Below are 221,067 nucleotides of genomic sequence, written 5' to 3'. Positions count from 1 at the left end.
CCAGCAGCCAGTACTCGGCTGGTCCTTGGCGAGGTCTGTGTGCTCAGGCTCAGGAGGCAGCCCATGTCACCCTCACCTTTCAAACAGCCCTTGTCCAAGTGCCATTATGTACACAATGGGTTTTGAAGCCCATGGACCTGGCACTCCATGCCTACACTGTTTTTTGTTGTGGCCTGGCCAAATTCCAGGCTGGCCAGTGCCATGCACTGTCTGCTCTGACCATTATCTCCCCCTATTTCCATGGGGTTTCATGAAGAAGAATAACATTGTGGATGAAATAACCCTCCTGCCCCTTTTAGCTAATACCTTCAGTGCCCATCCCCAGTGCCACCCCCACAGTGCCTTTCAGAGCAAACCCCTACTCTGCCTCTCACCCGCGTTGCTGTGGCTCTGAGCTGGGCCCTGGAGCTGAGGGAGGCTGCTTTGCCCTTCACCAAGCACAGGACCTTCGTCTCTTCCACCTCAGAGTCCTCCACCCCATCCTAAAGCTCTTCTGTGAGTCAGCCCTGCCCTTCTCAGCCCACGGTGCTCACCTTCCTGCGCTGCTTGCTGCATCGCCCTTGATGAGCTTGCACTTTCTTCCCCTGCCGGTGATGCAGCCCTCTCTGGCTCCATCTGAGCTCAGTTTGAGGCCTTCACTTTGCAGAAAGTTCAGGTGCCACGGCCCCAAAGCAGAGCCAGGGCTGTTTGCAGCTCGTTCTCACCCCATGGGAGCAGGTGGCAGCATCACGAGAGGATGGGGCACACTCCTCGTGCTCCTTGAAAATAAAGGCTGGGTTTGTATTTCACTCCCTACCAGGCAGACCCTGAGCAGTGTCTTCTCACACTGGCTCCTTCAGAAAGCCGGTCAGGTGGAGCTATTTGTTCAGCAGCAGGACAATTGCCCTAACGAAATAAACCTGCCAGTGATTCCTGCAAGGGCTGGGCCCAAACTGCACCACAGGCAGTGGTGAGGTGGTGAGCAGCAGCGGGGCGTCAAGGCCCAGCTGCCTGTTGTAGGGATTGTTGTTGTGGGGTTTGTTATTGTAGGGTTCACTGCCATCTGCTTCTGCTGCATGTACGGGCCCGTCAACGGTGTTGCTCTGTGGAAATCTGGAGCTTCCCCTTGCTCCTGCTGTATCCTGATGAGTTCTGCTCAAAGAAGAGGCAGGAGGAAAAAATAAGGTGGTTTTGTTTGTTGTTTTTTTTGTTTTTTTTTCCCTATTGTTTTGGGAAGCATGCCCGCCTCTGCTCTGTGACACCCCACTGCTGTGCTGGAGAGAAGGAGGACCTTTGGTACAACTTCCATTTGCACACAGCAGCAGATTCTGGAGCTGCTCTGAGTCATCTCATAAGACGATTTACAAGCTATTAGTGCAACGAAGCAGGGAGAGCTTGGAAGGTAAATGCAGTTTCCCCTACTTCAGTTCCAAAACCTGAAATGCAACATGGAAACTGTGGAAGCAAACTTGCTATTTTCAGTGTACTGCTTACAATGAATGGGAAACAACGAGGTCTAAACCTTTCCCTTCGCACCTGTGTGCTCTCTTGCAGCGTGGCCATGTGCTCTCAGGTGTGGATTTACTGTGCCCATCGTGCTACTGGCAGGTTTGTTCTGTGCTGCGTGAGGTTCATCTGGGGCAGCGCCCTGCTCACCACAGCCTCGCGGGCACTGGGACATGGCGCATCCCACCACAAAAACCCAGCCTGTGCAGTTGCTTCCAACTACCAAGCAAGAGGACAAGGGATATCCAGCTTTTCCAAGTGATGGATTGTCTTATACGGCTCTGGCTTCCAGCAGAAACCTCCCCCTGGTTCGGGATGCTGATACGGCCCTAAACATGACTGCAAGCTTACAGCCTCTTCGTTGCTGTCCACTCGCCCGTGTTCCTGGCTGTGGTGCTCACCTGCCCACCTGAGCCCCTCTGTTAGAGCCTGGTGCTGCTGCGGTGCTCAGCTGGCAGCCTCCCCGCCTCCCTCAGCACTCGGCCACGTCCCACCGGGTCTCAGGGAGCACAGTCTGTGCCTACCACCTTGCTCCATACACAGAGATTTTTGCAACCCTTGTCTCCTACCCGAACTTGTCCCTCAAGACAGCTTGAAGAGGCTTTGCCTTTCCTATCCCCAGTAACCACGCACAGTACCCAAGTGCACCCACGTACACCACAGCAGCAGGAGTGCTCTGCGAGGCAGGGAGTCGCATTCTCCCCGTGCCCGGTACCGAGCGCTGCTGGCAAGGCAAGATGAACCACGCTGCGACAGAACAGGCTGGGTACGTTTTATTGGCAACACTCGTGTCACACCCGGGAACCACAACCCTTTGTCAGACTGTTAGTGTTAACTTGCATGACAAGTATCAGTGACCGACTGCATCTGAAATATTGTTAAAGTGCCTAGAAATAATAGGCATCTTGAGGAAAAAAAAAAAAAAAGAAGAAGAAAAGGAAAAGAAACTCATTCCATCCACTCAAGCCAACCTTTATAGATCTTACATCTTAAGCACGACCGATGTACCGTAGTTGTTATGTGGACGTTAACGCAACCTCTACAGCAGCACACAGACAATGCAGTTCTCTCATTATGCACATGCTTTAGGATCGTTTATTTTAATGCTTTCAAATAAATATGTTCCATGCAGCACACCGCAATAAATAAGGAGCAGCAACTTTCATATAGTACATCCATTCATAATGTAAGTCACCATGTGAAACACCACATCTAAAGTCTTTGGCCCAGTCCCATACAGTGAAGCACACCACATCTGCACATAATCATATCTGGCTTCATATGGATTTAATAGGACTATGCCAGAAGGGCAATGTGAGCACAAGTTTAACCAGGGGTTCCTAGCTATTAAATACAGCTACTAAGTAGTTAAAAGGCAACAACTAAACCCATAAAGGGTTGATTTGTCTTTTCTTCCTTACTTTTCAGACAGAAATATAAAGTATGAAAATGCTCTGGATATTTTCAGCCTTGTGCAAAGCCGTGTGATTAATACGGAATGCTCTGAGCGATGCTGGCACGGACACTGGCAGCGACAGCCACAGCAAGACCGACTCGGACACTGAACACCAGACACTCGGCGGGGGAAGGCTGCTCTGGCGGGCGCTGCTCGTCCTCCTCCTCCTCTAGGCCGACAGCTCCACGGCCCCCTCCTCCTCGCTGTCCGCTCGGTTGGCGCGGATCTCCACCAGGGTCCGGGCGAAACGGGTCCACTCGTCGTTGTGCGGCACAGCCAGCTGGGGGAGGAACGCAACATGGTGTTAACACGATGTGAACCTGAGGAAAAGCTTTCTGCTGAAGCGTTTGCTGCGAAGCCTAGCCCCTTTGTTAACGTGTCAGGCTTCCCAGATGATGAGAGGCTGGGCCCGTACAAGCGCACACACGCGCGTGTCACCGCAGACTCGCGCGCTGCCCACAAGTCATTGCAGGACCAAGGTCAACATGAGCAAGGTAACAACGTACTGAGACCACTTTCCTGAAGTTCATTAAAGCTCTTAACAGTAAAATACATACATTGTGTTATTTGGGTTGCCTTCCTCTACGTTAAATAATTTACAATTACAAAAAACGCATCATAGCGGGAACGTGACAGCAACGGGGGCTGCGGGGACAGTCTGCTTTTCGAGATCATCACGCAAGATCCATTTCTATTTAATAGCACCGATGTTTCTGATGAAGAGCTCTTGAAGATCAGGCTTCAAGAGGAACGTGTAATCCAAACAGCTAAACTTCCTGTCAAAACGCTTCAGTGATACGGCAAAACAACACTGCAGTCGGTTCTAGCTACACCCAAACTCCAGTTTCTGGAAGATAATGCAAAGTAGGAGTGAGCTAATTACGGAAAACAAAACAAAACAAGCAGCTTTCTCAAACTTCATTTTCATTAACTCCAATTTCAGAAAATGGCAACAAACACCCACATTAACCATGAACTCTTTTACTGCCATCCTCAAGCCCTCAGATCGTGTCCTGAACATAGCATGAGCAAAGAGCTGTTTCGAGATCCTGTGCAGTGCTTGGTACTGAAGAAGGCAACTGTTTGGAACCAAGAAGCAACGTGACATACTACAGGGCATAAAGTAAACTGTAGGACACCTTAGCAAAAGCATATCTTTAGACTAAAGGAAAAGACCTTAGCTAATCCAGCCTGTGGTACTCAGCATTGTCTGCACTGGCTTACTTCTTCCCAAACACCCCCAAAACATCAGGCAGCTGAGACTGAGAAAAGGAGGCAGTGCATGAACTAGCACACCCAACTCGAGCAAGAACATGCAAATCAGCTTGATGTTACCCCTGTGCGAAAGAGGTCCACATGAACTGCTCCAAGTTAAACCTTAATCAGATGGATGGGTATTTGCAGTGCTGGATCTAAACACCTCCTCCAGATCTCAACGAAGCCAATGAGCTTTTCAACTATTTTTTATCTAGCTTTGCCTCTACAGCCAGTATTTTGGGGAAAAATCCAGTGTGCGTTTTAAAGCTTCCTATATACATTGCATATTCACAATTCTATTGTGAAGGGCTGGTGCCGGGTAACTTTGTTTTTGCCTACTAAAATACTGGATATAACACAGTTCAGTTACTGACGTTACAGACCAAGAAATGCCATCAGTGTGAAGCGATGAGCCCCGAGCGTGTTGCTGGGTTGGTTTCCCTCTCTCCACTTTCCACTCATTGCACTTTTCTCCAAGCCTTTTCTAGGAAACGGCGATGGGAGTTACAGGAGCAAACCCTCTGAGACAGTTGTCTCACACACACAGATGCGGGTCTGCTGTGGTCTTGAGGTGAAAGCAAGCTCCGTGCTTCGAAGAATGTTAAGCAGAAGGAAATGCAACACCAAAGCGAAGGTCAGTTTGCAACACAGGAGGAAGTACCTGCAGCACAGGTTTGGTCACAGCCACGCTCCTATGCAAGCTACTACACAGTCAGCTAAGGGACGAGGCAAAGATCCTTCTGTTACAGATGCATTCAACATATTTGTGTAGCAAATTCGCTGTTACCTATTGCTGGTGCCCTAAAAGATGTTATTTCTCATGATGACACTGTCATTTATTAAACTGCTGAATGAAAACATTAATGATTTTACTACTAGGAATTAGTGAGACTTATATAAAGTGGAGCAATATCCTAGTCAAAGGACTCTCTGAATTTAATAAAGCCTCATTTCTTCTTGTCTTTTTAAATCCCAAATGGCATTACATTGTATTAAATGGCTCAAGAAGGCAATATGTTGAAAGAAAAAAAAATGCAATGTATTTATTACATCGAGATCATTTAATTCCCTCTACTCCACAGCACGGCCACAGACAAATAAAATCAAAGTCCTGGCTATTACAGCTTGAAAACTCTCAAACTTGAAAAATCTCCCTGCCAATGTAGGTCGGCAACACGGTTGGCTGACAGATGGAGGACGGACTGGGCCTTTTTTAATGTCCCGATTGACAAAACAGTTATGATTGTAGTGAAATAATGAATAATCATTGAAGTGAAGGCCATCAGCACACAGATGAGAACGCTCAGTGTCCACATGCAATCTAATTACTTAGATCTTTGTTTTATTTTACCTTATTAAATCCTACGTACTGCGTCATGCTTTCAAAGGGGCCAGCCCTGCTAGCAGACTGTTAGTAGAACAAACCCCTCTAATAGAAATTCCTCAGGGATGGAGAGGGAAACCTTGGCAATACTGAAGTCAAGGGAAAAATTGACTTTGATTCCCCTACTTCTTTCTGTGAAGTCCCTACAGCTGAACCACAAAAGTTATAAGGCAAAAGACCACAAATAAAAACAAAAGCATCCACAAACTCCAATTCAAATTCTTGTATGAATTCGCTCCCCTTCCAGTCATTTTCCATAAAAGTTCTTTCAACTGTGTGTACTTACACCAACAAATGTTGAAGGCCTGTGTCCGACTGTGGACTCTCTTCTTCGGCCTTCCTGCTGAAGTAGTTACACGGCAAACACCAGCACGGGGGTGGAAGAAACGAGGAGACACTTTGTAGAGGAAGGGCAGGGGTTTAGAGCTATTTAGGGGCTCTTCACCTGTTTGGCATTTTTGCCATTTTTCTGTCCACTTCCACTTACTACAAAGCAGCCCGTGTTGAGTTCCAGCAGTCAGACTCTACACGGAGTAGAAACATTCACCAAAGCATAACAAGGTAATATAATAACTTACACTAACATTTGGGTCATAAGGTTATTTGAATGAACTGACACTAAGGTATGGAGCAGAACAAGAAAATAAACATTATTAAGTGCTTTCCTTTGATCCCTTCAAAGGGAAGGTAAGCGCTACCTGCTGTTAATTAATTGACTAAATTACCCACACTGCTTTAGCCTAAATACTACGATATATTTAGGCTGCATCAGATGTTACTTTTAACGAGGAAAGCCAGAATTATCAAAGCAATGGGATGACTTTAGCCAGCCTTTGTCTGTTCAGCTGTTGGAAGAGGGGTAGTTTTGTCCTCTGTCTGGCTTTTGAAATATCAAAAGAGTTCAGGCTGCAAGCCTGCGGACCTCCAAGTGTAACCACGAGTTTATGCACCCAGATAAACCTGCTTCTGCTTGTGAAGTTACATGTGCTCATCTGGTTACATGAGAGAGAACTTAGTACCAGAAAACATCAAGATGCTGAAACATCGATTCCATTTTTTATTGGGTGAAGCTATTTAACTCAGTACAACTGGGGTCCTGTCATTTCTCAAAAATCAAATCTTTTTTTTTATATCACTCTAACCATTTTAGATCCCCCCTCTGATCCACGTCCATAAAATACTCCTCCAAAAGTATTCAGGATCTATAAAATCAGTATCTATAACTGTTTATATATGATCAATAACATGTAACACACTAAACACTACACACATTTAAGGTTTTATTTCAGCTAGTCCGCAAATTGCTTCTTGATGGCACTCAAAACCTGATTTACGTGATGCAAACTCTCAGAGTTAGTTTTTCCACCAACTCCATCACTCTGATTTCGGACACGCAGACTTCAGGTGAGAAGAGGTAACCACCAGGAACGCTCCTCCTGAGCGAACGGTGCGGCACAGACACTGCTGGTAAAGGAAACCCGCCCTGGGCAGCGCCTCCCAACCAGCAGCCCTAGACCCCCATGCAAAGTGAGCTCAGCTGAACCCCAAAAAATGAGACTGGCTGTGTGCTGAACAGGATTGTAATTTAGGAGTTGAGATCTCTCTCTCCTCTTATTCATCTCCTTTCCCACAGCGAGCGATAGCTGGACCCTGCCTGCTAGTTGTGGTCAACCAGAAGCCCCTTGCCTCCAGTATCACTCCCAACCCCTTCTGTTTTGGTGGTAGTGCATCGAGCTGAGCTTTCAAGTCTGGAGATGGTCTCAACGTCGTCTAATTTTGGAAAGACAGGATTTGTCTAGTTGGGTCACACAGATCAACTACAGAGGGGTGTTTGTTTTCTCTCTTATCTTTTTCAGAGTCATGAAACTACAGTAGACTTAGAAACGTTACAGCTTACAGGCAACTGCATACAGTTGTGGGTATTACAATATGAGAGGGACAAAACTATTAGAGTGTCCAAAGGAGGGCTACAAAGATGCTGAAGGGTCTGGAGGGGAAGATATAAGAAGAACAGCTGAGGTCCCTTGTTCAGCCCCGAGCAGAGCAGGCTGAGGAGAGGCCTCATGGCGGCCTGCAGCTCCCTCACGAGGGGAGCGGAGGGGCAGGCGCTGAGCTCTGCTCTCTGGGGACAGCGACAGGACCTGAGGGAACGGCATGGAGCTGGGACAGGGGAGGGTCAGGCTGGGGGTTAGGGAAAGGGTCTGCACCCAGAGGGTGCTCAGGCACTGGGAAAGGCTGCCCAGGGCAGTGGTCACGGCACTGAGCTGCTGGAGTTCAGGAAGTGTTTGGACACCGCTCTCCGACACATGGTTTGGTTTTTGGGTGGTCCTGTGTGGAGCAAGGAGTCGGCCCCTTGTGGGTTCTTTCTGACTTGGGATATTCTATGACTCTGTGAAAGCTTGTAAAGCTTAAAGGCAAGATCGTTCCAATGTGTGCCTATTCTGCACTTGTAGATAAAGGGTAAAATAACCAGACTCAAGGGTAGCAACAGCCAGGATCTTCACCTGGCTTTGCCTGGCCCACGGATCAAAATTCCATACAATGTACCCTGGGCGTGACAAAACCCTGATCTCAAAGTGCCACCACAAAACCTTTGGATATCCAAAACTCCTGAGGCCTCGGTGTTAGCTGGGTGATCGCCCTAGCCGAGGACATCACTTACCTGCTAGTCTTCCAGCCCTGAACCACAAACACACTCCTCTTGATCCTAACACTGACCAAGGAGATGGCTTATACGCATTCTGGTAAGAGAATAAGGGAGTTCCCTCCCTCCCTGAGTCTCACCAAGTAAGCCAGTCACACGTGGCAGCGTGAATGGGGGTTTCACTGGGAACAGCCTCCTCCATCTTCTTATCGAGGCAGGGACTTCCTCAGTGTGCACAGCTTCCAACCCACACACCAGACATAGTGCAAACACAAACTGTATTTCCTATGTTTTTACAGAAACTGTGCTCTTGGGAACTCCACCGAACATTAATGGTCAGAAAATCTTCATGCAGGACTCAGGAGTAGGAGATGCCCAACACCAGACACCTGTCAACACCGCCAGTTGTGCCGGCTAGTGCTGGGCTGCCCAAGCAAGCAGAAAAACAACAGAAAAACAGTGCCTGAAGACACAAATCAGCATAAATTTAACTTCATTTTCAGGCTCAACACCTGGTAACACTTGTTCTTTTAATTTAGGTGTATTAAAAAAAGAAAAAAAAAGGTTTTGAGCCTGAACAATACCACCACAAAACAAAACAAAAATCCAACCTCTGAATATGGCTTTTAGAGGAATCTATCCAGGAGGTTGAAATTAGATATTATAACATATTTTAAGTTTTTCAGTATATTCCCCTCCTATCCATCTTTTTTATTGCTGAAAGTGTTTAAGCTCAATTTATCCAAATCTCTGTATAGCTTCAGCTTCCTTGAAAAAACACTTTCCAGCAAATGAATTATTCAATGAGGATATTTCACTTGATTCCTGGCTCACTGCCTTTCCTGGAGCCTTTAAGTTTTTGAGATGAGGGTGGACAACTCTTTCTACCTCCATCCCTCCGTGCTCTTGTCCAGCACCGTTCTCCTGTGAGGCCTGCGGACTCTCCTAAGAGGGAGGAAAAACACAATAGCAATTTCAAGAGCAGCACTTTGGAGTAGATGGCTTCCCAAATTCTCAGAAGGAGCACAGTAGACTGTATTCAACCTATTTTATTTCTTTTTAATGACTGTACCTCCTGGGTCAATTTACCTGTCACTGTGGTACCGGTACACAAACTGCAGCACCGATTACCGGGGAAAGTACCGTGCAATCCGAATCACCAGGTTAATAATCCTATTTTTTTCACCTTCACCTGGAGTTTGGATACCTCAAAGGAAAAACAGGCGCAGGAAAGCCTTTCTCAACATCGTCTCCGACTCCTGGGTTAATCTGGAGGACTGCATTTTTCCAACCCAAACCATCTATAATCGCCTCTAACACACACGTTCCCTAACACAGGTGTAAAAGGAGAATCTGAAAATGAAGCGTTACACCACGGCTTGGAGCAATCTGCCAAACGTCTGTGGTCTGCAGACGGCCTGCCGAACCGTACTGCCACACACTGTTTTCAATTAGACATTTGCAGACGAGCCTGCATGGTGGTCCAAGATACACTTTAAGGGTGATAGAGGTTCCCGAGTCCAAAATAGGTGACCCATTCAAACCGTTTATGTAAGTACAATGCTTTATTTTTTATTTCCTTATTTTTTCATGTAGGAAACCTTATTCTGACCTAAATTACGCGATGGGTTTCTCTAGCTAGTCAGTGTACTCCAAGAGATCAGGAACTTTCTGACCAACGTGCATCCTTTATTAGCTGCAATTGGGTTTTCTGCTGTTTGGAGGTAAAAGTTGGTCTTATTTTAGACAATCCTATTGACTTCTCTCCACTTTGACAGAGCTGTATGTGCAAAAAAAAATATCTCACATTCAACAGGGAAAATCAAAACGACATGAAAATTTATGCTCCTCATATCTAAAATGCTCTGTTGCTATTATAATTTTTGACAAAGGCAGGTTAATCACTCTTTGAAGAGCTAGCTAATTAAAGCATGAGAAAACATTCAGATTAATTTGAGTTTGTGAAAAACAGCAAGTACGGCAAACCAAGTTTAATGACTGAAATCTCAGAATTCACACTAAGTTATCTCTGTGTGTGGTTTATCACCATCTTTATATTCTTTCAGTTTAATAACATCACCAAATAAATGCAGCTTTGGAAGAATATCATTTTAGCTCTTTTTCCCTAGGTAGAATTTTTGTCAACCTATATTGTCCTTATCACCTTCTAAAATTACGTGCTGCATTGAAAAGAAATCTGCTGCAAATACTTTGTGCAACGGATTAACATCTGAATGCATTTATGACACTGTAGGTAAAAATATTTTATGATGATAAAATATAACTATTTCAGCTTGATCTTTTTCTACGAAGTAGAACAGACAAATCGGTCTAATTCTCTGGGTAAAAGGGAGTACTTGTGGGATGACGATCATAATGCTTACAAATCAGAAACAAGAGCGATAGTTCTCCTTTAAACAACTGATCTTAATCTTCCAGAGTTCAACAGATGTTATTATCACTGACAGGGAGGTAAAAACAGATACACAGATGTAAATATTAAATGGCTTGATACACACACGCACAGAGTCAGCAGGCATGCACCTATTCTGGCCCTGGTCTTGCCCCACAGAACCCATTACAGAATGCCTTTGACATTTTTCTCAACCTATACGGATTTCTTTTTTCCTGAAAAAGCCTATATTTTTCCAGGCAACACCCTATGCCACACACATGGATGGAAACAAAGTGGGAGGTAATATGCGAGGGAATGGCCACCAAAGTAACCAAGAGCACCCTTTTCACATAACTGCAGTACCACTGTATTTAACTCTTGGGAGAGCCGAGCATCACTGCTAACAATGGATGAAACCACTGGCAGGAACTCAAACCCCACATACTGCATGCAGATGATTTTAATAAGATACAGTGTTTAGACCACAAAGGATACACTCCAGAGTAGCTCTATATATATTTGTTTACTTAATTGAAGGGGTGGAATACTATAGGCAGCCTAAATACTGCATTTATTCTATGCACAGCAGTCAGTCTAGTGTCACAGACACAGTATACACCACCCTTCCATGAAGTTAATTACTTAGCCCTCATCTAGATTAATGTCTGTTGTGATTTATTTCTCTGCAGTTCACCAGCAGGCTCTGATTTAACTAGTGCTGCCATAGTAAAAAGAAGACAAAATATTAGTTTATATGACAAAAAAAAGCTTAATCCCAAACAGAAACAGAACATAATTTCAGCAAAATTCCAGTTTTTCTCCTAAGGAGAACAGTAGCTGCTAAATTGTTACATATTTGATGGCAAATTGTGTTTTGAATACAAACCAAACAATGGTGTTATTTTAATAATTTACATGTAAAGAGCAAAGATGCCCTGGGTTAAGCTCCTACATAGGAATCCAAGCTCTGAAAGCCTACTAATTCTTTTCTAAACTTGATCATCGTTGTCTCTAGCAGTCATCTTGATGCCAGGCTAACAGGAGAACAGACTAAAACGCAGTCTGTAAATTATACATACAAGACACACAAATGCACGTTAACAGAACAGAAAGACTGCAGGCTCTTAACACTTCAAAGATAGGAAATGTCAAAGTTAGGGCTAACTCCCCTAAATGTTACTCATTTTGCAGTATGATACCGTCTTTAATCTTTATCAAAAAATAAAAAATAAAAACAACACAACACGAAACCTGTGCTGGAAGCAAACACCAATTACAGAAAATTTCAGCCTGGAGGATTAGAACTTGATTGGGCGTATGAAAAAGAAAATAAGGAAGTGGAAAGTATCTTTAATTGTAGACAACACTACAGTTCCACCTATAATATCAGAGTTGGCTCAGACACTCCTGAAATAATTAGAAAGAACGATGTCCAAGCTACCGAACTGATTTTTCTTCCCTCAATTACTGTATAAAAATGCTGCACTTGATATCAACTACAGAAGATAAAATATAGAGTAACTCCAAGATTCTTGAAAGAGAGGATCAAGCTGAAATTTTGATTACTATTGTTTCCTTACAGCACCTCCTACTTGTAAAATACAAACTTAAAACTATAAACTTAGGGACTATTCTTAAACTACAAGATTTCCACAGAACACCCAAGTGCTTTTGCCAGGCACATTGTGGTAGCCCTCACCTACGGATCTTCTCAGGTCCTTGGAGACAAAAGAGATTTAATATAATTCAGCAGCTACAAAAACAGAAAGAGCATCTGCCACGCTTCAAAAAAACTAGTAATTTTGCTACAGAAGAGGTGTCCTAAGCAGCAAAGACGTTACAGTTCCTACCTTTCCACCACTTCTGCAGTGCCACCAATTTACAGGTTAAGAAAAAAAGTCAGGTAGATCGGTTTCCTATGAGGATCCTAGTCCTGAGAGTGGAATTTATGGACATAAATTTAATATAGAAATTAAAGCCATTGATTTTTTTTTCCTTAGTTTCAGGACATTTAATGCTCTGAATTAAGTGATCACATAAGAACTCCACCTCTACCCAATTATATTATCAATTATCATTGCACTAGGAAATGTAGAAATACCAAATGGATCCAAACGAGATGGTAAGGAGCCTTCAATCTGTTGTTCTTTCCAATACGTGGCAACTACATTGACTTGGAAGAACTAACCCATCATTTTTATCATTTTCACTTTAAATACGAGAACTTCAGCCTCTGGAGCACCTGCACTGGCCAAGGTGTCTCCTTGGAAGTCCAGCTGAATGAAGGGCCACTGCCTCAGGGAGGAAACAAATCGTGGTGCCTTCAGCTTAGTTTGCTTCCTTTTTTATTTTTAAACCAAGCCAGCCAAGTCCACTCTGTGGTTCACTCCACAACAGGAACTGTAAAGGGTTTTTGCCACTGCCTTCTGGCTCCCAGATGGCCGACGGATTCCCACCAAAGCTAGCCTATGAACTGCTCTTCCTTTTTTTTTGGAAAAGTTTTTTTTTCCTTGAGGATTTCTTCCCTTCCATTTTGCATCTATTACCTACAAAAGCTCATCCACGAAATAACATTTTTTCCCTTCGTTTCAGACACAGGCAAAAATACATTTCATATTTAAATTAAACACTGCATGTGGAGTTTTGGCTGCTGAATACGATGCATTAGGGCTCAGCTTTCCTCAATTGATATTTTAATGTAACCGTTACCTTCCAAGCCATGAGTTAGTTTTTCATGTTCAAAATACCATTTTGCTAAACATTAAAGAAAAAAAACAAAACAAAACAAAACAATTAGAAACATAATTAAGGATTCCCAAAATGAAAACTGGTATCGGATGTAACAGGTTGAAACCACAGATGCATCATGAAGAAAATTAATTATACAAAGCAGCTCTTGTTTCAGAAGTGTTTAACACCACAATGATAGCATACGGATTTCAATTAGATTTGCAAATTGCTGCATACAAACTGAGTTTAAACTAAATTTGGCATTTGGTACTTTTTCCCTTCCGTACTCCGCGTTACTTAAAGCTATGAAAATTTTCCTCACATGCATCAGAAAGGGGATAAAAGCTTTCAGAGAAAACACTACCCATTGGCCTAACCAGGTATTTAAAATACATACCTTGCTAAACTATTAGTGTGCGTTTACTTGAGCTCTGTTTCCCACCAGTTTTACATGATGCAGGTCCAGAACACAGCGGGTTAGCTGCAGCATTTACTCTGCCTCCACTGCCTCACGTACATCTACCATGAAAAGCCTGGACCCAGATCGTGTTTTCCTCTGAGCCTCTTCAGGAGCTACTAGTGAAGCCACCACTGCTGCAGATACAATAAACACACAGTGGATGGACCCGTGCACCAGATCCAGCGCGTGCCTTTTCTTCTTTCTCTTGTTCTCTGCATTGTTTTAGAGCAGGAAAATACCTACACAAAGACTGGCACACACTGCCCTCCCTTCCACCCGTCCTGCAGGCTTTCCTGTGCAGAGAGGGAACGATCTCTTACAGTTTCTCTTCTGCCACTCTCGGCGCTTCGTTATCTGAGTGCCTTCTAATAGTGCATTAAGCTACATGATTAACTCCTGTTACATGTGGCTTGTTCCCTCTGATCCTCTCTGCAGGGGGAGAATCTGGGCCTTTGCAAGGGAAAAGGAAACATACGTCGGCTTTAAAAGTAGTGTGCAAATGAACAGAAAGGACTGGAGCCAGATTTCTGCTGGTTGGTTGTTTTTTTTTTTTTTTTTTTTTAAGCTTTTTATTTCATCTGATGAGGGCTTGAGGAATTCTTACAAAAGGTATCTGTATCACACTGGAAATTCGTGTCTTTTCACCCTGTGAAATTCTCTGGGGAGCTGGTAAGACATTACCTTAAGATAAGGATTAAGAATTAATTTAAGTTTTAGGATGACTACATAATCCTCCTTTTCTAGCTGTTTTTGCTGATGCCTGCTTACCTCTATTGTCTAATCAACAAATGAGATACAGGATACCTTTGTTAACAATCTGGTACTTTCTCCTTTAGCTTTAATAAATAAACTTCCAGTTCTAAAAGGAAGGTGGAACTTCATTTACACGTATAGTAAAACAGAAGGAACACCATCTTTACCATGAAGAAGTGTACATGATGGCATCGGGCAGGAAGGTGACCCTGTGTGACCAGTATGATCTACTGCAAGATCACAATCAAACACATCACAAGCTCCACGTTAAGAGGATGTTTTTTCCCCACCCTCCCTACTTGCTCGAAACTTCAGTCTTCTGATAGTCTGAAATATTAGCTGAAGTTAAGCTAACACACGGTCAGAGAAGCTGTGGATGCCCCATCCCTGGGGGTGTTCAAGACCAGGTTGGACAAGGCCTTGGCCAACCTGATCTTGGCATCCCTGCCCATGGCAGGGGCGTTGGGACTGGGTGATCTTTGGGGTCCCTCCCAGCCGTTCTGTGATTCTGTGATCCTCTGGTCAGCTTGCAGCCACATGCTCTGGTGACAGCCATGTCCTCAGCTCCAGAAGTTCGCCCTCTCTGGGACTAAGCACTCCTAATATGTGTGGTTCATGTGGGAATATGTATCTTCCCACCAGGCTCAGACCTCCTCAGCTAGTCACACCAAGTTCTTCAGTCTCCTTCCGCAGGCCAGTCCCATTTCCTCATAGTGCAGACCCACATCTCTCCCTGACGAGCATATTTCAAATGGCCTTTTAAAATACATGCATTTTTAAATATGAAGGGAAACAATGCTCAAATCATCTTTTAAATAACATTCGTTTTGTGAAGCTGCTTTGTGAGTCAGGAGGCCACAGTGATGGCAATTTAGAGGGGCAGCATAGCAGCAAGGCACCACAACCTGCAAAAGGTGGCAGAGAAAGGAAACCTCATGGCCCTAGGCTGACACTGGAGATAAACAGCTTCAGCCCCCAGGTGCAGATCTTGGGTAAGTCTGTTGAGTTACTCCATGGCTCAGTTTCCCTCTAGAAAAATACGTCCCTAATAAGAGGTTACTAGAAACGCAAGACCCTATTCCAGTCTGCTGTGACAAAGCCTACTGAAGTACCAAAACAGACTGAAAAACTAAAGATAACTCATTTCTGTCTCCATTTCTCATCAGACTAGAACTAGACTGCAGTGACAAGCCCACAGTCACCAATATGAGTGTATACGGGTACTCGCAGGCATAGATGTGTGCATTTAGATCTCGGGATATAGCCAGGTCTTGTTTTGAACTGCAGAAGTACTTCAATGTTTGGTTTGAACTGATCAACACAATGTTGTTTTTCTACAGGAGAATAAACCAGTGCTTACATAAAGACCTCAAAGCATTCACAGTAACCTAAAGTAATGAATATTGTAATGAGAAACACAAGTATTTAGGGTGATAATGACTGGACTTTGCTCTACTTAGATCGGCTCACCCCCTATGGAGGCTACCAAAGCTTAAAGATTTTATCACCCTAGTAATCAGCAATGGGTAATGGCCTTCATAAAACACAGTAATTAAATTGACTGATTTCAAACTAGTGCATTTTTTTCATTAGGGAGTTCTTATTTAACCTACTTCAAAAAAATCCCTTTGTGAATACTGCCTGTATCAGTCTAAATTCAAATGACGAGGGACAAAGAGCTTGTTCTGTTCAATATTTCAGTTACTATTTTAACTATAAAGCTAGAGTTCCCAATATGCTGTCGTTGCCTTTTTTTTGGTCATCTCTAAGAGCTTCCAGTTTTAAAAGTCTCTCAAGACTGAACACTGTAAAACTGGGGGCAGAGGGGAAGCAAATCAAAACCCTAGTTCTTTACATTTTCCAACAACTCTTAAAAGATTCTGCTTTGTTAATACATGCTTTTAAAATCCTCTGAGGCCAATGTTGCAGCCTTCACAGCAAAAATATCAATGGTGAAATTGAGGCTCTGCCTCACAATCCATTTAATCGTCCTTTATGCCTGGATTGTGTTGGTTGTTGTAACTATTGTGTCTGGCTTGATCTTTGTATGCTTTTGAAAAGAACTTGGTTGTAAGCACAACCTCTTATTATTGCTCAAATTTGCCTTCATGATATGTATGTGAGCCATTTATCTGTGTTCCAAGAATACTTGTAATTCAACACAGATTTGAAAATAAAATATTTTATAGCAAGTCTCAGCTTTGCTTTTGTGGCAAAAACATTTCCTCACTCAATATCTGCTCTACAAGAGCTTTACAATGGCAAAAGTAAACCTACTGGAAAATCTACCTGGATAAGTTAATGACATAAAACCTAGTTTCATATTTCTCTCTGCACAACAGAAATTCAGCTGCACGAAAGAAGCTGGCTATGTTTTCTGTATGAAATCCATAGTGAAATTCGGGGATCTCAAGACAGGATTACAAAGTACCAGTCCTTCTCCACTCACTCTAGCCATGTGACTAAAAAGCCATGCTGAAACGTGAGAGTTGCTCATGAATATGCATGTCTCCCTGTCTGGAACCCCAAGAATCCCAGAACAGCTGCTACAGGCTGCTGAAATCAAAGCGATTTATTTTACAGGAACCAATGGGATATTCCTCATGGCACCAACACATCCACGTATTTCAGGCAGTTGCCAGCTCCTCCTTCACTGCTCATGCTCTTGAAAATGAGATAGAGAGCAAACATCCATCATGGAGCAAATGGGGAAGTACACACACTGCTTGATGCAGCAGCCGCAAAGCAGCTTACAGAGACGTCACCTCTGAAACCTGACGGAGTCGTGTAAATGTCAACACGATGCTGATTTCACTGCAAGAATAAAGGACAGAGGTAATAAATGTTTAAAGAATCCCATGTAATTGCTTTCTTTGGCAGAGCCAGCTTTCCTGGATGGTCTAGGGAAAGTCCAGTTTCACCTGTCATACCAGTCATCCTCGAAAAGCACGCCTGGAATCAGCTGTCTGAAAGACCACCAAACAGATGCAGTGGTTTGCCCTGTAACTGGTTTAACAAAATCAGTAATAAGCTCCTGGTGATTAGTTTCAAACCCTCCAATACTGCACTGAACTTACTTTATATTCTGTTACAATCAAATAATACATCATTGATTTCCAGTTTCAATCTATTCATTCCCAACGCAAACAAAATATGACCAGGAAGAGATTAATGGAAAAAAAAAGAAAGAATGGAAGGTGGAAGAGAAGCTGCTTCTTTCACAACCAGAGGTGCAAACGGCATTCTCAATAAGCCAGGTAAGCAACAGACGTGGTTGTTAGAGAATATTTATGACAGCGGCAACTGTGTAACATCACTGAAGCATGCACAATGGGAGCAAGCTTTCTAGAAAATACATGTACAGAAGAGACATGCAGTTAGGTCTAACTATCAATCATCTGGACGTGTGAATAAATCTATAGTCAGTGGTCCATGTTCTGCTAAAATCAACTTTACCATATAGAAAACTTGCTGCCCTGTAAATAATCCAGAAGACTAAATAAGATAAAACACATTTTACATACTATCACCACAGTAATATCTCAGCTACCAGACCAGCAAAGGTTCGTGTCTTTTTACCTGTCATAAAGAGTATTTACAGTGACTGGTTATATCCTCTTCTCAAGTTATTTAGGTTTACGATCACATCACACTGAAACAATCTTGTTTTTTTTTGTTGTTTGTTTAGGTTTTTATTTTGTAATTCACAGTCTTTAAATCAGTGGTTACTGATCCACAAGAGCACATCTATATGGACTATTTAAGTCTCTTCTCCCTTGGAAGTGTGTGTATAACTCCCATTAATGCTAATGGGCATAAAGCACATGCATTGAGGAGAAAATAGACCCCTCACTGTGAAAATAAATGTGTTCAGTTATTTTCAGACACGATGCTGAAATCAAACAACTAAGAGTACACACTATAAGCAGATAACATCATATAGCCTAACTGAAAATGTCACCAGTATTTTTAACTCCCTGATCATGGACTCTGCCACATTCTTCATGTTTCTGCCATATCTTGTGTCATAATGACTGTGACTGCGTAACATCTCAAGAAGGGCCAAACCCTAAGCAATCCAAGCAAAACAGCCCCTTCCTCCAGTTCCTTGCCCTCAAGAACGATGCAAGGTTACATTTTCACTTAGGCCACACAATGGTTTTGCTTTACCCCATATAGGTTACCAGCAGCAATCAGTGTTCTCCAGGCCTTTAAAACTGTGATGAATCTACCAAAGTAAAAATCCATGTCACATTTGCTCCTTAATGATATGATAGTGCCATGTTTTCTGCTCTGATCAAAATTCATCGGATCAAATCTGTATGTTCAAGCAGGTAAGAAAATTTGCTTATATAGTAATGTGAAATTCAAAGATGTTGTGGTATGATTCTATGATAATAAAGCACGGTAACATATATATCCAGATCTTTTTGACTGAGCCAATGTTTTATGAACTGACAGCTAATCTAACATGATAATTTGGATCACCCACGAGAAAAGAAAGGTTTTCAAAGGGTGCAGTAAAAGTGGAGCATTGATGTCTTTGGTGAAGATATTTAGGGTCTTTGTAAAGTGGCCTGCTGACTTTCTAATGCAAGTAATCACGCTCGCCGTCCTAAATCAGAGAGATGCACCTTCAAATAAATGGATGCTACTGAGTTATCAGTCAGGCAGGGCTGAGTTCTTTCAGTGATGAGGCCTTTTCAGAAGTCAGTGCCGGAGGAGATGGGTGGGGTGCAGCAGCTGAAAGGTCATCTGCCGTGGCTGTGTGTCAGGCTTTGCAACACAGCTGAGACAAAGAGGAGATCTGGGCACTGCCAGGAGCCGTGTGGGCCAGCTCACAGCCACACACCCACATCATGTCCCTTCTGCTGTCACTTATGCTTGTCTGCCCTCATACTGAGTCAGTTCATGGCGAAAAATACCCCAACAAAACAAAAGAAAAATCAGTATTTCTCTGCTGATTTAGCTCCTTCACCATAATGTGGGGTCTGCTGTGTGCTACTGGTACCAGCACAAAAACTGGACAGCAAAGGATATGGCTCGGGACAGCTGTTGACAGGGGGAGAAGGACTGCCCATAAAATAACTCATCAGAGGGCTCTTTATGAACCAGCACAGAGGGTTAACGAGTGAAGAAGCTATTCCTCACTGCCCGAGCCCTCAGTTTTAGGCTGTCAAACTGCAAGGCATTTCTGCAGCTCACTTCAGGCTTTATAGTGACAAGAGCTGTGCCGGAGAACAGCTGAGCATCCTTCTCTTTTAAACCAGAAAAAGCCACCCTAACAGCACAGCAGCCCTGGCAGCATCTGAAGCTGGAATTACTGCAGAGACTGATGCTGTCAGAAGGAACCAGGCAACAAATTAAAGAGTTCCTTCATTACAGAAGAGGAGGAGGCGTGGCAACGGCCCGTGACCTGTCAGCTGCTATGTGGATGGACATCTATCCAATTGTGCAAGGAGGGATGAAGCTGAGCTGGAGAGCCTGGGGCTCTGCACAGACAGAACACAGAACGGCCACGAAGCAGAGCACGTTACTCTGAAACCGATCAGGGCTCATGCAAATAAATACCGTTGAATGGCTCTTTTCTTTTTCCTTCTCAAGTAATAGAAAACTGTCTTTTTGATCTGAGTGTGACTCATCTTGCAAGTTGCATTCTGATTATAGAGAGGAAAAGGCCAAAAACTTAAGTATTACTTCTCCTGCACAGTAACAGTAAATCTATTTTCTCCTGGGTGAGCTTGCAGGGATAAACAATCCTATGAATGGCCTGGTGTATGATATGCAAAAAAACACATTTCTGGAGCCTGTCTAGACTCCCAGACAAGATCAGATCGTGCTGTCATCACAGACATTTCCATAGCCTGTCACATCACTTTGAAGATAGAAAAAACACCTTTTCAGAACAGTCATGCAAAACGAAAAATAAACAAAAACAGCCTGACCTGCAGTGTTGTAGTGGAAGTCTGAATGCAGTAACCTCAGCCAATTTAGAGATTATGCTAACAATACGGCACAAAGTTTCAGCAAACATTTGTGAGGAAAGGCAACTCCTGCACAAGCAAATGCAATCCAAAAATATGAGTCATGCACAAGCAATTTTGCTATGGGCCATAAAATCACTTTATGAGAGTTACAGATAATTCTGTATGTATTCCATAATGTTTCCCTACTGTGTAGAGATGGATATCTCAGTATCCTATCACAGATAATGACAGAAAACAAATTCTCTACATAAAAGCTGATTGCTCAGAGATTCACCCTTAGCTGTTCCAAGGAATTGTAATGCCGACAGAACATTTTATACCTTATTCATCAACACAGAAGTAGATTCTATCAGTGCCAAACATACTGCAGTTTAGATGGCTTTTACAATATGTAGTAGGGTGAATTGAGAGCAGCCTCAGACACAGAATATACATCCTGCTATTTCTCAGCACCCACATACCCTTCATCACGCATGCAGCTCCCATCCTCCACAATGACACCTTTCATTTCCTCCTTTTAGTACCTTTGCACATATTCAAACATATTTACCATTATTCAGCACTAAAACAACAGCCTCTTACTCTGTACATGTCATGCTGAGAGAAGCCTACAACATTATGCCAGTCATGAAATAAGAGATGCTGGAATATAAAAGGTGAACCCTACAGGACCAACTTCAGAACAAAAGAGATTCTCTTTGTACCTATATTTTCCTCTTTGTGTTCCTTTATAAACATTTTCCAACTGTACATAAAAAATAAGTAAATAAATAAATAATGCTGGATATTTTCAAAAAAGACTTTCCTCCTGACACTTTCACTATTTACTCTTTCGCATGGTAGCTTTACAACTAACACGCTGTTGGCAACCCAAACCAACAGGGACTCTGCTGAAAGCCAGACCGTATATTCTTTGGAGGTGTCCTACTGACTAAAAAGGTAAGATCTTCTCTCAAACTTGGATGTGGTGACTTGCAGGACCTGAGCTTTGAACACAGTAAAAATAATACCTCTCCAACATCATAGATCCATATGCGGCCTTCTGAATCACCGACTGCCACCTCCTTCCCAGCCTGGGCCCAGCGGACACGGTTGAGGGCAGAAGCTCCTTCTATTGTCACGCTAGCTGTGGGAACCTGTTGAAACAATAGGAACAGACAGGACAATAAAATCACGCTGCCTGCAGACCCAGGGGTCAGTTTTGAACGTCCTATTTTGCTGGGTGAGTCACAAGCCTCTCGTCAGGGGGGAGGAGAAGAAGAGGGTTCATTGTTTCTTCAATCACGTGCTAAAAAAAGAAAGAGTAAGAGATTGCTTAGAACGAGTAGGGAAGACTTTTCTACTGTAAAAGGCAGTAAACGAAACAATTTTACCCCTTAACTTAGAGACACATGAAACTGCGTCTGCTTCTTTCTCAAAATTCACTGATTTATGACCAAGAATCAACTGAGGGTAGGACTTGGCGTCGGTCCTACCCCGACTTCTGAGCAGGGCCCAAATAACCTGCCTGCTGTAGACAAATCCCTGATGCACCTTGGATTTCATACTCACCTCTGCAGCTAGATGCAGAGGTCAAAGCTCAGGTGCTAATTAAGAAGAGTCCTGAGCTAATCACTTCAGTGAGGACACAGCAGAAGGCGAGAACAGCTGAGCTGACATTTAGGAACTCCTACAGCACATTCCCACAATTCTCTTGCACATCCCCGTATTCCCAGGAGCCTTCTTCTTGTTGAACTACACCTGGATGCTGCTTAATTTCCAAACTCCCTCCCTGCCCCAAGCCGACCGGCAAACTTAACAGGTGACCCGCAAGAATACATCAAGGCGCTGGTTAACATGTGGGATGAATAAAGAACACGATCTTAGGAGAAGTATTTGTAATCTACGCTGGAATGAGGGCATCAAAAGGAGCTGCAGGAGGAAGGAACCGTGTGGGTGTCTGTCCCAGATAGGGAGATCACTCGCTTGATTTAGGTCACCTCATAAGACAAATGACGGTGGCCTGTGAGCCTGCTGATGCTCCACCCAGCTCCTTTAACAGGAGAACCTGCCTGAGCAAGGAGCCTGCAGCTTGGCACAGCAGCCTCCTGAACGAGGCTTTTTAGCTTTTATTTTTCAGATCAGGGCAAAAGGGGAAGGATGGGAGCTCCAATAGCGGCTCCCCCACCAGACCGCCTCACGGGAACAAGCCTTAGGCACACGCTGGGATGGGGACAAGGGGATGCTGTGGGATCTACAAATGGAGGTGGAGCTGGAGAACAGTCCTGGCGAGAAGAGGCAGCTGGACAGGAGCCAGAGCCTGGGACACCTCTGCAGGAGCGACGGGAATCCTCTGGTCCCCACTGTGGGCAGGCTGCTGCATGAGGGGAGTGAGCAGCTTGGAGGCGGTATAAAATCCAGGTCAAAAATTCGAGAATTTTTCCTGACTTCACCTCAGTTCCCAGGCTATAGTGTTATACGGTAGTTGCCAGACAGCTCTACAGATCCACAAGAAAAATGATTTTAAAGGAAACACTGAGCAGCTTCCCTGCTGTCAGCTCTACGGCCTTCGGCAAGTCAGCGGGGTGCGTGGCGGCGGGGAGCCCAACCCCTGCGGCTGCCTGAGGCTCTGGGCACTGCTAGCCCTACACCTCCCCACCTGGATGTTCCCTGTCACAGACCCTGCCCAAACCGAGCAGGTACCTGCCAGCCCACCGGGCCTGGCAAACTGAGGTGTCTTCTCCATAAATGACTCAGGAAATTCCCCTTTAGGCAGCCCCGCAAGTGGAATGAAAAAGGATTTTGTCTGTAGGCGATGTAGAAATAAGGCTGGATGACAATCAGAAAGCAGATCCTGTCCTCCCCCTTTAGGAAGTCATTCAGATGCAAATAAGCTGCTGGCCTGGTCCCTGGGTTGTGCAAGGCCGAGGTCCATCCAAGGCAGCCTCACTGATGAGCGCTGGCACGCTCCTGCTCCCCGTCCCAAGTATGTTACTCGTTAGCGTGCTACAGCCGAGGGCTCCAATCTGCCGTGGGGTCACTGAGCCACGATCCCATCGCATTAAAAAATGAGCAAGTTTTACCCTTCTGATCACTGATTTCTAAAAAAAATAAAAGCTATTTTAATTCCAGCCAAAATTAATTTCATAACATTTGGAAATGGGTTTCTTCAAACAACGACTAAATGCCACATTTTTCGAGCACTAATCCACTACCCAGCTACGTTTCTCAGAAAACTGCAGATCAAAGATATTTGTTTCAAATGAGCTACACAGCTTAGATTTAAGGCACTGAATTTTTAACGAAATCTTTCAGAAGGCTGAAATCTGTAACTCCAGAACTGTTTTTTGTTGTTAACACAGCATTCTTGCAGTGTTCCACATAAAAACAAGCAGCATGCATGCTGCAGACACAAGACACAACCCATGTTTTTTTTTTTTTTTTTTCAAACCCAATGGTTTTGTAAAATCCTATTACTATTCCACAAAACTATCTAGCAAAATAAAAAGCAACCATGCAATAGTGTTTAAAAATCTAAATAGAAAACCTTTTCTCCAGTGATACAGAATAAAATATATTCAAACCATAGTATCTTAAAATAGATTTGTCTACCTGGAGAAGTGATAGGTTAAATTACACATGCCTATTTTAGATTTTAAAGATACAAGGTTATTTTATAATGGTAGCATTATGTTGCTAAAATTACATTTAAAATACTTTATAAATTCTCTGAAGTTGCTTGTCAGATTTTTAACAGTTTTGAAATAAGATTTTACAAGGTAACAGATTAAGATGCAGTCAGAAAAACCTGCATGGTAGGAATATATATATATATACACACATATATATATATATTTACACTTTTATTACTTATGTAACATCTAAACCTGCTTGCAAATAGATCTTCTACCTGTTTTTAGAAACAGACACCATCTTCATATTTTCAAAGCTAAGGTAGGGCACACAATACGTTTGAAATGTGTGCCCTATGTTTGAAATGTTTGAAAGCAATATAACAGAGCAAGAATAAGCAATTTTATCTATAAGCTGCTTTTAACCTCACCTATAACCAAGATTCAGTAATAACCTAGAGACTTTATCCAAGCTCGATCAAAACAAGAAATGTAATGAACACATACATAAGAAATCAGCATTTGCTAACCTGAAGCTATCCTGATTCCTATAATAATATTCAGTATTCAGTTTGCAAAAGAATAAAGGTGGGAAGTTGTTTTTTTTTCTTTTTAATGTTTTTTATATTGATTTATTAAATATAAATCAACCATGATGATTTACATTACTACTACAAAAATCACTTCTGGTATCCATAGATCAAAATGCAGCATACAAATACCCCTGGCTATTTTACACGGAGATTTTAAGAACAATTAGATTGATTAAATCTATGGTATGGGCAAATTATTTTAGTTATTTTGATTAGAAAGCACCTAGTATGCGGGAGAACAGTTTTTAATAAATATGGGGAGTAACGCTAGCATAAACCGTTTTACAGTTCAAAAATTTGAAGGTAGCATATCAGAACTAAAACCAGCTATTTTCTTAATTGGTTTATAAAAATAGTACCTAAATAATAACATGGCTTATTTCTTCAATTAAACAAAACTATTAATAACAATCACATCTGGTTCTCACGCAGAGGTTTTTATCAATAGCTAGCAGTTAAACCTATTGATATACCTGTTATTTTCTACCGTTTTTATAAATACTTAGACATCACCGATCTGACGTCTTAAAGTCAAAAATAATAGGTGTTACAAGATTTCTTAATGCACAGGCAAAAGTGCTGGCAGGCTTCTTCTTAGCAAACAGCAAAGCAGAATTAAACTGCTTAATCGAATGCAGAAATCTTGAAAATTATGAACTAAGTATGACCTACCAGATAGAGGGTAACAGCAAACAACAATCACTTTCAGTTACGATTTAAAACAACTGCTTACAGTTCTTTCAGCGGTATTTGTATGTCTGGTACTGCTTCTCTCACATAACAAAACCCTACATCTATTCAAATTCTGCCAGTTTAGCGTTTTGAGAGATTTTTAAATTTACTTTATCAGCGCTTAGTAAGGAGACCAAATGGTATTTCTTCCTCCAGACACAAATTCAATTCTCATAAAAATACAAAGCTCTGGTACCACACAAATAATTTCATTCTGCTCCCATCACGAGAGCAGATTTCAACCTCTCAGTGGAGATCATTTGTGAAATCAGGGTGGCCTCACATGCAGAAGAAAAGCAGGATTGAGCTTGAAGTTAATTTTTATTTTTCTGCTGATGTTCCTATGTATTTATATGTAAACACACTGAAAACACAGCAGCAGTTTTCTACGTACAGCCTTATTATTGATGGGAATGGGATCAAGCAGTCCACATTATTATTATTTTTTAAAGAAATTATGGTCTCATTGAATTAAATGGCAAAACATCAGTTGATTTTAAGCAAAGCAGGACTTCAGCCCTGGTATTTGGGGGGAAAGGGTTATTTTTTTTTTCTTTTTAAAACACTGGGTTTTATGCTCTGTGTTTAAGCCTGCATTAATGAGAACACCTGAAGGATATGTCCCTCCCTTCCCAAAATAAATTCTGAAGAGACTCCTCCTGTATATCCTCCAGCTGTATGTGCTCTAATTAAAAAGGCTGTGCTGCTTCCTGCTCAGAGCACTTCAAAAGGCCTTGCTGCTCCCCTTGACAATGCAGTTCGCAGTGCTGGTTCCTCTTACCTGTCCGTGCTTATTTATGGCAAGCACCATTCACTGGGAGCCATAAACCCTGCCTGTATTTTACTTGGGTTGAAATGTATATTGTGTTTATGGGAAAGATGAATTAATGAACAACTAATCTTAAAAAAAAAACAACAACAAAACAATATTGTAGAAAACAGGGTGTGTGAGGAAAATACTGCTGGTTGTTCTTCAGTCTTCCTTTCTTTTTTTTTTTTTTGGAAATGAAGAAACCATCAGTTAATACGCATTACTTTTACGTTCCCTCGTTCTTAGCTTTACATGGTATTAAATAAAAATCCGTGAGACTTCAGTTCTGGAAAAATATTTCAGTTCTTATTCTGACAACTGATTGCTGGCCATCTAAGAGTTCAGGTGATGCTTTTTTCTTATTGAAAAACATTTCCAGAGGAAAACGAAATCCAGAAAACACACTGTCAATATACACCTGCAGCAATTTTTTTTTTTGAGGGGGGTGAGGAGAAGTAACAGGAGGGAAGGGAAAAGGGGTACTCGGCGTGTTTAGAACATGATTTTATTGAAATTAGGGGCTTTGCCCTGCCTCTGATTAACCCTTCCCCATCAGTGAGGTGTAGAGCTGTGACTTTCTGCCGCCGTATAGAAACCCCTGGCTTCCTTCGCTTAAGTTTCGCCGCAATTTGGGCAAACTTTAAGAAAGGGGGAAAAAGGGAGGTGAGGCCGGAAAATCGCAGGCGGCTCCCTCCGCTGAAGGCGGAACGCGGGCGGGGCAGGGGGGTGCGGGAAGGGGCCGGGGGCGCCCCAAAACGGGAGCCCAGGGCGCTCCCCCCCCCAAACCGGGAGGAGGGAGGGGAGGGGAGGGGAGGGGAGGGCGCAGCCTCCCCCGGCCCCCGCAGGTAGCGGGGCGGAGGCGGGGAGGGCGGAGGGGGCGGCCCGGCTCCCCCCGGCAGCGGGACGGGACCTGCCCTGCCCGGCCCGGCCCGGCCCGGCCCTGCCGTGCCCTGCCCGCCCCCTGCGGGCTCCCTGCGGGCTCCGTGCGGGCTCGGGGCTCGCCCTGCCCTCACCCACCTCGGTGTCGTTGTTGAGGTTCCAGAGGTCCAGGCGCCCCATCCCGTCCACGCAGGCGAAGAGCGCGGGGTGCACGGGCGACCACATGACATCGTAGACATAGTCGGCGTTGTCTTCAAAGGAGTAGAGCGGCTTGTTGTGCTGTGGGAGCGGAGAGAGCAGCCGTGAAGACTTCGTGGCGCTAGTGCCGCCTCGGGCTGTCTGGCGAGGCTAATTAAAAACTTTGCACATTTCACCGCGCGCCATAAAACTGCCCCGAGATGAAAGCTCCGCGCGGAGGGCGGGGACCGCGCCTTAATGGGGGCAGCGACTGTCCGCTGGGATGAAGGAGATGCCCGGCGTGAGGGGCGGCGGGGCGGGGGGCGCCCCCTTCCAGCCCCAGCCCGGAGCCCCGGGGGTGGGCAGGCAGCGGGCAGGCACCCGCCCGGCCCGGCCCGGCCCGACCCCACCGCCCCCGCGGTCGGATGGAGCCGCTGAGGGCGGCCGGCAGCCGGGCTCCGCGGCCCCCCGCGCACCGCAGGCGGCGGCTGCCACCTAGCGGCGGGCGGCCCGGCCCGGCCCGGCCATGTCACGTCATGTCATGTCGCCTCAGGGGGCGGCTGTCGCGACAGGGCGCAGAGGGCAGGCGGGTGGCCCCGGCAGGCAGCGGCGGGGTGTGTGGGGAGGCGAGGCAGCGAGTACAGCGGGAAGCGGCTGTAATTGTCCCTGATGAATTATTCATCGCGCCCGGCTTGTCTAATTCTGGCGTAATGGCTTCGCTAATCCCTGATCAATTAATGGGAAATGAAATTTAAATGATAATGAAAGCTCAGGAGATAAAGGGAATTAAGTGTTCTCGCGGCTTGTGACAGAAATCTAAACAATGGGACTTTTTTTTTTGTTAACTGTCTCCCTCAGCCCGTCAGCTGCCTGCAGCAGCTCCTCGGCGGGGACCCGCAGAAACGGGACCTGCGCCTGGTGAAAACTCGGGCCAGAAACCAGGAGTGGCACGGGGTGACTCCGAAAACCCCCAAATGGGATTGACAGGGCACCCCCAACCTCAGCACGCTCCTTGCAGAGCACGCCTCTGTTCGTTTCACGGGAGAAACGGCGCTGCAGGTGCTGGCACCGCGCTGCGTGGCCGTGACACACTTTTTCCTGGACGTGAAGCAGCTGATTGTAATCATTACATCGCTTTCCTTTCGTATATTGTTAATTTTGCACAATAAAATAGCTTAATCTCTGCCTGCTGCCGGGTCCTTGCCAGTTTTGAGTTCGGTCCTCCAGCCCTGCATAGGGCTTCCCTCGATGTCTGGGCAGCAGCACATGGCAGAGCGCGGGTACGCACGCCTACCGGCCCTCATCGCTGCTTGGGAGGATTCACACCAAGTGGCTTTGTTGCCATACCATATTGTAAATAATTTAAAAATATTTTCATTCACCGCAGGTGTAACAAAACTATAATAAAGTGCTCAGAGATTTAATTACAAGATGTTGTCATTTGAAAAACAACACTAAAAATGCGAAGGGATTGGCTTCCATAGGCCAGTTTTCCCTATACCTGGATTAACGAAAGACACTTTGAATGATTACACGACCAGGTCCCAAATGTTCATAACTGGCCTAATAGCTTTTATGCATTTCCTAAGAGTATCAAGCATTTTGTTTTATGTGACAATAAAATTAAATTAGAGCTTGAGGTTATTACCTCAAATTTATATAACATCTTTATTTTTTTTTTTCCAAAGCTGGAGTTTTGCAAAAGAGTAGGAAAAAAATTACAAGAATAGTTTCTTACTTAAACAAACCCCAACTCTCCAAACATATGTATCTGCTTAGTACATTATCAGTGCCAGTGGAGGGAGTTACATGTGTTAATGGAATTACTTGCATGCCCATGCTAAAGCATATGCAGGGTCGAGGGCCAAATGAAGACTCAGCTTTTGAAGAGGCAGAGGTATTTCATAGGAAATTTCAGAGTGAATCTCTTCAGCTGTGAACCAGGGAACAGAATTTAGAGTGGTCAATACAGGGCCACAATACCTATCTGCAGCATTGTATGTTTTCACTGAAAATTAGGTTCAAATACATCAGCCATCTAAACGCTGGAAAAATGGGCATGGAGCACAATACTATACTGAAGGGAAAGGAAATCTGGCCAGCTGTTAGGTGGCCAATATTTTTCTTAGACATGGGAAATGTGCAGCACATACAGCACTTTAACATTAAGTGTCATGGGAGAAGTACCAAAATTCCATAGAAGTAAAGGGACTATTAAGATATCAATCAATCCAGAGCAGATTTCAATCAATGTTTCCTTTTTGTCCACATATCAAAGCTTGTTTTGATCTTATTTTGAGTGTGACACTTTTAATGCTCTTTTAGTTCTGCCAGTTTCTTTTCTAATTCATGACCAAAGAATAAAGCATTAGAAGGAAAGGTCAGGAGATGTTGCTCTACTGTGAGTCTTCCTGTACAATTTCTAGGAAATGGCTTTAGCTAGTGTGCCTCAGTTTCCCTGTTAGAAAAAGAAAAACACTTTCTGAGTAATGGTATTTGAGGTGAAAAGCACAGCAGATACGCAGTGTGCATTGCATTTAACTTAACAGTGGAAATATTCAGTCAGATATGAAAGCAGAGCGAAAACCTGGACAAAAATTATTTATCTTTTTAGAGTGATCTCAGACATACAAAGAGCGAGACACAAATAAACGGAGATGAATAGGCAGTGGAGCAAGATAGGGAAAAAACAAATAAAAAATAATAATCGTCATCATCATCATCAGCAGCAGCCATGTAAGTAGCCCAAGCAAAAGGCAAGATCAACTGCAGCATGGTTGAGAAAAAAGGGAGAGAGACCCATCATACAGCAGCACCAGGCAGTGGTAGTGCAGCTGGGCTACAGCCTTCATAGTTCCTGCAGTGTATCTGCTCTCCCAGCTTGTCTAGTGTTCAATGGGGAAAAAAAATGCATTTCCCATACTATGTCTTTCTGTATTGCACCCTTTAACTAAAGAACAACTGCATTGGATCAGGCTGAATGTCCCTCTTGCTTAGCATCCTGTCTTCAATGATTAAAAAGAGAGTGACCTTTCTTAAAACCTAACATTTCATCCTGTCTGATTTCACCCACTGAGAATAGTTATATTGATTTCAATGTGAAGACTCGATTTGTAAGATTAAGTGTGTATATAAATGTTTGCAGGACTTCCGTACTATAAGCCTCTTAACTAAGGGCCCAGGCCCTGCAGATTCTTTTAATGTAAGGATTTATGAGTAAGGACCGATACCAACCACTTCTAGAAAATGTTGAAATGTGGAACCATGTAAAGGTCACTTTAAAGCAGTTTTAAATTACCAAAACTTCAGACTTACACAATCTATAACTAACATATGGCTATTATTATAAAACAACTGAAATTTAAACTTGATGAGCTTTCATTCTTAAATATCAACCCGCTCTGTTACTCAATAGAACAGAAGAAATAGTTTAAAACAGTATCTTCAGACAGACTTGCACCAAATCTACTTATTCCAAAAAAAAAAAAAAAAAAAAAAAGACTGGGGTGAAAACTTGGCCTTGCTGAATCAATGGAGTTTTGCCATTGATTTCAGCAGGACAGAAATTGAGCATTTAGCGGAAAAAGTGAAAAAGCCATTTCTAAGACGTGTTTTTGTCTCATTTATTTAAGCAGATAGTCAAAATCTATTGTTCCTCCTCAGTGTTTGTATACAGTCAGTCATTGTTTAAAAGAACAATGCAGAGTGAACATTTTAAATACGTGGGAGCTGTCTAGGAATTAGCACTTGTCTATGAAATAAGAAACTCACCTTAAAAAAAATAGTAGATATTTATATAAAAGAAGCATTTTTTTTCCACGTATAAAGTTGACCAGTCTATTCCGCTTATTTGCATAGAATTTGCTTTAATCCAGGAGGCGCCACACATAAAGCAGCTAATTAGCCATATAAAGGAATGTATACATATTCACAGGTTTTAACTAGCATTTGACTTCTTAAAAGCCATGGAAAAAGCAATTGGCCTTGCCTGTTTCATGAAAGGAGTGTTTTACACACTGGCACAATTTCTGTGGGTGTCAGCTCCACCTAAAGGTACTTCTCTAGACTGTACCTTCAATGCTGCAGATGGATGGTGACACCATACTCTCCACTTACTGAGCATCCTATCTCCTTTTTCTTTTCACTCCACTTTCTCCTCTTGTAAAGACAATAGACAAAATCCTTGGTTCTGGCTGACGCTGATTAACTACAGCCATGAATGTGGTGCAGTATTGTAAGTTGATTTAAGCAAATTTAGTTTTTCTGTGTGTGCAGCAAATATGACAGATTCATTAATCCTTGGCACAGAAACTTTCCAAACTAGGTGGCGTGTTTTTTTAGGCTCAAACTCTGGCTCTTGGGCACTTGGACAGAGCAGTCCCAGAGTGTTCCCGAGCAGAGTGGCTGTTGTGTCTGGCCCTTGAACAAGGGAAGAGGGAAATTTGGCCCCTATGGCAGGCAACTTGTATAATTAGCCTTTATTCACTAAATATATATATATATATATAAAATTAAAATTGCATAGTGGTGTCAAAAGATAACATCTCTTCCAGCATAGGTAACACGTTAGATTCACAGAGTGGTTTGGGTTGGAAGGGACCTTAAAGATCACCCAATTCCAACCCCCTGCCATGGGCAGGGACACCTCCCAGCAGACCAGGTCGCCCAAGGCCCCATCCAGGCTGGCCTTGAGCACCTCCAGGGATGGGGCATCCACAGCTTCTCTGGGCAGCCTGTGCCAGGGCCTCACCACCCTCTGAGTGAAGAATTTCTTCCTTATATCTAATCTCAATCTCCTATCTTTTAGTTTAAAAACATTATCCCTTGTCCTATCACTACAAGCCCTTGTGAAAAGTCCCCCTCCATCTTTCCTATAAGCTCTCCTGAAGTACTGGAAGGCGGCAGTAGCATTTCATTGAAGTCTTCACATTGGGAAGTAAAACTCCACTGTCTTTAAGGCAAGTGTTAAGGAGCCAAACTGACCAGATGCAAAAGATACCAATATAGGGCATAGCTTGTGGTCTTCCACTTGGGTTAGGAACTGAGTACTTTCACTCTTTTCATAGACCTAAGTGCTAGGCCCAGCCTTCTCTGTATTGAGAGGGACACCTTAGCTAGGCCAACCCAAAAGATGCAGACAGAGTAAGTGAAACCTAAAAGCTGCTGGGAATTTTGAGGTGAATACTCCTTGGATCAGCTGCATCCCAGTCTTGACCTTTCCTCCTTCGGTGGTCTCCTTTCTGGGCCACCAGGTGTTAGGTGCTTGGGGTTACTTGTGCAGACGTCTTGTGATGGGGGGGGTAAGTCCTCTGCTGTGTGTAAGGGTCTGCTACTCTTGTAAGCCCTTACGTTCTCCATTTGACTCAGTATGGAGTCAACGATGCCTTGTTTTTTATTCTGACTGATTGATCTCAATGGGAATTTTGCCAGTTCTGGACTGCCATGTTTTCCCCAAATCTGTTTTCCAATAGTTATGATAATTTTGGATAATCCAACATCTTCTGCTTTTGCTGTATGTTTATGGGACTTGGTTTAGCTCAGATTACGTTAACTTTTAGAAGACACAGTACTCTCAGGAGCTGTTAAATTGCCTTACAAGAGCTAGCACTAGAAGCTATAAATCAGAGGTGCTAGTTACAGGTACATCCCTGATGGCTCAACAAAGCCTGTCTGCATTCTCCCCACAGGCTATCATTATCCCCCAGACCCCGATACTGTACAACTCAGAACTTGCAGTCTTGCCCCACCTTCTCCAAGCAGAGCCAGACCTTCATGGATGACAGTGGGAAGGCAAAAGGGGGACGTTTATGTTCTTCAACTTCAGCCCCCCCCAGTTTCACTGTCTGACTGAGGGGCACTAAATTGAGCTATATGAGTAGTAACTCCCTTAGCTTTTGTTAAATTCCTGTTGGCAGTCGGATTCAGTCCTGAACTACAGTTGAGCCTCTGGGGCTCACGGGACATTTCACTGGGCTGTGACCTGTGAATATGTTCTAAGTACTGCAAGGTGTGATCCGTAGCCTAACATATCTTCCAGTATGTATGGACAATTATTGGTGTATTGGGCTAGAGATACTACCACTAAGTATTTTTAAATATTATGATTCAGTACCTTTAAGGCAAGCTGTTGAACAGTAAAGCCCCCTCTGCTTTGATTAATGATGCTGAATGCAAAGTCAGTGGTTAGTAAAATAATTACTCTCCAAGATGGGATTGGTTTCCTGGCCCTGTTGAACTAAATGGAAACACAGCCATTTATTGTGCTGTTACTCCTCAGGTCTGCAGCGTTGCTGTTAGAAGCACCGCACTTCTTTTGTTTAAAATGTAAGGAAGAAAATTCTCCAAAATCCTGACCTCCTAATGACAGCAGTGGGAATGAGAGCTCAGTGCCTCACACGACTGTCTCCCCATATACGCTGCTTTTCTGTCATTTCGGAGATGATGGCACCTGCATCCAGTTACACAGTTTCACACAGTGTCACCTCACTGTCAGAGGACTAGGTCACTAATTCAAGTGTAAAACTGCATCCGTGAACCAAGGAACAGGCTTCTTTTTTAGATTCAACAGTGATAGAGGGGAGGAAGAAGTGAGAGTGGAAATGATCCCTATGCTCTTAGGAGCCCTGTTTTATTTAAGTACTGTAGTGTTACTACACTGATTGTTTTGTGGCATCCTAAACGTTGTAGACACCAAGGCAGAAAACTTTTCACATTTAGAAATCATTGTTCTTGCAGAGATGCTAAAACTGTTGCCTCTCTTAATTGACAACAATAAAAAACTGCAGTATTTTTGCATAAACATGTGGGAATTATTATAGACGGAGGAGGGGACAAGGGTGAGACTGAAAGGGAAGGGGGTATGGGAGCAGACCAGTCTGGAGATAACATGATGATTACATTTTTGTGGTTTCCTTCAAAGTCAAAGCGTCACGGGTGAACATATAAGAAGGAAGCAAAGGAAAAAAAGGTTTGATGATTGGCACAGGCGGTTTTAATGAGAACCAATCTTAAGGCCTAATACTCTAGCATGAAGAAAAAGCATAAAAGAGCTCGGAAAGTCAGACATCACCTGACTTTTAGGAGCGTCAGAGAGCCAGACAGCAGAGCTTTCAGGGTCTGCGGAGATAGCCTGGAAGTTACACTGACAGGTAAACTGCTGATTTGGTTAATCCTCATGATCTGTTTTGAGTCCTCCACAGAGATGCAACACGTTCAGGCTGTGCTGCCAGATGACAGCTCTCTTTCGTCTTCTAGCTGTCTTCTACCCTGCCTTTCCACTTACTCAGTGGAAAAAGACCTTCCTATTTTCTCAGGAAAAAGAGCATGAGGTACGGCATTCCTCTTTACCACTGTACATTAGCTGGGGAACTATTTTCAGTGAGTTAGATATAAATGTGTATTACTTGATGACTGATGTAAAATAAAATTGATTGAGATCTGCTTGCCACAGATTAACTGTACAATGCATCAGGAGGTATGTAAGGCCTCAAAACTCTACAATACATGCTGAGGAAAGATTGTACAAAGAGGCTAACATGCAGACTGGGTTACAGTGAGGCACCATGGAGAACAGTGTTCCCCAGCCCACTTTTCTCACCAGTTCCCACTGGTGTATGCTTGTTTTTACATTTTAGATCATCCAGTTTTATTCCCAGTCTGGAGTCCCTCTTACTCCACACTCGCAAAAATTGTGCCTACAGGTTTCCACTGCTTGAGGTTAATACCTTCTGCTCCACTTGCCCACATCAAGCTGGGTGCTGTGTGGATCAAAACAGCGGAGAAGCCTGTACAGGTATTTGCCATTTGTTCTGTATTTCCTCAGACTGCTGACTTCATTGCTAAATGTTAATCAAGTTTTCCACCTTTTATTTAAAGCATGATTTAAGCAAGCCAGCACTTCATCTTATGCTACTAACTGTGCACTTCCATCACCAGATTACTTGAAAAATGTCATTTTCTTTTGGAATTTATAACTACTTCTAAAGACAGCTCAGTTTCTTCTTTAAGAAGCTCAAAACTATAAAAGGTCTTATTGTCCCTGCCTAGCAAACTGATTCACAGTTTCTGTCGCTCCTACTCCTGCCTCTATATTACTGTTTTCCGGGATTTTTTTTCTCAGAGGAGCACTTGGGGGACTTGCTGAGGAATATGAGTCAGGTACGGTTTTGCTAGACTGACAGAAGGAAGAATCACCAAACCCTACTCAGAGCGTACATGAAACACTGAAGAAGGGCGGATGTGGTATTTTACCTGCAGTCGTCACCCGCTGTTTGTATCCCACACAGGTGGGATCAGGAAGCAGCGCTGGAGATGAGTGGGATGCTTCGGGGGAAGCCAAATTGCTGTGACAGGGCTCCCCTGCCAGGCAGGAGAGGCAGCAGCACTCACTTAGAGGCCACCTCCTGCTTGAGTCAGTGGGACTGTCTCCCTGCCTCAGGCCTCAGGCTGCTAAAGAGAGGTAGTTCAGCTCCAATTGCCTACCAACTTTTCTGTTCATACCAAATGCTAAGGCACGTGTGTTCCTGACTCCTGGAAAAAGCTCTAGAAACAAAAAAAATCTTGCAGTAATATTTTATTACTGCTGTTCAACTCGGTAGCTCACTCACCCAGCATTCAGAAACACAGACAGCTTGAGCTCCTTCTCTTTCCTCTCCACCTTTTTCTCTCCTTCCACTGTCCTTCCTGGTTAAACTACAGGGCCAGGTATGCTCTTCTGCAGCCGTGCTTCTGTGCTGGGATCACTGCCTGCCCTGTTTTGCAGCCCCCACTCCTCCAGCTCGCTCACAGCCCTGCCTGCAGGCGTGCCACTGCCGCTCCAGCTGGGTACAGGAAAATTACTTTGTGCGACAGGCAAGGAGGGGAGTGGGATAATGGAGCTGCGGTTTCAGGGGATCGTTACTGCTGTGATCCCACCCCCGTCACTCTGACTGAAACCTTCAGTATGAGGCCCTGGAAAATTCAGGTTTTCTTTCTAATGGAAAATACTGCTTCATCATAGGGTACCTGGCCCAGCATTGCGTGCGGACTTGGAGAATTATTAGGCTTTCAAGCAACTCTGTTGTTTCAGTTTCAGTGTTCCAAGTGCCAGCAAGAGCAGGCAGGAGCATGGGGAATACTGCAGAACAGCCTGATGTGACAGCACTGTCTGCTAACAGTCCCGATTAGTATTTGTAGCTGCTACCACCAGGATGCCTGCAGAGCTTTCATGGGTCAGCAAGCAATGATTTTGAGGCTAATTATTATTGAAGAGAACTCCATCTTGTAGGATTTTGAATACGGTTCCTTTTTTCCTGATAACAAAAGTCTCTCGCATAGCAGAGAAAGGACTGCTGCATGAAGCAGGTGGGAGAAAATTTCCATTAGTGAAGAAATCCTGGCTTTTATATATTGATAATTCTCCCGAAATGGCTCACTGCTACATGCGAGCCTGATCCTTCAGCATAATTCTGCAACAGAACAGTCAGTGGGAGGTTTGCATTTTGATTTCAGGGAAAAAGGAATCAAGACTCTGTTTTGTATGGATTATATGAACTCCTGAAATCAAATTCCACTTTCCATTTGCAAATAAAGCTTTCACTGGCTATGGCTGGATTTCTCTTAGGATTTTCTGAAGTAAAGGTTAGCCCAGTGAATTCTTTGGAACAGCCTCAGCATTTTAGATGACTTTTACTTTTCTCTGCGTATGCCATTCTTCACAAAATGATTCACAAAGGAGCAGCATGGTTGGCATGAGTAAATGAAATATGTCGGCCAGCTGAGGAATATTTTCCTATCGCTTTTCAAATATGGCTACACTGAAAACCAAAATCATGAGAAAAATTTCATGTGAAGAACTTGGGGTTGATTTCAAGCCACCTGACTTCACTTTGGTTTTGCTCCTTAAAATTACCTAGAAAATACCATAATCTTCTTTTTTGTACAGCTGGATGAGAGCCAGACCTCTGGCTCCAGAGGTAAAGGGCAAAAACTAAAAAAATCCTGTCTGAACAGGCAACTCCACCCTCTTCCCCAAGTCAGCTTGGCCTTTTGACAGAAAGTGAGCTCTGAAGCAAATTCATTCATTGCCTTGTTTTTGGACAAAACTCAAAATTCTGAACTCACACCACAGGGAGACCATTTCCATGAAATTCAGCATACTATTTTATCATCCTTTGTCTTCCCCTATAATCAGGTAAAATTAGCATTTGGACAGTGATTAATCAGATTAGTCATTTTAATGGCTTTTATCAAAAAGAAAAAGCTTGTGCTGGAAAAGTAAGTGTTGTCAAAGGAAAGTGATAGCCTTATGAGCAGATTCACAAACAAGCTCCATGTTGTAATCCAGCCAGGGGGGGTGTTCCAGCCAGGTATCCGAAATAAGAAGGGTTAAGTAGTCCATTGAGCTGGACATTTGATCCCCACCAAAACAAATGGGAGAGAGGGAGAGAAGAAAATAGGGAGGGCAGTCCATATTCAGTCTATGTGCTCCGACAATGGACTAAATAAAGTTTTGGTCTCCCTCACCGTCTATTTTTTCTTTTCATCATTTTCCTCTTGATGTTATTTCTTATGCCGCCCTAAACTCTTTGAGCCCTTGTAAGATGACCAACCCACCATGGTACCAGAGACAGATTGAGATTGCATTCGGATTCAGCTGTGTAAGAAACCAAAGGACAGATGTCCAAAATATTAAAGGATCCAAGAGGATCCAACTTCCAATATGCAGTAAGACAGATCTAAAGTCCATTAGTCATTGACCTGTAGTCGTTTGTAACCAAGAGAACAATTCACTCACAAATAGGCAATTTTTAAAGTTTACAGGGTCAGGTTGTCACTTTTTGAAGATTAATAAGTTACTATTTTGTGCTAATATAAGAAGACTGAATGTGGCCCAACAAATTTAGGAAAGCTTAGAAAATAATGTCAAGAATGAACAGGTTCAAGACTGTTTTTTACTCAATCCAGATCAAAACTACTTAAGAGTATACAAGATAAGGTACGTGAATAATGCCTGAAATAATGCCCCAAAATATTTTTGTGTTGGATCAAGCAAAAATTACGAATTGAGGATCTCATCACATACGAGTGCTATTCAACCACACACTTCCACCCTCCCCCAACTCCCCTGTGCAGTTCCACCTAGCAGCACCCACTTCAAGGCCTCAGACAGATCCTTTATGAAACCTCTGCATTTCACCACTCCAGAGACCAGTCTGATCCTGTCACAAACTGGAGAAGCAGGGCTGGCCCCAAGTGGACAAAACTGGTTTTCATCAGGAAGTGTCAGCACATTAAAATCAAAGCTCTACTCCAAGAAGATCCTGCTTTCATCAAATCCATAGTTGTTCATAGACCCGAGATGCAGCTCTGAGCAAAATGGCAAGATCATCACAGCATTTCCTCCCCTTAGGGAAGACACATGTTCAAGTCTTACTCAGGCAGTCCTTTGCAGCATGGCTCAGTGCCCAAACCACGGGCTTACAGGATGCTCTTGTTGTGGAGCTCTTCATAAATAATTGCACATTCACTGGAAGAGGAACGTCTTCTGTAAGACAGGGGAAAACTCTGTCCTATTAACCACTAATGGTAGTTTCTCTAATCAATGATCAACTCTAATTAGCCGCCATGGCCTTCACTACATTAAGTCATTAATCCCATCACTTCCAATAAGAGGTAAGAACAATTTTCACGAGGAAGAATTCACCAAACGGTTGCAATAGTTCACTAAGTCTACTGTCCTTTTATTGTGAATAGTATTTGAGTATATCTCTACATGGATCTTTAACTGCAGGCAATGCTATCTGTAACACAAGAGGCTCTCACTCACCCACTTAACGTGATTGAAATTATACAAGAAAACATCTGAGCCAGTAACCAGGTATTTTGATACATGGCATTTGTACTGTAAAAAATAGTAACTTATTAATCTTCAAAAAGTGACAACCTGACCCTGTAAACTTTAAAAATTGCCTATTTGTGAGTGAATTGTTCTCTTGGTGACTAATCCACACAATCACGTAATGCTCTGATTCATTTTGCGATACCATTTTTCATCACAGTAAGTCCTATCAAGTTGTTCCTATCAGTTTCTATCAGCCAGGCTTTTTGGGGAAGGGTTTGGGGAACATAGCTAAAGTTCCTACTAGTCTTTGACAACAGCACCACATTTGCTTCTTTTTGTTCTAGCGAAAGGCTTGACCTCCAAGGAGATCGTGTTTAACCTCTAGACTCAAATGGAGTTTGAAATCTTATGCTGGTAGGAAGGTATGAAAGTTCAAGGCAAAATCCTTTACTTCAAGAATTGGCATGACTGATTCATACCAAGATAACGAGTGAACAGATAAGATATTGAAGGTACAGAAATGTACATAAGGCACATAGACTGGAAAGGCGAATTTTTCTCTTTAAAATGTGGTTTCTCAAATATTACAATGGACTGCAGACACCAAAAGAAAACAGCACAAGAAAGAGAAGGAGAAAAGAAAAGGAGGGGGACCAGGAAGAAGGAGCTACCACTGATGCATATGCTAGTAAGGCAAAGCTGAGCATGGACACAAAATAGTCTATTGCTGAAGGCACACGTCCTCTGGCTTACTTAGTCCTTGCTGATGGTTTTGCAGTGGTCCTACTACCAGTCTGCTCATCCCCATCCCTCCCTCTGAGTATGACACTCACCACCATTCCTTAACATTGGGCAGGAGGGAGATAAGCATGGAGGGGGAGACAGCAATGCTGCTACTGTTACTCCATTCTCTCTTCTAGGCAGCTGCCCACCTGAGTATGACTTAGATATTAGGGGAAACACTCAGTCATTAGCACCTATCCTCAACAGAAGGATAAGAGATAAACGAGATATGTGAAGGATGAAAAAAAATAACAAAATCCACCTCTTTACCCAGACCTTTATTAACTCCCTCAGCAGCAAACAAGCCATTTTCTAGGCATTAGCTGAAACTAGCTTGTTTTGCTATGCTTTAACAATTCCAAGCTAGCTTCTGTCCCTTGACACAATATCTAAAAATCCCCACTCCACATAGCAATTGCTGCAATAATAACAATACTTACATTTCATTATTTAACCTCATGCTATTCGTTCATGAGGATTAGTGCTTAATTAATTAGCAACACTTAGCATTTCCACTTAGCACTTTACCTCTTCAAAGCGTCGTACAAACGATACCTAATTAGGGGCAGAGCTCCACAGACACTTCACATCAGGACTTCCCTTTGCCAGCTCTGCATCCCAGACTCACTGACGTACTACAGCACGATTTCAAGCTGAAAGCCCTATTGACTTCAGCAGGAACCAGGTAATGCCCTGGCTATCAAGTGACTGTCTTTGCAAATTACTTTTCTTTTCCTACTGCTTCTGGTTGCTTACTGTTTACCCAAGGATCTAATTATTGGCTAATATGACGGGTGATAAGAGGAACCTTTTATTAGTGTTATCTGCAAAACCTTCATTCTTCCGTTAGGGAAAACCTTATTCGCAGTCAGCTCGTTGAACTGCAGTTGGGATGGAAAATGTGTTAACTGCAAAAACAGATTATAAAATGTCAATCCAGAGTTTTTAAGGGAGACAGGGCTTTCAATCCATCAGTCAAATGCCTGCTATGAAAGTGCCTTTCTTGTAAGCACCCCAGGGTGCTACACCACATCAATAGACAATATAAACACAGAGCTTTTATGGTTCACTTTACAATTGGACATTGACTCTGAACCTGTGAAACAGAAAGGAATTGAATTTCATGACCAAAGAGGATAATGTGCACAGGATTAAGTAGACAACACCGGTAGAAGCCGGAAAGCAGCATGGCTTTGGATGTTGATAGAGAGATTAAGTTTACAAATAAGAAACCAAAGGAATAAAACAATTTGAGTAAGGTCTTATAAACCAGGAGTAATACTCAAAAGCTTCATAGTAATCCACTATTTTTTTCATAATCAAATGTGCCAATGGATTTATTCAAAGTCCACTGATCAACTGGCCCCTGACTGTGGAAATGGAATGGAGAGAGCCCTAACTCACTCCAGCCAAGAGATAGTATGGAAAGAAATTTCTGCAGGAGTCAGATTGGAAGAAGAAGAAAACATTCATCACATTGCAAGAACTTGCCTAGGGCCTCAGAGTACATCTTCAAAGGGCAGTGGCTAGCAGTGCTGCAGCCTGGAGCTGCTGCTGCTCAAACCTGATCCAGAAGCGAGCAGCAGATCCACTACAGCAATAACACTGCTTCCAGCTCAGTGGTGCTGTGGTGTGTCACATGCCCGTTCCTGCTCACATCAGCAAGGTCAAGCAGCTTTCTCAGGAAGTCCCTCTTGCCAGATGAGCCACAGCCTGATAGGCATTAGAAATTTAAATGGTTTGGTTCTTTGAAAACTGACTGTATTGAACAGCATCTGACCCAGCCATTTTGGCACTGCACTCTTCCACAAGGATAACTCTGTACTGCTAACTGCAGCGTCTTTGTGTCCAAAATATGCTGTGTTAGTGTTACCACTAACTTCTGACATCCCAGGAGTTCAGAATAATAAAAAAAAAACAACAACATGCCTTCTTACTCCTTAATATAATTTCATTTAAGCAACAGATGGATGAGATCCTTATTGACATATTCAGCCTCAAGCTATGGCTTTGATATTCATCATAGACTTTTCTGGGCATGTACATTTGGAGTACAGGTATTTCAGTACCAGCCTCTCATCTTCCACAAAGTCTTCCCAGATTTTTTTTTCACCTTACTTAGCTTCAGCTTCAGCTATCTGATGTTCCCTTGCCCCCAATTACCCCTGCCCAGCACTCCCTTGTCTCAGACACCAAAGAGCCTCATCAGCCCCAGCCAGCTCTCTATCACTGGGTTATCCTGCAGCCCTTTCCAATATTTACCACCCATGACCATCCCCCAGGACCACTTCTGCATTGGTTGAGGCTGGGTCCACTGATGTATATAGTACAAATTAGGTAAATCATGCACCTTCCTCCTTACAAACTTACTAAAATGTAACACTCAAAGGAAACTGTCAGCTATGGTCATTGCTCATCAGGCAAAGATACCTGTTAATTAGCATGTGCATTGGATCAGACCATTAACAAATGCATTATGAACCTACTACAGAGGCTAATTCAAGTTATTATCTAGATAACAGTGCTTCTGCTTTCAGCACAAGGCTGTCACATGGCCCTCTCTGATCACTTCTGTATTTACATTTGCTGAGCATCTGTCCCAGCATCTCCAGGCCCTGATGTCTTTGGGGAACACACGCTGAGATATTTCCTGGCTGGGGTCAACTTCCAAAGCTGGAAATCTGTTGGGTGCAGCTCAAGATGTGAACCAAACACAGACATGAAAACATGATGAAGACAAAAGCCTGGCATTTTAAATGCAATTCTCTACTCTGGCGTACGACAAAAATAACTATTAAAAATGGAAAAAATACAGCAAACACCGCTGAGAAACTAATAGCATGTACTCAGGAAAGAAAAAATATGAATAAATATGATGACTTAGATATTTAGAATTTTACTTCTTGTGTTTCACCTAGCACAATGAAAGAGGTTGGCCTGTTTAATCTGTCCTGCAGTTTTTAGTCCCTCTGCCATTAGTCTATATTCATACAGTTCTGTGGGGTGTGGGTATTCAAAGCTTCATTTCCATTGTTCGCAGTGCTCTCCCTGTAAGAGGTTGTGTGGCCGCATCCACAGAGCAGTCAGTAACAGACTGATGGAGGTCATGAATGTAACTTCCAGTGTGTATTTCCTCCCGGCTTCCAGCCATCAGTGTCTAATGTCATTGGGACGATTTATACTTTCTGGCTATGAAAACCTCCCATGGCAATGAATGTCATGATGGATATTGATTGCATTAAGCCGTACGTGTGCCTCCCCTGTTGCTTCATCAGAAGAAAATGCTCCTGCTGCTGCACTGTCACGGTGCACAGTATTAGTCTGGCAATTTAGCCTGCACAAGGTGTGCTGGATGGATTGTTTGATGACTGCCACTACAAGGCATCCTAATCTCCTTCCCTAGTGAAATTGCTCAGTACTAGGGTTAATACTGAAGTGCAAGCCAGCTGAAACTACCTTTATAGGGTAGGCTCCAGGCAAACATGGTTGACATAGTTACACTGGGTATGCATTTCACTTACAGTCATATCACTACGCCTTTCCTAAGCACACTTTCAGTGAATGAATTTCAGTTGGAACATTTCTGACAACGGCATTTGCACAAGTACTATTACCCCTCACATCCCGGTTTTATTTTCTTACCTTTGTGGTCCACAACTTCACCGTCCAGTCAAATGAAGATGTGACAAAGAGATGGGAGAAGTCAATTGGGCCCACTGCCATGTGACAATTGATTCCCGTGACAGGTCCTTGGTGGCCTTCAAAAATTTCACCAATGCCAGCTTTACTGCAGGAGGAAGAGACATTTTCATTCAAAGTGAGTTAACATCTGTTTTTTTTTTTTTTTTTTTTTTTTAAGATCATTTTGTTTTGTTCCTTTTAAAGCTCCATTTAATATATAGAGCTCTCTCCTTTCGCTAAGGCCTTTGCCTGCAGAGGCTTACTGCTGTGGGCACAATAAATACTCAGGATCCAGCCCAGGGAGATATTTTCCCTTCACTTCTCAAGACTTGCATTACTGACTTTTACGTACACTGCCTACTACTATAGCATGAAATATCATTTATGTATAATTATAAAATAATTAGAAATTATAATTAAACTACAGCTTATACATCTAAGTATACCATTATTACAAGGAATAACCATTAAAATAAAAATGCAAATATGTTAATGACTTATAATTTGCAGTTCTTTTTCTCTTAAATATCTAAAATAACTTTGCACAGCAGTCAGTCAAGTCACTAGGAAGCAAATCCCTTTTCACAAAATATGAAGGAACTATTTGCATGATAAGGGATCACAGTCATTAACTTGAACATGGGAAGATGTGCATTGCACCAGCATGAGGCTAGAATAGTCCTTAGGAAGAAAAAGTACAACTCTATGTACACGTGCAATTTTGTCATTCCTGTAAGCAAATGATGCCAAATCGGTTGTCACTTCCGTCTCACACTGTACACAGAGAGGGAAGTGATGAAACTACCTATTTAATTACATGATTATACAAAAATTGCCAAGGGAAGAAAAGGCTTTAAAAATAGCCACAGCTCTTACAAGGCTGCCAGCCTGAATACAGAGGCCCCAGAGCTGAAGAGCTGCCCTGAGGGAGGCCAGTCCCTCGCCCCATCATCAGCACCACCAGCGTGGTGTCCCCAGACTCTCCTGTTGACCATGGGCGTGTGGCCTCCCTTGGTCCCCCTGGAGCCCCTGCAGTAAGTATATGCTGCTAGCGTGTGTGCCTGAGGTGCTCGGTACAAAACTTGTCTTGTTTCATCCCCGTCAGCCTGCCATGCACTTGGTGAGATGAGAACTTCTCAAGCACCAGGCGCACCGCACGTATCTGCGAGGCGTTGACACCCCTTTTTCCAGAATACCACGGCTCTCTGCTGTGCTGTGCTGAGGAACACACGGGCCTCTGGAAACAAAACGGGGATGACAGCAAAAAGCTTTAGGGAAGACAGGCGGGGACAGACTAAGAGCGTGTTCTTTGATGGTCAGCAGAAGGTTTGCTAAAAAGGTGGAATAACAAGAGGATCTGACACCTTCCTCCTCTTGTGAGGAACAAACCAGGCACCTTTGAAAGATCAGAAGTGAGAAATGCCCTTGGGCATGCTTCATTTATCCCAGCAGCCCAAGACTAATTCAAACCATCAGCCACCACACAGCCTACCAGTGTAATGCCTAAATAGACATGATATTGCAATACTGTCAGTAGACTAAAGAAAAAAAAAACACACGTTAATATAAAAAATATTTTGAAGAACACATGTAAAACTGTGATTGTACAACTTTAGGAACTTGTAATAGAAGCCTTACAATCTTAAACCACTGTTTAAACCACTGTCAATGCCTATTTGGTCAACCAAAATGGGGACTATGATAAAACAGGAATTCAAAAAATATTGCAAACTACAGAAGTGAGGGGTCAGCTTTAAATCTATCAGTGAAAAAGTCTGTTCTTTACAGAAGCCACTCAAGTGTCCCAGAGGATGAAACTGCTACCAGAAGCTACGAGAGCACACAAGCATCCTGCAGATCGTTGCAGTGAACAGAAGGAATTGATCTCTGCAGCGGCCTGTGGTGAGAGTCTCTTGCTCTTAACTGCAGCCTTAAAAAGTTTACAGGGTGCAAAATAAGGAACTTGTTTAAATTATGAACGTGGATTTGCACCTTAGAAGCAGAGAGAAGATCAGTGCTGAACAGCAAAGCACTCAGATCCTTGTCATTAGGAGATGTATCTATACTTTGAAAAACAGTATTTCAGCTATCGTTCCAAATGTTATTAGAAAATCTTTGAGAGACTAAGATTTTCCCAGGTCATTGTTTCAAGTCTTGTATTAATGGCCTGCCTGGGCAAGTCAGACATGTTATCTTCAGAAATTTAGGGCAGAGGAACAAAAATACTGTAAGGCTGAACCCTCCTGAACAACACTGAGGTAAAATTTGTGTCTGAGTTAAAAGGATGCCCTGGGAAACAACGATCCTAACAGCCTCCTCCTTGGTGTAGTCAGACAAGAAAAAAAAACAACAAACATCATGCATACAAATTCAAGGGCCTGAGAAAGAGCAGTTCAGTCATTCAGGGTTGTAGTTAGACCCCCAGGACAGGTTACAGTCAACCACACACCCGAAGAGTGAGGCATGCCCAGGAAAATTGGAGCAGCACTGCTTGCTCCATATTCACTGCTGGCCTCAGTGCTGGCCTGGGCAGGCAGACTAGCTCTGTCCTGGTGTGTTTTTCTCTGGCTTGCCTCCATTGGGGAGGATTTTCAGGGACAAGTGCAGACTTTTGACTCTAACTGTAGCATGAAACAACTATGCTGTGTGAGGGAGCACAGCATATCAGTCCTGGGAGAGGGTCTGCCCAAGCTCATGCGTCTGCATGGCAGGCTGAGACTACATCTGACAAATAAAACAGCTCTGACTGCAGCCAGATGATGGGATACTGCTCTTGTCTTGCCCTCCAGGAGAGGGTGGGCATTGGGCATCTCCAAACTGTCCGCCGAGAGCTCGGTCTCTGGTCCGGCTCCACAGGTGGCCATGTATTAGGCCCCAAGTGCCGTGCTCTGCTTCTCACACACAGACATACATGCCCATGGTGGCTTTTCTCTGCTGTCTGCCTGTGGAGACCAAAGATGAAGCCGAGGACGGTAAAAAATAAAGCGGATTACCATCTCTCACAAGTGGTTTAGGCCTGATTACCCCGCAACAAAACTGTCTCTTAGGGCCTGATTCAACTTGCCCAGACTGAGACAGCTACACCTGAGCCAGCTGTCTAGACTTCCGTTATAATCGCGGCTGAGAAGGAGGCATTTCGGAGGTGCCAGTCATCTCTGCTTCAAGTGGATGTCTGAAAAAGGTGAGAGAAATCAGACCTTCCCAGCAGTTATTGCTCCCCACTGACTACAAAGGGAGCCTGGGGCAAGCACCCCGTGTAAACAGCCGTGACACCAACGCGTGAAGTTGGGCAGCTCCCATCCCTCTGCTGCAGAGCAGAGCAGCACAGATCCTGTTGATCCAAGAGAAAAAACATCTAAACGCTCTCCACACACACTTGGCTACCTCACACCAGCACAGACAGACAGTATCACAGAAGGAGAAAATGCTGAACGTCACCTTCCATGCCGGCAGGCCGTGTAGACTGTTCCCTCTTCACTGCCAACAACAAAGTTATTGACATCTCCGGTTGGGAAGGCCATTCCTGTAACCGCCACCGGTTTGGACTTGTTGTACACCAGCTCCATGCTCTCCTATCAAAACAAGGCATTATTCCATTATTCATTATTATTCCACAGCTCTCACTTTCTTTGGCTGTTTTTTTCCCTTATTTATTTATTTATTTATTTTTCTAATTCAGTTCTAAATGTTATGCAGAGCAGCAGGAAGGGAAGAAGGAATTGTCTAACCCAGTCACACGATTTTGGTTTCTGCACAGGACGTGGCAAGAAAATGCAATGTCTCAAACGAGGATGCAGTGCTCCTGCCATCCCTGCCGCTGTCTGTCATGTGTTTCAGAGCAGCTGCAATGCACTGGTCTTTGCTACATCATCGTAAATCAGGCAGAGATGACAGGTGAGAATTTACAATGTAATGGTGCAGAAACTAAAGATAATACCTTAATGGTTATACTTGCCAGCCCCAGGCTCTAATAAAAAAATACAATACCCTTCTATTTACAAACATTTCTGAAATCAGTTGTTTTTCAGGAAACACATGTAATGTCATGTGCACCTGAAGCGTTTATCAGTGACATCTGTCACTTTGCAGAACAGCATTAAAAAGCTGGGGTCATGTCACTCCTGCCACTCTAAGCATTGTTTTTCAGAGATTTTCTGAGGTAACCACAAACATTCTCTAGAACCCAGCATCAAGCTACAAACCAGAAAGCATATCTTTTTTTTTTTTTTTTTCTAGTTATATTTCAAAGTAAATCAGTATGCCCGTTTTGCTATTGCAAGTACAACCAGCGTGAGCAGTTTGCGGCTGTTGCAAGATGTGTCTGTCTGCTTTGAGCAGATTTTTGCACAACCCTAAGCTTTTTGGTTGTGCAGCCTAAATGGTGTAACCCAAGAATCCACAAAGGGGCTGGATGATTTACCAATTTTCATTTGCAGCTATTTAAGTGCGTATGTTTTCTATGTTTAAAATGCCTAGCCTGCTACTCTTCTCGCAGTAAAGACTGCAGCATTTTTATCAGAAGGGATTTTTGCTGTAGCTAAAGAAAGTGGGTGTCCCTGTGGGAGGGGAGGGCTGCAAATCCATAGAGAAACTCTTGCTTGATTTATATTTTTCTTTCAAATATACTTGCTTCTATTAAAAAGGCAAAATAAGATGTGGAAAATGCATTCGCAGAGCACCTGCGGGCCGTATATCTCTGCAAAAATCTTCTGGGGTGAGGTCATCATTTAGTGTCTCTTTAGATACGTCCAGATATTGTGGTGGACTCTCTCCTCCCAGTGCCTACATGGTGGCTGTACATGAGTTCTCTGGATCTGTGTCTTTGGAAAGTTTCATACTGACACAAATCAGCAACACTCTACTCCTCCCAGTTTAAAGCTATGGCACATAGCTTGACGTCAAGTCCCAGGCCTTGCTTTTCAAGATCACCATGAGCCATGCGCCAGATTTCAGCGTAATGCGGGGTGTGTTCCCAGCCTTGCTGAAAGCCAGTTTTGGATCTGGGAAATTCCATCTGAGTGATGAAGCTCTGGAACTGAGATGTTCACAAATCGCTCACTCGAAATCTAGTGCTCCAGGAAGTGAACACATACGGGTGGGATTTAGCTTTGCCATGTTTAAGTGAGAAATGGGGCAAGGGATTCAGGTGCCTAAACACAGATGTCTGGACCATTTTAGATGCCTCCACTTTTATTCCAGAATTGCAGTGGTTTCTCATGGTTTCAGGGCACAAATACCAGACCCATAATGTTGTCTCAGAGGAGCGTGAGCAACAAGATCTAACTTTGAAGTTGGCCTCTGAGTAGTTGATTAGATGGGATGACTTCCAGAACCAACTTACAGTCTCAAATATGACAGTTCTGTAACCCAGAATATCTAAAATGGTATTTCACACTGGGATGGGAGGAACTGTCCTCTGTAAGTGCCTAGTCTCTCTTTGCGTTAACTGTAAAAGGAACTCGAATGACTAGCTTGGACCTGACATGGACCTTGAAACAGATGAGGGTAGGAGAGAGGAGTCCCACATTCTGTGTCAACACTGAAAAGCAAATAACGCAAGAGTAATTGCACATTAATGCATGATTAATGGAATCATTAAAAGGAGTTTCTACTCAGCATTTTGAAACAAGATCAGATCCTACGATGTTTAATAAAAACAGCAATAAAATATTTTTTTTTCTAAGAAAAAGGAAGTAAAAAATGAATGATGGGTTGGAACAGAAAATGTACTACTCCAAAAGATAACACTTTAAAGATGATTTCCATAGAGCATTTTCAGCATCAGATTCTTTGTTTAGTTTCCATTATTATAATCACCAGTGGTTTGGACAATTTTCTTGGATTTCCTTTCATTTCTGATACAAAGGGGAGGGGGGAGGGGAGGTAGACAATAGCAATAAACATTCCAGAGGGGGGAGTTAGCTCTGAAACTTTTGATTTGCATTGTTTTTTCCTTTGGCTACTGAAAGCAGGCAACAAACTAAGCTTTCTGACTTTTGTGCCTTGGAAATGAATGCCTAGGGTATGTTCAGCAGCAGTGCAATCTAGTCCATATTTGTTAAACAATGCTGTAGAGTAAGTACAATTTATACCACAGGCGACTTCTGTAATTACCGTGCTTTAAAACGGATTATTTCATTTTCACTTGAAACTGACCTATGTATTAACGTATTACAATAATTACATGATTTGTGGTAAAGGAAATGGGTTTTGGCTCTTAGCAGAGACTGCTGGAAGCAAGCTGTACTCTTTCAAGTGCATCCATTGGTTTTAGTTTGTATAGGATGTGAGGTTTGGCTTTTAGGAGCTATGTTCCATTAAGCAGGTATCCTGCTCTACCGAAGCTGCTTTTTTTCCTGTATAGGTGAAAACAAACCCACCTGTGGAGTTGAGAGCATGTCCAGGCTCCAGGAGCACATTTTGCCATCCGTGGAGACGGTAATGAGATTGTGTGCGTTCTGTGTTCCGACTACATTGACACAATACACAGGGTGCTGGAAACACATTAACACTGGAAATCAGAGAGACATTCTCACATCTTCAACAACACATTTTTACTATTTCTTATGTCATTGTAAAGAATGATTAAGTAGTCACATAATGCCTAGAAAACATAGGACTCAGCTTTCATGAGATACAAATTTAACTTTTTTTTTTTTAATTTAATTTTTAGGCATGTTATGGAGGTGGAAACGTTTTCAAAGTTTCATTTTCTTCACCATAAAACAACTCAGCTGAGTAATGCTGTGAAAATACTGAATTATGTGGATGAGATTTCACCCACAGGGACGTGTATTATTCTGCTGATGGCTTCTGACATTGAAAATAACTGGCAGAAAAAGGCAAATTGTCCAAATGGAATCAAAATGAAAACTTTATTGTAGAAAGCAGCTGTGTAAAACTTGAACTTTTCCAGAATTTGGCTTGCGTGCTAAATATTTGCAAATGTACTTCCACAGAAAAATGTGAACTAGTCCATTAGCATTCTCCAGTATTGGCCAATATAACTTGTTTTTAGACCTGTCATTACAAATGTAGAGTGGCTAAATTTGGGGTATTACACCTGGTTCGTCACATTGTTGGTCCACAGAGGCTGAATTCCGCTTAGCATGCAATAATGAAACTTGGTCTGTTCATTTTCCAAGAAACCTGGTAACGTTTTGAGCCTAAAGTGTCATCTGATATCTGATGGTGACATATGAGGGATGGTCCAAGTTCAGCCATCTCCACAGTGAATAATCAATCAGACTGAACAATGAAATTTAATTTCCTTTGACCAGAACAAGTGATAGTGATGAATTAAGGTTAAGACATATACACCAAAGAAAAACTGTGATGCTCTGCCTCTTGTGCAGGTCAATAGAAGATTTCTGTCTCCAAGAAAAAAAAAAAAAAAAAAAAAAAAAAAAAAAAAAAAAAGCTTTTCATTAATATTTTCCTTATTTAAAGCAAATTGGGACCAAACTTACAATAGATCCCTACATAGCTTCTAAGGGAACCCCACGTAGGGTTGAAACCTAGCGTTTGGTCCTACAGAAATGAATGACAGAACTAGCACTTGTTTAAAATTCCTTGATGCTGGTCACCTCCGCAGCTAGTAATGAAAGGCAGAAATCTTCAGAGCACTGTCCAGCTGCCAGGTTCGATGTCAGAGCGGGCCCAGTAAATGTCCCTTCCTCTAAGTGCAGAAAGGGCACATCTGAATGCACAGTGAGTGTGTGCGTGTGCTGAAGATGGACTCGTTGGCCACTGCTCCTGAAATGGTGCCTTTGCTTGGACATCACCTGTACACACCAGAGAGTGCTAAATCATCACAAGCTCCACTCTAAATACTGTTTTTTCTCTATCTCAATATTGTTATGGAGCTGGTTTCCCCCAGACCATCAAATGGACATCAGATCATCCACGGGACCCCAAATTGTTCCTCTCATGCATCTCATGTTATTCCACTCCTACAACGGACTAGCGGTGAGCTAATTACCACGGTGCTTAATATGATTAGTGCATACTGATGTGTGAAATTAGCACAGTCCTGTTTCTTAATGGATGTTTGACCTCCAGAAGGCCAGTGGGGACAGAAGGGGTGGGAGGGAGCTAATGCAACCAGTGTTGCAGCTCGAATATTTAGGGGAAAGGCAGAAAGCGAGCCATGTCATTCCAGCAGCACCTCTGTGTGCCAGGTCTGGCTTTAATCAAGGTTGCCAACCATCAATTTCATGCACAATAAAGCTCACGGCAGAAATGAAAAGACCTAAGGAGAATGGATGAAAAAGACAACCAACTGTATGTAACAGAAAGTCTAAACAGGCTCCTTCCTTTCAAAGGGTCGCTGCCAGCTTGCTTTTATTTATTTTGGAAATGAAATCATCATGCAACAGGGTTTTGTCCTAATTAAAATTTCCTGTTGTCCCAAGTGCAGATGTGTGGTGGGTGTGAAAGGAAATTAGTGAGTAAGCTGCGGGTAGAATTCTCTTTCCTGGTGAATCGAAGCAGCAGTCAGTGAGACTAAACTGGAGAAAGGTTTAAGTCAGAGATAGCACCGTACCTATCTGTTTCAAATGAACGAAGTGAGAGAAAGAAAAGAGAAAAATCAAAATTTTCACATCTGGCATAAGTACAAATCAAAACCTGACTATTCAACTCATTTAACTAGCAGTGCACAAAGTAACATTGCCACAGCAGAGTTGTCTTAATTTAATCCTTTTACTTGGTAGCTAGGATTCAAGCCAGCCTTTTGCAACCAAGACTTCATTTGCAGTCTATGTAAGTGATTTCTATATATGAACATAAAGTAAGCACTCTTTTCTTGTAAAATCTGATCACTCCTTACAAACATCATGCTTCCTCATGTTATACTGTATAAACACTTATTTATACTAATCCACGACTGCACATAAAGTGTGCATCCACAACAGAAAGTAATTTATTTTTATTTGTCAAAAACAAAACATCACATATTGTCCTATTGCAATAATAAACCCATTTTAATACATAATTCCAGGAGGTACAATTTTGTCTTAGACATTTTTGAGTGTAAACAAATTACTTCCCATTAATCTTTTCTTTTCCACTAGATTTTGAGTCCCAGTTGTTCAATTTTCAGTGATAGTCAGTTTCTTGCCATTAGTTTTCTGGTCTACTACATCTCTAAATTGCACTTTCAGGAGAGACTATTTCCTTTCATGGAGATTGAACACCATTACTGGTGATAAAATGAGCAAAAACATTAGGGAAATGAAAAGCAATGTTGAAGTTGCAACCCATGGCACAGATCATTAGCTTATTACATCAACATTCATGATAGTGGAAATTTAGGGAAAAATATTTGTATCGCCTGGCCCACTAAGCATGTCTGTGCACACCTGTCATTTTTTAATATGAGAGGCATGCCATCATAATACACATCAAATCTTTTGCTTTAATTCATATGACATGGCCTTTAGACATTGTCTTTTAACTCCAGGGATTATGTTGTCACAGTCAAGTAAAAGCTGAACCTTGATCTGCAAATTCCAAAGATAAGAATCACACAACTGTAGAAGCTGGAGGTGCAAAAGATCTATCACTTTGTCTGATCCTCCTTTCTGCTAGAACAAGATTATTATCTTTCGGACTGCTTTGTGTAGTTCAGTTTCTTATGTTTCAGGAAATCTTGCACATTTTACCATATTCTTATATAATTATATTTTTTTCCTCTTTTCAGCTTATGTTTTCTTTTCCACTTCCCACTCAGGTATGGTCCCAAGCCTGATTCCAAGATGAGATACGTTTACCATCCACAGAGTAAACCTTCCAGCTCATACAAATTGTCGGAGTCCAAACTCTCAAAGAAGAGAGCTCGAGGATGCTCAGCACCTCAGGGCAGGATGGACTGGAGCTCAGCAGTACAGTAGGTTGAGGACACTTTAGTAGGCCATCTAGACTTTTCTCTTTCTCCAGCACAATATGGGTATTTTGCAGTGTAAGAGCATTTTCTACTACAGATACAATCTTTTTTTTTTTTTTAAACTCTTCCTTCTCAAGCATTTTGTACTCTCTGCCTGTTTACCTCCCAAACATCACCAGAGTCTTGCCTGTGCCATCATCACTCTATCTGCAGATATGTTTGTGTGTTGGCAAAATGCACTTCCATGTCACTCTGTTGAAACAAACTTCTCCTCGCTGTGCAAGCTCTGCCCTATGGTCCTGTCTGGAATAGGAGATTTATGTATTTCTCTACTGGAAAACAGAAGCAAACTGCCTCACAATCTTCAAAGGCACAACTTGCCAGACTCAGTTAGATCACTGTGGGTGCCTAACCTGTTTCAAGAGACAAACTCTTGTACAAATAGAGAATAATAAATGATTCAAATTGTCTGTCGTGCTGGACTGACAAACACACAGTTCCTGTAGTAACCTGGCTCTCTTGCACAGGCAATGGAGAGCAATACTCACAGTGCCACTGTGGTGGCACACAGGGGCCTCACTCAAGTGTTGTAACTGCTCCTGCCCTCTTCCTTGGAAAGGAGGATAATCTCCTGACCTGACCATGTGAAGTGTGATGGCTTAACTCAGTAGGTGATTGTACATCTCCTAATTTATTTTTTTCCCTTCAAGGGCCAAAATTCTGTTTGTATCTGTGTGGCTACCAGCATTATAGACACAAGTAGATATCCCCCCCCTTCCCTGCTGACTAATTCCTCTAAGGAAAGGATGAGGTGATTTTTAGCCTTACCGTGTGAGCAGCAGCAGATAAAGGAGTTCTCTGAACTGGAGTCCGCCTGTGACTGCGATTATCCCACAACACGATTTGGCCAGAGTATGTTCCACCAACAACCAGGTTTGGGTGAAAGCGGGCAAAACAGACAGACATCACAGATGACTGGTGTAAAACAGGTAGAAAAGAAGAGAGGGGTTAGATGGCCAGTCATATTCAGTAATCCTTAAGGAAGCACGTTGTACTTAGCTTTTTGTACTTTAGAAATTAGCGCATGACTCCTATTTGCATTCCTTGCACACCAATAATTCTGCTAAAGCTAATAGGACACATGCAGGGAACTAATTTTGAGCCTCCGATGTGTAGTTCCATCAGTCCTAGGAAAAATAGGAACCATAGGATAAGTTTTAGCGTGATTATAAATACCTGAGATATTCTCTCCTTAACAGTGATAGGAAAGTGCTTCATTTCCTTTCCAAAAGTGAGAACTTCAAGCGACCAGATGTCAAACCAACAGAGGCTCCTGGCCCACAGTTTCTCAGCAGGGAGACTGCTTTCTCTATTGCTCTTCCAACTTTTAACTCTCAAACAATTTGAGGTGAGTCTGTGAGAGGCCCTCCAAAGTGCACCTCGAGGTGTGCTGCCTTGAGAGCACTGGCTGACAAGCAGAGTCTCATTGTTGGATCAATGTCTGATTTCTCTGCTACAGAAAAGCCCTTCTCTAAGGGACTCACACTTTCCTTTACACTGGTTGAGCAGAAGTGAATTCTTCATCATTTTAATGACAGCTGGGTTGCCTTTGCACATTTTCTTTAACTGGGGATGCTGAGGAGCCAGACTGGTATAACAGTTGCCATCTGGTAGGGTGCTCCACAAGCCAGTATGGAGATTGGTATCTGTCCCAATTACCTCCTTCAAGTCTCTTTAAAATAACATACAAATTCTGAAGACCTTTAGGGAACAGTCCCCAGAACCTTCATGTGCCAACACGCTACAGCCAACAGCAACAATCAGTAACTCCTTCAGTCTTCCCTTCTCTTTTTAAGGAATTATTTTCCATTTTTATATAATTGGTCCTGGTTTTGTCTCTGTTTTATGTAAATTGGAAAGCAAAAGTTACAGTATTCATATAATTTCCAGAGAATTCACATACTAATAAGGACAGTTTGCAAACAGAAGCAAATGTCATTTTTCCATGGGAAGTTTCAGTGATGCTTACAAGCCACAAAGCAAGACTTTAACTTCTGTGGCAATTGCAGTCAGAAAGTTAAATTCACTGTTAGTGGTCACATTCTTAAAATTTCATTTTCTGACTGTTTCCAACCAGTGTTGGTAACAAATCTTTGTTATAGCTCAATGACTGGATATTCTGAAGTGGTGATATTCCTATTCCATTTAATTCAGTGACAAAGGGTTAACTGTATTACTGCATTTCAGTTGCATGAAAAGCATTGCAGACATTTAAGTAAACTTTGTTGAACTGAGAACACAGGAGCTGCCAGACTGAACTAGACCCAGTGTCTACCTAGCTGAAGATCCTGTCTCTGGCAAGAGTAGACGGAGTTATAAAACTTTGACGTGGGCAGATGTGTGGTCATCTTGCTTTCCTATGCCTCATCATGATTTCTAGCACCTAGAGACTGGTTTCAGCTCTTACACCAGAGATTTAATAGCCTTTCCAATAGGGTTGGAATTAATTATGCTAACTCTTGATGTTTATAACTAGGTTAATAAGAATAAAACAAAATGTGCTGTTTAAATAGCTTTTACTGAATTCATGTGGCTGGCTGATATCCACTGTTTAAAGCCAGATCTTTTGCTAAAATAACCTAGCAGAAATGCTTACATCATACAGCAATATATTCAACCTGTATTTTTGACCCAGTAAAGTCAAGAATAATAAAATCACCAAGATGATGACATAAGTTGCCACTACCTTTTTCTTTCCCATTTTCTCTGAATTTTCAAGGGTGTTAATTTGACATCTTTGATCCCTTCTCTTGTCTACTAAAGCTTTTCATACATTTCTCTGATGTTATATAGTCTAGTATCTAGTGACTAGATGATTCATATATATAATTGTCTGTTTCAGTTCATATCTAAGCACTTAAATGCAATAATATACTACGGTCAGCTGCAGCAACAAATGGTAGGTCCCAACCACCACTTCCAAAAGACCTATTAGCTTTACAGATAAGAAAAAGAAAACAACACACCTTTGATTAACAGTACTTGGGTACTGCTAAGAGGGACTTAAAACTCAGCTACAATGCAGCTGCCATCCGGTTTCCACAGAACCCCCATACATTATAATTAAAACGACCCTACAGCACATGTTCTACATTTTATCTCTTTGTTTAATGGCTTCATGAGTTGTTTTAATCAACCCCGCTCATTCCTTATAACTAAGCTGACAGATATTCTTACATGAAGTGAAATAGCCAGATGATTCTAAAATAGTACAGCTACACCGCTGTGTACACCCCACAGCAGCTACAAGGCTCCACATATATTTTAAGAAACCCCAATTCAAACAGTCATTCCACAACAAAGTTCTCAGTTTGTCCGAAACAAACTTTTGGGAGACTCTGAAGCCTGGCAAAGTAGCCAAGTGGACAGTGTATTTTTAAATGCTGTGTTTTCATGGTTAGAATGTTTTTGAATTCAGAATCCCAGAATACAGTCGAATGGTCAGGATATAAACTGCTAGAGTGTGTTTTTCATAAAGTTCAAAAATAACCTACAGACATGACACGGACCTAAGCCCTCTGTACTGCTTCTAGTTTTACTTGTTCCAAAGTTACTTGCATTCTTCAGCTGATGAAATGTGCACATCCTTTTAATTATGGCAATATTATTTTTCTACCGAGGAAAAACTTCTGTCAGATATTAGAATTTAACAATTTAAGGACTCCACTCCATAGCACTTAATAAAGTGATTATTTTCTTAAAGTTAATGGCAGTACTCAGATGAGTAAGGGCTGTAAGATCCAGCCCATTCATTTAAGAACTTTAAAAGCATTAATTTCTTAGCTTTAATGGGAGAGAGCAGCAGACAGGTCTCCAGTCTGTCTGAGCAGCTCTGTGCTCAGGGAGAGCAGCAGAAACCATTCCCTGTAAGCCTCTTCTGCCTCCAGGCTGCGTCTTGATGCAGATTCAGGCAGTCTTGTTCCCCTAAAACAGAGTTTTGCCATTGACTTCAAAGGGGGAAGAACCAACACATGGTAGGGTTATAAAATAACAGCGTATCCTTCTTTGCAGTTCTTCCACACCTTTCTAGGGAAATCTCACAGCACTTTCCAGTAACAGTAAAGCTTCCCAGGTTTTCAACGGGCTATATTTTACCTGCTGTATATGTGTAGGTAACATATTGCAAAGGACAGAAGCAGCTGGTTTCATAGTATATGGCCACAATGCATAAAGGCATTTAAGAAGGGCCATGTCAGAAGGGAATTCCTCTGAGAGTTTTGTGTCCACAGTATAAAAGCAGCACGTAGAACAGGGGGTAAACAGCATGGTCTTTTGGTGGGTACCACAGAATATCCATCTGCAAGTTGTCATCAGCACCCTCCAGAGCCCAGAAACCCCCAGTACTTGGTCACCTTCATTTTTCTGAACTGCTTTGTGCAGTGAATCATGTCATTATTCCCTTTAGCTTAACACTCTGGTGTTTTCTCCCTCTGTGCAAATGTAGTCTACTGGGTTTAGCTTTCTCTGCCTCTCCTTAGCCTTCCCAACATCCCTGCCAGAGTTCTTCTGGCACTTCTGGCTTTGTGATTTTCCACCCAGCTTTTCTACTCCTTTATCTAGCGATGGCTTCCCGGTGGGTGCCACCATGCTTGTGCTGCTGCCTGTCTGCAGGGGTGAGCCGCTCTCACACAACCCAACAAGCAGGTCTGAGTTAGCTCCAGGTCAGAGTAATGTTTGGGCAGAAGGAAAACCAGGCCCTGCTGATACACCTGAGATTGTTGCTGGGCAAAGAGGTGATCCCACCTCCCAAGTGCTAAAGCTTCTGCTCCCAGCTGTGACACTGAGCTTTGAAAACGTAGCTTAGGAAATGGATCATGGCATGGCCCTGCTCTTTCTCTCAGCAGAGAGAAAGCTGTTCTCAGAAAAATAAATGTTGTCCATCCTTTCCAGAGGCTTGCAGCTGGCGGGAACAAAGCAGTGTGTCCCAGTGGCCTTCGTGGGCAGTTGTCTCACCCTGTATGGGGAGAAGTGGTGGTGTGGTGGCTTTGTTCAGCCACCTTCGCCTCCTCCCACCATGCCGATGCACTCGATTGAAACAGGCCCCAAGCCCTCTTCAAGTGGCTGGCAGAGCTGTTTTTTATTTTCGAAGCTTAATCCAGCCCAGATTTGGATTAATGATGGCACATCCCTTCAACCACAGATACACATGCTCAGGACAGACAGTCATTTAGATTTTCCTTACTGAGAAGCCTGACCTCAGTACCCACATCTGATGTGTGCAAGGCCCCAGAGATTCAGCTGTCTGTGCTCGTGTCCATAGATTCGGATGGCACTCTGCCCAGCCACCAGTTGAACAAGTTCACAAGGACCTGGGTGCTAAACAATGACTTTAAATAGCCAACAACTACTGCATTCAGCGAGACCTCTTCTGCAGGAAACCACCCCCGTAGGCAGCGCTGCCATACTGGTGCCATATGACTACACTTGACACCAGATGGATCTCCAGACAATACTTTGTCAGTGGGAAGAAGAGACCGGAGGAGTTCACAGGCATTTCTAGGCTCCAAAACATCAGGTTACATTGCAGCAGGCACTCAGGAAACTCCTGGGTAGATTTTCTAGCTGAGCAAACACATGTGAAAGAGCGCTGCAGTCTGTGGCACGCTACTACAGGTCAGTCTAACACAGACAACAGTAGGCAATAAAATTAACTGCAGCCGAGCGCTGCAAAGCCTGTGATGAAGAAGCAGATCAAGCTTCAGGGAATTAGCTTTGAGGGACAGAGAGTACAGGGACAAAGCTGTGGTACTGTTGTTAGCAAGAACCATGCAAAAGTGCCAAACCCATAGTACTTTATATAAAGGAACTGAAGAATAGGGACTGAAGCTCTGACCACCTATGCCTCCTCTCCTGAGAAATAAATAAAGACAATAATTTACAATATTTACATATTTTACTCCCAATCCTTTGCTCCCACAACTGCTCATCAACAAGAGCATTTGAAGAGTCCAAGCAGAGTCCCTCCAAGAGTTGCCACATCTTCTGACCAGGCAATCAGGAGACTGTCTTCTCATGCCTACATGAGGAGACACTACACACACTTATATATGACCCTAGGACAGATATAGATGATACACCTCAACTTCACAGGTGGATTAAAATCATCATCTAGAAACAAGGCAGGAACTGAGATACTAAATAAAGTCATTTTTTCTTGTCATACCAAGGACTGAGAATCAGAGTGGAAAAGCAGCGGTATCAGATCAGAACACGGGTTCCTCTTTTTAGCATCCTATTACCATGAAAGAAGGTGTGAGATACCTTGAAAGAGACAATTCTCAGTTGGCTTTGCCCTCTCTACTGAGATACATGGATTTGTACACTGACATGACGACTACCTTCCCTCCAGGAGTCTTACATATTTTTAGTGTCAGCTATTATAATTCTGGATATTTTGGTTTCACATAAATGTCCAAGTATAATTATGAGATAATAAGCAAACAGTGGAGAGGATAATAACGCAAATAAAATTGTGTTTCCCAGTTAAGTTTGAAAAGTTACCTAAGACATGATTTCTGTGTATAGAAACCTTTAACAAAGAGATTAATTCTAAATTCCAAGGGCCTTCAATTCCAAGATATTCTGTATTACTTCCCCTGACTCTCTTCCTATTGAACTACGAAATAGCATCCGAAAGATCTTGTGCTAGATATTATCTGTGGTACCACATAAAATTTGGCTTCTAATAAAAATAAAATAAAAGCAGTTGACATCCTTCACATATTTAAAAAAAATAAATAAAACCAAAGAAACACTTCTTCAAACCAAATGTCAAAATCCTGTTTAATTAAAAAAAGGAAGTTTATACTTGGTTATGGTGTGTGTTGACATCTATCCCTTTGATTTACAAGAGTATGGACTGGAAAGAACAGATTGCTTTATTCAAGGGAAAGAAAAGAGGGAGGGGGGCCCAGTGTGACAGGAAAGAGTGTAGGCTGTATTAACTTCAGTGCTTGTTAAAACATGAAGGATTAATGGTAGAAAGGGAGGGAAGAATTGTGAATGTCTCCAGTTTAGGATCTTCAAAAATGTTTGGGGATTCTAAGAATGTCTCACCCGACCACATGAAAGCTGCACAGAGAGACGCAGCCACACGACTGCTCTAAATCCAAAGCTGGTATTGCTCCACTTATACCATCAAACCGATAGAGCTGAAATGTAGCCACAAATTAAATTTATTTTTATTGAAAAAGTACTAAGTCCTTAAAAAAGAAGGGAAAGAGTAGGTCAGGAAACACAGCTCCTTCTTAGCTGAGTTTACAGGGTAGGTAAGTCTGACATCTAACCTCAGTGCTGACATCTGAGCATTGCAGCAGAATAAGAGCACTCTGCCTGAGTCTGCAGAAAGGCAACATCAAGCCTCTTGCCTGCCTTTTTCAGCAGGGCAGAAAGCTGAACCTTTTACTTTCATCTCTGTAACTGCAGGTTCAGCCTGTGTAACTACAAGAATAAAATAATCAGAACAAAGTCCTCAAGCTGCCTTGCCAAAAGGAAATCTGCACTTCAGCTCTTTTGGAAAGTGTATTTGCTAATACTGTTCATTCAGTGGTGTTGCGATGACTCAGAAAAGTAGGGAGACTTTTTGCTGTATTGAAAAAGCAAATAAACATGCTACTATTCAAATGTGATATGGGGGGATTCTGCCTGTGTTTATCCATGACTGCAACAACAAATCAGTTTGATAATCCTCAATTACTACATATACATGCAAGCCTAAGAATAGAGCCTTTACTGAATATCATACTTTATTAGAGCAAGGATGAAAGAATTAAAGCATGGAGAAATAAGAAGCACATGAAATTTTTGTTGTTGTTGTTTTTCCCAAAATTGCAGGGTCAAATCCTTAATGTCTGTATGCATGTGCATTAAATGGAGAGGAAAGCACTTCCTTGGCTCGCCTGTTTATTTAGGCAACGATACTCTGACAGTTATACATCTGCACTCTTAATTATTTTGATGAAATTATCCACAAGTCTTTAGTGAAGGGTCTGAGATTGCTTTGTTACAATGGGTTTGTAACAAATGTCTTTCAAAGGTATCTCAATCTGGTTAAGGCCTCTAGGATCTAACACATAATAGCATTACATGAACATTTTTCTTGGCACACAGGTCTGAAATGCCACTTGGTAAGAAGCAGTTCTTACTCTGAAGAATGTTTGGTTGCCTTCTGAAAATACGTGTCTGGTGGCAGAATTTTCCTATCACCTAAAAGAAATCCTTTAGAAATAAGTCATCATGTACCTGAGACAAACAACGGAAGTTGTCTGGTGTGTTTGAATTTCTACTGACACTTTTGATTGTAGTGATTGCTGTTTCCATACAGTGGGAAATTCCAAGAGATTTTAAATATTAAAATCTTTGGTGAATTGCAGCTTGTGTAATTTTCTAGTGATGAAACCTCCTTAACATTGTGCTCACACTTACTGTTACTCGCTTTGGCTTCTGTTTGAAAAAACATCTCAAACACAAAAGGTGTCCATCCACTGGTTGGTGACACAAGATATTTATTTAGGTTCTGCAAGCGCTCTGGCAAATCCCATTGCCTGCCTTTCTCCTTGTCTTTAGGCACCTAACCACATTTGCAAATCTGGATCATAATCATTGGAATATAAATCAATGTCTTAACAGTTTCTGCCTGTCAGTGGCCAAAATTCAGATTCACCAACAATCAATCCCCAACTATATTCCATTGTTAATTCAGGGCAAGATGCGAGTCTTTTATTTTCTACTTGTACACTCTGCTATGGAGAAAGTACACAGTTTTCCTTTCAACAGTAAGTAATGTCAGGTTATAATTGTCAGCCATTTTTTTTTTTTTTTTTTTTTTTTTTTAATCAGTAAAGGACTTATTGGACTCAACATTGAATATGAAAGGACTGTTTATAACACAGATAGCTACCCCAAGGAAAAAATCTCAACCAAACCATGAACTCTTGTCTTTCTCTAATAATGACCACCCTCCCAGGGAAGTGGCTGCATATTAGCTCAGTTGGGTTTGGATTTCATCTGGTTCAGAAGAAATCCGTAAAATAAGTTACAATGAACTGTCTGCAGTAATTCATAAGGGGACAATAACTGAAGTCAAACAAAACATTTTACATTTGACTTTTCAACTCCATTGAAATGCTTAATTCTCCATTCCCCTCAGACTCTAAAGAAGTATGCTTAAGGACATGGTTTTTGCACAATTTTATGGATGGTTCAACTAAGACTCCAGCAACAACTGTGGCAAATATCCCTAATGCTATACACTGTCTTGAAAACTATACCCTATGTACAGGCTGCTGTGTATATATTAAATCTATTGTAAGTACATGCTGATAATATAATAAAGAATGAAAACTGATGCTTTCCAGATTCCTTTTCATTCTCTTTAGCACTCCTATTGGCAAGCAGGGCAGAGAGATTGCAGTGTTCAGTGCCAGATGGTTCTGAAAAAGGCAGTGTGTTAAGTATAGGACAAGTTTTCAAAAGCCATCTCCATCTGTGTAGCCTTAAAGCACAGTTTGCATTTCCACGCATTATTATTCATGTGTGTGGATGGCAGAATAGAGAAAGATAAGATAAAGAAAAGAGTCCATGGTGGAATAAATAAATAAATAAATAAAATAAAAGGAAGAGTTTAGTTTAGCCTATTTTGGTTGATACTCATTATCTTATCCTAGTGGTTTTGGAGTGGAACAGTATTTTAAGCACTGCAAAATGAATGAGAGGGCTTGAAAAACACATACACAAAATAGCACACAAACCAAAACCTCCAAAGTGCTGCAGCTAGACAACTCCAGGCAAAAGTATCTGCCAAGCTGAAGTGACTTATATCTTGCAAACGCCTGGAGAACTTGGCTGGGAAGGACAAGTTCAGGAGTTCTGGTCACTTTTTCTGAATTACTTCTGAATACTCTCTACTATAAAACACAGATATACCCTTGGCAGCTCAGCCCCCTGCTCACAAGGTGTCCCAGCTGCCAGGCTAAAGACTCCAGCTTCTTGCTGCTCCATGCTTCCTTTCCCCAGAGGCTGGTTTCTGCTGGGGCCACAGCCTGGCTGCAGCAGCAAGCTCGAGGATCCCAGTCCAGGGTACTCCCCATCTTGCACTATTCAAAAGCAGAACCCCCAGAGAGTGAGGTATGGGCTAGGTTTGCCAGGCATCCTGTTGCCCTAAAAGGGCAGACTGTACCAGGATGTCCATTTCCAGAAATTTCTGGCCCAAAAAAAAAAAAAAGGTGCCACCGGATAAATATCAGTTATTCCTATGCTTTCCTATTAGCATCATCTCAGCAATACGGATGGCCTAAGTAGGTTAGGTTCAGCCCTGTCCCAGCAATGTTTTGCCTAAGCAACAGTTTATTTGCTCATACAGCTTGTTCAAGTCCGCCCCTGTGCCTAACTCTCAGGATGGATAAAGAGACTTTAAGCATCTTTCAATGTTATTTTTTATTAAAATTAATAAAAACTGATACAAAACACTTTGGAGGCAATGGAAGGGTTCCTCCCCTCTAGTCTTCATGTGGACCAGATTGCATTCTAAGCCACTGACCTCTTGTACAACTGTAGCAAATAAAACTGCTCTTGATGTCTGCCAGCTCATCCTTTAATGTATTCTGGATTCTCCTCCTCACAGAGAAAGCAAAACAAATGATCACTTGATGGCAAGTTCTGGAAATGCCAGATTTGGGCTTCGCAGAGCACACAGAGGTAGCAAACTCCAGACATGGAGAACAGGAATAGAAATGAGTTGTTCTTGAGCTGTGGTGGCAACTTGGTGGTTTCTGTGTCAGCAGTTCCCCAAACCACACACGCGATCAAACTACACAAAGCCAGAGATGGCTTAGAAGCCACTACAAATGCTGCAAGAACAGTTCCCTACAACTCATCCTGCGAAGCTGAGCATCACAGTCACAGCTCCTTACAAGAGAGCTGCAAGTTAATCTCAAATTGCAAATTAATCTCAAGTGCAGCACTCTGCCTGCTCTCTCCACCCCACCAAATGCACAGGTCACGAATACACAAACACAGCCAGAAGGCTGAACGCACCACACCAAGAGAACTTGAGGGCCCCAGCTGAGGGAGGAACTTCTCTATATACTTAAGTCCATCTTAGCTCGTAAGGATGTTTATCCATGAACTTCACTGTAGATAATTCTTCTAAGTCCCTTGTGACTTCAGTGACTCTAAAGCCCACTCAGAGACAAGCACATTGGTAAGTGCTTTCCTAAACAGCTTTTCTTCATTAGGGACTTCAGAGAGCCAGTGACATCCTTTCAGGAGGAAGAAAAGAGGCTCTCACATTCATCTGATCCCTGTACGATTCTCTAAAATTAGAGACAGTCGAGGCCCAGCTGACTTCTGCACAACGTCAGATCTACAGAGAGGGGAAAGGGAGCATGAAACATCAGAGACAGAATCATTCAGTTGTCAAGGGTGGAAGGCACCTCTGGAAGTTGTCTGGTCCAAGCCCTTGTCCAGAACAGGGTCACCTAGAGCAGGCTGCCCAGGACTGCATCCACTCCGGCTTTAATTTCTGCCATGGATGGAGACCCAATGACCTCTGTAGGCAACCTGTGCCAGTGCTCAGTCACTCTCACAGTGAAGGATTTTTTTCTTATGTTTAAAAACAATTTCCTGCATTTTGAATTGTACCTGCTGCCTCTTGTCCTATCACTGGCACTGGCTCCATCTCTTTAAAGCCCCACTGGACACACTGATAAGATACACGCAAGCCTTCTTTTCTCCATGCCAACAGCCCCAGCTCTCTCAGCCTCTCCTCATATAAGAGATGCTCCAGTCCCTTTATCATTTTTGTGGTCCTTTGCTGGATTTGCTCCAGTATGTCCACGTCCCTGTTGCACTGGGGAGCCCAGAACCAAACAAATCTGGACCCCTCTCACTTCTCAAAGATACTACAAGTCTTTGCCTGAGTGGAGCCTTGCCCAACCCTGGAGATAAGTCACTTATTTTTCCAGCTTAAGGCTATCAGGTAACTTCAGCAGGAAGTCCTAAGGGAGCAAAGGGACAACAGTAAGTCTTATTTTACTTGTTCTTAAGCAATTGGCATTTTGTACTCTGCAGTCTATGTCACTTGGGCAAACTTCTATCAGTTCATTGTCAAAATAATTACAGTAATCTTTTCTTATCTTTTTGATTTAATTGTAGCTTCTACTGAAGACTGACAGGCTATTATATTTGCCCAAATCCATCACTTTCACTGATGTATCATTTATACGTAGTGTCACTGCATAATTGGAAATAATTGAAAATTAATTAAACATTGCACATAGATATGAGGATTGAGACTGAGAGGCACAGATAAACAGCTATCTAGGGGAAATGCAGAAGACACCATAGGCAAGTCTATGTTTAAGAACGAGGGTGAGAGCAGTTGCTTCTGCACTGCTCCTGTCTCTTACAGGAAACTCCTGTACCAATTCTGATTTTAAGTAGCTCGGCTCTGCACCAAGCAGAGCATTAGGGAGCAGCTAAGGCCGTGTAGACTACACAACAAGACTACATCCCATTATACACCCTATTTGTAATCCCCCCTTTGCCAAACACACCTTAGTTTCAGGAAATTTCATGCCCCACTTTCCTCCCCTGCAAGGTCCCGCTGTTTGGTTGACCCATACAACGAATCACGAAATTTCCACAAAACACTTCACACTGGCACTTGTTTCTAAGAAGGGCTCATTTCTTACAGTTACCATTATAGTGACAGCAAATACAGCATCATTATGCAGAGCAGTGCTCATACAGTAAGAATTACCAAGTGGGCTGACGGAGACTCCCCTTTTTGCTGGCTTCCAGAAGACTCTGCCCCATGTGAAAAGTCTTTCAAGGATAATATCGGTATCACAGCCAGCCAGCACGTGCTTCTACTTTCCCTTTGTGGGAAGCATGGAGCGTTAATCATCATTAAATCGATGTTGCCTGTATACAAAAGTTCTTTTCAGGGAACTACTTGTCAGTAACCCAGCCATGGGGGCAGAGGGCAGAAAACTGTTGATTTTAGACCTAAGGCAGAGGACAGTTGCATCCCAGGCTGTAATGACAGATTCCTTGGTTTGTGGAGCCTTTCACAGCACTTTAAAAGAGTAGCTGTTTTATATTTTGTGCCAGGTAACACAGAAAGAGGCTTCACTCCTCACATAGAGCTCCCACAGAGACAAAAATCATGAGGTGAAATAATTTTCTTGAATTTGGACCAAATGTACTCTTCGTTGCAAGTAGCCTGCACTGAGAACAGTTAGAGAACCCAAACAGAAAAGTCATGCCTATGGCTGTTTATCTATCATTTGCAGTGCAGCTAGGGAATTGCATGGTATTTTATATCCTTTATGGAAAAAATTCTGTGGAAGGATCCCTGTTACTTAGTGATTTCACATCTGATCCCGCATTTCTTGTGCACCCCAAACTCATTCAGCACTGGGAGTTTCAGATATACATAAAATGTAATGTTTGCATCAACAAAGGAAAGTTATGTTCTTTTTTCTCTTCCTTTCTCAAAATATTTTACACCAGATCATGTTAAAATGTAACCATATCAACAACTACTAAACTATAAAACACCCTCAGGAACAATTGCAGGATTAGGTGATTTTTTTTTCCCCCAGGATTTTGGGATAGTATGACAAATTTGCATTTTTTATCAACAGACTTTTCCAAAATTTTCAGTTGAACGAATAATGTCATGTGTTTGTGAGTATCAATAATCTAAGCCATCTGCAAAGGAATGGTTTTGCAAAGGCATCTCTTTCAGGACACTGTGGATTTTGTCACTGCTTGAGGTTTTGGCAAACCATCAATATCACTATAATTTTCTCTTATGAAATATAGTTTTTGACTGAGATCTTTTTTTTTTTTTTTTTCCCTTAGCTAGCTAAAGTTTAAAAATACTGCATGTCTAACTCTGTAAATTCAAAGGTTAGGTTTTCTGCAAGTTGCATTATATTTAAATATTGTGTATTAGATGCCAGTAATTCAGAAAGGTACAATGAAAGTTATCAGTGAAATAGAGAGACTTTAAAAAAACAAACAAACAAAAAAAAAAACAGACAGAATGCCTGCTGTATCAAGAGTACCCAACACTTGATATTTGTGTTTTGCATTTGCCTCTTGTATTTGGTCTGAAAGGAAGAATGTGTGAAATTGAAGAAGAGAAATAGCATATTTAAGGACAGATACATTACAAATCACTACTTTAAAATATACATAAAGCCTAACACTATAGCTAGTAGTGACAGCATATCATTTAAATGTACGACACTCTACCCCCTCCAAAAAAGGCTTAGAAGCAGGATCCGCCTAAAATTTTCTATCCAAAAAAAAATCTCACAAATTTGTCACTTCCTGATTATTTGATTCATAATTGAAATCTTAGTTTCAAACGAGGATGATCTATGATAAGCACTGCTCTAAGCGAAGGAGCATTCTGTTGCTAACAGACTTTGTATGTGTAAATACAGTCCTCGAGTAATTCAGAATGTTAATTACTAATAGGGAAACTGCACCCACCTTTTGTATGAGCAGTCATTTCACAGACTGATGGGATATGGCATACAATTATGTTGTTAAAATGCACACACTGGCTTTGATGGGAGTGTTGCTTTTCTGCACAAGATAACAATAGATCTAAGTCATCATGGAAAAAACAGCTTTGCTAAGGGTTAGGAAAGATAAAGGTGAATCCAAGGGAAGGCATACAACTCTGTGGACCCAATTCACATCCCTTCTATCTAAATACTGATGCTTAGCTTCTCTCCAAAAAAGGTTTCCTTCTCCCACTCCTGCTATGAAAAATAGTAAGATTTGGTTTTGTGTGGAAACAAAGTCAGTTTTAAGAGAGATTAGTATTAAAAGGCTACGTGGAAAACATGGCATGCTTTTTTTTGAGCTGCACATGCCAGCAGATACCCCATTAACAGCTGTAGCATTTCAGCAATAAAGCAGGACTCGGGGCTCACCTGGGGCATTTCGTGCTGGCGATCTCAGGACTGGATAAGACTGTGGCACCCAGGACAGAACATACACTTCCAGCTTCTTTTCTGTCCTCCCCCAGTGATGTCTCTGAGTGCAGTAGCATCTGGGAGACAGGAGACTGTCTCTTGTATGTTTAGTCCTGTTTGACTCCTCTACATACTGGCTGAAGGCAACTCTCTTCTCTCACCTGAGAGCATGAGAAGCTTTTTCCAAAGACTACATTCATCCTTTGGTTGTGTGGGTGTAACTTCTACTGACTCACACACAATCTCTCTACAAGTACTGGAACAGCAATCTCAGGCCAAACAATAGTTATTTTTAATCACCAAAGGCTAGAAGTGGTGTAAACTCCAATGAGCTGAAAACAGGAGGAAGAACCTAAAACAAAAGCCTAAGAGGACAAACATGGGCTCTTGTTTACTGAAATCCTCACAGCACAAACTCTGCTCTGCACTCCTGTGTTCCAGTCTGGACAAACACAACAGGACAGAGAAAACAAAACAAAACAGAACAAAACAAAAAATATTTATTGTTTTTATTTTTATTCTTTAAAGTAAGAATAAATATATCCTTCTATCACTAGCTGTAGTTGAAACCGTTCTTCCCAACAGGACACTTAGAAATTTCCCCAAATTTAAATGCAAAATGGTGCACCTATTCATCTGCGTGATTTATTACAGTGTGCTGATGACTGTGGACACGAGTGTAACAGCAACGATGTGTTTTGCAGAACAGGCAGATAAGAGCTCTACAAAAGTCATCCTACCAACAGTGCACAGCAGGAAATGAAATGGAAAACAAAAACAAAACAAAACAAAACAAAACAACCCTTCTGTATCTATGAAGAAGCTTGATTCCATTTTCAACTCTTTTTGGTATGTATTACAGAAATTCTCCACCAAATTTGGATCCCTGGGCCCTGGAGCACTACCAGTATGAGAGGTGTCCCAGCATCTTCACAGGCAGACATTCAGAGGTCCACTTACCAGAGAACTGCTACAAAACCAGGCAGATTGCACTTCACATTTAGGATCATAGGCTCACAGGATAATTCGGCTTAAAAAAATCTCAGGAGATCTCTAGTCCAACATCCTGCACAAAGCAGGGTCAGCTGTGAGATCAGACCAAGTTGCTCTGGGCTTCATCCAGCCTTGAAGAGACAACAGTGGAGGCTGCACAACCTCTGGACTACCTGCTTCAGTGCTTGACTGTCCTCATGGGGAAAGAGTTTTAGCTTACACACAATCTGAACCTCTTTTCTTCCATTGATTCTTGTTCTCCTACTGTGTACCAAGTTTCAGTGATAATTCATCAAACCCACTCTGTAAACGTTTGTTGATGAAAAAGCCTTTTCCAAAGTAGCATCTTTCCAAAGGCATCTAAATCCCACATGAAATGTAGGTAGCAGGAACAAACTGAGTAAATCTTTGTGGAAAAACACCAATATAATTATCACCAAAAATCCTTAGGTTTTAAATATTCCAAGCATACCCCCTTAACAATTATATTTGTTGTAATACTTTCATAATTTTAGAGTTGCGGAGGGACTGACCTCTGGCTTGGCCTCCACAGAGAAGGAAACTCAAGGGCTGGAGGAAAAGGAGGATATTAGTCATACATGCTGTTACCTCAGCCTGCTCCACACACGAGCCTCGTGGATTTGGGCACTCAGCACCTTTAGGAGGCAGGCTGCTGGAGCAAAAAGCACATCTGAAGGAATTTATGTTGATTTTGAAAGAGCAGACAACAACAAAGGAACCAAATCAGGAAAAAAAAAGGCAACTCTGGCCAATATCAGCCACTAAATACAGCCCTTCACTTACCTCAGTGCATCTAATTCTAAGATACACATTTCTGACTCCATCCATTCAGTTGAAAAGGGAAAGACCACACCAGCATAAGCAATGAAGAGTGGTCAAACACATAACTTAATGACAGTGTATAGAAGCCACTACAAAAAAGCCAGGGGAGAATGAAACATTTTGTGGTGCGGTTGAGCGGCTGATTTCTGTACCCAATCCACCAATATTTTCCAAGCATGGACAGCTTTTCTTGAAATTAAAATAGAAAACACAAGTCCCATATACCACAAAAAAAAAAAAAAAAAAAAAAAAAAAAGCCCTGACAGTTTAGTAATGAGATGGAACCAACCAAGTAAATCTGACTGCATGGCGTTTTAGGAAAAGGACAGAAATAGCTGCAGCTATTAAAAGTGATATACTGCTGAAATCTTTTTGTGATTATGCTAAAAGTCGATCTGACTCCTTGAGAGAGCTCTTAAATGGTTACTGCTTCCTTAAATGAAAGCTACTTCACATATGCTCTCCTTCCTCAAAAATACGCTGAATGGAGTTACTTCTAAGTGTCAGCTTTGTACTTCTCACTGCACTTTAGAGACATTTGCAAAAGACATAGCTGAGAAGGAGGAAATTAATATATCAGGAAATAATATAAAATAAATCAAAATGATGTAGTCTTTTATTCTTTTTCTTGTCGCTTCCAGCATCACAGTGGTTGTAAGAAAGCAGGGCTCATTAACCTTTCCAAACAGAATGCAGAGTCCTCCACATGAAAAAGTAAGATTCAAATTGGTTTATTTGCATGACACAAATGTCTTCAGCTGCATTGCTCTACCCCTCCTTCTACGAAGTGATGGATGTTTGAAGCTGAGGTCCAGATACCTCAGCCAACTTTAATAACCCCTCTTCAGCTCCAGAAGAAAGGAAATGGTTTGTAATACCTTACAGTCCCCTAGAACCACTGATTATTTCTTTCTCTTTTGTCTTCCATCCCTGCAGACCAGCTCTAACCCAAAAGCTAGCAAATCTGGTATAACAGCAGCACTGTACCCACGCTTATAGGCCCTGCCAAGAGGGAGAGTATAATAGCTCAAACTTCAGCTAGCTTTTTAGGGCAAAGACAGCTGGAGTTCTCATTTGCCTCACTCCACCAGAGATGTTGATGCAAACTTTTAGATATTTTAGGATAGTTTGGCTTAGAAAGTTTGGCTTAGATCAGCCTCCCAGGAAATTGGAGCAACATCATGTGAGGAGATGACCGGTAGTACATAAACAAGGAGCACTGTACTACAAATAATGCCCATAATCAATGGGTAACGTAAATTTTTATTTTATTTTATTTCTAGGGAAAAAACACAAAAGGGACATGTAAGCACTTACTAAGAGAGTAAGTTCTTCTATCAACCAGTAGTACAGGAACAATCACACCCCAGGCCAGCCTCGTGCATTGCATAAATCGATATAGGATTGAGCACATGTTGAGTCATATCATCAATAACCTTGCCATACTATTTTCGTCACCCTCATCTAAACACAGACCAACAGTAGCTGAGAGAAGCAGTGTGAACTACTGCTTAAAATTCCCCCACCAAATGGAGGGAGAGTCAATGTGATTTCCATGTCTTTGCTGGAATTCATTGCCTCTCTGGATACTGCCAAACCAACCCAACCAGGCATGACTCATCCACAGGGTTTCATAAAGTGCTTCTGAAAGGGTTGGTTTTTGCTTTTGGAATGCACTGCATTACACCAAGAGGTTGTGATGCTCCAGCGTGCGGGAAGAGGACATCCCTGACTTTTCCCTACAAGGAAATTCCCAATCTGCACTCTGCAGCATTAATGACATGCTCAATTTATTCCTTGCTACCTAGGGAAAGCATCGAGCATCCATTCCTTTGGCAAATGATATCACCCTTCTACTTTGATTATGCTTCCGAGACAACATTTTTTTGCTTGCATAGGAAAACAAATGAACAAATTGCCCAATCCCGCACTCTTCCTTGCTTTCCCATTTCTAACCCTGTGGTAAAGAGATGTATGATGAGCTATAGAGGAAAAAATCTGTGGGACTCCCAGCTAAAATACTGGCAGCACATCACTGGGTAAAGTAGAAATATAAAAAGCTGAAGAAGGGCAAAAATAAAATGAGTAGAAGTAGAAGAAGAAAGGAAATATTCCACAAGATGAAAGAGTAGAAACCAATAGGACTGTTTTGTTTAGAAAGGATTTGATAGATCATATGACAATTCACATGAATTAATGAGTAAGATAAACAAGTCCAGTTGGCTGATAGTAATTTTTTCCCTTAATACATACTAACTAGAATTAAAGCCAGTATTTGTGGCACAGCATATTGTAGCACTACGAAATTTACTACCACCTACGCAGCATTAATGAGCCCGATATGACTTCAAATTGGGCAAGAATTTTGTAACAGTAACATCATTATTGACAACAGCTAAGATAAACATTTAGAGAATGCATCATCCCTCACATTTAAGGACTGAAATCAATCATTTTGCTGACTAGAGTTAGGAAAAAAACTATCATAGTCAATAGATTTTTGTATCATTGCCTGCCATGGCTGATAGATAGCTTCAGTAGAAGCCTGTAGGTTCTAGCATCTTTCAGTGAAGGCACTAGAAAAACCTGTCTGTTGGTCTGATTATGACATTTTCAATAATCCTATGTAACACTACAGTAAGTCAGGAAGAGTTAAAGAAAATTAAGACACTCCTTGGTAATCAACTTGTTTAAATCTTTGTAATATCCCAGGAAACAGAAAGAACATTATGGTTCCTAGATTCAAGAATTTACTAAATGTGCACAAGGAAGTAATATTACCTAAATTTCTATCTCCTGAAGTTCATTCAACTCTTTAACTGTCCAGAGGTGTTTCACATATCTTTTCCTATTGATGTTACCAGAACTCGTGTGGTAGAATTTCTTAGACCTTTTTGAGAAATGGCTTCATAAACCTTTTTATTGATTTTGCTTCACAGAAGGGGTGAAGTTCCTCAACATGTCACATCTGAAATGACTTTCTACTTGTTTGTATCTCACTCTGAGCCCAAGAACTGAAGGGCAAAGATTAGTCACATTCACATAGTGTTTATTCAGACCACATTTTTATGGAAACTCTTTGGAAAAGAAACCAGAGATCTATTGTGAAAATGTGCTAAATGTAATGTGTGTTTGTCATACCTGTGCAACCTAGCTGTAACAATAAAGTGCATGTTCATCACAGCTGCTGGGCTGCACTGTTAAAAAGTCATGTATTGCTAAAGAAAAATCGGGCATGTCTCACAGAAGACCTAGAGAAATGACTGAATCGATGGAATGTTTCTCTTGCAAAATAGTAATATAAATGACATGGGGCTAACTAATGATACAGTTGGTTTCCACTAACTAACAGAATAACTGAATAACTTTGGGCTAAGATATTTTTTTCTCATTTTCCATCTGAGTCAGTTAGCACAAAGCCTTTGTTCAAGAGACCAACACTCAATGCATTTTGCTTCCCCATTTAATCTCATGCAGGTAATCCCATCCATACGGAGATGCAGAAGATATTCCATGTCAGAAGCCTGAAAATGGTAATTCAAACATGGTTCCAGCTCCTAATGAACTCATAAAGCAAATTAGCTAAGGAGAGTTTGACCAAGAAAAGAAATATTTCCCATGAACACAAGAACTGATTTCATTACACTGAAATATGATTAGTCCAGGATGCATGGTGCCATGTGTGCCACATGTGTAGAAAGCACAGTGCCACATGTGTCTCAAAATTCACATGCTTTATGGTTCTCATGCTAAAATTCAGGACATGCAACTTAATAGAGGAATTACACAGAAGCCCGACAAATGCAAACCTCTACCCATCACTTTGCCCTACGTGTGCTTTTCTAATAGAGAGTACGGCTTGTCTCAGTATCTCAGTTCAATTTAGTGAGCCATACCTTCCCTTGTTTAAGTGCACCAGCTTTTAAAACTAGATAGAATTTTTAATTAACAGAACACATTGTTATGTTTGTAGTCAATCTCCCCTTTGTGTAGGCAGTAGGGCTACCCTGAATCTGGTTATTAACTTGCAAAATCAATCTAGTTCAAGGATTATTCTTCCAAAACAGCAATGGGCGATCTCTTCGCCTAAATATTTTGTTTAAAACAGTAAGCTGCATGTACATCCTAGAAGAATTTCTAGGATGGGATCTGAGCTAAGATCTTAAGCAGTCTGAAAGAACACATCAGTCTGTTGAATATGATATCCAGAAAAATGCAAGTTCTCATTTCAAAGGTATTACACACACACACAAACACACACACACACACACACACATATATGTATATAAATCTGTATGGCATATTTGCTATGCAGGCCTAGACTCCTTGTGAAGTTGTTTTTCAGTATAGCAAATTAGAAAAACATGCCCAGAATTAAAGGTTACTTAATCGGGTTGAAGCAGTAACTTCAATTCCAGCAACTCCCTCCCACTATGTTACATCTGATAATGTACCCAAGTCCAAACATAAACTTAGTTCAAAAAGATGTTTGGTCCTTGAATGTAAAATGACACTTAGCTTACACAATTAGCCAGGTAATACATATCCTTCCAAGAGAAGCAATTTTTACCGCAGTATAATCTGCATTTTACTAATCTCTGATTGTTAAGTTTTACTTGCTGAAACTTTTCCATATGGTGTTTTGAATGCCACTGTCCTGTATTTAATTACCACAGAAGGATATTAATAAAGAGGCTGGAAATTTGGCCCAAGCCCTGCTCCACCATTTGGATAGCTTGATGGAGATAGAGCCAATGAGCAGAACATTTCTGTCAATATCAGGTTGTGCCACTTCACACAGAAAAGCAGTGGCAAAAGAGAATTAAAAAGACCTAAGAAAATAAAACATCCAACTATTTTTCAATTGTTTACAGACTTTCAAAACAGCATGGTCATAAAGTACCATTGAGTGAAGGGAAATACTGGTTTGCTAACCTACAGGACAGTCAAACAGGAATTGGTGGAGTAATCCTTGTAATTGAGACAGTTTCCATCAAGCTGTAAGACGCATGCCCAGAAATGCACATTGTGCTTAGGAATTTTACAGGCAAAACATGATATTGAGCAGAGCCAAGGCAACAGTAGGCAGCTTGGAGTACAGAGGATGCGAGGAAGCTAACGTGGGTGGGAAAGCATATGTTGCTGCCTGGATGAGGAAGTGGTACACCACAGTTACTTCATAAGTGCAAGGGTTTTATAAACTAAATCTCTTAGGGACTGTTTTAAATAGACAAAGAATGACACGCAGTCCCTGACAGGCTTGCAGCATTGTTAAAGAGGGCTGGATGCCTTCTAAAAACACTGGACTGCCACTTGTACTTTTTCCAAAAATGCTTATTTTTAACTTCAACCTCTTCGTATAAACAGTGGGCAGATGCGCCATGTAGTAAACTCTGTTTTGTCTAGCATGAAATTAATGGCTTCCTCCAGCTTACCTGACAATGGAAAACATATTCTGGTGTGGTTTTCTTGAACTTCATGTTCCATACCAAGGCTACCCCATCAGGCTCATGTGGAGCATCTTCATTATTGTTATAAGATGCAACCATCAACTCAGGGTACTAGAAAAAAAAAAAAAAGGAAAAGAGAATGAAATAAGATGGATGATGAAGCTGTGCAAAATCAGATGAGAAAGAAATAATCTCACACTACATATGGAATATCTGGTTTTAATTATAATACGTACGATTTAGCTACATTTTGTTTTTCTATTTTGCTGGTCCCTGATGTCCTTAAAGCCCCTGTTCCTTGCAGTTATTCTCACATACCACAAAGGCAACATTATTTTCTGTAGATAATTCTCAGAAAAGACAACTAAAAGGATATTCATAAAGGGAAAGTAAAGCAAGGAATTTGGTTAAGAGGAAAAAATTTGAAGGTTTGAGCAATTTGCTTAAGCATTTCTTCAGGGACAAACCATTGTCTTAATTGATTTTGGTAACAAAACCAGTATGAGTACAGCACTGGCTTGCTCTTATTCTGAAATTCACAATTCTTCAGCATCCCTGAGAACTATTCGTTCTTATTTCACTATGCACTCCTCCAATTCACTTATACATAAAGACTTAAAAGCTCTTCTTGAGCAAAATAAAACATTTTCCTCACAGAAGCTCAATTTTGCAAGATGCTGAGGACATCTGATAAAGCACAGGGTGACCTCAAATTCCACTGACTTAGTAAGACTGTTGCAAAATCAGATCCGTATTTTCTTGTACAGCCATTATCTACTGATGTATATAAGCAGATATGCACCACACATATGTATTTGCTGTTTATATATACATATATATATACACATGATATCATATATGAAACATCAGTATTTCATGCTCTGTTGATGACCTTGTGCTGTTTTGAAAGACCACAAACAAAACTAGTAAAAGAACAGCAAGTCTGAAGTATCACTCATAGAATACCATTGACTTGATGATAGTTACACTGGGATTCTGTCCCACACAGCCTAACCTAATCCTGCTGAAACATTTGCTAAGACAAAATCATGTTTAAACTTGGCAGAAAGGGCTTACATTATGCACGCTTCACAGCCTTCTGCACAACGGGCACTTCTGCAGTATATTCTGGGCTCTTTTCATATACTTCAAGTCCCCTTTTCAGCTCCCAGCAGCAAGGACATAACACTTTGCCCCCCAAAACAAAACAGTTACTTTCTGCTGGTACAACAGCACCCAGTTTCCTGTATTTTTGATACTCTGCACCTCTGGTAACCTCTGTCCTTCCCTCTAAATAATCCACACATAGCAGTGGACCTTATGGCACATTTGGAGCAGAGCATGTGGATCTGGCAGGCCAATAAGCCAGCAGCCCATGCTCACAGGACCCACACTCTCCTCTTGTAAACTAGGAATGCTTTCCCTCAAAATTTCACAATGATGCCTGCAAATCATTTTCTCTGTCTTTCCCAGGTAAATTCCTGCCAAACCATTCCCCACTTCACAGGGGAACCACGCAGCTGGTAGATGTAGAGGAAGCGGGACAAAGGAATTGCCAGTGGTGCTACCGGGAGCTATGAATTTGGTCCACACCAGGCATCTTAGATATTACAAAAGCCCCTTTATATCATTATCAGTGGGATTGGACACCCTCTGATCTCAAAATCCATTTGGATGAAATAATGTGCGCAGCTGTAATTTTTGCCATCAGCAGCTCTTCCTTCCCACTTTGGGTACACTTCCATGGATAATACATCACGGAGCCGATGATTTTTCTATTCAAAGTCATCGTTCCCTGTAAGACCTGAGCCAGGTTCCAGACCTGTGGGTGGGAGAACCAGTGACAGCATGTGGCCACCAAAGCTGCCTCTTCCCCTTTTTAGAAAAAGGGGGCTCTGACTGAGAGGTACTTAGATCCCACCAGACCCTGTCTGGTGGCACAGCTCATAAGGGCACCCAAACAACTTGTATGGGATTTGGAGCATATGCCAGACCAACTACCTCTTCGCCCTCCTCCAGAACTGAGGGAGACCTGAGAGTGGTTCAGTCCCACACCTGCTGGTAAACCTCTCCAGACACCTCCCTGCCAGCCTGCCCCCCACTGCTCTCACCCCATCTGGGCACCCTCTTCTCTCCCACGACGGGGATTGCAACCACTTCAGAACAGTCAGCTTAGCTCCTTCTTTGAACTTTCTCATCCCAGCCTGGCCCTGGTCCAAGTAAACAGCGTGTGCAGAAGGCTTGTGCCAGTGCATCTCATTTTTACCAAGCAGGTCAGCTACCATCGGAGCCAGCAGCTGAGCCCACGGTTTCGAAGGAGCAGTGACCTTGGCAGGCAGAAGCGACGAGCCCTGCCACCGGCAGCCAGCCAGGCTGTGTGACCAGGTCTGAAGCACCACTTTCCAGGCACTCTGGGGCTTGTTCATGCCTCTAGAGAGTTTACCGAGCACGTTCAGGTGCTCACTGACTCAAATCTTGCCGGTAGGTTTCGCAATCACAGTTTATGCATCGGACTGGAAATGCAGTTTCAACTCCACGCAGACGGTGGGGTCATACCTAGCTGGGCAGCAGCACTAAGAAGCTTTCTGCTTTACAGTAACAGAGCCAAGTGCAGCACCACAAATCCATGCTGGCAACGCAACCTCGATGCTTTTCTCAATCAGCTTGCACTTAGAGCTTTCTGCTCCTCGCTGGGTGCCTGTCTGTCCTGCCGCTGAGAGCTGAGAGCGGCGTGGGAATGCTGCTGTGTGAAAAAGCAGTCAAGGCTGCTGCCTGCGAGTCGAGAGGGACACGGCAATAACCCCGCGGCTGCGGCTTTCCTGACTTTAGGCAAGCTAAGTTACCTCCTCGCAGACAAAGCAAGGTGTTCCCACGCTCTGTTTACACTCGCTCTGCTGGGCCTTTCCCTTAGATCCTTGATGAAGGATTTCACCCATTTTCCCTTTGCTCTGCAAACGAATCAAGGGGCTGGTGGGTCAGCTTTAATGGTATGAATGATCCCACATGTTCGGGGCCGTATTTTACATGTGACTCGGAACAGAAAAACTTGTTTAATCAATGCATCAAGCTCCTTTGTTTGATTAAGTTTCTATTCGCCTCCGGGGTGTTTTGCAGCAGCAGTTGTATCGCAGAAAATTGAGCAATGTGCTCGGCCGTTCCCATGGTTATTCAAGCTGTCCTTTGGCAAACTGGACACGGCCGCGGCCTGCAGCGTGTGCGAGAAGAGGAGCTGGTGGTTAGGTGAAATACCACTGCACACCTCGAAGCAGGCAGGAGAAGTCGTGGTGCCTCCTCCCAGGCCGGCATGGGGTGGTGCGGAGGAGCCCCCGGCGTGCGGGAGCCCCCATGGTGGAGAAGCCCCCATAGGGTGCTGGGGAGCTGAGTGTGAGGAGTTAACGGAGGGGAAGGCAGGAGGGGCCACCCGGGAACAAAGAGGTGGGAAGCAGAACATGCCTGTGTGCCCCAGGGGCTGAGCAATTACATTTGGCAGTGCTCTTCTGAGGCGGCTTTTTTTCTTGCTGCCCTGGGAATACAGTACGAGCTGCCTGTTAGGAAAATATCAGATAAGAATTCCATGTAATTTCCAGCCCCTGAACAAGTGAACAACCTAAGATAAGTGTTTCCTCAGGCTTAGATTTGATTTCTGTGGAAATCCATATGTGCTTAAAGGCCACCCACATCACACCAGCGCATACCTGTTGTTAAGCTGATATTTTGTATGAAAGCAAAGGGGTAAATCGTTCATTTCGCACACAGGGCGTGAGCTGGATGTCACAAGCAGACTCTAAACTCTGAAGAGTCTGCAGCTGGCTGTTGTGCACACAACCACAGTCAGACCGCGAGGCCTGCTCAGCACACCAGCAATGCTTACGCTCCTGTCCTGCCACCTCCTTCAGACGGTCCACTGCCACCAACCCTGAGAAGCTCCCGGGATGATGGAAGGAGCCCAGCTGCCATTTTACAGGGAAGGAGAGAGTGACAGATGAAGAATCACTGTGCTACTCAGCTCATATGTGGCCTTAAACACCCTCCTTGTCCCCAGGCATATCTAACAGGGTGCAGAAAGAGCAACTTCTTCCACAATTAGGCTAAGCAAAGCTTGCCCTTAGCTCTATGCTAAGGACCCTGGAGCTCCCTGGGTTCCTTCCCAAGGAAACTATCTGCTATGCTCCAGGCTGGCACCTAGGAACAGGCCGACAGGGATGATGCAGAGAGGATGACAGCAGCTGGAGAGAAACTGCGACCAAATGAATTTGACATTCGGTCAAACTATGACCTGTGGTGATGTGTGTGTACTAACACCAGCTCTCCAGTGGAGTAACTAATTAACCTGATCTCTGTGCCCTGCTGATGTGGCTGTGCTGGCATTGGGAAGCTTAAGCAGCTCTCTAGTCCTAGTTTGCAGTATGACAGTGCTTTGCACTGCACAGAAGCTGGAAACCTTCCAGGCACGTTACTGTAGCGTGCTGCCTGGGCAGCTGCAGTCTTGTCTCCCACAGCTTGGAGAGAGGACCCAACATTTTTAGAAAGATGGTTTTTCAGCCTTTTCAAGTTGGTCATGGACTGAACAACTGTCAAAGTTGTTCAGTTGTTCACATTTTGGGTTTTAGTATATTAAAATATATATTTAATATATATATTTAAAATATATATATTTTTATAATATACTAAATATTTAAAATATATATTTAGTATATTAAAATATATTTAGTATATTAACATATATTCCTCCTTATTTTTATTTTTATATATTATTATGTATATTATTATTACTTACCTAATTATTTTAATTGGTTTAATTTTAAAACTTTTGCCCTAAAAGGAATTCCATGTGCTGAAGGAGTGGAGGGAGGAAGAAAAAAGGAGAGTTCCTTAGTCTTGTTAGGTTTGTTAGCCTTTAAAGTCCTGATTTTGAAGACCAAGTAGCATATACAAAAATGACAACTTCATTACTGCCCCCTACTCTTTGTTATGGAGAAACATGCATTTGCTCACTCAGCGCCCTGCTGTTAGCTAACAAATAACATTATACTCTGCAGAACGAGTGGCAAAATTATCCTGGCCGTATTTTTTTAGGGAGAAGTTGGAAGCTATATAGAAACATATCTCCCAGCTTCACATCTTACCTGAAGAGACCAATCCATACAGGTGACGACACGATGCTTCGACCAATGCTCATCATAGAACTGACGATTAAAGGAAAGGTTGGCTCCTGCTTGAACATCTCTGTGAATCCAAACAAAGTGACACTTTTTTGAGGAAGCAGGGTTCAAATGCTGTGAAAATCAATGCAAAAGTTTCTGACTAACTTCTGGAGAAGTCTGCCACCTTCATTTAATTGCTTTCACTGACAGCCTTGCAGGGAGTAGCAACATTACACTATGGAACAGATTTACAAGTATTTCACAAAAACAGATTTCTTAATTTCTGCTGCTTTTCTGCCTCTTTTTTTGGCTGGCTCTTCTGGGCCACCCTGGGCCACCCCTGCCGCCTTTGTCTCTCAGGACCTGGCATTCAGCACCCCCTTTTCTGAATCTTCACATCTAAGCTATAACCAAAATTCTCTTATTTTTGACTGCTGAAATCATGAAGTTAGAGCATCTCCTCCTGGCCATGGAGATGGCAAATGCTTTCTGGCACCACTAGAACCTGCTGAAGCTCAGTGCTGGTGCAATGCTGCTGCAGGGATGCGTTTAGCTGGTCACAGGGTTAACATGCAGTAACTTAAACACACAACACAGCTCCTGATTTGCCACGAGGCTTCAGTGGATACAAAGCTGTTGAAACCTAAATACTTCCTCTTGTGCTAACAAGGTTTGCTTCTTGTACCCCCTATAAACTGCACAATCTGCAACCTGTCACCTCCAGTCTTATGTGTTTGGATTGCAGACACTTTGGGACATCATCGTTTCCATCCACACAGTGCATCCCATAGCAGGATCCATTACAGACCTGGTGCAGCAGTATGATATAAACAACAGTAATTTGCTTTTGTAAAAATGCCATAATCTAAGTACACAGATGTATACTGCTGGAATGTACACGTGCACATATACATATCCATGTGTACACACATATTTCTGTGTTTCAATTATTCATATTTTTCTTCAGAATTTGAAGTTTCATCCAAAAAAAAAAAAAAGAAACAAAAAGTTAAACCATCTGAGTAACATTTTAAAGAAAAAAAAAAAAAGCACCACAACACAGTGATAAAGCACAAAGCTATTTTACAAAATAATTTAGGCTGACAAAGTGACCCAGGACTTCAAGGAGAGGTTTTACCCTTTTCTTAGCTATTAAAATGTTTAGTTTAGTTTCAAAAGTAAGGTTTCTTGGCATTGGATTTTTTTTTTTTTTTTAATAAGCTTATTTTACAAAAGCAAACAAAACCCCAAACTGACCCATCTTTCTCTTCTACATCTCTGCCACTGTAGTCAAAGAATATGTCTGAATCTTCAGCCAAAGCTCGCTCAATTACACGTATTGTCCGGTCAAAAAATATCAGGAATTCTTCTGAATGGAGAACTTGCTGTTTTTCTTCTTCTGTCAGTTCTCTGGGAGGAGCTTTGAAAACAAAAAGATGTAGTTAAAGAGTATGACATTTTACTCCTTTCCAAGTGAATCAACATCTTCAGGGAGTTTCTTTAGACAGGAAAGCTTGCTGTAGTACTGTCAAGACAAAAATTAAGGCTTTACTCTTAAAATCATGACTAAGATTTTTTTTCAGTATGTTTGAACATACTCCTGTATGTTCCCAGAATGTAGACTTTACGCAGAAGAGATCCTATATCTCACATATTTATTATTCTGAAATGGAAAATACTTAAATCCCCAGATTAAATAAACGCAGCGTTCCTATTTCAGGAAATCTCTGCCTGACGTTTAGGCAATACCTAACTTGAAAAAGCAGAACACTTATGTAACGGGGGACCTGTCAGAGGAGCCAAAGATAAAATAATCTTCTCAATTTATACTGCACTTCTTTGTATTAAAAGGGCTCTCATAATCTCTCCCTTCACTTCTTCCTATTTCTTCTTGGTGTCACTGATAAATTTTCTCCTCGCTTTAGAGCTTTTGTAAGGCACTGAAGTAAATAACTGAAGATATTCTCCGAGGCAGCAAAATCTAAAGCGAGTGACCAAACCCCATTTTATTTCAGGCGGATTTATTCCTTGCAAAGCAATCTTAAGAGTGAGAGCTTGGGCAGAGCTGCCCTGGAGGGGTGGGAGCTGCCTCAGGCTGCGGGCTGGGGAAGCTCATGTCCCTGTGCAGCCAGCAGGATGAAGTTGCTCTTTTCCACATACATGGAGATGTAGGTGTGAAATTCCAAAGGGGTATTGCCAGTAAAACCCTTTGTCTGAAAAAAATCAGGATGCACCAGTTTCACCTCTCCATCAGTTTTATGACTTGGTGGTAAATTACAATTAAAATGTGAGCAACTGTGGGAAGGTAAGTTGGGATGCTGCTCTACACTGTAAAACTGCTCTCAATTACACTAGCAGGGTCATACCAATAAGGTGGCAAATCTGTGTATCAATTATGCCTTTGCCTACCTGTGATTTTAAGCAATCATTTTAGCTGTATTTCAGAAGCATGTGTATTTCAAAAAATGCCATGAGTATCTCTGCAGTTACACCAAACCAGCCTTACAGCTGTGTCACATTTCCAGCCCGAAGAGCTCTGCTGGCATCATAGGAATTATGCTAACAGGGAACACTGTTCCAAATTCATAATTAGGTACACAAACATCACTCAATAAACAGACAGATTTATTGCAAAATTACAGAGGCTTGTACTTAGAGTTTAACTGGTGACCAAAGGTCTCCCGCATTTGGCCTCGCACTACAGATTTGAGGTGTTTGCTTTTGCAAGTGACCTTGCAGTCTCCCTAGGCCATACTGGGTTAAAATACCAGCAGCTAAAAAAGATAATTCAGCACTGTGCCTCAGAGAACACCAAGCATAAATTAAAGTTTAACTCCAAGCCCTGCTGTATCTTAACGTTTAATTAAATGCGGAGTGACACAGCTCAGAGCTGCACTTCAAAATTATTTCCCAGTTGCTGTGCTGCACAGCTACCTTCAGGTGTTGGAGAGATGTAGCCCTTGCTTGCCATCCCATTTCCCTGTGGCTCATGCTAGGTTTTCGTGCTGACAGCTGCCTGAAGAGGCAGGAACTGGCTATGACTCCCCTGCCAGCTCCAGGGGTAGGGAGAAATTCAAAGGAGCAACTACAGGCAGGAGCACTGGCACGGTAAAGCAGTTCTGCAGTACTCAGCTCCCCCAGTTTTCAGGGTATTTGCTTTTAGAGCACTCCCTGTGGTCGGGAGAGGCTGTTATCACCACGTTTAGGTTTGCCTAACCTGGTCAAAGCTTTTGCTCTAATAGACAAAATCTCTGCACTTCATCCAGTCTAAATAAAGAGGGCAGGAAAAATGCAAAAGGTGGAGGAGCAATTTGGCCCTCGGGAGACAAAGCAGCTTGGAAGTTAGAAACTTTAGCCTCTGACGATCTCCTGTGGCTGTGGCCCTCTGCCTCCTGCCACCAGGTTAGGGGGCCCCGTGGAGCTCCACGTATCCAGAGAAAATCTCTGTCCCCCTGCGTGGTCCCCCTGAGTAGCAGAGCAACCATTACCAAGGTGGGAGCACAATTTGCCTCTAAGTGCTTTAGACTTAAGCAATGCATGTTAAAAAAAATAAATAAAAGAAAAAAAAAAAAAGAATGACTAGCAAAAAAGTACAGGTTGACCTATTGCAGCATCCCCTACTGAATAGGAATTGGCACAGAGGGAACTCATCTGGCAAGGAAGGCTGTAATGAGGCAATATCCCACTGTCACCACTAAAGCATCACTTTCCGAGAATCAAAGACAACAAGCATGACAATGCAGCAAAATGGCATAAAAGGGGAGCAAATAACTGCAACTGGAAAACTCACTTTAAACTGCTCCAAATGCTAAAAAGTGTTCGCTAAATCAAATCCTCTCTACAGCCTGGAAATATAAATTTATTACTCAGTCATTTGCCCACTTGGATTGGCAAAGAAAGTACAACCAAAAATCAATAGAAAGGGGAAAGGCAAAAAATAAACAGCTTGGGAGCTGTGGAGTGTTCACAAGCAATGGAGACACAAATGATTGCAGTTCTACCTCAGCAAAATCTCCCTAGCAGTTAGCAGTGATCTGTGGGAGGCCAGCAGCCTATTAAACCCTCTTCGGCATCAGAAACACCTTGGCTAAAGTTTGTAGGGCATAAATCAGCTTACCTCATTCATCTGACTGACACACCAGATGCCCCCTGGCGATATTAAGCTTCATATTTTAACCTTATTTTCTTCTTTCATTCGTCTGCCTCTGAAGTTTTATTTGAGGCAATCTCTTACAAGAATGTTAACATCATTACTTTTTCCAGTGTAAAACATTTCTGTAACTACTGCAAATACATGGAGTATAAGCAAAAAAAAAAAAAAAAAGAAAGAAAAAAAAAAAAGACAAGCTTGTTCTTTCAAATATGAAGATTTTGTAACCATTTATCTTGCAGAGCCACTTCCATTTTCCCCTTGTTCCTTTTTCCTGACTGTCCATTACCTTGAATAAAATAAAAGAATCCATGTAATTTTCTGCAATTTCTCTTCCTATCTAGAGGCTTACAGTTACTTTGATCTCAGCTTTCAGGAGACATAGACTCTCTTCAAGGAAAGCTATGAGAAATATAAGTGGCTGATCAAAGTATTTTTTTGTTTTGTTTTGTCACAGAGACCTATGTGATGTGACAATATCTCCAGAAATTCTAGGTAGGAATACAGCAATTGCCTTCAAATATCTGCTCTACCTAAAGTAAAAACCAAACAAACTACATCTAACCCTCCACGTCTAGCAGAGCCCGGTGTGATGCTTAGCTTACCAGTGCTGTAAGTTACGTGCTTATTGCCTGAAGTGCAATGAGAGTTCCCAAAAAGGAAGCCCCATACTTTGCTCTCGTTTATGTTCAGCAGCTTCGTAATAAAGCTACTGTGCCCGTGCTCTGCTTCCCGGCTGGAGGAGCTGGACTGAGCCCATGGCCTTGCACAGCTCACTGCAAGAGGTCCTGTGCTGCAGCCCACATGGGACCTCCGAGCTCTGCCTGACCCCAAGAGTGCCACCAAGCATCCCGTCTGGTCACAGAGCCACTAGAGCTTAGCCATGAGCAGGGTGCTGCCCCGCTGCCTCCGGAGCTCCCAGGTCACTCACATGTATTGAAGGAGCCCTGTACTCATTTTAATGTATAATATTGTACAAAATAAGATGGAATTTACATTTAAAATACAAATGCTGTAAAGTTATACATGTACAAGCACAGAGGATGCTGCTGGATAGGAGATATTGCATACTTGTGCATGAACAAAAAGGCCTAGAATATGTAACAAAGATCAAACATGACATGAAAACAGCAGATTTATTCAACACTTGAGGGAAAAGAGAAAAGAAGAAAAAAGGATATAAAAGCATTTCCTTGGATCGCTAGAAGCTAGGCTAAAAAAAAAGCTCCAGTCTTGTTCTTATCTGACAGAAGCAGGACTGTAGTAAATACAACATAAATAGTTGTGATAGCAGTGCTGGATCAAATTCACAAATATTTAAAAAAACAGGATTCAAGTCTTCTCCCTAGGGAACCAAAAGGATATTTAAAAAACAGAGAAAGACCCTCATTTAGGTAAGTACAATAGAATAGAAAAATATTCTCTTGCAGCCTAAGCAATTGTAAAAACCTGACAAAATATGTGAAGTGCATTAAAGACAAAAAAGGAAAAAAAAAAGGAAAAAAAAAAAAAAAAAGAACAGAAAGAGTAAGTGAATGAAAGAAAGGGTGAACTAATAAAAACAGTAAAGCAGGAAGCAGCCTTGTTATGAGCACAGAGATATAATGAGAGACAGAAGGAGATTAGTAAAAACCCTTTTAAGAGCTGCATTATTTCTTTTAGTGTGTATTTAAATCCACGTAAACTTCAGATGTGCTGACTACTGAGTACGGCAGAAATGCACAGCGTGAGAACCGCAAGGTGCTAATCGGCTCTCAGCAGCTTTTAGTCCCTGTCTCCCTGTGATCCTCCTGTTTTTCTTGTGCTTCTTGCTTTCATGTCAGGCTTGATATACACCATGTCCTAGTTTGATACGTGCCATGTCCTGGTTGTGTTAGGTTTACAACACAAGTCCCTGCATGGCACAATTTCTGAACGTATAAAGGGAGATTTCAAGGCACATTTAGGAATTTTCCAATGCTGGAAAAGCAGAGTCTGGAGCCTTGAATTCAGAGCTTTGCCAGACAGGGCTCCTACCACTGAACGAGCTTCTCTAGGGTCCGTGTGTGCTGAAAACCATCCCCTGAGCACGTCTGAGCTGAGCTACTAGGACGGACGGGCCCTCCTGACCTAGCTGTGGCACTGACAGCAGCGAAACTGTGGCGTTGCAGTCTCTTAACAAACCCCAGCAAGATTTCAGGGGCAAAACCAGCCACCTGCCTTGTTTCTCCCTTACTGATGCTTGCAAGATCGCAGCCATCTCCCCCACCTGCAGCATGGCCACACAAAGCCCATGCACACGTCCAGGGAGGGCATGGCGGGCCTTTGAAGCGGCGGATCCCAGCCTCCCCCATCACACACAAGTTTCTGTGGATATATCTACGGCTGCAGATAACTGCAGGCTGAGGCCCACTTTCAAGACTCAGCCCGTCCCGCTGTTCATGTGGTTTCTACTGACACAAAGAGGCGCCTAAGGTGGAGCTCCGGAGCTCTCTGGCGGTGGAAAGCCCCATCCCACCCGATGCCACGATTCGGGACCAGTCTCTTGTTTATGTGGTCAGGAGCTGCTGGGAACGGGCGGAACCAGGCCCGGTTCACCAGCAGTTATCTCACACTTGGCTCTTCCCAGCAGATTGGGAAGACCATGAGCCTGAGACATGGGTGACAACAAGCAGCCACATGGAAGAAACACGGCGGGGGCCCAAGTTTTCAGCAGCTGGCCTGCCAGGCCTTCACCTCCTGCTCCAAAAACACTGTGGGGCTTGCTGCTCTGCCCCCTGTGCCTGCAGGGTGGGGAAATGCTGCCCCATGGGGTTGTGCCAGGTGGGCTGCCCCATTGCAGGTGCCTCATGGTGACACTGGGACAAGGCCATGCCCTGCCAGCAGCCATGCGATCCCTTCCAGCCCAGCAGAGTAGCGCCAGGGCACACAGGGGAAAGACGAGGAAATTAAGCGTGCAATAAACGTCTGTAGAATTAAATGGGACTACCTATAAACCACAGAGAGAGAAGGAAAAAAATCACATTTCCTCTTAAAATATCATTATAAAAATAGAGCACTCCTGTCCCGTTGGCTTGGGGAGAGGGAGAAGGAACGATCTTTGTTTTTCATCCTGACCTATTTCTGAGTTATTTTCATGAAAGAATTGTCTGCCTCTCTCTCCCATGTTTTTCTTTTTTTTTTCTTTTTACACTCCTATAACTCAAAAAAGGCCATGCTGATTTTTTTTAATCTGTTAAAAATGTGCTCCCTGAGCTGAAACCAAATTTCAGCCCAGAGCAAATTTTTACGGCTGGGTTATAAATCCCTGAAAAACAGGATTCATAATGGAAGTGCTGACACAGCCTTAACTACTATATAGCAGTGTGAATGGCGCCACTATAATATCTATTAGAGATTCTTTAAAAAGTTTGCAAAATATTGTCTTGCCTTGCAGAGAAAAAGAAGCCAGAGTACTTAATGCCAACATAAACATGCTTTTAACCCATTATGTGCTAATTTGCAGAAAAGCTATTAATTCTGAGTAGGCGCACAGAGTGCAGGACCGACAGGAAATGTTCTTCTAAACTCCTGTTTGACTTGTAACATGGTTTTAATCACTTCCATGAAACACAAACGATGGCTTCAAACTCTGAATGTTGCTCAGAACATGAGAAGGGTGATTACAACAGAGAGGAAAACAGGATTTTATTGGTGAAAAGGCTGAAGCCAACAGGGAGAGAGCTACACTAAATGCTAAAAATGGGACTCCGATCGCTGTCAATTTTTGGGGACAATTGCTTCATTTGATTCACAGCATTTAATACTAGTCATCAGCATGCCACTATTTAATCTCTGTCATGACATGTACTGCAGGTCATGTTCACTTTCTATCAGTGAATGAACATCCTTTCTTCTTCCTTGAACCCAATCAAGTGTTAGCACCTCACAGAGCTGGATCTGCTCAAACAAGCTGTGCCTTGCTTTTGCATTTTGCAGTTTGTGCGTCCTGGACTAGTGCTAAACTAACCCCGTTCAGCTACTGTTCCTGTGGTCTGCCAGGCAGGGAAGGAAAGCACTTCCTCTAGACTGAAACACAGCGAAGAAATAGAAGATGTTGGAGATAGTGCTTGGTCAGCAAAGTATGTAAAACATTCACTTGAAAGCCCATGAAGAAGGAAAACAAAGCAGTAATGCATTTAGCTTTTTTCTTCTTTTCTTCCTACAGGAGTTTGTGCTTTCTCCCCAGCTATAAGCACTAGCGTTATTTTTATGTGGCAATAAATGGGGATGGGATCAACTGTTAGCTGAATACTACAAGAGCAACTGAGGACTGTGTTTAAGTGCAGAGATATCAGCATTTATGGCTTCCTGTTGTCATTAAGAAAAGAGGTACTGTGCTAGCCCAGTGACTGCTAGAACCTATGTGTAGACTGCCCCCACTGTTTTGGGAGGAAAACAGGTTTTTGGAGAAATTTTTTCTGTGCTGCCATGCCACTCGTTCATGTCTTCAGCTCTGCAATTGCAGACGCTCCTGTGATGCCTGTTCCTGCCACTGCTCCCTTCTGCCTGCAGCAGCGGTGACTGAGAGCAGTGGGTGCAGCAGCAGGACGAAGGAGCAAGCTCCCCGCTCCGTATTTCTGTGAGAACCAAATGAGCAATGAGCACTGCAGGGCTTATGCATGGGTGATTTCCATGACGCTTTTAAAAGGGAAGAAAGATCAATTTATAATCAAAACTAGTACCGTAACTCACTTCAGCGTGAGGAGAGTGAAATGTGGTCAGTATACATCAGACTCCGATTTCTCTGTCACTGTTGTGAATCATGACAAACTCTCCTGGATGAGAAGGAAGTATCCACTGCTTATTCACAGACAATGAGTTCATGGCCTTCTCTGTAAACCTACTCTGTATGTTTGCCATACTGAGACTGTCTTGTGAAAAACATGTCACAGAATCATCCTGATGATGATAACCATATCAAGAAGTGACTTAGGCCCTACCTGAAATAAGCAAGTAAGTTATCTTTCAAGAGGGTAAGCAGCATAGTGAGAAATCCTGGCAATAACAAGCTAAGAAATGTTGGACAAGAAGCTCATCTCCTCTCATACTGAATTCGCTGATATTTCAGCCCTTTTCCCCTATTTCACTTCAGGGTAAGTGTTGACCGTGTAAAGTGCTGCTGCAGAATAGCCAATACTCCATTAAATTCCCAAATGAGGAAGACCAAACTTCACATCCCTCTTCTAATTAAGAAGGAAGCAAATGAGAGACACCCAGAACATCTAGTGTGTCCAGTGCTGGCATGCACCCCTGTGACACAAACCTGTACCAGAAAGAAGCTGTAACCTGAATTTCTGTCCCTTGTAACAATGGAGAATGTCTCAGTCCAAAAATATAGAAGAGCTGGCTTCAATTTTGACCTGAAGTTCCCTGGGGGCAGCTCCCACAAAACAGAAACAAAAACAAAACAAAACAAAACAAAACACAAAAAAAAAACCCTTTGATTGTGATAGCCTACATTTTTTTTTTTTTTCCCCTGGAAGATTCCTGGTCCCCACTAGGTGTAAGTTTTCCCCTCTTGAGTGGACAGACAGTTTACAGGCTCTAAGTGAGTACCTCTGAAGGTCAACCAAGTCTGTGGAGCTGCTGGAATGCCTGGCATTCACATTTTAAATCTTTCACTTAAGTAGGCTATTTAAACCAGAGGACATGTAAGCACCTGTCCTGGAATCCAAGAATCTCTGTTTTGGATCCCAAACTATGAGGACAAGTTGCTTCCTCTAAACAGCTGAGGTCTTGTGCTGGGTCAATGGGATACAATTTTTTGCTTTTATGTCATTTGTGTGGTTCTGAATCAACAGAACTTGTGACCGTTTCAATTTTGCAGTGTTCTCTCTAATGGACACTACTTATGAGAATAACTACCTGTAGGATCGAGCCCTTTAATGTTGTAACAGATTTCTTTTTGTTTGTTAAAGTACCTTCTTTCACTTCCTGCTTCTGGTCTTGATTTTCTGTCTCCAAGTCATCCTGTGCTTTTGGCTCCACCATCTCTTCATCATCTTCATCCTCTAGAAAAAGGAAGACAAGGAATTGTGAGATTCTTTTCTTTAAGGTAGAAGGGAAACAATGTATGTCCTCTATAATTATAATCTGTTAGCAAACACAGCTAAAGCACAGTGCACAATAAATGAACATGCCTACTTCATACTCAAAGTGCCCCTCTCAGAAATATTCCCCAAGACTGCAAGATAATCTGCTAACACAAGGCACCTGCCCCTTGTGCCCCCTGTGGCAACTTCCCATCTCAGATGTCATCTGAATGTCTCCTTGACCTCAGAGATGACTTCTTGGATGGCATAAGAACAGATGCAAACACGTTTCAGCCTGGCAGCTATTCTGCAGTCAGGACACCTGTTATCCAGACACCTCATTTCCAATTCAATTCTCACCAGATTAATTTGTCTTTTGACCTACAGGAAGGGGTTAAATAGAAATCTGACCTCAGGTCAGCTGCCACTAGCAAGCAAACAGGCATGGTACAGTTCTGAAAAGTCATCAGTGGCAAGTGGGGGAACACAGCAACCAAAAGCAGCCTTTGGAGCCCAAGAGCCATTCTTGCATTAATATGAATTTAATGAACACTAAAATTTGACACATGTCAGTTACCACTGCCAGATGTTTTAATGACCTTTCCTGACCTATGCAAATGCCTCTCTCCCTTTGCTTTTCTCCCCACATTCACGTGTTGTCATTTTATTCAGGAGGGCAAACTATTCATTCCTTTCTTTACGTCTGTTTGAAGTTACAAAGGTTCTGATTGTCCAGACCAAAATATAATGCAGTAGAGGTGGAAAGACAAAGTGATATGCCAAAATATCTCAGAATCTAGCTTAATCTCCTTACTTGTTCCCAGCTAGAGCAACATGATTCATTCTCCAGAGCCCACAGCCTGCACTTGACCCACTCACACTCATGAGAGGGGAGAAAAAATAGAGGTGATCCCAAAAGAGGGAGTTACTGTAATTAACAGTTAGGATAAATAAGCCTATGGGCTATGCAGGGATTATTTGGGAATGGTTATGAAGCAAAGACATAGCATCACAGCACAGCAAACACATGGTGCCCTGGGTGGGTCTGCCACACAAGGGAATGATGTTCTCCTGGCCTGGGGCACTCAGCCATCAGCAAAACTGCTGTGGGTCCTCTGGGGCTCCCTGAGCAATCCGCCTGTCACCATATGGTTCCTCGGGATGTGGCACTTCTCCAGGCACGCCGACTGCTCTAACACCACCCCATTAACAGTGGGCCTGGGAGCAGGGAGGGGGCAACGTGTCATGCTCCTCAAGCTGCTTGGCTACTGGCACCTTCTGCGAAGGCTGGCTATGATCGGTCCCAGCTTCTTGGGGGGATGCTGGTGCTGACAGGTTGCGTTCAGCCAACAGCAACACACAGCTGCATTTTGTTTTCAATAACCTAATAGGCACCATACTATTCCCACCGCTTTGCCTACCCCAGGACTCCTCCCAGAAGCCCACAGAGCGCTGGTTGCTAGCTGACATCTCAGCTGCAAAGCATGGCTTAGCCACAAAGCTAAGGAAGTGTCTCAGCATGGACAGTGTGCTCTTCCCTCTGGGGAAAACGACGAAATCTTGGCAGAAGATATGCCCTCACTCCCCTGCTGCTAGTGAGGAAAAGAGGGAAAGCTCAGAAAAAGGGGGGGAAAGGTACAATATGCGCTCACTTTGATGCCTCACTTGGCAATCACGATTCCCTAGGTACCCTGTATATTCACTGAAAGAGCTTTCAGACAGCAAGCCGGGGCATTTAAGCTTGGCAGAGTACACACATTGCTCTGTCCACTGGCTGAAAGGCAGGCAGCATCCGACTCGGTCAGCAGAGAGTGAGGGAAGCTGCCTGGTGTGCACACAGAGGAGGGGTAAAAAAGGTTCCTTCTGCCCTCAGCCTGTGGCACTAGCGGGGACGGGGATGCAGAAAGGAGACAGACACTCCCCAGGAGCAGATGAGAAATGTGGGAAGAAAGAGGAGTGACCGGCAGGGTAGGCAGGGAACGCTCTGCTAACCTCAGATATGCATGCACCCACAGATAGGATCGCAACGGTGTGCAGATATATGCACACAGACACGCTTCTGGTAGGTGCCTAATGAAGCCAACTCCCACAAGAGTTTTGTGAGTCTCGCCTTACGAGTTTTCATTCCCTCGAGCACCAGCTCTTGGAGCCAGCGGTTTATGTATGGATTTCAGCTTCCATTTTTAACCTGTTTCCAACCTGTCTGCTTGCGCAGGGAAGTTTCAAAAGGTGAATGGTTTAGGAAAACTTGCAGAAAGCAGACAGAAATAAATATTTAACTGAAAATACCATGATTTTTTAAGGCAGCATGCCATGGTTGTCAATGCCTGACACGTAATTTGCTAAGGCACAGGGATGACATCTCAAATGTAAAACTTTAGATTTAGTATAAGGTTTCCAGACTGAAATGAAGCAAATTCATCACTGTTCCCTACAAGTCCTTGATCCTCCTGTTTTTGGGAGGCAAACTGATTGCCAGTTCCTGCCTCTAAAGCAGAGAAGCACCGAATGGCTGTGGCACAGCTGGAGCAGGGGACTGTACTGATACTTCAGCACCTATTAAGGTAGATCTTCTTTACTTCCCTTCTGGGAACAATCAAAACCAAGTTTCCCAAGAGTTTTCTAGATCTAATTGCAGCAGGAAAAATAACTAAAGGTTATTATAACACATGCCATGCTTTTTTTTTTTTTTTCCTAAGAGCGCATACACCAATGTATTAGTTTTACCGGGAAGGCAGCGCAAGAGCTTGTAGCAGGTTTGATACAGTTCAGATGTCCTCATGTATTTACAGAGAAACGTATACACACACAAAGAAAAATTCAGCAAAAAGAATGATATGGTTGTGAGCCAAATGCTAAAATGTTAGCAAATGCCAGAATTTGGATTGCCTGGGCACGATTACCTCCCTCCCCTCCGCACGTGGAGGCATGATGACCTCACTCTGGAATTTCCTCCCTCTTGAGTGCTTGGCCTCATTTTCTGGGTGCTCAACAAGAGACACGTGGGGCCTGAAATGCAGAAGTACTGAGAGCTGAAGTCAACTGGGCCTGTGCTTTGAGTGGAGAGCGCTATGGAAATGCTGTGCATTGAAAGCTCCCGGATCTCTTGCATGCAGCTTTGACTATTTGCTGTGGTTTGGACATTTTTGTCCTTTCTTTCCCTGTGCTTCAGTGCTTTTGCATGGTGAAAATAACACTGGAGGAAGGGTGCACCAGAGAAACAAAAGCATGGAAGGCGATCAATATTTTCTGTGCTCGGTGTGATGCTTTGAAATGAGATCTGAGGTCAGAACACCGAGTGGAGGAAGATAAAAACCAGAAGGGTTAAAAAGCTGACTCCCTATTAACTGGCTGATACAAGAATCTGTTAAGGAAAAAAACCCCACATGATACCATGTAATTAAAACTGTATCATCATACATATTCTAAATGGCTACTTAAGGATGCCCAGGAAACCTGTATTCTGGAATATCCAATGTAGCTTGGTTTTGCAACCTGAATGTTTATTTGCCATAGTTTTATTTTGGATACCATGCACTATTTCATGTTGATGCATACACACTTGTAGATGTTCGTAGTACATACATTTGCCACTGTGCCTAAAGATGGTTATGCTCATGTACATTTGACGGTGCATACATTATAGAATAATGTGAAGTGCTTTGGCATTCATTTTCCTGTGATTTACTTAAATGAGAAAAAGATAACATTTACTGTACATTTACCGGAGAGTCTGTAAGTGCATACATGGCCAGTTGTTTCCACATATGCCTGTTCGGATAGGATATGCCATAGCAGAAATTGTGCAGGGACGTGAAGACAGCTCTGCAGTTCCTGAATACAAATAGCCTTTCCCTGTTTAAGAGCGTTTCCAACAATGGGAAGTTTAGAGAAATAACTTTTCAGCTGCTCACATGGCAGCAGCAGGAGTCTCCTAGTCACATTTGGCAAACACAGACTCACACCAACACCAGGAGTGTTACACCCTGCTCAGACGATCTAAATCAGAACCCAAATGTCTATTAAAGGAACCACATGAAAAAAGAGCTAGTAATGAAGTGTATGGCCGCCGTGTAACACTTCTTTGTAGATCTCAAAGGACTTCGCAAGGAGGCCAGTTTTATTATCCCATTTACCACGCAGAAGCTGACGCATAGCCCCACTCACTGGAGATCACTCGGTAGACCAGCAGCTAGGTGAAGAGTGAGGGTTGACTTCAGAGTTTCAGCCTAGAGTCCTGCCCACTAAGGCCACCCTGCCTTTCACTGTAAATAAACCATTTCTCAATGGAAATGGTCGTTAAATGCTTGTGTTAAACAAGATGTTTGTCTGCTGAAGCTGGTGGGGTCGTATGTGGGATTAATGCAGACTGACAGAGCTGGACCAAATACCGTTTCTTCCTAACTCAGAGCCTGATGACTCTCTGGGCTCTAGGAGGTGGCCAATTAGTCCTAACAGTGCTTTGTTTAACATAATGAAATAAAAGCAGAGCAATTGTTCTCAGCTCCTACTTAGCTTTGAACATTCCTGCTTCTGTTCCAGACCAGAAGGTGGTCTCACGTGTCTAAAAACTTGCCTGTTTTCTTCCAACTATAGAAACAGCTCCAATAAAAAAGTATGACCTCTCCCTCCAAACCTGTTTTCGTTTAATCTGCATGTAAACTACTTATTTTCAAATGTTGCCCAACTGCTAGCTCCAATGAGCCTGGCCTTTGCAAGGATCAAAATGGATCACCAATTTGAAATCCCAGTACATGGAGGGGGAAGCCCTGCAAACATGCAGCTAATCTGCTGGCACCTGCAGGGGAAAAGCCCAGATGTGCTGAACTGGACCAAATACTCACAAAGAGCACAGATGATTTTAGGAAGACAGACCCCGTATAAAAATACTGGGCACATTCAGGACAAACTAGAATACAATAACTACATCTGTGAGGACTTCACATGACATTGGCTTCAGGGATTAATTCTTGAGATGATTTGCTTTTTTGTTTTGCTTGGGTGAACATTTTATCTTTGTTGGTTGTCTGAGTTTTGGATTACCAGTTTTAGGCAGTTAGCACTGGTACTGCTCAAATAGCTTACTAAACAGCCTTTTTTTTTTTTTTTTTTTTTTTTCCTGAGGATTTATGTAATTATAGGCATCTGCTCTATTAATATATGTACCACCAGTTAAACACCAGGCAGCATGCTGTGCATTCTTCTTGGGTGGAGGATTTACACTTCCTCAGACCTGCACCTCTAAGACTAGCTAAGAAGTTGAAGCTTCTGTGCATTGTTTTGAGTATTGATGGCTATATTGAATTAGACTGACAGCTCTGTTTTTAATTTTGGGTAGGTACAAACAATACCTTCATTAAAGGCACATCTTTAAAATAGCAACTCAATTAGCATCACAATTATATATGTTATTGTCTAAGTCATGGATATATGAGAAGTCAGCAGGTTATTTTGTGGGGTTTTATATCAGCATTGACATTCCCTTAGTGCATGTGAACATTCAGCTATGCATATGAAATTCAATAAAATCAAGTGTCTTCACAAGAAGCAGACTTAATTTTGCAACTGTGAAATACCAAAAACTGTTGCATCACTTTTATATTTACAGCTGTTCAGATTAATTTTGTTGTTTCTGATATGAAAGAATTACAAACTAAGCAAGGACAAATGCATCATGTTTATATTGACATAAGCCTGGATCAAACAATTCAAATATTGTTGGCATTATCCCGATAAAAAGTTAAAACACTATCTTTCCTTATTGAATACATTTTTTCCATCACTAGCAAAATATGCAACAAGCAAGGAAACACATACTTTTTAAAACAGGACTGCTTGACATTTCACATTTTTGAAAATCTATGATTTGCAATCTGGCTGAATGGCCTATTTTTCATATAATGTAATTTTTTGAAACATGTCCAGTTTTTCACTTTCATCTTTTGACTGCCCTTTGAAGCAAGAAGAGAATTAATTCATCAGTGGATTTTGCTTGCAGAGTGGGATGTGAGACTGGACGTACACTGGGCACATGTTAGTCATACCAGATGGAAATATTCTCGCATGCAGGCTCTTCTTGGCAATAGGCAGCTGCCTCCTAAAATATATTTCAGCTAGTGAAGGCAGGGAAGATTACTGACTGGTGAATACGGAAAAAAACAGAGGTGAACAGATCTTAGCCTAAGCTCTGTGCAACAGGCAACAAATTTCAGATTAGAATTTCATGTGAGTCTGAGCTTGCAAGCAGATTTGCATGCAAAAATCATATGCATACAAGGTATCTCTGCCCAGTTCCCAGAAAGGAACTTAACTGCATAAAAGAATCATTAAAAAGCTCCATATTATTCTTCTAAAGTTCCCCATCTCTGATATGACACATTCCCAACACATCATCTTGTCCTTGTTCATGGACACGACAGGGTTCATGGACAGAGAGTCATGCTTTCTAATAGCATGAATATCTGCCATATAAAAAGGGAACATTAGGAAAAGAAAGAGCAAAAGTGGATGAATGAATGTCTGGAACTCCTGTATGTTCATGGCACCTAAAGGACTTGAGCAGAAGCATGTGAGATTCTTCCTTCACTTTCCATTTACACAGTTTTAAATTGAGCAGAAAAAATGGTCTGTCTGTATCTGTTTTGACTGCAATTCTGCAAGAGCAAGAATAAATCACAGTGCTACAAAACAACAGACTGGTTGGCATCTTCAATCTCCCTTGATTTTTTTTGTCTTTTATCTTGAAGTGCCATGTTACTTTTTTGTAACACAAAAAGAGAGGCTATACAAATTGATGAAATACAAGCTGTATGACTCATGTTAGTTTTAACAGACTCAAGTATATTGAATGAATCTTGTTGAAGAAAATATTGTACTAGAATTTAACCACAAAACAATATAGATAATGTTGGGCACTTGTATACCACTATAATCCAGAAGATTGCAGGACGCTTTTCCCTGGAATTAATGCATTTAGCCTAACATCTTCCACAGGGAGCAGCCTAGTCATAATATACCAGTTTTAAAAGTGCAGGACTGAGAGACAAAACTGTTTTCTTGTTTCTTGCAAAGTGAAATACTAGTTACATATCAGTCTGCCACATCTCAAAAGAGTTTTCTGATCCCATCCCTTGTTCTGCAATGCAAATCTCTGCAAAGGTTTACCCATTATCCTATAAGGAGCAGGTGATACTGCTGGGCATTACAAGCAGATCCCTAGCGTCCTCCTCTCAGGCTTCAGCCATACCAGTGCAATGAAGAAAATATGCATTTCACCCAAAAAACAAACACTATAGCCGGACTGACTGAGAGGAGTAATTTAGCTCAGAAAATTTATTTTGCCTACAGCATAGGCCATGTCTGTATGGTTGCCACTTAAAAATATGTCCTGAAATTTACTACACTTCCCTCTTAAAACACTTAAAGTACCCCATAAGCAATTTTTAGTCAACATTTCTTTTTAAGGCTCTCCTTCACAATTACTGCATTCAATTACTCCTGGTTGGGGGATTCTCAGGTCTCCTGGTATATGATTTCTCATAATCATCTCCTGATCTAGGGTTTCACCACTCAGCTCCAGTTCCTATGCCTCTTCCTGACTTGTGTTTGCAGTCAGATTTCTTTTTGGTACATTATGAAGACAGATCTTATTTTTCCATTTTGTGACAAATGATAGACTATCACAGCCAAATGGCAAGAAAATGTCACAGAAAAATTTCTTTTACTGTAGCATTTCACAAAGCTCCATATTAAACTATTCAAATCTCTTCACATCTCTTCACAGCCCTGATTGCAAACCTTTGCACTGGTTCAAGTATTAAAATCAATGCTTCAGAACGTAATCGTTTCTTTACTAATTAAAATGGAAAGCTGCCTGTGATTCTTCAGGGAAGCATTTCTCTAACCCAAGAAACTGATTTTCCAGTTACTTGGCCTGCACACAGTTTTCAGTTGTGGTGAGAGTCTCAGAATTCAAAGTGTCCCTTGTTTTTAGTTTCTGGTCGGTCTAGACCAGACATGGATTTTTCTCTCCTCTTTTGGACTGTTGCAACATCACACTGGTTGAAAGCATTTTTCAGTCCCCAGAGAACTAAACTGCAGAGAGCCCCACTGGAGTCATCATCTCTTCCAGCCGATTCCCTTTTCTCCTCTTCCTCCCTCCCCAAAGCTCATGTTCAATTCTATTGTGCTTGAAAATATTCCAGTTGGAAGATGTAGCACAAAAAGAAAAGTACAGAAGTTTCCTTTTCTTGGCCATGGTTGGCCCTTCAAATAAAAATGCCAACATGAAATAATGGTGGAACAGCAGAAGCCTTACAGCAGCATTTACAGACCACTAGCTCCAAAACCAAACAGCATATATTTAATATACGCTGCTGGAGTACAACCCCAATAGTGCTATCCGTGAGGAAAAAAGCCATCGAGACACTTCATTTGTGTGGAAGAAAAGGGGTTTGCTAAATCATGCAGGTTTCCACATCCTCTGAAACCTGTTAGAGGTTGTTCCCCACAGTGCTGCTGGAAGAAGTCGCGCCTTGCCAGCGACGTGAAACGACTCCTGTCCTGGGAAAGGGCACCCAGACACGTGGCAGACTTTGTGGATTGGGCCTGCTCAAGTCATTTTCAAACCCTCAGATCATGTAATAGTGTTAAAGCACAAAAGCCTAAGTATGTTAATGAAAACCAGTCCCCACAACCTATGGCACTAGCAGCAATTGTAAAACAAAAGCCGCTTTCATATTACACACACACAGATGATGTATCTGGCATTTGCACGGTGCCTGATTCGGAGGTCAATCCCAGACCGTTGCCTCAGCTGGGCACTAGGTACTTAAAACATTAACTACACTGCAGACCGAGCGAGGCCTGTGGGATTTTTACTGCTGACACACAGGGGCTAGGACTTCACAGACTCATTTACCCCAAGTGCTAATGACATTATACTCCACAGGCCACCTCTCCTATTTTCCATCATGCATCATGTTTGAGCAAGATTATAAAATCTTGCCATTGTGGAATAAATTAATTCTCCGCTTCCATATTGTGTCTCAGTCAGTTTCTTGGCTACACTGATAGATGTTAGGTCAAATTTGCCAGCTGACTCTTGGCTTAACTTCTCCTCTAAGCATCAGCATGGGCTCTTTGACTGGGAGGCCTTTAAAAGCTCCTCTCTTCTCTGTTTTTTGGACATGAGGTAACATTTTGGTCCAATACCCTGAAATTAGCTGTATGGCCATATAGTTGTTTGCATGACCATGGTTTAACTTTTAACTCCAACTTTTCCACAAATCTCTCTCACTTTCTCTGTTCTATGGCTCTTTACAAACAAAGATCAATGATTAAAATGTAGCATTTACCTCTGTAACTGAGACATCTGAGAGCGCAGATCTCTGCATTTATACACAAACCTCAACAGAGAGAAATGGAGACAAGAATGCTGATGTATTACAAGGATAATTGGAAAAAATAACTATATTCATAAACAATTACCACAGCAAATACATAAAACCTCTCTCTCTTTGCCTCCCTGACACACACATGTATACACTTTGCTCAGCACTTTAAAAATAACCATTAGTCATGTGGCAAATGCATTTTACATGAGCAAAGGTTCATTTCACCATTTGTCTTTAGAAAGCCTGGCAAAAAAATCTTTTTATTAAAAAATTAAAGTACAGAAGAACGGCTGGGTCAGGGTGCTACGAGTGTGTGCTTATTGCTTTTATAGGCACCAAGCAGACCCTGCTTAATTCAGTTTCCCACTGACGCCACTTCACCTTAGTCATCGGTGTTAGCCCTGATTTGCATCAGCCTATGTGAAAAAGGTATTCCCTCCGACAGTTTTGAACTTGCTGTGTTTTAATTTCACCCTTTCTGTGCTACCACAGTGGGAGTGCAGAGGTTACTCTTTCCTGATATCTCAGTTTCAGGGATACCAAGGCACGTTAGTGAGCAACACTTTTTGGCGGCAGGGAAACCAAGGTGCCCAAAGCCGCTCTTGAAACAGCTGCAGACGATGGAATAAAAGCCTGGTCTCCTGGTTCCTGGCCAGATACTTCAGCTGCTGCCTGCCCCGGGCAGCTTTGGAGGCTGCTAAGCCTCCTTCACTCAGACAAGCTGTCAAACCCCTCAGCCAGCTCCCCTCCAGCGGCCTGGTGGGCACCCTGCTCCTGGCCCTGCTGTCCCCTCAGCCTGCAGCCTCCCCCGTCTCCTCTCCACAACCCAGCAGGGTGGCTCCAGCTGCTCCCACCCCTCTTTCTGCTGGGGGTCATGCTTCAAAGGCTCCAGCCCCCCCCAGAGGAAGGCCTCTTCCTTCCTCTTGGCCCCTCTCCAGCCTCCCTGGCATCGGCCTTCCCGAGGCAGGTATCAAAAATCCCCTACTTGAAATCAAGCGGTTGGCGCATGCAGAGAGCCATTCCCACCTGCAGATACCTGCTTGACACAGAAAAGCTCTCTGAGTTGGATTCTCAGGTGAACATTTGAATGTCTTTTGAGAACTTGGGTCTTGAGACCCTGATTTACAAAACATAAAATCCAGCCCCAATCCCAACAATTCCCAGATTGCTAGGGTTAGAAAACACACTGCAGCTCTGAGGACCAGGTATTTTCACAGCTTTTCTGTGTAGTGTTCAAGCTCATCAGAGCTGAATAGCTTTGAACGATGCAAACAGGCAGACTGCATTTGGCACTTGGGATGCAGGACATGATAAAACTGCAACCGGGCACCAGCATTCACTTCTTCTCTCTCCACTTTCCAGTTCTGATTCACCAGGAAAATTGTTTCTGTGGCTACTTTCTATCTTTCACACTTTGGAAAATGGATGCTTTGAAGTGCCATACAACAGGCTGCCCGTAAAGAAAAATCCTACCACTTCTCTCCAAACAGTGCAAAGACAGCTTGCAGGAGGTCTCAGGTACAGATGAGGGCATCAAGTCAACAGAACCACATGAAAATAGGGATCAAATAATCTGGATTATGCTACCTCATAGTCTTTCACTTAGGGAGGCATCCCAGCGTAGGCTTTTTTTTTTTTTTTTTTTCTTTTTTTTTACAGAAAGAAAGATCTCACTGGATTCAGCTCCTACATCCCTTCAGCTGTAACACAACTCACAGCTGCAAAGTTTCCATGTGTTAAGTGGGGATGCCACAAGCCAGCCTGCAAGAGGTTGTTTGTCATCCTGGTCTGAGGAAACACGGTGTGCTTATGTGCCAATGAGTTCACAGCAAGTGAAGCATTTGGCACACTGTATTTCATCAGTTGACTATTCCATCTAGAGCTGATCAAGAAATCCAGCAATGCTGGAGCCATATTCTGTCAAAAAGACATAGTTGCATAAAACCTTAGTCTCCTGCAAAACATTGCCACATTCTTCACGGAAGGGGATAGATTAAAAAAGAAAGCTGAAGAGAGAGCCCTACCGATATCAAAATGGTTTGTTTTAACCTTTTCTGAATGAAATTTTGGGGACTTTCCATTAAAAAGCACTCCTCATTTTTTGGTTCTTCTGGTCTGTTATGAAATAGGAGATGAAGAAAATCAAAATGAAAAGATGTATTTTTTGTTAAAACATACATGCATTGCTGACCAGAGTGGAAAATAAGGAAAAAAAAAATATTTAGGGTGGTCTTTCGATATATTGGAGTTCTCTTCCAGACTGAAACAAAGTTATATTTTGAAATTTAAAATTTCACCACACTGCATGAAGAAGGGATTCCCAGCTCTAAGTCTGTCACTGCCTAAGTGATGCAATTTTATCTGAGTGAGGATTTTTAAATCTGGTATTAAAGCAATACAGAAGCGGCACAGCGTACACATTACTGTGATGAACAATGGCAAGGTTTCTTCTCCTGTGATCTGAGATTCCCTCTCCTGTGACTAGGTTAATCATTTCCTTTAGATGGGATGGACTTGCAGTACTAAATGCCTGAAGGCAAAATTTACATCCTTGTCCTGAGAAGATGCTAACAGACACAGTTGACAAGTCTACCTGGAGCACACTTGAAAGCCCAGCACATTAGACAGTGCCAAAACAAGGAGGAAATGTGCAAATGGTTATTTAACACATTTGAGGACTGATCCTCCTTTTTTTTTTTTTTTTTTTTTTCCTTTTTCTTTTTTTTTTCAGAGCTCCAAATGAACAGGACAAATGCATTATGAAGACAGCAAAGTACAACTAAGCACAAATCTGTACTGATGGCCCTTGAATGGTGAAATGAGAACTGTCTGAGCAAGTCTGATGAGCCTCTCTGAAACTATTGTCTTAGTTGCTGTACTGCTACATAGTCGGATAAAAAAGGAAAAATCACCACAAGTGAGGTGTTTGCTTTGGGGGTGGGCACTGGGGGTAGTGCTAAATTCAGCAGCCACAGCAGAACAAATAGAAACTGTGAGCTTTCCACCACATTAATGGAACTTCATTCAAAAGGTGGAGTGTAATGTTCTTCCGAGATGGATAATTCACATAAGCTGTGCGATTCAAACATTCATGTCTCCACACCAGCTCCACGCCACCTCGGGATTTATGTTTTATTTCAGTTTTCATCGGACTGCTCATGAATGACCGACGACAAAAGAGCATGTGTGCATTTTTCTTTTTCACAGGTTCCCGTTAATGAGGACTCTGTTGCATTAAGACAGTCAAGACTGTCTCTGGCAAAACGTGTTGAACCAAGGTGTTTGTGCCTGCATAAAATTAAGCCACAAGTAAAGCACTTATTTCTGACAGCAGATTTATAATAGGAAAATCCCAGCAGGAATGAAGAGTTAGAAACCCCTGTTGTAGCCTTTTTCATAAACTTCACCTTGATTTAGTATCTCAAACAAGTAGCAGGAAAGGCTAACAGCAGAGGTAATCCTATCATCTTTTCTCTGACAGCACCATTCCATCTTTTTGACTTCCTCATGCTGCTAACATGAATTCAAATCATCTGTGTTTAAAGTTAAATGCAGTGATTGACAGATCTTTGTAGTCTCAGTCCATACTGAAGATTATTCTAGATACCTATCAGTTATTACTACAAGCCCTGTCTGATATTCAATACCTACAGGGAAAATTGTTTTTAACGGTGTAATGTCTGATCTATTTTGAAAGCTATTTTAAAATAAGAAACTAACTATAACCAGGTGGCTAAAATCCAGACAGGTTTTTTATGGGTTGATTTGTGGAGGGAGAAGGTGGAAGATAACAGCAGAACTCTGTTATACTGCAGTAACAACCATGATTCAGAGCAAAATACAGACAAAAATGAAGCATTTTGTTTTGATTCCATGACATCAATTTCTGTGAAAACACCTATTCCAGTAACACAGGGTAGGGGAAAGTTTACAGGTTTGCTCCTGGCTCTTAATACAAACTCATGACAGCATGCACTGCTGTGAAGTTACCGCTGGCTTTCGTGATCACAAGTCTTATCAAAGCTCAGCCGCTGTGCTAGAAAATGGGGATGCTGCAGGAGACCTCTGGGTGCACTATATCTTCTGTGGACACAAACGCAAATGTAGTAGCGAATCAGTGGTCAGACCATCCTTTGTGCCCAAGGGCCAGTAGTACAGAAAGGCAGAAGAATGTCCTCTTTAATTAACAGCCCCTAAGCTCAGCTGTGCTGACCCCACAGCTGTGATGGATGCAGCTCCATAATACAAATTGAGCTGTACTGCTCTTGATTACAGTGTTACAGGGTCAGCTGGCTTTAGTCACAGGCATATCAGCCAGTTGGGTAGGAAAGCACCCCAGTTGTGCTGCACTCATGGGGAGTAAAGGGGAAGCACTGTCCTCTTCCATAGGCAGGCTAGCAATGGTGGAAGCAGAGCTGGAGGAATGGAAAGGTGATGGCTGGGCAATGCCAGATGGTGCATGCCTTTGGTTCCCTGAGATGATCACTCTGCTCCATGTCAGGTTCATCTCTGAGCCTGTCCCATCCTTCCCCACCACTCGGTCTTGCATCTGCTATTGAAAGATTTTGTATCAGTTCTGGCTTGTGGCCTCATGCTCTCTCAGAGCTTCATTTCCCCTACTGCACAGCAATTTAATAGCAGGGAAAGAAGCACAAGAGAAGCTTAGCACAAACAGAGGGCAGGGCACTGCCCTCAATCTTCACCACTTTTCAGAGCTCCTACTCACAAGTCTGAGATCACATCCAGATCTTCATGAAACTTGATTAACTTTGTGCTCACGGTTAACTGAACCTGGAACTGTGAGAGACAAGGGCTTAAAAGTCCTGCTCAGTTCAAGAGAGTTTTCCCTGGTTTTGTGATCAGGATCTGAAAAGCAAGCATGGTTAGTCTGTTTTGGCTGTAAATCATGGTAAGAAAAAAATAAACAGAACTGGGGAATGGAGCTTGTGTGTCTTGGGCTAGAAGGGATGGTTCAGGCTGCTGAATTCCTAGTGGCTTTTTCAAGATTTCGTTTATCCCTGGCTGTTAGTCTGTGTGCTTAGCAATGAAAAATAAGTACAAAAGGGATGGAAATACAGACTTTTTAAAGCCAAACTTGGCGCCCTAAAATCAATGGCAGCAAATGCATCGGTAAATGCGTCGGTCATTTGGCTAAATCCAAAAGTCATGATGATGGGCAAATTCCATCAGCAGAATGACAACTAAAAATAATTTCATATAGAAATGTGCACAGAAGTTTATTTTTAATGTACCGGACAAATAAAATCTGATAGTGTTTTGCATTCTCAATATCACCATGCTACGTTACATGGGAGCCTTACAGAAGATGATGATTCAAATAAAAAGATCCTCCTGTTTGTCAAGTTGTCATTTTTCCATCTGCAAATAATGAAACCTAAACTATTCTGAAAGGGAGAGAGATGGGAGGGAATGTGTTCCACGGATCTGTGGAGAACCACATAGAAACATATACAGAAAAAGAAGCTGCAGCACGGAGCACTTCCTGACCTCCTCTTGGCTACAAGTCTGAAAGAAGTCTCCAAGGCAAGAGGCATGAAAGAGCTTAAACAAGAAACCCTTCAGAAGTACAGCTCTTTGCTGCATGAATACCACAACACAGGGAAAATCTGCTGTGTAGGAGTACAGTCCTCCCACTTGAAAAGAGCTGGTAATGCCATCATGTCACGGAAAGATTTTCTTCATGGCTTTTGTGCATTGAAGGCATTAGCAAAGTGGGAAAAGTGCGAGCTGACAATTGTGCGAAAAGAAGGGTTTCTTAATTACATTGTAAAAGACGTCTCATTTAAAGATGCAGCAGAATTAGCGTTAAAAATACATGTCATCCCCTACAAGCGGATGCAAAATCAGTGCAGGTTAATCTAGCAGACTTTTTCATTAGCTTCTGGGTAGTGCACTCAGGAGCTGTTTACAAATAATAAGGAAAGCAGCTTCATCAGAGGTACATAAATGGTACTGCTGCCCCAGCATCCCACTGCAGCACTTGCTGAGCAGTACCCAAAGATCCCAGTACTACACTCGGTCTGGACTCCTGGTACAGGTCAGTCCAAGGCTCAGCACTTGGTCTAATGCTTTCTCTATCCTTTATGTAAGGGGAGAAATGGCAAACAAGTCCCCAGTCTAGGATGTGTTATCCTTTCCTATATAGCCAAGTCTGGATGCGTGCTTGTATTCTCTGCACCATGTGGCTTCAACCAGTTCCATGCACGGGCTCAAACTGTGGACCCTCATTACAAAGACATATCCCATGTCAGTGAACAGAACTGAAACTTTGGCTCTGTAGTTTGATCTCATGCCTTACACAAAACGTTGTGTGACTGAATCAAGATCTTAACCATCAGGAATACAAATAAGATCTCCCAGGTTTTGAATGAGCGTCACTGCTTTAAGGCTATTCCAGGATGATGCCACTGCTGTTAATGCCAAACTTTCTGGGTATGCTGAACAGGAACATGCTCTTTCATATTATTTCTTTCTGTTACATGTTGGTGAGCAGTAGCCTTCATCTCTACACTTGTCACTTTTCTCATCCTAGTTGGTATGTAAGTCACCCTGCTGAGCCTGGCTGCCACTGTAAGGACCAAATAACACTCAACACAAACTGGTGACAGAGACCGCTTGTAGAGTACAGAATCCTTACATGAAATAAATACCAGAGAGACACTTGCCCCCCTGTCCTCCTCACGGAATTCAGAATTAAAGGCCAGACTTGTTTTCTTTCCCTGCCCTTGGAAAGCTTTAAATAGCATTATTCTCCTTCTGCCCACTGATCATTCAAACAGCATTTTCTTCCACTAGCACGCTTTGTATTTCAGGAAACATTTTTTTCTTTCTTTTCCTTCTTTTGCCCTGGAAGTCCACTGTAACATGTACAGGTTCTGGCTCTCATGATGCGTTTGTACAACGTCTCGTGCACGTGCAAGCATGCACACACACATTCGAACACACAGTGCTAACCTGCACTGGTGCAGCTCAGCACTTCACCTTGCTCTGGGCTATGCTTTAATAGAACAGGCATCGGGGCCTTGAAGTGCAGCAGTAATGAGTGTTCCAAACATGCTTCGTGTTTTGTTTCCAGAGGAGGTGTGGAGGGGGGGGGGGGGCACAAGGGATACTTAATCATAAAAACGCTGAATATTTCAGCCCGTTCTCCATTCTACCACCCCCATTTAAATCAGCAGTGCAGTTGGAATGAAATACAACTCGGCTTTCAAACATTTTTGTATTTAATTTAATTTACTTCTAGATTGATAGCTAAACTCAAAACAGATTTTACCCCTTTTCCCCTGGATGGGGAAATAGAGATGACCAAGTTCCCTTTGAACTAAGTTTACAGTGTTTCTGTTTTTTTCCTATTAACTAAAAACAAACAAACAAAAGAAGGCAATTATTAAAGAGGTCCATAACCTATTTCTAGTACAGGATTGCAACGAAACGGAGTGAAGAGCTCCAAGCCTGAAGGACAGGTGTTTCTACTACCTGACACATGGGTTGGTTGTCTCACAAAAAGGACAAGGTCTTGAAGAATGAGTCTCTAATTCTTAGAGGCAAGCTTTCTGTCCAACAATTAAGGTGCATCCATGCTTTGGGTGATTTTGGTGGTACAAACTGTGATTTTTCGAGTAGGTGTCTTCAAGTACCAGCCACATCTATGAGGAGAAGTAGCCATGGGTGTAAATCACAGCAGGTCAGACTGAGAGGTGAAACTACCCAGCCATTATGTGCACTGTACCAGCAGATTTCAGGGAGGAATTATTCCAAAATAATAGTCAGTTACCTATTTTGAGAAAGACACAAATGAAAGGGAATGAAAATAGATAACAGAACAACAGCTTCCACTGGTGTCAATGATAAAGCTCACCAGGGAGATATTTTCAACACTTTATAAAGGGAATATTGAGATTTTTTTTGGAACAGTCCTTCAGTGGAACGGAAGAGTTACAAGGCTGTGGACACGGGGCATGCAGTTCACTTGAGGAAAAGCACTACATCAGTCCAGCCCAGACCAAGAAGCATTGGCAGGCTGGTGTGTGTGAACTCACACTGCCAGCAGCTCAGTGCATAAGCAGAGATGCTTGATGTCCGCAGATGTCAATCTTGTGTCTTTCATAAACATTCATTTCAATGTTGTTTTTATTATTTTTATTTTTATTTTTATTTTTTTAAGTCTGGTTTTGGTGAATATCCCAAAGTTCAGATGTTTCTCCCAAGTTTAGAGGAATTCATTCCAACGTCTTTTTTTTTTTTTCTTCTTTTTTTTTTTTTTTTGGAAATTTCACAAGAAAATCTTTTCACTCTCAAATCTCTGCATTATTCAGGTTTCATCTAGGTCAGAAAAAGTATTTTGCAGCTTGCCCACATTTTTGTTTCATTAGAGGAAAATGATGAGGAGGTGACCTCCAGAGATCCCTTCCAACCTCAACCATCCTGTGATTCTGTGAAAACTGACTGAAAATGAAATTAAACAGGTCTTCAAAAATATGAGTCATTTGAATTTTGGACAGAAGATGAATCTGTGGGCTTTTTTATTTGAACATTCCTATTACCAGCATTTACTAATAGAATGCTAAATGTGTTTCTGAACAAACAATTAACCTCATAGTGTTTCTGTCTCTTTTTTGATAGTCCAGTGTCCTCTAGCCAGAGTGGCAGTTACTTGTATCTAGTAGAGGAAGAGAGGAAAAGTGCTGCTCTTTTAATTCTGCACATTCTTCCATGGTCTACAATAATGAAACACATCTAGAACCTCCTCCTACATTTCATTTCCATTCAGAAGCCTTTTTTTTTTTTTTTTTTTTTTAAACACCGTGAGCAAAGCTCTGCTTCACACCTCTCATAATTTCAGCGAGTGCAAGTTCAGGCACAAAGCCAGCCTTGCTTCTGAAGGACTCAGTCCTGCAAAGTCTGTTCACTCTCAGCTCTCCTCTGATGTTTAGAAGGGTCTAGCCTCTCTTCAGAGGTGCTTTACAACTCAGAAGTAAAGGTGAACTGTTTTCTGTTCAGAAAACTTTGCTCTGGCCTTGCTAGCAGATCCAGACTTTCCATGTGCAGAGGAATGCAAGAAACAGACAGGGAGAAAAAGATCTGCGAGGAAAATCATTTAGAAATCAAAGGGTCATAATATACCACTTAAAGTATTTTGTGTATTAAATTACTGAATAATAATGAAAGATGAGAGATTAATGGCAACCTGGTCCAAAGCCCTCTATTTATACTCAGGCCAAATAAAATGGTGGGCAGGTGCACTGTGTCTTTTACTCAATAGAGGACTTCTGTATGCCCCTCACTTCTCAATCCCATTACAGTTATTATACATGCTTTTGTAAAAAGACAAAAATATTTCCCAGAGTTAATGACAAATATATTTTATCTTTAGCATTTACCTCCGTCAAGTATACTTTGTTGGCAGCGCTATCAAACAACGCAGGGCAAAAAAATCTCAATCCATTCTAAGCAGAGTTCCATCTGAAATGACTTTCATCTTTGTTTAGAGGAAATCCAGACAGACTACTAAAACACTATTTTTCTTCCAGGCACATAACAATCATTTGATATTTTTTTTACTCTTCTAAGAATTTCAGGAATTTTGATTTTGTTTTCTGGTTTGCCACTGCAGCACCATCTGAAAACTGTCGGTACAAAAATCTCAGAAAGAACAGCAAATCACTTCTACAGAAACTAAAACATTTATTTCGTGTCTCCAAATCGTTTTGTAAAGCTTACCCATAAAAAGGGCTACGTTAATATATCCTATAGCTCCTGTTCCAACAGCTCTTCCTCTCTTACACAACATTTTTTTGCACATTTGTACTTTGTTATGCTACTCGTCCTGCAACAAATAGCAAAGCCCAAACAAACCAATTTGCTGGCAATAGGAATGCTCACTTACAGAGTCCCTTAAAACCAGAAAAAAAAAGAAAAGATGCTCTGTTAGAAATTTATGGCATCAGATATTTTATTTCCTCTAAGTGAAGGTTCCTTGTGATTAAGAACCACACCAAAGAATATCAGTGAAGATCAGAAGACAATGGGCTTTCTAAGGTAAATTTTCAACAACAGAGCGTTTATTGCAGTGTTCAAGTCATAAGGAGGAGTAATGACCGAGGAAAGGAATTATACAAAGAAATGGTCTCAGGGAGCTTTCCTCTTGGATTAATCTCTGTCTGTTGACAAGAAGGAATTGCTAACTGACAGCTGCTCACCAGAGTGTACAAAGCAAGAAGGTGACCTTCATCTAACAGGTAAATACCAAAATGCACACGCTAACTGCGAACTATATAGTGAAGCATTAAGAGACCAGGATAGGCACTAAGTGTAACAGAGGGTTAACTAAAAATGGGCTTGTCAAAGGATTTTGCTAAAATGAAGCTTTATCAGGACACCTGTGATTTCAAACTCCGTGTGCAACTGAGTGTAGCTTGTAATATCACTTGGAAGTGATATACAGGAAACACAGCAGACATGACTGCAAAGGGAAGCACTATAGAGAGGAACACAGTTTAAACCACTAAAAAGAGTGGGAGGAAAGGAAAGAATGGGAGCTCAGCTCAGCAGCCCTTTTTTTAGGCCAAACCCTAGAAAACCAACCAAGAAAGGCTGAATGCTCAGCACTTTGGGTAACCAGGCTATTTGTTTAAGGGCCTATACAGATTTATGACCAAAGTTCCAGCTCTTTGTAACTCCTTAAGCACAAAAGCAGAGGGTTAATATTTCAGAAACGCTCGGTTTTCAATTAGATTAAAATTAGGCGTGAATCTATGTTGTAAAGAAGACATTCAGAAGACCTCAATACCAAACAACTCCCACTGCGGCCACCTTGGGGCTTGTGGAGAATCAATTAGAAAGTCGGCTTATCTTACACCTTAATAAGGCGTAAACATATAACAGACATGACCCTAGCACTCTATCCGTAATTACGGTGTAATAATTAACTACTGTGCCTACTGCTTTAGATGCACTGGGTAAGACCTGCCCCATCTTGGCAGCCTCAGCTCTGCCCCTTCACCTCCAGAGCATCTCACCAGCACCTAGAGCTTTTATAAAGTCTGATTTTAGTTCAAAACTGCCACCACAATGCAAGGGTAGGAAGAGCTGCAGAACACGTTATGTGTCAGGGGCACACCAAATGGGTAGCTATTCCCCAAAGCTGGGACAAATCCAGAGTGTCCTTCCTGTGTGGACCTGTGGTCATCAGCACATCGCCAAACCTGGGCCAGGTTCAAAGCGTGGGGCACAATCCCATAGCACGTCTGAGAGCAGAGCGTATCGTCGTTCTCCTAAAGACCTAAAGGCTTTCTAAACGAGTATGTTGCTGAAAGAAATCTTGAGGAGAGGGTGGAGAAAGGAACCAAGAGAGGAAAAAAAAAAAAAAGACGAGGGGAATTGACTAAAACCAACCTAAGGAATATTTTTCTTATTCCAGCATGAAATGTTGACAGAATTAAATGTGGGATTAAAAAAAACAACCTTCTAACACACAGTTTCATGTTACCTCCGCAAGAGTTTTGATTCCACTTACGAGACTTCCCGAATGAAAATGCTGGCTATGTGCCTGCCTCAAAAATACATTTTTTCCTCAGAAGAGTGGATTTGCCAGTTGTCAATGCCATTTCTTTGCTAGCCAGCAAAATACGTTCATACTCACAGCAGGCAATTACCATTCTTTTCTCTACTGGTAAGGGGCATGACTTCACTCCTAGGTCTAAGATCCCTGGATCCTTTCCTTATTACATAGTCTAGTTAGCCAGCATAATTAACCCTTAAAGCAAATGGAACGATTATTTCCTTTCTTTCTAAAGTGAGTTTAAATGGTTTCATCTGAGAATGGTTTTGTAAACAGACGAATCTGTTTTACACATTTGTGGCCTGTTCCAAGGGGCATCAGTTGATGGGAATGCCATTGGAGCTGAGCTGCCTCACACCATGGTCTGAAAAATGTGGTTACAGTCAGCTCTCAGAAAACAAAAACACCAGGGATCAGATCCAAAACTTCTTGAAGTTAATGGGAGCCTTTTAATTAGTTTCAGTGTCTTTGGGGAAGGCCCTTAGGGCAAATATTCCTTTTTGAAACTTGTTCTCCAACTCATGGGGCCAGGAGGTGGTATTTTTCATGCACACACAACAGTGCTGCAAATGCTCCCAAATGCTCTTGTTACAAGCCCCAAACCATGCTGGAAAAAAGAGAAAAAAAAAAAAAAAAGTCTCTGGAATAAGAATATTATCAACTTTCTCTGACAGGAGCAAGAAGATTCCAGCAAATGCCAAATGCAATGGCAGTAATAGATCTGGGCGAGTCATTCACAGGGAATAGACAAGGCAAATTATTTCTAGGGCCCTAATCTGTGTAGCTGCAGGATAGCATCCTAACCACTGAAAGGTGTCGCAGTAAAAGACAAGACAGGGTTCTTACATAGAAGCAGCTGTGAAGTCAGCTGTATAAACCAGCTTCTTAAAAATGCTGGGCACAGAGGTTTGCTGCAATCGGTTAGATCTTTCACGGCACGTTCCTTGCTAGGATACACAGACTCATCTTGCCTGGTGTGACAGAAGCACACTCTCCTATTTGTGCCACTGAGCAGCACATTATGCCAAAGCCAGCACTCTGATAGAGACAGACAGACAGACTGTGGAGACACTCTGACATTCATATAACACAGCTCCTCACCCAAAGGAGCAAAGCTGACAGATTTACCCCACATTTACACCAGAAAAAATGGGATCAGAGTCTGAACCACAGTATGTGGGGTGCAACTTTTCAGCCCAAATACGGTCCTGAACTGGGGTTATGTAGAACAACCTGTCTGTACCAGAAAATGCAGACAGCTTCTTAAGGGTTACATTTCCTTTTTACATACTTCTACATCAAAACCATATTGCAGCATAGCCCAGGATTCAAATACATCCTACAAAAACAGGCAGCATAACTCTGATATTGAACTCCAGCCCAGTTTTAATTGACTGCCAGCTCTCAGCCACTTCCTAAAGCTCCAGATAGCCAATACCAATGTTGTAATTTCTAAATGTGTGCTTCTCGCAGCTGGAGTCCAAACCTAAGGGTTTCGGCTTGCTTTCTGAAATATAAACATGATACCTTAACTCCTGCAATGGACCCCCACCTTAGGACACCTTTCTGAAGGGGGAGAGAAATACTGGGGGTGGCAGGCAGTCGCTTATTAAGAGGATATCCCTGAAGTATAAACAATCCAATGTTTTCATCATTCACTGACAAATAATTTGCAGTGCTGCTGGTGAAATCCCTTAGAAACCTCTTCAGGCACTGGCAACAGGTTAGACTGATAAGTATTTTTAATTAATGCCACTGCAATCATGTGTTTCATACACTTAGGTAGGGATTTTCATGCCAACAGTTAACAGCAAAAAGGCTTTCAGTGCATGCTGCAGTTCCCAAAAGCATGAGTCTACAAAACTCAGAGGCAGCAGCCTTGTGCAAGAGAAATGTTTAATAATGGGAGTTGCGATAAACAGTGCCCACCGTACACCACTATGGCCAGGACTGGCTGACAGCACACACGTGTTTTTCCTAGTTGAGTGTGTAAGAGCAGCTTCACCAATATTTCTAGGCTTTCCATGCCAATAAGCGGTGATTGAGGAAGCTGGCTCATGAAGTAAATCGGGAGTGCACAGGTGCACGTGCCCATCCTTCCTTCAGATTGCTGCTCTCCATTTGAATGTCTGTATTTTCCTAATTCTGTGATACTCACTATTGCCTCTGTATGTCTTCCGAGAAAACACTTCCTTTGCAAAACCCTCTCAGATAAGCTGTTGATGACATCCCATCCCTTCCTTTCATGTCCAAACAAATTTTTAGGCAGATGCCAGGGATCCAAACAGCTAGGCCAAGCTCTGCAGGGCCCTTAGCTTGATAGCAGCAGCCCACAACAAGAAGCAACACCCGTTTTGTTTATTTATAGCAGCGGCTGAAAGGTTTCAGAAGTGCAGTGAAAAACAGAATGCCACTTCCTTAAACATTCATCAAGATGTATGAAAACATGTTCTCCAGCCAGCCGGAGCATGTGGTTTTGGTAGCAGCGAGGAGGCCGCCTCTGTCACCCTGGGAAGTGCTGTGAAAGGAAAGCTGAGCTCCAGGCCCGGCTCCCAGTGCAGGGGGAGGGGGGGTTCAGTAATTATTTCTCTTGTTCATTATAGCATCCTGTGCCTGCAAAGCTCGCAGAATGCTGGCACCATCCCAAATCCAGTGCTGCTACAACATCACAAAACACAAGAGCGCAATGATGCATCGCTACCTCCCCACACGGCGACATGACATGAGCATCGCTGAGGAACAAGACAGTGACTTTATCACTGAGTAATTTAATTGATGACTTGAGCTCTAAATAGCCACTTCCCTTCACCTCCTCAGCTGCATCCCTCCTTCGAAGGATGTCATCCACACTAAACTAGCACTTACTGTTGTGATACTGATTGATGCTTCATGGCAGCAAGTAACAGGAAAGAGCACTAGTGAAAGTTCATTAACGTTAAGCTAATGCATTTCATGAGAGACTACAAACTGAATCACTAGGGGAGGGAGAACAGCTTTGATGAACAGGAGATGATCTGTAAAACATCAGGAGTGCCCAAAAGCCAGATGAAATAAAGGTTGAAACAGAGGAAGATGGAGGAGGTTAGAGGAATGAAAGGGCTCTGAGCATAAGACCAGTAACACACACAAAAACAAAAACAAAACCAGATTCAGGTTCCTATAGTGTTTAGTAGACAAAGTAGAATCTTTACCCCAACAGATGCCTAGGATGGTCACTTATTTTACTCTTTTTTTTTAATAAAAAAAATAAAAAATGAAGAAGATGAGGAGAGAAACTCCTTTCTCTACACATGCCTACAGGGAAGAGTTTTGTGTCCTGGACCCACTCTGTCCCTTTGTGAGTTTTTTCCCTAAATCCTGTGCCCAAACACTTGGCCAAAAGACTCCAGGGGTCAAGACAGAAAGGCACTCTATACTTCAAGGTAGCATCAACAAGACTGGGAGCTTTTTTATCTCCTGGAGCAGAGGAATGCAGACAAATTCCCACAGTGCAACTCAAAATTGCACAGGCTTCTAAAATTCCTCCAAATTTATTCTTTCAATGTCTAAATACAGTTGGGATGTGGAACATGTTGGTACTTGAAGCTTAGAACTACCACTTGGTTAATTATAGAGCTAATTATGTAGGGCTCTGTTGGCTGACTTGCACACACACACACACACACACAAAGTTTGGGCATTTCAGTAAAAAAAATATTAAAATAAATAGAAAGACCTACTGCCACAACGTGGCAGGAGCTAGGAATGATGAGAACCAAGGTCCTCTGACTTCATGTGTGGCATTTACAATATGGAAAACTCAATGCCACACATGAAGTACAGTAAAAGTAACAGAAACAACAAAGTAGTTCTTGGTTTCCTTATTTAAACAGCTCAACTATAGCTGGAAGCTCCCCTTCTGCAAAAGCAACTGAGCCAGCACGAGCCCTCTGAACTTTTTCACCTAAGTTGCCTTGTAGAAAAACACAGTTTCTTGCTTATCGGTAACTGGATTTTAAAAAGTACACGTGTATATTTCGTGAGGCCTTTGAATTACGGAAACTAGAGCTACATCCAGCAGATACTGCTTAAAACAAATAAAAGCCCTTTGTGCATTTTGATTGGGATGACTGCTAAAAATACCCCAATGCAGCTGTTTAATTTGCTGTAGCTCGAATGCTAGTTTTATACTTTTAATTGCTACTATACAAAATTCTTTGATTGCATTTGATGAAATTAAGATTTTCTGTGTTTAATGATTAAACCTGGAGAAAAAAAATGTAACCACATGCTAGTTAAAATGTAAATTGCCTGTGCTGGGAAACCTAGGTAAATCTTTCTGGATAGTTGTCACAAATCTACTCATACCTAGCTTGATGCACTTCTCAAAAACTGCTCATTTTCCTGTCTCCTAAGGGTCAAAAAATGTGTTCTCTTATTGGAGAACCTAGATCCCACTACCAAAGCATAACTTTTGCACTTATTTCTGGGGAAAAAAAGTATGTCTCTGTAACAGCAAATGCCACATTTCCAAAGACCCAGCATAGCCTGGTTTAGTCACACATAATTCTGTGGGCGCGATTTTTACACGCCAGCCATCCCTCAGGCATGCAAACACCAGGATCCACACAGACAAAACCTATATGGTGGGAGTACACCAGGAGTGTGCAAATATGTGTGTGTATAAATACAGATGTTTACCAGGGCTCACAGAGCTTACTGGTTGAGGTGTTTTGCTATGCACACAGAGACACAGGTCTTAAGTTCTTGTGGACGGGTGCTGAAAGCCACCCGCAATTAACCACACGCATGTTGTGCCCTGACCACGTCAACGTGACGGCCGGCTGGGGAGGCAGCAAAGCTTTGACCTTGGAAAATCAGAGTCCCAGTGCACGATCCATGCTCAACTGCTTTTGCTGTATAAAAGATGCATGCTGCAGCCCTCCTCTCCCCCAAGTCTGGAGCGCTCCAGCTTGCTTAGTCTTACTGCGATGAACTTCCTCTGCCTGGGATAGGTAACTGTTTTGTCAACAGATGAATAATTGGTCTGATGTTTCAGATTATCCTCTGGAAACTCCGTCTATCACCCCCAGACAGCCTTACGCAACTGTAGGGTCTAGCAACAAACTGAAGATATATTGTTCTTTTAAACAAGAGCAAGCCATATAAAAGCAGAGGATGAGGCGCCAAGGAAGCAGATAGTGGGTGTTGTTAGAAGTGTGTACCACAGCAACATTTGTTCTCACCAACTTTTTAAGAAATACAGCACCAACTACAGCATGCTGATCATCAGAATCTGAGTCTTTATGTAACTGCAGAAGTCATGTTCTTTGCTGTTAATAAAACATGTGCACCTTCTGCACAAGCTGCATCAAGACACAAGGGGTTTAACAGAAGCCTCTGCTCCTGCGCACGCATGCAGTAGGCAGTACTTACTTCAGACACGCCATGTTTTTCTTACAGAGTTACGTTTTTACCTAGTAATTATATTACAAAGGCATGCAGGCAAAGGACAAGCACACAAAGCACACTCTCTTTGCATTTTCTTCCTCCTCACAGAAAAACACCAGGATTCGAGATGTTCTCTGAGTGATTCTTATGGCATTATTTAGGATTACATCCTACCGTCATTTAGCAACCTACTATATTTTGCACCTCCACGTTTTTCATTAACTTAAATATTTTTAAGCCAGGCACAATTGACTTTGCCTCCTGAACACTATTTGCTTTGTTCTAGAGTAATGAATTCATCCTACGTATGCACAGCAATACCGCAAAGGCATTATACAATCAGATCTTAGAGTACCCCAAATGAAAGCAGAACGAAAACCCATCTTCATGTCAGTTGTGCACTTCCCACAGATTACAGTAAAAGTGCATCTGTGCTCTTTTTGTTCTTGTTGTTTTAAGGTGGGCAGCAAAGGAAAACATGTTTCATTAATGCAGCACAGGAGGAACAGGTCGGGTCTTCTGGCCAAGACATGTGAATGAAGGGCTGTCACCAAGACTGAGGCCAACATCAAGACAGAGAAATGTAAACTCTTCTGGTAAGGAGTCACTGATGGCATGCCTACACAACGTATTACTGAGGTTAGGCAGGGGATAAGGATGGGACAAGGGTCCCTGTGTCTGCCCACGCTCCCCGTGCAGCCACAGGACCATGCACGAGCCATGCTGCAACCTGTGCTCATGGAACACCCAGCATATGGAAGAGGCAAAGCCTGAGCACCCACATTTTGCCATGGCCAGAGTATTTTGTAGAAATCACACTGGAAATATTTCCTCTACACATTAATAGAAATGGCACCCACATGAGGCAGCATGGACTCTCATGCTAAATTTGCTGCATCCTCCGGCACTGATGCATTAAGTTCCATACAGGCTCATGGTAGCTTCAGTCAGTACAGCCCTATCCTGCTAAATATATGGCTGAAAAATTAAACAAATGTCGTTAAGAGCTGTGATCTTCCCTCAGTCATCTTAGGCATTTGCTAAATCTGCCCTTTTCCATAGTGTTTTCTGTGATCATTACGATGCCTGCAGCTCCAACAGAGGTAGTAACAACAGGAACACTTGTTTATACAAGCCACAGAGAGCTGTCTATGTCTGAGTATTGGTGTCTTTTGATCTCACATACACTTACAGTTTTAACTATTGAGCCCATCTTCTTAATTACGGTCACTTTCTCCGCTTCCAGAAATTTCAACTTGTTGATGCAGAAGTCAATTTTTTTTCCTGATAGACTGAATTTTATTTTTCAAGTTTCATGTTTCTAGTTAAATAATTAAGATCGTATGAGTGGAACAGGCTTGTCTTAAATGACAGTATTTTTTGATACAAAGCCAAAATATTAATCTGGAGAGATCTTCTCTTGTTATACAAAAGTCTGGAAACAAGCTGAACTGCAAAGGGGATACTGGGGAACCTAGGAAGATATGAGCCCTCCTTTTGTTTATTTATTGATTTTACCAGAAATAAAGATGAAGAGCTATTCCAATCTTTTCTCCCAGTTTTTGTATTAAAGATAGAGGCTGATTCAAATTATAGTGAGCAGCAAAAACCATCCACTCTGAGGCATGACTCATGCCTTCTTCTTTTGAACTCCCAGCCCAAATGCAGCATGCGTGGTAGAAGGCATGGGTTCATTTGCCAATGCACAACATTTTTCATGCTGTCACGATGCATCTTGTGCCAGCTGGTCAGCCAGCCAAGAGTGGCACCCACCAGCTGCAAAGGATGCTCATCACCTCCATCCCCAGTTGGTGGGAAAGTGCCATGTAGGGAAAGGTTTGGACACATAGAGGAATGCTGTTTCTAATAAATTATTTGTAAAAAAAAGCAAACAAAAACCAAACCCTTATGACAACATCGTAAATGATAATATAACAGTGTCACAGAGTCTTTCAGAAACAATTCATTAAACTACTTTAAATATTCTTATGCAAGCTCTGGCATGAAAATACTGCAATGTCTGTATAACCGAAGCAAAAGGCGATGAAAGATCCTGTACAACCTCAATCCCCCCTCCTTACCCCTCCCCCAAATACTGAAGTTGCCAGGGTTTCACAGATGTTTTGAGATCATAACACAGGGTCAGAGGATAACTGGTAAGGTCAGCTGGAACAGGGGAAATGTAAACACTTTTTTTGGACCTTCATGAATGGGACTCTCAGAATAGGAACTGAAGGAAAAATGAGATAATCTGACTCCATTGCTCTCCTATACTGTACTTCTGGCTCTGGGTTCATGGTCTCCCCCATGCCTCAGAATTGTTTTATCTGCTGGCTTTGTGATTGCTGCTCCAGAAAAGGCAATGGTAAAGGGATATAAATTCTAACCTGGCAAGATTAATTTTATATTAAAAAATAAGAAAAAGAAAAGATATTTAGGTGGTTTTAGGCAAAGGAACAACTGGGGATTTATTTATTTTTTGTTTCATCATAAGAGAGCAGCACACTCTACTGGCTGTTTCCCTGTAGTTTTCTAGGTAAACCCTTCTGCAATACTGTAAATCAGTTCCTTTTACCATTCCAGCGTTACAATCAGAGACAATATAGTCTAGCTGGAAAAAAAAAAAAATGAAAAAAAAAAAAGAAAACTGAAGGACGTGGCTGGTAAGTCCTGATTCTGCCACTGGCTCATATTACTCGAGACAAACCACTTGCAGCAGTGCAGCGTCCATGTTAAAAGAGCAGGGACAAGGACACCAACGCCTGCAAAGAACACTGCCACTCAGAGTTTAAAGGCACAGAAATGGAATATTAGTACTGCTGTTACTACATCAACAACAGAAATGCAATGGTAGAGGTTTAAATTTCATTTTTCATACCAGCTCAGTAGTTCAAGATTCTTCCACATTTTAGCACAGCAAAGCCTCAGGAGAATACATGTCTGTATACTTATCAAGATGTTTGTGGTTAAACTGTTTTTTTCTTTTTTTTTCTTCTTTTTTTTTTCTCCTTTTTTTCTTTTTTCTTTTCTGTTCTTTAACTTTGTGTCTCTGTGCAAATACACAGTTTTGCCTGGAAAGTATATAACTGATGAAACTGAAGACTGCTATTTTGCTGATTTTGCATGGAGTACATTACAAAGAGATGTCATTCACCCTGATGAAAAGTCCATCTCAAAGGCATATGCCCTACATGCCAAGTTGTGTGCTAGACCACAAGAAACAGTTAAACTGGTGCTCCAGTGTTGTGTGAGGTTTCTGCTGTTAGCACCCAGTACACAGAACTCAGTTTCATGTAACTGATTGGTTTAACGTGTTTTTCCTTTCAAAATATACTGATTCAGTACATTCCAAAAAATGTTACTGGTAAAAAAGCAGCTTGCATACTTGAATATATCACACATCCCCGAATGTCATATACAAGAAACTCTTCTTTCAGGTTAAAATTAATTGATTAATTAAAAAAAGAATAATAATAAAAAAATAAATCCCAATTCCAAAAGCAAAACCACTGTAGTAGTTTGAAACAAATTTGTAACTTTCATTTTATACAACTATTTGTAGCATTTCACTACTACAGATATCTTTTTCCCTTATAAACAATGTGTTTATCATAGTTCTTCCCTAAGTTCTCTGTGAGTCAAAAAGAACCTTCATTGCCCAAGTACAGCTTTGTATATGTACAGGCTATTAATAACAGCACTAAAAGAAAGGATTTTCTAACTACAGCTTTTTTATTAGAGATATGGAATTAAGTTAGAAGAAAAAGTAACAAAAAAAAGAGATCCTACAAATACTTTTCATATTTACATAGAAAAATTTTAATAAATAACCTATTTCCTTAATATAAATTCACATAACAGGATTTTGTCTTATTTTCTTGCAGGTAAAGAAATACAACCAAACTCTTACAAAGTCTACAAAAGAGACAACATGATTGCAAGAGACTTCCAGGCTTTTATTCTACAGAGAAAGAGACAATTCCCCGGGGACACTGAAAGTCAAACTGGCTCTTATGTTCAGCTGTAATTTTTAGTTTATATGAAAACAAATCAATACCATCAATACCATCTCCACAAAACTCAGACTCTTTCTAATGGCACTAAGCTGAACTCCCCTTTATCAAGTTCTCAACAGAATTTCAAGTTTATTTTTCTATGTTTACAAGAAATTACATTCAACCAACCGCACCTATGAATAGACTACCCAGCTCATTTTTCCAGAAAACAGGACGAGAGTTTGCTTCATGAAACCACTTCACTTTGCACAAAAGCACATAGGATCATACACAGCACCCCAGGCAAACAGAGAGAAAAGCCTGCCAGCTGATAGTTTTAGTAGAATGGCAACTTTGGGGCAGATAGCACATTTCACACACTTCTTTCTGTCTCACAGCTAAGGAGGGATGAAATTTACCCCTGTCAGAGAAGCTAAAACCTTTTGGTATTATAATTCAACCAGTCAGACTTCAATTCCTTCATCCTTAGGGCTTGATTCAAAACCTTTTGAAGTCAACAGAAAGACTTTCCCTAACTGCAGTAACTTTGGCTCGGATCCTAAAACCGTGCTCCCATACCTTTCAATCACCCTTACGCCCTCCCTCCTTCCCAAACCTTGCAGCCAGTGGCAATGTTTCACGGCTTAGAGGAGCCTCAGGGCTGCTCTAAATTCCTTTAGTTAATATTATCTCCCAAAGAACTAACTGGGGGAGTGCAGCATCAATCTATTGTACCTTCTCCTCTGGTGTATCTCCATAATGGGCTCAGAAGAATGGCTGGCTTGCGACAGCAAAGATTTTTAGTGTGCCAAAGGAATTCATACCCAAAAACTAATTCAGCTGTTTTTATTTTACTGGCAGAAAACAAGACCAGGTTCTGTCTGGAAACAGCTACAACAATTCATCTCAGAAGGCAACTTTCTCCCAGCACTGCATTCCTTCCCAGCTCTGTGGGCCTACTCAGAGCTGGGCTCCCAGAGCCTCGCTGCAGGGGGCCGTGCATGGCGTAAGGCTCCCCGCATCCCGACGGCACCAGTTAACAGAACAGGCACTTATAAATACAACAGTCAGGGTCGGATGGACAGGGACTCTCCTTTTATATGGTGATTACAATCAGTCTATATTTACAGAGGGAGAATTCACATGTTTGAAGTGTCTCTAAGCCTGGCCAAATCCTAGCAGGACACCATCCAGAACCCCGGGTTCCTCCCACAGAGGTGCTCCCTTTCTATTTTTCCTTCTATAATCTGCATCTCCGTGGTACTCTAGCATCCATGCATTATTCAGTAGAGCATTGAGCAACGTGATTGACATCTGTGGGTCCTTTATTCCCTCCACCAGAATGAATTATATTTCATTGTTATCAGGCCCAGTGCAATGGTCAGACGGTAAGGGCCGTTGGCAGAGCCACTCGCCAGGAACAGCTCTCCCATGGCAAGTACTTGTATCAAAGCCATTTGACCACATAGGCATTTCCTGAAATCATACTGCATTTCACTGTTACTGGAAAAAAGGTGCATCCCATAGGTCTAAATGAGCAACACAAAGAAGACTGCTGAACTACATAAAAATATAGTCAATGCTCTTGTGACTAAAGGTCTAACAACAGAAAAAATGGGATAAAATAGTACAGAGAGCTTACAAAGAATAGGGATGATGTGATAAGGATCAAATGTGTTCAGTATGTACATCAGGATAAAAATTAGCTTCATTAATTTATTGGTAATTCTCCATACCCAGAGCTGTGTAACATATGGATAAAAATCCTTGTGCTGAAATGAGATGTGCAAAGCAGATGAAAGGAAAACTTAGCATTTAGTTCATCACTGCAGAGAATACGACATGCAAAAATATCACTCTCCAAAGCAGAACCAACAGCGTGTAACACAATCAACCTATAAAGCCATACAGCCACCAGAGCCACTCTTATTTTTCTTTCTTCTTCTGACTGCAGTAATGATCCTTTAGGATAATGTAGCAGTCTATCAAACCTGTCTGCATGCTCATACCTTTTCCATTATAATTAATGGATTGCCTGAACTGCACAAAAATGAGATAAACTACATGCACTTTGCATTGTTTGCAACTTTCCCTGGTTCTTTACCAAACTTGTTCTAACAATTTTCTTGTTTAATCACTTAGTAACATTCTAGAATACACAGTCACTAAATTCCCGTTTAGTACTTTAGAAAACATGGCAATGCAGAGAAGAAATCTAATTATCGAATCAGCTCATCATCAAGCACACACAAGCATATTCTTCTAAAATAGATTCAGAATTACACACTAATAACTGTCTGAAATGCATGGAGTTATTTCTGTGTTATGACCTCGTATTTTGTGAAAATTTGAGGAAACATAAGCACAGCAAAAAGAGAAATGCTTCTACAACCTGCAGCGGTATGAAATAGGAAGTAATCAGAGAGCTGTCTAGCATTACTTTCATCATCTAAATATGGAAGGAAACTTTTGACCACTGGAAATTGATTACCAAGCAAATAGTCAGCTGTGTGTTCATTCTATTTCCCAAAGCATCTTTCAAGTACTTTGTCTGCTGCCGAGCCTGTCAATGCGTGATGGATGATGCTGTTGGTGGGCCAACGACCACCACTGTTTGCTCAACAGTTACTGCCCATGGATTCAGGATGGGTCTTCTCCTACCAAAATTTAGTCCAATTTAAGCAAGTTATCTGGGCTCTCCATGTGGTCAACAGACTGAAATGGGCATGTCCTCAAGACATCCCACCTTAGATTCTTATGTTGCTGCTGTGCAGAGATGTCCCTGACTTTACAGGCAACCCCAGCAGCTAAAGGAAAGGAGGCACTTCACGTCTAAAGCTAGTAAGACATGCTGTGTTCAGTGATCAGGATGCAGCTGGAGTCTCCAAAGGGGCTGCAGAGAACAAAGCAGAAATCTCTGGTTCAAAGACCAATAAATGTGGCATCCCTTTAAGGCTTCACCAGGAGCACACAGGAAAAGGTTAGGAGAGTACCTTCTCCCAACTAACCACTGACCTGGTGAACACTCCCTACATTACCATTCTCACTCTCTATTTACAAGTGGAGTTTTTGTCTCTTGCAGTTTTGGATTTGATCCACTGGTGAATATGACAAAAGCTTGCAATATTTGCAAACAGCTGAAGACCAGGGCAAGTTTCAGGTACTGGTGTGTGTATAACACAGAGCTGCCAACCTTCAATTTGAAATTGCTATCGCACTAAACAAGAACAAGAGAATAGACTGTGAAACTGAACAGCAGCAAATTCAAACCTGAGAGGAGGAAATACTTTTTTCAAACAAGGTGTAATTGGACCTTGGAGCTCATTATGACAGGATGTTGCTGGGGTTATGGTCTTACGAGGGCATAGGCATGTACTGAAAGAGTAAAAGAGTAGTAATATCCAGGGCTGGAATAGTTAATGCTGAAAGAAAGAATATCAGGGAGAAAACAAAACAAAACAAAACAAAAACAAACAAACAAAAAAGAAACCTCATGTTTCAGCATTTTAAGCAATTGCAGCTTACTGACAGAGATCTTTCTGAGTGTGATGAAAAGAGAGAGGAATTATCCACCTTTGCTGTTCTGAGCATCTGAAAACCTTCCTCTGAAATACCAGGTCCTGGATGCTGTTGAAATAAAAGTACTACACTGGCTGCAAACTCAGACTTGATGCAGACTGTCATTTATGTTACCGAGTATCTCCTGTGCACTGTACTGCTGACTGTACTACAGTAAGACTACTCTATGCAGCCTGTATTTCTTTATGGGCATCATGTTCAGCTGGATTGATTATCTATTTGTATATTTATTTACTTTAGTGACAGAGATGTCTTTTCACGCCACATACATAATTATTTTGCATAGAGTGCAATTAAACTTTGGAGCTTGGTACCACATGATCTCTCTGGGGCATACATAGGTAAGAAACGATTTTGCATTTTTAGCTGTCTCTAAGACCCACAGAGACCACAGTCAGACAATTTAAGCAAGGATATTCCTCTGGGAAAATGGTAGGATGTGCTCCACCACCCCTGCTCTGTCTGAACAACTCCCACTGACTCTAGCAGAGACAGCACATACAAAATGAGGTTATACACAGCCCGAAAGAAACTGCTAAGGCAACGAGCAAGGGTTATGCACACCCACAGAGGAGGTTTCAGCCATGTTAAAATGAGATGGGTTATTGTTAGTATGAGGTGAGAAATTTTTCTCTCGTCGGTTAACAGAAGGCCTGGGATACAGAACATGATGACTTACGCATTTTGCTGGGGAAGTAATTTGAAGTATTTTCTTATTGAAAAGGAGACAAGTGGATTTAAAACATATCATGTTTTTAGGTGACTAAGTTTCCTCTGTATGGAAGAAGAGGTATAAATATTGCATTTGAAAAATGTCATGTTGATAAAAAAGCTACAGTTTCACCAATATAAAATATGAATGTAAACAACATGTCTGTCAGACATGGCTATAACATACTGCTTAACACTGCTAACTTATAATATGCACCTATTATTGTTAGTTCTCTTAATGAAAGAAAGTAAAGACACTGCATAAATTCTTGAACACATGTTTCACTTTTCCAGCTGCCTTGTGCTGTAGAACATCATGCTAACAAGAAGTGATGCTAACAAGAAGCTAAAACCAGTGTAGCAAATGGGGCATTTAAATATATATAAACATACAGACATTCATATATAAATAAAAACTGGCTATTTTGGGGAAATGAATGGATCCCTAGACAGACATATTTCAGTTTAATATTACCTATATTTTCCTACATGGTAACCATTACAGTCCTGCTTAATCAGAAGAAAAAAATGGCTATGCTCACTGCTAAAATGGAAAGTCAATATTCAGCTATCATCTCTTTTAGGTTCAATATGAAATTTTGTCTGTCAAGCACAGGGAGCAAAAGGAATATGAATTTTGACATTTTTCCTCAGTCACTTCAAATCTGGACTTGACACCTATACCTGCCAGCACAGCACTTGTGTTCATGTTCAGACTGTTTGTGTACAGACTGCCACCATGCAGGGTCACTGGCAGCATCAGAAACCCTGAATCTCTTTGGTGTAGGGTTACAAAAAAATGTTTATAATGCCATCTCCAAATATACTGTTCTCATACTGTCTCAAAAAGTTTACTCCTATTCTTTCCTGCACCAAAATCCATGTTTTCTGCTATGATTTTCAATCTCCACGCAAGTAAAAGGATCTACATTATTATTTACTGAGAGCTGTGGCTCAGTGTTGGAGCAGAGTGACATATCTCTGTCTAACTGCCACATGATAGAAATGCACTTCACACTAAAAATTTAATACAAAATCATATGCAAGCATTGAGCTATACCCTTTGTTTTGAAAGAGAAACAAAAATTAAAATGAAACAGAGGGGACTGCGTTAAACAGGTTGGGATGTTAAATACCTGACGATGATTATGAAGAAGTCTGTAGGCTTGAGTATCTGATTAAACAGAGAGGAGAAATGACCCTATGAACTTATAACCTTCTGGGGGTGGTTTCTACTGCAATAACACCCTGTGTAAACCCTATGGCTACAGTACATCTGCGGTTCACTGACTATAATTATAGCTTTAATACTGTAACTGTAGCAAACAAGTCCCATGGTGTATTAGACTAAACACGAGGCATTTTGTCCTCCTGACTACAGCCTGTTTAATGGCATTTCAGGCTCCAGCACATAAGTCTGCTCTTGGCCACGCGTTCCCCAGCAGTTAAAGTCGGCCTGAGCTGCTTCCAAGGGAACACCGTTCCAGCCCAACTGGGCATTGGACAATTACTTGGGAATACCATTTAGGGCTGAAACTGATATTTATCTAGTGATTGAAATCAGTTGGGAACTCAGTTACTGTCGTGTCAGCATTATGTCTTTCCTGGAGCCTTCGGCACTGTTGGTTTGGCTTGTTCTTACACTGGGCATTTACAGCTGGGCTGACGTGGCAACTAAAGAAGCAGCACACCGCCTTTATTTGTTTGTGTTTCATATTTTACCTCGCTCTTTATCCTTGCCCGCCCCCCCCCCCCCCCCTTAAAAAAAAAAAAAAAAAAAAAAAAGAAAAATACCAAACGAGGAGAACTGGCTTTGACTATCCTTTCCCCTCCCCTCCAGGAACCTGCACGCATGCCCTCCCTCACCATGCATGGAGGCAGGATGCCAGCCCAGGGCTGGATGCTCACCCTGAGCCTCTTCTTACAAACATCTTGAAGCGTGCGGTCTCCTTCATCTCTACAGCTTCTCAGACAGAAATAGGTGTCAGCTTAGGGTAAGTGACTGATCTGCTGAAGCTGCTTAAACATGCTGTTTCCTTTCGACTTGCCCAGATGTCTTGGCTCTACCTCCTCCACCAAGGAGTAGCCAGTGGGGCTCCTGCTGCCCTGCCTCATGCTCCGCATGTGGACATCTGTTTCCCTACAAACCGATTCCCTTTCACAGCTTCTACTTTGTAACTACGCTTTCCCATCTCCACAAAACTCCTGCATGCTTGTTCCCACTTTTCCAGCTGGATAGCATGGGAATACTGCTCTATTCCTGCAGGCATGGGGGCTTGGAGGTGACATGCTGTTTGCTTGTCTCTGTGTTAAGTAAAAAGACCAAGCTCCTGACCACAAAGGAGACATAATGAGTACAAGGCAAGTACTGAAGTACAAAGAAACTGTTCTGGAAAAAAATGACTTTTTTTTTTTTTTTTTTAATGTGGGAAAAATGGTAGATTTTAGAAATACCCAACTGCAGCTTATGCCACCAACTACAGTCCACTGGGATTTGCTTCCACAAGCTGCAGGTAGAGTGCAAATCCTATACAGACAATTATGATCTCACACCACTGCTACCAGCCAAAGCTGTCATGGTCATTTACTTAAAATATTGGAAGAGCACTTGCTTCCAGTTTGGCCAAGGAAAGGAGACTGCACATGACTCCTGCAACCTCAAAATAATGTAGGTTAAAACTTTAAAAATAATATATTGCCCCTTATAATAATAGTAATACTTTGCAGGGTTGTAAGTACCTTTCAACCTAGGTTATCAAAACACTTTACAAAGGCAGTTAAGTAAGTATCATTATATCTGTTCTACTCTGAGGTGACAATGACTTTGTGTCAGTTATAACTGCAGAACAATCCAATACTTATCCATTATTCAGCTTCCCAAAATAACCTATAATTCTCTAGCAACTCTAACAGGAAAATGAAGTTACAAATGGGGTAACTGAAAAATTCACCCATCAGTGAATTTAATGGCTTATCCTCCTAATGGGCAGCATCAGCACCGCATTGCACTCCTGCTGCAAATAATAACAACTTGCATCCATACAGTGTCTTTCACCCTGAATGATCCCAAACCACTGGGCAAACTCTCTGAAGTAGCAGCTGAGGACTGCCACACGGCGGCATAACACAGCCACCTCTGGGAAGGAATGCAGATAGCATACTGAAACAGAAAATTAAAGAAAACAAAACAAAAAAAAAAAAAAAAAAACCATAAATGTTGGCTTTTTTAAAGGAAAGCTGCACAAGGGTGTAAATTCTCCTTAGCGCAGAAATACACCAGGGCCCTTTTGGTAGGCAATGCAGAAGTTATGGTGAGTCGATCAGTTGAAAACTCAGTGGGGTTTCCTAAATAAACACAAAAGCCAAGGCCCCAGCAGGTGGCCAAGTTTGATATTCAAATCATTAACATTTTACATGTGGAGTTTTCATTAGGACAAGGTTACCACATGATGGACAATCTGTATATATTTGCAGATGTGGCATGCATGGAAGTCAAACCTGTGCACGGAGCATAATTCACAGCAATCTCTCTGCCTGAGAATAGCTGAAGGCAATGTCCAATCAAAGTACTGTCAGTGCGCCGCTCAGCGAATAAATGAGTTGCTTTGACAGGAAATTCCAACAGCAATTTTAATTCTGATCAGGCTTCAGGAAGTGGAAAGAATAAAAACACATCAATTATAGTGACAGGAAGTTTTAAATCACATGGCAAGCAGCTGCTGCCAAAGGACACGTCTGCCAGCTTTGTTAAGAAGTATGGTATTTTGGTGCGACCAAAATTTTACACCAAAATTTTACAGGCTGACATCAGTCCCTAATTGTATGTTATCCCACTACAAGGGTAAAGAAAATGACACAGTGCAGACAGCACACCGTCATTACAACAAAGCATAGAGGCTGCTTTTTTCTTTAAATCCTGACCTGAAACAAGCATATTTATAACTACACAACGTGCCACCGACTAATGATATGAAGCAAATGCATGTCCACCTCAGTAAAGCAGGAGATCCCAGCAGCAGGGCAGAGAGACCATCATTTCCTGAGTCAGCCTTAGGCTGAAGAACCGTCAGCACTTTGATCAATACACATCCTCTGCCTTTTTTCATTAATCCACCTTGTAAATTATGACCACTGAAATGAATCGGTTCTATACTGGAAGGAAACCCAGAGAGCTGTTTGATTTCAGGCTGTTACTGCATGGTACAGACTCAAAGCCTACCAGCTTCAGTTGTAGGGTGGGGTGCTTTTCTTCATCCCCCATGCAGTACCATGTCTAAGAGGAATCAATTCTGGGCTATCCTTCTCACAGCAGAACCTAGTGAAGCCAACCTGGGAATGGGATGGTGGGGCTGCGGTGGGCAGGGGGAAGAGGTCTCAGTGTAATTGCTGATTTTCCTCCTATGGCACTATGGTTCAAATGGCTATCAATTCAGGGCAAATCATTCAAATGCATGCCAATTCTGGCCTCACTTTGGGGTAGATGGAAGCTGTTTTGTGCAGCCCTGGGAGTGCAGAAAGGCATTACAGCCAATATGAACGTGATTTAAAGTCTGACACAACACCGTAAAGCAGCCTGGCTATGCAGGGGATTCAGACCCATAGGGTAAAGCCTTGATCTCACTTGTGTCAGTGAGGATTCTGTAGTTGGCTTCAGTGAATATTTCTGCCCTAGAGTCTGTGAAGCGAATGGCTTTCACTGGCTACACGACATGCACCTTCAGAAGGTTAGCTACATGTGGCATCCCATGCAAAGTGATCAAAGGAGCATGTTGAACTGCCAAAACAGTGACCGAATCATATCCTATGCAGAAGACTGATTAATATGCCCCACAACTGGATTACATCCTCTGCTGTACACACCCTCCTCCCCCGAGTAGACTCTTCACTGCTGTCCCTTCACTGAAAGGCCCAAGAGCCTCTGAGGGCTCAAAGCTGAAGATTGCATTTTTCAGATGGGTGGGTGAGTTTAGGAGAGAAAAATTTGCCCTCGGAAAAGGAGGTGCTCATGTGTTTTGTTGATCACATAGGATAGCATTTTCTGAACTGCAGAAAAAAAAAAAAAAAAAAAAAAAGTCAACCACAAGTGACTGAAATATTTATTCAGATTTAGCAAAGGTCACCAAAAAGTGTGTCATCTTGACAATACTGGCAAGCTTTGTATAAAGTTTTGCTTTTCAAAGAGAATATTTTTCAATAAAAAGAATACTGGAGGAAAGATTTAAACTAATTCTACATAAAATTTTTCATTATGTCTTCAGAGACAGTGTGAGTACTGGATTCCAAAACAAAGAAAAAAAACCTGTCAAGATAAGACATGATACATCTTTTTATTTCATTTTAACTTCTACTTAAATAGTAAATGAAGCTAAAACATAAAAGTGCTCATAGTTTCCTGCATAATTATCCACATTCAAACCTCTCCTCAGGAGAGATTCTGTGGGCTTTGATCCAGGGATTTTCAAGCATTTAAGGAAGATACAGGAGCCAAATATCATATTTCTTCTTAAGAAAATGTGGTATAATTTCTTTATGCTTTTAAGGACATTCCACACAGAGACAATCTGGCCTGAAGTCAGAGACAAAGGAAAACACAGGCAGAATTCTTAAATGCCCATTACTGTTCAAAGTCTGTTATTTCTATTGTTTTCTATCTTCATAAAATCATCTTCCTATTCTGATAGAATCAGTGTTTCCAATCCAAGAATATTTAAAGGATATTGATAGTGCATCTTACTAATTGTTTTTCATCAAAATGACTCAATTTCACACTAAAACGACAAGTTGGTCTATGTCTATCCAGATATATATCTTTTCCAATGACTACATGATTTCAGCTGCAAAGCCACAAGACAGTACAACTGAAAGATCACTTAATTCTCATCACATGTTGCTGTCCTGCAACAGTACATATAGCAGTACCAGTAAGCTCAGAAGAGCGTGAGGAACTCATCTTTTAAAAGCATGGCTGAGTCCTAAGACACTTTTAAAGTAAGCAAATAAAGAGAAATGGGCACTTCTATATATAGACAAGAATGTAAAATATTTCCTCATGCCCTATCTGGTACTAAATCACTTTGCCCTTCAATAAGCTTCTAAAGTGGGTGAAAGACTGAGCTGCACAGATTTCCTGCTTCTGTTTCCCACTTGTGTCCTGCCACCAGTTACTATGGACATCTGTGCACAGATTGGCTTCCAAATTCCAGCGTTGGCCCAAATCACCCGGAATTTTCCCACTTGGATCACCTAAACCTAGACCTGAGTCTACCTTGAAGGAGAAGTCTCTCTTGTGGCACATCCCTGGATGTGTACCTTGGTTGCGACCTGTCAAGCTGAGACTCATGGACCACATCTTCCCTCCACCTGCCTCATCTTTCAGTGCCCTGGTTTCCTTTGGAAGGGGGAGGAGTGATGTGCTCCAGTTTGGAGCAATCGGGCACAAGGACTGTAGGACACGACACAGTGCAGAGCCTGGCATGGTATTAAGAGTAGGTCTGGTGGGAATAGAAGACAGATGCAGTTTTGGTGGTGGTTCTGAATCCCCACAGAGAAATGCATTTCTGGGTTCCTGACATGTAGGGCATTCCTGAGAACAGGGGCCTTGGGCTAGCAGAAACTCAGTGCATGGTCTGAGCTGGAAACAAGGATGGATGGGGTTAGTGAGTTGAGTACAGCTAAAGTGGAGCAAACAGGTATCATGACTCTGTAATGGGAAATAATATGTCAATTAGAGGAAAGGCTGGGTCTAAAAGAAAAGAGTGAAGAAGTAGAAAGGAACTTATCCATGAGTTCAAGGTGGCTTTTCCAAGACTCATCACACCAATATTCTTAGCAGCACCATTTCAGAAAATGCCCTTCTGCATAAGGACTGTGGCAGGGGGGGGTTGACCTTCTGTCCTTCAGCTGAGCTGAGAAAGCTCCCCTTTTTCAAGCTAAGCTCATTCTTCAGTCCTCACCATGCTGTGGCATTTTCATGTGCTAATAAAACTTGCTACAAATCAGACTCTCATACATCTTCTTCCTTTGTTAATTAGCCAGCTTGTACAAAGAATCTACGAACCATGGAAATAAATCGTGGATTCGGGAATTTTAATTCTCTCCTACCTGATTTTTTCTCTCTCTGCTTTTAACAGCAGGACTACAACCAACACCTAGACTCTAAAGCTGTCACACAGTTCTGCCTTTCTGCTCATGCCTGCAAAGGACACACTGGCCTAGTGTCAAAACTGTCAGTGTTCACAGCCTGATGTGTGTCATGCACATAAGCAGTTCCAAGTTTACCCTTGTAGTCCCAAGTCTTAGACCTCAGGTTTTCTTTTACTTTGTTCCCCAAACTGCTCATCAAAAGCAACTCCAGGAACAAAAAGTTCCAGATAAGCATGGCATTGTTTCAGAGCTGGAGAGCAGAGGAATACGTACAGGAACCTCACAGCCTGAACACTTGGCAACATGAACAGAAGGCAAAGAATAGCACGAGAGGTGAGCCATAGAGCCTTTGGTGCCCTGACTGCTACTGTTTAGAGAAGTGAACGCCCCCATGCTGCATGATGCAATCATGCCCTTACAGCTGTGCAACCTTCCTTTCATCCAGCTCTGCCCACCCCCAGCGCCAGACTTCCCAGGCCAGGATGCATGGTGGCAGTTCTGAGACCTGCACCTCCACTCCCAGCCTAAGTCGGGGTTGTTCTGATTTACACTGCCTCTGCACAGTACCTAACGTCCCAGCTGACAACAGACTGAGCTCTACCCTGATACATATGTTCGGCCCCCTAGACAGAACATCTCCAAGTGCTCAGCTGCTGGAACACTTCATCCAAGAGCTCTCTGTGGTGCCTGACAGAAGCCTTACCTTCTCTGAAGAGCACATTGCAGCTGACCAGACCAAGTTTACTTCTCCTTCACTCTACCTAAAGAGCAAAACAGCAGTGGAGATACCAAAATCAGAGCATCTGGAATCAGGAGCGATACAACAAAATGACTCATTGTCCGTGGTCAGACTTCTTCCAGTGCAGGATGTCAACTCCTCACATCCTTTCCCTCTGCCACCTCCAGGAGCATTCTCTTAATTTCTCAGGAAAATACAAATATGTCTTTGTGGTTTTCAGCACTTCCTTCACTTCCCTTTTAGTATTTCTCCATCTTTTACAATCTATTATTCATCCGCCTGCATGCTCTATTCATCTTGACTTCTTGTCCATCCACACAGTCGGGAGTTATTCTTTAGCGTATGATGCGTCTGCAACTCTTAAGTTCTTTGGCACTCCACCAAGTGCCAAATGTCTATTTTTTTCTCAAAAGCCTTTTCCTGATTTAGCATATGGCTGGTCCTCTCCTGTATCATGTTGTTTTTTCATCAGTTGGAGAAAAAGACATATGCTGATTTACTGCTATTATTATTTTTGTGTAATCCTTGGAAAACTGTGTTAGAGATTACACTTTTATTCAAAATCTGAAATCCCTCCTCACAAGAAACTGGTCTTATCTCTTGATAAGCACTGATTATTTGTTTTTCAGCTGAAACACTGAAGGTTCACCTCCTGGAAAGCCTCCCCTATTAGTCCAACAAGGCCATATAGAGGGCTCTCCCCACGTCAATGAGTAGGTCAATAATATAAAAGGGAGGTGCTGGCAGATGGTGATTTTGTAACCAGTTTCCTATTCAAATTATCACAACCATCAGAACAAGAGGCATTATTTATGAAGATGCCTTTTTCACATTCATCCGAGTTTTTTAGTGTCTGCAAAACCACTGAAAGTTTGTAGATTCCGATAACGAGACTTCTCCAGGGATCACACAACTCCCTGTAGAGTTGTGAGCTCTTCTTAAGTTCTGTTCCTTTGGCTGAAGACATCTTGCTTCATTCATTCATTCCCTGGGGAACTTGTTCAAGATTCTTGCACAACTGAGATCTCAGCCTCCAAAGAACCACAAAAAGACGGCTCTGTATTTCAGTTTGGCCGCACCCAGACTCAAGATTTTGAAAAGCAAGTGTCTAAAACAAATAAGCAACTTACCTTCTTTAGAAAGACCTCGATTCTCAGTGGAAGAAACACTGACTGAACAGTCTGCAGCAAAGGCAGACAGGTCATTGTCTTTGTTAGAGGCCCTGCATGCAAACCCCACCAGCACGAGAGATTTGGAGGACTAAAATTCCAACATTAACTTTAACTAGCCATGAGAATGACCCAGCTCGTTGCAACGTCTCGATGTGTCTCATAAAACACACTGAAATATTTGCTAACATGACTACCTGCATGTTACTGTTCATTTTTGTTACAGCAGCACTAGGAGCACCTACCGTCAGCAGGACCTTGTGTCTGGTATAGATGTCAGTTTCCATTGTGTTGACCAAAGGGGACTACGTTATTTAACTTCCTACTCCCAAAACAAGCAGTCAAATAACCAGACCCTTTCATGTCAATGTGCCATTTGTACAGGCAAGTGTTTAGCAGTATGGGTCATGTAAGCTAGCCCACAAGGACTGTTTCTGGAAAAAAGAAAAAAAAAAAAAGTATTCTGGAACTTATTTTAAGATTCATATCTATGCATTCATGCATGTGCATTTAACCATATACATAATTCACTTAAGTTTAAGAGACCTGCTTTTAAATACTTCACCACTGTGTCATACCATGGAAACTACCTCAGGGCTACTAGGAAGGGGGTTCAAACATCCCTCGTATAAAACACATCATTATGCATTAGAGGAAACTTCATTCACCAGAGAAGAATGGCACACCAGCTGGAGGTGAACACCATAAACCACATAAAGTTTTAATTAAATTCATTAAAAATTCTTTGTCTCTCAGTGGGTGTGGGGGTAGATACAACCCTTTAACAATGGCCAGCACACAATCAGGTTTGTCAAAACTAATAATAATACAAAAGCATTAGCTCACGCCGGGACATTTTGAAAAAGTTCGAATAAGTGTATTATTTTTAATATGGGACATTTATAAATCATTGCAAGATGTGGCCAGTCGTGGAGCACAGTTGTAGTTTCTATTGTTCATTGGATCGATAAAAGGTGTTAATAATAAAAGGCACATTTTTAGCAGTTGACAAAGTGAGTTGACATGAAAATATAAGGAAGAAGGATATTTTTCCTTTAAAACACACATACACATATATGTAAAAGTTTGTCATGATCAGTATTTCTTTATGGCATGTCCTTTATGTCCCATACTAATAACTATGATATACAATTACACTTCCTGCCCTTCAGAGCTTACAGTCCATTAGCAAAGCTGTATACAGCAAATGAATGTTATGGCACCAGACCTCCTCCTGCAAACACATATATGCCTGTCAGAAAATCATATATTCCTGGGGACTAATCATGAACACAGAGCTAAAACCATACATAAATATTTGCAGGATTAAGGCTATTAACCAGGGTAAAAGAGGATAGCTATGCGGTCGCTTAGCTCTTATGTAAATGACTTTGTTTTTCAAAGCTGGAAAGCCTTGCAAAATACTTTTATGTTTAATCAAATCCAAATAAAATGATTCTACAATGTACTGAAGGGTTTCACATGATGAGTCAGTGACAAAGTCAGCTATTTAGACTCATGGCAAGCACTTCAGTTTGGTCCCAGTCCAGGTCCCATTGAAGTCAGTGGGAGTCCTTTCCCTGATTGCAACATGAGTCTTTGTTACTAAATTATCTCAAGCTGATGAACTGTGAAACAGCAAAGTTACTTTTACTAACCATTCCTAATCCAGACTTATTAAGGATAATTGTAAAGTAGAACTAACTAATTCAATAATTAGGTATGAAAACATACTCACTGCATAGCTAATACATAAGAGTGGATCTTCATTTTCTGTACTTTGCCTAGATACAAGAAATATCACAGGTCACATGAACGACTGTAATCTATGTAACGATCTATGTAATATTGTTGAAAGAGGGGAAAGAGCAGATAAAAGTGTATGTACCTCTTCCTACACCTCAGAAATCAGGCCTGTGTTTTTCCTGGCCGTTTCATAGTCACAGTGCTATAAATTTTAGATTTAGATCGGTATCCATTTGATGCTCAGTGCTCTTCAGACCAAATAATTTGTCTGATTTTATTTCCACATTTACTATAAGACATACGCCTTAAGCAAGATGAGACAGCAACATGCATTTGAGCAATTATACAATACAAAGATTAGTTGGGTAGATCAAAATCAATGTTAGCACATGAAGTGTGCTACACTGAGTCTACACATTAAAGTATTCTGTCTAGTAAGAAACCAGTACTTAATTGAAGAAACAAAAGAGCAGAGTTGTTTTTCTATTTTTTCTCACTCCAACTGTCTAAATAGCAGCTGTAGAAGCACTGTTCTCAATCACACAGGTTTTAGAGGAAAATAAGACGTCTGCTTTTTTACTTCACTTTCACACAGGCACAACAAGCAACTTCAAAGGTAAGGGATAAAGGAGCTGAAGAAAACAAATAAGAGTAATAACAGTCCCAGAACTGTTTCAGAGGTTGACAGAAAACACCACATAATGCATTTGTCCATGCTGTCATTGCAAAATGGTGAGAATTATCTCATTTAACTCCAGCCATCTAAAAATGAAGCTTGTAATTGAAATATATTGGCTAAGTTCTGTAGGCAATGGAGAAAGGCACAAATGGAAGGTAATTGTTTCAGTGTTATGATAAATATTATAGGTATTAGGATATAGGCCTTCTAGAAGGGTCTATCTCACTCTTTTGACCATGGCAAACCTAAACAAATAGGTCAAGCACCTAACAGTAGAGCCATTGCATATAATTACATTGAAATGCAGCAGTATCTCAACAGGGATGTACCTTGTTAGCTTGGGAATGAGTATCAGCATGCTGCCAGATCAGATAGCTATCTGATAGAAAAGTTTCATAGCATATTTGGCTGCTCTGAATTTACTTTATTCATGTTTAGATTGTTAGTGGCCTCCCCTGGGGATAGAGATATACTTATATTTCTCTGGTGACTCTAACTCAGTTTGTGATTTGACCTGAATTACATCTAGACTGTAATACAGATAAGACTCGTGACATTCACCATTGCCGTGTCCTCAAGACTATCAGGTGAGATCTTGTAGTGGGCCACCTTTATAGATACATTGACAATATCTGTACATCTACAGATATAGTACTAGTAAAAAGATAAGACTAAGTACTATAACTATAGGTAAATACTTAAATAGCTATATAAATGTAACCATAACTTTTTAACACAGTTCAGTCCACAAACCAGAGGGATAAGAAAAGGAGGGTCACCAACTTCATTTCCTCTTCACTGTCTGCCTCCATGTTCTAGTCTGGAAATCACAGGACCGATGTCTCCCAAACACACATTACCAGTGGAGCACTTATGCCTGCATGCTCTACTGTAACTGTGTCCAAGGCCTTCTTGAAAACATAAGCTCACTTCTTCCACCGACCACCTTTTCATGACTGCACCACTGAGACCCAGATGTAAATCTAATCTACCTTAGCTTAATCAGCAACTCCTACATCCTTAAAATGCATGCTTGTTTTGAAATCCCCAGCACTAAATCCAAGCTTTCACATCACCTGATCTAGCAAAGAGTAAAATGCAAACAAGAAGAAACCCTTATTCCTAATCAGTATGAACTGTACGCAAGTTATATCCTACCCAGTTCAGATCTGGACCCATCCCAGCAGTTCCATTAGTTTGGAAACCTGGACACAGACTGAAGGATCCATATTCCACCTCAGAAAACTTTGTTGGATTCCTTTCTTGGCTTGAACCATCCATCCAAGAGAACCCCAAGCATAATTCGCTTGGGGATTAGAGGTGTGTGACATGCATGCAAAAAGGGTTCGTGCTGTCTCATTGTATAAGATGATGGGATAGCTACCGCAGTATACTATGAGCCTGACAAGAGGCAGTATGAATAAAACTGACTGCTCCTAAACTTTTAATATGGGATGACCCAGTCCATACCAGTAGGGACAGGCATCATGGACCATTTTCTACAATCATCACCAGTAACATACAGCCTGTGTAGCTGACCTGAGCAGAAGCAAGCTTCTACAACTTCTCAACATCCTCAGCAATGGATCTCCTCCAAAGAACCAAATCTATCACTAAATTCTCTATCACCAGACTACACAGAGAAGACACAAATTAATCAGTAACTTTAAGTCCTTGTCTCAAATCTATAAATACCAATGTAAAACAGATTATACAAAACAAAATAACAACAAAAAAATGTTACAACCAAAAGGTGGTTGTACCAAAAGATAGTCCAAAAAATACCTTGTCCAGATCCCCCAACACTTCACTGGTTAAAGCATTCACCTGTGAGGCAAAACAAAGAGTTGATCCCAGCCACATAATTCATGAAACATCATTGGCTACTAATTTATCATTTTTTTCTAAATATGTGTATGTACTGGGTACAGGTGGCAAGGTTTGGCAGGGGCTGAATGGGTGGTGTCTGTGAGAAGATGTCAGGGGCTGCCCCACACTCAACACAGCTGGTTCCAGCCAGCTCCAATGGACCCACCAAAGGACACAGCTGAGCCTGTCAGCTGGAGATGCCTCTGGGAAAATGTCTTTTAGAAAGGGCAAAATATCATATGGCAGAGAAAGGAGTGAGGAGAAAAAAGTGTCAGAAACAATCCTGCAGACACCACTGTCACAGCAGAAAGAGAGGAAGGAGGTGCTCCAGGCACTTCCTCTGCATCTGAGGTTGTTTTGCCCATGATGGTAACTGGTAAATGATCTTCCTGTCCCGTTGAGGAGGGCAGCAGAGAGTGGCTGGGTGGGCGCCTGGCTGGTGTCAACCACCACAATGCATGCTCCACAGCTTTCATTTGTGAAGACAACAGCTCAACACAACTTTGAGGCTCTGTTCTGGAAGTTCAATTTGATCTGTTTTCAACCTGCACATTATCTATGATGTAGCACCAGAGCATAGGGAGTTCTTCATGTAGTCACAGGCAAAATTTTCAGTGCCTTCTATGTTTCATAGCAGCTAAGTGGGTGGAGGTAACTAGAAATGACATATGAAACAACCATGATGAAGGACTACAATTTCAAAAAATTTCCAGCTCCACAGTTGGGGCCAACCTCCAAAAAACTCCTGCTCCAAATCAAGTAGTGAGATCCGCAAGACTCCTCAAAACCCAGCAGCTACTGCTGAGACAAGTGGGGGTTTTCATACATGCAAGGATTTGATTGTGCCGAAATTAAAGGAACTGGACCCATTTTGAACTCTGGCATGGCAAACTTCACAAGGCAAGTTGTGAAGTTTTTCACAAGGGGTGAGGAAAAAAAAAAGAGTACCCACAGCAGCAATGCAGCTATAGACTTTAAATAAGTGTGAAGCTCTATGGCTTGAGTGCAACAAATTTTAGAAAAATAATGATTATTTATTCATTTTCTGTGGGCCTTCAGTAGGACACTAACTTGCAGGAGGAAAAAAAGAGCACTGTTTTGGAGAGTAATAGCTAGAACATACATCTGAATTAATTGTGGCTTACAGTGAATTTATGCTAAGTTTATTAGAGTGAATTTATGCTAAGTTTATTTAAAATAAGATAGATGGGCAAGAGGCAGCCAGGGCCTGTGAAAAGAGACATTATTTGTGGAGACAGTCTATTGTGTTGCAGCAGAAGAGAATTCCATCTTCTATTAATAGTGGTCAGCGGGAATTCACACAGACTTTTACTTCACTGACATATTCATTTCATTACCAGTTTCTTCAGTTTTCATAGTAACTCTTGAAAGTGTGTGTGAGCAAGCAAAAAGATTCTCTGGAAGAGATCCAGCTACTACTGATTTTGAAGGGGGAATTCTCAGGCGCTGCAGATCAGATCTACAACCTGTCGTTACAAGAAATAAAGGCTTTGCAGAGCTTTGTAAGCAGTCCTTGGGAGGGAGAAGGGGGTCCCAGAGTTGCCGCTGGAAGGCTCTGCCCAGGTGCTGGGGTCAGACTGTGGAGAGGAAGATGGTGAACAAAGACCCAGCTTGGGGTGCGTCCCCCATTTGTCTCTAAGGCGGGTAGTAACGTTGTGCCCGGCAAAACCTCTTCATTTTCCCCAAGCCAGCCATTTGGCTCCCTCTCCAGTTAGGCTGAGGGCAAGCAGCTGATGCTCTCCAAGGCAGGTGTCCTCTCCTATGGAAATGAGCCAATTAAGAGGGACTACAAAAAGGCACAATTGGGCAGCTCCTTAAGTAGGGGCTTGGCTATAGAATTGAAGATAGAGAAGTGACGAACAGGAGAATTTTCAGCTGCGTGATTTCTGATCATTTACATCAGTAGTATGGGTTAAAACAGAAGAAGGGATTTGGGCATGTGGATCTTTTCCCCTTCTTTGAGTGAAAAGTGCCAAGAAGCAAATTGAGAAGTGTGAAGTAACAGAACAGTGTTTTTTTTAGTACATTTTTTTTTTACACTACTAATGAAGGGCTTTTTACATTACAGCCTGTGTCTATTTCAGCACTGATTTTGTATCTACTTACAGGATTAGAAAGATTAAGTGCTAATTAGAGCACTGAGGATTAATAACTGCTACTTCTGAAATGCACATTTTTCTTAATCTTGTCTTTAATTCCAGTAGAATTGGTCCATGTTACAAAGCCAGGGGTTGCCAAAGCTTACTAAACATGTAATAGAAGGTGCTGGGTATTAATTTTCTTGTATACACTGAATAGGCATCATCCATTAGGCTAAAGAAGGAATTATAGGGGTGGTAGGAATAAGCAGGCTTTGTTTCTGAAGAAAATGAAAATCTATGTCTTTGTTGTTCTATTGGAAGTACTGTTAAACCAACTTTCCCCCCATTTTACATTTTCATAAACATAATTTATAATTTAAAGTATATTCAAACACTACTGAAATGATAAATATGGTGAAGTGAGAACTAGGAACATGCCAAAATGGCATATAGAGAAAAAATCAGCTACTGTGTTACTGTTGACTCTACAAATTATGGTGCTGTTCATTAGAGGGAGAGTTTCCTTCTGCTTGAAGCTCTCAATTCTAATATAGTGATAGTCGTATATTTGCAAATAACTTCAGAACTATTTGGTTGCTTGAGGGGAACACATAACAGTTGTTCATGTGTAAAACATGGACAGGATCCTTTCCAGAGAGGAAAGACTTAGAGGAAGGTTTTCATTTTCAGCCCACAAAGGATGCAATTTACATACAGGTGTTACCAGGCTTCTCTCTGAACTCATGGATCACTGCTAGTTTCAGATGTCAAGACAAAAAGGTGGGTCAAAGGCACAGTGAGATGACTTGCGGCTACTTCAAGTAGTTTGAGGTCAAGACTGCTAACATCAGAGCTCTTGTTTTCCACCAAGTGACGCCAGATGTACCAGGATCTCATTGAATTACGCATTTTCCACTGCAGCTAAAGGAGCAGGCTGGGTTCTGCACGACACAGCTTTCTTTCTGTTTTGTTTCTGATCTTCTGGAGCCTGAATGGTTTAGAGAAGGTGCAGGCACAGCCATGGCGTGTCTGTTCTCCTTCCAGAAGACTGCTAGACATGTTTTTTTGTTGTTGTTGTTTTTGTTTTTTAATGCAGTGTTACCTTGTACTAGAGAAACCAGGGGCTGCAGCAGGCCTGGGTCACTCTGGAGCAGGAAACTGATGCACATGGGCCTGATTTTTTCAGAAGACCTTCCCTGGATTTTGTGGAGGAGCTGCAAAGAGTAAAATTACTGTTCTGTCCCCATGTGATGACATGATCAGGGAAGAAGTCTAAGATCCTTAAAGAGCTTTCCCTTCTCAAACCTCCTACTGTGTGTGGCCAAAACCAATCTTGTCTCTGTTAAATCAGTTCTTACCAGATAAATCCCAGACAATTACTGATGCTTAATAAATTCTCCAATCTGCCTGCTCAAAACAGTTCAGCATTAAGAATGCTCTCAGCTGAAAACCATCTGAAAACCATCCCAAGTATAAGAAACACCCTTCTCAAGAGGTCTTTACAGAGGACCTGGGAGGAGAAAAAGGGAGAATGGAAGCAAATACTGCACAACTATCACCGATAAATAAACAGTAGACCATGCCCGTAACCAGCCAGCTTTTACAAATGGATTGGGACTGTCTTACAGAAATCTTATTTTAGCCCATACATAGCTTATTTTAGGACATTAGGCAGTCGATGTCTGCTCCTGCTCTTAAACACCAAACCCATGAACGACCACAGACTACAACCTCTTCGTTCTTCCACTCAGAAGAAACCCTTGTTACAGTTTAGCCAAATACATTATGCTGCACAGGAATAAACAGAGAAACATTTTCCAAAGTGAAGCCCTAGCTCATTTTTTTACTACAAAAAGTTCTGAGCTTCTGGTAAAAGAAATCCTTTACAGGTACACACCTATTGCCTGTAGCTTGCTAGGAGGGGGGCTCAGACCCACCACGCCTTGTACCTGCCTAATGTGGCTGTCCTGAAGGATTTGTACTTCATAAAAACTGTACTTTACCAATTGTACTTCAAGAAAGGATTGGCAAGAAAAGAGGTAGTATATTATAGCCCTGGACATTTTTGTAACACCTATAACTGATTTTTTTTTTTTTTTAAGTTTCTAGATAGTATCCTTTTCTTTTTTCCCCCAACTTTTTATACAATGACTTGGTCTCTTCTCATGTTTCTTTCATCATCACTCACCTGCATACAGCTTTTCAGTTATACAACTCAAGCACTTCTATTAAATACAATTCTTGCCTCAGACAGAGATAAGGCAAGTGTTTTTTTCTACACATAATCCCCGTTTTGCTCACTCACCTACAGCATCCCTCAGGCACGATGTGTTGGTTCATTGCTGCACCACCAGAGGGAGCTGCCTGAATGCCTTTGAAAGATTTCAATGACTAATTTAAATAAAAATAAAAAAATAAAAAATCTCACCTTTGAAATCTCATAATCTAGAAAAGGGGGAGCAGTTGTGAAGCTGTGACAGGCATAGAGAAATTACTGAAAGGCTGTTATACAGTGCAACGCTTCAAATCTTTGCTTTGCTTCTTTTTAGTCGCAGCCAATCTTGTACTGTCTGGTACAACAGTACAAAATAAGCTTTGTTGATTTAATCAAACAAAGCAGTTTTGAATTAGGGTGTTTATGCCAGCCATTGACATCCACAGTATGACTCTGCTGGACTGAGGGTTGAGAAGAAAAGGCAAACTAGACTTTTATAGCTAACTGAAACCAGCCAATGATATGTGATACTGCCTACGATAGATCATAATATTTTTCTTACAAAATTAGTGTTCATTAGTACTAATGTGTACTTAAAAAAATAAAAATTAAAAAAGGCTGTCTCTTTAAAACCAGAAGTTGGCTGTAGCACTGATTCATCCTCAGTTTGTCTTTTTTATTTTAAAGCGGTAATTTCTGTCCCAGTTCTGCTCTACTTTCTAATGCCATCTTTTGTTTACAACAGAGGGTCTCTGTTTTCCTCCCAGATTCTGCCTTTCCATTGAACATGTTTTCATGCATCCTGACAAACACTGCATGCATGGCAATGCAGAAATGTACATCCATATTTCCCATTAAATGAGGGGTTCAAAGCTATTCTTGGGTCCAGGCTTGTCTCTCACTCTTCAGACTGAGCTGAGCTGTAAGATTCCCTGGAAGGGAAAAGACAAAGTAAGCTCTTTAACTTAACCCCCAGCTGCTGATCTGTGAGCTCTAGAAAGACTGGGCATGGGAAAGCTCAGGTAAGATCTTGCTTAGATCTGAGACTGGCTCTGCTTAAGCACCAAATGCATTCACAAAGCTAGAGCTGAGCTACAGTCACAGGTAAAGGACATGGGGCACAGAATCTGCTGTACATTGTCTTATGAGACAGACAGAGACAGAGTTCAATGCTGCTTAAACCTGGGAATCTCAACTCATGAGTATCAAAATAAAAATAACTTAATAAATACATTTTATTCAGAGGCCTGATTCATTTTTACGGTAACTGGGCTTGTCAGTCCTAGTCACTGGTAACTCCTCATCTGATTACCAAAACTTAAAGTAGGACACAGCTCTCATACATTGCCAGTGAATGACAGTTTTAGTCATATGTAACTCACTCAGCAACTGGGGGGAAACGAGAAACCTACATTAATATGCCTCCATGTAGCTCTCTGTTATTAAGCTCATTGGCCAAGACCTAGACCTAGACCAGGCAGTCGCTGGGGCCTAGAGAGAGTTTTGGTTCATCCTACAGTAGTCACCATCACTTGTTTCCTCACATGGATACCTAAATTCATGTGTCTTAGTCTTAGACCCTGAATCTTAGGTTACAAGCAGAGTCCGACTCTCCTTCCTCAGCACTTTATAAGTATTGCTTTCAGGAATATTCATTCAGAGAATTGCAATGTCAAAGAGATGCAGAAGCCAACCCAAACTCTGAAATTTTACCTCTGTTTTGCCACTTCAGTCTGGTCTACTTCCAAATGGAATAGAGAACTTATTTCACTTCTTTCCCTAATATCTGCAATATTCTCATTATTTGGATACAGCAGATAAACAACTGGAGCATGGGTCTGAATTGTGTTCTTTGCCAGAACTGGGCAAACTCTTGCAATGTACAATATTACCCTGCTCGTGAGGTGCGTATGCTGACACTAGTTTTCCCCATGTGAAGATGATCAATAGGTGAAGTAAAAGGGACCTTCATTTTTCTATAAATCCAGATCTCTCCTGTATGAGGGATCTGTAATTTTCTAGAAATGCATTTCAGACAAACGTATTTACAGTGACAGTCTGGGAAGCCGGTAAGGTGAAAACATCTCACTTAATTGATGAGGAAGTAGTTTCTACTTCATGCAAAAGGAATAATGGCATTCCTGATACTGGCCAGGTAAGCCAGAGAGCTCACAAACCTCCTTCTTCTTGCTGCCCTCTCTGGTTTTGAGGTGAGGCAGACCAGAGGAGTACCTTTCTTCTCAGTGCAGGGACAACGTGCTGTTCTCCTCAGAGACTTTACCTCCTGGCCCATCAGATGTAGGAGAGTGGTAGGCTGGACCTGAGGCAGGCACCCAGCAGAGCTTGAGTGTACGGGTTGCTTTCCTACCTGAAAAGTTATCTTAAGCAAACTTCCTCCTACTGCCGTATGGCAGTGAGTAGTTCATCCTGGGCAGAGCTCAGGATGGGGCTTTCCTGTTGCTGCTTTCTCCAAGGTGTGCCTTCAGCAAGGGGCAGTTCTGCAGTGCTATGGAGGGTCCAGTGTTGAAGGCTACATGGGGCTGCTGTTCTGGGGCAATGGGGGAGCCTCTATACAGTAAAGGAATGTGTCCCAGAGACCTCTCAGAAAATGCTTGGCATAGTCTGTGTCTTAATTGACTCCAGAATGGAAAAGGCAGCACAAGTGAAATGTCTCTCACTGTCTACAAATACCTAAATTTAAGTTCAATTACAGAAGGAGGAGGGGAAAATAAAGAACACTTTTTCTTTTCTTTTTTCTCAAGCTCCAGAGCCAAGATCTGGGTGTTTTTGAAGTCATCCTACAAGGAAGAAAGGAAAAGGCTGAAGCTTACTGTGACCTAAATAAAGCAGAAGAATTAGGTACTTGTGATCAAAGGGTTGAATGATGCATATACACATCTCCCTAAATAATATAGTGGGTGGGGGAAATGACATGTCATTATTTCTCTGAAATAAAGCGAATTACCTGTTCTGAAAAGAGGAGTTAATCTGTTTTTATACACTGAAGAATAATGCCACATTATTTCTTCTAAAATTAGCAGCTGACAAGCTGAGACTTCAGTGCTCATAGCATCTGGCTCTCCGGCACCACACTGTACTTATCACAATGAAGCTTTCCTTTACCAGTTTTATAATGATTGGTGGGGAATAGCCATTACAACAGAGGCCTACATCCACCGAGCTCCAAAATGGCAGTACGTCTAATGTACCTCAGAGTTTTTTTCTTTCTTTCTTTCTTTCTCAGAGAAACAACTTGCAGAAAACCTGAGACTGAGATTTCAGAAACAATCTGGTGACTTATACAGGCAAGATTCTTCCATCCAGCTGTACCATTACTAGTTGTCTTCTTTCAAACCAGAAGCAAATGTATGACTGTCTCATTCTAAAATCCTGCATTTTGAGATTTCTGGTGTCCAAGGCAGGCAGCTGAAGAGTGAATTCTGAAACCTGAAGTCAGACTTATCTAAGTAAATAAGTGGTTTATTTTTCCCTTTCTCAAACTCTAAAGCTACAGATACTAAACAACTGAGCACATAACCATAGCAATGGCTGAACCATTTCTCTTGAAAGGATGATGGCTATATTTTGTCACATGAATGCACAGGAACAGCATAGAGACTTCTCAAAACTGCTCTCCTGAGGAGTTTTTCTGTTTGCTGTTCAAGTATAGAGCAGGGCTGAGTGGGGCTCAGCATTCATAAAGAGGTTGAGGGGATTGAAAACCTGAGAAGCAATTTCCATTGGACTTGGAAGGCCAAAGTCACAGAACTTATTTACCCTCTAGCAAATTTCCAGTTAAGTACCATTTCAATTGAATAATCAAATTTTCATGACTCGTCTTTACTGATGCATGGTGACATTCCATTTCTCCAATTTATCCATGGAGAACTCCCTAGCAGCAGGTTGGAAAGGAAGTAAATTCAACTTTCTCAATCACTCATGTGAGAGAAGTGATTGGGTAATACTTTTGCTATGTTTAAATATTAAAACTTCACTTTCGTTGGTGTAGTTTCCTTGACTGTGACAACACGGAGCATACAAAAGATTATAAACCCAGTCACCAAAACCACTTATCACCATTCGACCTTTCACTGCAACATATATATATATATTTTTTTTTTCCTCTTGAAGGGTGGAAGGTTGGTCTCTTGTCCATTCAAAAGAAAAAAAAAAAAAAAAAAAAAAAAAAAAAAAAAAAAGATCTTGTAATTGTTGAAGAAATCCTTGGAAAAAAAAAAATAAATACTACCCAAGAGCAACTTAATGGAAGAAATTGCTTCCTCAAGAGAGGTTGGCCTGTTCAGAAAAGCAGGTAGGTACTGAGTACTGCACTAACAGGTGTGGGAGAGGTAAAACAAAGACATGTCTTCAAATCCCTGTATCCATAGGCTTTTGCACAGCATAAAGGTACTGTGTTAGGGTGGAAGGGCATCTTCTCCATCTTGTCTAACAATGACTCCATGATCATGTCCCACTGGTCAGTGAAAAACCTGATCCACTCTGGGCTTCAGCAGCCCTCAGACAGACGAGCAGAAATGAGCTGGATTGAACTAGGGAGGCTTCTAAGGCAGCCTCTCCCTTTGAGAAGGCAAAGCTGTCAGGATGTGTTGCTCATGAAGCTGCATCTAAGCAACTGGGTTGGCTGTAGATGAAGGCACCATTTCAGACAACAGATTACTAAGGTAAATTTGTGGTCTGGGAAAGCAGAATCTGTATCTAACTCAAGAGTCTTAATTTCTAGTCTCTCAGAGGCAAAAATGGAAACCCAGTTGCAGAAGAAAAGCTGACTGTGTTTATCGCTCTATCTTACCTGACAGTAACTTCAGCAAAAATTATAACCAAGACTCTCTTCAGTTTTTCTTTTTCTTCCTGACTGTAATAACATGTAAATTATGTCGGGCTAATTTCTAGTTTCATATTCAGTTTAAAGAGTTTCAATTTACCTGCAATCAGTCTTCTGTAGCACAACACTAGCAAGCATACAGTGTTAAAGTACAGTACTCTCTTACTAACTCCTCCATGTTTATTTGTCAGCAGGAAAGACAAACAGTTAATTAACAGCTCCACGAGTACAGATAATACAACTGTCAGCGGAAAGAAAGCAGGACTGTCCACAAAGTAAATAAGCTTCCTTTTTTAGCACATGCGGCTAAACTAACTTCTCTTAGGATTAACCTGCTGGAGGGGGACACAATTACACTCGCCAAATACATGAGGGCAACTCTCCATCACTGCCTCTTTACAAAGCACAGAATGAATAATTTCCTTGAAAAAGCAAAAAGTGGGATAAAGCACTGTTTAAATTATATTCATAATGATTTATTTGAAAATATGTTCTCATTATACTGTTATCTAAGCACAACCCATTGTAAGCCAAAAGCAGTTTGGTTCCACCTGAATTTAGAGCCATTATTATAATTATTCTCACCAGAACAACCATTAATCACATAAACAATACCTGGCTTGCAGAAAATATGTGGTAAGTAGCTATATTATGATTTAGTATTATTTTTTTTACATTCTTTTAGTCTTACTTGAATACTTATTTTCTAAGAAAATGCTTTTGAAAGAAAAATTAGGAATCGTCTTACCTTCAGATTGATGTGTGGCAAGAGGTGTTTGGGTCTCCTTGGAGTAGGATACCACCTCCCGAGGTAAGAAATCAACCTGGGTAATCTTTGACACCCCTAGTTTGTGCAGTCTGCGTCTAAGATGGAATACATGACATCAAAAGGTTACTGTTAGGAGTAAATCAGTAGCAGGAACAAAAGTGTTTGCTTTTATGAATAGGATTAAAAAAAATACTTCAGTGTTTGCTAAGATGAAACACAATGCACTATGTATGAGAAGCACCTAATTACAGTGAAGAAAATTGACCTGGTAACCATTTGCCATAATAAAATATAGTTAGTAAATGCCTCTGGACCTAGACTGTGCTGCTGAAAGGGACTGTAAATGGGAGAAATGACCTGCTCATGCCCCTCGTAACATGCAACAAAACAGTCTCCTCTTTCATACTATTATTACTACAATGTTCTGCCTGTTCAAGAGATTTAATTCTTAGTCTGATATATCCAACAGTGGAAGAGACATTATAGGTGTAAAGTAGGCTGGATTAGGAGTGTTAGATGTCCATCTGAGAGTAATAAATGAGCGGGGTGAGCAATTTCCATAAAGGAGATTCTCTCTTCCACAGGAATTATCAGCAGTGGATTTGCTGCCAGTTTGTGAGTTTTAATGCAAGCTCTGAGACACACCTGGAACGGGGCAAGTATAGCTTTCTTTTTCTACTTCCCTAAGTTTAAACAAGCCATATGAACCATATCAGTAAAGCCAAATAATGGTGTGACTGGATAAGAAGAAGAGAGCCAGCTGAACAGGATCATGAACACTTTTAGTCATACACAGTTCACTCAATGGTGCTGGGGAAATCAATTTGTTTCCTGAATATTATTTGACTGTCTGTAGGGAGGGAAGAATAAATAAAGACTTGCTTGCAAATGTTTTACTGGAAAAAATGCCAACTTTTAGCAGACAAAAAAATATGCAAATAATAAATGGATCTAGTAAATAAGTCCAGTCTCCCAGATCAACATGTGCAAGCATGCTTACACATTTAGAGGAGATAAATTCACAGACACAGTGTTTCTGAACAGCCACGTTATTAAAAAGAGCAATTTGGAAAAGCAGTAAATTCATACACGTTATCCATATCCCCTCTGTCTTCCAGAGTGTGAGAAGAACAGAGGTCAATGGTTTTTTTTTTTTTTTTTTTTTTTTTTTTTTTTTTTTTTTTTTAAATCTAATTCATTTACAGTGCTTTAGGTATTCAGTTAAGATTGATGTCTGAAAGTAAATGAGTCTCTAAAAGGAAATTGTCGTCATTGGAAGACACCTACTGAATTCTTAATCTAGTTAGTGCTATATCATCTATATATTTATCTAATCTGGTTTACTGGCTGAGTTTTTATTAAGCTGAATGCAATTTGGTTCAATGGGTAATCAGAATGAATCAGCTGTATCACAAACAATTAGAGTAGTAATAGTTGTTACAGCTCTAAGCATCTTCTTTTAAAAGAGGAAAAAATAACAAGTCACCCTCCTTACAAACATCTGTGACTTTACAATACGAACAAAAGCAATGGTTGTCTGAAAATCCTCTAGGGTGGGGCAGAAAAACTTCTGCAGCTTGTGTTACACTTCAAGAATCTGTAACAGCTAACAAATGTTTTAGTACTGCTACATTTTTGTAGCTGATTTAACTAGGGGGTTGTATGAATTCAAGCTTCAATAAATACCCTACCCAGCAAAATGCTTTCTATCCTTCAACACCAGATGGAAAATCTCTGTTGCCTACTTGGTTGGTCAGACTTCCTTCAAAATCAGTCCTCCAGTGCCCCCAAACCACTGATTCCATTTAGTGAGATTCTTAAGCTTCCTTCATCAAAAGAGCTTCTTCACTGGTTAAGTATCAGCTTTGATTACGTGTTTAATCTAGGCCTAATTAGAATCTCAGCTAATTCTAACAACAGTTTCACATGAGGCCATTCCCTATCTCCTTGACTGACTGGGGATGGAGGAATATTGCTCCTACTGGAGAGCTGGATGTAACTGCTAGTTGGGTTAGCTTCTGCGTAGGCTGTTAACCAAGATGTGAGCTACTACCACCCCAGAACACTGTGCTGAGAGAATATATCGAATTTTTCACCTCAAACATTTATAATTCAGTAATTGCTGATGGTTGTACAAATGTACAGAGTTACTCATATCCTGGTAATTACTGGTGAAGGCAGAGAGGTCTTCACTTGGAGGAACATCATCTCTTCTTTTTTGACCCTGATGATCAACCTGCAATGGTTCTTATCTAACTAAAAGTTGGCCTGACTCTTGTTCTCAAGCACTTAGGGACAACTGAAACATCCTTTCAGTACATGGACTCTCTCAAACATGGACTATAATTGTTCTGGTCTCTAATTCTCCTTAGGGCAGCATTAAAATGTTTTATTTCTATTTCTCTTCCATACTTTCCATCTGAGATGCTCATAGTTCTTTTCATTTACAGTTTGCTGAATATTCAACTTAGAGAGGCCATAAACTTTAAGGATTCCTTTCAAAAATGCATCAGTAGGAAGACAGTATCTAATGCCTATACATTAAAATTGGTTCCTCTTTCCACAGGAGGACAAAGATGTATCTTCTGGAAGTATTTAGCTAAACACACCATTTGCATGTTGACTGCAGGATTTCTTTTGTATTGATATTTTTCTATCTAGTCTCATGACACCAGAGGAAAGTGTGGTTCTTTGTCTTAACTCTGCCTTGGTTTTGAAGTTTTCTTTCAAAAGGGACAGGACTTCTCTTATAGAATATACCTGTGGGTTCACTCATTGACATCCTTTTCTGTCTTTGCACTGACTGCTTCTAGAAGATTAAGGTTTTGTGGCTATATGCAGGCTTATCTTTACATGTGTCAAACCACCTTGCCTTGCACAGCCATTTGAGGAACCTTGCTTCTGTAAGTGCTCATCTTTAAATCCAAACTTCTGGGAAAGGGTAGTTGAGATTTCTAAAACATATCTGTATGCTGTAATAGCTTGAGAAATTTTTCCTTTTTCATACGATCCAGGTGATGTTGCAGAATCTGGATCTATCTGAAGTCACACTCAGGTGGAAATAACAAACAAAACAGTTCTGGGTGTGGAGAAAGCCTGCCTAGAAAGCCCTCTGGATACTTCTGATCTTCCTTCCTGGTCAACAGTCAAGCCTCCCCAAGTGCAGCTGAGAGCACTGTCAATCAATAATTAAAGGAAAATCTTTGATTTTTTTTTTTTTTTTTTTTGAAGTCTAGAGAAAGGTGAATGAATTTCACATGAATTGTTGGGGAGAAAACACCAAGAACTAGTCAAAACAGAAGATGCTTGCTTGGAGATGCAGACAGCAGAGACTGTAAGTTCACAAGTGGAACAACTTCTTCAGCACAGAGATATGGTTTTGCTTATGACTCAAGTTCTGAAGAGCTTGAAGGACCTTTACCTTTCCTTTTTAGAGGAACAATTTATCCTAAATATGTCTGCAGGTAGGCATTTCATATCTTCAAGTCTTGCTGTTTTTCCTATACTATTAATTTTCTCTCCTTTTGCTACTTTTCAAGGTAATTGAAAACAGAGCAACCAATTTTCTCATCCGGAAAAGACTGCAAAATTCAGTCTGAGATGCTAATAAACAGCATTTTCACTTGCCAATGCAATCTAATAACTTCAGTGATCACACAGGTGATCCAGATTAAGAAACGTGTATAAACATAATTTTGCAGTTACCAAGCCATACTTGTGTACTTGGAGTTTCAGCAATAACACAGTACTGACATTAGCTAAGCTTCCAGAGAAAAGCTATTGTTTCTGACTTTCCTTGATTGCCCACAGTAGAAAAGAGAAACGGTTCATGCTATCAGGATTTTCTTGATGATGCTATACTACATTCACAACAAACATGAACCTTTGTTCTTTAATATAATGATCTTTTAAAATGTAAAAATTTGGTACGCTTGGTTAACTGCACCAGTTAGATTCTTCTATCTAAAGTAACTAAGTTTTCCAGATACTTGGGGTAGAGAAGTTCCATCCCAAACTGAAGAATAATAATCTTAGCCCTAGTGTAAGTAGGAAATGCTTGATTAACCTCAACTCAAATAATATGGCATTTACCCTTGGACTGTGATCATATTTAAGTGCACAATTATAAATGCATATACAGCTCCTGAGGAAAGGGGGGAAACAACATAACTATGGCAAAGACAGGAAGGAGGGAGCAAAAGTACCTTGCAAATGATTCAGCAAGAAAAGTCTGAATCAACAGGTACAAACAAGAGCAGTGTAACTGTACATGCACATTGAAGTGCCACAATAATAACATTTCATCTGTAATGAAATAGTTATTTGTATTGTGTTTCAGGCAACAGAAACAGCAGCTTATATTTTAATGAGCTTCCTTCAAAGCGTTATTTTTTTCCACAAATATGTCTTTGCTGAAGCTTCTTATTGATTAAAGTAAAGAAAAGAAACTTAAATTATGGTCTTTTTGAGTCCACAAAGCAAATGAAAATCACATAAATACAGCTCAACTGGGAAGCATTTGCAACATAATTCTTGCAAAGAAATGATAAATGAATAACAAAAAGAGCTGACATATACCCAAGTTCAGAGTCAGACTGGAGCTGCAGCACTGAGGGGTCTGTGTCCCATTGCAAGGTCCTAGGGTGGTAATCAGCCGTGCAGCACAACGGGGGGAAAAAAAGAACACACAGAATTAACTGAAAGGATGAACAAAACCCCATCTCATTAGTTACATGCTGTACGTAGAACATTTAACCTCCAAGTGCAAGGGCAAGCTGCAGTATGTCAAACAAGGTTTACTACTAGCCTATGACAGGACTATTAAAATTACATGTTATCAGTAAATAAAAGGGAAGAAGCTGGGTTTCTTTTCAGATTTTAATTAATAAAACTTTTTTTTTTTTTTCCTGAAAGACTTCTAACTCTCCAGTTATGGTTGATGCATTCAGTATGTACAATTTGTAGGCAAAATTTATTATAATCATGTTTTTTGTTGTTGTTGTTTTGTTTTGTTTTGTTTTTTTGTTTGTTTTGTTTGTTTGTTTGTTTGTTTTGTTTTGATCAAATGGATTGAACACTTGCCCTGAATTCCACTGAACAGCAGTCTAACCCTTTGTATACTCCTAAGACTGACTGTAAGCCATCCTGTAAAGAGTTCTCTGGGTACAAACAACACAAACAAATGGCACACTGACACCAGTTCTGACTTGTTATGGAGGCACCTGGGACAAATAAATTCCACTTCTTTTCATCCACAGAAAATTTCTGGGGGAGAGGGGAATGACCCATCTGGAGAAATCAGATGATGGCAGTCTCTTAATGGACTACGGTCATGTGGGACTGTCACAGAAAATTTTAAAAAAATTCAAGAATTTTTCAACAATGCCTACTCATTTTTTTTATTTTACTTTATTTTTCCTCCTAATGAAGCCATACATCATATGCAAGAGAACTGTCCATGACAGCATCAGGAATAAAAGTTTGGCTCGTGGCCACGTTGTTCTGCGATACGAACACGAGATAATGCATTGTACTCACTAGCAGAGGCTAAAGTAAAGGAAAGCACTCCCACACTAAAGCAAGCAAGTCATGTCTATGCAGTAGATAATGATAGTCCTCAAAATTAAAAACTCCACTCATTTCTTTTGAATAATATTTTGATACAGAAAATACACTTTTATCACACCCAGCTAAACCCAACCATATAACTAGCCATGTTTAATCTACACAAGCCCTTCTGCAACAGTAGCAACCTCTGCCAATGAATCATTCATATAAACTAAGTTATTCAATTAGATTAGAAATAGATCACATACAGCCATACAATTTTGCCACTCCTATACTCAGTAAATGTACCCGTTCTATAACCAGTGTTAATTTACCCTCTAGTGAGACAGACAAAGGCATGTGATTCACTTTGTTGTGTCAGAGTGAAAGATAATCTATCTCAACATCCTGCATGTACAAAAACAATGAAGAATTGTAATGAAAAGGTGCCTGCATTACATGCAGTGTAAGGGTACTTTTTCCTCTTAAGATATCATGATCCATAGTGATGTGTATTGGCGTTAAAGACTCTACAATGATACAGAAAGACTCCTCTAAAATGAAACAGTATTACAAAAGGATTAGAGATAAAACAATGAAGTAATAAAAAACAGATGATTTTCCCTTGAACTGGACTGTAGCTCAAGTGAGGCAGAAACGTAAGCAGACATAAAGATCTGAATGCCTGATGCAATGCAAAAGCATCAGTGTCTAATGCATTACATACACACCATTAAAAATGCTATCTGTGTGAAAATGCCTTGTAATGTCACCAAGGTCAGTAACATGCAGTAGGACTCACTATGCATATGCCTATTTCTAATGTTATAGCTGCCTAGGGACTACTTATAAAGGCTTTCCAAACATTTACAAGAAAATATACATAACTCATTTCAGTTATTTGCCCCCTCCATTCATTTCCAAATGTACAAAATTTCCCAAGGGAAGACTAATAAAGACTATTGCATCAGAAAAACCCCATTAACAAATGATTAAAGCAAGAGCTTGCAACAGGTCTCTGCAAAGACCCAGACCTTACAGTCCACCTCTGAGAATCCAGACGAAGTTACAAGAGAGCACATTTACCTCACACTCAGCTGGTTGCCTGAACAAAATAGATTTAGAGACCTTACACACTTGAGACAGCACTCAAATCCCCCAAATATGAGCACAGCAATACTTATTGTGGAAATTTCCAATGCAAAGATATGTATTCAACCCCTAGTCCAAAAATAATAATAATAATAAAATCTTAGATTTGTACTCCAAATAATACTTTTTTGTTTTGTTTTGTTTTGTATCATGCTACAACTTGAAAAGTCTTGAAAATAAATAAGGAAGTGATCTGCTGTGTTGTCCTCCCAAGCTCAGCTGAACAACGTTATTGCAAAAACTGAGGCTGCAGGTAGCAGATCATCAGGTCCCAAGTCTTGCCCTAGGAGACACGATGCAAGTGGCTACGCTTAAATCAGGGAGCAACTACAGGCTTCGAGGAAGAAGACTGGTTTGCCCTTTGCCTCTTCCTGCTACCTGAAGAGTGTCTGCAGATCAAAATGAAAGTGAGTGAACAGGAGAGATGTAATATGGACCTGCAGTATAGCCAGTTCCCATGGCAATAACACCAGAGAAGAAATAAACAGATTCTTGATGGACTAGCAACACAGAGATGCTGTTAACTAGCCTGTGCTGTTACCTGGACTAGGAAAGTAAAGCTAATCTGTTTGTGAAGAGCAGATTGTATGGCATTCCCTGATCGTTTGGATGAGTATTATCATTACGTTTGTTCTGCTGTGGACAACTCTCAGTGAGGATTGTGAAATGCCATTGGATCTGGGTGAAAAATCAGTGTTAACCTTTATCAAACCTAGTACACAAATTCTTTCCCAAAAGATTTATTTTTTCATTAAGAAAATGATTATGTATTGTTGCTCTTTTTTTTCTTTCTTCCTCATATATAAAAACTGATTTTGGCTTTGGGACTTTGGCCACCCAAAGATAGGGGCAGAGGGAGTAACATTGCAGACCCCAAACACAAGTGCATGGGCCTAGGAGAACTGTTTGACTGGTAGCTCAGCAGTCAAGCACAGGTGCTCCCACTCAGTATGAGTGAGCATAATTTGGGAAAAGTTCCCTTGAACAGGCTGAATGGATTTTGGCACAGGTCTATGTAGAAGAGATCTAAAGCATTTTGCCACATTTTAATGGGGAAAAGAGACTTGAGCATTATACAGCAGCTAAAAGCAGCGCTCCCTTACACATTACTGTCCTTCCACAAATCTCCTGGAGTCCACCTGAGTTGAGCCTCCTTCTTCAGGTGAACTGAGTGCACATGGCATGGAAAGAGACCCTGGAAACTCCACAGAAGGAAACTCACTGGTTTAGTCCTGGAGTCCCAGCCAGGACTAAGCCAGATCAGGCTGTTCCCATCACCCAGAAAGCAGAGACACTGTTTTAATGAGAACTACCCATTGTTTCAAAGCTGGTTGCTACATAAGTCTCCCACGCAGTGACAAACAATAGCCCTGCTATCAATCTTCCTTCCACACGTTTGGTGAACAACGGCTGCCCTTGAGTGATCGTAGGATAAAAACTAACTATTATCAAACAACAGATTGTTCTAAAGCAGCATGAAGGGAACAAGGACTTTAAGATCTTGCACTAAGTAGACAAGGTAGAGGTGTTATTACCTCTCTTTAAAATGTTCTGCTTTCATGCCTTTAGATCCTCTATTTTAGTATTCTCTATTTGTTATGTATTATGATCTCAGTAATTCAGGAATTTAGGACAGCATTCTTAGATGCTGCTGCTGTTTCAGCTATTTGTACTGAAAAAGTACTAGTTCATTTTGATGCAATGCATCTTCTTTCTCCCCAGTCAGTAAGGGAATAACCTGCAAGAAGAAAGCAAGGGGAGAAAGAGACCAAGATGTCACACATTTAAGAAAAGATTAGATGGTAAAGCAACTTGTTACATTTTTCTATTCTGAATTCATGTCCACAGCCTTAGGGAGATATTCAGAACAGAATTCCAAGAGGATGGGAGCTATTGCAAAATTTAAGGAAGTAAAAGGCAGTTGAACAGAAGCATTCCCTTTTCTGTATTTATTATTACAAAGGAAAAGCAGACACTGCCATGTGTTAGGGTGCCCTGTGGAACCTTACTTCCAGACTGTTTTATTCTAACTGCATCATGTTGTTTATGTAGATTAAAAATGTGGAAAAGGCTAAAACAAATAAACTACAAATAAAATAAAACATTTGAACTCTTTTAGGAAATTCCCAACCTCATAATGCATTAATGAAACATCACTTTTATCATCTAAAACTGTCTGGAATTTGTGAGAACTTCTCAGCTGATTTAAAAAACTTTGAATCTGGCCTTAATGATACTATATGAAACATGTAAGGCATCAGTGCCAACACATACACTTATTAAGACCTCATCATGAAAGGATATTTAATACCCTGAATTATGGTCAGATTGTGGTACAGCTCAGCTCTGGTAAATGCCCTAATCCAGCATGTTGGCAGCTTTGTTCTGTCTCTTCTTCCCTGAAGCTAAAATCAAATCCTCCCTCATCTGTTGCTGATGCTGCAGAACATGTGTTCTGCATGACTTCTCTTCTCCCCCCACTTTCCCTTCCCAGGTCAAGAGCAGCCAGGCCTGAAAATTTGTGCTTTTGAAAAAGGCTACTCACAGAAGTAACAGCAAACCCTGCTTTTCCAAGGGGCCTCTTGCAGGGTAGAAATCTCTTTGCTGCATTGCAAATCGTTCCTTCAAGCAGAACTGAAGAAAAATAAATACCATGTTACAGCATCTCCTATCACCAGGTACTACTAGGTGATACACTTTATTATTTAATGAAACACCATTAGATGGGACAGATCCCAGCTCCAGCATCTTCCTTTGCACTAACAGCAACATCTTACAATGATCCCTTGTGTGGAAAACAACTGTGCCCTTCTAACCCAAAATACATTGAAGGAGTGTGCCGTGGCTCCACAGATTGAACTGTTCAGATGTTTTCAGAGATCAGAGGCCAACCCCATTAAGCAAAATACAGACTGTTCCCAAACTGAAAGACAAAAAATGAAGAGGGAGTCACTCGCAGCATATCAAGTCTCAAACCGCCTTTGCTTACCAGAGTAATGCTTTCTTCCTATCATTCATAATCATATGAATGTTGGGAAGAAATGACTACTGCCACTTTCCCTGTCCAAGGTAGCAAGGGTATTTATACCCTTCTATCTTCAGGTACTTGAAGGAAGTGCTCTAGCAGGGAAACAAGTCATCACTGGCTTCCTACACAGGAGCAGAACGACAGGAGATTGCTCCATATACAAGTTCTGAGTACCCAACCTAGACTCCAACCAGTGTCAGAGGTGGCTGTCCACAGGGAACCTGGGGAGAAAGGCCAGCTAACTGGGGTGGGTGACCATGCCACTAAAGTACCTACATTATATCCCCACAGCGGAGCAGCACAGGTACCTTTCCTCTCTGCCACCCCATTCTCAAGAAACTATTCCTTCCCTGGCCACTGATGGTGGGACTGTGAGTATATCTAACTTGTGTTTGAAAGAGGGTACAGAAATCTACAGGCCATTCAGACCCATTTTGGTCCCTGGTAAGGTGAAGGAACAAATCCTCCTGGAAGGTATTTTTAAGGACATGATAGTAAAGGTGTTTGGGAGTAGTCAGCATGGATTTATGAAGGGGAAAATGTGCTTAACCAACCATAAACCCATCTACAAAATGACTAGTTTTATGGAGAGCAGTGAACAGTGTTTATCTCAAGTTTAGTAAGGCTTTTGATACCTTTTCCCAAACTATCCCTATAGACAAACCGATGAAGTATGGACTAGGTAAGTGGACACTGAGGAGATTGAAAATTGGCTGAACTGCCATGCTCACAAGGCTGCAGTCAGTAGCACAATGTCCAGCTGGAGGCCATTCACAGGTGGAGTACCCTCAGGTGAAGTTTGAATCCAATACTGTTAAATATCTTAATTAATTACCTATAGGACAGAGCAAAGTGCACTCTCAGCACGTCTGCAGATGATACAAAGCTGAGAGGAATCACTGATAAACCAGATGGCTGTGCCATCCAAGGGACCTTTACAGGCTGGAGAAATGGGCTGGCAGCAACACCATGAAGCTGAATGAAAAGAAAGGCGAAGTCCTACACTTGGGGAAGAAAAACCCCACGCATGCCAAGTGCTGCCTGGCTGGAGAGCAGCTCTGAGGAAAAAAGAGCCGGGGTACTGGTGAGTTTGTGGAGTCTCCATCATTTTATATAGTCAAAGCCCAACTGGACATGGCCAGAGCAACCTGTTCTAGGTGACCCTGCTCTGAGCAGAGGTGTTCAACTAGACAACATCTAGAGGCACCTCCCAACCTCAGCCTTCCAGTTCTGGGGTTGTGTGATTCAGTGCTCTCCCTTTCATCCTCTGCTAGCACGCGCTGAAGAGTCAAGATGCTATCTGCTCTGACAGGAAAGCTGTTTGAAAGCCTGCAGTGTTCCACCTACTTCTTGCTTTCTTTTCTTCTAACTTCAAATGCAACTTGAAAAAAAAGCAAACTTGGAAAAAAGAGCAGTAAAAAAAAAAAAAAAAAAAAAAAAAGTGCTTTTAGGCAAAAGTCCTAACTAGTAAAGAATAAAGAGACTCTTGTTTTTTACTTTGATGCAAAGATGAGCCCCATGCTTAAAATACAGGCCTAGATCACAATTTCCATGAGATTCGGCACTGCTTACATTATAACTGTGCATCTGCATATGGATAATATATTGAAGAATAGGTTCCACCCAACTCATGTATTCTTAAAAATACCGGATATAACAATTGTGAGATTTTATTTTAAAATTGCTGGTAAAATACTAGGATTTAGACATGTTTAAATGCATTTCTTCAATATGATACCAAATATTTTCTCCTAAATTACAATCCAGTATTATTTTCAAGTTTAATATGTAATCTATTGTGTATCTAGACTTTTTTTCCCCAAGGTCTGAACATTGCCAGAATGAATTTAAGACTAGAAAACTGTCAGTGAGAAACTACTGCACGTATGAAAACATATAAGTGTATAGATAAGCTGTTTGTTTTTATTCCTTTCATTCTAGATTTTTGTAATTTTAATTTTCTCCTCTGTAATTTTCACTTTCTGATATTTGTCATACACTTAAAATGTCTCCAAAAAAAAAATAAATCAAGAAAAAGAAGACTCAGAGCTATTACTCAGAGATGGAAAAGTGCCACTTGCCTCAATTGGTGTTTTGCATTTAAGCCACTGTTCTGGTGCCATCTGTGCTCTGTTTAGCGGATCTGTTCCACTTTGAAAGGATTGGCAAAAACAAAATACCTTCCTTGTGCTACTTGTTTTCTGAAGCACATTATAAGCAAGATGGTTATCAGCATTTAGGGAGGGTTTGTGCCTCTCAACAAGACGCTCACTTACACGCAGATGCTCACGTATAGCAGAATGGCCAGACATCATTGTGGATTCTTGTATTCAGAGCTGGGCTGGTAATCATAAAATAAAATGCCATAATGCATTCAGCGAACAAGGAGTTTGGCACCACTGCTGGAGCTCAGCCAGATACTTGGGTTTGCATTTACACTCCCAAGCAGGCTGACACCTCAGACTTCCAGTCTTCACCAATAAAAAGAGCAACTATGACCTCCCTGGGAGCAGAACACTGTCTTTCAGCTGCCTGGCAACCTTAGTAGCACTTCTCAGAAGGGCATGAGTTTAAAAAACTCTTTTTTTTAAGGTATATTTATAAAAAATTATAGACATGGTAATATTTAAAACCTATGTATATTTCAACATCCTTCTTAAATCAAGGCTATATTGCTGAACGTATTTAATAATTTGCAAAATCCACTTGAAATTTAAATCAGAATGGACAATTCTGGCATGGTTTTAATTATAAGGATATATAACAGGACAAACGCCTTGTTGATTTTAATTCCATAGAATTCAGCTAAGTAAATCAGAACTTAAATTCATCCAATCTGCTGAACTTATTTCATGTATTTGAAGTCTGTCCTTTTGATTCAGGTCTACTTTACAGGATATGATCTCCTGGCAATGTAATGAGCCTTGTCATTCTCACAGTTTCTATGCTACAACTACAGAAATCTTTCTTAGTCTGGAAATTTATGCTGGTTTACCAGAAGGGTCACTGTGAACAGCAGGCAGTATCTGCGAGGACAAAAGGTCACATAGTTAGAAGCTTCTGCTGAGCCTATGAATTCACACAGATTTACTGTAAGTGCTGGATAGCATGAAGTGTCATCTTGAATGTGCATTAATAAAAAACATGTTCAGGAGGGGGAAGGCACAAGTCACTTTGTTCCTGTAGCAAACCCTGAAGCGGTTTGAAAACTCTTTTTTAAAAAATATATATATTTGTATTTATTTTTTACACCAAGAATATGTCTAAGCAACAAAACCGAACTCAGATTATCAGAAATGTTATCGGGTCCTGCAGATGCTTTAAAGGAACTGCAGTACTCACATTGGGGCACTTTGATCCAAAAGGATGTGTAGATAAGGAAAGTTTTCTCAAAAACTTCATGGGGTTTTGGAAACAGTCCCCTAAAGGACAAGGCTATACTTATTAATCAAATCTAGTAAAGACAATCCATAGTGTTTCAGAAGAGGCAAACAGCTACCAGGAAGGCCAGAAGCTACAATACTGTCTGGTATTATTCAACTGAAGAAGGTGAAAAAAAGGCAAATTTTCACATTTGTGTCAGAGTAACTGACTAGCTAGGAGAAAAGTCGATGCTTTCCTTCCTTTACACAATTTATTTTGTGATACTGCACCTATGTGTATGAACAGAAACAGCAAAATCCTTCCAGAAGAGAAGATTTTTGCTACAAAATAGAAAACTGAAAACAAGAACTCACTGTATGACAGTTATCAAAATGTTAGATTTTCTCACATCAACAGTTAAAATGTCAAAAATGTTCATGACACTACTATCTGACTTTTAATAGACCAGCTTAGATTTATTCTGCTTTAGAACTGTTAGATCTGGGGATTTAGTGAAATCTTTCCAGTAGCAAGAATTTGCATTTTATGGACTTGAAGAAAATTCCTAAAAAAGGAGTTACTGAAATAGCTACTCAGAGTCTCTTTTTATTTTACCAGATTAAACATAAAATTGTGAATGGGTATTTTCTGAGGAGCTTTTCAGCAGGCTTGTGAGGAAGAAAAAGTCTACATGTACAAACTGTACCAGTTTAACTATGTTAAACAGTTTAACATTAGAGATAATCTCACAAAATTTAATTAAATCAAGATGAGATTCTATACAAGAGAAATTCTGCTTAGGCTGAGCTGGCCTTAGCAAGTAAGTTGTTTTAAAGATTAATAAAATGACCTGTTTTTTTTTTCTAAAAGCATTATTGTATTAGTCCCCCAAATCATCTGATTATCTGACTAAATATATGCATGATATGCCTGGAAAAAGCTACAGAAAAATAATTACTGCTGATAATCTAAATGGTTAAGTGGGGCTTTAAACATTAATATTATTTTCTTCTGGATGCAGCTGGGGCTCAGGTTTCCAAGGCATTTTATGAAGCACCCTGGGAATGGCAATCTTCCCTTCTCCTTTAATTTATAGCATGGAGATGCTTGCTAATGAGAAAAATAATCAAAGATCTGGAGGACTGAACTCTATCCATCCTTCAGGAATGAAAGCACAAAAATCCTTAATGATGCCACAGGCTCACATGCTAAAAGGATTGCAGATGATTCTAATTAATATGGACCATTCTGACTTTGTAACTGGCACGCACTGAGAAACACTCCTTGCTTTCTAGGTCAGATGTGCAGACACTTGAAAGCGACTGCCAAATATCAGTCCCGAAGGTGTCTGCTTATGTTTACAGGCTAAAAAAAAAATCGGCAGGGAGAGGCTTCAGAAATTTTGTGCTAAATATACACTGAATGTAAAGGAGTAGGATTATGGTTGTTCTTGTGCAGGCACAAAAGGAGGGAACAGGATGCAAGAAACACACCATTTCCTCCAGCTGTATGTATGGACCTATACAGGGCAAGCCCCGACGTTTGCAAGCAGCTCCATGCAGTATTCACGCCGAGCAGTCTGTGCTCTTTGGAAAAGGATTGGCCAGCACTGCTCCTGTCACATAAATGGGTTGCAAATGGGAAATGTGAGAGATTTGCTGCTTTGCTTTAAAAAGCGGAGAATTTCTGTGAATTTCAGTGAATTTCTACAGCAATGATAGCTGAGGCAGCTCAGATGCCCCCAGGTCACTCCTGCTTCACACATGCCAGGAAGATTCAGGCCAGGAAGACTTAAGGCACAATTTGGCCTCTAACACTGAAAGAAACTGTAAGATGAAACGCATGTGCCAAGAGATCCCAAGGAGGTTACCATGGTAAATACAGGAGAAAATTGAACAGCTGGGATGTATAATTCTGCCTTATCTTGTAATGACAAACATCCCATCCCAAACCCAAACCCACCAAAACAGAGTGACAACCCCACGGGTTACCTCATGTGCCTCTAGCCGCCAGACAAACCTTTCTGTTGACTCTCCACTCAGATTCATGTCTGTGCTGCACAACAGTCCCTAGGGTCAAAAACCTTCTTTTTTGAATAAAACACCATTCAAGTGAAGATCACCATAAAGTAGCTATTTTCCCTTGGTCTTTCCTGCAGCTCTCTTCAAATCTTTACATTGTTCCGTGCTTCCCTTTGGCTCAGCACATTTATGAAATATGTATGCCAGTAAAACAGCCATTTAAAAGCCATTTTGCACATATAAACTGGCCTTAAAATAAATAAATAAATAAATCTGATACTCATAACAGTTAAAGCTGCTGCTCCTGGGGCAACACAACATAGACCCACTTGTACCGGTCACATTTATGGAGGATCCCTGTCATTTGTGAAATGGGTAACACAATGAAGTGTGGAGAATTTAACGCTAAGCAGCAATGATGAACAGCATCAGTGCAGAGAACCTGTCAAACGCACTTACTTAATGATAAAGTAGCTGAGCCCTAGGCAATGTGGTTATGTGGCAGTGGTTTTAGCAGATCTTACAGAAATGTGTTTTTATTATGGTCTATAAGAGATGTTTTCTGTACCTAAAGAGACTACAGAAAACATGCTGCAGAGACTGTAAAAGACAATCCACTACAATAACCCAACCTTCCTGTACAACTGAACTAGAGAACAGGATCCAACCTCTTCCTTTGCCTTCTGCATGTGTCTAAACAGCAAAGCAGGCATCTAAAAAGGGGAGTGGCATCCTGGTACCCTTTCTTCAGCTTGTCAGTGTGTTTTATTACTGACTATGTAAGGAGTTGTTTAAAAATAAAACAGTGAAAATAAAAGCTGAGTTGCAAAGTCTGTTTTTTCAGGCAGAAAGTCTGAAAAGCACAGAACATAAAGACTTCAGTGACATTTGGATACACTTACGAGAGATCAGCAAAAAAATTCTTTACGATTTTAATTGTTACGTGGCAAAGGACATGCTTATTAACTCGATGTACCTTTTTTTGACTTGGCTGACAGTGAGCAAGGTTACACACAAAACTGCAAAAGGGTAAATATATTGTTTAAGTAAGTGCCATGCACTGACTCATTCAGTGCCCAGATGCTCCAGAGCTACCTCCTTCCCTGTGACTGTATTACCTGAGAAAGAAGAAATGTTTGTGTTTGAGATTCAGACATGATGCAATGTAGAGTTAAATCCAATGAGTGTGTTTAGGCATTGTATAAAAGCAGAACACTGAATAGCTGCACAAAAAGGAGTAAATACCACAATGCAGAGAAAAAGGTCTGGAATTACATCTGCTTTTCCCTGCATCAGGTCAATACAAACTGAGGGTAGACATCAAGACAGTGAAATAAAACATATCGTGAGGTATTCTTTTTATACCCAAGGGGCTCAAAGCATGCACAGTAGATGGAAGAAACTCAGAGTCACATTCGATGAAAACTTACACAGATGGAGACAAATATTGTCAACAAACTTCAAAAGAGAGTAAGAGAACAGAAGACATGCTCTTGATTCCCTGTCAGTAAGAACATCCAAGTTGATGTGACAGCTGCTACTGTGCTGTCTGGAACACAATCTGGGGACACATTCAGAGGTCACAGTCACTGCAAGATGAACTGACACAGTGGACAAAAAGCATGCCAACAGCCCCAACCAAAGGCGATACAGCTCCCCTGAGAAAAGCCCTCCAGCATCACAGACAGCTGTTCTATTCCTAGGATGGCTGCAGCTTTTCACTTAGAAATAAAAAACTGCAGTGATGATGAGACAGCCAGGGTTACATAGTGGTCTAACTCCTATGAGAAATTGCACATTACTGCTACAGAACTTCTTTGAAAGATTTGATTTCCCTTTATTTTTTTCTTTTCTTTGCTACCTAATGCTATGCTCAAAGTTATTTTCTCACTATCTCTCATTAAATATTTACAGCTTCATCTTTACAAGGACTGACCCTGCAAAGCTTTACTGCAAATAAACTGCAGGCTCTGAAGGAAGCTAACCGATTTCAATGCATCAAATGCATTTCAAAAACTGTGCTGTCAATGGAGCAACAACATAATCCACGTAAAAACCATTTAAACTAAGTATTATGTAGTGCCCTAATCCAAGCAAGATCAACAATTATAGAATGCATAGCTGTAGCTAGACAAAAACACCAAAACTAATGGACTGTGAGAGAAATAGTATGAAATAATCAACCTGGATGCTTGAATTATATTGCCGCAGATAGAAGACTACACTGAAGTAACCACTCTTTGATAGCAGCTACCAGAAGATTCAGAATGCTTCCTATCACCTTTGCCTTTGTGGTAGCCCACAAAATAATCAGGTAGCTAAACATATGGGCTGCAAAATATGCAAGTTAGAAATCAAAAGAGCACAGATGAAGTTGCTGCAGAAAGAAAAGCAACCATTAACCTTTACATGTCCAAGACAGCTGAGCCTTTTGCATTTTACTGAGCAGATGGAAGGTGGGAAACCTTATACATAGCCTAATGGGATTCCTGTGTTCCAGTGCAAAATGCTACATGCATGGAGCTTCACTGCACTCACACGCACACAAAGGCCAGTTTGACAATACATGTAACTGGGATGCCACTGTGCAAACCTGTAACTGTGTGGTAATGAATCCAACTGGGAACATACAGAAACAGCTAAGGAGAAAGGAGAAAAAAATGGGCCAAATGGCTAAATCACACCTTCATCCCCAAATGGAGCTCCTCCAAGCGTGCAATACACCAGGCTGAGCACACAGACACCTTACAGATAACACAAGGATACACACCAGAGCAGGCTAATATTAGCAATGGAAGTTGCTCGGCCACAGGAGCTCATCCTTTCAGCAGAGACACATTTCTACTGTCTTATGTTGAGCTTGCATGCAAAGTGCAGACCCCTAGTGCTCTGGCTCTACCTGTGTCAGGGTACTGAGGCTCCTCCAGAAAGCTGGCTTAACCCACAAGACCTAATATTGCATTACATAGCTTTGAAGCACTGTGTAAGGTTTGTCCTTGTACACTCCCACAGATGAAGCTGTGAGTGCTGAGGAGATGAGATGTAAGAATGTCTGAGGTATGATAACTAGAAAACCATGCCTCTCCATGGGCACTGGTTTATGACAGTTAAGCAGGGTGTGCAAAGCCATGTGGAAATAGGAAAACTGCTCTCTGTGCAATAGGGCTGTAATGAACTGTTCGGAGCAGCTTCGTAACAAAGAGCAGCACATGCCAAACCTATTTCTTAGGCTTACAGTTATGGTAAAGTCTTCCAGAATCAACGTATAACACATCACTGCTCACCCAGAATTGATCCCTACTACAACCAAGAAAAAAAAAAAAAAAGTTTCCTGTCCTGTCCAACTGAAAGCATTCAAAGTAATTCCAAGCACCACTGTTCATCTACCACATGGTCTTTCTTACTGTTGCTGTAACACTGTCCTGCCGTGTATCAAACGGGACATTGGAATGCTCCTGAAACCTGGTGTTGTCCTTAGTGAAAAGGCTATGACAAATAGCAACATGGTACTAAAGGTCAAGCAGAAAAAAAACCAAACAAACAAAAAAAAAAAAAAAAAACACAAACAAACATAAAAACCTGGGCTACACGGGACAGAAATGGTTCCATAATTTAGTGCTATTACATAGTCCTCCCCACACCTTCTGCTAATAAGCTTAATGTCATCAGGGAAAAGGCAATGTTGTTCGAGCTATTATGCTGGAGATAATGGACAATGGTGCTGCAGGCCGGCAGCACTACTCATGTATAGATCTTCTGCCAAAAGGGACTATTGTGGCCACGTAGCTTTTCTTCCTGTGCAACAAAAAGCTGTATGACTCTTCTGAATGAATGGCTGTTTGAGCTATTATCTGCCTGTTGGGCAGGCACATTATCCTGAATGAGAAATGTCCAGTGATAGAAGATCCAATAGAGTTTTTAAGTAAATCACTTTAGTGATTAATTTGTCTGATCATTAAAATTTTACAAAGTTTTTTCTGGTTTCATATTTGTCCAGCTTCAATGCCAAAAAACTTGCTGCTGTTACGCATTGCCTGATGGGGCTCTTCTTCTCCCCATATAACTAGTTTCCATAGTGAACAAGCTATTAGATAGTTTTCGTCTTATGTAAAATCAAATGAGGTCTCTGGTTCCAGGACAAGGCCTACTTAACACTGTCTGAACCCTCACAATTTATCAAGAACCTTCCTGAAAAGCGGCTTGGATTTCTAGATTTAGCTCAACTATCCCCACGGTTCTGTAAGAAATCACAGGTGCTTGCCAGTGGAAACAAGCCTCAGATATACCTGATAAATAGATTGAGTCTGACAACTGCCAGGTGCCAACATCTCACAGGAGTATGAACACGACCTAGTTCTGCACCAGCAATTGTTATCTCACATTGGCACACACAAAGATCTCTTGCTTTCCTCAGAGCTCTCAGTAGGGCCTCTCTCAAAGGCAGTAGCAGCCTCTTTCCTCTCCAAGTTGGACAGCTCCACCACACGTGCATGTCTAAGTGTACTCCTGCACACAAACCCACACTGAATACACCTACCCACACCCAGTGACAAGCTCACTGCCACCCAGTGCTACCCACTGGTTACAGGGATTCACCAGGGCCTGTAGAACTTCCATTACCACACATCAGTCAGGCCAGGCACAAAAACCCTTGGCTGTCCTGGTACAAAACACAGCATTATGAATACCAGACAGGATGGCAAGCAAACCCGTGGACAGCAAGTAAGGTCTTGGAATTCCCAGTACGGTCTCACTAATCCAGAAAATGGATCTAAAATGATACCCCACAATGTAATACCTCGTGAGCTTTGAAGAAGACACCAAATGAAGTTCTCTGTAAGGATATGTGGTCATGTGCTTTTGTTGGCTGTTGGGCAGAATTTAAAGTGCTAGTGTAGGCCATATTGAAAAACATTCCTCCAAGGGTATTTCACTATCTTAAGATCAAAAAAGTTACACCACTAATGCTCAGAAGGAAAACAGGAATTTAGAGGTCTCCAGATAACATTGTCACAGTTGCCTGTAGTACTGTGGAGAATAACTTTATCCTAAACAGTAGTCTAAATACTTTTTGTTCTGCTCAAGGTATTCTGACTTGCTGAAGTCTACTGCATTTGCTTATGAATATAGCATTGTACTATTTACCATGTTTTGAACAGATAAAGCTCACAGGCTGGAGCTTTCCCTCCTAACAAACTCCATTCCTTCTAGAGGGTAGACAGAGAAGGGCTGAGCAGCTTTCAGCAACAGCTGTGCAACCTCCTCCTCTCAATGGAAGGTATCTGCATCTGGCTGAAGGGGAACACAATATACTTTCAGCTAGCAGAACTGTAATTTTTTTTAAGCGGAAGGCTGGTGTGGTATTAAACCTGGTGACCTGAAGCTCTGTGAGATTGCGTTTATGTAGGTAGAAGTATGTCACCTATTCCTTACAACTGTTTACTGCAGACAGCCATCACTGTGTTTTCAAGCCATTATCAGAGTTTTTGGCTCACAGATTTGATGAGCTGGTTTTATGTTGAGTTGGTTTAACACACACAAAAAAAAAAAAAAGGCAAGCTATTTGGACCCATGTTTTACATTTTTCAAAATACACAGAATAGTTGCTTGGGCCTCTTCTTACTCGAACACATGCTCCTTTAACAGCAGCATCCTCGTTACTTTTTTACTCCAGACAAGAAATTACTCAGGAATTGCCACTTGCATTTCAAATTTTGGCCATATGAACAAAGATACGAAGGTTGCTCTTGTGCCCATCCCTTACACTCTTTTCCACAAGAGGAGAGCCGCTTCCCTCCCACCCTCTGATATCCACAGTTTCTAAGACAAAATTGCCAGTTGGTCCTGGGGTGTTTCAGCCTGCTTCTATACAAGCTCTGCTTTACCACTGCCAGTTCCACACACTGCAATGCACAGCTATGTAGGAGCCCAAGACAGCCTGCTGTTACACACAGAAAGACACGTTCTACAGGACTTCACAGGGGACTGGTTATATGAACAAAGATTACTGTAAACAATCACATGAGCAACAGGTACTGTAACTGAGCACTTCCTCTATTTTTAGCTTCTATCTACACAGAATGACAGATTTCTATTGGCCTCTGTAGAACCATAAACTCAGCTTTTCTTTCCAATACAAGGTTCTGTCTCATATCTTAAAATCAGCTTGCTGTGTGCACTTATTTACCTCACGTGTAAGACCAGTCTTACAGGATGGTGACACACAGTGGAAAATGCAGAAACGGAAGTACACATTAGATACAGCATGTTCTTATTTATGGAAGCAAAGGTAAAAGCGTGGAATTAAGTGCAAAGTGAACAAACACATTTATTCAACACCATTGTCTCTATGTCTTACCTTCCTATGGGTCCCAGATCTCCAGAGTCCTGGCTGCCTGCGTCACTGGGTGTGCTCACTGATTTCGAAGAGGGAGACATAGGGGTTGGGACTAAATAATGAAAATAACAGGTATCCCATGTTAACACATGCAGCGACTGCACTGATGAAGAGCAGTGTCAGACAAATCAAAACCAATGGACCAAAATGATAGTGGATGGATGATTAGGAGAGTTTGAAATGGTGAAAGCAAATAAGGAAAGGAAAGAAAAAGAAAAGGAAGAGAGTCAAGTGAATTTTAAGTCTTCTAGAAGTGTTAAAACTGACATGAATTTAGACAGGACTGAAAGCCCAATGTGATTCTACAGCTAATCACTGGAAGAGATATCTGTGGAAATAGCACTTTTTTTCTCACATATATTTTGAAGATGATTTGCAAAAGATTTTAAAGGTATGAAGAAATATCAGGGCCTTGTCTTGTCAGAAAGCTGAGTGAACTCTTCTGGTAATGTCAAGGAGGCAACAGAGCAAGCAAACTTTTCAAAATTTCCATTTAAATTAAAAGCCAATGTCCATTAGATATGTTCTAAGACTGCAGTGCAGAAATGACATCCCAAATAAAAGCTAAACAAGGAAATCCAGCTAGTTAAAATCATTTCCCAACATGGTGAGAATACACATTAGTTTGCGTAGTGATCATGTTTTCTTAAGTAATTTAGGTTGTATAAGGTTGCCATTTTAGGTGGGACATGATTTCAACACTCAAGGAAAAGTTTCCCTTGGTTTAGATACTATTTGCAAAAGTTCTAGAAATGATTTTCTTTTTGGCTTGCCAGGGCTTTTGAAGCATATTTCATGCAAATCCAGTTTTGTTTCCTTTAACAGGAAAAGAAGTTAATAGCTCAAGGTCAGCCCAAGTTTAAGCTCTTCAGCAAGGAAGTAAAAAAATAAAAAAGTAGAAATATCTTGATTTCTTTTAAAATGGTTTCTCAAAAATATTTAAAATGAAGAGATGGCTCAATTCAAGGTTTAATGCAAGTATTCTTCAAAGCAGCTACACTGAATAAAACACAAAAAGGGGTTTTAATGCAAAAAATAAGTTTTCCATTTGGCTTAAATCATGTGCATTTCCTTTCATAGATTTTACAGAGTGAAACTTTATACTATTTTGTTATGCTCTATAATGTATAATGACAGACCTGTCAAGAGACTTGGATTTTCCATGTGGTCAAACATTTCATATGGATTCTCACTAGAGACTGTCACAGAAATGACTGCAGCATGAAAAGTGAATTCATCTTCATGACAGTCCTTTGGCAGGTTACAGGTATGTCATAGCTGTATTCACACACCATCCATATTCACAGTGGGATCAGGGTATCATATGCATATGTGAAGGCAGAATTAAAGATTCCTTTGTATATTAATTGTAAGTGTATACATAGGGAATGAAAGAGGATAGAATGCTATTGTTTATCTAAAACAGATCATTTCATATGTGAATCTTCATGTTCTTTTGATAGTATCAAATACATAATAATTAACTAAGAACCAATAATTTACAATATGAATGTGTGTTATTTTTATCATATATAGAAAGATAAAATCCGTGGCTCCTCTTTGAAAGATAAAATGAGTTCATAAATAAATAAATTATATATAAATTGAAATAGAAATTTTAAATGCTCAAATATTAAAAATGTATCTGATTTTGTAATATCACTATATAATTTACAAAATATAGTTTATGAAGTTCTCACTTTAGGGCCACCCAATGTGTCAGCCAGAACTTAATCAAGATAACCAATATTCAGATACTAAAAACTTTGCCACATGTATTTTTAAACTTTGCAGTTTCCACAACTGAAATACCACCAACAAAAAAGCAGTAAAGCACATGGAACCAGATCTGAAATCTACAATAATGATCTGATGATAAGTTTTTTGGTAATTGTGATTTGTCTTTTTACTTCTCCTCTCCCATTTTGCTTGATTTTTAGAGAAGATCAATGGGAGCTCCCACACAATTTTGCTCCTCCTTCCTTAGCAAACGCTTAATCTGTATTTATGAAACAAAACTTGGGGCTAATGAAGTACAGCATTTATTATATTATTTTGTGGGTCATCAGATAGATGTGACAGAAGATCTATTAATCCATCAGAAAAGAAATCACTACTGGTATGCAAAACCGCCTGCGTTACATTCACAAAAATTTCTTGAAGAAATGAAACGGGTGTTTCTGGCAATGATAAGTACTTAAAATGCCATGAGCTGGTATATGTGAATGGTATGGTGGGCATTCAAACAGAAGAGTTCACTTCACTAATACAGCCAAAAATCAAAAAAGCAAAGCATGCTTTATTAGAAAGAACGCATTCATTATGGCAGAACTGAATGCTTCACAGTATGCTCCTCTTAAATACCTAGAGGTGGTTCTGGAGATATACCAATGCTCTGTAACAAAGCTTCTGTCTCTCTTCTTTTGCGGTCTAGGTCAGAATCTTCTTGAGCTGGTTCCTTCTTTTGCTGTAGATCAGCCTGAATTAAAAATATATATAAATATATAAAAATTTCATCCACATAGAATGGCTTTCTCAGGCCTACCAGAACCCAGAAATAAGAGAAACAACATCTGCATTAGCCAGAATCCCTTATATTTGGGTCACCATTCTCTAATTTAGTAGGGCAGATGGATAGAAGTGGTACTCCAGACAAGTGGTTAGAGCAGTCCATTGAAAGAACCAGGCTTGCTGCCCAAGCACACAAGAGAACTGAACCCATTTTCTACTTCATAGTCTAGTGCAGTAACCAGTAAGCTGCAACGCAAAACACAGCTGGCTGTGTCTATTATTTTATCATGCCTGAAATATACCAATTACAGCAGAGTTCTTATAGACAATGCCTGGAGGCACCTGCCTCTCTATTTTGGATCCTATGTTTACTTCTGTATTGACTGATCTTGTCTAGCCTCCGAACAGAGAGGTTTCCCTCTCTGTTGAAGCCGGAGGATAGGACATAAGGAACTTGCAGGGCGCCCCAGCCTGCTGTTGATACTGGTCTAGGTACACTGGCAAACCTAGAAGTTCAGAAGCATCTCCATCTCCTCTGGTTTGGATGCAGCCAGGACAGAGGAAAACTCTCCAACTTTTACAGAAAAAGAACATACCTGAGCTCAAGCTGTTCCCACAAGCTAGCCTGAAGTATCTTATAGTATGTGAGGTTTTAGACAAGTCTTCTGCACCATCTACTCATCTCACTGAATGTTAGACTTCATTCCTGAAGACCAGAAACTTCAAAATCAGGCAGCATACCACATTTATGGTGCCACACTCAGGCACTACAGCTAATTTGTAGAGCTGGGTGTCCTTAGCTGCATTTGGCTATATGGGCGGATGGAAAGTTCCAACCACAGCAGGATCTCCACAAGATGTAAAACCAGAGGCAGGGGACAAAGAAAAGAATTTAATAGGTTCCTTAAGACATTAGCTTGTCTCCCATCTCTTTAACTCATTAACAGGTTAGTGACAAACACTGAAAATGTTAACATTTAAAGTCTTGTTTACAGAGGACTCCCGTAGCGCCTCTAGAAGCCTCACTGGGATGTGTGTCGGTAATTGCACAAAAATGTCTTAAATGAAAAAAGATTAAAAAGACAGCCAAAACTAGAACATGGATTTCTTGGATCACATCACATTTCCACGGTAATTCCATGAAATTCATGTACAATATTAAAGTGTCAGTTTAAAAGGAAACCAGTTATTAGTAAAGGATAACAGGTGCTTTAAACTATGGTAAGTGTTGACATTTGAAGGAAAAGAAACATAATCACTTAATGCTTCTCTGACTTTGCATGAAAATGAATATCCACTCCCTGTCAATTCTCACCTCTATTCCACTAAGTGACTGAATAAAAAGAAGTACAAATCCCTTAATGAAAAACCTAATGCATATTGTCAAGGACAAATAAACTAATATGTCAATCAAACTTTAACAGAACTGAAAGATGCACCCATGCCAGAAGATGAAAATGCAATTGCAATTATGTTATACTTTACTGGAGAATAATAATTGTAAATCTGTTGCCTTAGCCAGTAATCAAGCTGGTCTTCAGAGAACAAAATACATATTTAGATTGTAATGGCTTCAAAAAAATGTAAGACGTCTTTCTGTCTTTCTGCACGCTCCACTCCCTTTCCATTGAAGGAAAGCCCAGGAAAAAGCATCGTGGCAAATCAATTTTTCTTTCTATACACACATACACATCATGTTGTCTAAACTGTTGTCATCTGACAGCACGTTGGTTTTAAAAGCAATACCCTCATCCCAACTTTCTTGACAAAAATAAGCATTTTGATTTTAAGGCCAGACTGATGCAGGTTTCAGGATCTCATTCCTCATGACAGATACCTTGGAGTATACAACACTCAGCAAGACCATTCTGCAGAAATGAGCAGGCACTCTGCATATTTACCTCTTTCTTTTTCCTTTCTTCTTCCTTCCGTTTCTTTTCTTCTCTTATCTGAGCCAAACGCTGCTTTTTGCGCTCAAGTTCTGCTTTTAAATCGCTTTTGTCTGACATTTTGATTCTGCTGGAAACAAAATATGGAAACCAATGTGAAAAATAAATAAACATCTTCCCTATCTACTGAAAAAAACACCACATACTTATATCAAAAATAGCACTTCTAAAATTGCTACAAATATACTCCTACATAAATGCTGCCCCTTGGAATACATCATAGCAAGCAGAGTATTTGTTTTGTAATTTTATTTTCAAGAAGTCAGACCAGAACATCACCAACCATGGAATATATTTCCAAATTGTCTTTATTAGAAAACCACCTTTGTGAAGCAAACCCATTTTTGTCTGCTGTTCAAACTAATGCTTTAACGCTTTTATGCACTGAAACTGATGTCTTTTGACTTTCATCAGATTCAACACCTCTGCCAGCCTGTAAGACCCAGGTCCACAAACAGATTTTGATTTTAGGTACCTGAAAGAGATGTGCCCCAAGCAGTCCGATGTATCCTAGACAACTAGGAATTTTAATGGCAAAAACTGGAAAATCTGGTAGCTTTTGCTTCTGCATGTGCCTTGAGTGACTGTTATCCCAGATTCCCCTCTCATTCCACTTGCTCAGCCAGGCACAGCCCGGCAGCCCCGTTGCAGTACTCTCCACCACTCATTCACCCCCCAGTGGAGCACGCTAACCAAGCTGTGGCCAGGAAACTCCTCCATGCCCTCCAGGGAAAGCTGGGCCACAGCACCCAAAAGCCTGTGGACAAATTACAAAACCAGGCAACCTAAGAAAGCTGAACTTGTCTTTAACAAGGTGGCACGTGTTAAAGTCTTGTGCTCAGATCACCCTTCCAAGAGGCAGGAGGTGTGCCTCTTCTTCCTATGGGAACTCCAGTCAAACAAGCAAATCTGGCAAAAGCACTTTTTAGCTAATAGACCCCCCCTCCACCATTCAGTCTTAAACACAACTCTCTGTAGGAAAGTGATGTGAAGCCATGTTACACTCGTCATGTTGTGAAACTCTGCTCAACCTACGCTGGTGTTACATGAGCCTTGAAACAGAGGAGTAGAAGGATATGAAGCCATATCATAGAGAAACAGGGACAGATCTCTAAAGATATCAGATCTCTGTGATACCAACGCTTTCCTACAGTTTTGAAACCTCACCAGTCTTTCACAGATTCATAATTTAAATCACAGATAATTTATTTATTCTCCAACATCATAACATCTAATGGCATTATGGGCAGGCATCTAACTGTATCAGTACTGATTTTCCTTTTTGCACTTCACTTCAGACAGCCCTGGCTAATGCAGACATTCATGGAAATGAATGGAAATTAACCTTTCCTTTCCTGTACTACTAATTCACACATCACTTACCACATCCCCCACTGCAACTCAAAATCAATCAGGTCAATGGCAACGCCACGTATTCGCAATGGCAGTGTATTGTTTGCTCAATGCACGGGAAATTACACGGCAGCTCTCCATTAATACAAATGAGAACTCCATCCATATTGCTCCCTGGGCTGGTTGACAACCAGAGAGTAAATAAAGTTGCTAAAAATGATATGGGACTTTCACTCGTCATCAATTCCTCTTGCAGTCATATGTTTCCTTCTCCTCAAAATGCAAAAAGCATAATTAGCCCACAATGTGGAGGATGTTGCCAACAAAACATCACCTGCATATTAAGCAGCCCAAATGTTTTATTGTCTTTGCAAGCTTTTTCATCTACTGAGAGACCAGAATACAACGTGGAATCACAAAAGGAAAGTTCAATGCAAATGGCAGGTGTAAGAGCAGCCTGAGGGATGCCAGAGGGGTGTCTGTGTGCAGAGCACACCACGGGTGATGATGGTCACCAGCCAAGCATCCAGCTGAAGCCCACCTGCAGGAGTCACACCCATCCTGCTCAGGACCGTTGCAGGCTGTGCACCTACTGCAGCAGAGCTGCCCTTTCTGGCACAGGACTTGCTCTCCTTTCTCAGCTCGGGGCCTCCTGGATCAACCTACAACAACTCGGTGCATGGAACAGCTAGGAAGGACATTAAGCAATGAACAAACCCCACCACCAGGTGCACTAGGAAGACCATTTTTTTATTCCTCCCTCACCCCGATCCTATTCATGATGATACTTAAGCCATACTGCTGGGAGTCTGAGAAAGAGAAATCAAAACTCTCAGAAAATTTGCATTTGGTATCAATAAAACTAAGCAACAGCACCTTCGACAACATTAATTTGTGTGAAGATATTTAAGTGAGAAATGCCTGGAGATTTTTAATGACAGTATAAGTGGTATTTTGCCTACCAGGCTGCTCAGGATTTGCGGGTCTCTCAGATATGGTTGAAATCCCATTTGAAGTCATTTTCCTAATCTTTTGTACACATTTGAATTCTTAATATGAAGTTTCCCTCCAAGCCCTTTGGACTAGATAGAGTTTTTGCATCCTTTTAGTTCTGCAGTTTGGCAACAGAAAGCGAAATCCCGTTTCTATGCAGAAAATATGCAAATGCATTTTAAGGCTTATGACAGAAACCCGGAGGGTTTGGCATCCCTTTCAAGCTGTTTGTCAGATATCAATGAACGGCTTTCTAAAAATTCAATCCCTTCATGTCAGGGAAACTAACTTTTTCTCTGACTTAGGCATCAGCTACTTAGTGCCTGGCCCCTTCTTTACAATGCTCCAGTCAGGGTGATCAAATTCTGTTATAGCTTTGCCCTATTTTTAAAGAGACAAAACTTAAATACAACAAAGGTGGTGTATTTAATTTCTTTCAAAGAATGATGCCAGTTTGGATTTATAGAAATAATTTCAACTGAAGTTACTTTCTTCCTGCATATAGTCATTCCTTAGCTACCCCAACCAGCTTATCAACCTGAAAATTTGCCATTTACAGTTTTAGCCCAAATTGAACACCAGGGATATGTGACCACCTTTCTCAGAGGTCAGCAAGTGTCAGAAAACATGCTAATGTACCCATCCCTCTGTTTGGCACTAACCGTGGAGTTAATACTCTGTATTCATTACAGGGAACAAATTATTAATAACTGTCATTCCGTGTGCCAAATGGAAGAGAGATAAAGGCAAACATTAAAAATTATCTACTTTTTACATTCTCTGTGGTACTGAATGTCAGCCCCAAGGCTCATGCATGACCTAATTTTCCACACTTTGGGAAAAGGTGCTGCTCAGAGGGAAGCTGTAAGGAGCACGTTTTGGAGTGAAGCCATTAAATCACCTACCTAACAGAAGGAGCACACAGGATTTAAGACACTGAAGACTGCATTAAATGTAGAAACAGTTCTCATAGTAGGGCAGCAGCCTTGGACTCCCCTCTTCAAGGGAAGTGCGCTATCTTGGATCCATTTTTTTTTTTATTTGACACAGTTAGCTGCCAAGTGACATTGCCTCAAAAGGAGAGTGCTCCCAGCCCAGCCCAGCCCAGCTCCCAGCCCAAGAGCTGAGGTAGGTTCTTGAGATGTGGCTGGACGTGAGCTGCCTTGCATGGAGAAGCTTGCACTTCCCATAGCCTAAAGGAATTCTCCTTTCTTTGAAGCACTGGATACACGAGTATGCTCCTCCTGGCATGATTGTTAATGAAACTTGACTGTTGTATTTCAAACTGTCAGTTTCTCCTGAATGAATCCTATAAGCCCCAGAGTCCTCTCTCAGGCTAGGAAATAAAGCCAATTCCACTTACACATGACAGGGTCATCTGACGGCAGCCACCTGGGTGTGTGCAAATGCAGAGCCGAGGCTCCTGGGGACTGCACTTTTGGGCTTCATCATCCACAGAGCTCATCTCACTGCGTCTGCACTTCCACAGCGTAAATGCAGAGCTAGCCTTACTATCAGTGCAGGCATAGTCAGAAGAGACGGGTATCCTAGGATGTGATTCTTCTTTGCCTAAAGCAGATGTCTAAAAGAGACTATGATTAACCATGCCCCAAAGCTGCCTGCTTCTCCCCAGCGATGATAAAGGGCCCTGGGTTTGTAGTCAAGTTCTCAAAATCACCATTGTCAGTGTCTCAAAGTGGATGAGAGGAATCCCACCCCTCATATCCCCCCAGCAGCTCCTGTAATTCTTGTCAGTGGGTGGAACAAGTTCTTTGGAAGGCCATCTACAGTAATCTTAAAATAATAACGGTGTTTGTGCAAACTTCTCTGCTACAAGGGGCGCACACGGAACTACTCCATTACCGGTATTGCATAGGTGGCAACATCTCATGACCATTTCCTCTGTGGCAGCAGTAAGCATGGAAGATGCAAGTAATAATAGTGTTTTACCCTTGATTTGACTAAAAGCCATGCAAGTCCTTCTATAAGTACAAGCCAGTAAGCATTACAGTTTTACAACAAGCTACAAGAACTTTATTAATTATCATCACCACAATATATGAGCAGGTATTTTCATGGACCATTTCTATGAGCACTTAACAGTGAGAACCACCACAGACACATAAAGAGATCTACTACAACTGCAGAGCTAAGAAATTGACACTTGCTAGAGTAAAACCCCAAGTTACAGAGGTACAAGCAGTGGTAGCTCAGGTACTTGTGGACCTGTGGACTACACTCAGTCCATAGCTTGGAATGAATATAAAAAACAAGAAGCACAAAGTACACAACAGATGGTGAATAGATTAAACACAAAGTCAAAGAAAACGATGACAGTCCAAATTTTTTATTAGCAGAAAAAGAAAATGAGGTATAACATCTCCCTCCTCTTAAAGCCTGTACTTTCCTAGAATAGCATCTCGTCTGTTTGCCATCACCAAGCTCATCTTGAAAGAAACATCAGTTTCCAAAGCTAGTAGGAGATAAAAAAGCCTACAGATTTTATTGCTTCCTGGCAGTTGGGGAATTTTTACATGCTGTTCATTCAGTAAGCTGCACTGCAGTAGAGCTGTATTCACCACTTCATAAGCCTCAAAGTCTTTCCTGTTCTGTGATTTCCTATGTTGTCTTCTGCGAAAATCTCCACCTGTGATTATCAAAGAGGTTAATCAAACACCGTTACATACAGCATTAGTCAGCATGTATAGCTAACCATAATTAATTGGTTAGTTAACACACTTTTCTAAAATATATGAGAGATCTGATACCTGTAGACGCTTTATGAGTATTATTTAAATGCCTTAATAAAAAGCAAGTTACTCTTGAGTCCAAAGCTGCAAAATGTCTTTTGTTTGAAAGATAAAGTATGTAGATAAAATATATTACTTGGCAATTCTTGGTTCTAAAGAAAGACTTTGCAGAGTGGGAGTACTACTATTATTGAAACTATTACAAATGGAGTTTTCTACAGAAAGGAATGATTCATTTTGAATAAGGAACCACATTCATCTCTCTTTTGCAGAATCTAACACATTTCCTAGAGTTAGGAGAACTATACATTTTTACAATAGAAAATATTCCCATAGGATCTACCTAGGACTTTTACAAGTCAAAGTACAGATGTGAAGTATGAATTATACAAAGCAGATAAACATCTTTGGTCTGCAAGAAACCAGAGGGAGTTGTTACCCTAGCATAAATGCATTCTAATCCATGGTGTTCATTTTAAAATAGTGTTTGAAACACACTTCAAATAGGCAAGAGGGGCTAGAAATATCTCCTTGACAGCAGTTTTTAAGTAAATACACGAGTACCTATTTTCATCATGCATCAGAATATGCACTTGACATCAGTCACATAACATAAATATTTTTGTTAGATAGACACATCAATGTTTACTAGACCACAACAATAGGCAAATATTAGCAAATGCAAGAGCTTAGCAGTTGCAGTATTTTAAAGAGTCTCTTGTATGATGAATTCAGGGAAACTACATAAAATTGGAGAGACTAAGATTTGTTTTTTTACATAACCTTGAGGCAAAACAGACAGGCTTTTAACACTGCATACGTATATTTATCCATAAATAAAAGCAGTTGTTAAGTGTTAGATTTCAGGGAATGTAACGTTTTTATCCTTCAGCTTCTGCACATTTGTAGCAGATTGGCAACGGTCTTGTACTTTGTTCTGTAAAGGTTTACAATCACAGCATCCAGAGATTTGGTACAGTGCACCTCCTGGTTGCTATGCAACAGGTCAGTGCATCTCTAGCCTATTTATTTGGAGGCTGACAGGGTATAAGATATGTGCCCACAGCTGCTCAATTATGCTTCCCTTGTAATCTATTCCCATTTAATTTTTTCACTCTTGCTCTTCCGTAATGGCCCTTCTACAAAAAGAACTCAGTTACAGCAGAATTACGGGGTCCTGCTGCATAGAAGCAAAGCTCTTCTATTGCCCATTCTTCTGGCACTAGGCTTAGAGACAATGAAGCATCTCCTGCACATCATGCTATTCTCTCGTGTCTCCTCATTCTCTTAAATTTACCATGACCTTTTCAATGCCAACAAGCATAGTTCCACGAAAGAGTCATCAGAGTTGAAGAGAACAAGCTGCTGGCAACAACCTGCTAGAGATAAGTAAGAAAAACACAGCATTCCAGCTAGAATTATAAAGAAACTAAGTATTACATAATAACAGGTCACTGCAGCAAAGCTGCTGCCTATCTCCTACTAAATATCCTTCCTTTATATTGAGTCACACAGAACTCTCTGGGTATACTACCTCAAAGCAAGTAAATTGTAAAACAGGTCTTTTAAACTGCCTTAGATTTCCCCTCAGTGAACATTATCAAGCACAGTTATAACTGCACAATGACCTCATGTGGTGCTGGGAGATGATCCTCAGTGATGCAGCAAACACTGACCTGTACCTCCTCAGGATCCGGCTCAGCAATACTGCCCTAGCTGTAAAGAGTGGAGGTTTTTAATAAAACAATCACCTGCATGCCTGAAAACATTTTGACCTTGTGGAATAGAAGATCTCTGGGTATTCTTGTTCATTTTCCTCTCTATCCGTTTCTGTTACCTTTTACTGTTTGGCTGTATGTTATCTATTCTATGCTATCTTTTGCAACTTTCCCAGCTTGCTTCAGAAAGGAACTGGAGGACCTGGCAAGATAAAGAACATTTTTGATATTTAAAGAGAACCAAACGCAAGCTATAAACTGGTGTGATTTTAGAGATGGATAATGTGAAAGAGATGACAAAATCTAATCCACAGCTTAAGATCACTTGTCGAGACAAATAAGCACCCGATATTTCATGTGTCTAATTTCAATTTCTTCGATATGTCTTTTTTATACAAGACTCGTATTTCAATGATATCTGCTGCTAATGGACCGTCACTTCTTCACAACCTATACAGAATATATGGTTCTATGTAGATCTTCACTACAACAGTATCAAAGTGCCTCCCAGGAGTATGCTAACAGCTAATGTAGAACTACACTTCAAGCTGTCCGTTAGTCTCTCCTGAAGTCTTCTCCATCCTGCCAACACTTCAGACATTAAAACATATAATTCCATTCCTTACTGGGGAATGGAAGAAAAATGGAAATGAGGAATGGAAATATGAGTGACCTCTCTGACTTTTCTACCATCCTCTAGAAATAATCCCAGTGGTGTGTGGCCAGCAACCTGATACTTCAAGCCATTTACCCAAACATGAAAAATGCACATTCTAGTCTCTGCTTCTGAGCCCAGTTATGACAACTGCCAGGCAGATATTGAAGAAGGTATGCTGCTGACATACAGGCTTTACTGGAAGACTTACCCGGATATCAGTTCTTTCTTAAAACAAAAATATCCTTTACTTTGAAGTTGATGTTTGTGATTATGTAATTAGACTAAAAACTACACACACTGATTTAATCTCTGAAATCAATATACCTAAAGATTTAGAAAGTAGGCAATAACTCCTGCTGTAAGAAATATGTTGAATATCTCACACAATTTCTCATCATTTTTAGGGAAGCAAAGTGGAAGGAACAACACTACCATTTCTTTTGTACTGCCCAGTGTTTTCTCCTCAATCATGGTAAAAAAGCAACATGATGGACCAGAGCCAGTCATCCCTACTGATCCTCATATGTGGAAAAAAATATGCTAAGATAAAAACACATGACTATAAATGCAGATGTCTAATGGCATATTTTCAAAGACATTTAAGAACTGCAAATAATTTGTATATGAGAAGGGAACAAGAACCAAATTCAGGATATCTGTGCACTCTAACACTGGTTTGGCTCTGTGAGCTTCATGTTCATCTGAAATCTTTGAGATTGGAGATTCAGACTTAATGACAGTCGATGAACTTTATTACATATTTGACCCAGAGAATGTACCATGTGATAATAAACCAGAGAGATATTATTTTGTGACATTCACTATGATCAGTACTTAAAAGATCCAGCCAAGCTGAAGGTTGCACTGCACTCAGTGCCACAAAGACAAGGGAAGGGACTCTTCCAGCCTCGAGGAAGTTTTGATTCAAACGGCACTGACTTATTCCAGTTTTACCTAGGAAGATCTAAGGCAAATTAAGGACGAGGAGTTAAAGCTTCTCAGGGGGCTGTTACTACAATGCTCAGCAAGGCCATTTTAGGGCATCTGATCCTATAAAGATCCCTTCTTCACCCCAGCTTCTTACGGATGTCCTGGACTGAGAAGTCGTCGTGCTGAACAAGCTATGAAACTGGCATGAAACTGGTTGGAAGCTCCACACTTCCCTCAGAGGCTGGTGTGTTAGCCCTGCCAGAAGGCAGCTACCTTTCAGACTGAAAGCCACCTGCCTAGTGTGGCTGTAGGCTAGCAGGTGAGAAAGACCAGAGGCGTGGAGAGTACTTTCCTAATCCCTGAAGCTATTTTCTAGTGTTTTCTTTTCTGCTAGAATTCACTGGCTCAGGAGAAGCAGATGCAAGAGAGCAAACACTAGTCCCTAGCTGAGGCCCCTAGGTTCTAGCCTTTGTTTCAGGGTTAGTTTATATTACATCCAATGACTGTTTAGCTTAAAGTACAACACTGTATTTAGTAGCTGGAGCCCAGGACTCTTTTCTTGCTGGGTGCTTGATGCAAGGAGCTCGAGAGTGTTTTCTTTTGTTTCCCACATGCTTTGTTGTGCCCAAAGAAGCTTTAATACTTGTGTGGAGCAGCTTCAGTAGGAAATACTGGGAGGGTGACTTCTGTAGAAGACATACATACAGATTACTTAATAGAGCACAGAAGTGGGCAACAATTTCTTTAAGGAAAGGTAAAAATTTGAGGTCAGAATTTGAGCTCAGGACACCAGTTTGATGCCACCAGTTCTCTTCAGGGAAGGAACTCAGTGCTACAGATATTTGCGGAACAGAAATTGACTTTTACTTGTGGTTCTTAAAATATGGGACCACTGCAGCCAGAAACCAGCCTGGTCCCCATGCCTTGTCTCCAGCCACATTAAACTGTAAAATGTATGGGCTTACTGGTTCCCACAGTTCCTCCTGAGGGTTAAGAGGGGATCACAGTTTAAAAAGCCTAGAAATCATTGCAAAACCACAAGAGAGAACCCAGGAGTAAGTGTGTAATACAGTTAGCCTGTTAGCAAAAAATTACCTTTATGTGAAATGAGAAAACATAGCAGTCCTTTGCTTTATAAATACATACAGGACCTCTTATTTCAAGAAAAATAATTCAAAGAACTCAAAGGTCACTGACTAATTACAGTTATGTCTAATTCTTCACTTATTTTAGTGAGATCAGAAATTTCTTTGAGAAGAACTTTAGCCAAGTTTACTGAATCAACATTGAGAAGGCGTGATCTTCACTTAAAGACAACACCAAAATGGACTAATACTAATATTATGCCATATTATAACTTTGTTTGAAAAGCCTCATGTGTCACGGTGGCTGCCTAATAGCTCTTTTACTTCCTTGTCCTCTGATTCATGGATACAATGTGAGTAAACAATAAAAATCAGTAAGTGTCTTGTACATAAAGGAAGGGCTGCTGTACAAAGTGTGGGGCAACGTTAGAAGTAAAGCTGCAAAGACTACTTTTTTTAATCTTAGCTCCTTCCAAAGAATATAATCTACTGTTATCTTTTGACTTCTACACTTTGAATGCATGAGAAATAAATTAAATCAATATACTTTATAATTATCAGATAAAAATAGTATTGAATTTGCACTTTTTTTTTTTTAATAAATATATATGAAGAGACCCTGGCAGGCTAACAAACTAGGCTTTCCTGTGTTTTCTTGCTATTAATCAATTTTCCGTGAAAAAGAAAATGTTGTGGGAAATAATGGGGCAGTTTTCCCACGGGCTCTTTCAGTCCAAACAGAGAATGGCATCACTGTTTTTTTGTCTCCAGTACAATACCCTCCTATCCCATCAGCACAATTTTTTTTTTTTTTTTGTATTATTATTACTACTATGGAGATCCTGAAAGGCAGGAATACAACATTCACAGGCTTTGCCAAGTGCGGCAGATTATGTACATGAATAGCTAACTGCACACCAGGGGGTATGATTTAGGTCAGATTTCTTATTTCATTCCAAAAGGCTATAGATTTTTAAGCCATTCATTGTTTAATGCATCACACAGGTTACATCCATGCTTATATATAACATGAAATATCTTTTCACAGATTTTTCCAGAAGTAATTTGTTTTCCTAGGCAATGAAGACTGGCAAAAGTTGATAGTCTGTAGCAAACTGCTATGAGAGTGTAACAAAGCACTATGAGTACTCCCAGCTAAAAAGGGGCAATGAAAAAAGAATTAATTTAGTAGCAAATGAAGAACTGAAATCCTTTAGGATTATGATACAAAAAAAAAAAACTATCTGGTTCATCAGCTGCTCAAAATGTAACTAGAAACAAACTTGCAAAAGAAATACAATGTCATACAACTTTGAATAGTGTGATTAGTGAAAATGGTGATTTGCTTTTATTGCTCAAAGAGAAGACAAACATGCATTATGAAGGTAGTCACATGAGGTTAGATAATTCCCCGACTTTGTCTGCACTATGAGAGTCAGAGAAGAGAACCTGTTAAATGCTCACTCTTTAAACCAGCATGGACAGCTTCAAACACTAGGAGCCATCCTAGATAGCAGTCTCTTTTGTTTGGTTTTTAATTTGACCCTGTTTTGTTAAATATTTTAATTTCTCAAAATGTACAATAGCAATCATTTGAAATGTCTTTGCCCCAATTACCAAGTGACCTGGTAACCACTCCAATCCTAACAGCGGTGGCCTAATGTGCAAAACATGAAACAAGGACATGCCTTGAATAGTATGGATTTAATACCACTGTCTCTGCCCTTTAAAAGCTAAGATCTGTGTTAATGGATACAGAGCAGAAGGGCTAAACAGTTTAAAGCAAGAGAGATCCATACTTTCCCTGCATGCAGTATAGGACCTCCAATGATTCACTCTAAATAGTAACAAAGCAGAGTCCAGGGGACAGCTTTTTCTGTAAGATTCAGCCTGAAAATATTCAAATCATGCATTACAACAGGCTTGAAGACACATAGATCCATATATCCTTATATATCCTTATTTATATTTAGTCATATTAGGCAGTTTTGTATCATTGCAGTAAAACTCCCCCTTGTTTGAACACAGAACCCTCCATGTCTTTCTCCTGGACCAAAGTGAAAAATGAGGATAAATAAATGAAGAGCAAGATTTGGAATTACTCCTACTACACCACAGAAGGAAGGAAAAAAAAAAAAAAAAAAAAGAAAAAATGAAAAAAAGAGGAACTAAAACCAGTTCTGTCCTAGGGAGAGAAGACAAAAGAGAAGGGAAGACCAGTGAGGAGGGAATGCGACATTAGTATCAGCAAGAAGGAAAAGAAATCTAAAAAGGAGAAGATATCAATGGAAACAAAATGCTACATCCTTCAAAGATTGCCTGTGTTACCATTTCCTGCTGAGTGGCAGTAAATGAGCCTTCTTCGGCTGCTGAATTACTCAATAAATACTCTAGGGCAAAACAGGGTCAGCCAGCAAACACCCGGGGAAGATATAGCGTAGGACTGAACTGGGTCCGTAAGGACTTCAGGGAAGTTTGTACCTCAGGACAATATACCCTAGTCTCTCCAGATCAGGCAAACTGATCTGCAGGTATGGCAGCAGTGTTAAATATGAAAATAGAATAACATGTATTTAAAGATTAACAGCCAAGAATCACAAGTCATCTGAGCAGTGTTTAATCATCAGGTAACACAAGTATTAGCATGCAGGTCAAGGCAGAATTTACACAAAACCTCATCCAAAAACTGTTAAATCTATGCATAAACTCTTTTTGACTTCAGTAAGAATTTGGAGATGCCTCATGGTCTTCAAACAACGTACATTGCTGTCTCCTGGCATCACTCTGGAGGCAAGGCCATCATAGCTCTCGCAGGTGGTGAGAGATGCCTTGTCTCCGTGAGACCTACACATCAGTCTGCTTCACGTCTTCCTGAATCTCCTGCCGTCTGCCTGGAAGTAGCCATTCCTCACAGAAGTTGGCAAGATTACGCCACCTAAAATGAACAGTACTGGAGGAGCAGGCTCATGTATACTGTGTAGTGCCTTATTTTGAGTGCTTGCAGATGGCCAAGTGAACAGCAGCTCCCTATGTCATGTTTGCCTAAAAAGAGCTAGCATGGTTTTAGATGGCTGATTACCAGGTAGCAAAACGGACATATTGTCTATACGAGACTCAGAGGGAGACAGTGTCTCCCTCAGGCTGCCATTGCAGATTTTCAGATGCTTTTTTTCCCCAGATTTTTCAAATTTTCTGTTTTTAAGCATGTCATTTCTGTATTACCATTCCTCCCTGCTTATATAGGTCAGCTGAGTGGAAGACCATACAGTCACTCATCTGGAAAGCAAGCTTCCTTACAGATATATAAATGTGTGCTCACCTGTATAACCTGTGTTGCTCAGATGAACTAAAATAAGCTCCACTGGCAAAAGCGCTATTTTATTAATTCAAGATGCATCTGTACTAAGGGCACTTTGCCAGCACACTCCATCAGTATTCCTGCTGGAAAATGTCCCTTTTATATACACAAACTACATCTACGGTCATCGTGGTTTGTTTCATTTAAGGTTTTTTTAAATGAAAACACAAAAATATAAGAAGAGCATTGCACAATGTCTAGCTGTGGCTGCAGAAAGACTGAGATCACACTTCTGCAGATATGAATATCCCCATGCACCTCAGTGGGGACTTCAGTGTTTGCCCTCTCTAACTTCCCTAGAAATTACAGCCCAGGGGTAGGACAGCAAGGATCTTACATTTAAGAACCCACCATCACCTCCAAGTAGCAGCTCACGTTGGCAGTAGACATGAGACTCTGAAAGATTCCTAATTACTATTTCTGTTGTTAGTCAAACCATGCCAAAGGAGCTCAACGAGGCTCTTGAAACGTAGCACTAGTTAATAAGCCTGAGCAGTCCTAAAGAGAGACCGTGAACACATTTTAAATCTCTGTGAGAGGAAGTCAAGTTTGAGGAGCTGAAAGATTCCACCTAATTACTTGAATCATTAGTATAAATTGGTAAGGCTCTGAAAAACAGCATACATACTCTTTCTTTCTATAACCTCATCTTTTCCTAGTTTGCTCCCTTATCTCTTTCCCTCTCATCCCAGTCCACTGCAATGGTGAGACCTCTGCCGCAGCACATTGCATCCAGCTCTATCCAATATTCCCTCCCTCTCTTCTTCCAGACTGGAAAACCGATAGCAGCAAGGAATGATTGTGGAAATCTGTCTTACAAAAGAAAAGAAGAAACAGCAAACCTGATCTGTTAATTTCCTTGAAATCAAAGCAGCTAAGTTCTTGGTGCATCACTTAGAGTAGCTGCACTAAAGACAGCTGCTAAACCAAGCCTTTTATCTATGCGAGACAACATAAAAGGAACCAGGAAGCTGACGCTGGAAAAACACAAACTGGAAAACAAACAAATGCATTTCAATAATGAAAAAAAATGCTACTGAAGGGCTGTAGCACACTGTCCTTTCTTCTACAGAAAAAGCTGGAAGGTCAGCTTCTTAATTTGGGACCTGCAGGGTACAAAAAAAGCGTTTGCTTGAATGTCATTTGAGTAAACAGATTTCCAAATTCTCAATAATCGCTGCTTGTGTAGGGTGTGGTTTACCACTGCTCCCTTAAGGAAGATTCTCCTCTTAAATTGCGGATAAGAAGGCACTGCAGTAATTGTAGTTTTAGGGTAGACTAACGTGAGGTAGAGGTGTTTAAAGCTAGGAAAAATCTCACTAATCCAACCCTAAACAATCTCTTGCACCTTCACTTATCTGGTATCGTGTAAGCACATCATAAGTCTTTCAAGAATCAAGGAAGAGGATAGCAAAACGCAATGCCCAGAACAGTCTGTGCACAGAGGAGGAGTGGAAGGTGCAACGCGTTTTGTATTTTCATGGACTATAAATTGATGTTTCTAGGAAGACAACATGGAGCACCTGATGATTATGACATGAAGCACTCCCAGGGACAAAGACCTGGGTGCAGCTCCAAGGCAGGGAATGAATACAATCATGCTGAAGAAAGCCATTCTTGCTGAGAAACACTACATAGAAATTACTGAAGGAATTTTATCCACCCTTGTAGTGGAGACTCCCACTAGAGATATCCTCTGAAGTGGAAAGCAGGTGGAAAGAGGAACTTAAGAAAATCAGAAAGCAAAACACAAAACTTCTTCCCATTAACGTAACAAGAACAAATGAGGCACTTTACCAAATCACATCAGTGGCAACAGCAGTGAAATTCCTCCCAGAGGCTCTGATAACACCATCTATCAGGAGATAGATGCACAATTTGGATTTCCATTCTGAAAACAGATTTTGCAGCACCGTGCTTTGTAATATTTATAGTAATTTCAGAGGTAATTCAATGGCCTTATGCAGAAACGAAGAGCTGACAAAACTCTATGTCAGGATAAATTACTAGGTGCAGTGCCAAAGCCACGTGCTGACTTCACATCAGGTCTTTCCATTTCATTCCCCATATAACAGCAGGTTACATTGCTCAGTCTGTTTAGGATCCTTATTTTTTATGTAGTTACAGCTGAAATTTTTACTTTTTGCCAATGCTAATATTGATGGAGAACCACACTTTGTTCTGGTCAATGAAACAAGGGCTTTGTCTGGGGAATATCTAGGGGCCTTACGCTTTTGCTGACCCAGAGGCATTCCCGGGGGATGTGACTGTAACAACATCCTTTTGAAAATGTATTCCAAGCACTAGCAAAAAAAAAGGCCTCTCACCCTTTCAGGGAATTACCTTTGGAGCTGGAAACGATCTAATTCTCCATCTGCTGTCGCTGCAGACTTCGGCAAACCCTCTGTTGCTCACACTGCAAAAAAAATAAAATAAAATTAGGTATATTTATGAAAAAAATAAAGATGGGAAAGTTGTTTTGTTGTTGTTGTTGTTGTTGTTGTTGTTGTTGTTGTTTTTTGGGGGGGAGGGGGGTGTCTTCTTCTTCTTTAACCTCCTCGGTGCTGAGGCACAGGCAGGGAGGTTTAAAGACTGCGGCTGCCCTCCGGGCGGTCTGGGATCGGGACCGGGACCGGGACCGGGACCGGGACCGGGATCGGGATCGGAATCGGGATCGGGATCAGGACCAAGACCAGGACTGGGATCAGGACCAGGGCCGGTGCCGGTGCAGGTGCGGGGTGCCGGCGGCCCTCCCTGCCGCTGCAGCCGCCCGGCCTCACCTCGGCCATCTCCCGCAGCGGGTGCCGGCCTCCCGGCACCCTGCGAGGAGGCAGCACCGAGGCTCCCCCCGGCCCCCCCCGGCTCCCCCCGCAGCCCCCGGCCGTGCCTCACCTCTGCCAGCCGCCCAAATGGCCGCTGCCTCTTCCTCCTCCTCCTCCTCCTCCTCCTCCTCGGCGAAGCGCGGTGCCGCCCGCTCCCGCAGCAGGACCGCGGGCTGAATGTGCTGTCTCACGCTGGACAGGCTCCTCCCGAGCGCTGCCGCCTTCCTCCTCCCGCCTCCTCCTCCTCTTCCTCCTCCTGCGCGCCCCCGGCAGCGACACCCCCTGTCGTTGTCGTTGTCGTCGTCATTGTCGTTGTCGCCGCCGGGGCGAGCGGGGCGGGGCAGTGGGGGCAGGTGGTGGCCCTGGCTGATGGCCCCCGGCCAGCACTCGCCAGCCCCCCAGACCCGGAGCCCCGTGAGTCGGGGCAAGCCCCGAGCCCCTCCTGGCCACCAGCAGCTCCCCTCGGGTGTCAACCCCGCCTGGGTGCACCACGGCAGCCCAGCTGCCAGCCCTGCAGTGGCCTCGCCATTGTCCCCTCAGGACCTTAAGCATCATCCCCACGGCTGCCTCAGTGTCCCCCACGCCAGCCTGGCCAGCACCTCCACACTCACCTAATTAGCCACCTGATTAGCCACCACCTTCAAAGCAGTCTAGATGTCAGTCCCCTAATTGCTACCCCACAGCCAGCTCAACATCATCTCCGTGGTGGCCTGGCCATCAACCCCATCACAGCCTGGCCAGATATTGTGGCAGCAGGGAGGTCCCACCAAAGCCCTGTCCATCTGGGGAACCAAGGGGAGAGCTCCAGAGCAGGTGGATGCTCCCCATCTTTCACAGATAGATGAGGGCATGGCTGACCAACAGTGGAGGTTTCCTTTTGGCCCTGATTCCTCACGGTGTTCCTGAGGGAACAGGGACCAGAAAGGAGAGCCAAGCTCCTTCTAGCAGTATGCCAGCTCCTCTCCCAGCACAGGTACATCCATTTTCTTGACCCAGCCTCCCACTTCCTCTTCCAACACACAAATATGTTGCCCTCACACCACAGGAAAACATGTGCCTGTTGGTACTTGGATTGCTCTTTAAAAAATATGCAGGACATATGTCTCACTGATATCCAGCCCTCTGGTCAGAGATGTATCATTCTGAGATGTGTCCCTTGAGCCACATTTGGTTAACTTTGGTGGGAAGCACTAACTCCAACCACTGTCATTCCAGGTCTAGGACCTGTTCTGAGAATATTGTGGTATATCCAGACCACTGAAAATCCATCAAGGGTTCATATCACATACAGTTCCTCTCAGACCCAGCTGGACTGTACCTGGCCAGGAAACAAAGAGCCCTGAAGAGAAACAACAGCATCCATTGAAGATGAAGACATGGTGATGAAATAATTGTTTATCAATTTAATTGGAGTTGAAGCTGAAAAGAATCATTTCTTGCTCTCCTGTAAGATTCCTTAAAGATCAACATGTTCTACTTGTGCAGGCTGGGGCACATGGAAAAAGTCTGTGGTTTTAAATACATGTTTTGAAACATTTCAAGTTTGGGGCAGTTTGCCACTCTTTCTGAAAATAAGGCCTTTTCAAAATCAGGTACTCAAAACTGAGCTGCAGAAGGTGCTGGTTGCTTTTGTAAGTGTTGGTCTTAGTTTCAGCTTTAGCATAAATCCCCTGAGATTTGTCTAGGTTTCTTTGGATTTTGTGTCATTTGCAAATTCCATGCAAACTTAGCTGATTGATTTGAAGTGTTCAAGACTGGTTTCTAAGAGGGCTTTGGGGTCATTTGGTATTCCTGAATTAACAAATCAGATTTGTTCTCCATGATGCTAGGTGGGGATTTACTATTGTTAACATGATATCTTATACATAGATTCTTATACAAAGATTCCTTGGACTCATATACATAAAACATGGTGTCATATACCATATCATGCCATCCTATGGTAGGATGATATCAAGCATTTTTTGAACATAAAGGAGTGCAGTGTCTCTGTCCTCTTGCCTTTTGACTATGAAGGTCAAAAACCTACATTTTTGTAACACTTTCTCAACTATTTCAAACTAAGTAGCCACAAATTTAAAATAACATTATTAAGTATTATTGACACACGATAAATAAGTCTTTAAGGATTGTTAAGTCCTACATTTTTGTTGCAGTAATGGCATCTTATGTTCTGCCAATAGCTCACTTAGAAATCGTTTTAAAAAGCACTGTAAGAACTTGTCAAATGGGACATGATTTTTATATTTTTTAAAATTTGCAATATTTGTCATGAGCGATCCACTCTTTTTAAAGTATAAAACAAAGAACCAAAATGGAAATGTCAAAGAAAAAAATTAAAAACAAACAAACAACAACAACAACAACAACAACAAAACTATTCATGAAACATGACAGATCTTGTCCAAAGCTTATTGAGTAATGGAAAACTGCATACAAAAGAGTTTGGAAAGAATGTCAGTGGCGAGGGTAGTATAAAAAATATGCAACTTCTCTTCGAAATTGTCTACTCTGAGGAGATGGAGGTAAGCAAGTCTAGCTCTAAATTTTTAGTAGGTGGTCCCAGAATCTACGAACTTTGGGAACATAAGAAAAACATACAACCAGTCTTGTTAAAGAGCCATCTGAAGGAATAACTAATTTTCCTACAAGCAATGCTCTGTTTTCTTTGACCTCATTCTCATGAGGTCTTCCCTAACCTTCCACAGCACAAGCTCTTGTCATTTTTGTGGATTTCTTGTTCTAGGGAGGTAAATTATACCATTACTAATTTTACAAAAGAGGGATAAAATCTTTATTAGAAAAAAATAATAAAAATATATATATATATATATATATCATTATGATCAATAAAATCTTTTTAACAAAGCTTCATGAGAAACATCCAGCCATTTCAGTTCGGCATGGGATGTGTACTAATTTTACATTTTCCCATTAAACACAAATCCATAATATTATCCAACTCATTATATTCTGCCAGCAGGCATTATGTGATTTTGTATCTGGCTTAATTACCAGGTGAATGTGCAGTAGGGCAAAGCTAAGATTATTTTCAAAACTTTAAATTTAAAGTTCTTGCTCTATGAATTCAGAAGGTAGTTATTTTAGCCTCAGATTGCATTATTAGATCAACAGAGGGCAAAACAGTTAGCAATTACTCACATCTGACAAGCTGCTTTCTCTCCAGCAGAGGTCAGTTGTACATGTACACACAGCAGTCATGGTGCCATCTGAAGGGAAACTGGAGATTAAGGGGAAATTTGGAGCTCATCGCTGCCCATGGATGGTGTGGGAAAACAAAAAAGTCTATTGATAAAATTACAAAAATACAGTATTTGCCTGTTTCTCCTCTCCTGTCTAACAGATACACAAGTAAAATGTAGAGGTTTCCGTGGACATTAATAAGTGCAATACATTTGATTCCTAGATTTAAGAAGTTGAAGGGAAAATGATTTGACATAATTTCTTCTGGAAGTTACTTTATATAGCATTGTTCACTTGTAAGTTATTAGTGAAGATTGGTATAAGTTGCTCTGACAAACCAATAACCATTTACGATGCAATATGAGACAAATAATTATCAGTACATTGTATTTTCCTGCCTTAGGCACCAGCAACTGCTACTTCACAAAACAGAATAAGAGAAAGTAACAGAAGTAGGCAAACCCTCTTGGAAGTTTGTGCCACTGGAAGATTAAAAATTAATTTCAAAGCTGATATTTCTAAGGCTTAATGGAAACGGCGCTACTTTTCAGACACTTTGCATGATAGTGCTCACGTGGGTTCTGCAAATAACAGGGGATGTTACAAAATGCCTTCCAGCTTCTCAAAGGCAGTGGATTAAACAAAGGATCAAAAGGCAGAATGAAAAAATCAAAGCAAGCTTCAGAAAAAATGTGCAATATCACTTCTGAAGTCAGGTTTATTGTTATGGCAGTAATGTCACTATAGGGCACTATTACGCATGGCCTTAGAAATCTTTACTTCACAGATGAACCAGTTGTTGGTCTTGGAAGAAATACGAGTGGTTGGTTAGTTATGAAAAAGCTGTTTAAGCAGAAGGCACTGGAGAACTTCTCTTAACAGTTTGCTACAAAGAGTTCTCTGGGCAGATCACTGAGCCCTGGGCTGAAATTTCTGCAAACCAACATAGTCTGAATATCCATAATAGATAGCAGCATATAAACAAGGAATTTAAAGGTATCTGGCACACAGACACTTAATAATTCCTCTGCCAGTTGATTTGCTATTGGTAGATTGCCAGTTCCAAGATCTTTGCACAGATACATGTTCAAAGATGAAAAAGCATTTAAGTATCTTATAAAGGACAAACTCTTTTTCAGAAGGGAATGACAAAATAAGAGATGCAGTATCCATGTCTCTGGCAAATGGGTGAGTTCCACATGGGTCCAGACATATGTTACTTTTCAAAGACCTTGCATCTGAGTGCTCTTAGAAACAATGATTTTTGTGTCAGACTCTTTTCTAAGCCTCTTTTCCTGTTTTGTTCTTCACTTTCATACAACACTGTCACCGAAGAGATCAATTGGAATGTCAGGTAACAATGGTTTCAACAAGGTTTTGTGGGAGCATTAGTACATAACTGGGACACCTAGAAGATATGCAGTACTGGTTTCAGGATTTACAAATCAGCCTGACTGCACTGGCCCACATGATGCCTTTGGTGTAGGAGTAGCAAGGCTGCAACAGTTCATTTTGTTTTTGCAGCTGTTCAGGCTACAGAAAAGCAAATGAAGGAGGACTAAGAACACAGTGACACTTACAAGAGAGGAAAACATGTCTGCGCTCAGATGGAGCAGCATTTGACACAAATGCGTGTATGAAATGTTTTTTTCAGAAAGCCACAGCTTCATCCCGACTGCTCATGCAACTAGCACTTTGCAGCCCTGACTTCTCTTTGGATGGGCTCACCTCACCTTGGAAGATTTCCCAGATTTTTGGCCTGTGGAGATACAAAGTTGAATGGAGGACAATGTATGGCCCAATGTAGGACTCTACAAAGGAACGCTTTTATGGGTCAAGAGAAGGAGAAATATCAGTGTGCCCTTCTTTCCATCCTGGTTTCAAAAAATAAAACTACTAACTGCATTTACAATGTTAACCATATATTGTGATTGTAGTACACTTTATATTTGCTATGTATATGAGACTAAATTCTTCTGTCATTCTACCTATATAGTAGTTAGTAGATTAATGTGTCAAATGTGATTGGAAAAGCTTGGTGAACTGTAGAATAAATGTTACATGATAATAAGCAGTAAGTAAAACAGCAATTAGCTGGAAGTTGGGTGTACATTTCTGCAAATTAATGAATCAAACCTCAGCAGAGCAACACCAAGCAGTATGACTCTGACTTAAACCTGGCTCTCAAGGTGGAATTCATCCTATGGAATCCTACTCCTTCCATAAAAGGTAACCATCATTATCCAAGAAATACTCCTTTTTGTGTCTCCTTGAAACTCAACAGTACTGCACATCTGAAATAGGAATCACGGGCATGAGTTCATGTTTGAGACCCTGCCCGTTCAAACACAGCATTACCCAGCTTCTGTTTTTGCACTTCTGACTGAGGAAGGAAAATGGCATGCAAGGAAGAAAGCCTTTGGAAATTTTATTACTGACTTTTAAAATAACAGTGCTTGCCATATAATGCAACTCATTGATTTTATTTGAAAAGGTTCAGTGTACTGGGAAGAGTTTGGAAACACAGCTGCAAACCAGGCATTTGGGGAAGGAACTGGATGGTTCTACAAGCCACTTCCCGGAGCTTCCTGCCAGTGGAATTCAGTGGCCTGTAGAGGACTTCAGGTTTGAAGGGTTTTACAGTGTTTTGTTACTGCTTGTCTGAACTACTGAGGAAGCTGCAAAAGGAGGGCTGCAGAGCTCTGTATGTAGGGCCTGAAGAGAAATAGGCTTGGAGTGGGACTGGAGGAGTAGATTAGGAGACATATACTGAATTACTCTATTTAAAACAAACAAACAAACAAAAAACCCTACTAAATAGATGACTCCATTTGGGTCTGTGTCAAGTTCCTGATGACTCAAGAACTTGGTCAAAGGGAGCAAAAGAAATGGCTGAATTTACAGAGGTTAGAGATCTTTGCAGTAGTTAGCTTCTTTTTGCAAAATCCTGTCTAATTTCCCCATACCACCTTTGGTTTAAAATCCAGTCCTTTGTGTTTGATTAAAACCAACAACAAACATCAAAGGACGGTGCATTTCTTTATACGATTCCAGAGACCTACTAAATATTAACCTGAAGCTTAGCTGTACCACCCAAAGGTAAAATCTGTGGCACATGTAAGGTGTTACATTAATTTAACACAACATGAAGATGCATTAAAGTGTATGAGACTAAATAAGTGGTACTTTTGACAACAAATTGAAACTTGTGGCAAATTATTCATATGACTGAAAGAAGCAGAAATGCATTCTGGAGAGAAGATCCGTAAAAAAAAGGTGTTTCTCTAATGTATCTTTGAAATGCTCCTTATTTCTTATCCATATTTCTGGTGAAGAAAGGCACCTTTGCTAGCCTATCCACTATGCTCTAACCATGAATTGGATTGACTAGTTGGTGTAAACTAATAGGAAATTGTATCCTTATATCCCATCTGCAGAGACAACAATGATAGGGGCTGTTATAGTGGTTATGTGGATCTCTTTAGACCACGCTGTCAATATTTTGGTGCATGACAAAAGTTTTCAAGCAGTGTCCTAGCTCTGAGTTTATGCTATATGCAGCTTATATGCATAGTCTTATAGCTCTCCTCGTACATATCCACTGCTTTTCAACAAGTAAGCCTGTGTTTTCTGCTCTCTCTCTTGTTTTCCCTGACTGGAAGTCTCCTGATGAGGATAAGCAGCTATGCTTGCCTGGAGGCCTGGATGGCACTCACAGAGGGAAGATGAAAGCAGCAGAGAAATATAACAGCTTAATCTTCTTAAAAGCGGACGGATGATAAAACAGTTCTGGGGTGGAGCTTGTTTCAGTGCTTTGAATCACTGCTTGGTTAAGGGAATTTAATGTTGCTGTGTGTGAGCGTGATTATTTCTGCATTGCTTCTGATCCCAAATAGCTGCCAGTATCTAGAGTTGTAGATTATTTTTTTTTTCTTATTTAAATCTAAAAATAAATAGTGGAGGAGCTGGGGAAAATTGTTCTTGAATGTGATGAGCTTTCAGACACAGTAACCGTCTTAGTAAGGAAGCCTAAGGGAGAAGATATGGCAGCACAGGGTGTTCCACCAAGACAGTGCAAATTAAAATTCAGCAGACAAGTGGCCTTCATACCCAGCTCTTTGGAAAATCAGATCACTTATGCATTTCAGTACAGAATTAGGCAGCTGCCTCCACGTAGCCAAAATTAATAGGCTATCTGTCCTCACTTTGTGTCTGAGCAGAGAGCAGCAGGTCAGCGGCATAAAGAAGGTGAGGTGATTTGGGATCTCTCAAACTGCAGGACGTTGAGAGCATGACTTGTGACTGAAAGTGGGCAGACTTCTAGTGCCATTTCAGGCATTGCAGTGCATGACAATGATTCGTCTTGACTACTTCCCCACAATTTTATAACACGTCCATCTCCCGTGTTGAGATGTCTGTGCTAGGTGGGCAGTTCGATTCAGACATTTTTGGTTTGAGGCAAGCCTATGCCACTCTCATGTATATGCAACTGACACATCTCCTCTAATCCATCCCTCGTGAGGTAGGCATTTCATGCCCAGTGTCACTTTCAAGGGCTGCCCAGCTGCTGTCTGCATGCATAATGTAACTACATCTGCACCAAAAAGGCATCTCTAGAACGAGGTGCCTGGGGCAAGAGTGGTGGTGATGGAGGAAGCCTTTCCTTAGGATGGAGGGGCTGGCAGGCACTGCAGCAGCTGAGATGGTGATCACTCCAGGGTAGTTCTCAGAATAAATGACAGCAATCACAGAAAGACCATTCTCTGAGCAGTGAAGGAAGAGATGGTCATGGTTAGAGATGAGGATGTTGCGATGTCAAGTTGAGGCATCCCTCTAGCACAGCCCAAATGGTGTCAAGAGAGTGACAGAAGGAGAAAAGAAACCATGTCCGTGTATACACACAAGAAAAAGGAGATATCTCCAGCACATTCGGCATTTTCAGACGACAGTGGAAAAGATGAGATGCTGACTGAGAAGCTAAGACCAAGGTCATCTTTAAAGAAGAGTTCTCTTTGGTGGAAATCTGCTTGCTGGTAGGAGGGTGCAAGCAAATTTTTGCTACAGTGCAAATGAAGGAGAGGATGGGAGCATTAGGGAGGTGGAGGTCTGTGTACAAAAGTCTGTTACCTCCCTCAGACTGTTACAAGGTGGCCAGAGCCTGTGATGGCCAAATTACATGAGTCCACCCCCAGGCCATATTCCCACACAGCTTGTTAGATATCTGACAACGGTCTGTGCAGAAGAAGAGAAAATGCACAGCCTGGTTGCATTAAATTACTTGTTCCTAGCAGAATGAACCAAATCCCTGCCTGCTGCAATGCAGTCCCAGCTCAGGCTGCTGCCTGTGATGCAGGCAGAGCAGAGCAGAGCAGGGCAGAGCACCATGTAGGTGCTGTAGTAGGAAACCTACGGACCCACGCTCCCTGCTGGGCTGTGTAAGCACAACGTAGGGAATGTGACAACCCCAAACTGTTTGTGATGCCCAATGTGGAGGAGGAAAGGGAGTTCTTGCCAGAGTTATGTCATTCAGAGGCCCCCCACCGCACCATCCTTCTCCTAGAAAGGGTTGTTTCCTCATGGAGTAGGCAAAAGGCATGCTTTGCAGTGGATAAGACAAGCACTTCAGTTCTCACAGCCTGTTCCTGCATAGTCCTGTGTGGTCCCAGCCTCAGGACCATGTATTTCGGAGAGTGCCCATGATGTGCCACCAGCTCACATCTCAGGAATCCTTCCCCTTTCTATGTTGGCAGGTAGCCTTGCCTCTTCTTCCTGGGGCTGCCCCTGCTGTGCGGAGCTTTCTCTAACACCTGATCCTACATAATTGCCTGTCGGCTGCCTGCGGCCCATACGTGCTGCCTGGATCTTCCTTGCTGTCTCATGACTTCCCAGCAGTGCAGCTGGCAGCTCTGGCACATGTTGTTAATGCCTCTCCAAAAGCATCCAGGAGTAGTAACTCATTAGCAGGAATGAGTGTTTGAAAATGAACTGTCAGGCTTTGCAGTGCGGTACACATGTAAAGTCCTTTTCACCAGCGGCAGCTTTTATTCATGTCCTATTAATACAAGTACACCAAGGCAAAATGATGATAACATGGAATCACGTTAGAAGTATTGTATCAGTTTAGGAGTAAAACAGGAGTTTACAAAGGTGCTATAGTTGTCCGCCACACAGCTATTAAACATCCAAGAAATCCTGTGTTAAGTTTATAAAGGAAAAAAATAATCATATAAAGGTCTAGAAAGACACACCTGATGTTGTATTGTGAATTATTACAATGAGGAACTTCTGTGTTTGTAACCACTCATTAGAGTAGATAGTTTTATAAAGGTGTATTGCTTTTCCCCCCATCCTCTAAAAGTATCCTTGTGATATTACTGTAAAGCAGGCATAGAGTTAACAGAAAAGTAAATATCTGTAAAAAATATCAAACTGTGCAAGAAGAACCATTACCTGTGTGTCACACTCCATGCTAGGAAGATGAATCTATCTCACCCCAGCATGGTTTTCTCACCATGGCTACGACAAAAAACAAAAACACTTCTGTATATGTGTCTAGATAATATGCAGTCATCTTTCTCCCATCAATAAAAATCTCTTTTGGGGGGATGACCAGCTACTCTGCTTTCCCCTGGTTCATCCTATATATGTACTTTCTTTTTGACTATCCTAAAGGAAGACAGCTAATATTCTGCTTTATTAATACAGGCTTTATATCATATCTTCCCTGTTTACCTAAAGAAGGCTTTTCTATGTATGAACAGGAAACACCATTTCAATTAAGTTCAATGCATACTGAGACAGTTCTGTTCTTTCATATTTTTATTTTAATGGGTTTTCTTCATATTTGGCAAGTACCCTATCCTTGTCCCAAAACCTCTGGTAGACTGAAACAGACTGCAAAAATTTTCAGTGAGCAACGTGGGACATGTAAGAGTGCAACACTGCAGTGACGAGACCACAAGGGCCTATGACTGTGTACAGGAACTGATGCTGGTCATACTGAAACCAGTGCCAAAATCCTCCTTGCTCAGAGGCCATATAATGTGCATTGTGAAAAACTTCAAACCAAAGGTATATATTGCATTACTGTCTAAGTGTCACATTGAAGGAGAAGCTTTTGCATTACATCCCACTGTCATTCCACAGAACTGATTTCAGACAATCGCCTTCCTTGAAGACCATCTGAGATAGGTACAAAGTGACTCTCAAGCTGTGAGGTCAGTCTGGCATGGCCATTCTCATAGCAAGCATTTGGGGCCTACTTCAGCATATCATTAGGCTGGATACCTGGATACATGTTTTGGGTTCTGCTACCCAAAGCTTCAGCCTCTCTCAGGTCCTGTGATCTCTACCTGTAGAGATGCCCAATCTAAGTCTTCTTTTGTGAGTGTTCTTGCTACCTCACTGGAACGTACATTTTCATAATCATCATCCTCTTCAGATAAGTCAGGATCAATAAATGCTGATAGTTGGAAGTGGTTGTATGCTCAGTCACCATACAAAGTGTTTGGGATCTTCCAGAAAGTGAGCGATGATCCACAGTGCCAGCTCCTGAAAAGCCAGAATCTCACCCAGTTGATGAACCTGCTGTCCATCACCCAAACCATGAATTCTGGCCCTGTGCACTTAAATTATGAATATTTCTATAGTCCATGCTCATATACCTTCTATTATGTTAATTCTTATGGGAGAAATAGTTTCACTATATTTTGTATAATTAACCATCATATGTTTCAGGAAGACATCACAGGTGGATGGCAGGGGATGGGCACATTTCAGAGTAGAGCATGTATGTGACATAACAGTGATTGGAGAAGTCAACATTCACTTTTTTATTTTTTTTGTCCATTTCAATTCTTGTTTAAGCTCTAAGTTTTATGTTTAATTTAGGAGATAAGAAAACCATCCCTAAATGACTTAATACAAAAACACTGAATTTTGTCTCCTTACTCACCTCTGTGTTTGGTGTTTGTTCAAATACCAGTGCTTTGAGGTGTCTTATACACTGCTAGTAAAATACAGTTATTTGGTATTCTTGATCTTCCTATTTATTCAGGCTTCTCATAGCACATCAGAATTAATGTGTTCATAAAGAACACATAAAGGCTTTGACATTGATTGATGTTTGCTCTTCTTTTACTATAGAGAGTTTTTAACACATAAAAAAGAAACAAATGTGAGGAAAGATTAGAAGTGTGAGAATCATCACGAAGCGAGTATCGTATAGCATTAATTACTGCTATCCAGTGATTTGGTGCCACTAGGTGGCAGAGCAACAATTCACTCTGCAACAGCGACAGGTTAGGTGGCTTAAATTCCTGCTCCCAACCTTCAAGGCTTTAGTGCTAATATTGTCTATTGCCTTACACTTCTTAGTGAAGGCCTTTAAAATTGCAGTGGAACTGTCAACGATCCTACAGGTGACGGTACGCTTGTTAATGTCGGTCATACTTGGGAATTCCTATGAAGTGCTGTCTTTGAGAGGGCCCAATTTGGAGACTATATAGAGGTCACTTTTTTGAAGACTATATAACAGTGCACTTAGTTCTGCCACTGTGGCAATCATGGTGAGGGGACCACAAGTTAAAGAAGTATAAAGAAAGTATAAAAACAAGGGGATAGCAGCGGATGTTGTCTACCCAGATGTCAGTAAGTTCTTTGACACTCCCTCCCATAAGATCCTCATAGAGAGGGTGATGAAATATGGGCTGGATGAGCAGGCAGCAAGGTGGAATAAAATACTGGCTGAAGTGATTTCAGAGGGTGGTGATCCACTGATCGTGAAGTCTAGCTGGAGGCCAGTAACCTGCAGCGTTCCCCACGGTCCATACTGGCCCCAGTCCTGTTCAATGTCTTCCCCAGTGGTCTGAAAGATGGGGCAGCACGTACCCTCAGCGAGTTTGCAGATGACACAAGGCTGGGAGCAGTGTGGATACATCATGGGGTCGTGCTGCCATCCAGAGGGGCCTGGACAGGCAGGAGAAATGGGCTGCCAGGAACCTCGTGCAGCTCAACCAGAAGTGCAGAGTCCTGCACCTGGGGAGGAATAACCCCAGGCACCAGGACCTGCCAGGGGCTGCCTGGCTGGAAAGCAAATAGGATGTGGGGATGCTGATGGACACCAAGCTGAACATGAGCCTGTTTTGACAAAAGACCTATCTATTCCTTTAGCAAAACAGAAGTGAAGAACATAATGTATACACCAGAGTTTACATGCTGTGCTGCTTCTGCCATAAACATCTTATTTGTGATTATCTGGCAGACTGTCTATACTTCTTCAAAAGCAAGTAGTGTCTGGTCATAATGAATGCTGAATGTCTCCCATAAAAATTTTCCATTTATTTTAACATATATAAATAATCTGACTGGGTGGAAAAAACAGGACTACATACTGCACAACAGATAAGTGACCTTCCTAGTGAGTAAAAGTATGTAATGTTTCCTGTAACTTTGGAACTTAAGAGATGGCTTCTAATAGAAAGGTGTTTAACATATTAACAATATATTATCATTATTATCCTGAAGATGTTACTGTCTAATTTTTATCCTGTATATTGAGTCTATTATTCAATGCGATTTATTCTGTTAACATCACTCACTTGCATGGGTTTGGCAGTCCTTTGAACAGGATCCACAGAACTGCCACAGATTCCCTTTACCTAATCACATGGGGGTCAACACCACTTTGTCTGTGGGTGAAGGGACTTGCAACTGAACCCCTTCTACCATATTTTTAATACTATGTGGGCTGTAGCTAAGAGTTCCTGTTTTATTTTAAATCGTTACTGCCACCATCAGAAACATGAGCTGACCTGCAACTAATAAGGGAAACACTGGGGAAAATGTCCAGGAAAAAAGAAAGATTCTTCCACTAGAATTTGAAAAAAAAAAAAAATCACCTGCAAATTACAGCCTCTCCACACCCTGCAGAGCTGCCTGTTGTTCATATGTAATGATATGATATGATATGATATGATATGATATGATATGATATGATTCATATGATGCTTTTTGTTTATCTTGTGACACAGTTCAAGAATGTAAAAGGCAGAAAAATAGAAGCAACCAGGAAAAATAAAGTATCAGCATAATAAGAAAAAAAAGGTCAGGATCTCAGCAAGCATCAGCCTTGGGCTCACACGATTCCACATGGGTATATCTAACCCAGGCTGGGTTTGCTGTCGTGATAGCCTGCCTGCATCACCACAGAAGTCTGGGTGTGGGATGTCTTGAAGAACAGTAGCCAGAATTCATCTACTGTTATTATATCTGTTTCAAAAAGTTTTCCTCTCTATATAAAATAAGGATATATATTTTTTTTCAAAATGTTGCTTCTTCTCTATTTATTAAAATACAATAACTTCAGGATTTAGCCAAATTCCAAGTTTTCTCTCTGATTATTTACCAAGAATGGCTACAACATACGTTCTTTTAACAGCCACATATATCATATTTACAGAGCACACACCAAGATTTTCCACATTTCATGAGTAAACTCTAGTTAAAAGCACTTAGCAGGAACTTAGTTTTGTGGGACAAGACAAACAAGCCTTTATGTTCTGCAGCAGCTTTGCTAATGATTATTTTCACCATGCCTAAAACTGGGGTTACAATGGAGTCTGACTGCTCAGTGTAATTCTGAAAGAAGGATCAGTTGTCCATTTAAGATGCTTTGTGTTCCTAGAAACTGGGGCGTATGAAATGCATTTGTCAGTTTTAAAAACATTTCCTTCCATTTCTACATAAGGTACACAGAGAGTTAGTGGCAATACTGCCCCCTGTTAATTGCTCAGCTGGTATCAGTTTAAATACAGGAATAGGCCTTCAGTTAGTGATGACTGGTACAGCTTTGAACATTTTAGATGGAAAATATATAGAATAATTTCAGAAGAACAATATTATTTTCATTTTCAATTCAGTAACCTTTCCCCCCCCAAAATGTTAGAGAATTTCACTGCGTTAAGAGAGAAAACAGGTATAACTTGATCACAGGTCTAGATTAGGTTTGACAATGACTTGTTTTGAATCCTAAATGCATAATCTATTTGTGTGCACCTCGTTCATATTTTCCCTTACCATCTCTGCACAGATGCCAAAACACAAATTGAGCTGCATGTTAATGCTGTGATGTATGCACACCAAGATCTCAGCCAAATGCATGGATCAGGAACTGCTACTCTCTAAAGCAGGAAAAGAGTCCAGGGTTCTGGAGATGCTGACAGTGTCCCAGTGAGAAAAACAATGCATCTTCAAGGATGTCAGACACAGGGAGGGGGAGAGGTCCATGTAAATAACATTTTATATTTTACTGTGTTCACTTGCAGAGTGATATAACATACATGTACTCTCTTCTAGGGTAAAATAGGAATGCCATACAGTTTTGTTGCTGCATGCTTTTCCTAAATAGGCTATTTTTAAAGGATCAACAACTATAACTGTCATGCTACTGACAAACTGATTTGTCTGAGCCGTGTTTCTCTCCTTCATACTGTTCTTAAACTAAATATTTTCCATGTATGTGAGCTAGTGGCTTTGGGTTTCTGTCAAGCAGCAGATGTAATCCAGGCTCTAACGATGTCTATATTTAGCTCAAATGCTAACAGCCTGGTTGTGTGGAAACTAGGTAATAATATACTATTATGCTCATTGTCCTAGCCACATTGAATCTTTGGTGCAGAATTGCAATGAAATCCCTTGCAGAACTAGGGTCGGTTCTCACCAATATTCTGCCAGGCAAAGGAGGCTCTGTGAGCTTAATTCTTACAGAAAGTTGATATCCTCGAAAACTTTACTGATCTCAGAACAGACAGGGATACATCCTCACCTTTAGCAGCACAGAGCCTGAGCAGGAGAAACCATCCTGTTACATCAAAGGATGTTGCTCATAACCCACAGTAGCCCATAGTAGCTCAAAATTTGTAGTTTTTGTTTTGTTTTTGTTATATTATTCTGTCATTTATTCTGTCAGGTGCTGTCAGTTATGTTACATTATATTATATTCATACAATAAAACCTACCAATCTGTTTTACAAAAACCATCAGAAATCCAATGTTTACCCAGGTAGATCAAATCTGACCACGTCTATGAAGATAAGTCACTTCTAGCTAGTCATCATCCTTTCCTGACACAAAAACTTTTCATCATAAAGCTTTCCAGATCAGGAAGATAGTCTTTTTCTCTGTCCACCAGAAGAATATGGCACACCAGAAGAGCATAAATAGTGCATAAAGGTTGCCAAGCTTTTGGGAGTTGATTTACCAGGTTGGCTGCTTTGGGGTTGACTGGTTGGGACTTCTTTGGAGAGGTGAAATATAGTGAAACATTCCTAAGTGCTCAATAAAATAAATAATATTTGGGGGGAAGGAAAGGGAGAAATGGCTAAAATTTTCAGAGAGGAATGTAAACCCTTCTGTGAAAGTTGTGATCAGATAGGCTGGCAGTCACCAGTTTGAAATACTAATGGTTCTTGGAAACATCAGGCTTGTAAACCAGCCCCTCTATCTGCCTGATATGGCCAAACAGGTTGCATATGAACACTTTTCCTTCCATAGCAGTATTTTTCTTCCATTTCACCGACTATAACATTACTCTTAATAGGTGATGGTAAATTTCATATGAAAGTCAAGGTTCAGAAAAGGTCTGGAACTGCTGCGGAGTGAATGCACATAGGTGGCAGCACTGCCTCACCCTGCAGGGTACATTGCCACTCACCCTCAGCAGCATCTGTGCAGGCAACCTTTCACACAGATATTTTTTATTCCAAAACTACGGGCAGGGCAGAACCATAAAACATGCTCCACCGTGAGACAATCAAGGATTCTTCACGGAAGAAAGTGAAACAAATGCTATAAAAATGCATTTTAAAAAAAGTTCCCTGACATTTTAGAAATATTTTTGTAAGTTGAAGGGAAAATGAGTAAAAGTAAAAATCATTCTTTCACCTCCTTCTTTTTTAACTGCACTGTTTCTGGAAAAAGAAACAAAAATAAAATAAATGAAAAATATTTCTTAAGCTCTGGGAGGTTTTGAATTTTAAGATTTATTCAAAAGTATCTTGGTCATCGCACCTCTACTCTTCAATTTATAGAAATTATCTTATCAAGAGGGTGTTTAGGTCACTGATACTATAGGACAACAGAGAAAATGAAAAGATGGAATGAGGCAAAAATACAAGGGAAGTAAAACAAAATGTAAGGAAGAATACATATGGGAGTCAATTTCCATTTCTTCTTTCATTTCCTCATTTCCTTTCTTCCACTCAATTATTTTTTTTCAATACCATTACTTCCTTATTTTTTTTTTCCCCCCACAGAAAAAAAAATATATATTTTTTTCCCTTCTATCCCTCCAACCTTTAAAATGAAATGGAGCCCACAGGTACATACCTTTCATTTCCTGTATGCTGTCAGAATTTAAGGCAGAAGTTAATGCACAATTCATATATTGTCAATATGTATTTAGAAGAAAACTTGTTTCATAGACATGTTACTTTCAGGGACAAATCCATCATTTACAAAGCAGGTCAGAAGCTTCTTTGTAATAACATTTGCAGAAGCTTCTCTGTAATAATAACTAGATAATCATCTTTAAGCAAGGAAAAGAGAAGATGGAAGGTATACACTCATGCAACCAGTGAAAGGAAGTAAAATAAACAGGCATCCTCTCCAAAAGGTACACTGTAGCAGCAAGCTCTGGAAGAGCTGATGGAGCAGGTTAATTCAGAATTTCTGAACAGCACTAAGAACAGAAATCCTCTAATTTGTCCTTTAATATAAGGAAACAGACTTCATTCAATGTTTTCAGCAAAATGAGTAGTAAAACAACTTTAATGTCAGTCAGTCCTTGACATGGAAGCTCTGCCCTTCCAGCTACCTTGGAACTACAAACTGTGATTTAATGAAAGACTTGACCCAAAAAGTTGGACTATACATGGGGGACAAGTGTCGGTACTAACTTTATGCCTGGAAGCATTGTAAGGTTCTCCTCTGAACAGAACTTGCTATAATTCATTAATTAAATTTGGATTATGGACTGCTGGCTTTGAAAAAGTATATAACAGACCATGGGAGTGGGAAGAGAAGTGTGTTTCAGAGTAAGATGCAGGACATGAATTGTGCAAACAATGCTCTTTGCAATTCTCCTGACATCCTATCAATGTGACTTTCAGTACTATAGGATTAGGATCCTTTCACAGAAGTTTGCCTTTGCTGAAGACTCTTCTGTCATCAGAGCCTTCTTCAAAACAGTCCATGGACTGATTTTCAGGACTATAAATTCCCATTAAGCCCGACAGTTTGATGCAGGTTTACAGAAGACAAACAAACAAACAACAACAACAAAAAAAAACAGCCTCAAGATGATTTTTTGACAATGCCACCCTCAGAAAACTCAATATACAAAATATGAAGTATGAAAAATAAAAAATTACAGAAAAGGAACTCAAGTGTTTTAATGTTGCTTCATACTCCAGCCATCATAAAGAAGCTGCCACCTCACTGATAATTCTAGAAGGAAGCCCTTTGCTTTAGATGTTATTTTCAGCAATGGTGGGCATTCATAATACCATTTTGAATCTAAAGCACTGCTTTCAACATACTTTATGACTGAAGTTTTCTCTGATATCAGTCATAAACCGTTGGCCTGTTTGGATATCAACCTTCATCTGAACTCCATAGTACATAGGCCATACTAAACCACTCTGGGTCTAACATAAACCTGAAAACAAAAACATAAATCTGAAATAGTCCTTGAAGTGAAAAGAGCAAAGTGACCAGTACCCACAACAAAATGAAACACGAGCTGAGCATGTACACTAAAATGTCATCTAAGTGTACTGTCAACAACACCACAGTCGATGTCCATGAAGATCATCCAGGACACAGCAGTCTCTAGGTTCTTTCGTTTTGCCTTTCATTCTTCCTTTCCTTAACAGTAACTCTAATTCTACCACCACTGTCTACCCCAAAATAAAGCACAAGATATTGGTTCTGAACACAGTGCTGAATAATGCCCACAGTCAGTGAAGGCTGAGGCTGGGGATTAAGTGTCCACCTCAGACCCACCACCTTTGCTTGCTCCTCAATACAACTCAACCTTAATCTGAAAAGATTAGGAAACTCTGACACAGAGATTGATATAAAACATTCCCCCAGTGCCTCCCAAGCCCAGCCCTTACTTCAGCCTCCTCTGAATCCTGTCTCCACTGCTGAGGAGAGTTCTCCCATTCCTCATCTGCTTTGCCAACCGGTAAGCATCTACATGCAGTTGTCTGCAAAACAACATCTCTATTTTTTTTTCCCTATTGAAAAAGCTTGTGGTCTTTCATTCAGTTGTCCTCCCAGTCTCTGTGGACACCAACTCTCATAATCTCCCAGGGTTCATTACCAAGCCAGCACAAAGAAGGAGTCATCTGTCTCATTCTCACAACCCCTGCATGCTCCCTCCTAAGTCAACCTCAGGGAGGCATGGCCCAGCTGAAGTTGACCTCAAGGAGGGGTGCTTGGCCCCCTCTAGGAGCAGCTCACCTTAGCCCTACAGGTCCTCTCATGCCACCCAAAAAGTGAGGCTTCTCCACTCTTGTTTGACCTCTATTCACATGCAAAGCCACTCTGTTGCCAACAGGTAGTCAAACAGAAACGACTTCTTTCTCCATGGTTCCCTCTTATTGTGGCCTACCTCCTCCTGGCACTATGAGATAGCCCAGAGCCAACTGTTCTGGCTTCTGACACTCTTCCTTGTCAGCTCCCATTCAGTCTTCTGTCTCTGCAGTGGACTAGGTTAGGATTGAATTAGGACTGGGATTCCGAAAATGGTGAATGGAAAAGTCCAGATTTGTGGTGATGCTTATAGGGTTCCCAGGCCTGGGAGGATGGTTGGAATGAGAAATGATCAAGGACTTATTGGAAAGCATATACGTGTATGGTAGCGTCTCCAGCCTACCTCTGACACCTGGGGGAAGGTTGAAATGTATACATGTCTGTGTCACATATGGGGCTGCAGTGGGAAAGAGCAGAAGGGGAATCTTCACATACAGTTTAATAACCACGAAAGTGCTGGCTCCTACTTTTACAATCAGTACCCTAGGATGAACATTTGGTGGCTGCAAAGGCTAAATAGACATAGGAATAGGCTTGGTAAGAAGCCCTAGCATTTCTATCTTCCTAAGCTTTGTCTTCTCTCCCTTTCCTTTAATCTTCTGTAAAAGGCAGTCAGACCATTTCCTAGAATCAGGCTTTATGACAATCTGCTCAGACTTCTTTTTTTTTTTCCTTCTGAAAACCCTTCAGCTTCTGATAATTTTAGATACCTTTCTACCATGAGAGATATCTCCATTGACTTGGATTTTCAGACTGGATGTCTGCAGACAGTAGCAAATAGTAACCTTGGGTTTTTTCTCTCCAGGTGTTGACTAACCGGGCAGAAAGCTCACAACCTTGATTTAGGTATTAATACAAAAGGCCAGAGTAGGGTGTGAAAAACTTCCAAAGAATTTTCTGTACCATAGAGCTAGAGACTTTTTTTATAGGACACAATTTCTGGAATTCTTTGATGGGCTACATAAACAGAGATTTCTTTTCATTTTGCCATATCTCATAAGTCATGTTGTCTGGATTCAGGTGGTCTGCCTCTGTTTGTCTGCTGAGTACCCAGTTTCAGAGTTCAAGGTGAAGCAGGCAACAGAATTACATCTGTAAAATGTCTAAGTCTAAATAACTGTTCAACACTGAGCCACGGGGAAAAATAGTCTTGTTAAAGTTGATAGCAAGTGCATCTACACAAAGTCTAGAGGGAGTAAGGAAAGTTAAGATGTTTAAACTTCTTTTACTGTTCTTGAGAAAAATACAGGCTTGTGTCCCTTGCTGGGAATAAAGTGTGCAGCACTTAGAATCCACCTTTTATCTGTGGACTACTTATTTTGAGTATGGGTCTTCAATTCACTTTCTCTTCCAGTTCCTCTCACTCCCTAACACCAAACAAACAAACAAACAAAACAAAACCAGCAAGACCATGTCTTCTCAACCATTAGCTATGAGGTGCTAAAGGCTAATAGCAACAGTTAATCAGAGCCCATTATATCACGGTGATGTGGATCCTAAAAGAGCCTTGATAGGACCATGACATGAGATATCTGTCCTGGAAGGAGTCCACACTGTATGGACACAACTGGGTTGTTTTAGTAAAGGTTTCTCACATGTCGCATCTGGGAAGCTCACAAGAGCTATGCAACAGACCACTACGACCATGGTCCCAACAGTTGGCTGAAAAGGAAGGCTCACTTCACTGCAATCCTACATAAAGCAAAATGTGGTGTGTTATAGATTTTCATGCAGAGCTCCACCCTACCTTCCTAGTTTCTTTCTACTTTGTACAAGGCACTGGAGGAGAGACAGGTAACACAGCTGTGGCACTCAGCAGTTCAAGGGTAATGTGTCTGTTGCTTCCCTCCTGGATCTGAGTGCACTTGGATGGTGGTACTCATCCTCTTCTCCTGCCCCCTAGGTCCTGGAAACAGATCCCATATCTCCTTGGCTGTCTGTCCCAGTCAAGACACTCGTACCTCTTTCCTCTGACAGTCCACAACAAATGGTGAACATGAAATCCTCACAGCATTTAAAAAACAAAACAAAACAAAACAAAACAAAACAACAAGCAAAGTATTTCTTACATTAAGGGGATTCAAAACAAGAACTTGAATGTCTGTCTTATTGTTTTTTTTTGCTGTAGATGTGGTTTAGGTCACTGCCTTCCTCAAGACTGACAGTCCTAAGAAAATAATGTTCAACTCATCGAATTAGTTTATGTGTGATATAGGAAGCTGAACAAGAGGCAAATTAGATTCCAAAGTATTTTTCTGAATATGGCTAAAACAATGAAAAAAATTTAAAAATGCCTCTCCCATCTTAGAGGCATCTGATCCAGTTCCCACTGAAGACTACAGGTGAAATAACTAGAAACGTTTGGCTGAATATAGTGGACTTTGGACTAGGACCTCACTCAGAGTCATTCACACACTGTCTGGTAACTGGAAATAACACATAAACAGCTTTCCTCTCGCTGAGACGTTAACCCATCATTTCAGGGATGTCCCGGTGATCCCTCCTCTCTGATACCTCACACTGCAATGTCTCTGCATCATTCATAATGCTATTCACAGCCAGCAAGATTTCGTGCCACCCTGATGAAAATCGTACACTTTGCTTGTACACGAACACGTCAGTTATTATCTGAACTCCGCCTGGTACAGAACATTACAGCAGGCTCTTCAGCAATGCAGCAGATAGCGAGCACATCCAGCCTGTCCTTTGCTGTAAACAACTTTCCTTTAACCTATTTTCAGACACACAGCTGTCAGGTCCACAAGTACTTACAAAAGCATTTGAAAGGCTGGGTTGAACATTGTTGGTGACAGCTCAGTTTCACTCATAGCATAGAATAAATCTCTTCTACAGGCATAAAAACTTTCTTTCAGGCTAAAGCAAGGCTATGTAGCAGGTATACACAACAGTTGGGATCAGACATTCCACATATTTCTACTGGAGCTGGAAAACACAACATTTTGGCCATGCTGTAAACTGTATATCAGGTGTGAAATTCATTTTTGAAAATGTACAAATGAGAAACTTTCCTAAAGGAAAGAATTGGAAGAATAAGGCAATTATATATTACAAACACTGGTCACGTTGGTCAGTGTATTTCCAGAAAACATTTGTTGAAATGAAAAGAGTAGGAGAGGGCAGGACAGAAACGGGGAAGGAGCTGTGGAAAAAAATAACTCAGCTGACATGATTGCAAGGAAATTGTTATGGGGCTATTTAAATCAAGAAAGGTGATGCTTTCCTGGCTCTGGCCTGGACCCTCCACCAGTTCCCAGCATCTAGCACACACAGGCAGTGTCTGGGTCATGGGACATATCCAAAGGCATGCTACTGCATTTTTGGTCCCTTATCAAGATGCTGAGTGACACACTTCAAATGCCACCCTCGTAACGCTGTGGTAATTGGCATGCTGAGCGCAGAACTGTGAGAGAAGCTCCTGAGGGGAGTCCAAAGGTCACCTGCATAGCTGATGCATCTGCAATGCTACCTGCTATAGACTGACGGAGTACCAGGAACTATCCTGCTGAAGCATTACCATGTCTTCTTGCAAGCTGATCAATGCAAGTGTAAGTTTGGCAATGCTGACAGGTGTTTAAATTATGTTAATACAAGCAGTAAACAAAAAGCACCCATAAAGATATTCAAAAGTAGAAAAGATAGCGAGGCACGTGGTTCCTATCGTGGTGCTTAAAAAAGAGCAGGAGAAAAAGCTTTGGATAATCTGCATCTGTGCCCTCATCCATTTCTTTGAAATGTTGGAATGTGTTTCTTTGCACTGGAGGAGAAAGGTAATGGCAGAGGCAGCGGATGGATGGAAATAACCTGAAGTGATTTGTGTTCGGATGAGGGTGCCATGACTCCCTGGAACAGGAGCATTTAGTCTCTAAGGTATATAAATAACATCCTTGGAAAACTGCAAGTTGCGGGTTGTAGCCTTGTTTTATTTGGCTGTCCTAACTTTTAACTGGGGTTCAATAGATCCAATTTTTCAATTTCAGACCATTAAAGAGAAGAAGAAAAAGAAGCTGTAATTTTTTTGTCTTGACTACCTCATGATCTTTTCAGCACATAAAGGTCACCTACAGCAGATATCAATAATCACACTCTTTATAGTTGCCTTAAAGTTCATCATTTTAGCGAACCACTTCACAGGTTACTAAACCAAACCAAATTACTGCTCAGCGCGAGTGAATTGGTGCCTTTCCTATATAATTTTATATGTTCCCTCTGGGTCTTCTCTACTCCAAGGTCTTCAAGCATTTGGCACAAGATTTGAAACATGAACTGACTATAAAGGGCTAGAATTATCTGGATGTTTCAAAAGTACAATTTTAGATAGATTTCTCCAGGAATGGTTAAACATGGAACACACCCCCTTTTTACTTGAAAGAGAAAACTCTGGGAGTCAAAGTGCTGTAATCCATCTGTCTGTGGGACTGGGGGCAGAAATTTTTCCCACATTTTCAAAAGTACAGTGAAATTCAGGATGTTGGTCAGACCTAGCACCTAATTTTCCAAGGCTAGATGGGTTCACAAATCTGACCCAAGTCTCTCAGAGTTGCAGAGTCTCATGGCCTTTAGTAGGCAGCCACAGTGGAGTCACACAAATTACAGACTGCTTTTCAAAATGCAGCCCACCACTTCTCTGAGTCGTTCTCATGGGAAGTGTGGATAACATTTCCATACACTGAAGAAGAAGAGAAAAAAATGTAATGAAGGTTTGACTAAGGTTTTTGGTTTGTTTGTTTGTTTAATGGAAAACATGATAGAGTGTTTCTATTAGTTTACTTTCACAAAATCTGATTGTTTCCAAGGCGTCAGAGAAGGTCACCTTCAATAAAATCACATCCCAATTAGGATTCTTGAATCTATCAAGGATTCCATGTTTGGATTTAGTACCTACAATTAAAAGATGCTATGTTTCCATGTATGAGAAGAGATTCACATAGACATCATTTTACATGCATACTCTGTTCTAGGACAGTCTAAAATACCGGTAGAATTAAATGCAGATAACACTTCTTCCCTTCAGTGTCACAACACCCATGCAATAGCAGTGTACATGTATCTTACTGACATGATTACTCCCTTCTGGCTGGAGCTACATCTGCATTTTTTGATAAATTCATTTTCACTGTTCCTTAAGATTCAGCATTTAAGGAGCTGCAAACAAGGAACAGGTTTTCAGGCTTCCACAACAGCATCAGAGGGAAGACTGCTGTTCCAACAGCGAGCCCAGGGGAAGCACTGCCCTCCCTTTCAGTTGCTGAAAGCCAGCAAGACCTCTGGTGCTGTTCACCAAGCTTTCTCTTCGCTAGTTTATCATCCAGCAGTTTCAAGTAGATTTATTAATTGATTTGATTATTAAAATGTCATAACTTCTCTCCAATGCTGAATGAACCAGAGTGTAAGCTTGTATTTCTTTCTAGGAATGAAGAAATCCCCAAGTATTCAAACCTACTTAAGTACGTATTAATAATGACTAGCTGTGAAATGGAAGGCTTGACAATTCACACATCAACAGCAGCAGTGTGACTGTATGAAGGGAAATTATAATGTTTCCTATCAGGTGTAAGTAGAGATCTTGAACATTTCAGATAAATCTATGTTTGTGCACTGAAAACCTATATTGTTGTCAATGCATCTTTTTCCATTTAATTTCGTAATTCAATTGGTTCCACAGGAAAGAAAGACATTTCTCACCTCCATTTCACAGACTGTGTTCTCCTGCTAGTATGACTAGCATATTGTAACATACTGCTATTATATGTTACTATTTTTTTTTCCCAAAAAAGGCTTCATGAAACCAATGCCTGCAAATGTGTCATTGGTTTTTATTTGTATTAATGTATTAGTTTCCAAACAGGAGGGAATCAAGATTTGTATCTGTGCATATTTTGAATATTTTTAAAACAGATGAACATGCTGATTAAAAACCTACTTTCAGTGTTTTTGAATGTCTAGGGGTCTTTTCCCATACAGAAACTAAATGACATATGTTTGTGAATGCTTGCATAGAAACATAACCACCGCAATGCATTTAGCATACTGGTGTCATTTAAACCAGTGAAATGAAGAAAAATTAAACTAGTATGTCATTTTATGTCACTTTACATATATTGAAATCCTGGAAACCAAATACCAGCATAGCTCTGGTTATTTTATTTTTCATTTCCGTAACTATTGGATGAGCACTACATTGAAAATTTAATTTGAAAATTCCAACGTGTGCAGAGTAATAAAGGATATTAAAGGAATTACAGCAAGAATAAAACATACTAATACTGCATAGTGAAACTCTGTGTATTTTGTTAGAGTCTAGTATACCACGAGATTCAAACAATCCCACAACTAATGGAAAGCTTCCCTTGTTTAGGCTTTTCTTAATGTTCCAGCAATGTTGCAGTCAATTATTTACCCATAATTAGAGGCCTGTTAGTCATATGACACACAAGCATTGCAGTACTATTTCAGAACCAGTGGCAAACAATCTTAATTGTGCTGTGCAACATTTTTTTATTGTCCTGTTACTTTACCAGGACTCTTACCACACAAACTTCATTTTCATATTTAACCGCAGCTATTATGATGTAGCCTGAGGTTATGCATTTCATCAGATAAGAAAAATTTCATTAGCTTACTGTGTGGATACCTTCTGTCGTGTGTATTATAGAAATTCAGTCTTTGAATATCTGCAAGTTCACACTTCAGTAATAACACTCATGATGTTGCAAACAGGAAACAAACTTCCTTTGGGTAACCTGAAACACGAGGAGCAAGCAGCATTCCAGTAATACCCATGAACTCGCATCTCCTGGGAAAGGATGGCCTGACAGCAACGCAGCAAGTCCTCTTCTAGATGATGCCTCTCGTCTTGTCTCAGTGCTTCCTGGACTACTTTTCTCATTTGAGTTCCTAAGTTGGACTTTAAAGGAAAATAAATTCTTACAGATCTGATGAAAGGGACGCAGAGAGGCAACAACTGTGGAAACAGAATGCTTGCTAAGATCAGCCTCAGACAAAATAACCCAGAATAATGGTTCAAAGTTATCATTTGGTGTAGAAATTCAAGCCATTGCATCCGCTTCACCAAGTGCCCTGCTGCAGACAACAGCATCAAGGGCAGCAGATACAAAAGAATTAGCAAAAGCATCTCATCTTCATCCAGAATGGCTCATGCTGAAAAGGAAAAGCAGAATGTGTGCCAGTACAAAGCCCAAGACTAGTGTAAGGGGTACAGGTGAAGGTGGAGCTTCTTATTCTCATGGTGTGGTGCTCTTAAGATGTGTAATCCAAAACTTTCAAACCAAACCATCCGGTTTTACTAACTTTCTTCCCATATTCCTTCAGAAAAATACTAACCTGTTTTCTGATTCTGCTGAAACATACTTGGGGCTTAAAATTTGTATTCCCCTGTTATCATTCATTTTTTCTGACTTAGCTCATGCTGTCCACCTTTCCCCAGGAGCAATTTTTCAGGGCAGGGCTGTTCAGAGTAAAGACAGCCTCATCCCATAGCAGCGGCTGTCCTGTTGGTGCCTTTCCTCCTTTTTTTCCTTCATCATAGAGGATGGCACATGTTCTTCCACAGGAACTGCTAAGGTAGCCAGATGAGGCTAGAGAAGGGCATTTTTTGTCTAACTACATACTTCAGGTCATCCCCAGCCCACCTGACAATTCACCTGCCTTCCCTCTGCAGTGGGGTTCTTGGCTGAGGGTTGCTATTCCCTCACCTAGTCAGCAGCCTCCTGTATTCAACGCACCCTAGTGACAAGCTTTTCAGCATAAATAGGAATGAGTCATGTTTTATTGCTGTTTGTGTCCTGGACTTTTTCCTGGAGGTACAGCTACTCTCCCAAATTGTTTTCTCCCTCTTTTTGCTATGCTTACCCTCACCGACGGCTCATCTCATGTGAGTCCCTAGCTACATTTTCCAAATGCTAATTTGGAAAATCCGCTGCCCTTCCCCCTGATTTTTGAAGCGGTGAACACAACATTTCAGATGCGAACGACAACCAGAAGTCAGGGTGTCTCCCACTTGGGGCCGCCCAGCTGCCACAGGCGTGCTGAAGACTGTTTACAGCTGCGGGCAGGCTGCCAGTCAGCGCCGCGGCAGGAAAGCGATCCAGCTACTGTACTCTTGACTTTTGGGAGATATGAGGCGGCGCAAGCGCCCGAGCAGCACGACCTTTCCCTCACTGAACTCGGCAGCAGGGCCTGGCCCGTCAGCCTGTTTGTGTGCCGCGCCGCAAACTTTCACCTACTTCTGCTATTTCTGTCGGGCCGGGAGCCCTGGGCAGCTCCCGGCAGCCGATAGAAAGACGAGAACAGGAAGATATGACCCTTGTTTGCGGGGCTATTTCTGACTTTTTTTTCCACCCGCAGGAACGCATAAATATTTAGAACACAAACGTGTTGCCGGATTAAAGTATCGATCCCATCGCGTAAGTGCAGGGGGGGGAGCCCTTTGCCCGCGGTGCTGCTGGAAATTTCTTTGAGTGCTGAGGTACAACTCACACCCCTCAGTCACCAGACCGCTGCTTCCATTTACATTCAGAACTTCCCAGTGGTACTGTTAGTTTCCACCCTGACATACCGCTCACGCTGGGTCACTGTTTACCCGTACTTACAAACGCTGACTTGGAAGCTGTCTCCGTCCCTAGAAGATGTGGGGAGGTTCCCCTGGTTCCCTGAGGGGAAGAACTTCAGCGCTGCCTGTTGACCCATTTGGCCAACCAGCCCTCCTAACCACTGCCCCACCACAGCCAAATCCGAACAGGTAATTGCCTTCCCACTAACTGTGCAAACTGGCAGAGGGTTTAGGGAGGAGGGATTCATATTTTGGTCCATATTGAGGAACAGGCAAGAGAAACTCATCCAAAGCTCATTCCGCTGAAGAGCAGCAACCCCGCCAGCTGTCATCACACATATCCTGGCTGGTCAGGAGAGGTGTCACCCCAGAACAGCACGTTGTGCTTCTAGCACTCATTGGCAGCTGGGTGAGGGAGAAGAGCCTTAAATTTGTGTCCCCACAGAGGAAAAGGTAAGGTAAAAACAGCCAAGAGACCTTCTGTCAGACACCAGCAGCACAGCCACTTGTCACGTATCCTGGCTTGCCAGGAACACTGCTCTGACCTCAGTGCAGCACGATGCGTCTCCGGCACCCGGATGGCATACGGAAAATCAAGGAGGGACATAGCTGAGTGCAGAGGATGGCATTTAGGGGGAAAACAGACAGGAATCCACGCGTCAATCATTTGACTGGTCTGGACCTCACTGTTGCACTAAAAAAGCAGTGTTCACATAGCTCCATTTCCTTAAGGACAGTCAGCAACACTGCCTAGGCTGTGACTGAGTGATGGAGAGTATTATTATTGCCTTTCAAAACATGCCCCAGGGCAGTTCAGGACAACAAAATATTGAAATAGCAGAAATTAGACCATATCCAATGAATGCTGCAGTTCAGAACCTGACACTGTTCTTCACTATCAAAATGCTGTTCCCTGACACCAGCACTTAGAGCTGTCACGTGCACAGGGGCTTCATGAGGAGAGGGAAATGGTGGTTTAGAGAGGAAAGAAAGCGGGAACAAACAGTACTTTAGCTGGGACAGATGGTAGAGTTATTTGAACTGGTTCAACTTTCACAGCCTAGTCTTCTTGACATGCAGCTTGGCTGACAGTGAATCCCCATATAGTGTTAACTTCACACATAAAACTTATCTTTCTTGGCCATTACTCAAGCAATTGTGTCCCAAATGTATTGTTTGTGTTTACATGAGTGAAAAGTTATATTGCTCAGAAGCTACTGCAAGGTATTACTTATCATATACATTGAGAAGCATTATGAAGGAGACACAGTTCTTCCAGAGCAATAAAACTCTGTTAGTTGCTGGGTTGTGAGTATAACATTCTTGTAGAAGTTTGTTTTGTTTTGAAAAGCTTCCAAGTTTTGAATTACTGGAGCCTTGCCCTTTCACTAATTGAGGAAGGCAACATGTTTCCTATATTTCCTGCAACTACAGTTGTACGGTTTGTTATGAGCTAAACTGAGCATGCAAGACTTTTGTTCATCCCTTACAGCATTTAACTACCTGAAAAACTATGAGAAAACAAGTTCTGGTAATGAAAAAAATATACATACAAACAACAGGAATTATTTCTAATAAACATTCTTCTGTTCAGAATAGAGAGTGTAGTAAGTCTACTCACAAAGGTAATACAAGTTACTTATACTAAACAGGGTCACCAGCCAGTAAATTAAAATAAAGTATCTCAATAGGAACAGAAACAGTGACCTTATAACTTAGAATAACTGCATAGCGTAGAAGACTTCTTGACACAGATTTTATTGCAAAATGTTGATTGTGAGATTCTTGCTTTGCCTTCGTTAGTAGCTTTAGGAAAAAACTAAAGCAAAAGAAGGGTTGTCATACCCATGCTCCATAATTAAAACAACTGTGTTGGATATTTGCACTTCCAAGAGTCCTCTGCAACTCGCAGGTAAGCAAAGTTAAACCAGTCAAAAGCAAACCCCATCATCCGTTCCCAGATTTTCAACTTCAGGCAAACACAAGAAAAATCAGAAAGGTTATGTTTGCTGTCATTAGGTGCCTTCATTTTGCTTTATTTCACATTTCATATGCCAACATTCTACCACTGTGGTAAAACCTGATCTATCTGTTGGAACAATAACACAGCAATAAAATAATAAAACAGCAAGTACTAGGAAGTAGAACACTAGGCAGTGATAATAGATTAATGACTAGGAAGACAAAAACAAGATAAAGCTTCAAAAACATATCCAATGATAAGCTAAAGTGTTTTCCACTGAGTATCAAAGTATGTAGATTTCTTTTTAGGAATATACCTTGCTTCCCATGAAAAAGCATACCTATTTGTGTATATGTATACAAACGTGTACAGCACTGTCTGTAAACATATATATATTACATTTGGACTGAAGTTTTATGTATGTATTAAAGCTAGATTATTTTGTATTGTGGATTTGTGTTTTGTATTGTTGTTTTATCGTGGTCCTGCTGTTGATGACTGAGATTCAGGATGTCGGGAACTCCTCTGCTGAAAGTGACGCTGTGCAAACTCTGTCTTTGGTGACGTAGACCCAACAGCCTGGGAAAATCCCAGGCAACGCTGGACTTCCAGGTTCTCTCTCCACTAAAGAGGAAAGTTGCTGAGACTTTTCCCAGCACATCTGTGACCCTGGAAGATAAGCTAATAGTGAAAGAGCGGTTCAGCCGATCAATTATTAGGTCAGCTCCAGAAAGAGTAAGTAAGGGTCACTTGGCGATTTGCAGCCAGTGCGTCACTGAAGCAGCTGTCTGGAGGTATTTGGTCACTGTTAACCTGGGTTATGGCAACGACCTACATGTCAAACTGTGTGCTTAGGATCTACTTTTGCTCCCTTTGTGCTTCAGCGTACTCTCCAC

At 41.4% G+C, this 221,067-nt stretch overlaps 1 protein-coding gene across 5 annotated transcripts; it reads right to left on the bottom strand.

The window, feature by feature from the left end:
- Nucleotides 1-2,288: 2,288 nt before the first annotated feature.
- Nucleotides 2,289-190,999, bottom strand: DYNC1I1 (dynein cytoplasmic 1 intermediate chain 1). 5 transcript variants are annotated; one of them, XM_084281301.1, is made up of 18 exons: nucleotides 190,888-190,999; nucleotides 190,339-190,411; nucleotides 175,103-175,220; nucleotides 173,055-173,169; nucleotides 170,652-170,742; nucleotides 153,761-153,820; nucleotides 149,162-149,277; nucleotides 91,107-91,196; nucleotides 82,272-82,434; nucleotides 80,997-81,096; nucleotides 75,856-75,981; nucleotides 54,354-54,500; nucleotides 50,020-50,133; nucleotides 47,078-47,211; nucleotides 43,601-43,745; nucleotides 27,316-27,456; nucleotides 21,562-21,687; nucleotides 2,289-3,221 (listed from the first exon to the last, which is right to left on the bottom strand). In XM_084281301.1, the coding sequence occupies exons 3-18, from the start codon at nucleotides 175,208-175,210 to the stop codon at nucleotides 3,111-3,113; spliced, it is 1,887 nt and encodes a 628-aa protein (XP_084137427.1). In that variant the 5' UTR covers nucleotides 175,211-175,220; nucleotides 190,339-190,411; nucleotides 190,888-190,999; the 3' UTR covers nucleotides 2,289-3,110. The 5 variants fall into 5 exon arrangements, with proteins under 5 accessions (XP_084137427.1, XP_084137429.1, XP_084137428.1 ...); XM_084281303.1 differs by having other exon boundaries at nucleotides 170,652-170,709; XM_084281302.1 differs by having other exon boundaries at nucleotides 175,103-175,217.
- Between the last annotated feature and the right edge of the window lie 30,068 nt (nucleotides 191,000-221,067).

The sequence above is a fragment of the Netta rufina genome (assembly GCF_964035555.1).
Source record: "Netta rufina genome assembly, chromosome: 2".
Lineage (NCBI taxonomy): Eukaryota > Metazoa > Chordata > Aves > Anseriformes > Anatidae > Netta > Netta rufina.
Note: the sequence above shows the minus strand (reverse complement) of the source record. Positions and strands in the feature narration are given on the sequence as shown.

What these genes read in the sequence shown, in the direction of transcription:
- DYNC1I1 (XM_084281301.1), bottom strand. Translation starts at nt 175,210, where the DNA reads ATGTCAGACAAAAGCGATTTAAAAGCAGAACTTGAGCGCAAAAAGCAG. An exon ending in AAGAAAGGAAAAAGAAAGAG is followed by an intron (nt 173,170 to 175,102) that starts GTAAATATGCAG and finishes TTTTTAATTCAG; the next exon opens with GCTGATCTACAGCAAAAGAA. An exon ending in AATATGTTTTCCATTGTCAG is followed by an intron (nt 54,501 to 75,855) that starts GTAAGCTGGAGG and finishes GTTTTACACCAG; the next exon opens with TCATCTGTGATGTCTGTCTG.